Source organism: Dreissena polymorpha, chromosome 4 (genome assembly GCF_020536995.1).
Source record: "Dreissena polymorpha isolate Duluth1 chromosome 4, UMN_Dpol_1.0, whole genome shotgun sequence".
In the NCBI taxonomy this organism is placed as follows: domain Eukaryota; kingdom Metazoa; phylum Mollusca; class Bivalvia; order Myida; family Dreissenidae; genus Dreissena; species Dreissena polymorpha.
Genome location: NC_068358.1, coordinates 64,401,103 through 64,647,718, shown reverse-complemented (window position 1 = coordinate 64,647,718; position 246,616 = coordinate 64,401,103). Strand labels below are relative to the sequence as shown.

The following is a 246,616-nucleotide window of genomic DNA, read 5'->3' as shown; positions in this document are numbered from 1 at the left end:
TCTTTTGTTGAATTGCATTTGTGCCAATGTATTCAAAAGCAAATAAGATATGGTAAAGTTATATAGCAGATAAGAAATTGTCAAACTAAATGGCCAAATTTGTGTTTTGACCATAGGGACCCGTCACAAAAATATATATATATATAATATCTATATATTATATATATATATATTTTTTTTGTGACGGGTCCCTATGGTTTTGATGTTGAGTCAGTAGACGAATAATACATACGAAGCGTAATCTTAGGATGCAATTTTAAAATTCCTAATTATGTGGCAGTAATAGACGAGACAGACGATTTCAAGCTGCAAAGCTTAAAAAATCGACCCTCGAATAATAATAACACACGAATGATACACACAGGTACACTAAACTATCATGAATTCAATTGCAATAAAAGGGGAGTAACTGCTTCAATCCTATATTCAATATCAATAAAAGTTGTCTTCCGTATAACGTGCTTGATTATATAACGGTAATAATATTTTTCTTAGATTTGGCATGGTGACCAAGATTTTGAACGCAAGTGACTCAGATTCAAACTCGGCATAGATGTTGTCAAGATCAACATTCTGACCAAGTCTCATCAAGATTAAGTCATACATGTGGTCACTGCACTAGTACCAATTTGTTGTTTTTAAGATTCGACATGCGGACCTATATTTTGGACGCACATATACCGGAATCGCACTCAGCCCAGAAAATGTCAACATATACACTATGATCAAGTTTCATCCAAACTAAGTAATTAATGTTGCCTCAAGGATTTTCTAATATTTGACCAGGTTACCATGGTTACCGAGGTTTTGGACGCACGTGACACAGAAATCATCCAATGTATTGTCCAGTAAGCATTCTGATTAAGTTAAGAGTTGTACATTTTGATTCTTGAATGGTTATATTGGTTACCTGGTGACCTAGTTTTAGGACGCAGATTCGAACCTTTCGTGGATATTGTTCAGATAAACATGGTTCACGTTTCATCAAAATTGGATGAAAAATGAGGCCTGTAGAGCAGTCACGAGCTAAAAGTGTATGACACACGCCAAATACTGCAAACAGGACACTTCTAATCGCACGACGCCGATCACGATAGTTCATTTTAAGCGCAAAGTGCTCAGGCATGCTAAAAATGCACTGTATTATTTTTTCGCATTGACCATGATGGCACGGTATTGAATTATTACAAAAAATATAAGGAAGCAGATGCGACGAAACTATCTGATGATTTGTAGAGGGCTAACTTGCCAATATAGATTTAAAAAAAATGTTGAAACACACTACTTAGCTTCGTTTAAAAAAAAAACCGTGCTTACAAAACTTTACGCAAATGTGTAAATTGAACAAAAAATTGAGAGGTGTTGTATGTTTTCAAATGAATGTTATGTAGTCCATATGACAAATATGACCTAGACACAGCTCAACTCCAACAGGAAGGAATTTTAACATAAATTAACGTGCTTTACTTTTATAAGATATTCTGGGTTGCGTTTTGAATATGATTGTATGTTCAAAACTACGAAAGGTTTGACTACTTTACTTGCCAAGTATATAGAAGCGAATGAAGTGTATCCAATCCAATATGCAAACAATTGATTTAAGGGTCGATGGGCGGTATTTCATGGACGGATTTTAGTTTGCATGCAACATACACGCATATCACGCAATCGGGACACCTCGGACAATTCCGCCATATCGGCGATCGTCTCTCGGGTGTATTTGGTGGACAATCGCACATTCTCGGCCCTTTCCGTCAAACATCGGATAAGTACCTCGAAGGAGATAGTATGAATACACATTTCGGAAGCGGTATTGCGGTCTACCTACGCGGGCCTACGCGAATCAAAATTACATAGTAAAAACAAACATGGCCGGTTTTGCGAGTTGTTTACATTTTGCAAAGATGAAAATGGGGATTTTCTATGCTCTGAAGTACAAACTCTACAGGAGTTATGGACGCCATCGTTGTTATTGTTTTTGTTGTTGTATCATGCTTAGAATGGTAACACGTGGGCGGACTACTTTCAACCCGTATTTCTCCCGAGTCCGATTATGATAATCTGCGAGGGGTACCGAATGTTTGGTGGAAGGATATCAATCGGGACACCTCGGACAATTCCGCCATATCGGCGGTCGTCTCTCGGGTGTATTCAATCGGGACACCTCGGACAATTCCGCCATATCGGCGAGACGGTGTGGTGTAGCCCACTGTCCGATGCGTTCAGATTGCAGAGAGACGGTGTGGTGTAGCCCACTGTCCGATGCGTTCAGATTGGGGTGTATTTGGTGGAAGGATATGTCTAACGCCTATAGGCGGAAGATATTACACCGAAAATATAGTTCGGGTTACACACCATTAAATTTGCACTAAATTAACTGATAATATAGATATAGAAGGACCAATGTTATTGTTAAACATTAGTTGTCATTACATACAAAATATTCAAATGTTAATTAAATGTTTAGAAAGCCAATTAGTTGTTTCTTGAAGTATAAACAATACCATTATTCAAACTTAAAGAACCAGTATTTCTTATTATTGCATTAATTACCGGGACAACATTGCGGATGTTCTGCAGGGCGACAAACTTTGAGATTTAATCCATATGTTTAGGTTCTATACCATAAACAATCGTACAACACTTTACAGTGGTATAGGGAAAACTCTTTGGTGTAATATAAGAAATAGTAAACTCAACTTAGATCCCCCCCCAAAAAAAAAACAACATTATAGTGACAAGCCAAGCCAGGCAGTCACAAACTGTATACGGACAAAAGCCATATGGCCCTCAGTGGGGTTTACTATTACCAGTATTGAGACACCTAAAGGGTTTCGCATGATGGAATAAGAGCTTGATTGAATTTGAGAAACAATTCTTTCTGTGCATTTGATGATGGCAACCATACAGTACTTCTGGCAGATATTTTTTATATTTTAGCCTAGGCAACTTAATTCCAGATGTTATTCTGGCCAGACCGATACTCTCTAGCTGGGCAACCAAAAAACTAAATATGGTCAACTGTGCAGGCAACAATTGTAAGCGTATCCCCACGCCGCATGTTTGACCCAGTAAGCATATAAATGAACCTGGAGGTGAATATAATGGATCAGCCCTGTTTTAGCCTTAAGTGTAAATTGGTTATTCCAATACTGTGGAGACACCAATAACACCTATAAACAAATTAAGAATACAGTTTTTATGCCCCCGGTAGGGTGGCATATAGTTTTTGAATTGTCCGTCAGTCTGTCTGTCTGTCCTTTTAACATTGCCCTAACTTTTGCAATATTGAAGATAGCATCTTGATATTTGGCATGCATGTGCATCTCATGTAGCTGCACATTTTGAGTGGTGAAAGGTCAAGGTCATCCTTCAAGGTCAAATATATGGCTTCAAAGCGGCGCAATAGGGGGATTTGTGTTTCTGACAAACACATCTCTTGTTTTTAAATGAAAAACCAAAGATTTTGTTGAAATTTAATTAGGCATCGTGTATACATTTTAAAACTCAATTTTCCACAATATGCAACAACTTTTTTCAAAGGCACCAATAAATGCTCCTCCATCCCCTATGCACGCTTAACCAAGAATCAGTTTTTTTTATAAGATTATCCTTCAAAATGGGCAAAAGTCAGGGGCAATAGTGTCAAAATGCCCTTTAACAACTCTTGTGTCATGCAGCTGTAGTCTATTTTCTCTGTATTTTTTTTGACAGCGAAACACATAATGTCATCATCATAGATGTATAGCTCAGAATTATTTTATACTATATAAATATATTATGTGGTCTTATTAATACAAAAAAACCTGGATATTTATGAAAAAACACCATCTCCCTGTAAAGAGAGATGGCATTTGTTCACCATTAACATTTATATATTAAGTAAATTGTAAGCAACAAACATGAAAAATTTAGTCCCCCAGTCATCGAGTTTTTAAAGAGTTCAACTTTGCTTAAGTAATAATGCATCAATGTTGATTCTAACAAAAGAAGAGTAGTCATTTATGCCTAAACAGTTCTGCTTTCCAGAAGAAAGGACGTCGAACACAAGCTTTAAACCATTTTTAGTTTTAATTATTAATCAAGAGGGCCATGATGGCCCTGTATCGCTCCACTGCTGAAAAAATGCTGAAACAAATATTCTCGGCATGTGCAAATACTTAAATACCGGGTATAGACCCTATTTAAGCACATTTACACTTTTGTGACCCCCTGGACTGGGTCAAATTTAACCCCAGGGGCATAATTTGAGCAAACTTTGTAGAGGACTACTATATCTCACTACATACAAAATGTGGCAGCCCTAGGTCCTAGAGTTAAGGACAACAATATTTTTAAAGTTTTCCAAAATAAGCAAGATATAAGCATATATAATGTTCAATTTTGTGACCCGCGGGTCAGGGTCAAATTTGACCCAAAGGGCATAATTTGAACAAACTTGGTAGAGGACTATAAGATGCTACTGCATACCAAATTTGGTAGCCATAGTCCGAATGATTTTCAACAAGAAGATTTTTAAAGATTTCACAAAATAGGCGTTTTTTAAGCGTTTATTCAATTTTGTGACCCCCCGGGACAGGGTCCAAGTTAACCCAGAGGCAATATTTCAACAAATTTGGTAGAGGTTTATTTTAGATGTCACTACATACCAAATTTGGTAGCCCTGTGCCCAATGGTAATGGACAAGAATTTTTGAAGATTTCACAAAATAGGCCTTATATAAGCATATGTTCAATTTTGTGACCCCGGGGCAGAGTCAAATTTGACCCCAGGGGCATAATTTAAACAAATTTGGTAGAGGACTATTAGATGTCTCAACATACCAAATTTGATAGCCCTAGGCCCAATGATTATTGACGATAAGATTTTGAAAGTTTTCACAAAATAGGCCTTATATAAGCAAATTTTCAATTTTGAGACCCCTGGGGCAGGGTCAAATTTGACCCCAGGGGCATAATTTGAACAAATTTGAAAGAGGTTCACCCCAGGAACATTCCTGAGAAATTTCATCAGAATTGGACCAGTAGTTTAGGAGAAGATGTTTAAAGGAAAAGTTAACGCGCGGACGGACGCACGCTCGCACGACGAACACAGGACCATGACATAAGCCCTGCTGGTTTTTGGTCAGTGGAGCTCAAAAGTTATTCGGCGTATATCCTGATTTTGTAATATGGTACGAAAAATAACGTTTTTATTTGATTCTGTAGTAGAAACAAAGAAGAACCCTTTTCTTTTCAAAGTAAAAGTTTTATAATTATGATTAATTGCCAGAACATAATTATGGGCCTTTGTTTTTGACATCTGATATCTTGTGAAGCTAAAAATGGTGCCCTAATACGAATGATACATGACATGAAGTAAAACAAAACAAAATTACTGCATAAGTGTGTGTGAGATAGAGGAAATTATCAAAAAACAATGAAAATTTTATTTGCATATTAAATACAACACACTTTGACAACAAAAAGTATTGTTTGTATAATCAATATGAACATAATCTAAGTTGCTGTTAATATGGGATCCCCACCAGGATTTGAACCTGGATTTCCTCTCCATATAGAAAGGTGTGTTTGCTTACACTATAAGGATGTTCCAATTAACAGCAATAATATTGGTTACAATTATTTCTGTCAACTATATTAATTGTTTAATTAAGTCTTGACACAAAATGTGTAAATACACGTTTTAAGCTTTTTAAAAACAATTTATTCTCCATCAATTTTTTAAGGCAACTGTCACATTGATAATGACATGTATCATAAGGGCTCGCCTTTAAAGCTGCTCTGGATCAGGAACTCATGTTTTTTAACCAGCACTGAACCTGAAATCAGAAAAAGATTATTTAAAACCACTTTTTTTGTTATAGAAACAATTAAATGCCTTTTCTATTTCAATAGATTATTGATCCCCATAAAAATCTGGACACATAACCCAACAACTCGTTGAAAATGTGTTTGCATATTCACATCTGTGAGTACATGTGTTGGTACATGTGACAGTGAGGCTGTAAGAAACTGCAACAACTAAATCGAAACAAATATTCAAATAACTACAATGGTATGTAAATTCTTATGCTAGCAATTAAGTAGCAAAGTAATGAGAATAACTAAATATGACATTTTGGGCTGCACAAACTATAAAGATCTACATAATGTTCAATGAACTTTATATACAAACAGGGCCGAGTTTCAACATTTTACAAGATAAAACGTTTGATTACTTGTACGGTAAGAAATAACACTTTTTAATTGATGTAACATGCATCAAAATAATCCCAAATAGTTTAAACAAAAAACACAGAAATATTAATTGACTAGATAGTAGATTGACATGAACAGACAGTAAAATAGAGTTTTGGAATGGTCATGTTCATCAGATCATGTACAAACAAAATTGGGACAATCATAGCTCTACACAGTTTCCAACTAGTATTTTCAATGTACAAGAAACAGATAAAGAAAAAAAGATGTACACAGAACATATGCTTGGACAGTTCTGGGATTATTGAATCAAAATTTCTTCAAGAAAGTATAATGTGCTGAAAAGTTTAGCTTAATAAAAAAACACTTAACAATATATATATATAATGTTACAGATATTCACATATTAACATTGGGGACGATTGAACTTTACCGGTACGCAACACTTAACATCAAACAGCGTACCCTAACCCGAACCCTTAACACCTAACACATACCAACTTACGCAACACCTTATAATCCTGTTATCGTATATATTTCCTTAGTATCGGGGGCTAACGCCCCCAAACCCCCGCTTTGTCGAAAGTGGTAAACAACTGCATCCCGGTAAAGTTCAATCTAGCCAAACATTGTTACTGAACTCAACAGAAAACACTTTAAAAGTTTCAATGACTTAACATATCGTTGTTAAAAACAAGGGGCGCTTGCTGCACTGTTAACACCACAATTATATAAGGCGATAATTTGCTCATAAAATGTCCATAATCTAGAATTAGGTAAACATTGTGGGCAGTCAGTCGTTTGGCATATGGGTGTTTGAACTAGATTGCATCCGATAAACAAAATGGCAGCAAAAGCTATTGATGCTATGTACATTGAAAACCGGCAGAACTAGATATAAAAAGCGCTTGGTGAAATCTACAATTAATTTTGCTCACTATCTTGAAATAAAAAGTTCTTCAGCAAGCGTCGATTCTTTCTTGTGTCTGATGCGCAATACACAACTGATTGCTTATTATGCCACTTGAAGTGATTATTAGTAATAACACATTTAATTAATATATCAGTGAACTAAATCTTGCAATAGACTAACACTAGTATAAATTATTACATTTTTTGACTTGATACATTGACATGTATAACTATGCTGTTCACAAATTTAGATAAGAGTGGGTCTCACTAAACACTGCAAAGACACACACAGTCTAGCAAAGGCTACACAGACAAGTAAAGTCAGATCAAAACACAAATAAGTTAACCAGTGTATCCTTTATTCAATAAATTTAAGACTATTAGGGGAATATATTTAGGAGGAACAAAGATTTTAACATAAATAATTGTTTTTATTTGGTCTACAGGTGTTTTGATATATTTCCAGGCAAGTTATAACAAAGGCAATCCAAGAGTTACAGTGGGTTTATTGGACTTTGCAGCATGTGTTTGACTTTGTGTACCTTTGCTACACTTTGTGTGTGTGTTTTTGTAGTGTTTAGTGTGAGCGTTACGGCATGTAAACAATAGCTTCTTTTAATTTTAGAGACATGTAATTAATGCTATAATGCTTCTTAAACTATGGAAAAACGTTTCGGTGTACCCGTACGAAATAATGGGGCGGATTCCGGGCGTAATCGGGGCGGAATTGGCACGTAATGTTGGAATTACGCCCGTACAACTGGCGGAATGAGTTTTACGCCCGGAACTAAAATTATTTCTGGGCGTAATTCAACTGTTTTTTCCGGGCGTAAAACAAATCCGGGCGTATTTTTATACTTAGAATTTGTATGATGGAGATTTGTGGACGGAATTTTGCACTTTGTTTCTTTCGTGGGGCAGAATTTCATACTTATAAAATATTTGTGAAGCCACATGACGGAATTTTGAACTTAGTAGTTTTTATAGAAAGTAATATTGGACTTAACAAATTTCCATGAAGCTGAACAATAACTTAATAAATTTAATTTAAACCAAAGTACTGAACAAAATATTACCAGTAACTGATAACTTAATAAACGTTTTTAAATAAAAATATTTAATTTTATTTATACATTTGTACAATAAATGAACATTCGTTATAGACACAACTATTTCAGTCACAGTATAATTAATTCAGCATAAAGCTTTGATCTAATTTATGATTTTCATGTTCAGATTCTAAAACATATTTTGTAGTATTTTTATACTTAATTTGTGAGAAGCTGAAAAGGAGACAGACTTGTGAACTTGTGATCATGAATTATACTCTTAGATTTCGCATTGTTATTGGCAATATTGCTGGTTAAAAAAAAATTAGGAGATAACAATAACACATTTTAATTAAATAAATTTTATCTATTGCTGACTTTTACAGTTTCCACTTATAATTTTAAGTCTGAGGGATGACCATGCATTAAAAATCTATATGCACTTATTTTTTTAATTCACTTCTTTAATTCTTCTTCTTTTTTGAAAATTTTGCTCATTTTTAATAATTATTTCATAATTACAATAATGACTGTAAAGTTTAATAAAGAACAAGACTTGGTAATTTTTTCATCATTTTAAGGTTTCCTTTAACATTAAACACACAACAGTCTAGTTTAATATAATTTGTTTATATCATCAATATGAATGCAGTTTCTCTGCATGTTACTCTATAAAAATTTTTTTTATAGTAGTTAAGATTTCCCCAGTCTGAAAAGACCATAATTATGTACATAATTATACCAAACCAATGTTAATTTAATCTCAGATAAACACTGACAACCAGCTGAGTTGATCTCATGTATTGTGCTTCCCATTCAATACCAAAGGCTGAGTCACATCTGTACATGTTTATAAACCATCTGGGCTTATCAGGCTTCAGTGGATTGGTCAGTGGTACAGGAAGTGAGTGGTAGAAGTTGCAGTTTGAAAACATTAGAGCGGTTAAGCAAATTACTGACTCTGAACTAAATTGTCAGTATAATACTTAAGCAAAATGAGGACTAAACTGTAGTGATAAAATGTCTTGCAGGGAGTACTGTGTCAAAAACAATTTGTATTTAATACACATGATGTGGAAATGAACAATAAGTTTGTTGCAAAAGAGGTTCAAATTGGCTCAGGTTTAACTGTGATTTGGTCTCACCAAATTCCTGTGTTTTTGGAATACTGCAGAACAGCATAAAAGGTTTGTATTTTTACTCCTTCATTCCTCTATTATTTAGATTATTAACTGATATAATTGTAATTGTATTTGTGTACTGTCCCAGTGGGAAATGTAAAAGGATGATGAAAAGTAGACGGGCATCTGAAGGAAAAACAACACAGTTTAAAACTAAAATGAAATACACAAATTTCTTTAAAATATAAAGTAAGTACTTAAATCAACATTTCATTTTCAGATTATGTCATAGGATTAGGGAGAAAGGTTGCTGGTGGCATAACAAATTTTCCCTTCTCGGACCTCAAAAGCCACATCACAAATTGAAGAATTTGTTTGCAAGAAAGCACAGTGTTGAAAAAAAACATGTTGTGAAAAAATGAACTTTTTTATATTTGCTCTGTGTGCGCGCCCGGATGATGAGCACAAAGCGGTCCTTGACAAAGGAAAGCTGGATTTGTTGATAGGTAAATCACAATTTTCCTATACAAGTTATTGTATTATTAGTTTGAAATAGTTAAGTTCAAAATAAAGATTAATTCGAATTATACGATTAGTGATCCTCAGGGCTAGGCCTGTCAATAACAGGGTGTCTCAGTACCTTGCCGCACTAAGATCCAAACCTGCCCCCTTTGACCCCCAGTCATGTTTTTAATTGGTTTATTACATTATTTTACAGAATATTCAATGAATTTTCAATAAACTAATTTTATTTTAACAGTGAAACTAGTTTTATCAATTTAAAAAAATATTTTTATGCCCCCCTTCGAAGAAGAGGGGGTATATTGCTTTGCTCATGTCGGTCGGTCGGTCGGTAGGTCGGTCGGTCGGTCCGTCCGTCCACCAGGTGGTTGTCAGACGATAACTCAAGAACGCTTGGGCCTAGGATCATGAAACTTCATAGGTACATTGATCATGACTTGCAGATGACCCCTATTGATTTTGAGGTCACTAGGTCAAAGGTCACGGTGACCCGAAATAGTAAAATGGTTTCCAGATGATAACTCAAGAACGCATACGCCTAGGATCATGAAACTTCATGGGTAGATTGATCATGACTCGCAGATGACCCCTATCGATTTTGAGGTCATTAGGTCAAAGATCAAGGTCACAGTGACCTGAAATAGTAAAATGGTTTCCAGATGATAACTCAAGAACACATATGCCTCGGATCATGAAACTTCATGGGTAGATTGATCATGACTCGCAGATGACCCCTATTGATTTTGAGGTCACTAGGTCAAAGGTCAAGGTCACGGTGACCCGAAATAGTAAAATGATTTTCGGATGATTATTCAAGAACGCATGTGCCTAGGATCATGAAACTTAATAGGTAGATTGATCATGACTCGCAGATGACCCCTATTGATTTTCAGGTCACTAGGTCAAAGGTCAAGGTCACGGTGACCCAAAATAGTAAAATGATTTTCGGATGATAACTCAAGAACGCATATGTCTAGGATCATGAAACTTCATAGGTAGATTGATCATGACTCGCAGATGACCCCTATTGATTTTGAGTTCACAAGGTCAAAGGTCAAGGTCACGGTGACCCGAAATAGTAAAATGATTTTCGGATGGTAACTCAAGAATGCTTTTGCCTAGGATCATGACACTTCATAGGTACATTGATCGTGACTTGCAGATGACCCCTATTGATTTTCAGGTCACTAGGTCAAAGGTCAAGGTCACAGTGACAAAAGTCGTATTCACACAATGGCTGCCAGTTCAACGGACAGCCCATATGGGGGGCATGCATGTTTTACGAACAGCCCTTGTTAAAATGAAAATGCATGTAATATTAAATAATATGCGCATATATTGCACATGTTATTTGAAAATATTCCACAGGGATAAATATCCAAGCACGTTCAAAAGTGTACTTAGTTGCCAAATTTGGACCCTGTCTTTTTCAAATCCTAGATGGGGCCCTGGATTAGATAAAAAGTTTGAAAAAGCAATTAATTCTACATAAGTTGTTAACAGTATTTGCAATAGGTGAACTGTAGTTGTACTTAATATCAAATTGCATTTCAGATTATGACATAGGATGGGGGAGAATCGTGGACCTGAACAATACTGTGATAGAGAGGAATTCCTACTCAAGAAAGCAGTTTAAAAAACACAGTCAATGTGAAAGAGTGAACTTTTTTATTTTGGCCGTGTATAAGAACAGTTTGTTTTTTAAAAAGTGCATGTCTATCAAATTATTTTTTATGTATATATATTGAATATTTTTGTTGTTTGTCTTTAAAAGCTACATTGTATCTTAAAAGTATCATCAAAATGCGGAACGAAAATGCATACATTTTCCGCATAAGTTCCACATTTTTTGTGACTGCGGAAAAAATGCAAAGATTTTCAGCATTTGTTCTGCATTTGCAGAAGTATAAAATGGTGATCCATGTTTTTAAAATGTATTATCTTAAAATAAATATAAAGATACTATGTTAAATGTATCTTGTCATAATTTTGACTAGTTTTTAGCTAAACTGAGCACAAAGTGCTCATGGTGAGCTTTTGCGATCGCTTTTTATTTTTTTAAATGGCCTGTCCTTATATGGGTATATGGGTGTATTTACAATATGCATGTAATCCGATTTCCGCCCGGTATCTAAATTACGCCCGTAATCTAAGTTACGCCCGTAATTTTAACATTCTGCCTGTAATCTGAATTCCGCCCATAAACTGCTTTCCGCCCGTAATTTAAAATTCCGTCCCACCTCATTTACATATTTCGCCCCTGTTTTCCGCCCGGATTACGCCCGGAATCCGCCCGGAATCCGCCCCTCTTCTTAAAATCATATATAGAAAAATACGCCTGGAAATATTTTTTACGCCCGGAATTTAGTTTGTGATTCCGTGCCGATTCCGGGCGGAACATTTCGTACAGGTAATGTTTAGAGAATGTTTTTAATCATGTTTTTAATTTATTGTAATTAACATGTACATGTTCTTTACAATATATTCCTATTTCTGCTCAAACAGTGCTCCAGCTAGGCCTAAATTTGAGGGCGCTCCGCCCTGCCCTCCCGAACCTCCGCCCTGCTCTTCCTAGGCCCCCCCCCCCTGCCATTAAAAAATTTGTTTACATAATAATTCATAAATATCTTATTACATTACAAGTAATTAATTAATTTCTCATTGTACACATTATATTTAAATGGTTCGATAATAATGGGAATAATATATTCTAGCAATTATTAATAAAATAATAAATATAAATTAACATGCAACAGGAAGCATTTCGGAAAAGCCCTGTGCTCGAAAGTGCCCTTTGACAAAATACTGCGCGTCGAAAGTGCCCTTTTGACAAAAAAGCCCCCCTGCCCTTTTTAAATCCTAGCTGGATCACTGTCAAATGATATGCATCCATTGTTCACAGTGATTTTTGTATTATTAGCTAATGTACAATTCGGATGTAATCATTTGGGACCTACTGGCGGGAATTGTTATGTGAATTTTACTGGTCATGATTAAAGGTAAACTAAGGTCAAAAGTGAGGTTAAACAGCTACGCTGAAAAAAAGAAAGGAAGTCTTCCTTAACTGGGCTCAATCCACTGATCCTTGGAGTAAAAGTCAAGCGCTAAAACCAATGGGCCATCAGTGCTTCCATAGTCAGTGGTTTATTTTATACTTTAAATTGAAATATAAATATAATAAATAAAGATATAAATATAATTTTCCTTGAAATATCACACAATCAAACAATAAAAAAAGAACTCTCCCAAATTATTTGTGTCATTAAATGCAATATTGATAAATGTAAACATTCGATCTAAAAAGCTCCAATAAAAAACAAGAATAAAATTAAATAAAATAGTAACCCTCAACTTGGCTACAACCATTGACCCCTGGAGTAAAAGTCTACCGCTTAGACCACTCGGCCTTCCATGCGTATACATTGAGTGATGTATTTTATACTTTATGTAAGCAATCCTTGTTGTGTCACAAATTATAACAAAAACAGTCAATTTAAAGGTGCCAGTTAAAAATCAAGAATAAAATTAAAATAAGGAAAAAAAGTAGCCCTCATCAGGGCTAGAACCACTGACCCCTAGAGTCCTGGATTTAAAGTCTACCATTTAGACTACTCAAACATCCGTGCTTATTGAATGAAGGATGTATTTTATACTCTATATAAGCAATCTTCATAGCTTCACAAAATATAAGGACAACAACAGATTTCTCCAAATTATTCAATTGCTTTGCGTTGCAACGCTTTTATAATTTTCAGGCTTTTAAATCGTCAAAAGATGCATATAATGGCTATTTTAGAGCATGGTAAATGTTCAGTATTACTGTTTCCTTGCAAATATCATAACTAAAACCAAAATATGCGAATCTGAAACATTGTTTTTAAATCTTCTCAATTTACCAAAACGTGAAAATTTAAAATTAACTTAATGTCATAGTCCAAATAATTAGACGTAATCTACCGATGTATACATGTATCGACCTCATATTCATAGGATAGCTGAAATTATTCGCGTTCAGAATAAATCTGAGCCAAGAGTCTGCCAAAGCAGAAATCATCAAAAGACTATTGCGGCAATTTATATTGCCTACATGAAGTCATTATTGATAATTAATACTATAGGAGTACTCAATGTCAATACTGGAAACTTTACATTTAAACAAGTGTAATTGTGTTGTGGGAATTCACAGATTTACACTTAATACGGGCAAAAGCCCGCGAAGCGGGCGTTGACCGTTCATACATATGGGAATTTAGACATAAAATTACATAAGAATACCACATATCGATACGTCTCAAAAAAATTTGCCACGCGACATATATTTTCGCGATGCTATTTATGACGTTGAACAAATCAAAAACACTTTGACATATGCTAAATCACATGTAAATACATACCCCAGGAAAATTTATATCAATGACATCATAATTGTGTAGCGAATCGCACTAAATATTCTCGCATTATTTGTTTTTCTTCGCAACCGTTCCAGAATTAAGTCATTACTCAATTATCTCCCCTGAATGCTCTTCTTCAATGTATAAACGGAAGACTGGTTCACTACATATAGTGACAGTCTTTACCAAACACAATTTAGGTGAACATAACCCGTCTTTAATATTGCCGAGTCTCAGATTTCTGTCGAATTTATTTGCTTTGATCTTTTCGATATCTTATTGTTATTATTATCCTGACAAATCACAAACGCTCGTTAAAAAATTGTTTGTTTTAAACATTATAGTTGGCATCTCTATTCTTCCAGTGTTCTCGCGGTATTTCAATAACGACACCCTACTGTTTATTTGTCAGAATATGTGACGCATTTTCCATTCGCTCTCAGAAAGCATTCTATACATAGATGGTGACGTCACTTCGTTATTGTCAGTAAGACCGGTGTCTCAGAAAGAAGTTTTACGTGTGATCATGAGCAATATTCTGGTAAGTTGTCGTTGTTATCCACCAGAAACACATTTATTCACAAAATTTAAAGATATTCCGATCTAACTTTTTGAGTCTTTTAGCTTTAATTTTTAACGTATTTACCACATGTTTACACCTCGTCTGCTCGCACTTTACCGATATTCCGAAAGGTTACATATCACTATAATTAGTTTAGGCCTAAAACCACAAAATCCGATACCGTTGGACCACAATCTTACGTAAAAATCTTCCAGATTCGAAATCAACAAAAAACAAGACATTTATAAATTGTCTGCATTATTGATCAAATTTTAAGATATTTGTTGGTTTTCCGTTTTTAGAAGCTGTTCTGCGAAGGCAAGAGCTGGGCATCATACAAGCCATTCTATCCAGCAAAACTGACAGTTTTGGTTTACAGAAATCAACAAAGTGAGTGTGAATGTCAGAGTTTATTTACAGGTCTCGCTGCGTCTTCACGACAGCCTTATGTGCGGACCTGCCCCTGTGACCTGTCAGGGGAAAATATTTTTATTTTGAACCAAAGTAGGTCAAATTTACCCCAACTGCTCGGGTTTTCGCCAAAGGTTTATTATTATTAATATTACTATTTTTTATACAAATACACCAGTGCACAGTGCCCAATGAGACCTTATCGTTCACTGGTATAAAATAAAAAAAAATAAAAAACAGGAGAAGAATTATATTACAATTATAAAAAAACGTTAATCATAGTAGACCCGTTATAATATAAAATAGATAAATGATTAGGAATATTTTTCGTTAAGTGTGCAAATTTTGTCCTATTATAACCATAATTAGTATTGTTATCATCATCATCATTAACCCCAACTTCATAATCATCACTAACATTAACATAACCATCATTCTCATCATAACCATTATTATTATCATTATTATAATTATTATTATTTATGATTTTTTGTTTACGAAATTGTGTGTGATTTTATAGGGCTCTCCGCCCCAGGAGAGGTATTAGTGGGGGTTCGAGCAGGATACAGGAAACGCCCCACTTCCAGAGGCGTTCCTGGTTCTTTAAAGTGCCCGGTGTAGAGCACCGATGCACTGCACCCCCGTTTAACGTCCCTCGCGGAAGACATGAGAGTCAGTTAGGTTGGGATTAACAGTATTAGTAAAACAATTTAAACACGCACACACTAATAACCAGATATATGACCAGTGAGTGAAAATCTAGCATATTGCAGAGTAGGTATACAGCTTCTTTCCTAATTTAGACTGTTTCCTCGTCGCCCATATATATCAATTAAAGAAGTGAAACTCCAGCTGCTGGAGCAGTATTGAATTTTCATTAAAAATATCATGCACTGAAAACCAGATAATATGAAGAATATAAGAGAGCATGCCAGAGAAAGAGAAAAAACGCCACCGTTGGTTTGGTTTGGTTTGCATTCATGGGTGAATTAGAATTTCCTAACTTATTCATTTAACACTCCTGTCGTATAACGGGCTCTGTTTAAACTACACAACGGGAAAGCGTCATCTACACTACAGTAGGGAAAACAACAATAAAAACCGTCACCATTCTTTTTTTGGTTATGATGGGTGGGTCATTTCAACAGAGCCAGAGTGCACGGACAAGTTGGTATTTCGCCAGGCGCGCCCTACTAGCCCTGCCGACGCGCTCCACCCAACATGTTTTGTTAGTGTGGATATGGGAAAAGTTTACTTGTCATATTTATTTACAACATTATTTACAGCTATAGGGGTTGCACTGTGAGTAAAAGCGATTTGCCCACGTGCGCACTTAATATCTTCCGACATTGCGTGGAAGTATGTTATCTGTGTGCTTTCCCCTGCCTTCGTGGTCGGTGGCTGTTTACAGCTTGAGAGAAGGAAAAAGAGGGTCTCGCGGAACCCTGGGTTTTGTTACCTAGAGCGCTATTTGGTTGTAAAAGAAGGATTATAGCTTATCCATAGTGGTCGAAAAGGGCCAATTGACATATGTATTTGGGGGGAGGGGCGTACCCTTCCGTCGTTTTAGTATTATTAGTCTTTATCTATTTATTTATTGGTGTAATTTTCCTATATATCTTAAAGCGCAGGCGAGGAAACCGCGAACATTCGTTATAGACAGCTCCCTCATCTTTGCCTTGTTTATAGTATTGTTTATTTATGTATTGACGTCAACAAGGTGTTATTGGACACTGCATTGTAATGTACTACCAATCCAAAGTACATTTGGACCCCAAATACAAATATAGGTTCTCGGCGTGCACATTACATGCAGTGTTTCTATATCTATTTATTTGTTGATGCAATTTTCCTCTTGTCATAAGTACATAAGATAGTCATTATTAATTGGAATCTTTAAAATTACATATATCATGGATTGTTTTACGGTACAGTTTTAGAACCAAATTAATTAATAAAGTATATAAGTTCGAGCCGGGCCCAGACGAGTGACCATATGGACAACACCGGAGTGACCATCGTCCGAGACCCGCCCGTCATTAGTACATAAAGGTGCCATTATTGATCTGAGTTTTTATTTATTTATTTATTGATTTTAATTTTCCTATAGGGCCGGGATAATATGGTTAGGTTCAGTTCGGGCCCAGACGAGTGGCCATATGGTGCACACCGAAGTGACCATCGTCCGAGTCCCGCCCGTCATTAGTACATAAGATTGCTATTATTAATTTGAATAAATGAAGCAGTATATAATTGACGGTATGTGTTGTTATTTCTATCTACCGCTAATAATCCAACTAAAAATTATATTTTATCTAAGTAGCCCGTGTCGCGCAAAAATTTAAACACGTGCAGTCGCACGACAGGAGCGATTCCGCTTGGAGGCATCAACAGTGAGTCGCGATTAATGATAAGTCTGTTTTTGTAGGCCGCTATTACCCCTGCACTTAGTTCTAGTCTCTGTTCAGCGTGTTTAGGGCATATAAAGAAAAGATATTCAAACGTGTTATGAATGTTGCACTGGGGGCAGAGGACAGTTTTGTGATCCTGTTCATTATACCCTTTTTGGTTAATGATTGCAATTTATAGTTCGCGCGCTAGGCTTTAAATCAGAGGGTAGACCTTCATGGGAACCTATTCTGGCAAGTTGGTCAGCGTGTTCGTTACCCGGAATGCCTACGAAATTTCGATGTACGTGATTTAATTAGTATATTTATATTTTATCGAGGTACCCCGTGTCTCGCAAAAATTTCAAAACATGTTGTCTTACAATAGAGCCGATCCCGCTCGGCGGCATTAGCAGTAGACCGCGATCAATCACAGTATTTTTTTTGTACGCTGCTAGTACCCCTGCACTTAATTCTAGGCGTTGTACAGTATATGCCGGACATACAAAAAGAGGTGTTCGAACGTATTTGGAATGTTACATTGCGGGCAGTTGACAGGTTTGTAATAGTCCCCATGCAGTCGTGACACCCGCAGCCTCAGGCGTGTGTATGCTCTATCTTCCCGTTTAATGGGGCTGTAGATGTTGATCTTATGACTAGGGTTATTAAATAGCGTAAAATCATGATCTGCACCAGTAAATTGACCATCGGTGGTCCTGTTCGTTATAAGCTTTCTGATTAATGATTGCGATCAGTTCGCGTGCGCTAGGGAGTAGGTTTGAAGGTAGACCCTCATGTGATCCTACCTTAGCGAGTTGGTCAGCAGTCACCAAAGGAGGGATTCCTGAACTATCAAATTTCCAAGCTATACACACAGTTATTATCTGTGGTGATCTTTATTGGTTCTGTTTGTTTACTTGGATGGAACATGTGTGAACTTTTATAGAACTTTGAAAAGGCTATATATGTCTATCTATAAACAAAAATCAGCTATTGTATATCAGATCAGATGTGCAAACAATGTCAAAGGGTTGTTAAATTAACAATTTGAAGGCAATTATGCTGAAAAAATATGAAAGTTCCCATGCAAATTTTGTCTGTATATCGACAAGTGTCTGCCGATTATTGTCAAACTAGTAATACAAAACTTACCACAAGTATGTAAAAGCACTAAGTACCTGTGATCATTTTTAGTAAGATAGTGTAATTCTAAACTAGCAAATAGCTTGTTTAGTAAATGCATAATGCAATTAATATGATTCCCGTTCTATTGTGTAATTAATAAATTGGTTGTTACTTGTTAATCCATGATAAATGTTTTATGGCTAGTACAAAACCAGCAATGTTAATTTTGTAAAAGGTAATACAATAACACCACTTTGTAATTTCATATACGTAAATATTCTTGAAATGTAGGTTGATGACAGTGTTTTAGTTTTACTTATTTTGTACCTATTATTTTATGTGCAAATAAATGATGTGAAGTGTTTTGTATCTCCACACAATACCACATACCTTTTTATACATGTACTGTGTTATGTGTTATTTGAATGTTTAAATAAAAAAATATGGATGATATAACATGATGCATTCTAATATTTGCATTCAAATTGTAACTATAGAGCTAAGTGTATGCAGTTTAGACTGTGATTTTAGAATTGCTACAAAATGGCTAGTTTTTTAGTGGCGACAAAATTTAAACTATTCAACAATAGTTTGCGAAAGAAAATTAGAAACCTGCAAGATACCTGTATTTATTAAATATTTTAATTGCGAATCAAGTATGTTGTTATGCTGTTACACATAATTATACATTGATAATAAATAAGAAAACAATTAGTGGTGTTAACGTTTCCCAACAGTAGAAATCATTCTTCTGATGAAGTCAGTGATATACAGACGAAAGCTCCAGGTATGGCTTTCAATACGTAGTGTGTGTTATTTGACAGTCTAAAATTTATTGGATTAAAAAAAAATCCTGTCAAATTTGTCAATCAAAATTGATTTGACACATCACATGATTTTGATTATGTTAAATCAGTGTACTGTATGCTAAATGCAACTGCTTTAGCAACCTGTCAAGTTGAATTGAGACATTTGATGAAACAAACTGTTTCCTGGGTAGGACCAGTACTTAGTGTCTATATGACGTACCATGACGTCGAAAGTCTACAAGACCTACTAAGTAGAACGAGATATGTACTTCGACGTACAATTTTCACCGACCCTTGAGTGTTAGCCAATCAGAAGACACCTTACGTCTGTTGCTTTTAGAGATTTTTGACATTGAACATTATAATTATTATTATTTATACCGAATTATGCGACTATCGACCGCTTACTCATAGATATTGTGCGTATTTATTAAACATTATTATTATTATAATTTATACCAAATTATGCGACTATCGACCGCTAACTTATAGATATTGTGCGTATTATTTGACCTGGCGTGGCGGAATTAACCTCTGACTTATGCAAGTTATGGTTATCACAAAATACGACCTACGGGGAGTTTATAATACATTATTTATCCCATTAATGCTTGGTAACTGGTTATCGTTGGGAATTTCTTACACAGTAATGCGCTGGACGGTCGTGATACTCCGCCCCGCATGATCATTTCATACACACAATATGCTGAATAATTTTAATTTTAAAAAGGTAACAATTGAATCTTCTTCAAATTTGTATATAATCTATTTCAATGCATTAAATACTTGAAACTTCTATGTGTTGTTTTTTTGCCATTCTGATATTTTTATTCATTTTGTCAACTAAAAAAGAGATTTTAAACCTTTATTATGAATAAATCTGAAGGAAAAGCGGCTCAAGAGACTAGTGTTTTGATTGGCTGTTCAGAAAATGTGTACGTAGAAGTACAAACATGTATGTCGAAGTACAAATTGTACTTTGACGTACAAATATATACTTCGAAGTGTATTTTATATTCATGTTGACGTACAATTATTGTACTTCGACGTACATTTAACGTGTAGGTCTTCTTGACTTTCAACCCAAATGGTACGCCATAGTATGTCTTTAAGGTTATCTAAAGAATGCTCCCACTTAAAGGATCAATACAGAGACCTCCCAGTGACTAAGCCAGTTAGCAGAATTTCAAACTCCTGTGAAACAACACATTTTAAAGTTTCTTCTTTACGTCAGGTTTGAAACCGTGGGGCCGCCATCTTGTTTTCAAAAGTAGTTCCAAATCCAATATAACGGCTGCCTTCGTACATCAGAGAGACGGTGTGGTGTAGCCCACTGTCCGATGCGTTCAGATTGGCATATCACGATGTAAAGGTGATATAAAAACCGTGCGACACCATTTTAATGAAGCTGCCTTCATCAGTCACGGTCGGTCGTAATCAGACCAAAGTCAAACAAAACAATTAAGATATAGTATAATTTATTTGTATAAGATATTTCCAATCTTAAAGATTTGATAATTTCAGTTTAATATAACATGACTTTAATAATAAGATGTATGTCAGATAAAATTTCAACAATCTGCAATCAACAAGTGTCAGTCAAGAGAAAGTCTAGGTTACCGTGGCGTAGTGGATAAGATATCCGTCTAGCGATCGGGAGGTAACTGGTTCGACTTCCACTGTGGGAACGTTCTTTAGATCTCTCCACCCCGAAAGACACGTTGTACTTGCTCATGCCAGGAATTGGAGTGGAGAGCGTTTCAATAAGCTTTAGATTGTCGGTGCAATTGAGCTAAACACATAGGTTTAAACTTAACTTATGCCAAAGTATACGAATAGTCCGTTTTCTGCCTTAGTACTGTACATACGGTTTATATATGATTGCCTACATGTACTTATTTCGAGCAAGAATTTCAAGATAATTATGTTTAGAGGTTGACAAGTTTGAACGTTTTACTATGTTCATATACTTGAAATAGGATGTTCGTATTTATATAACCATGTCGTGAAATATGTGTGATGGAACTATGAAAGCATTCAGGTAAAGCCCCAAGTATGTTTGTAGTTTTTGTAGTTTTGTTGTTGTTTTTATACCCATATGTTTAAGTAAAGAAAGATATATATGGAATAAGCATGTATGTATGTCTTCTCATTAAATGGTGAAAATACGCTATCAAGAATAATGTTAACAAGTGAAATTTCACATTACTAAACATTTCCAAGTGTGAATCATATTTCAGGTATGCCCGAGCTATCTAGCATTCTTTAAGGAACCTGAGCTTTATGATCAGGCGCTGTTCATAAATGCACATAGTACTCCAAGTATCCAGACTCTTTACGCCGTAGAAAACATATTTGATCCAAGACTTATTCATGTCGGGGTACTGCACGCAGCATTTGCAATTTGGCCACAAAATGAGGAACTTAGTTTTAGGTGAAAGACTCGCATCTGTGACCACGGGCTATTTCATACGTGTTCAGCGTTAAGTTTTTGTATGCATCTTTGCAGTAAATTGCATGCTTAGCATTGTTGTTACATAAGATGCTAAGAAACAACTTTGAAAAGTGACCATACAATCATACATTTAATAATCATGTAGATGTTCTCCATTTTATGGTGATTTATACGCCTGTAAATTAAATTCAATCGGAATTTGATGATGTTTTTTTCACGCTTTTAAATTAAAGTCAATCAGATGGCCATGCATGTTTATTGCTGGGACTTTGTGGTGGTTACATGGAATTCGGATTCGGAAAGATTTAATTTGACATGCGATGGGTATGGTATAATGTTTACACACAATGAATGCAAATAAAATAATTCATTACGTTTTATGCGTGAATAAATCGTTATCTAATTGAAATGTTCATAACAACGTGTAATGACATCAGTATCAAAATACATCGAAAAATACCACTCAATCAATGAGGATCAATTGTAGAGTTTACAGACTCGTTAAAGCGAGATTATACGATTTTGTCAAATATTTATGAATTTAATTAACATATGTAAAAAAAACTTAGTATATATATATTTAAATATAAATTTAAATGAAAGTTAAGAAGAACATGTGTCGAAAAATGCGAAATAAGCCAGATATTTTGAAATCGAAAATGTCTGTACAGTCGATTTCGCCAGCATGTATATCATGCATGTACGATGTGAATCTAAATTTAGTTTCACGGTTCATTTTAAATTCCTGCAACGATTTATATTCATACGACACACGAAAACTAACTCTGATCCTAATAAAAAGACGAAAGCTTCGGTTATTGTAGGAAAATATGTACGAATTATCTTCGTCACAATCGGCTCGTGCGCTAATTTGTCTTTGCTGCATTTTATGAAATTCGTCTTCAATGTATATTTTTTGTGTGTCTATTTTGTGGTATTGTAACATATTTTATAAATATATTACAATTTAACACATATAAAAAATCGTATAATCTCGCTTTAATACTTTAAAAGGTCAACATCAAACTCATCCATGCAGCTTTAAATGTTAATGTTACACAAAAGCTAATCTGTGGCGTCTTTCTGCATAATGTTTTGTATGTGAAATGACCTCAAAAAAGCAACAAAGAAACCAGTAAAATAACAATACAGAGTTGTCGTTCATGTTGCAGCTTTAGTATGATTAAAGGGATCTTTTCACGCTTTGGTAAATTGACAAAATTGAAAAAAGTTGTTTCAGATTCGCAAATTTTCGTTTTAGTTATGATATTTGTGAGGAAACAGTAATACTGAACATTTACCATGGTCTAATATAGCCATTATATGCATCTTTTGACGATTTTAAAACCTAAAAATTATAAAGCGTTGCAACGCGAAACGATTGAATAATTTGGAGAGTTCTGTTTTTGTCGTTAAATTTTGTGAAACTACGAAGATTGCTTATATAAGGTATAAAATACTTCGAGTATATGTACTCGGCGGAATAGCTCAGTAGGCTAAAGCGTTTTTACTTCAGGACTCTGGCAAAACTCCAGGGGTCAGTGGTTCGAAACCTAGTCCGGGCAATGTTCTTTTCCCTTTTTTAATTTTATTCTTGATTTTTTACTGGAGCTTTTACGATCCAATGTTTACATTTATCGATATAAAGCATTTAATGAATAAGTTAAAAAATGCCAAAATCTGTGAAAAGGCCCCTTTAATAATACATAGACAATATTAATAAAAAAAATCATGGACTTCATTGAACATGTAAATTAATTTATTCAATCAAACATTATCATTAACTAGTGTACTTCCAACTTACAAATTATTGAGAGAGCGTCTCATTTAAAACTAAACAACAAAAACTACATCGTCAATTTAAAAATTGATGACGAAAATGTAAATGTAAGTGAAAACTTAAAAAGGTTATAATTCGTCTGAACATTTCAGCATTTGACGACTCGTCATGTCTAATAGTGATCGTTTGTTTGTTTTTTGCTGATCTGAAAATTAAAATGGTACTTCATGCCACATGAAATAATCAATGGGCATTTAACAACTAGACTTTGCCTAAGCAACAAATATTCATGTTAACTTCACCCCATGTTAAATATTTATAACTATGTAAAAATTCATATAACCTTTTTGTTACGATTTAACATTTTCATAATCTTATATCGTTTATGATCCATTTGTGTGAAGTGCGATATCACACTCATGCGCAATGTATATCGAACTCGTACAATAAGCTTTCTATTTTGTTTTATTTTTCTTTGACGTGCATAATTGTGTAATCTCAAGGCAGCTTGAGATTATGTTATTTCTTAGAACTAAATATTAAATGTCCGTTTGATCATTATTTTAACTTTGTTATCATTTATTTAAACATTTTCAAGCCTTATGGCTATCTATTTTTCAATTTCGAATAGGTAGCCAATACGAGGCGCTAGCAAAAATGTATAGTTTCAGTTATGTCAATATGAAAGTATTTTCTTATATTCATTATTGTTTAGGTTTCATAATTATTGATTGTTTCTTTTTTTGAATAATTAGTCGAGTCTATGTCAGTATTTAATAGCAACTTTTTATATAGTCAAGGCAGCTGGCCTTAGTCTTATAAAGGAATATGACATGTCCTTTATGATCATTATTATCATTTTGTTATCATTCATTTAAACATTTTCAAGCCTAATGGCTATCTATTTTTTCAATTTCGAATAGGTAGCCAATACGAGGCGCTAGCAAAAACGTATAGTTGCAGTTATGTCAATATAAAAGTATTTTCTGTAATCTGATTACCCAAATTATTAATCATTAATAACGAGGTGGTTACTATTTACTTTACACGCGCCTATAAAATTATTATTCTCTAATAACGAGGTGGTTACTATTTACTTTACACGCGCCTATAAAATTATTATTCTCTAATAACGAGGTGGTTACTATTTACTTTACACGCGTCTATTATTTTACAAGCCCGCTTGTGCCTGTTTATATGTTATCCAACCAATAATTGTGTGGTGCATGTCATGTATTATCATTATTATAACTATCACAATTATGACAGGTTTGCTTTAGCGGCTATATTTGTCATTTCAACAATAACTTCGCAATGAGTTGCATGTTATGTAAATTTACATGATATACCTTGCATTATTATAGTAGAAAATATTTGTTATTATTTTTTAATTATTATGATTAGTAGTAGTATTATGAGTATTATCATAACTAGTAGTAGTATTTATGTTTCAACTGTCATACATTGATATCCTTATATATTGCAAATTTGTAAGTTTACACTGTATGCATAATCATTGTCCACTTGGGCTGTTATTGACCTTCTGGATCCGATATGAAATAAACAAACAAACAAACAAACCTATACTTCTAAAACTTCTGCTGCTACTACTACTATTACTACTTCCATTATTCATTAATAGTAATATCATCAACAAGTTCGATTATATACTCTTAAATTGATATTATTCTTTCCTTTTTAATTGTACTAACGCAATCAATTATATTATGTTTACGTCTATCTATTTTAATTGTGTCTGGTATATTATTGACGGACTGTTTTATAAAGCTGGGTTCCCACTGCCGATCAGATCAACTCGATCAAGCCCGACCAAGCGGTCGGGTACTGGTCTGGTTCGGTCGGCATGAGTGGTCGGGGGCGATCGGGTAGGTCGGCATTGGTCGGGCTTCCTACCCGATATTTTTTGACATGTCAAAAAATATCGAGTAGCGGTCGAGTAGGAAATGGCTCGAGAAGCGCTCGGGAAGTGGTCGTGTATTAGTCGAGTAGAAGATCGAGTTGATCGTGAAGCAATCGTGTTGCGATCGGATTGACATCTTTTACACGATCTGTACCCGATCCGCTCGACCTCTACCCGAGTTAATTATTTTAGATCGCAACACGATCCACTCGACCTCTATTCGATTTGATGTACAGATTTACTAGACTGCTACCCGACGGCTACTCGACTGTACACGATTACTTCCCGATTGCTATTCGACCGTACACGAGCTCATGTCATTTAAAAAAAACTTACGTCCAAACGATCTGGTCGTGTGAAGATCTGGTAACGATCCAGCTGAGGTCCTCTTGGTCGAACTGAGATCGTATAGGGCTCGCGTATAAGTCGAGATGATCGAGCGGAAATCGGAAAGATGGTTGAGTGCACGTCGTGAATGAGTCGTGTGGGGGTCGTGTGTTATCGACAAGAGGTCGAGAAGAAGTCGTGTATACCCTTTTTAGTCGAGCTTGGTCGGGTTTGGTCGGGAAATTTCGGTGATCGGGATGATCGAGTTGATCTGATCGGCAGTGGGAACCCAGCTTAAATGTGTGTGTTCTAAATCTTACACACGTTTATTGATATCGGGCCAAAAGACGGCTAACTTTACAATCAGAGTTTTTAGTTGCGATTTTTCGTCTTCCTGACCTATAAGTATCCACGTAGAGTCAAGAACAGGTAACCAGACTACATGTAGTTGATTCCCAACCTCCATACAGAGTTGTCGTTTCATGCTCTCAAAGTACAAAAACGTAAAGTAAGCGTCGTGCAAGAGATTGGTTGATGCCATAACTTTTTCAATGTACAGTAAAGTAAAGATCGGGTATAAGAGTATAGAATTGCATGCTCTGTTTATTTCTTTCAAAACGATTTCATAAGTTTTAGGCATACATAAGTTTTTACGTAATAGCTGGCTGAAGTTAAATATAGATCCGTTTCTACAATAGAGGATCTATCTACAAACTCCCACAAACGGGAGCGATGATGTTACCAAAGTTGAAATATAAAAAACACTTTTATCATTGGCCTGAACTATATAAAAACGTGTCAATAATGTCCGCTTACAAGGTTATACGACAATAAACTGAATTATATTATCAGTTGTCAATTACCCCTAAGAAGGCCTCTGTTCTAAAAATTCACATGACCCAAAACCACGTGGTAAATCATGTGACCTGAAATAGAGTATAAATATAGGAGCTTAACCGCGTGAAAACATACCAACTTCGGATTGTTTGTCTTGCTACGTCAGTGAACGTACGGACAAATTTCCAACAGCGAACATCGTTTGATACTTTTTGTACAAAGCTAAGCAACACCTTTGAGCACCGTTTAAGCACCATCTGAACGGAATACGAACAAAATGGCCGCATCGAGACCACGACAGAACTTCCACGCCGAGAGTGAGGCAGGGATCAACAAGCAGATTAACATGGAGCTGTACGCCAGCTATGTGTACCAGTCCATGGTATGTACCACTATTCTATAATTTAACATGTATGTGGTGATTTCTAATTTCTATGTTGGTTTGCAATTTACGCGCATGCATATGATTTTATTATGACCTTTACATTTGCAGTCGTTTATTTACATCCGAGCTGTTGAATGTACGCGATTACTGTACTGTAGAGACCGCAAAATTCGCGTCCCTTTTTTTCAAGTTACGAACAGGTCGAAATCTAGTAAAAAATGTAAAATGACCAATGATAAGTGTTTTATTGTGGAAATATGCAGCACCCATGCATATCTTTCGTTTATCATAAGAAATATCAGATTTTCGTAATGGTATTATAGATCTACGCAATTACTGTGCGTACCGTGTTATTCGCGATGTCATTATTTTGCTACTGGTGTCATCTTTTTAAGAAACGTTGAACAATATGGAGATCTGTTATGCATATCTATTTGGCTTACAGGTCTTTAGTGTATGTTTTTGCATGTTGCTAATTTATTGACTTGATTTGCGTTTTTCAATACTCCTTAAACTGTTTCTCTTTTGGGGGGGTTATAAACTGCGTTTAAAATGCAAACGCTGTTATAAATGTATTTTCAATGATTAATTTTTCATCTGCAATGAAATGTTTACACCCGTTATTTACACTCTTACACCTTTTGCAGAAGCAGATTAACCATACTTCTCCTAATTTTACTATCATGAACGTCAGCATATCTTAATATACCTATATATGTTATAGATATCATATAGCAGTTAATCTTAGCATTATATTCCTTAATTAAATGTTGTTTGAAAAGCAGACTTGTAAGAATCCATTTAATACTGATACATTTCAGTATAAGTAAAGTTAGAACATTTTAATTAAAAAAAACTTATTGAAGAGGGACATAATACAGGGGTTTTTTTTACTAAGAAAGTGACGCCGATATTCGGCGTCTTCCCCTACCATAATTTTTCCCCTAAAAATACCATTTCCCCTCCAAAATTATAATTTTTCACCAAAATATAATATTTTACCCTCAAAGAAATGTTTTTTTTCTTTTGGGAAGTTGACACTTATCCAATTTGTACCATGTACAACGATCTCGCTCTCTCTCTCTTTCTCTCCACTCAAATCTGAGAATCCCAGTGATTCTATATATAGCTCTTAAATCACGTCATGGAAACCGGGCAACTAATCGTATTAATCATGTGACTATTTTACTGGATTCCGGTCTTGCGCGAGAAGGGTGTTTCGTCAATTAATTACCGGAAACCAGTCGAATTTTCATCCGGGTTATGTGAAAGCCAAGACATAAACGTTAAAACAGAAAAAAGTCTCACAATTGGCGTTCATACACGAACAAAATAAAACGTTTGGACTCGGAAAATATTAATTGCGTTGACGCATGTTTTAAGAATGAATCATCAAAAACCGTTGAAACCCAGCAGGATTCGGAGGTACATGTAATCAACATCGATTAATACTGTCGGATTATTGTGAAAGTGAAAGTAGACAATCGGCAGCTGCCGCACCTTTCCCTTCCAATACTGTAGCAGATCTAGATCGTCAACCCATTCATCATGAAATTGAAATCATAATATTGACATCGTTCCCCGGCCCCAGTTGAAAACATTTCCCACTATTAGATCTACACCTGCAACTTTATTTAGGACTTTGACTTTAATATCATACTTGTTTATGTGTTTAACAACAAAAAGGTCAGAGACATGCCTCTTTTTCTAAAAAAAACCCTGAAGTCTGTAGGTGAGTTATAGACATTGAAATGAACAGTTTTTATTTTTTCCCCACATATGTCTCTTTCGCGCTCGATTTTCCCCTTTTACCCAGCGTCCAGCGTCTTCCCCTTTTTCTAAAAAAAACCCCTGTTAATAAAACCCATAATGAAAGCTCGATTTTCGTTATTTCCAAAATATTTATTATAACTAAACTAAGTTTTACTGCATGTACAGCAATATGTATCACGTCTACAACATTAAAGACAATATTAATTGTCTTGTCAAGGATAACATGTTATTTTTAACAAAATTTACTGTTCAGTACATGTCCATATTCTCGTCATGAGATGAACGAATAATTACGTGTTCTAAATTCTGTCCTAGTGCAAGCTGTGGTTACGTAGTTTTCAAAATTCATCGATCATTGTTTCATGTTTGGTTTGAACGCTTGTCGGCTGTGCTGCTGTGGCTCCCTGTTTTTTATGCGCATTCTTATGTAAATAAACCGTATAACTTCAATAACGGCGGAGGCAACATTACATTACGTAGATTTACATTCTCTTTGACAGATCGGTTTTACATTATGTTTAAGCTCTTAAGACGATTGAATCATGCGCATAATATATTATCTTCTGTATCGCGCACTGTTATATCATATACTCAATGACATTTCATAAATAAAGCAACATTCTGTTTTAAATATCTAAAAGTTACTGCAGTTTTTTAGTAGATGCATTGTCTGCGCAGCAGTGATTGCGCAATATGACTCAACCAAAGCCCGATAGAACTAGGTCAGCCATGTATTGCTGCGTAGTATACCCTGTGCAGAAGTTAATAGTTCCTTATTGAACAATCGATCTTGTTATTAATCTTGTATACTTTTATATCGAATATTATGCCAAATGGGTCATGCAGCATCAATCAGACCTTATGTTGTATCAAAGAAATGTGATTCGTGCGAGAAATGCATTCATTTATGATGTAGGCATTATGCGTTATAAATATGTCAATATGCCACTTGGGCGCTGGTAATTTTTTATATCAGCTGTGGGTTTTGTTACAGGTTGTTATTTTTCGCGCACAATTTCACATCGATTGTGGCATGCTAGCCTAAAATCTCCACGTTAGCGAGTAGTAAACAGACATAAGACAAGACATGTAGTTATAATGAGCAGTAAATTACGCGAATTTGATTTTAAAGAGGCCATTTCACGCTTTGGTAAATTTACAAAATTAAAAAAAGTTGTTTCAGAATCGCAAATTTTCGTTAGAGTTATATTTGTGAGGAAACAGTAATACTGAACATTTACCATGCACTAAAATTGCCAATATATACATCTTTTGACGATTTAAAACCCTGAAAGTTATAAAGCGTTGCAACGCGAAACGATTGAATAATTTGGAGAATTTTGTTGTTGTTAATTTTTTGTGAAACTACGAGGATTGCTTATATAAAGTATTAAATACTTTCAATAGTGCGTGAGCGCGGATGGGCGAGTGGACTAAATGGTTAATACTTTTACTCCAGGACTCCAGGGGTCAGTGGTTCGAGCCCAGTTGAGGGTTACTTTTTTTTTTTAAATTTTATTCTCGATTTTTCACTGGAGCTTTTTATTTCGAATGTTTACAATTATCATTATTAAGCATTAAATGACATACTTCAAAACATTCACAAATCTGTGAAAAGGCCCCTTTAAAACGGATACTGTTCTATATTTGTGTAATATATCAGGCTTGCCTCTGGTAAATCATATTCGAATATTCTCAGCTTCACCTGATGTGTTACACAAAGATCGGACAGTATCCTGTTGTTCTCTATATAATGTACGTTCTTCGTTGTATGTGCACGTTAAGGATAACTCCTTGCAGAGACGTTGACGTGTGACCTACGTTCTCTGCACTTAAATACTTCAGACCGGAAACCACAATGTGGGACTTATGACATGATCGCGATTTAGCGTTTTACGTTCGCACGAATTAAATGTGCTATTGTATGTCCGAGACATAAAAGTTATCTTAACAAAAAGTATTTCACGGCATCAGCATGTTTAAGAAAGTATCTTAGACCACATGCCAGCCTTGCTAAATTATAGTATGCTGATCGGTCATGAAATTATGCGCAGACCGTTCTCGCCCTAGTGTAAGCAGTTGCATATTTCTGGCAGAAGAATGTGCTCTAACTCCTTTATTTAACGCTCCGATCGTGTTTTGTTTATCCGAGATCAATAGCTAGTATGTCCATCGACTTTCCGATATTTGACTGACATACTCGTTAAGTACCCGAAAAAATCCAACCCATAGACTAGCCAGCACAAAAGTTTGTATACTTTCCGTTTCGACCGCCACGATGTCGCTCTGAATGTATTTTGTACAACATATTTCACGTTCCGGCTGCTCTCACTCCATTTCTGCCAAAGGGACGCCGCGTGAACACGTTGTGTGTACTGTATATAATTTCATTCGCCTCGATTTCAGGCCTTCTACTTCGACCGCGACGATGTTGCTCTGAAGGGATTCTCCAAATTCTTCCGTAAGTCCAGCGAGGAGGAACGCGAGCATGCCGAGAAGCTTATGAAGTACCAGAACAAGCGAGGCGGTCGCATTGTGCTCCAAGCCATCCAGGTACGTCACTTCCGGTACTGGAATTGAAGTTTAAAGGGTTTCATGGCATCTATAAGAACGATCTTTGTAATAAGTCATCCCATAAAAAAACTATTTCAAATCATGTATTTTCTTTTAAACTGATTTTAATCAAACGTGATTCATTCATCTGCTATAAAACTATTTCCTCAAAATGCCAAACACAGATTTCCATACAAATATCTTTATCTACTTAAACGATTAAACCACTTTTTCTCCACGACATATGGTATTACATTTTGGATTCGTCTGCAACCAGCAATACTAAATATGCACGTCGTTTTTGTTGGCAGTGTCTTAACCGCAAAGCCATACTGAAATGTGATATAAAACTTATTAATAAGGTCCTATATAACTTGTTACAAAATTACAAAGTACTGAGATGTTTACGCTTACGTTTAGTTTATACCTTTTTTAGCTGGATTGCATTTGTCACTTGAACCATAACCCGGTACTTGAACCATACACGGTGATTTGGTTATTTGAGACCGATTTTGGGCAATGCTAAATCGTGCGTTACCAGAATAACATGCCTCATATTTCAAGTTACATAAGCTACAGATTTCTATTTATAAGCAAGTTCGTGTTTTATCTAGGCGGTATAACCTTGGGAGTGATTTATTTTCCATAACTTATGTTAACTACAATGTGACAATGATACACCCGTGTTAAAAAGCAAAATTAAGTTTAAACGAATGTGAACGTGAGCTATATATTTTATGCATGTTTACGGGAGATATTTGTTGGACCTGCGACCTTTTCATAACTGAAGTGCATTTAATATTGTTAACCCACGTATTGGTTGGTTTTTACCTAATTTCTAAACATTATTCTAAATATTATTTGCGGATGTATTGTAAAACTGTAATGGCTTCAACTTTTCATGTTACTTATTTACTTGTATATTTGTAATGATTATGCGTTTTGTTGTTGATGATGTTGTTGTTTATCGTTTTCATTACTAGCTAAGATAAGACTGGACACAACACATACATACAAGCATAGCGCGAATCAAAGATTAAGTTGCTTGTTGCAAAGAATGTTAATCATTTAATGAATTGTTTTTGATTACTTTTCCACTGTGTCTCGCTTCCAATGGCCTTAAAATATTACTCCTACTTGGTTGGAAAATGCGCATCGTATTTTTTTATCTAATTATACGGCGCCCATTTCCAACGGAACAGGCACTTTAATCTAACAATGGATATGACGTGAAGTATCAATACGCTTGAAAGCAATTACTGCGTATACAGTTCAAATTTCAATTAGAATAATGAGCCATTGTGGATTTGTCTTATTTCTCCAGCACGGGTCGCATCCACTTGTGTCAAAAGTCAAATACTCGTTCGCGTCAAATCTCAAGTTTATTCAAGTTAAATTATGCATTTGGTTTACATTAGTTTGACCTATTTACAGATATACAGCGGTATCAGTATGCACACATTTATACACTCTTTAAAGTATTAACGGGTATTGGTAAATTTTGTATTTCGTGTTGACCGATTCGTAATTTTATTTTAGCCGCTCTCTTGTAAAACGGGGATAAATACATGTGCGTAAAGTGTCGTCCCAGATTAGCCTGTGCAGTCAGGGACGACATTAACCGCTTTTGTGGAATTTTTCGTTTAAAATAAGTCCCTCCTAAACGAAAATCCAGTATAGGCGGAAAGTGTCTTTCCTTATTAACCTGTTCAGTCCTGCACATACTTATCTGGGACGACAATTTACGCAAACGCATTAAGCCCTGTTTTCTTAGACCGAGGCTCAATTTATATTGGAAATGCTTTTCGTTGCGAAATGTGAAACCAATGTATTCGATAAACCATATCCTGAAGAGAAAACCCGGCGCAACCGTCTATGTTCTTTGTGTGGATTTCTTCCGTTCAGACTGTTTCTCCGCAGACCGTTTAACCTTTCCAACGTTGTTGTCCATTCTATTACTAAATTTAAGCCTCGCTTTGGGAAACTATGTTTAAAATACGTGCGTTAATTATCGTCATAGATTAGTTCAGTCCGGATTGCACAAGCTAATCTGGGCGACACTACGCACATGCATTTAGCCCAGTTTTCCCAGAGCGAGGTTTATTTGTATTTATTACGTCATCAGAAGCCCGACAAGGACGAGTGGGGGTGTGGCCTGGACGCTATGAAGACAGCCCTGGAGCTGGAGAAGGCTGTCAATCAGGCGCTGCTTGACCTGCACAAGATCGCAGAATCGCACTGTGACCCCCAGGTCAGTACGGTGACGCCCAGGTCAGAACGGGACATTGACGGAACCTTTTAATTGTCTCAGTACTTTTATCATTTGCTTTTTGGCACAATCAATCAACGTTACACGTTACAGTAAGATTTTTTTTCATGTACATGTGCATTTTCGCGTCTTTAAAACGTGCTAATTGATAATTGCTCCTTAATATAATTACATCGTAATCAAGCTGAATAATGAATGAAATCGGTAGTATTTCATTCGTTTAAAAACCATCGGAGAAATAAATATTGAAATAATAATAGATACTTCGATGCGTACTCTGTATTTCATGTCTAAAAAATTTAGCGTGTTTTCAGATAATGCAACTATATTTTCTCAGATGATGTTAAAAAATTAGTTTGGAAATTTTCAGATGCAACATACATGTATTTTGATCGGATGATGGATTACAAATACTGCTAAAACTACAGAAACATTTGTGCATATGTTAAATTTCCAAACATTTGAGCCTCGCTATTGTAAGACAGGGTTTAATGCATGTTCGGTAAGTGTGGTCAAAGGGACGGCACTTTCCGCCTAAACTTGATTTTCGTTTAGAAGATACTTTCCCTAAAAAGACAAATCTATAAAGGTGGAAAGTTTCGTCCTTTGTTAGCATGTGTTGTCTGCGAAGGCAAAACTGGGGCGAAACTATGCGCACATGCATTAAGCCCGGTTTTCCAAGGACAAGGCTCATTTATGTGCGTGTTTTTCAGATGATGGACTTCATCGAGGGCGAGTACCTGGAGGAGCAGGTGGACGGGATCAAGGATCTGAGTGACCATATCACTAACCTGATCCGTGTCGGGCCGGGCCAAGGCGAGTGGCACTACGACCGCAAGCTCGACTCGTAGGCGCTTCCGGTATCGCCATTCGTCACGTGATCGACCGTTTCTGCGTCGACGTGGCTAGGAGACCCAAGCAATGAACTGTTTTCGCTTTAAATTGAAACGTTACGTAATTTTTGTTGAAGCTTTTTTCCCGTTAAAACAATATTCAGTGATTTTTTTTTCAAAACTGTGGGTCTCAAAAAAAAAAAAAAAAAAAAAAAAAAAAGAGTAAAATTTCAATTTTCAAAGTTGTTGTTATATTTACTTCCTCTATTGCAAATCTTAAATCGCTACATTCCATAAGAAATCTACATTTATGCAAAAAGGAGAAGGTGGAAATACCAAAAAAATCAACACAATTTAAACTGTTTTTAATAAGAAAACGTCATCGGTGCAAGGATGAACAATTCCATTTGGTGAGGACTAGAAAATGATCATTTGTCTTTATAATAACGCGACCGAGTTCCAAGTAGTGTCCCGTTAGGTTACACACTAGGTCACTAACTAAAATAAATGAAAAAGCTTTATGAAGAGTCTTGGATGCCACCATAATTTTCCATTCTTCATGAAACGTGGTCAGATAATTTTTCCCCGATATAATCTCTGCTGTGGTGAAATAGGGACAAAAACTAGGTCACTAGGCCAAACTAAAGAAATAGCTTATGAACATTCTAGCCGTCACATGTTTTGCCAACTCTTCATGAAACCTTGTCAGAACACTTGTCCCAAATGACATCTTGGACGAAGTCAACCAACAAGAAAACGCTTATTAACAATGCAGAAGTTATAATTTTGTCAAATCTTCGTCAACTTTGCCCATAACATTTGTTCTATTAATATCTTCTGTGTTCAAATAGTACGTTGAAAACTTTGTTGCCGTAGGCGCGGTTCCGTTCCATAAAAAACATGGCCGACAGACGATGCAGTTGTGTGACTGGCTATGGTAAAACCGTTTGAACACTCAAGAACTTTAATTTTTAGTCCGATCTTGATGTTACTTTCTGAGACCATTTGATAATGATATCTTGAGTCTAAAATGGTTCTGGGCTGCTTAAAAACACGGTCGTATGGAACTGAGGTAGTTTCATTCAGAGAAATGTTGTTAACACTGTAAGTCGCATTTTTTCCTACCATCCTGAAACATTCGGAGATCATTTGATGCATGATATCTCAACCGAGTTCGAAAATGATTTTAGATATGAATTATCGCACCGACGTGCAGTTCCAAAAAAAAATGCACATTTCCATTGTTTTCTTAAGTATACGAATATACGTATGTACGAACAAATGTTTATCTTTTTAGCCGCTAATCAGAGGCAAGAATGGTGTTGTATATATCCCACACACTATCAGTTAGGCATTGGTTCAAATAATCCACAACTTCCTCGTGCGAAAATAGCGGTATTGATGCAAGGAAGTAGTAGTGGTGGGGGAAGTGGTTGAGGTCAGATGTTGTGTTTTTAAGCTCGATTTCGTTTTTCGGCGTAAGCTGTCTTAAGCCAGCTTTTCACCTTAGCCTGACCTTTGTAAGTGTCCAATAAAATTCCAATAAAATTTCCCGCGGCTAGGTACGAATGAATACACTTCATTTATTCCATTGGCTGATTTGAGTATACCACCAGAACATTGGAAACATATCCGCGTCTTTGTAACACTGTTTTACTGTATGAAACAATTTTATCTCGAATGAAAAGGCTTAATAGATAGAACAGTTTTACACTCAATTCTCGACATCAATACAGTTTGTGCGTACACCTTTTATTTTCAGAGTATTACCAGCGCAAGAGCGTTTATACTTAAAAGGCTATGTTCTCATATTTAGTACTTACTTCCTTATTCCTGTCAACATGTTAACATGTAAAAGTATAAAGAGCAATGGAAGCGAGGCCTCACTTTAAAGCATTGCATTTCAACCCGCGAGGTATATCGGGTCAATTCGCGGACATTCAGAGTTTATATACAGGTCATCACCGGAGTTGGCGGCCAGTAAAATAATCGTTATATAATAAAGACGCTATCCGTGAACTAGGTGACCTGGAATTTTCTTTAGACCAGAAATATGTTAAATGAAGATATTCAGCAATATAATTATGGTATGTAAATAATAGATTCTTAATGTGTTTTCAACAATATAATGATAAATATTATTGTTGATAAATTTAACAATAATTATTCGTCCATATTGCCTAATGTACTAAAGTGATATTATGAGCATGTAACAGTTTATAGGTGTCTATCGCAACCGTTGATTATTTTTGATGTTTCCACTTCATATACACTTATATTAATTAATGCAGCATCATCATACTAAAACAATATACCAGAAAGAGAAAAATAATGCATTTGAATATCAACCGTACTTTCGTTTGACAACTGATCATGCGTTTACGAGTTGAACCTAAATTTAGTTTTAGTGCAGATTTGTTCATACGACACAAAGACACGAAATTGTTTTACGGATCATTTCAGCTTACAGGACTGGGTGGGTCACGTAAGAATGTCGAATATAAAATATATTTTTATAAACAACTGGTAGCAAGGTGAGTTGCAGATAATTAATCAGTAACCACATTTTAACTAACTATTTTGACCTGTTAATTCTTTTCAGCTCAATTCAACAGTGCAAAATGCCCATAATATCACTTTAAGCATTTGCACGATGATAATTGATACTGTTAATAATCGAATCAAATAGCAATGCCCGACAAACCACTAAAACAGGTTTGTTCGAAGAACGCGCCTATAAATACGGATACTTCTCGTGTGGCCGGTTGACTCATATGTTTAAATTTCACTTCCATTCTTCTTTTGGTTTTCTGTTTTGTATCTATAGGTTTATGACCAGCAATATGTTAAAATGTAAAATAAGCCGCGAAAACTCCCCGTAACATCCCGTACTGCGTGTGATGCAGCTAAGAACTGCACAGAAAAAGACATTCGCTATCCTTGATCTCATTCATTAAACTATTTACGCCGTATATCTTTTTTAAAGATATTTCTTGTTAATGTTATCTTGTTCGTACTGTTCTTGCTCATCGATCATTCTGTAATATGTATTTGTCAGCGTCGATTCTGTCGTTCATGTCGCGGTTAATTGCATAGTTGTGTGTTGTTGTGAACGTGGCATTGCAATAATGCCGTATATATTAATGTTCAATAGTTCTCCACGCAGAGTTATCGCCCCATGCTCTAACATACGTATCTGCCGAGGGCTCGGCAGCCATACGAACAAGAATCTTGTTCAAACCGAACAAACTCATGCAAATTATCTTTAATTGGAAATTTAGGATTGAAGGCATGAAACTATGAAATAGAAATTTTTAATTAACGATACATCGGGAAAACACCTGGTAGTTTTAATTAATCTGTTATCCCTTTTTGTGACGTCCATTTACGCAGATTGATTCGTTCAGCGCATGTCACGAATGTAAACAAAATACAAATGTACACACATTAAATAATATCGTGCGTGACTTCGACCAGTATACCGGCAGAGTTTTCTTTCCATGCTCTCAGTCTCACAAACAATCTCTGCCACAACACGAAAATCCTCCCAGATCTGTAAGGATGGTATTTTGTTTATTGTTTAAGTATTATATTATAAAAAGTTGTATCATTTTCTTTTATATTTTGACAATAGTGTTGAGGTTTATATAAAAAAATAACTAAAAAAAAACGGGAAAATTATTGTACCATGTGGCTTGGCTATCATCGCGTGGTTGGTTATAAAGACTGTGATTTGATCGAGAGTGACGTCTTTGTTGATATTTTAAGGAGATATAAAGAATATATTTTCTCTAATTGTATTATAGTATTTAGGTAGCCGATTGAGGTTTTATACATATAAGTCGGATTGCCCGCTCGAAGCAGCATGGAATAAATATATATGTTCCGCTGCTACTCGGGGTTCATCCTGCACTCAAACCTTGACCTAAATGACCCTAAACATAGGTACATTTCACAACCAAACTAACTGTCAATCTGTCACATACGTATCTATATTTATTATCACAAGCAGTTGTAAGAACTTGTGTTAATATTAATGTCACATACCGTTTGGATCGATTGCACCTACACGCAGTAGATCTAAAAATATGTATGACTACAGTAATTACAGTGTAACCGCAAACATCCTCAAAGCAACACTTTAACGCACAAACAGGTTTAAACAAAACAATACAACTGCCAAAGTAATAGTTGTAATATATATTTCATGGATGAATAAGAACTGCATGACTATTAGTCACTACCACATGTTTAAACAATCTATCTTAGCCTCGCTCTGGCAAAAGCATGTTTGTAAAGTGTCGCTCAAGATTAGCCCGCTTAAACAAAGTCTCTTCTTAGCTTAAAACAGTTCAGGCGAACAGTGTCGTCTCAGATTAGCACAGGCTTATCTTGGACGACACTTTAGGAACATGCATTAAGCTCTTTTTCCCAAGGCATTATAAACATACAGACATGCCAATAATACTGAGGATGAATTACGACGGCTGTTCATGCATGGTATCTGAGCATTGTAATTTGTCCCAAACGAGTGCTAGCACGAAAATTTATATTTTCTACCCTGCGCATGGTCCACTTTATAACAATATTAAAAAATCTGTAAAAGTATATATATTGTAATCCTATGTCATGCGATCAATTAAAGCTTATATGTATACAAAGTAATTAAAACTGTTAAAAACTGTTATTACAAGCAATGATAACAACACTTATTTTAAGTTTTCAACAAATATCAGTATGAAACTGAAAATAAAGGTAAATTGAGATGTGATTATATGTTTCATTATACCTCTAATTATGCTGGTCCCAATCAAATCTCTGCGCGGAGGTTGCATGACGTCAAACACCGATCTTGGGATTAACAAATCTTAACAGCTCAATATAGTGAACTTTCGTAAATAATGAAGCCATTTGGGTTACTTTTCGTGGCGCATTTTTAGGTTGTTTGTATTTCACTATTTGACTGATTTTCTTTCGTTGCTTTATTTTTTTCTTAAGCCAGAACATGATTAGGGTAATAATTTACAAGGTTAATAGGCACTGTGTGGAAACGTACACCTGACATTGCGCAATTTTATCAGAGCACAAATTCCACTGTACGCAGTAATATGGGAATCAGTTTTATGGTAAGTTATTGTACTTATTATTATATATACAGCACTGTTATTTATTAAAACATAAACATGTTGTCTTTAATGAACGTTTATATTTAATACGATACATACTTATATATAGCGCAACGCTCATTGCGGCTCGGTGCAATACCCAGTACACCAACATATTCGACATGGCAATACTCATTACGCCTATAGAATATGCATGTGATCCAAAGATTCTTCATTATTAAAGGTACACATTATTTCACAGTGAAATCTGACGTTCATGTATACACACTCAATGGCAACGGTAAGGTATATCGGATGGAAACGGTAAGTTGTCGGAGTTAGTTGTTTTTGTTGTTGTTTTTCAAAAATTTACTCCGGTAGATAGGTTTTGGGGCAGCGTCAACGGATTGAATACTAGGCATTAACATTACACTGTATACAAAATGTAACCTTTAAAATCATTTTATTTATTTTCATCAGATGTTTACATAGGGTTATTTCTTTGACGAATACGTTATCTTCGGTGACAAATAAATTCCCTTCTTTATGAATAACCCGCTTGTTTCATGTTTTAGAATGGATTTGCTAGGCAATGAAGTTGTCTTTACCAAGTTTAGCATCACATATACATGTAGATTACCAACTCATGAAATACTGAAACCGTGTCAATCACTAAGAAATTCAGATAAGTATACATCCATTTCATTTAAATACAATGGTATTTTCCACATTGTCGCGGAGGTATACATACAGACGAAATCTCTTCTAGTTTATATTGTCACTAGCTACTTAATCAGATCACTGTATGGAATAGAGGCATACTAAAATGTTTGTCTACACCGTGAATACTAAGTGTATGTACACCTTTCAATCAGTTAAAAGGGAGAAAGCCAGAAAGAAATAATACATGTTGTCAGTTAGACAAATAAACATCATGGCATAAAAAACAGGTTTATATCGACGTATTATATAAGTCCGTTGATAGAATATGCATTAAACATACCACCAAGCGTTGTTTTCAACAAAACTGCGCACCGCTCGAATCCGGAAATAAACACAAGCCTCTTGTCGTATTCCGACATATACTCGCTCTCAAACGGCAGAAAGACATTAAATGTGTCTTGTTCTGTGAAAACTGGGCATAATGCATGTGCGTAAAGTGTCGTCCTAGATTAGCCTGTGCAGTCCGCACAGGCTAATCAGGGACGACACTTTCCGCTTTAATGGTATTTTTCGTTATAAAGGAAGTCCCGTTTTACCCAAAATCTAGTTTAAGCGGAAAGTGTATTCCCTGATTAGCCTGTGCGGACTGCCCAGGCTAATCTGGGGTGACACTTTACGCACATGCATTATGCCCAGTCTTCTCAGAACGCGACTCATTTAATCAACATCTTGATGGAAATTTGCTAAATACATTGTGCATTCAAGTCCACATGTCTCTGATCGTTTCGGTTTGGTGTAACAAACTCTTCTGCGTTTTCACGAAACCTACCATTTATGGAACTTTTCAAAAATATTCATACTCAAATCTTCAAAAAGGATAAAACATGTATAAACGTACAAAAACTATACTTGGAATGATATAAAATTATTAGAATAGCAAAATTTACTTATTATAAAGTGGATTAAAGAAGAGTAGTTTTAAGTCAGTTTATTGGTATTCAACAATTAGTGGCATACATTTCCATCACATTTCCATCACTCTTTGTGATATATAATCGCTAAATAAAATCGTTAAAATACGTCACTATTTACAATCTAATAATCTTTGTAATCGAATGTAGCATAACTGGCCTTAAGTAATAAATTTCAAATCACACATATCTATATTTTAAAGAGCTTTCCCTTAATAGACATTTAGTTCTATATTACTCGTGTTATTATTTTAATATTAAATGATACCTAATTGACTGGATTTGATGATTAATGCATTCTTTACATTGCAAAAAAAAAGAATCTTTGCCGCATTTATATTTATTTCACTCTCTACGATGAATCAGTTTAAATTTAAATTTTAGTTAATTTGCAAATCACAAATACAGGTGTTGGTCTTTTAAAGCCTTAGTGTCATAATTGTAACCAAAAGTGTCAGTATTTCTCTAGTACATTACATACTGCTCTAATGAGGATCTTTGCGAGATAATAAGCCTGAATCCCTGAGCCTGCAAAGTATGTTCTAAGGGTTGCAACTCTGTCATTATGTATCGGAGGTGATGATTCCCCTTATTATTTTTTTAATTAAATTGCAATTGAACAATGAATGTGGAATTCCTATTTGTAAATTAAGGTCTTTTTGAATGCCGTAATAAATAGTATTGCATTGGTTATTGGATATATTTTACCGCTGTTAATAAAAAATATTAAAATCTGACCATGTTTTGTCAAAGGTTCTCCCTGGTAACTAATTGTGGTAAGGGTCTCTTGCAATAATAACACACCTCACAGACTTGCTAGCTTCTCCTTAAAATAACTGTGTACGTCCTCCTGTAAGAAATCATTTGACAATACTCAAATACCATTATTTTTTAAATAGGATAAACCATACATTTCTTTGTTAAATTTAAATATCATGAATAAGAAGTTATGTTATTTTCTTTTAAATTAACAGTGGACTCGTTAAACTCACGGACCCGTAGGAAAGTCCGATTCGATGAGAACCAGGGGTAGTGTTTTTTCACGTATGTATATTTTAATCGAATAGACCTTAAACGAATTAGTGTAGCAAACAGGCCCAGATTACTAGCTTATTTTAGGGGGTAACTGGTCTACGATTTTCAACAGCAAGTGTTATATGTCAAAATATTCGTATAGGTCTGTAGTTTTTGAAAACGACTTTCGTTTTCTCCAAATAGGTCGGAGATGGTAAAAAACAAGATGGCGTACAACATGGCCGACACTTATATGTAAAGGCGAAATAAAATCAACCATATTAGTTTAAATAAAATTTATTTTGAATAACAACACCATAATGTATTAAAAATACACATTTAATATTGTATATTTATACAATACATTATTAACAACAACTCAGTTCATAAATAAAAAAAATGTCAAGGTCAAAACGAAGGTCAAAGGTCAAATTAGTGTCTATTAAAACACTTGTTTTACACTTAAATGCAAGAAAATAATAAATAATACAAAAACAGTATCATTTATATTACCATAATCATTTACTGAGTATTATCATAGATTTTACATTACATAACAATCATGACATATATCAGTTATGCAGTTTAGAACAAGCTAACATGTGTTTTGTGACACATATATAAAACATACTGTTAGATACAATATTATATTTAAGATGCACATGCCATGGTTATGGTTATGGTGAAATGACACACACACACACACAATTGCTTCAAATAATATAACAATCATTTAAACCAATAATAAACTTTTTATCAACTAGGTGTACAATTTAAAACAGGTGACACACTATTACAATGTTAAAGGTTACACACCACTTATATCTTGTACATGTTCTTAGGTCATTATTTTTCTATCAACTTGTAGATAAGTATTTAAGAAAATAATGATTAATACAAAAAAACTGTCATTTAGATTGACAAAACCATTCACTGACTATAATAAAGGTATGTAACATCACAAAACATTCATTTATTTCAGAAATGCCTTTTGGAACCACCTCACATGTGTTTTGTGACACATACATGTATATAAATCATACTGTTTTATACATTATTTTCAAATAAGATGGACATGTCAAAATTATTGTGCAATGACATACAATCACAGTTATGAACAATATAACAATCTTTGAACATAGTTCTTAACAATGTTTTACCAACTGGATGTAAATATAAAAACCGAAAGATTGCATTCTACTAAAATGTTAAAGGTTACAAACCACTTGTGTCATTCGATTTTTTTTCTTCATTTTTTAAAACTCGAATAAATCAATATTTACATAAATAATATTGATAAGTATGTAATACAGAAATACAAGCAATACAGAAATACAAGCAAATCTCAATAGATACTCAATATTGCATCTCTGAAGATAATACATTATATTTCATAATCGAGTAGTGTGAAGTCAACAAGTAACATAAACTAGAGCAGTACATCGGTAATCTTTAAGTTCAGTCTTTCTATGGAAAAAAACAATATCATGTCACAGCAATACAGACAATGAACAAATGGCATTGAGAAGTGTACATTGTACTTACAATACCAACTTTTCTAACGTGTGGACAATAATAACAAGATTTAGTGAACTGTGTTTGACCTATAAAATGACAAAAAATTTGGAAAACATTTGACAATATGTTATTATTTTATTAATTGTTTGGGTTATATGAAGGTAATACATGGAAAATATTTTTTCTTGATTTATGTGAAATAAGTTATTCTTATCAATTATGCTATTTTATAATTTATTTTTAATCCTACTGCAACTGTCAAACCGTCTATTTACTGCTGTTTGAACACACATCAAGCTTCAGTATCAGAAATGTCACTATCTTGATCAAACACTAATGTCAAGGTATGCAAATTGGCACAAAGCATATCTTGTGTGTGCATATTTGCAGTACACTTGCAGGCTGCTGTGCATGGCTGTTTGTTTATAAAACAGCGACATGTAAAGTCCTCACATATTTCACAGTCACACGTCAGATCATTGAGAAGCTCTGGAGCAGCAATTGGTTGATTCATCATTGTTGGAACTAAATTGTTTTTGCTATCAAAATGATAACCAAACAATGTTAGTGATGGCAAGTCATGTTTTGCAACAAGGGAATGGCGCCATATCCAGAGCTGTAGAAGACATCTGAGACAGTGTAGATAAAAACTGTCTCTGGTTGGAGGCAAGGCTTTGGGATGTGCAGATGTTGCAGCTCGAATGCGTCTGATTTCATTCAATGTAAGGAGTTCATTTCCATATAGGAGAGCAACAAACTTTTCACAGGCATCATTTTGTAACTTCTGAAGGTTCAATTGTTCACCTATATCATGCAAATTCTGGAAAGTTTTGGCATATTTCATGAACAAATTGAATACTTTTTTCTTCCCTTTCCCATAAAACCCACTGGTTGTATCACAGCCTGTGATACAATAAACTGTCAGCAGGATTTTCATATGATCTTCAGTCAGCTTGTGAACAACATCATGGATTGGAATAAAACGTTTTTTGTCTACGTGAGTATTGTTTCTTCCTGTGAGTAAATAAAGCTCTTTCGCCCCAATTGCTTTGTAATGATGCATCAAGAGAACAAGAACATCTGTGTCAGGTGAATGTACAACAATGCAGGTTCCCCCTATATCTGCTGCAAATCTGGCATGTAGCATCATCAGTGTGTCAGCTTCTTCTTGATTTGATTGAAGAACCTTTATTTTTCGGCAACCATCTGTTGTTATTTCAAGGCACTCTGTGTCTGCTCCGCCATTAATAAAGATCTTTTCATGTGTTTTCAGATTTGAGTTTTCCTTTAGAAAGCCGGTGTAATATTGTGTTAAACTTGCTTTGTTTGCTGATGAACTTAAAAATTTCTTCCAGTCTGTGGGAATTTTCAAATTGCTGTGAACATGCACCTTGTTGGATGACTCATAGTCTCCTCTACGTCGTCTGGTTTCTCCTTTCAGGCTATTTTCACTATATGTGTCAAAAATGATATGGATTTGTTGTACAGATTTGTATTTGCGGGATGTTGACACAATGTATTTTTCAAACAATGTTGCCATATCTTTGAATGTGCCTTGTTCAGACTGTATAACAATTGACTGTATAATTGCCATTCCGTCAAAAATAATGGTATCTGGTTTTTCTATATCATGCAGGACATCAGTCAAAAGACCTTCAATCTTATGCATGAATGCTGATTTTTTGGCAATTATCATTTTTCCTTCCTCGGAAAACATGCTGACTGGTACAGTTGTATTTTCATAGGAAAATAATCTCTCTGCTGGAACTTTCTTGTATGCATTTATGGCTAAAAGTCTTTGAAACATGTTTTCTCCACACACTTGAGATTTCTGTGTCTTCTGCTTCTTTAATGCGCTTTGTGACATAGTTTTAACACAACTTCTTGTCATAGGTGTATAAAAGTCTTTTTCTGTGGTATCATTTTTCAATATAAGCCTATCTTTAACAAATTTTGTGAACATTTTCTTGCCGGTTTCAATACAATCTGTCAAAGATGTTTCCACATCATCCTCTGCATGTGCTCCTGTAGCAAAATTTATGAGACAGTCAGGCGTTGTTTTTGTGTCGAAAGGATCTAAGAAGGTCCCTTCAAACATTTTAGACAGTTTGCCGATCATTTTTTCATGTTTGTCCCGACAAGATTTTGTTTCCGTGTGATGCCTCTGATCTGCGTCCTTGTTGTTGGATGGACAAATGGCTCCATGGAAATTGGAAGAGTATGTTGATGACAATGGTCTAGCTAAAAACCACCTAGCCAGTGCATTTTCTCTTAAAGTAAGACCAATAATTCCACCACTTCCTTTCAATGCTTTGTTCTGTGTAACTTCTAGGGTGTAGTCTAGCCACACACTGTTGAATTTCCCATCTGAAAGTTTTCCAGTAAACAAACCTTTGTTGAAACCATCTTCAACTTCACTTGGCAATCTTTTCATTTGTAAAAGTTGCACGGTCATGTATCTTGCATATGTCCCTCCATTCGAAGAAAAGAGAAGTGGCATCAGTTTATGAATAGAATCTTGGTATACAGTCCAGTTAGGCGATCTTGTAGAAGATATAAAACATTTCAGTGGGAGGGAAACTTCATGTAGGTAATCGTCCCAAAATCGAAAAGTTGGGGAAATTTTCCTAGATTCATTGCAGAATTCTTCTATCAATGGTGTGATATGAATATCAATTTCTGTGCACATTTCTTCAACTGTGGTATCATGTGATTTCGAGTTCAATGTCTTGAGGTTGTTCAACAGGTCAATTATTGTCCTTGGAATGGCTTTATCTGATTCTTCACACCAAGTTTCAAAGTTTGCCAAAAAACGTGTGGTGAGAACTTCATCAACCAGCTTGAAGGCAACTAGTGCCCTTTCAAAATCCTTTCCTGACAGTATATTTGCTACAGTGACAGGTGCATACAGTCCAGAGTCAGAAAGAAGATGTCTCAAGCCAGCTTCCCCATACAGATGTCCTATTCCAGCAAACACAGACATAAGAAAATGCATCCCACCTGCTATTGGGATCACACCTTGCAGCTCTTCTGGCTTGTTCCAAACAATTTCCATGGCCTTGGAAAGCAAACTCATATCGAATATAATAGGAGCATGTTCCTGGCCAAGGGCATTCATGACTTCCTTAGCACGAACTAGTGTTGTATAGACTGTGCTGTACTCTGTAGGTTTGGCCATAATGATTGGGTTGTAAGCAATGTTTGAAACATTTTGGGGTTGTTCATCGTTGATGTAACTATGGAAAATATTCCAGTTTGGAAGTAACGGTATTCTATCTTCTGCAAGATCATCACAAAATAGGGCTGTCCTTCCTATTGAGTAGAGTAGCTCCTTTGCTCTAGCGATTCTGACAGCTGATGGGATTGGATGATCTAGCAGCTCATCTATTGTCACAGGGGGTGTAAACTTTGGTGAAGGCCTTTTGGCAGGTTTTCTGTAAGCAATGATGCTGCACAGTCCACCACCAGGTAACGAATTGGCATTGAATGTTCTACTGTCTGATTTAATGAGTCTTGGTACAGGAAAGTCTGCAGTTTTGTTGGAAATTAGAAGGCTTGTCATGGCATGTGTGGTTTGTTTTCCATCTACGGTCCTTTCATTGTGATCCCAGTTGTCAGCAACTGCAACGATAAGTTCTCCACCTTGGCTTCGATGAGCTATATGACTTGGGACAATTCCGCCTGGTGGTGTAACTCTTTGGCTATTCATCCCATGCTCAGCAGCAGATGTCAGGAACCTACGTAGCTCTGGATAGGAGATGGAATATCCTAAATTAAACATGTCTTCAATGAGATGTCTACTTCCGAAATCATTATAAAGATGAACGGCAAGTCCGAGGTGTTTTGGTGAAGGAACTGATGTAACAAGGGTTGAAATGTCACTTGCAATAGCAAGACATTTTGCATTTTGTATATGCTCTGTATCACTAGCTTCTTGAAATGCATTTTCATTTGTCAACCAATGCACAGCTTGAAGAAGAAGTGGGTCAAGAAAGTCTTTCTGAGCATTTAGTGTCATTTCATCAGGAGAATAATATTGATTTTCAAGCTTCTTAACAGATGAAGATATATGTTTTCTCAATATTCCTATAGCTCTATGTACAATTGAGCTGTCAGTTTCATCTTCGATATCATATGATACCTCATTGTCAGCCTGGGCTAGTTCTTCAAAGTGGTTTGCTTCCCTAATTGCATCCTGGAGTGTTTTTGTCGAATCACACACAAGATCTGTTTTTCCCCTCTTATGAATAAACGATATTTCAGGCCAAATTTCACTCAAAAGTTTTTTAATGTAAGATGTAATTTTCAGCTTCATGGCATCCCTGATCAATACAGAGCTGTATAAATCTTTGTCGTAATGTGGTTAATTTAACAACTTTTTTTTCAACAATGACTGTGTGTTCAAATTCTACTTTCAAAGTTTTGGCAGCTTTCTTGAAAGTGATATTGTATTTGTCACCCTTTTCAATGTTTAAATCAGCAGTATTGTAATAACTTGCAAGACAACCCTTTTTTCGGTGGTATTTAGCCTTAACAGCAACAAGATCACCATTTGGAAGACTTAAAAGACGATTAATTACACGCTCATCATGACGTTTATATGCAAAATCTAAGACCTTTGAGTATATTGTTTTAGGATCTATTGAATTAGATTGTTCAACAAATGACCAACTTCTAGAATAACCTTTTGAATTACTGTCCCTTTTTGGATCACATTTTTCTCCACAAATGAAACATTGCAGTTCCCAGTTGAAATTTTCTGAAGAAGACCTTGTTCTTAAAGGAGTTGTTTGATTTTTGAGATCCTCCATTCTGCCATCAGTGATTTACCCGGACTGGTCTGCTGTTGCCACCGTCACAGCTGGAAGATTAAGGTTTAACCCATTTATGCCTAGTGGACTCTCACATCCTTCTAAATTGGATAAATTTATTTCCAAAATTAGGGATGTCTAATATATTTATTTCTATATTTAGAATATTTCTTGCAGAAATTCCTTTAAGCAAACAGTGTAGACCCTGATGAGACGCCGAATCATGTGGCGTCTCATCAGGGTCTATGCTGTTTGTCAAGGCATTTTTTCTAGATGCTAGGCATAAATGTGTTAAGAATGTTTTCTCTAGGAAAGTGTCTTGCATTGGTTTGGTTCATGATCGTCATGATCATGATCATCATCATCACCACCACCACCACCATCACCACCACCAGCACCACCATCATCATCATCATCATCATCATCATCATCATCATCATCATCATCATCATCATCATCATCATCATCATCATCATCATCATCATCATCATCATCACCACCACCATCATCAGAATCATCATAATCATCGCCATCATCATTAAATTGTATCACCATCATATGAATCATCATCATCCATCAACATTCTCCATTATCACCATCCATCCTCCTCCATCTCTTTCCATTTTCATCAATACTTTGTGTAATGTGATCACCAAAACACATTATTATACATTGTACTTAACAGTGAACTATGTTGAGCTGACTCAGTATTATTTTATTACTGCAGGGATTGGTCCTTCTTCCCATGGTAAGCAGTAATCAAATACAACTTATGTATGCACACAAATATAAGATGTAATTATTTAAGTCTTAATCTTGTTAAGTTGGTAAAATTGCCCTTAACTGGTATACCTCTACACAAGTTCCACTGCCTGCATACAGTTCTCTATTTGCATCACTTCGAAGTATGATTTAACGCTTTGTGTTGGGGTGATTCTTAAACAAATGTTCACACTTAAACATGCAGCAAACAAAATGTTAAATCATAAGGTTAAAATTTAACAAAGTATGTTAATTTCATCTTTACACATCTTATGTTTGTAAAAAGTGTATTATTATAAAAGTCAATTTTGAGTAAATGTGCATGCATTGTAAACAATAATTTGTTATTAACTAATGTCAAACATTTACATTATGTGGAATGATATCTTAGAGCCAATAACTACACTTTTAAATAGCCCAAACATACCTTTTGTCAACATCTAAAAAGCTATAGATCCATCTTTAGATGTGTTTCTCAAAATGTGAACTGAAAAACAGAAAAATTATAATATATCAAAATTAAACTTTAATAACGTTTTATTTACTAATATCCGGTTATTGTATCAATCCGGATACTACTCAAGTTTAAAAAAAAAACAGAGATAGGGTATACTATAAGCTAATGATTTGATAATTCCCCATTCATACACATTGAAAAACACAATTACTTTCAAATTTAATTACTTTTATAAACAAAAAGATAACATTAAAAGCCTGTTTATGCCTTGAAATAGATTGGGGTCTCTGACCCTCAAACATTAAGCCTTTAAGCCTAGGTTGTTATTCTTAATTCCAAGTAGACTCTAAATTTCTTTCTTTAAAAGTGTTGCATATATATATGTATTAAGCTTAGCACTATACAAATAATCAAACTATATACCTTTTGTATGACATGTTTGCCAAAATGTGTTTTTGTTTCATCTTCTGCAGACAGAACATCAAGGTCATGTCTTAATAATAACAAAGGAAAGCAATCACACATTTACTGTCTGAGGTGGAAAACAGCTATGTTTGAACTTAGTCCACGCAAACAAAATAGTTTGCAATTGTGCTTTTTTTAATTTAAAGACTTCTCGTCATTTAATAAGATTTCACCATTAATGACATAAAATTGAAACAAAGCAAAGCAAAAAACATGTCTGTGTTAACAAGTATTTTATGACTTATTCAATACATGTTAATCTCTAGACTAACAGAACTTCCTGGTAAAAGCTACTATTTGAAAGTAAATTTTAGAAACTAACCTAATTATATCTACAATTTTAATATTATAACATTATTTTCTCAATACTGTAATTATATCTCAAAGTAATTTATTCCATTGTCTCGCTTGCGTGACCTTATTCAATTATTTGACAAATTAGGGGCGGAACATGGGGTTGAACAAGATCCTGATGTCAATGCATACTTTACATTTTTAAAGGATTATTTGAAAATTAGGTTAAATAATTGACCCAATCATAATTTAAACTGTGTTTTTCTCAATATATTTTATTATATATCAGGATATTATTAAAAACAGCATCCGCATGAGTGTTTTTTTTTCATTTTATTTCAAATAAATGGTTTACAAATATGTATTACAAGAATTTTACAGCTATTTTCACTGAAAACGTCTATTTTAATGTATAATGTTATGTATTATAGAATAAAATATAGAAATTGTCATGAAAGAATGTTTAATATGGACAACTATTCAACTTATTGTGTGTTTTTGTTTTTGGCGGCCATCTTTGACGCCATTTTGTTTCCATGGCAACTCCAACACTTACGGAAAAAATTATACCCATTACAATAAAATTCAGACTTAGACCTACATTTTGATATATAAAACTTGCTGTTGGCTTTCATAGACTACTCTGGTCCCATATTTAGGGTCTCATTTGCTACACTAAATGTCTTTTGTAATGCGTTAATAAAGTAAATTCGGCTTCAAACTGGTACATGAAAAAGTTTATACACAGTTGCAAAGTATTATTCGGGTCTATGAGCTTTTAATACGAACGTGAATATAAAGGAACGGGAAAAAGACAAGGAAAAAGACGATTAACCCTGTACCGTCTAGGGCAGAATAGGAAACGCAATCGCACCGAATCGAGTCTTCTGAGAGCTTGTATCTGTTTTTAAATCCCACCAATGGTCATCGCCGAAAAAACATATAACACCAACATGTTTTGGTTCGTGTTCTCCATAATAACATTTAAAAGTGAAAGGTGATTTTCATCGTATACAAAAATAGTTCAAATGTTCAGTTGTGTTGCTTGGCGGAGCTAGGTTATGTCCGTAATAGCTTGCATCGTCCCAGAGCTTTATATCAGTATTGTCACCAGGAAGGTGTATTTCTCACTGTTCAATAATTAATCAGAAATTGATGAATTAGCCTCCACAACAACTTTGTAGATAGTTTTTAATTTAAGACTGTTACGGGACATTGTTCATTGAGAATTAAATTTTGTGGCTAAAAAAATATTTTTTAATATACTGTTTAAGAAATGGCGTTAGTTTTACCGATCATTATTTCTTAAAACTTATTTCTTAAAAATTGCTTATTCGTTTTACATCTGTCTTTCTATCAATCACTATATGCGGTGAGTATAACATTCAGTTAAGATCTTGATTTTCTGCACTTTGTTCAGTAATAGATGTCTTCATATGGTGCTTCATCACTCGAATGCTTCAAATGAAAATATATGATTTAACACAAGGTAAGATCGTGGTTGAAATAAAATTCTCAGCAATTTTGTGTCTTGCATTATAATGTTATTATTTGTAGATGTATTTAAAACTTTTTTTCATAGTGTTATAATCAATTAAATAATTTAACGGCATTCTACAAAGTTTGTCAATATTTGTTTACAGGTTGCTTTAACATTCACTATGTGTCAGTTTTCATGTCTGAATGAAAGAATTATCGATTCAGTGACATTTTACCCTCAATTGTCGGTGTATTGACTGTTCACAAAAAAGACGCTCTCTGATCATTGGTTAAATATTTTGTGGGGTTTCGTTATGCGCAAATATAACTTACACATATAAAAGCTTTTCAGGTATTTGCGAAGATCCACATAAGCTCAACAATTTGTTGGTTTAATTTCATATTCAGGTGGAATGTGTTTGAAGTTTAACATATTATCGTCAATTTAATATATACAAAAACTGTTTAAGTTCCAAAGTAAATGTTTTGTTTTGTTGTTTTGTGATTTATTTTATTATTGAAACATGATAATTGAACGTTTAGTCATGTTATTTGGATAAACAAATCAAAATGGGGAATCTATTAACACGCATTAGACAGCTTTTAGAACGGTATTACAGCGAAATAACTCCCAACAGTTTTCATTCGCTGCAGCCTGGTGATCATATCTTCTGGAAAAGAACCATACAATAGAGCATCATGCGATCGTCGTATTCGTACATCAGACAGATAGAAGTCTCTACATTATCCATTACAATAAAGATTTATGCCATGGTACTGTTGAATATAAATACATAAATAATGTTGATAAAGAAGATGGGAAAATGTACAGAGTGAACTGTCTCAACGCAGATCATCGACGCGAAGATTCTCTTCAACAAGCTAAAGAACGTCTTGGAGAGAACTCGTATGATTTGATTTTCAACAATTGTGGGCACTTTGCGACATATTGCGCTACTGGCAAAGGCGAATCACGCCAAATTATTCATAAACTGTTATCTTTTCTTCCTTTCGTACGCAAAATAATAACCAGATTGCCTATAAAAGCTTGGTATAAAGACATGGGAAACTTCAATTCTGCAACAGTGTCCAAGAGATATTTGAGATAGTGATGAAACGTCTTCATAAAGACACGGGAAATGTCAATGTACATTCAATAAAAACCATCCAATGCGTTGCAAATGAACGGACACATTCATTTGGCGATATTGCTGTTGCCAAATGCGAGGAGATTGGACATACCATTATGCCTTCCATTGACGAATATGTCAAGAAAGAGATTAATTATATGAGAAAAGAGCGAGGAGCCTTGTTTGCTATGATTGCTGGAGGTACACTAGGATATATCGGTTCCGATATGTTTTGTGCTAAATTAGGCATCACTGGTACACTCTCAAAATGTTTATTAAAGTTCTGTGGAACAATAGCTGGTGCTGTTGCTGGCAACAATTTGGGACTAGTGTACCTAAATTGTAGGCTGACCGCGTTTCTGTTACTAAGACATCTTTTATACTGGCCGTTATAAATGTTATAGGGTAATGTCGATATGTTCAAGTTTTTAAAAATGATCATCATTAGAAATGGTAAAATAATTGAATTTTCAAATCAAATCCTATGTAAGAATATATTTTAAAAATCAAATCACATTAAGAAAGAAAAAAATCTCAGTGACATCAGAAAAAACTGAATGGATTCTTCATTTGCATACATAACATTATATTCCTACGTTAAGTTAAAATCTGACATACACACCCCAGTTTACGATCTTATATACATTATACCGCGCTGAACAGTATACTATTTCTCTAATATACTATTAGCCGCTTTTCCTTTGTAGTTTCATAATTGCCTCCTTATGTTATCAGTTGGTCGCTTAATAAAAGTCTTAGTAAACGAACTGTTATTCCATAACACCTATGTTAACTAAATATTATTTTGAAAAAAAAAACAGTCAAGTTATATTGCTAAATTGAAATAGTCTTTCATATATATAGGATCTGGCATGAGTTGTCATATCATACCGTATTTTATTAAACGAGTTCAGGAATTTTGTTAGTAAGCGAGCCTTTGGCGAGCTTACTAACGAATTTCTTGGACGAGTTTATAAAATATGGTATGATATGACAACGAGTGTCAGATCTTTTTTATCACATGCTTTTAAATGAGCAAATTTAATAAATATTTACGCAAACATAATGATAAATCCCGAATGTTGTTTACATTTCTTGACGTCATTTGACGTTGCAACGTCATTTCAGCAAAAAAACAAAATGCGATTGGGCAATAAACGAAAACTAAGCCAATGAAAACGCTTTAAAATGTTGTATTACACATGTGTAATATACAAAAAAATATGTAATCGTTGTATTACATGGGATACAGGGTATAGCATGTGATAAAACCTGATAAAAAGATAAGCATTCTCTTATAATGAAGCGTTACATGTTTTCATATTAATATATTAATATTAGAATACTGTAAGTTGAAAACAAAGAAGGTTGTATACAAAGCAGAGATATACATTTGTTCAATACATATAGATGGTATACTTCCCTTTCATTAATGCTCAATATATATGATATAAATGATTAATTGCAAATGTTGGCATGAATAGCATGGCCCTGTGTTTAAGGATCGTGATTCAGATCAAGTGATATTACTTTGCAGCTACATGTTTGTGTTTGGCAGATTGCCTATGTTGTTGAGTTCTCCCTTTGTTAATTACACCATGGACGAGAATGCGATTATTGAAATAAAAAATGGTATATCATAATGACATTTGTGTTAAAAATGTCAATACTGTATATAATGTATTTACATCGTCTAACTGTAAGGTTTATGATTTGCAATGATATCGAATTGATCTTAAATAATATTATATGTTTTTATACATCTTTTTTATATCCATGCTATTTCTTTTAAATCAATTAGTAATACGATTATATTTGCAGAATGCCTTTGAAATCATGCATAACATAATTTTAAGGTTAAATTTTTGCACCCGGTTAGTATTCAAGCTTGCAAAACATACGCTATTTCAGAAGATAGACAAATTTTGTATCTATATTAGTGCAAAAACATCTTTGAAAATATATTATTGCAGTTAAGATAAGAGATTTTATGCAATTGCTTAATTAAAATTACTATATTTTTTACAAAGAAATGAAATATGTATTGGAGTCCTATACAGTGCGTTTATACGAGAGCAGTCTATAAATGTGAAACGAAATATATAAATACAATTAAGTGTGTTTTCTTTGTCGCTCGTAACTGTAAATATATTATTGACTATGTGTTTTATGTACGAAGTATGGTTACCTAATTCGAACGATATAAGCTGTATTTTAACTATTTGAAATCGTTTCCTTAGATCAGATAATTGATAATTTGACAACTGCATGCATTGTTGCTACAAAACATAATATTTTCTATCACATTATTGAACACACGCGATATTTCTTTGGTATATCAGCTAAACTGTACGCAGTTTTCGCAAAACATATTATTCTGATTAATTTTATTTGCTATTGCACATATGTTTTCGATGTACACATTCATGTTTTGCTATTCACGTATATTTAAGGGTTTTTCGATCAAGCACATGACGATTAACGATTGCGTGTTAACAATCGATGTTAAAAAGTATTGAATTATTGTTACAGTATATAGGAATAATTATCTCATTGTCGTTTGACCATTTCATATCGCTAAAAATTATATGTAGTACTCTATATGTAAACTAAGCACACGATTATGTTATGTAAACGTAAAATTGACATATGTGTTATTCATATGTGTTCAAATAAAGTGCAAAAAAGTGGTAAACATAATTTAACCACTTCAGAATGCTAAATGATACAGGCAATGACACCATGTGGTATTATATACCATACGATACTATAATACAGTTTTTTGAAGCACACACAGTTCTATAGAAAATGACCTCAATGTTATAAAGATTAATCTTATTTCAAAAACTTAACCGACCCATGGGTACCCACAATTCCTTCTAATTGCTTTTGTTCATTAAATATGCAAATTTAAATTAAATAAATAAGCTAAGATAACTTTACTTCGACAATCATACAATTATGACGTCAAATGATTTGGTTTTCAATTGCAAAATTATGATGTCCATAACGTAACGTAATGGTCGTGAAAATGTCTCTTTAGGCCACCCCAGCTTCCAAACCACATCAGCCTCGTTCACGATCCGTTGAATCAAGGTAGGAAACTTCTCAAGAATTCGATAACGGGAATGTGAAATAGTCTTTTGCTTCCTGCATTCGTTCGTTAATTCGGCATCATGCAAACAGCCTGTAACCGCCGCAGGTTTGCCACGCGTTTTCAAATTTAGCAGACCTCAGCTGTGTATGGGAATCATGCGAGTGAAGTTCCGCTAAGGCAGTGTGACTAAGATTTATGTTACAAAACGAAAGTGCAGAGTCATAGATATTACACAATCAGATAAATTTCAAACAAGAGACAGTTATGTACAACCCTCACCGCTAACTGTGCCTTAACGCGGTTCCTTGACACGATCAGTTTACGGGTACTACATGTTTAAAGAATGTGATTTAAAAATAAAATGTAAGTCATATTCCATACAAAAACTTTGGAGTCGCTTAGGCGGAGGCGGGACACGTGTCACCTACTCGACCCTCGGTAAGCCGTTAAGCAATGTTCTGAAGAGGGAAGAAACGTTTTTGTACAAGAGTACGTAGTCTGGTGATACCGCGTATCGGTGTATTAAGTCTTTGTCTTTAAATATTTTTTTTAATTGTAATTAATCATAGAAAACGCATCGGTTCGTTGTTATTTCATATTTGTTGTGAAGAAATGAAGTTCCACTATGATATGATAGGAACATCTTTCCCCAATATCGGCAGCTTTCTACTTACGGTCGGACAACATTGTGTTTGTTATAAAGAGTTATGCGTATTGGGGGTGTATTTACTACGGAATATCGTTAGGGTCATCGTGGTAACACGTTAAAATCCAGAGGGCGACAATGCGATAGTACGATGGCGACAACGCGAAAGTACGATGGCGACAATGCGATAGTGCAATGTTGCCAATGCGACAACGCGATAGTACGATGGCGACAATTCGATAGTACGATGGTGCCAGTGCGACAATACGATAGCGACAGTGCGATAGTACGATTGCGACAATAAGATTGTGCGATAATACGATGACGACAGTGCGACAATACGATGGCGACAGTGCGATAGTGCGATGGCGACAATGCGATAATACGATGACGACAGTGCGACAATACGATGACGACAGTGCGATAGGACGATGGCGACAATGCGATAATACGATGACGACAGTACGACAATGCGATAGTACGATGGCAACAATACGATAGTACGATGGCGACATCGTACTATCGCGTTGTCACATTGTCGCCATCGTACTATCGCATTGTCGTCATCGTACTATCGCGTTGTCGCATTGTCGCCATCGTACTATCGCACTATCGCATTGTCGCCCTCTGGATTTTAATGTGTGACCACGATGGCACTAACGGTATTCCGTAATTTACGGTTAGCCCCTTTTAGATTACTTGCATAAATTTCAGACCTGTCCATGGTGTACTAAATATGATTTATTGTTAGAAAAACAAAATACATGACCTTTAAACTTTTATTTCAGGTGTTTGTATATGTTTATGAATATTAATAAACATATATGTGCATAACATAAAAATTATGTAAAAAATTAACAAAATAATATTAACATGAATACAGATTTCCACAACAACAACACATTTACAATAACTTTGAACTGGCTAGTCCTCTCATGTCAATAAAGTTTTATCAATGTCACATTGTCTTCTGTCATGTTTAAATATGGTGATGATGGGCAACTGAAAATAAAAATATATTAATTGGAAACACCCAAGTAAAATTTTCAAGAAAAAAGCATCATTTTATTTCAAATGACTGGTATGAAGATTGAGCGAGTAATCGTAAACCGTAGTAGCATGCCCATATATGTAAAAATACAGCGCTGTATAACGCGCGCATCGCAGTGTGACGTCAATTTACTATGGCATGTTTCCATTCGGCAAAATAGCTATCGACAATTGTGAAATACTCTCTAAATCCTTAACCAAACTTATGCGACTGTGCAAGATTTTGTGGATGAAACCTTATTTTGTAATAAAGAAAGAACTAACTTACCCGTAAATAGGCCATTGTTCGGATATTTTGATATTTAATACCGTGGGAAAAAAATCGTAAATACTCGGCACCGGAACCAAGCAGTCATGTGGCATATATAAGGCATGTTTCGGATTACATCGATACGTCGTACCATCCGATACGCAGTACTCAAAAGATATGCTGAGGTTATATCTAGTCAGCAGTGAATGACTCTGCATGTACTCTGCATGTCCTTTATGAGGCTAGATAGAACAATCAACCGATGTCTAAAGCTAACTCCTGCTGTGCATGTATCTCGTTTTCAAAAATGCAAGTGTTATAACTTTCCCAAAAGACCCCTCTTCTTTAAAATTGATTTGAAATGTTCGAAGATACTCTTTTGACCTGTTCATTCTTTTCAGCTCAATTCAATTTTGAAAAATCCCATAATATCAATTTAAGTGAACAACTTATTATAATACATGTTTAGTTCAACACTGAACACAAGCAAATGCATCAATTAAAAACGACTTATGATACATCATTATATGAAACTGCATCATGATACAAAAGAGCATATAGACAGCTATAATCTAAATAGGCGAGCCTTGCTCTGGGAAAACGGGGCTTAATGCATGTGCATACATTGCCATGAAGTGATTTGATGCAGACTTAATAAAAATAATTAGTTGATGAGATTTGCAGTTTTAATCCATATGCACTTATTTATGAAATACATTAATATGTATATATCTAATGGGGGAAAAATTGCAGATAGAAATATTTTTTATTGTTTCAGGGGTCAAAGACAATTCTTATAAGTACCCATGGCACAGGTTTTGATGAAAGTAAAAGATATTAACTGCACAATAACCTATTGGCCCATGCCTCAGCAATTACTTATATATGAGTTGCTTCAGGTTGGACAAAGCAGCACCTACAGTCACAATGTCATCAATATGTTCTATTATATTAATAGGAATTTCATTTGAAAGTATCCTGAATGTTTTTAGTCGGCGTATCACTTGTTCGATGAGAATCCTGTGGTTTGCAATAGTCTGTGTTTTTTTTTCAACTTGCTCAGATGTCATTTGAGAATTTCCCCGTTTTCCTGGAGGAACATACAAATTCAAACTCTTTTTGGCACACTCCTCTGCAATGTTAAATCCTTTGTCTGCCATGGCTGTTGAATGAAGAGGCACCAAGTCCAAATATCCACAATCTAATGTTAACGCTTTGTCGCTTATACGTCCTAAGTATGCATTGGACACAAACACTATTGTGCTATTTGGGGAGCATGAAACTAACATTTTCAAAGTGTTGTGATGCTTATAGTCAGACCAAGCTGAGCTTTGTAGTTGTAGGTCTTTTGGGGTCTCAATAAACAGCTCTGTACAATCGATGATCGAATGAAGATTTTTAATTGACCGAAAATTGTGGGGATTAGAACCCAAAATCAGTTCCTGATCAGGAACAAAAATCAACTTTTTTAAAACAATGCTTACAGCTCGTAACCATGTGAAAAAAATTCTAGAGCCTAATCTTTATTTAAAAGTCCTAGCCGTAGTATTATAAGCATCATTAAAAATTTACTTTGTGATACAATTTTCTTTGTTAATGCCCACTCTGCCTTGATCGTCTTGAAGTGTTAAATGCCCGTTTTGCATCAGTCCATCTCCTTGTTACATACTAAGAAATTATGTTATGTAATTTATTAATTCACATTTTCATCATTCTTGATAATATTGTCACAGTAAACCTGTTGTTGTTTTTAACTTAAATAGTGATGCCTTTAAAGTGAAAACTTCTTTCTTCAGCTTTTTATTTTTTTTGTCTGGTTTCTACCATGTTGTAGCAAGGCCAAAATATAACAAATTAAACAAATATCCAGGGGATCTCTTCAACAATGGGATCATCTGTTATTTCTACCAAAGTCTCTTTCAAAACGACTGATTTGACTCTCATCTGTCGCTTCGGTTTGGTTGCTTCAAATCTAGACATCCTCTGACCTCTACATTCAGCATCCGCATAACTGAAATACAATACACATTACCATTACTTGGGTAATCAATATCTCTTTTTGTTTGAAGTTGATCCTTCAAGAAACCATCAAGCAAAAAATACTCTGATCATAACACTTAACTAACCTTTTTTTATTAACATCTCTTGAAACTTTACTATTGTAATCAATGTTTCAGTTGAGTACCTTTTTACATAGAAATGTTAATGATTTTGAACTGAACTGGTTACATATTGAGGATAGACTACAGAAAGAATTGACAGCCCACGAAGATAAAGCTTGGGTTTGCAAATGATATGAAATGATGTTATCCATATGTGAATATAGCTGATTGCACCGATAACTTGTAAGGGTAAATAGTACTTTAAAAAAAAGTATATACCGTACCCCATTTGAAGACACGGTAGGGGATTAACTGCTGTTGGTTGTCCATCACGAACATGTATCGAGCACACTCTACTGTCCTTTGAAGGAGACCAAGTCGTGTTGCCTACACGCCGACCAACAATATGCAGCCATTTGTCACGCGCCTCAGGATTGGTCTTGCTGGTAGGGAAAGGGTACAGCATTGAAAAATACAGATAATAAATTCATGCGACACTTCAAACAGAAACATCAGATCCATATAATATTTGCTAAATACTAACTTATTTTAACCCATTATTGGTATAAAAAAGATCTCATAGACACTATTGTAATGAGAACCAACATACTAGGGTTTGGGTCAGGAATTACAAAGTTAGCTGTGGAAAAAACTATTTAGAGCTCTATTTAGAGCTCTGTCTATCTTTCTTGTGGCCACCATGCATGTACTCTTTATTATCCAGGGAGTAGCTATTTCTAATGAACCAAATATATTTCAAATACACCATGATTCTCAAGTTATTATCTCAAATCGTCCTTTTCAGTAAATCTCTCGAAAAAATACTTTCTTTAAGCATTGTAACTGAATAATGATAATAGGGCATACTTATTCGACAGTGCAATTGTGAAAGGTTCTATTCTAAGAATGTTAATTTGTCATAAAATGTTTATGAATCAATATTCCTTAATGAAACCTACAGCTTCATAAGTAATGAAGATTCAGCCCATTTCTTAATCAGTAAACCTATTCAAACTGTAAGATTTGAGAATAAAAAGGCTCTCGCAAATACGGGTGTAAATACTCGTTTAGCAAATTTCATCGCATTTACAACCCGCTATATAGACGCATTAAACCATCATTTTTTCCGATATTTATATTAAAAACATACCTGAAAGGTGGTTCACATGCACACATCTTCTCTTTGTGCAAACATCGCATCTGTCACAAAACTGATCTTTCCACTTCTTAAGCCAATAACCGCCGTTTGAGCAACCTTTCACAGTGCCATTTTCAAAATTTTTACTCGAAATTTCAAGTCGGGTAACTCTAGCTGACTTTTTGTCTGCGAATCTGCAGACGCTTAGTGTTTATCGGTGTATTCTCTTTATCCGGGTTTGAAGGTAGACATCGCCGGAAAAATCCCAGCACCGCTCCTTATAAAACGAGAACGCCTGAAAGAGGGATAGCATCTCTTTCCAGACGGTCCACCATGCAGACCACGGGCGTCATGCCAATACATTTTATACAATCAATTTTATTTAAGAATGCATATCATTTTGTTTAAACATGTATGGCAAATTGCATCCGTTATTATATTCTATAATTATGTTCATTATATTATTTTGGTTAAATACGTTCTTTTAAGGAAAGTTGTCCATTTTGGCCTCTTTTGAAAGACAAAGTCCCTTTTTAACATCAGGACAAAAACCGGGTCCACAGAAAAGGTGAGTTCCAAATCCTTAATGTATTTTCTATTTTGTCCGATCGTTGCTAGTTAATACAACATTGTATGTAATGTGTAGTTTTTGACAATTGTATCCTACGTTATACATATGCAAACATCAAATAAATGTCTACATACCTACCTACCTACCTACCTACCTACCTACCTATACTGTCTAACTCCCCTTGCGGGTATTATTGACAGGTGCGCAGTCAGTACAAGATAAAAGTGTTAAAAGTGAAAAAGTGAGAGAGATAAAAGTATGTTAGATTTATCATGCATGGTGAAGGGATTTAAAGTTAAAAAACGACTTAAACCCTTCAAGATCAGGATGTAACACTGTAGTGGCAGGGAGGTTGTTCCACATCACAATAGCACTTGGGAAAAATGAAAACTTATAATAATTTGCAGTGGTATGGATCTGTCTGAAAGAGAGTGGGTGGATGTGACGAGTGAATCTGGTGGGTCGCTCGATATATGATGGTAGGGGCACGACCACTAAACCTTGAACAACTTTGAACAAGAAACCGTCGGAGACGGTAGATGCTCCCCAAAGTTTTTGTTTTGTCACAATATTTCACTATATATTCAGATAAAAGGAAACGTCTTGAGGGGCATAACTTTGGACAAAATAATACGATGGATGGTTTAGCAACTTAAAAATTTCAAAGGGCCATAACTCTCTAAATAAATCTAATCAGAACCCACTAATAACATGCGCATCTCCTCAAGGTAGTTAAGCTTCCCATAAAGCTTCATTGTATTGAAGTCAGTAGTTGGGAAGAAATAGCCCGGACAAGAATTGCACTATATGTACAGTTTATAGAAAATTTCAAAGGGCCATAACTCTGTGAAAAATCATTGGACTATAACCGGCTGATAATATGCACATCTCCTCTTGGTAGTGAAGCTTCCCATAAAGTTTCATTGAATTCCAGTCATTAGTTGCTGAGAAATTGCCCGGACAAGAATTGCACTATATGTACAGTTAATGGAAAATTTTAAAGGGCCATAAGTCTGTGAAAAAAAAATCATCCGACCAGAACCGGCTGATAATATGCACATCTCCTCTTGTTATTGAAGCTTCCCATCAAGTTTAATTGAATTCCGGTCATTAATTGCTGAGAAATAGCCCGGACAAAAATTGTGCACGAACGGACCTACACATGCACGGACAGACGAAGCGGCGACTATATACTCCCCCAAATATTTTTGGGGAAGCATAAAAAGATTATTAATTTAGTGTCATTTCGTCTGTCTTGTAGGGTCTGCCAAACAAGTTCCCGTTGCATGGAGGTGACACTGTCATATGGAGAATAATTATGCTTGACCTAGCGGACTGCTCGACGCTGTACATTTTCCTTTCTTTTTGTATATTTTGTAATGTGTGAGGACTCCATACGGAAGAAGCATATTCAACCTGTGGTCTAACTATTGTCTTGTATGCGAGCTGGCGAATGTTGGAATTTCTTGTCTGTATGTTCCTGCGTAGAAAACCAAGAGATTTATTAGCGTTATTTGTACTTCTATTTATATGGGTGTTCCAGGAAAGGTCTTTTTAGATGTCCACACCTAAGTATTTCGAATTGTCAACAGTTTCTAATATTTGTCCATGGTGTCTGTAATTAAAAGAGAATTTTGATATATTTCTGGTTACGTTTAAAACTTGGCATTTACTTGGATTGAACTCCATGTCCCAAAGATGTTCCCATTTCATTAGTTTATCTAGATCTTCTTGTAGAGTATGGCAGTCATGCATATTGTTGATTGTTAGATAAACGGCAGTGTCATCTGCACACAAGCGAACTTGATAAGTAATATATTAAGGTAAGTCATTAATATAAAGAAGAAAAAGTAACGGACCAAGCACAGACCCTTGTGGTACCCCTTATGTTACTGGTACCTCGGATGATAATGCTCCATCTAGAGCAACACGTTGAGTACGACCTATAAGGAATGATTTGATCCATGAGAGAGTATCTTTATCCACACCATGCTCCTGTAATTTTAAAAGCAGTTTAAGATGGTTCACTTTGTCAAACGCTTTACTGAAATCAAGCAATATTAGAACAGTTTGTTGTCCAGATGTCATATTTCGTGCCAGGTCATCAATGAGTTGTAGAAGTTGTGTTTCGCAGGAACGCTTTTCTCTGAAGCCATGCTGTAAGTCATAAAGTATGTTATATTTATTAAAGTGAGCAAACTATATGTTCCAAGGATTTACATAAAACACAGGTTAGAGAGATAGGTCTGTAATTTGCTGGGTCTTCTTTGTTGCCTTTCTTGTACAGCGGTATTACATTTGCAGATGTCCATACTTTTGGGAAAATTCCGGAGTCCAATGATTTCTGAAAAAGTAGTGTAATTATGGGAGAAATTTGGGGACATTAATTCTTTTAGAACAAGAGGTTTGATGTTGTCGGGACCTGCTGCCTTGTCTGGTTTAATGTAACGATCTATTCATTTGTTTAGAATACTGTTAACTCTGACCTAGTTTGTCATTTTGTGTTTTCCTTGGTTGTGAGTGCGTTTTCTTACCTACTGAATGTATCATGCATATATACATTTTCAAAGAAAGTTTGTTCTACGAAGAAACACGTAATTCAATAAGTGTGTTTATAACATGACCAGGATTGAAATAACGTAATGATCAATTTTGTTTATTACACGGGTGTTATTATACTAGTTATATAACTGTGAAATGACGTCATTTGTTTGACGAAATTACGTCATTATTCCAGCGAATTTCTTCAGTTAACCTCTTTTACAACGTGAATAAACGGTGAAAAGAGCATAAAATAAAAAGAAAATTTGTTGGTCATGTTATAAATAGAATCTTAGATTCGTGGTCATTTTGTATTGAATTTATTAAACTCGTCATCTCAATAAAAACAAAAACTCGGCACGCCTCGTTTTTATCTTTATTTAGATGACTTGTTTTATAAATTCAATACAAAACGACCACTCATGCAAGATCCTATATTTCACGTTCACTCTTAGGTAATGACAATGTATATTGCAGTGATTTTGTATTATATGTTTTAGTATGATATATATGTTTACGTTTATCACAAATTTACATACAAAATACAAAACAACTACAAATTGTCGTCACAAAGGCAATCCAATAGATAGATGAGGTGCTTGTAGCATATATACCATTTCAAAAAGGCGAGTAAGTGTATCAATTATCATCATATTATGTCTGAAGAAAAGTTGTTGTGTGACAAGGAGCCACGGGTATTCATTAAGGGTGTCACGGTACTCCGTAGGACGGTATATCGTAATAGTCTCCCCTCGGTACGGTTCACGATACGCCTCCGTACGTACGGTACGGTACGGTACGTCATTTTCCATGACGCATTTCAAGGGAAGTAACTGTAAATCGCCCCAAAAATAGCGGAAGTTTAATTGAAATCATCTCCAGCGAGCTTCTTATAAAAAATATGAAAGAATTTTGTGTTATCAGTAAGAAAGTGGTAGGCGTTTATTCGTATAAACATGTGCTTTATATCAAGACTTTAGTCGCTACGAATTTCTTAAGCAGGAGCTGTAATTTTGTGATTCCGCTGAGAATTTCGCAACTTCTTGAAACCATTAAAATTAAATTTCTTCCACTCAAAAATGTGCTGTGTCGCCTACGTCACGAAACAATGTGCAATTTTTGACTGGTTCTAAGAATTGCGCTTGGAGTTTTATTACCGCACAAGCAAAGATTGGCACACGCCAGTTTGACTAGTTAGTAAACACGTTTTATTGTTACCTTAAATAATCTATCGCAGTAAAAGAAACTTAAAGCAGTCCGTATGTTTCAAACATGTTCATAATTTCGTCTTCATATTTAATCAAAGTTTTAGATTTGTAAATAATAATAACTAATTGTCAATTCGTGAACTTTCATGACATTATATGGTATTTTGTATATTGTATGACACATATGTAGAGGTCTTTAAATAAAATTGAAAAATGGTTTTTAATGGTTTGTATGTTGTTTCCATCTGACGATACGTATCACGATACGTATTGTATCGTACACACTGTACCGCGATACGTATCGTATCGTAAGGTGAGCGTATCGTGACACCCTTAATATTCATTAATGTGTATTGATCTGTTAAACTACAAATTACATCAAACTGTACGTTATTTTAATTGAAATCTTCAACGCCAACGTTTGATAACATTCAGCATCGAAGGCAATTTACCATGATTCACAGTTATGAAAAAGAAAATTATAAAGAAGATTCTACAACAACATTCTGTGGCTTCAAAAAACATTCCACTTGTTCATAGTGTTTGCGTATAGAATCAGACACAGCAACGCTTCCTGCTGACGCCGTAACGATAAACCAACGTTTCAAAGTACATACTGTCAACTTTATTTGATATGATTCAAAAGTGTATGTACAATATTCGGAAAGCAATGACATTTTATCCGGCCGGCTCCTGTCATGGATACGACTTTGGGACTTCGACCTTCATTCGCGTTCACTGTCTCTCTGGACACGTGCGATGACACACGCTTCTCGTTATAGGCTCTAATACCCATTTGGAACTCACGTGGATTCTCTTATGTGCCAATGTTTCTAAATTATTTGACATGTTTTTGACAGACTTTTGCTTTTTTTATTCGATGGAATGCTGATTATCCTGATGATGTTCTCGAAAAGCTGAAAATCAAAAAGTACATAGCATCCAATAGCTTGTGTGATTAACTGTTACATTTATATAGTTCACATTGTTTAAGGTGTACACTGATATCTTAATGAATAAAATACTGTTCCCTCGAAGAGACGCTTAAAAATGCAATAGCAAATGTAAAGTGAAAACATTACATTGAAATATAAATTTTGAAATGCTTTTTCTTGAAATATGTTTGCATGTTTCAACCTGTGTTAATAATGCAATAATAATGCTTTAATTTGATATAATTGCAACGTAAATAGATTTATACATACCTAATTATAGACACTAACATGCATCTAAGAATCTTAATACTATTTAATTTATTATAAAAAGAAAATATTATTCAACTCTGTCAAAAAAACAACAACGTTGCTTACGTTTGAAATCAACTTAACATACACATGCTTTGAAAAACAAATATGCATGCTTGAAACTTTTAAAAGCTTTAAAATAATTAGCATTTTTTGTTTTGAACTGTATTTTAATTGTATACTGGCACTGTAATTCAATTTCATATAACATGTATGTACATATATATTACTTTTACCTTGTCATGATCGGGGAAGGTGCTCGTCTCAAGTTTGGAGAAGAGTAAGTCACCGTTTACGAACACTTCAAACGAGTCTGAAATACACGAAAATCAGTTCATAGGCAAACATACATAAACAATGTGTATTAAGATGTATGAAATTCAAACAGCCTTCCCTTATGGAACGCCTTGACTGTCTTATAATACCAAAACTTGTGATATTACGTCAATCTGACTCTGCATGAATGCCTGTAACCATTATATATATGCATAATCACAATATATAAATACATAATTTGAATATATACAGATAAAACTTTAATATATAAAGATATAATTTTCTTATATATAGATAAAATGTAAAATTATACAGATATTAATGTATTATACACAGATAATCTTCCATTATATAAAGGTATTTCTTCTTTATATGAAGGCAAAATATCTTTATATGAATGCCTGAAACCATTATATATATGCATAATCACAATATATAAATACATAATTTGAATATATACAGATAAAGCATTAATATATAAAAATATAATAATCTTCCATTATATAAAGGCATTCCTTCTTTATATGAAGGCAAAAGATCTTTATATGAATGCCTGTAACCTTTATATATATGCATAATCACAATATATAAATACATAATTTGAATATACACAGATAAAGCAATAATATATAAAGATATAATAAACTTCCATAATATAAAGGCATTACTTCTTTATATAAAGGCAAAAGACCTTTATATAAACATAAATCGTAATTATATAAACACATATCGTCTTTTTATGCAGATAAAATTTGAAAAATACGTTAAAAATCATTAACGATAACATTTTATATACGAAGCTTTTATTACACACGGAAGACAATTTGTTCTGCATCATTTTACAACAATGGATATGGATTTGATACTTGAGCGACTTGGAGTGGAAGAAGGAGTGATACGGCGCTTCAGACAGGAGAAGATAACACCGGACATCATATCACTTATGTCACTGTACGACTTTAATTGCTTGGGTGTAAATGACAAAACAACTATCATGAAATTGCGTGTTGAATGTGTTTGTTACCGGAGTAATCCGTGGGCACATAATAATGATAGTACACGGTGTCGGAATATACGTTTTGAAATTTCAAGTATCATGATTGAAACATTGTTCAAAGCCGGATATTCAGTGAAGGACACTAGTATTGCACTTGGGGTTTCTGAAAGTACCTTATTCCGGAAGATGGGTCAATTTGGCTCGCATTTACAGAAATTGATGAAGAAGAACTAAACATTGTTGTTGCCACGACCATCACTGAGTTTCCTAGGTGTGGAGAAGAAATGCTGCGAAAAGTTTTACTTCAAAAAGGAATTAAGGTACCATGATTTTACTATGCATAACTAGATCTTTTTATAATTGAAGGCGTATACGGTACATTGTTGATTGATTTTAGTAGACAGTCTATAAATAAACAGATACATTTGTCCGTGCAGATTCCAATAAAGTATTGTCAAACAATTGAAAACTAACTAAATTGTTAAGACTAGTTTTAGAGTACAGTTTGATTTGTGCCAAACAATCATACCTGAAACGGCTATCGCTTTAATCTATTAAAAATAAGAATTTTGTTAGATTTTTTTCATAGAAAATTCTATTGTTTATAAGGCACTTGGCTAAATGTAGAAGTAAATTAAAGCATATTCATTTTTGCATAAAACCAACATAAAGTATTATTTCTTATACAGGTTCAACGTTTCAGGCTTCGTCAGTGTCTGAAACACCTAGACGAAGATGGAGTTCGTGCACGAAAAAGAAGGCGATTACGACGTCGCATTTACAACGTTTCAGCTCCAAATTGTTTATGGCACATTGACAGCAACCATAAATTAATTCGATGGCATTTTGTTATAATAGGCGGCATTGATGGTTTCAGTCGTTTAGTTACATATCTTAGATGCACGGACAACAACAAAGCGGAGACGGTTTTGCATTGCTTCAGAGATGGTGTTTCGAAATTTGGAGTTCCTGACCGGGTCAGATCAGATCAAGGCCGTGAAAATATGAAGGTTGCCGACTTCATGATAAATGCTCGCGGGACAGGACGTGGAAGTATGCTCACTGGTAAAAGTACACACAATCAACGTATTGAACGATTGTGGAGGGACGTGTATGACGGAGTCTTGAGTTATTTTTATGACTTATTTTACTTTTTAGAGGACAATGACCGGCTTGACATTTTAAATGAAATAGACTTGTTTGCACTTCATTACGTATTTTATTTCAAAGATAAATGAAAGGTTAAACACCTGGCAAGGTGCATGGAATCACCATCGAATACGAACAGTGAACTCAACACCAATGCGGCTTTACACGGCCGGTATGATGGACAACCCATCAGCACATGTTGATGATATTCTTCCAAACACTCGTACAGAATCTTCGTCTGATGAGGATATGGAGTCCCTGGCCAGTATTATCATCAACAGGCCAGTATTATCATCTCTTCAAATTAGTGTTGAAGAAAACCGGATGCGACGGCTCCACGAGCTATGTCCTCAAAACTGGAGGTCAAACAATCACGGCATAGACATCTTTTTGACAGCTAAACAGATATTAAGTGAATGACAACACAATTGATTGCTCGATTTTTACAAGCTGCTTTATGATTTCCAAGCGAAGTTTAAGGGGCCTGTTCATAGACGTTTAACCTTTGCAGAAAGTGTTTTCGTGACATCTATACCAACATACGTTTCAATTATCAAAGCAATTTATTTAGTCCCCGATATGTAAATTGACTTAATTAAATCTACTAAAACGCAAGTATTCATTTTTATAATATTTTGTACTTAATTATGGTTATTATAGTGTATTAAAATCTATACTTCAAGATACAAATGCACTTCCTTCATTTGCGCTATCAACGTAACATTTTCATTTTCAATATTAATTGAGAATGAGCAATTTTATGATGACGGAGGTGCAAATTCAGCATACTCCGCCTGCACATTATTTTTATCACATGCTATACCTTGCTTCCCCATATTATACAGCCATTACGAATAGTTTTATAATAAACATGTGTAATATACCTTTAAGCGTTTTTATTGGCTAGTTTTCATTAAACTGACCACGTGATAATACGGAATATTACGCTAGTCAATTGTTTCAATTGTTCCGCCCCAGAGACATGCCTGTTCGTCCGTCGGAACTGACATTTACCCAGCACACTTCAATGTATGTGACCTACTTTTCGCCACTTATGTATACCTCAAGGTTGCACCATTTGATGACTAACAAGCATAACAAAAATAATCATATTTATGGTTTGTTAAATTCATTTCCTCGTTTATGAACTACTGTAGGTCAAGAGGGTTGATGTGAATGAGGAAATACGGTGTTATTTTTGTCAACACAATTTCAATCATATAACGGAGTTCAGCTGCTTCTTAGTGCAACAAGCAAATTCGTTGAATTGATATCCCCCGCCAAATAAGAGCTTTGTCACAGAAAGAAGCTTTTTTCAAGATACAAAGGGCCATAACTCTGTTATTAACAGATGGTGTACAATGCCATTTGGCTTGCATCATCCTCTTATTTATATATATACTCATACCAAGTTTCAAAGAAATCCGTCAAAGCACTTCCAAGATATGGCTCTGAACACACAAGTGTTCCGGACGGACGGATGGATGGACGGACAACGCCAAAACAATATCCCTCCACCTTTGGCGGGGGATAACAACTATGGCAAGTTTCATGGCTCTGGATCATGTGTTAATGGAGATAAAGCTCTAAGCTTATAGTAAAAAGCATTTTTTCAAGATACCAAGGGGCATTACTCCGTTATTAACAGATGGTGTACAATGCCATTTGGCGTGCATCATCCTCTTATCCATATATATACTCATACCAAGTTACAATGAAATCCACCAAAGCACTTCCAAGATATGGCTCCGGACACAAAAGTGCCTATAGTAAAAAGCATTTTTTCAAGATACAAAGGGCCATTACTCCGTTATTAACAGATGGTGTATAATGCCATTTGGCGTGCATCATCCTCTTATCCATATATATACTCATACCAAGTTTCAATGAAATCCAACAAAGCACTTCCAAGATATGGCTCTGGACACAAAAGTGCCGGACGGACAGCCGGAAGGAAGGATGGACGGACAACGCCAAAACAATATCCCTCCGCCTCTGGCGGGGGATAATAAGTTAATGTACTTATTACTCCTCAAAACAGTAAACATTACTAACATGTCGGTTGATAAAGTAACCATTCTGCTGTCATATGTTAAATAGCTTATGATGGCAGGGATTTGAAATGAGCTTTGCTTGGAACAAGGTTGAGTACAAGAGTGTTAACAAGCCCGTCCACATAACCCAGTCAATTTGAGCTAATGACCTAGTTTATGACCCCCATGACCAAGTTTTACACTCAGCCGAGATATTGGGATATATGTTCCAGCAAAGTTCCATGGAGGCAAAAGTGTGTCATTGAGATCTAGAGTGGACAGAAGCTAATACGTTTACATACACGCTGGACATAATTAAGGCAACAACACAAGCGTTTCATGAGCATACTTTGCTCAGGTTATTTTATTTACTTTCAATTACAAATAAAACAAATTTTCTTAAATAAAACAAAACATACATGGAAAACAACTAAAATATAGGAATCAAAACAGTAATAAAGCACTTTCATTTAAAAATCTTTGGCTCCATTGTTAACAAAGTTATCTCCTATCTCTATATTTATTTGAAAAAATAAAACTAAATATAAAATTACTAAGAAATAATCCCCAATGATATTTACTGGCTCAAGAAAAGTTGCTGTATATAAATAATTTAGCAAAAAACCTACACTAATGCAATAAAAAATAAAGAAATATGATACATTATTTCAATCACTCTATTATGTATTTACAGTTGGTCAATTGAGATTATTTTGAATTTGTAAATAAAAGTTTCATGCAGCTTATCATTTTGTTTTCATATCTAGTTACAAGAACATAACAATAACACATAGAACTACTTACATAGCATGTACTGTGTTCACATACAAACACACAGTATGAACATGAAGAAAACAGCATAATCAAACATACCTGCACAAACTATTCCCACTGTACATACAGGAATCGAGCAAGATTCAAGAAGAACAAGCAAATTCGTAGAATTGATATCCCCGCAACATATATTTTGTTCAAGGATGGGTGCAAATCGGACGGATGACGTACTACTATACAAAGGGCCATTACTCCATTATTAACAGATGTTGTACAATGCCATTTGGCGTGCATCATCGTCTTATCCATATATATACTCATACCAAGTTTCAATGAAATCCGCCAAAGCACTTCCAAGAGATGGCTCCGGACACAAAAGTGCCTATAGTAAAAAGCATTTTTTCAAGATACAAAGGGCTATAACTCCGTTATTAACAGATGTTGTGCAATGCCATTTGGCGTGCATCATCGTCTTATCCATATATATACTCCTACTAAGTTTCAATTAAATCCGCCAAAGCACTTCCAAGATATGGCTCCGGACACAAAAGTGCCTATAGTAAAAAGCATTTTTTTCAAGATACAAAGGGCTATAACTCCGTTATTAACAGATGGTGTACAATGCCATTTGGCGTGCATCATCGTCTTATCCATATATATACTCATACCAAGTTTTAATGAAATCCGCCAAAGCACTTCCAAGATATTGCTCCGGACACAAGTGTTCCGGACGGACAGACAGACAACGCCAAAACAATATCCCTCCGCCTCTGGCGGGGGATAATTACATATCTCATGCTGGCTGTCTATAATTTCCTTGGGCATTTTCAGTTTGCTTCTAAATGAAGTAACACAGACTAACCTCAAATAACTAAACATTTAATAAGATTCTCAATTACATGAACGCAGCTCGTGTGCATACTTTCACAAAGTTGTACAAAAGAAATATCACATGAAGTCATTCAAACGGACACGGGCAACATGTTATTGCTAGAACTATACCTTTAGCTCATTAATTACGTCTTTACCTGCACCATATGGTCTTGTCTCAAAAGATTGCCATTCATGCTAAGCAATTACAAGTACAAGTCGCTGTCACAGACCACAAAGGTTATGCTCCCTGAATGTGCTTTGTCTCTAATTTTGGCAATACACCTACAACAGTGGCTGAAAAATGGAACATGTGTAAGGCTCAGAGAACTTGCGCTTAACAACATGTAATAACATAGGAATCTTTAAAGGACAATAACTCAGACAAGAAGAACTAACTAATTCCCCTACATGCCACATTGACACTGAATATTTAACCCGTTGTTTTCACAAAGTAAGAGAAACTAATTTTATTTTATTTTAAAGAATAATTTATTATCATGCAAGTGTGACCTTGACCTTGGAGATATCGGTGTTGGTCTTTCTTTCACCTGACATACTGTTCAATGATGGTGAACAAATGCACTGAGTCATTCACAAATCTCACAAGGAATGACATAGTTATGGCCCAGACAAGGTCAGTTTATGGCCATATATGACCTTTGAACTGAAAATGTGACCTTGACCTTGGTGATATGGACAGAATTTTTTCGCATCACACACCGTGTAATGATGGTGAACAAACCTGCCAGATGATTTAAAAATCTCACAACAAATGACATAGTTATGGCCCAGAAAAACTCGTCTATGGGCATATTGACCTTCCAACTCAAAGTGTGTCCGTGAACTTGGAGATATTGACATACTTCTTTTGCATGATGCACCGTCCCATAATGGTGCACAAATTAACCAAGTCATTTTAAAATATTACGATTAATGACAAAGTTATGGTCCGGACAAAGTTTTGGGACAGACAGACAAAGTGATTCCTATATAGCCCCCCCCCCCCACCAATGGTAGTGGGGGTAAAACAGATGAGATTTTTTAAAGTTTTTCCTTTCGCTTGCCATGGCAACAAGAGCCAGAGTTATTCATGGAATGCTTTTGTTTGAAAAACTTTAAAAGAGCTTCATGCAAGGAACATTCTTGCCAAGTTTAATTAATATTGGACCAGCTGGTAAGGAGGAGATGTCGTTTAAGTAAATAGGTTGACACAAGATACAGGACGACCAACAAAGACAGGTCACAATAGCTCATAAGTAACAATTTGTGAAAAAAAACTTTTAAACAATGAAAAAGATATCACAAAAATATGACAAAAACATGGGGTTACATACCATTAGGAACAAAACCAAATTACACGTCATTTTTAGCTCATCTATTTTTTGAAAAAAAATTATGAGCTATTGTCATCACCTTGGCGTCGGCGTCGGCGTCGGCGTTGGCGTTGGCGTTGGCGTCGGCGTCCGGTTAAGTTTTGCGTTTAGGTCCACTTTTCTCAGAAAGTATCAATGCTATTGCATTCAAACTTGGTACACTTACTTACTATCATGAGGGGACTGGGCAGGCAAAGTTAGATAACTCTGGCATGCATTTTGACAGAATTATGTGCCCTTTTTATACTTAAAAAATTGAAAATTTTGGTTAAGTTTTGCGTTTAGTTCCACTTTTCTCAGTAAGTATCAATGCTATTGCATTCAAACTTGGTACACTTACTTACTATCATGCGGTGACTGGGCAGGCAAAGTTAGATAACTCTGGCATGCATTTTGACAGAATTATGTGCCCTTTTTATACTTAGAAAATTGACAATTTTGGTTAAGTTTTGTGTTTAGGTCCATTTTATTCCTTAAGCATCAAAGCTATTGCTTTCATACTTGCAACACTTACTAACTATCATAAGGGGACTGTGCAGGCAAAGTAATGTAACTCTGACTGGCATTTTGACAGAATTATGTGCCCTTTTTATACTTAGAAAATTGAAAATTTGATTAAGTTTTGTGTTTAGGTCCACTTTATTCCTAAAGTATCAAAGCTATTGCTTTCATACTTGCAAGATTTATGAACTATCATAAGGGGACGGTGCAGGCAAAGTTATGTAACTCTGACTGGCATTTGGACGGAATTATGGGCCCTTTATACTTAGAAAATTGAAAATTTGGTTAAGATTTATGTTTTGGTCCACTTTACCCCTAAAGTATCATAGATATTGCTTTCATACTTGGAACACTCACAAACTATCATAAGGGTACAGTAAAAGGACAAGTTGCATAACTCTGGTTGTCATTGTTACGGAATTATGGCCCTTTTTTGACTTAGTAACTTTTAATATATGGTTAAATTTTGTGTTTCGATCCACTCGAAGTATCAAGGCTATTGCTTTCAAACTTCAAATACTTACTTGCTATCATGAGGTTACTGTGCCTGGCAACTTGAATTTTACTTTGACCTTTGAATGACCTTGACTCTCAAGGTCAAATTATTAAATTTTGCTAAAATTGCCATAACTTCTTTATTTATGATTAGATTTGATTGATACTTTGATGAAACTACTCTTACCTGACATACCACAATAGACTTCACCCAAACCATCCCCCGTGCTCTCACCCCCCTCCCCCCTCCCCCACTAATTTTTTTTTTTTTTTTTTTTTTTTTAAGATCATCTCACAAATGACCACCACACCCTCACACTATACCCCCACCCCACCCCCCACCACACCCCCCCCCCCCAATTTTTTTTTTTATTTCTTTTTTTTTTTTTTTTTTTTTAAGATCATCTCACAAATTAGCACCACACCCTCACACTATACCCCCCCCATTTTTTGTTTAAAACGGTTATGTTTGAAATACCGTCCAACCATCGCACCCAAACCCCCCCCCCTCGATTTTTTATATTTTTTTTTTTTCGCTTTTTTGGAAGATAATGTAATAAATGTCCACAACCCCACACTATACACCCCTCTTCACTCCACTCCTCCCTCCTTTGTGATTGAAAATGAGAGTCCCTTCACCTTTAAAAAGAAAATAGATGAGCGGTCTGCACCCGCAAGGCGGTGCTCTTGTTATGATTTTGATTTGGGGAAATGGTCAAAATGTTAAATATGAGGAAAAGTTACCACTGAGGAGATAATATGGTTTTTAAAAGTAAATTTGAAGGTAAACAGCATAGTTTTTCTTGGGTAAAAGGGTCAATATACTTTGCTGCTGCAAAAGAAGGAAACAAGCCCAGACAACACTTAAATGAACATCACATTTACAATGTAAACAAGCAAAATGTATTGCATGTAAATAAGACATAATTAACAACATGCTAATAAGCAAATTCAAAGAATTGATATACTTTACACATTGTGTACACTACAATACAGTAAAATTTGTAAATGTTCATGGAAAAAAGGCTTATTTTCATGCTCAACCAACAATGAACCCATCATTAAAAAAAACATTATTACAAAATTACATGAAGATTAGGCATCAAATTTGACCTCTTGTGTTCACATGGTTTTTCTTTTTTGACCTAGTGTTTGACATCTTAATGACCCAATTTCAAACCGAGTCCAGATATCATTGGGACTAATTATCTGACCAAGTTTCATTTAGATCGGACAAAAATGTAGACTCTAGCGTTCACATGGCATATATTGACGATGCACACAAAAAAAGGACTATATGCACAAAAAACAAAGGACTATCACATAAGCTCTACATAGGGGCTATAGTGCTCAGGAGAGGTAATAATGTTATGGGGACAAATGTGCTGACCAAGTTTCAAGATTGCAAAAAAAGGTTGGCCTCTTGAGGGTTCACAAAGTAAATGTTGATTACACCAATATAACTCACATACTACATTCAAAACATTTTTTACTACATACATATACACAACTAGAGCTTTGTCACAGACGTGACATATACCCCAAAATGCTGCAGTGACATTGAATATTTTGCACGCTGTCTTCACAAAACAAGAGAAGCTAATTTATGGCGATTTGGAAGAATGATTATGCCATTGTCTTTTATGGCCATTTTGACCTTTGAACTCTTGAATTCTTTTGCATGACATGCCGTCCAATGACTGTGAACAAAATAAATGTAGGGAGTCATTTTCAAATCTTACAATGAATGACATAGTTATGGCATGGACAAGCTCATTTATGGCCTTTTTTGAATTTTGAACTCCAAGAGTGACCTTGACATCGGAGATATCGACTTAATTCTTTTGCATGACACACTGTCCACTTATGGTGAACAAATGTACCAAGTCATTTTAAAATCTAATGATAAATGATATGGTTATGAACTTATGGTCCAGACAAACTTTCAGTTTAAAACGCAGTTAGTGACCTGTGACCTAGTTTTTGACCCGGCATGACCCATATTCAAACTTGACCTTGACAACATCTAGATACAACTTCTGACCAAGTTTGGTGAAGATCAGATGAAATTTTTGGGACAGACAGACCAACCGACTTGACCTTTGAATTCAAAGTGTAACCTTGACCTTGGAGACATCAACGTCCTTCTATTGCATGACACACCGTCCTATGATGGTGAACAAATGTACCAAGTGATTTTGAAATCTAATGATAAATGACATGGTTATGGTCCGGACAAACTTTCGGTTTAAAACGCAGTAAGTGACCCGTGACCTAGTTTTTGACCTGGCATGACCCATATTCAAACTTGACCTAGACATCATCTAGATACAACTTGTGACCAAGTTTGGTGAATATTGGATGAAATTTTGTGACAGCCCGACTGACCGACAGAGTGACTCCTATATAGCCTCTATTACCAATGGTAATGGGGGTATAATTATATGTGAATGTCATTTTTTATTCTAAACCAAAGAATGTGTTACAAAATGCTAGATCAAACAAATTGAACAGTTCCTCTTGCAGTGGTAGTGGATTACTTTCATCTGGCAATGATAAATTCATTCTGTTTATGCAGGTATTTGCAGTGGGCAGGAAATTAGCACTTTCCATAAATTGAATGGAAGGCTGAAGAGCAAAGCCCAAGGCAGGTTCCTCCTCTGTACCAGTGGCAAACCTTAATATGCTCCCAAGATTTACAGCACCTCGTCTTCCACCTGAAGATATACATAATACTAAAATAATTTGGTAAATGTTAAACTGTTTATACACACTTACCACTCTGCAAGTGGCAATATTAAGGATATATCAACTGTTACAATCATGTGTGTGTGTGTGGGGGGGGGGGGGGGATTTTGATGTGAAATAACTTTTTAGGAATGATTTATGAAATTTTAAATTTTCATAATAATACTTACCTTGAAAATTTAATGGAATAAGCTAACTTACTTAAAACATCCAACATACTTTAACAGTATTTGAATGCTTGCTTTACAGAAATTATTCTATAATGTTTTGGGCAAAATTTTCGTTTAAAAGGTATGACATATAATGCATAAATATACTGTTGCACCAACAGACAGGGCAAAAACAATATGTCCCCCAGTATAGACTGGGGGAGGTTCAAGGTTTGATGAATCCGGAAGTCAACCAGTGAATAGTTTACACAGAAAATAATATGGCTGCCAAATAACATCACACACCAGTTTAAAATGCAGTTTAAGTATTGCCAGCAAATAAACACACCTTGCTGAACAATTAACAGGAGGGTATATATGGAGGCTTATAGTGGTACACAACTGAGACTATAAATAAAATGCACAAACAAGAGTAAAATAACAAAATAATCGTTAGAAGATCTGTGTAATATATATTACACAAGTAGTCATTTCGCTTGCAATTGGAGTGTTTAACTGCAATATAGCGATTGAAATACTAAGTACCAAATTATGCTCTCTGGTGATGACAATATCATTTAAGACAAGCATAGTTTGTACTAAAATATGCGTTGGACAAGACTACTTGGTTTCTAAAAGATGGACCTTTTTCAAATTAAACATAACCATTATGAACATTTGAACTCTTTAACTATGGTAATATACATGACCCTGCCTTTGTGAAGATGAACAAAATATCTTTTGACTGCTACTGTGCAATTGGGGGATAAATATAAACATTACCAAACACAGACAAGAGGATCAATTGACAATAGCCAGAGCTCCAGATAAGGATTTGTGAAATTAGTAACGGTACTGCCACTGACAGAAAGAAAAGGAGTAACGCTTAAAATCAATTAGTACCTGTACTACCATATCCAAAAATACAGGTAGTACTGTACTACCCGTGTTCTTGGATATTGAAGGGCAGGGCACGAGAGAAGAATTCCTTTCTTGGACCTCCAAAATCAGCAGCACACTGCAAAATTAAATGACAGGTACAACCCACTAGATTTGTTACAGACACTAATGTTCGCATTTTTTTTTACCAAAATGGTGAATCACCGCATGTTAAAATTGGGTCTTGCACATATACAGTTTTTCCTTATGACACATGTCCAGTTTCAAGTCAATTACTTACACAATTTATGAGTAGTTTGATCCACCTGTTGGAGCAGTCAGAGAGAGATGAACAAACCCACAGCCGACCAACCAACAAAATGACAACTACATACTCCCTTGCAAACTTCGTTTGCTGGGGTGTAAAAGATTACGTTATTCCCATAGCATGGCTAGGCAAGAACCCGCTGACACTAAAACAAGGAAACTCAATGCCCCAAAATTTCCAAACCTCTTTGCAACATTCTTTCTATATTTTTCAAAGTTTGAAAAATCATATTTATGAAAAATGTAATATAGTGAAACACAATAATCACAAACAGGGAATTATTTTCAGTGAAGTAGACTTGGAATTGGAAAATCGTATGGTCATTTGGGTATGTGGATTTTTTTCTACACTTTATATGTATTTACCTCTCCATAGAACTGAACTTCAAGGCATTTCCTCATGTCGCTTATTGCCCTTATTTCCTCAATTGCTGTTTTCAGTAGATCGCCTCTGTCTACCAAAATGAAATTGGTTTCACCATAAATGCCCGTAGATGATGTCTCTTCTGTTAGTTCTAATGGTCTCCCAGTGACAATCTCTTTTTGAAAGATCTTTAGCACATGAATAGGATCAGACACATCATTGGATTTACAAAATGTAGTACACTTTTTAACAATTGTACTTAAATAATCTCCATTATGCTGGTCCTCACTGCCCGGGAGTACATTGTCCAGGGTCACCATGGAAGTTATGCTGGCAATCTCTGGTAAATCATGGAATTCCATGGAAAACCCCTGAAATTGAAACAACTGTGGTGAGGGGTGTATAGTGTGGGGGTCTGGGCATTTATTACATTATCTTCCAAAAATAAGAAAAGAGGGCCTGAAAGGCCCAAAGTCGCTCACCTGAGATAACAAGATATTTTTGGGACAAATCTTCTGACCAAGTTTCACAAAGATCGGAAAATAAATGTGGCCTCTAGAGTGTTAACAAGGTTTTACTATAGCCATATAAGGAAAAATGCCCCGCCCCCTGGCAGCCATGTTTTTCAACCAACCGGCATCATTTTTGAACTAATCCAAGATATTATCGGGATGAATCTTCTGACCAAATTTCATGAAGATCGGACAGTAATGTGGCCTCTAGAGTGTTTACAAGATTTTACTATAGCCATATAAGGAAAAATGCCCCGCCCCTTAGAAGCCATTTTTTTCAAGCAAACATAATTATTTTCGAACTCATCCAAGATTTATTGAGACACATCTTCTGACCAAATTTCATGAAGATTGGACAATAAATGTGGCCTCTAGAGTGTTAACAAGGTTTTACTATAGCCATATATACCCATATAAGGAAAAATGCCCCGCCCCTGGTGGCCATGTTTTTTAAGCAACCAAAACCATTTTCGATTTTCGAACTCATCCAAGATATCATTGGGACAAATATTCTGACCAAGTTTCATGATGATCGGAAAATAAATGTGACCTCTAGAGTGTTAACAAGGTTTTACTATAGCCATATAAGGAAAATAGCCCAGCCCCTGTGGTGGCCATGTTTTTCAACCAACCGGCATCATTTTTAAACTCGTCCAAGATATTATTGGGATGAATCTTCTGACCGAGTTTCATGAAGATCGGACTATAAATGTGGCCTCTAGAGTGTTAACAGGATTTTACTATAGCCTTATATAGCCATATAAGGAAAAATGCCCCGCCCCTTGGCGGCCATGTTATTCAAGCAAACGTAACCATTTTCGAACTCACCCAAGATATCATTAAGACAAATTACCTGACCATATTTCATCAAGATTGGACAATAAATGTGGCCTCTAGAGTGTTAACAAGGTTTTACTATAGCCATATAAGGAAAAATGCCCCGCCCCCTGGCGGCCATGTTTTTCAACCAACCGGCATCATTTTCGAACTCGTCCAAGATATTACTAGAATGAATCTTCTGACCAAGTTTCATTAAGATTGGACAATAAATGTGGCCTCTAGAGTGTTAACAAGATTTTACTATAGCCATATATAGCCGTATAGGGAAAAATGCCCCGCCCCTTGGCAGAGACAGATAAAACCTCAAGACAAACAAGCAAATTCGTTGAATTGATATCCCCGGCCAATATGCTTCTGGACACAAAAGTGTTCTGGACGGATGGAGAACAACCTTTGACCTCAATGTGTGACCTTGACCTTAGCCCCTAGGATTATGGGTGTTGAATGTGAAGCACCCCCAGATGATTGAGAACATCTATGGCAAGTTTCATGGCTCTGGCTCATGTGTTAATGGAGATAAAGCTCTAAGCTTATATTAAAAAGCATTTTTTTCACGATACAAAGGGCCATAACTCCGTTATTAACAGATGGTGTACAATGCCATTTGGCGTGCGTCATCCTCTTATCCATATATATATACTCATACACATACTGGACCGAGTTCCGAATTACAACTATTGCATTAGTCAAAACTTACAAGTTATGCTATTCCAGATATGAAAACACTATCACTGTTTGGATTCCGATTGTAGCCATATTGCACTGTGTTTATTGAAAGCTGCATAGTGTTACGTCATTGGTCGTTTATAAATAACTTGTTTATCTATACATAGGATTGGCATTCCTGCCATAAATTTTCAGACCAAATCTGGGACTTTGACTTCAAATTACCGGGACATGTATACATATAACGATATATATAGACATACATGTACGATATATGCACTTTTGGTACGCATTTTTTTCGCGATATCCAAGCTATGTAATTAGGTAAATTTCACATGTAACTTACCTATAATAAACAAAAATTAACATCCATGAGATCAATACACAAACAATTAGTCCAAACGCCTATCGGAAATACACTAGATCTATTAACGTCAAATTAAGCATTACTACTTTCAGTACTAGATACAAGCCACATGTTGTTGGTGTTAGAAAAAGGTTGCGAAGTTGCTTTTGTGTACATGGTCACATGATCTGCAGGAAACACGTGGGCGTATCAACTGCCACATAAAAACTTTGTAGTAGATCTTTACTTTTGTATGAAAATTATGTAGCGCGTAGTTGTAAAATAAGGTGATCTTTACCGTAAACGATACTTTTACAGATAAAATTTTGTAAAACAAGCAAAATGCGCCTTATTGGTTATGCCTATACGTCCCTGGTTATGCTTTTTGTCTATTAGGTAGTTCAGTGCTGATTTGATTTACATTCACTGTACATGTATACACTCAAACAAGGACTGTGTGCAACACATTTGCCAGATTTCCGATCCGGGACATATGGCAGGTATGGGATTGCATTTGGATGAAATTAATATGCCAAGAATATCCTGTCGATTTAAGATGATTTTTTTTTATTTTGCCATGTGTGTTTATTAATATTTTACATTTCAGAAAGATTTCAATTGTGTAGTCCTTTTTGTTAACCAGCATTTTTTTTCCTTCTTTAACTAGTACCGGGGAACGGTACCTTTCCCAAAGCCTACCGGAGGCTTCCCAATTTTAGCACCGGACTTTTCCCAATCTCCATATCTACCGTTCCCAACGATCCTCAGTGCCTTTCCCAATGGCCAGTGCCTTTTATGTTCGCTGAAAATATCTTTTTCCCGTGAAAGAATTTCATCGTTACATAAATCAGTCTTCCTTACATAAATAAACTTTATCAACACTAATTTTTATCAGCAATTTCATCAAAAAAAAATCTTAATTGGACATCATAATGAGTCAATTAACGCCAAATACTACAGGAAACGATTAAAGAAAGAAACAATTACCAGCTGTTAATAGAGTTTGAGCGATTGCTTTTAGTTAAATGTAACTTTGTGCCTGTGTCACTGTGAGGAGAGATTAGTTTGACTTTGATCTGATTATCACCTGTTTAGAATTAAACATATAATTTGATAATTCCTTATTATTATTTTAAATTGTTATTAATTGATATCACTGAAAATGTTAACACAAAAATTACTTTCCAGGGCTTGTGAGACTTTTAAGGGCTTAAACACAATTATTAATATCATTTTTTATGCAACCCCAGTGATAATCATTAAAAAAAATCTATTGACAGGCACATTCCTACTGAAGTGGCAATTACACAATTGTGGTGAGGATTTCCAAGTGTTCTATTATTATAAATGTTTGGACTATATACAATTAAATCACCACATTGAGTTCATTTACAACACAACACTTTGATAATATTCTTGATCATATTTTATTTTCTATTTAACCACAAGTTTCATAATATTCCAAAATAAGCTATTTTTACTTTAACACTTAATATTAAGTTCTTTCCTTATTGCTGGTCTAAATGCAACTGATGTTTACTTCTTGCTGGTCTTATTGCAACTGATATTTACTTCTTGCTGGTCTTATTGCAACTGATGTTTACTTCTTGCTGGTCTTATTGCAACTAACTCTAAAATCCCTAAAAACCGAGAATTTCTAAAGTATCTGGTGTCTGTCATAAATCAAAGAGATACAGAATTGACATGTTCTCTGATTACAATTAAGAGAGAGCTTGGAAATGTAAACATCTAACCCCATTTGAACTAATTAATAAAGCCATTAACCCAAGTTTATCAGTCCCATCGCCATGCTCTAGGGAGTCTACAGGTCAGGGAGTCAAGTATCAGCCCCACCATGATGTCTGGTAAATTACTCGCATTTCGCGACAACAATTTTCACATGACATGTTATGATTGTCAAAATATCATCACTAGTAGTTTTTCTGTTAAAACCTAGAGCTTAAAATGCTTTGTGATGCAGAATATACATGTACCCCCTAATGAAAGATAAAATGCATTTTAACGATTCCCAATTCATCAATTTTGCAACTCGATTTTTTTCCCAATTTATTGATTTTGCGACTTGTTTTTTTCCCAATTTGAAGATTTAACGACGCAAAAATTCCCAATTGGGGAAAAAAAACGCTGTTAACTGATTTTAGCAAAAGATTAGAACCTGCACATAAGTATCTTTTCATCCGAAGTAATTTTATATTTAAGAGTAAGAAACAAAAACAATGTGTATTTTGTTAACAATATCTATTTTAAAGATCTACAAAGTGATATTCTGACATAATTCGCACACTTTAAAGGGGTAATGGTGGTCTTTACATGTAACTAATGATAATTGCATGTGTTAGCAAAGATTAAACAGGAAGAACTGAAATAAAATTTGAAAAACAATTTGCAATAGGAAAACGATCGTAAATTAATCATTATTTGAACTATATAAATCTTAGATGGCACAACCATAATTTTGATTAAAATAGTCCAGTTTAACAAAATAAATCAAAGTTTCAAAGGAAAAACATTTATATTTTGCTGTTAACTTGACTTCAAATGGCCTTGTGACTTGTTCATTGGTTTGCATTGGCATGTGGATTTGCTAACGACAGACAGGAAAAACAATGACACTGTACTGAATAACCAAATAAACATTTAATAAAATATATTAGAAAAGTGTACCTGTCGAGATCCTAGATCCAGATGCGGCCGTATCGCTCTCAGCCATGGGCATGATGGGCATGGATTGCCAATGCTGCACTGCATTTTTAAATTTAATTCTTTCACCAATGGTCACCAGACCTAAATTTGTTAACTGGTTATCTTCTAACGATTTACAAATCTCAATAGAATCTATTTTTTGACTCATAAAATTTTGATACAGTGAATGTAAACCAATTGAATGCAAAACACTCCTTACGGCGTCGTCTGCCATGTTGTAGACGTAGACTGTAGATTACCGCGCAATTTTCCGGTGCGTGCAAAATATTTGGCTTGTAAAATTCACTCTTTAGTAGTAGTATTATAATGAGGAAAGCACTTTATATAATAATGAGTGACCAATACATAAATAACGAATAGCTTCGTATATTAATGTCTAAACTTCATATAAGAAAATTAAAATACATATATCTTCATATCAATACATAATATCTATGTATCGAGGTATAATACATATATATAATACAATTTTATCTGTATCTCTCAATGTTTTATGTATATATAAGGATCTTTTATAATTATTGCATAACGATTTATGTTCATATAAAGATCTTTTGCCTTCATATAAAGAAGTAATACCTTTATATAATGGAAGATTATCTGTGTATAATACATTTGTATCTGTATATTTTTACATGTTGTCTATATATAAGAAAATTATATCTTTATATATTAATGCTTTATCTGTATATATTCAAATTATGTATTTATATATTATAATTATGCATATATATAATGGTTACAGACATTCATATAAAGATATTTTGCCTTCATATAAAGAAGAAATGCCTTTATATAATGGAAGATTATCTGTGTATAATACATTTGTATCTGTATATTTTTACATTTTATCTATATATTTTAATGCTTTATATGTATATATTCAAATTATGTATTTATATATTGTGATTATGCATATATATAATGGTTACAGGCATTCATGCAGAGTCAGATTGACGTAATATCACAAGTTTTTGGTATTATAAGACAGTCAAGGCGTTCCATATTCCCTTAAACTGCTTGATTCGTATATACTATGACGAGATTTAACTGGAGCGGGTCAGTTAACGTAATCAGTTCGCCATAAATATCGTTCATAAAGATGGTTTTACAAACTAGAACGAACCACTGAGAACACCAAAAAAACGTGATATTCATAACGACCACTATCCGATACCGACACGTTGGCGTTCCTCTAAGTAAAACTACATTTTTTCTGCTGTTTTTTAGTGATACTGTTGCATGTAATTTACACTTGTAGCGAATTCATTTACATGAGAATTGCGTTAGGCACACATTAATAAATATCCATTAAAGGATACAGCAGACATTAACCAGCGGACAAATCAATGGCAGTATCATAACGTTACAACATGTACAGACATGATTGTTAAATATGTAAAGATAACTTCCATTTAGCATGCAATGTTTCCCATGTTATGAATGAAAACTCATGGAAATATATCTGATGTAGGTGGTGATTGCAAAATGCTATCAGAGCAATGATGTTGTAAGGAAAAGTTAAATGATCTCATTAAAGTAAAAAGTTCGCATCAATCAATGAAAATCCATGGTCACATTTCAGTGATACGTATACTTCAATCAATTAAACTCCATGGCCAGAATCTTTCAGAATGTTTTATGAAAATGCACATTTAATAATCATTTCAATATTATATGGCACTATAGCTTGAGTAATTGATTATCGGTGATTTAGTATGATGTCGCAAGCTCAATAATTCACTGAATTGATGCCAGGTTCAAGCTAGACTGACGCAGAAGTTTCTATCAAATATTACATTTGAAATAATTATATTTCTGTCAGACATTATATTTTGTTTAAATATATTTATGTTAAACAACACATTTGACAGAATATTATATTTCGGTATGACAGTGTATTTGGCGTAAACATATTTCTGTTTAACATTACATTTGACAGAATATTATATTTCTGTCAGACATAACATTTGACTAACCTATATTTCTGCCAGATATTACATTGTGCATAATACTATTTCTGTCAGGCGTTACATTTGGCACAACAATATTTGTGTGAAAGATTAATTTCGGCATTATTGTTACTGTAACAGTATGTTATATTGCTGCTTATAGACATTTCTTTCCATTCTGAGCTTCCCCTTCGGCCTTAACTGTCTCAAGAACATGTTACATGATGAGATGACATGACAGACGGCTTGTCTATGTTTAAATTGTTTAAAGTTGTTTTTTGTTTCGGAACAATAATAAGTAAAGGTTGAACGATTTTCTTACTATTTTTGGAAATAATTTTTATTTTACAATACCCTATTAACTTGACCACTGAATGGTTGGCTTCAAAGTCGAAAGACTTGTTCCTTTAACCTCCAGTTACCATCATAGTTACTTGGTTTAACGTATATAAATGCGGTGTCTTGGTATCCTGCATGCTAAAATAAATGGTGGAAGAATAATACTGCTTTTATGTTTCATACCAATGTTACCTGTGACCCGTTGAGCACAAATCATCAGATTTCGTTTCCTTATACCAAATATGACCCTCTTACTAATTTTGTTCACATCAATTTACATAATTGATAATTATGCGAAAAAAAGAGACCAGGACTACGGACACTCGAACTATCATCCGCCTGACCGACGGATAGGTTGAAAGCACTATACGTCTACTTCTTTAAAGTTGGAGGAAATAACAATTGCGTTAATTATCGATTCATTCAAAATCAAACAAATGCAAATATAAAGAAAATATGTTTGACTACGTCAGCAGTGAGTAAAGAGCGGTAGTGTTGACATACTTTCCACGGAGAAGGATCCGGTGACGTCAGCACACGGCCAGCGTTCTAGAAGCGCCAGTTTGAAGGCCGTGAAGTTGGCACCGTGATCGGGTCACACATATCTAGAGCGAATATGTCACGGTTAGAACACAGTCTCGATATGTGTGCGTAGGTCACATGTATCTGTACCGAATAGGGGACGGTTAGAACACCAGTGTAAGTCCGTGTGGTAAAAATGATACTGTTTCCTTTGAGATTAATGGTAAATACACAATACTTAAACATAGAAACAAAGCGTTAAAATTCTGTGTGGGTAATGCTATATAAATATTTATTTGCGTATGTGAACAAAAGCTTTATTTGCGTATGTGAACAAAAGCATGGCGTCCCTGAAGAGAAGTGATCAGTAAGTTCACGGGTTTCCTGTTTAGAATCACGAGTGGTTGCACACAATATCGAATAGAATATACTTTTAGTAAAAATGTCATACGATAAGGCAATCGTAAATGGTGAAACAGAAGAGCTCTGCAAATACCCTTAGTGCCATTTCTCAGCAGCTGACCGATGTCAACAAAAATTGTGCCATTCTAGACAATAGCCACAGGCGTTGCTTCATAACCGACAGAATTATAACGTGGTAAGATTTGAAAAACCTTTTTTTCATTTTCCGCCAATATTTGCTTTATCCTTTCTAGAATTTTTTTTAAAGAGTCATCATATTATCCTTAGGGTGTAAATATGTTCACATAATTTTTATGTGCATTGTTAAAATGAAATTGTACATGCATATCAATAGGATTTAAGGAATAAACGGTGCGTGCGCAGGTATTCAGAGGAAAAGTTTAAACTCCATGACAACGGACGTACCAACATTTTATAACACGTATACATGCATAAGCACACTGTCTCTGGTGTTTGAAGTGAATACAATATTAACGTTATCATGTCAAAATATTAAGAGCTCGAAGTCCGTGGCATCAAATCTCTATGAACAGAATGGCCAATATATGTGACCAACGCGTAGACGTCATTGGAATTAAGTTGAACCTAAACCCGCGTGCTAGCTGATATGAGTTAAGATTCACTTAGCAGTGTACATAACGTCGTCAATGCGTTATACTACTATATTTAGGACACACTTATTGGATAATTCAGAACGTGGGCACTATCGATCTAGTTGCTTTGTAAGTTTAATGATATCGTGTTGGAATCTAGTCTGAGCTGGTATTTTATCATCCAATAGTTTTTTTTTTATTTATTCAAACTGTGTTAATTAATTTCCTAAAGTTGCAAATTAGTCGGCTGCATTATTTGAAAACTGTGACTCGTGGGTAGTGAAACGTTTTAATTATTGTTCCAAAAATAGTAGGATCTAATGTTTCTGATCTCTTGTTTTGATAAGAACATTTATAATAAAATTCATTTTAGAAATTTGTCAAAATTATATTACTAAATGCGTTTTACAATCTATGTGGCAGAAATAGTATTGTTCGAGTTATATAGTTTACATAGAATTGATAAAAAATGATTATTTTTAGATTTATTGAATGCAAGAAATGTTATTTGTGATTAACACGTCAACTTCATAAAACATTATCAGTTCCTGCAAAAGAAAATCCGAATCTTTGTGATTACATTTAATTATCTATTCAAAAATGGGGCAGAAAAATGTTTTACAGAAAAACAGGTTACTGTCCTATCGTTTTGTACTATATGAGGCTAGCCATGGATATAATCGTCGTTTTTTTTATTCTTAGCCTTACATGATATATTACAAAACGATCGTACAGCCATTTGCTTTAATTCACTCATAAAAAAAACTGATGTAAACGTTCATAAGTGAGAAAGGGAAACACATTATAAATTAGCCGAGTATTGCGAAAATATCACTGGGAATTATGTCGCTGTCTTTCTCCAATAACAAAAATGTTTGGATTTCAAGAACATCGCGAATGGATGATGTATGAAGTCAATCATTATTCAATTACGTGTCATGAACTAATTATACGCATTAAAAACGTGTCACATTTTTGCCTGTTAATATAGTTACAACGTTCATAGCCCGTTATTACCGGAATTTGGAATTATAAAAACTGCGAAGTATAGAGGGTTGATTGATGACATAACATCAAATAGTAATTAAGGATATACAGCACATGTTATAACCTGTTTTAAATGTTTGCACTGTTTGAAAAAAAATATATATTTGTTCTTTAAGTTTAAGGTGTGTGTTTTTGTTTTGTTGTTGTTTTTTTATTAATTTTCAACATGTATTCGTTGACCTTATTGTATTTAGTTAAATATGTTCATCATGTACAAACACACGACGAATACTTTTGTTCAAAATGCATTGCTAAATATTTGCTCAGTACATACCTTTGACTGTATCATGGTATTAAGTGAATAAAAATACAATTTTTCATAATACTCAGAACACTGGTTAGACGTTGAGACGTCACACAAGTCGTAAACAATACTAAATAAGAAACAAAACATGGATTAAATAATATATCATTACTAATTTGATCCAACCAGTTCGGCATCACATCATAATTTGCCTGATACGTGTATGAATGAAAGTCCGCTGTTTATTTCAACTATAAACTTAACAAAATAAGAGGCAGTTTTGCAGAAGCATATTTAAACCTATTTGAACTACCACGAACATATTCACCTAGCACAGCTAGGTCGCTTACTCTATGTCCGTAACAACAGCGCATCACGGCGTTTTAATGTCGAAATACTTTTATCAGACCATTATCCACTTAAATGCTGAGCTGTTTGTATTGGCCAAGAACAAAGTAATGAGGTGTTTTGTAGTTCTATGCATTATCATTGCAGCGGAAATTGTTTTAATGTCAAAAGTAAGAAAGACCTTAAATATGTTTGTAGACTCTGTCTTCGATGTAGTTCGTTTATACATTATAATGCATAGTAATGATATAATGTCAGATGCAATCAATGTCAGTAAAAGACTGAACAAATATCGTAGTTAAAATGGTCCAAAATATATGTAAAAAATTATGTCGAACAATAATAAACAAGTCAAATAAAAACATATGTGTAATGGATGACATGTGTTTATTACCCTCGAACAACAGTTTTCAATCCATCCTCGACAAAATGGGACAAATATACGAAAAGGAATCTATAAACCGTATGCTTTTGCAATTTCCTTGTGGTCATTTATCTGCGCAATTATTGTCTGTGCAAGTGATATAGATGTGGGTCAATATTGCAGTGATTGCTTATGTAAATAGTAAGAAGACTTACCAGTAGTCCACGTGGAGCTTGAATATCACCTTAGAGGTTTCCTGCCAGCTTGAAGATTCCTCCATGACAACTTAAAAGCAAGCGGATTGGTATCATACTTCGTAGGGCACACGGGTAACAACATTTTCGGAAGGCATACAAAGCGTACCGTGTATTAACAACGCATCAGCTGCCGTCTTTTCACTTATGACCAACCCAATTTACGAAGTTTTTGGTTTTAACAAATATCAAAAACGTGCTGAATTATTGAGGTGTACATTAAGGTTTGACATGAATATTATTCATATGAAACCTTATTAGTCCCAGTAACAATCAACCCAGCTCATCCATACTCTAACCATACGGCTTGTGGTACATTGTTTGCAGCGAGTTTCGATTACACAATAGTATTTTGCTTAACTTAGCATGGAAGCACGTACGATTCTGGCGGGTATGTAAGTATGTCGATCTTGAAGACATTGCAGCCGGAATTATTCCAACTTCTGATTTATGCCGTGTGCTGACCACATTCCATTTCAGCAGCCCTTATAATTATTTTAATGTCAAAGGGCATTCGAAACCAATTTTTACCAACTGCGTATTCTTTTAATAATGTGCAGGAGGAACGTGTGAGAAGATCCCACCGTATAAGAGGACTATACTACAGGTATTGAAAGTATAAAAACTGACTTCACTCATTGTGATTAAAAATAAACGAAGAAATACAAAATAAGACATGAATGACCGATAGGAAAAGTTAATTATTTTATAAATAAACCATTTTAAAGGTTGTATTGGAAAAAAATGTGACAAACTTTTACAGAAATGTTCATTTTGAAAAGAGCCTTGCTCTAGATCTATTAAATGAAAAAAATGCATCGAGTTATGGGATTGATTTCCTCCATTTTTTTTTCTGTGTATACGATAAAGAATAACATTAAACGAAATATTTCGATAAAAACACTACTGAAGAATAACATAATGTCAGATTCTATCGGAATTCAGGAGTCCATTACTTTCTGATTTCAAGCTTCTGGTAATAGATATGAATGTAATGGGATTTACTTGTCCAGCCAGTCCCAGAGCGCTTATTAGCGCACAAAAGATAGTCGCCTCGAAGTCCCAGAGCGCTTACTAGATCGTAGTTCCGATAATTGTTAGGAGTTATAATGTAGGTAATCTTTAAATTAAGAACTCTATTCCCATTATGGATACTGGGGAATAAACACTAAATGATTGCCTGCCATGATAATGAAATTGTATGCTGGCAAATCAATTACCATAACGAACACAACCCAATCTGTCACCATACATCCTTTTAATTAGACATTTACATTCTCACATACAGTGCAAGTTATTCACGTTAGATATATAACACATATTTAACCTCAAATATGATGAATTCTTGGTTTTTTGTCCATGCATGTTTAAGCATGAATATAAAATTTATATCAATAAAAAAAGTGTTTTCGTATAAACTTTTCTTTAACAAGCAATTGAAGTCTGAAAATAAAAAAACTTTGAAATACAATTCTAAAAATTAGAACACACTCATAAAGAAGCATCCTCTTAATTAAGATGTGCCAAATTTCAGCTTTCAAATTCTATTCAATACACAGATGTAAACTGATATAATTATGCACTTAACACATTATTTGGCACCTATGTAAACCGCGTAAAAAAACGAATGTGTGCGTGTAATTATCTAAGGAATTATCTTTGTTTTACAAAGTTTAAAATGAGGAAGACAGATTATATTGTAACATTAATTTCCAAATCACCGTTAATTATTTGTGATACTAGTTAATAGTATGGTAATTTATATGTTTATTTAAAATGTTTTATTAACGTACTGTCTTTAATTAAAATATAAATAAATGCAAGTGCTTATTGGAATTATTAAAGACGCAGTGAGCATATACTAAAGTCTTTGTTATTACATTAGAAATAAAATCCATATAAATATTTGACTGATATGGTTTCAAAATGTCAAATTCTGTATAAAACAATGGTAGCTTAAATAAAATACATATTTCTTAAACATTTTATATGTATAATTGTGCATCCAATTGACAGCCTATTGCACTGAGCTGTTATTGACACTCAACCGAATGTATGGCATTAAAAGAAAAGTAACACACACACGAAATCACGAAATACATGCGAACATGGACAAAGACAATCTAATACCTGTATTCCCGACAAATCCTTGCTCCGATATGCCTACATTTGTCAAGGAAACCGAAGCAAAACGTGGACTTTGCTCACAGTATGGCGTGCAGAAATCGGTATTCGATACTGACAGAGAAGGAAGTAAAAAGCGGTATTCGGGTATTTTTGTCAAATTAAATATATTTAGTATTTTTCCATCTATTTATAATTATGTAATTATCAATTTCATTCTTGATATTAAACATGGACTATTGTAGCTATTTAATTTAATATATTATTGTCATTTGCGTGTTGTATTGGTTACTTTCAATTTCAAACCGTTTTGGGTTATATGCTTAATTATTAAATGAAATACAGTTTGGTAAAAATGATATTATTACGAAACTTACTCGCATAATTCTATTTCTTCTTAAAAATATCAATGTCGTGTAGTAGCTATTTTAGTTTTTCAAAATATAGGTGAGTCTGACTTTGTATTGTTCTATGTTATTTTTCTTCCATCACACTTGAACGGCATATTATCATATATAACAATTTCCACGCACGATCTAAAAACAATCCAGTTGTGCCGAAACGTTGACCACAGTATAAAAATCGCATGTTGAAACAATGAACATTACACGCCGAAATAAATAAAACATAAATACATGTAAGGAAATGCATTTCCTCAGACCTTATTTACATTTAGCAAATGATATGCAAAAATATAAAGCCATAATATGAAAACAAAATTTAAAGTCACAGTTGTGATTAATGGCACTCTGTAGAATAAGATCTATAGTGATTTATATGGTGCAAACTTGAAATGATGCAAGTTCGTGTTCTTCGTTGTTGTTACCGATGCATTGATATAATCGGAGGTCATGAGGTTCTTTGAATGACCGGATTGCTTTGAAATATCTTCGTCGAATATTAAATGACGATAATGAAATGAAAATTAAATATTGAAAAACAATGAGCCGGTGGGATTGGTTACATACATTATTGTGCAAACTTTATGATACCTCTACCAGCCTTCAAAACAACTATTTCCAGATCCAGCATACGTTTTTTTTAGCACGGAGTTTTCTATTCCTATTCCCGACCTGGTCACATAATTTCTGTGGGGACTTGTCATTAAAGGAGCTGTCAACCAGATTGACAAAGAAAAGAAAAGTTTTAAAATATCGTATTTTTTACAACTATTAGATCTAGTTTATATTAGGACTGGTATATTACATTACTTCAAAAAAGTTTTCATATTTCCAGTATATTCGGAAATAAAATTAAATGATGTAAAATCGAAAGTATATCGCGAAAATAGGTGACATAACGATATACACACTATAAATAACGCAAGTAGATTGATAATTTTATATATTAAATATATACAATTCACTACGCATGCGCAATTTGCAATCCTGGGTTTACCACGTGACGATGATGATCAATCTACTTGCGTTATTTATAGTAAACTGGTAGTTACCTGGTGCACATGCCCAGCAAATTTTGTATTACCGAATATACTGAAAATATGAAAACTTAACAACTTATTTTCAAGTAATGTAATATACCAGTCGTGATATTTTAATCAATATATACTAATAATTGTAAAAAATACGGTATTTTATAACTTTTCTTTTCTTCGCCAATCTGGTTGACAGCTCCTTTAAATCCTGCCTACGGTAATTCAACCCTTAACTTTGATTCAAGTAGGACAGTTGTCTACTACATGCATAATGCTGTTCCATTTGTGCTGCAAAAGTAGCGTTCTCAGGGAGTATGGAAAGGTTATTTGACCGCCGTGATATTACTGAAATACTTTTGAAAATAACAATCACTATAAGCAAACACACTTAACACAACACTCACATGTTGGTTGAATGTTTATTACACTTATACATAGCGCAAACACAATTTTATGTTTAAAAACTGTAATAAAAACCTTCTCATATGTAGACATAGAGACATACTTAACAGGTGATGGCACGTGCATTAATAAACTATTCACAAATACTGTGATATTTACTTCCGAAAACACTTAATTGGCATAAGTATTGTTCAGACCAAATGTCAATACATCAAAACATTTAACATTTAAGTTTTAACATTTTATTTGTTATAATAAAACTGGGGAAACAAAAAACAAAGCAGTATTCTCTTTCGGCGTAATAGTTTTTAATTATGTCAATCAATTTAAATAAACAATGCATGGGATAAACTAGTAATTATTACTTTCGGTATTAAGTGTGTTGTTCTGTTCTATGATAACACTTGTTCTCACCGTTTACCTAAGTTTCACAACCATATATCAGGTCATGTACCCGGACAATGCAATTACAGTCCAAAGACCCAAATGCAGTTTTAACATGGCGGACAGAGTCAACGTATGATATTCTTTCAGATTTTTCATCGTGTTTGTACATTTATTTTGGTTATTAGCGCAAATCTGATAATAGGGCCGTCATTCAGTTTTGTTTGGCATATATGTTAATCTGGTCATTTAATAATTTATGTTTATAATTAGATGGTTAGATATTTATTTATTACGTTTTAAGTTTTTGCCTGTTTCGTGGAGGCCATGCGATGGGATTTTATCTACCATGAATAAGGATTTTTTTTCATTTTCATAGTCGCAATGTTTGAACGTACTTTGCGTGCATATGTAATGGGATAAACTCAAAATGTAAACCGAGTCTTTCAGGTAGTGTATATGTTATCTTACAGCAAAACTGTAATTGAAAGAATTTTAGTATTTCTAAATATTTTTCAAAAATGCATTAATTTAATGTTCGGCTTTGTTTCTTAATATTCCGTGCACAATAGACGCTCGACGTAACATCATTTTCGTTGAAATAAATACTCACGTGACTAATAGCGACATATAATTATAATAACACAACTTAAGTCAATAATAATATATAAAAAAAAACAATGCCATTCTGTCTTCCCCCTCACACCATGTTTGAAAGAATTAAGGTATTTAAAATGCGTTTGGATTATCCCGGTAAAGCCTTGAATAAAATCAATCAACTATTACTATATAAATGTGTTTTAAAAATACAGCGAGAGTACAAAAAACTCATACATGCTTTCACATTGAAGGTACAGACATATTTTACAGGGTTTGTACAACAGACAAAACAAATATTACAAAGGGCAAACAACCGGTGAGCGAACTAACGGATGACGTAGTCTTTCTCGTATACTCTTCGGTTTTCTGCATCATCCACTCGTAGGCAGCGTCCCTTCCTTGCTTCTTGAGTTCTGGTCCCACCTTCTCACGTATCAGGTTGTTGTAGGCATTAAGATAATTGATCTGAAACGAGTGCAATAGTTAATCATAGTTGTCATATTTTCCATTTTCTCACCATTGATCCAATTATCATGTTTATCTCTCTTGTAGAAAAGGTTAATTGCTGGTATTAAGATATCGCCATTTGATCGGATCATAGCCTTCTCCCTTCTTACAAATTTCAACTGCTTCAATTAAAAACGTCAGGTTTCCTACCTTGTAAGGAAAGTTGCCTATGTTTAACGATTTTCATTACAGTTATCGCCCCTTTTAAGAAAAAAATTGATTCATTAAACACGTCAGATCGCAGTTATCTTCATTAAGAGGTTCGTTGACTGAGTTTCACACATGAGATCACAGGTTTTGCCCTTATAAGTTAATTTGTAATATTTGTTTTGATGATCGAGCTTTTTACACCCTGCATTACGGTTTCTTCATTGCGATGATCAGTGGTTAAGGGACCGTCAACCGCCATTGACGAAAAAAACAAACACAGTTTTATACTACCGTATTTTTTTTACAATTATTAGTTTATATTGATTAAAATATTACGACTGATATATTACATTACTTGAAAAAAAGTTGTAAAGTTTTCATATTTTCAGTATATTCGGTAATAAATTTTACTGGGTACTGGTACCAGGTAACTACCAGTTAACTATAAATAACGCAAGTAGATTGATCATCATCGTCACGTGGTAACACAGGCATGCAAATTGTGCATGCGTAGTGAATTGTATACATTTTATATATAAAATGATCAATCTACTTGCGTTATTTATAGTGTGTATATCGTTATGTTTCCTATTTTCGTGATGTACTTTCGATTTAACATCGCGAAATTTTATTACCGAATATACTGAAAATATGAACTTTTTTCAAGTAATGTAATATACCAGTCGTGCCATTTTAATCAATATAAACTAATAATTGTAAAAAATACGGTCTTTTAGAACTTTTCTTTTTTCGTCAATCGCGGTTGACGGTCCCTTTAAAACTACATAATGCTACTTTCTGAAATCTTGTAAACGAGAACGAATTTAGTTCATATTTGTGCTCACTTCATGCTATCGTGCTTCAGAAAGTTTTCCTTCTCTAGTTCTGGTGGTTATTAAAGAATTTAGTAATGAACAGGTAATCAAATCGAATATAAGTTTTCTTTTAATACTTTCCGTGATTTGAAATACACATCTTTGATGTTAATTTTTATTTTGACTTGTATTTTGTTATTCTGGTCTAATTTTGAATTTCAAACAGTTTTAACACAACATGCCTTACATTGACCTTTCAGATATTTTGTAAAAGTTGAAAAGTGATCGATTGATAATAATTTTCGTGCGTTTTTTTCATCCATATATTTCAATAAAAATGTCCTTCTTAAAACTACATGATGATTAAATTATATAATATGACAAAACATGGAAAAATAACGTTTACATTTGTAATACATATCGAGCAAATAATATAAAATGTGATTATTGAGCAATGTTCATTACTTGAAACACGCATTGTGGAAATATCAGATATTTTTGTCAATGTATGAAAAAATGCTTCTCATATTTAACTTGGAAATTATATCATTCGCCCTTGTGTGGGTCATGATGGCATAGCTATCGCCATGTAAGGATGCGTAACTTAATAAAAATATTGTAACGCATGTGAATATATTGATCATGCGATTGTGTTTTTTTTTAATATCCATTTTGTGTTCTGATGGAATGCAGTCTAAAAAATTTACATACTTAATATTAAAACGTTTGCTTTAATGTCCAAGTTTGAGAGTAAGTTTCTAAATAAGACTGATATAACATTGAGATTTATTATTTAAGTTCATGCAAATAATAAATAATTATTCATGCATTACGAATGAAAACATGTTAACACGTTTGGACTGTTTACATAACCGAAAAAAGCAATCTGAAGATCGTTCATAGACGCAATGACTTTTAATATGTTCAAAAAAAGCATCTGATTATACATTATATTTTTGAGTTGCTACACTGATGAAGAAATAACTATGATAGTCGCGAACACCGGTGGCGTTGAGACCGCGGATTCGATTAATATAGCTTATCAATTATAAACTATCCCTGACTTGAATTAATTGCCTTATATGTCTGAAAAACACACACACCGCTTCATCATACAGAAAAGTTCTTTCAATTGGGTTTTGACTTAAATAATGTGTATAAAATAGTATACCTGAAACGTATCACCCATCACACAATGTACGAAGCAAGATAAAGCGCCTCAATATTTTTTTTGCCGCTATTTTTCCAAAATTTGTCATACAACAAGAAGGGGCTACATACAAAGAACATACGATTGGGACACTCTGATGACGAATAATGTCTTGATATGATACATCTACTCATGATACCTGTTTTTCGCTGAGCAAATCGTAGTCGATGAGATTATGAGCGTATGGCACCAGTGTCACGTGCTCGAATGTGAGGAACTCTGCTCCAGGAAAACGGTACTAAAATACAAGCATGTGAAGGTTACTAAGCCAAGGTTACTTCGACATAAACAGAGTATTTAACGTGCTTTGTTTTCTAATTCGATTGTCGGTATTTATGCTATAAATTCTATTGTCACCATTGTTGTATGCAATCTCCACAGAAGTCCAGTAAGAGGCTTTACACGTGACACGTTATGTCAATTGAAGTGCGGAAAAGGGCATATGTACACTCTTTGCACAAAATATGCAGTTTAGTCCAAAGGTGCTTAAAAGCACTTAGTACACATTATGTCCATTGCACGCAAACAGAGGATATAAGCCTTCGTTGAATGTAATGTAAAAAGCGAGCAATAAGGGGCTATAAGTCATATGTGCACGTGACAACAAGTGAAGTCAATAATAGACTGTCAATGCAGAAGTATTCAAGGGTTATAACCCCTCTTTGCACGTCATGCAAATTAAAGTCTGGAACGGGTTATAAGCTCTCAATACATGTAATATCAACGAATGTCTAGAGTGGGCTACAAGCAAGAAAGAAAGCTATAGAGGGCAAGCGAGAAGTGGCTATTAGCCCTCTTTGAACGCCATGTTCATTGCAAGCAAGAAGGCTTTATTAGCCTTCTTGGATCATTTTATCAATTAACGTATTGAAATCTAGAATAGGCTATATTTCCTCTTCGCATGTCATGTCCATGGAAATCTAGACGGGATTTTAAGCCCTCATTACATGAATGTCCATTTAATTCCATATAGGGCACTGGGGGCTATACGCCATCAGAAAGGGGTAAAAGTCATCTTTGCATGTTATGTAAATTGCAAGCATGAAAGGCATATAAGCCCTCTCAATGCTTATTTGTCCATTGCGAGCAAAACAAGAGATGTGTTTGTCAGAAACACAATGTCCCCTACTGCGCCGCTTTGAAGCCATATATTTGACCTTTGATCTTGAAGGATGACCTTCAGCTTGACCTTTCACCACTCAAAATGTGCAGCTCCATGAGAAACACATACGTGCCAAATATGAAGTTGCTATCTTCAATATTCAAAAGTTATGGCAAATGTTAAAGTTTGACGCAAACAAATAAACACACAAACCAACAGACAGGGCAAAAACAATATGCCCCCCACTATAGTGGTGGGGAGCATAGAAAAAGCCATCGGCGTTTTTGCACATTGGGTATACACCAAAAGTTAGGATTGCCACCTTCTTACTTTCAGTGTCGAGACGTTACAAAACAAGAACAGTAAATACCTTGGTGGTAGCATTTTTCACCATGACGATGTTCTCTAGACGCATTCCAAACTGTCCAGCCTCGTAATAACCTGGCTCTACAATGATGAGAGACAGCATGGTTGAAGAGTATCAAGTTTCCTAAATTGTAAATAACTGTAAAAGTTACCATGTGTTCACACATGTCATACGCAAATAAAGACATTTCAAACGTCAAATAAAATATGTAATTATTTTTCAAACGCTTAAAAACAATTCACAAATGTTCATAACTTATTCTGTTTCAAAATCCCAACAATATATATTGTTTTATTTTATTTTTACTAATTGCATGTTTAATGTATCTTACATATGGTAAACAGGTGAAATCATGTTTTATAGTGTACTGATAACGTAATTTAAAATTCAGTTTAAACTAGGGTGAGTTACTTATATAATTCATGCTAAACTATAATGAGTTTGATATGGTTGAAGTTCTCTTTAACGTGTTTTTAAGTTGTGTTAAACTAATACGAGAACGTTATGTTCAACAAGTGCTATTACGTTACATTTAGGTCTAATGCCAAGGATAGCGTACACACCGCTTTAATAATATAATATACTCATATTGTTCGCTATACATGTATTTCATATTTAAATTGAAAAGCTGTCACTTATAAACAGCTTTTTTACTTAAAATTATTTCCAAGTAATGTTTACTTAAGTTCTTTACGTAAAACAAAGAAAACTATAAAAAAGGTTTAATATCAGGTAACTTCACTAACTTCAATTTGCCTGCACTAATGTTTAGCAAATGCACCTAAATTAGGACAGTTCTACCCAAAAAACATTTTACGAGATTTTCAATCCAAGTTTTCATAAACATTTAAAGACAATTTACCATCGGAAAAGAACTGAAATTCGTCCAATGGGTTATCTTGAGCAAATAGATCATGAGCCAGCGATATTCTACCCGGTCCTGAAATAAAAATGTTTCATTAAAGTTGCAGTTTTCGGTTATGTGTTTCAGCTACATATCTAGAGTTTCTTAACTTGTTGTTCACGGTTCTAATGACAAATAAAGAGGTACAGTTAATGAATCGGAAAAAGGAGCAAGAAATCGAGCATATAGCTGCAGGTTATATTGGGATTTTTCGAACTTTAAACATATGTTGGATCATTGCTATAATAACATTCGAACAACATACATGTATGTTTATTATAAGTAAAAGGTAAGAGTCTGTAGTTATTTGTTATTAGTTGTCCAGATGCATGTATCCCTTAAAAATAAAACAACATCAACAGAATTGTCAAAACATGTCACCGGTCACCATGGGGACTTACCCTCGTGGACACTAAGGAACATCCCAATGCCGTGCCCTGTACCATGCCTGTATACAAGGCCCACATCCCACAGTGGAGCCCGGGCGAAGGCGTCTATTTCCCGTCCTGCATTACATTTCAACATAATATACCCACCATATCGGAAACCCATTCATATAAGAATAAAATATAGTTATCTTTACGTAAATCGATTGAGTATACAAATTCGGTTAATGATATTATGCGGTTTTGTTATATATCAATGACAAATATAGTGTATGCAATCCTTTCTCTCAAGATTTAAAACATACATCATCATGTATTTTCTGAATAACTGTATATTTTAAATTCTGACAGACTTTATAAGATTATATTAGGTTATAATCTAAGATCAATAAAAACACACTTACATGAGTTTTTTTTCTCTATTTTCTCCATTCACACGTACACTCGTTATGAGCCCTTAAAACGAACGATTCAAAAAGACACACTAATATTGCAATATAAATTAATTGATGATATTTGACCAACCGTAGACGCCTTTCTGCCAGATGGCCTGGAAGAGATTAATATGCGCCATCAGCACCCTGGTATAGCACTCCTGGAACGGAAAGATGGAAGAGATTGATATGTGCCATCAGCACCCTGTTATAGCACTCCTGGAAGGGAAAGATGGAAGATATTGATATGTGCAATCAGCACACTGGTATAGCGCTCCTGGAAGGGAAAGATTGACGAGATTTACATGTGATATCAGCACCCTGGTATAGCTCTCCTGGGAGGGAAAGATGGACGAGATTGATATGTGCCATCGGCACCTTTGTATAGCACTCCTGGAAGGGAAATATGGAAGAGATTGACATGTGACATCAGCACCCTGGTATAGCTCTCCTGGGAGGGAAAGATGGGCGAGATTGATATGTGCCATCGGCACCCCCTTATAGCACTCCTGGAAGGGAAAGATGGAATAGATTGATATGTGCAATCAGCACCCTGGTATAGCACTCCTCGAAGAGAAAAATAGAATAGATTGATATGTGCCATCAGCACCCTGGTACAGCACTCCTCGAAAGGAAAAATGGAAGAGATATGTGCCATCAGCATTCTGGTATAACACTCATGGAATGCAAAGATGGAAGAGATTGATATGTGCCATCAGCACCCTGGTATAGTACTGACTACTCCTGGAAGGGAAAGATAGGCGAGATTGACATATGACATCAGCACCTTGGTGTGGCACGCCTGGAAGGGAAAGACGGAAGAGATTGATATATGCCATCAGCACCCTGGTATAGCACTCCTGGAAGGAAGAGAATACGTTGCAAAGATCGAGCACAAAACTTACTCTGCAAATACTGGCACTAAATTTCACAGACACAATCGTCGACATATACTTTGTGCAAACTGTGACATACACAGACAAAGTGTGGTCTGTGAGTTATCGTGCATCTGTCCCTGTTATGTGCAACTTGGCGATAACGTTAAATTTTCATGCGCAACACATTTATTAAAGATTTAAGTGAATGTTCGTATTTTAACTGTATACTATTATCAACCATTATATACATTTGGTAACTAGAAAGGTTGACTTATTTGTTTAAAACCTTTAAACCAATTGAAAAAGATATTTTTAAATTTTGAACAATCGAACAAGATATTTATACAAGCATAACTTAATTGTATAATGCAAATTCTCTAGTAGATGCTAATGTGGAAAAAATTGTGTCTCATCAGTCATAACATGTAAGATGATTTTTGTTGTTGTAGAAAAATATGTTTTAGCTGTACATATTACGTAACAAAATATGAACAAGTGTTCAGCGGTCGGAGACACATGCCACTGCAAACAGGGCTTTAAACTAGTGACCCCAATTTCAATAGGGATCATCTACTGTTCAAGGCCAATGCGCATGTGAAGTATCAAGCCAATTGGTCAATTTGTTGATGAGTTATTGATCGGAAACAATTTTAACACTTATTGTGACTTTGACCCCCAAAATTGATAGTGGTCATCTACTGTCCGAGGCCAATGCACAATCGGTAAATTGGTTGACGAGTTACTGATCGGAAACAATTTTCACACCAAGTGTGATAGTGACCTTGGCCTTTGACCTAGTGACCCCAATTTTAATAGGGGTCATCTACTGTCTAAGGCAAATGCACATGTGAAGTATCAAGCCAATCGGTCAAACCGTTGACGAGTTATTGATCGGAAACTTTTTTCACACTTAGTGTGATAGTGACCTTGACATATGACCAAGTGACGCCAATTTCAATACGGGTCATCTACTGTCTAAGGCCGATGCACATGTGAAGTATCAAACCAATCGGTCAATTCATTGACGAGTTATTGATCGGAAAAGAACTGGTCTAATGACATCTACCGACATTACTGGTCTACCGACATCTACCGACAGACAGCCAGCAAAACAATATACCCCTTCTGCGAAGAGGGGAATAAAAGCAAGGAGCAAAACAATATGCTGCTTCCCAGTATTTCCTCTCGTATTTAACTGACCTTCTGGTAAGCAGTTGGGGTGCCAAAGTGGAATGTTCGAGTAACATCAGTTGTGCCATCCCTAGAAATATACACAACCAACAGTACAATTTATAGGGACATCCACCTGATACACACATAAAACAGTCAAATTGACAGCACCATTCCAAGAAATAGTATATAACGGTAATACCCATATTACCATCTATGGAAGTCTACACACACACACACAAGGGTAACATCGTGTGATATCACTACAAATATATACAAAAATCACAAAAATTGATATTGCCGTTCCCAGAAAAGTACATTTTGTACGTGCAGAACTGTACCATCCGTGAACATATACACACCAGACAGTATCATCGATAGTGCAATGAGTAGAACTATACACACAAAACAGCACCATTGATAGTGCCATCTCAAAACATATACCCACCAAACAGTTCCATCGACAGTATGATCCGTAGAAATACCCACACATTTATATATGGATAATTTGGGAGACTGACGCTGTATGTTTTTTTACAAGAATGCCGCTCCGTCATTTGTGAAAAGTTGATTTGAATTCACAAATATTACTAAATCATAAAACCATTCCTCCTATAGGTTCGCTACCTTTTTATCCGCCTTACTTACTTCTTAAACTGAAATAATCTGATCTTTCTATAAGAATAGGATTCTAATAATTATTTACATTTTATTGCCGTTTGTATATCTAAAAAAATGAGAGCGATGAAACTTAAAATATTTACTTCCGTTGCACCCTGACAGAGCGAAAGCCCCCTCCTCCCCTCCCCCCAACACACACACACAGACACAACCGAAACCAACAAATAACACGAATTAAGGGCATAGGTTACTTACAAGTATTGTCCGCCTGAGTCCAGCAAATACACTTCCGAGGTTGTAATTTTTTTGTCGGTCATGTTTGAAGGAGAATAGTGAATAATGGCCCCGTTTGAACCCGAGCTGGATATGGTAGTAAAACTGAGTCCACGGTTGAATTGTTGCGCACTGTGCAAAGGTCATATGATTATTTAAAGAAACAGTATTTGTGTTTTAAATAATTACGTTAAAAGTTATTTTTTATGTTAATGCGTTTTGCGTGTTCGTGACATAATCTAAAATTGGTCAGATTGATCAGATATGATTGATAATTTTGCTGTCTTTTGTGTATTTTAACATGTTATTTTCATTATATTTATATTCTAAAATATCTGTAAAGAGAGAATTTTATTACTTTAACTACTAATAAGTTGTCAATACGTATCTGTAAACATTCATTTATAATGCAATAAAGATAATAAGTAAACGATAAGTTTCTCATATGTTTGGAGAGTGAACAAGTTAATCTATATTTTTAAATCTTGATGGTAGTGATCGTTATTTTATTATGACCTACTATCTGTATGTTTTCAAATCGTTGGCAGCTGAAAGCTCGGTCCATGGTTGACCAGCTTTTACCTTCAAATTAAACGTCATTGATTACGGGTATCCTATGAGGAATGGTATATAGCATAGCAACAGTAATCGTCGTGACAGTGATAATCTGATGTGCGTTATCAAAATATTGTGGAACGATGAATGATTTATAAATATAAATAATTCAAAAATGATATCCCCCACCCCCACAACCGCATTTCATAGAGCAGTAAAGAAAATGGTATGATATCACACCTTCATTTACCATAAAATGTTTTGTAATATGAAGTAACACAATACAAATTGTATTAGCAATATATTTAAAATGCTGAATAATTCAAATAAATACTTTCAATTCAATATAATCGAGTAATTTACTCGACTGTTTTCATACTTCTCGTTCCAGTTTTTCTAAGAAGGAGATCAATGCAACAGCGTCTCGAATCTGTAAAAAGTTGATGAAACAACGCGTGTGTTGTGCATAAAATAGATACATGTAATACATAGATACACGCGATATGTAGTGAATAATATTCTTCAATACAATTTGTAAGAAGAAAGAAAATGCGGTAGCGGACAATTAATCAAAACAATGCCGTTAAAAAATACAAAGAAACAATAACATCAACCAATTTAACGATGTTCAAATTTTGGAACAAGGTTGTTGCCCATCTGTTGATGTTCGTGTGTTAACACATGCATTTCGTAATCGACTATTAGTATATTTACGGAGACTCAAACTCTTTTAGATAGTGTAATACTATCATCATATATATGGATGTGAAATATGGGGTTGTCAAAAGGAAAAGAAACGGTAACATATCGCGATGTATTTTCGGAAAACTCACGTGAGATTTTTTCATGCCCTCTACTTCTGCTGGATTTTTCTTCGTTTTTGTTGTTGCAATTGGAGTGTTCTTTTGTAGAATTTTGCCCTGTAAAATGAATTCATTGAAGTTTAAATTGTTTTGCTAAATACTTAAAAGTACATGTTAATTTTGAAATTGTAATTAACGAATACTTAATATGCGTAATGTAGAGGTTATTGATTCCAGACGATACATATGTACCCACCTCTGGCACGGCAGAGTAGATGGCTTGATTGCACGAGTACCCCAGCCACACCTTATTGCTAAAGGCAGCTCGTACATTGACATCCGTCTTGACTAGATTTTGATCGTACAACTTCACCTAAGATAAGTGTTAACAACATAAACTGAGTTTGAGAAATAACAGCCTTAACTTAGATTTAGAAAGTTGGAAAGCGTATAATGTCTTAATACATTAGAACCAGTATATTGACATCTGCAGATATTTGTCTTTAATTGTACACATTTATGTGGAATGACAGTTCGATAATGTATTAAATGGACATCTGCCTATGATTGGCTTTGGTTGTTATGCATATAATTCACCGTGTTGGCTTAAACACAAAACAAAACCTGAGCATTAACAACTGATTAGAATAAGCAGTGATTACACGGTTATATTTCATATTCGACAGGCTTAATGTGGACCCGATACACAGGCTTTCCACTTTTGGCGAGGGCCACAGGTCAAAATACGTAATATCCAGATCACCACACCTATGAAAATACCATGCTATATGTATTGGTGCAAAAAACGCAAATCCATTTTATCCCTTTATGGCAGTTGCATTCCGATAGAACGGTTAATATGGTAAGTGATTTTGAAAGGAATTGTACTACGTACGTCAGCCTTGTTTTTTTCCCCAAAAGTAATGTGTGTGATTGTTTTTAGTCTGTTTGCAACGCAAATAGGCTTTTGTAATACGGCATTTCAAAATCACAGGGGAAACGGTTGTCCTTTTCCAAGCCTTCCCTAATTTTGGGCAGACGCAATAGATATTTAATTTAGTATTTCGTAATTCTTACAATTTTTTATTAAGAAACTTTTTTCTACCATTTTCTTCCACACATTGCTTACATCATTTTTAGCGAATTTTTCTAAGACCGTTTTACGTGAAAAAAACGTTATTAGAAACTAAGACAAATTTCGTTTGTCAAAATATTCTGTTATTGGCAAAAGCGAGTTATGTTTAGAAAATTACCATCTACAATGCAAACTTAAAATAAATACGTCCCTTGAAAACAAAGGGAGACAATTATATTACTGCTTCATGCGAAGTAGGGGACTTTTATTGCTTGGCAATAGTCATGTTCTTCATAAAAAATCTTTTTGATAGCCTTTTACATTTACATTCAGACAAGTTATTCTTAAACATTTACTTCAGCAGAAACTTCACCGTATCTTGCAAATAGACTTTCAACGCCATTGGCGCACTCGTTATGTGATTGAAAAATCTTGCCTATTGTGGAGTACGACTTCTTCAAACATTGGAGACTATGAACGTAACACGTGTAAAACCAAAGTAATCAATCGCCTCGCATCTTTACAACATTGACGATTCTTATAGGCAGTAACATGATGTTACGTAATGTATAAGGTCATCGTTTAATTTACAACATATTTTGGTCAAATTATAACTTACTTCTACGCACATGTCCGCACGCCCTGTACATGTGCCGTTATCATTGGTATTCAGGTGTGCTGCTAGGTTCATCATGGTACCATTGTCCGTCGGTTGGGAGGTAAGTTTGAGAGTATGGTTCAATATGTACAACCTTTATTTTAAAAAACAAACGTATGTAAACGGAACAATATTCCTGTAAGTCAAAGAAAAGATTTCGAAAAAATACTGTTCAACAAATTAATGTTTCCATGTTTGGATATCCATGATTTTGTCCTACTGGTACTACTTTCTTTTTCAGTAAGATGTTATGACAAAGTCTGATTCATTGTTAATACTCACGTCGTCGTGTTTTTATCTATTATGGCATACGACAAGAAGAATGGATTGTAGTCTATATCGCTCGCTCGTAGGTTGAACAACCCTGTAATGATAAATTTGTTTGTGCAGATATATTTTATAATTGATTAAAAAATACATGCTTTTTGTTTGTTTTAAAAACTGGCTTTGTAACACATTATTGTGGAGAATCTTTCTGGTTGGGTTGCAAACGCAATTGTTTTTCATGAATAATAGTCTCATAGTGCCGAAAATGTCAATTTAGTTTCATGTTAGGTAATTTGTGTTTCCTCATTTCCGAAAAAGTTTACTTGTGAATAAGAAATATGATTTTAAAAATTTCAATAATTGATAACACCGTTTAAAAAAAGCAAAGTATTACAGTTGAAAACTATAACTAAAACCCAAAAATAAACACTAAAACTTACACGCCGTTTCATCCAAAGCAGTTACAGCCAGCATGTCTGTGCCTTCCGCAGTCATTTTGGTGCGCATATTGTTTACCTTGTCTTGCCACGAGACGCCTAGAAATGTAAATGAGAAACTGAAAAGTTGGTATTCACTTCTTGCTAATAAAAATCTATCCCGAGATAGCGCACTCGACTTGTCTTCCGCATTGATGCTATAAGGAACATTTTCTGTTACTCACCTGATATAATGACCACGAAATGAATTTCAACGTGCACGCAAGCCTAAACCTGACTTTTCTTAGTACACAATGGGACATTCTCATGCTGAAAGACTGGTGAAAATTATAGGTTTTGGTCAGTGACTAAAAAGCACTGACCCTCAAACGAAATATGAAGGGCATCAGTGGGCGTATACACAGCAGGTATTTATCCGCCGCGAAAGGGATGGGAAAGGCGTTTATGGGTGTGCCCTCGGCATGTCCCTACTGCGAAAAGAATAGAAAGGTGATTTGGCTGGTACATACCCACACACTAGATATGAAGAAATGAATGGACGTGTCCCCAGCGATTATCCACCCTCAAACTGAAAATGAAGTGCATTGATGTACGATACCGCAGCGAGAACCAACCTTGAACTGAATATGAAATGCATTGGTGGACGTGTCCGCAACGAGTTCCAATCACGAACTGAATATGACGTGCATTGATGGACGTGTCCCCAGCGTGTACCCACCCGCGAACTGAATATGAAATGCATTGGTGGACGTGTCCGCAACGAGTACCAACCACGCACGCACTGAATATGAAGTGCATTGGTGGACGTGTCCGCAACGAGTACAAACCACGCACTGAATATGAAGTGCATTGGTGGACGTGTCCACAACGAGTACCAACCACGAACTGAATATGAAGTACATTGATGGACGTGTCCGCAACGAGTACCAAACACGAACTGAATATGACGTGCATTGATGGACGTGTCCCCAGCTTGTACCCACCCGCGAACTGAATATGAAGTGCATTGATAGACGTGTCCGCAACGAGTACCAACCACGAACTGAATATTAAGTGCATATTTGTGTCCGGAACGAGTACCGTTCGTTAACTGACTATGAAGTTCATTGATGGACATGTCCCCAGCTAGTACCCACCTGCGAACTGAATTTGAAGTGCATTGATGGCCGTGTCCGGCTGAGGTGGTCTCCCGTTGCCTGTCTGCCAGAACGTATCAATCAACTCGTTTTCTACTGGCACGAGCAAAAGGCCCGCCTTCTTGAGGTCGTCCGAATAGGTTTTCCACGTTGCTATGAAATATTAAAAAGCGTCAGCTTAATGAAAATATTGTTCAACAACAACACTATCAACAATGGTATAAATTATTTATAAAATCTTTAAAATCTGAAAAATAATTTAATAAAAATACAAACACATTTATTATGTTGTTTCTTTTAAGTTATACCAACTACAAAATACCATGTGAAATAGTTTATTATTAATTCAACATACGCGTCAGCAGTTTACTGCCTCTTGAAGGGAAACACGTTGTTAGATTTGTTAATGCTTTGTGATCATCAATATATGTATCCTATCCTTATATAGCAGATGATCAGATTGTTTTAAGGGAAACTGTTACTGTATACTTTTTAAGATGTTTTCAATATGTTAAATAGCGATGTGTGTCTGAGGTATTATACCGCATTTTTTACAAATCACTACTTTCTTACCACTACTGACGAGGAATGGACTGGCACCTAGCCTGTTGCCGCTTGACAGTTGAGTCTTCAGCCATTCAACCATCGTGGGGACGCCAGTCTCTCCTGAAAGTTGTTTTATGCAATAATCCAATTGAGCCTTGCTCCGGAAAAAGGTGCTTTATGCATGTAAAGTCGCCCGCATAGGCTAATCACGGACGACTTGTTCCGCTTTTATGGAAGCTTTGATTTAAAGAAAGTCTCTTCTAAGCGAAAATCCAGTTTAGGCGGAAAGTGTCGTCCCTGATTAGCCTGTGCGGAATACTTTACGCTCATGGAGTAATCCCAGTTTGCCAAGGTTATTACTGATGAGGTAAACAAATAACATTGGACAAACACTAGAAAAATATGACCAAGGAAATACAAAATAATATGATATATTTCGAGAACCATATAGATGGTGAAATTCATAAAAAAATGTTTTAAAATTAAAGGCCAAAACTATTATGGGAAGAAACGCCAATGATGGTTCATGTGCATCATACGTTTTATTTTGACTTTGTATTTATGTTGATATATAATAAATTGAAATGCAGTGTAGGCAGGCAATTTGGTTTTTAAATGGACTTATTAGATGTTGAGAATTACAATAAACTCCGTGCATTTATAGATGGATAAGCACTTTTACATACGCGTTTTTGTTATTTGTGACAAACTGCACTGGATGTATAGAAAAGTATATGTCTTTTCATAGATATTGGGCAATTAACATTTTAATATACTTATTAAATGTGTAAGTCATTTGTATTTGTAACAAACGAAACTGGATAATATACAAATGCTTAAGTTCGTTTATAAATTACGTATATGTCTAAATCAATGCAATATAGGATATGTGATCTTGGAGTATTGCGTGATGAGTGTTGAAAGAAAGTTATATTTCTCGTGGGGCGCTTTATATGGGATAAATAAAATATCACGTAACAACAAAATCAATACATACTTTTGTGTCTTTTATATGATAGGGCTTTGCCCGGAGCAAATCATAACTCTGCACGGATGTGGTGACCTGCGCCGATGGCTAGGAGTTTCTCTTTGTATTTGAAATAAGTAATATTTGTTTCATGTATCAGTCTTTATGCCAAACATGACTAAATCACTAAGTGACACGCACACTAGTTGCATCTTCCTGTAACAGTGGTTATAACCCGTTATATAAACAATATAAACAGTCCTCTTCAAAACTCAAGGCGGAACTCACGCTGCCTCATAAGTATCCAGTTGCAGTCGAGGCTGTCCTCCGCCTCCAGGAAGTAGCGGCCATCCGTCCATAGCGCCTGCTTGTCGATCGTCACCACCGCGAAACCTGAATGACGTCAGCAATACAAGAACACTATTAATGAAATTCTGTATAAATGAGTAAAATGTGGGATAGATTTAGTTGTAATCTATACTGTTACATTCCAAAAACACGAACAGTATGTGTACGACATTCATGGCGTAAAATAAGGGGTATTCAACCCTGTAAAATAAAAACTAAAAACATGCACATTAACCATATGTATAAATAACATAATTTTGTAATTTATCTCGACGCTTACTAAGCTCAGTGGAATAAAAACTGTTGATTTACTTTGCTTTTATGATTTCTCGTGAAAAAAGTTGTTTTTCCGATTTAATGTTTATTGCAAATATGGTATTTGTGTTTGTTGACAGAGTAATTGCGTGTGCGTATTCATAAGTGTCTAATAATAATTGCTATGTTAACATTCAAAAGTGTATTTTCAATTATGCAAACAGACGAAATACATATAGAAAACAAAACACACCTATGTTTCAGTTATTGAAAACGCAAAAAAACATGGTATTAAAAACACAATTGCAACTTTTCATCCACGCAGCCAAAGAATGGAAATACATGTACATAATACCGGTATTTGAACGAACCTGCGGATCCCGTGAAGCCGGAAATGTAACCACGCCTCTTGTCATATCCCGACGGATACTCGCTCTGTAATGGCAAACATCTATATGTAAAACATTTAGTGCGCAATCTTCACATAGGAAGAACATTTTGAATACATGAAACTTAAATTAAAGCATTGTGCAATATTGCCTTTCACTCTATGTTTAAGATGCATCGACATCATTTAGATAGAAAATACCTATCGATTTTTAATGTTACTTCTAGTAGTATTGTCACAAGTATGTTCTTCGCGTGCGACTCAAACCCATACAGAAGTTGGCGACGTAAGGCCTGCGGACCATTACTCTATCAGTCGTGTCTGCTGATTAATTTCATAAAGGATACTGACCTGATGCGCATCTTCGCTAGGAACGAGGTAAGCCTGAATCCCCGCCGTCGCAAAATATTGTCTTAGGACCGCAACTCTATCTCTCGTGTCCACTCTCGTACGAGGTGCTGCTGCCCCCTGAAATGGTAATTACTCCATTCATAAATCAAAAAGGCCATTCGTGATAACACTGTATAACAAATAAAATGAAAAGCATATGAAAATCATATTAGCATACTTTAAGCATTTTTAAAACTGAACATATTTATGGAAAAAGTTCATATTTTTCGAATTATAGAAATGTTATGTGCATACATATAATAAACTCATATTTGATTTGTCTATAAGTACAGCCCGAATAGCAATGGTACGATTAGTCCAAATAATTAGACGTAATCTACCGATTACATCGATGTAAATCGACCTCATATTTATAGGAGTATGGTACGATACGTTCATACACGCTAGTCAGTATTATTCAGATGCCGTTTTGTCTACAAGCGTACATAAATTAACTCATTCTCAATGTATTGGGATTTAACAATTGAAATACTAACCGTATTTTTTTTAATGTCTTTAAATTGCGGTTAAATATGTTTTAATAATTCTTTATAATTTCATATTTCTATCAACTTCATCAGTTACTGTAGTTTTATTGATATGATATAATTGATTTGTTTATTTGCTTTCTGCAAGCACATTATGAAGAACGATAAGTCTCGTTATACATCGAAAAAGTATTCGGGTTACTTTTATTCAGTTTTATCTACCGCCGGACATACAATGGTCACGAGCAGTTTAACTCGTATCCACTCTTTGCCGCTAATACATACAATCTGATGATAATCAATTCAAAACCCTTGTTGTGATATTTGATTTGGATCCTGTATTTTTTCATGTTCTACATAGAATAGTAGCACTGATTTCATAAGATAAGAAAGACATTACAAACTAGTATTTCTCACCAATCTAGAAGTACTTTGCTGGTGAATTTAGTGGTAACCGTTAACGGGACCGTCAACCACAAACGACGAAAAAAAAGTTCCAAAATACCGTATTTTTACAATTATAAGTTTATATTGATTAAGATATCACAACTGAAAAAAGTTCATATTTTCAGTATATTCGGTAATAAAATTTCGCGATGTGAAATCGAAAGTACATAGCGAAAATAGGTGACAAAACGATATACACACAATAAATAACGCAAGTAGATTGATAATTTTATAAATAAAATATATACAATTCACAACGCGTGCACAATTTGCATCCTGGGTTTATCACGTGACGATGATGATCAATCTACTTGCGTTATTTATAGTTAATTGGTAGTTACCTGGTATCTGTACCCAGTAAAATTTTATTACCGAATATACTGAAAATATGAAAACTTAATTTTTTTTTCAAGTAATGTAATATACCAGTCGTGATATTTTAATCAATATAAACTAATAATTATAAAAAATACGGTATTTTAGAATTTTTCTTTTTTCGTCGTTTGTGGTTGACGGTCCCTTTAAAGGGAATTGTTCGCTCATTTGCATAACAAACATTGCTATATATTTACACATAATGTTAAAAAGTTATATGCAAACAAGGAAAATACTACTCATTACTAAATGTAAAAACCTTAACCCTAACCCGACCCCTAACCCAAATCTTAACCTAATCATAACCCAGGGTTAAACCCCTATACCAAGGCCTCGCTCGTAGTCGTTTTCCGCTTCCCAAAAATATCCGTCAGTTTAATGATAATAACCAATCGAAATCTGTAGAGTAAACTACTATGTGAGAAAATAAGTCTAATAATAATCGCTCATTGTACATTTACAAGTGTCATCATTGGTCAAGAAGTCCAAGATGTCGCTTAATTGATTATTTACATAGACTGATAGATCTTTATGATATGGTTTTCAAAGCATTGATATATGTAATGTTTCAAACTAAACGATTTGGATTAAATTTGTACATTCGTAACATATCATAAATCAGACCAGTACATCTTTCATACGTATGTTGTTTTTCATTTCACCAGACGGCACAGTTGGTTTAGTGGTTAATTTGCTTAAATAAAGAAATCACATTTCAAATCCAGTTTTAAAATGCATAATTTAACAGTAAATATTTCGGATGGATTCAAACACTAATTTACTGCTCCCTCAATTTAATGTCCAGCAACATATAGGATCTCGCATGAGTGGTCATTTTGTATTGAATTTATTAAACAAGTCATCTAAATAAAGATAAAAACGAGGCTAGCCGAGTTTTTATCTTTATTTAGATGACGAGTTTCATAAATTCAATACAAAATGACCACGAATCTAAGATTCTATTTATAACATGGCCAACAAATTTTCTTTTTATTTTATGCTCTTTTCACCGTTTATTCACATTGTAAAAAAGTTTAACTGAAGAAATTCGCTGTTATAATGACGTCATTTCGTCAAAAAATTACGTCATTTCACAGTTATATAGCTAGTGTAATAACACCCGTGTAATAAAAAAAATGAGCATTACGTTATATCACTCCTGGAGCGTAGGTCATGTTATAAAATAATTATGGACACATGCTAAACATTACCTGTAGTGTTTCTTAACTGGATATTTCTCTTTGATGACGTCATTAAACTAGTCCACGTATATTGTGGTGCTAGTAATACAGATCTATAAAAACGAGTATGACATTGTTAATGGGTTTATATCACCATAAGTTTCATTGATTGATAAATTGACGAAGAATTTGTATAGTTAATACATGTATTTTACTTTAGTCCATATCTACATGGGAAACGTATTACCTATTGTAATAGAAGATTGTGCAATCGAAGTTTGGTTTGGCGTAGCCTCCAATTTAATATATATTTTAACTATAATAAGTCGATGAAAAAACTGCGTCGTGACTCAACATGTCAATGTGTTTTTACCTTGCATTTTTATCCCTTCTATACTCATGTAATTTTGATTCACGCAGGAAAATTAAAGGACATTAACTTTTTAAATAGTAAGGATATAGCTAATTTGCTTTTTGTATTGTTCATGTCATCACAAGGTCCTCTGTGCGTAATGAATTCATATTAATTAGATATATTTTGAAACATGAGTAGTCATATTGTGCTTTGGTATATTTGAACATAAAACGAAGAGGATTAACTTTGTTAATAATAAAAAAGATGTTATGTTCTTGATCTTTAAACTAGCTTTCACTGTTATATGCCATTACATTAAGTTTCAATTCAATTTCTTTAACACAACAACTGGAACATTGTTCCGCTCAAAACAATTTAAAAATGAAAACAACTTTGTTTTTTTGAAAAAGTTATGATCTTTGTTTTTGCATTTACTTGTGTTTGCCTCATGCAAACAACATTTTTTGTCTGGAGCATATTTGTTTTACAAATATGACATGATGGTCTATATATTTCGAGTAGCAGTGACTTTGTCTGCGTTTTGCCCCTGATTGCAATTTTGAGAATTCTACATTTGAACAAAGTAATTCGTAACAAAAAAGATCGAAAACTCAAACTGAAAAACCTAAAAAGTTCAGAAATGGCGAAAAACTGGTCGAACGTGTTAGCGGAAACAAACAACTTTTTTATATCTCACGGCACTAGAAATCTAAAGCAGCTTACGACAGAACAAGAGATGATCTAACCATTGAGATATGATGCAAAATTTAATGCTGCTCCATATATTAAGTTGGTCGAACTCTTCCAAAATTAAGTAGGCTTTAAGTGACATTTAGAGAGTGAACGTAAAATATGCGTCCTTCAAAATGACTTATGATAAACATATTTGCTCATACCTTAACCGCATTCGAGCAGTCTTGGAACGGTCGGTAGTATTCTTTTAATGGCGTCGTAAAGATGTCTTTACTTGTATGTGATCGGATCAAACCATACTTGAAGCAGTTGACGTAAATAAATTCCGCTCTTAAAACATCCTACATAGCTACCGTAAAACATTTTATTTTTAAGTTCATGTCAACAATGTTTATATGTAAAGATTATCAATAAGCGAAAGATAAACAATTCGTGCCACTGTTATTTAGTGATACCATATAAACAACAGATTGATACATGACTCATTATTGATTCACAATTTCTGATCATATCACATTACTCGTACCTCTTTCTCCTCATTAACAACATTATTATCTGAATCAGCACTTTAAGTTATTTAGGACTGTCTTCATAGTAATCCTTAAAATTGCCATTACCATTATACTCGTCATCGTTTCAACGGTGTGACCATTATTTTAACAGTCATTGACTACAAATGAATAATGATGACAATTATTGAAGTTAATAATGTTGTGTCTTTATTGAATTAATAGAACAATAAAATAGGAAGAAAGCAGCTGATTGTATTGCAGATCATTCTCATACCACGGTCTACAACACTATACCTATAGATATAGTAGAAGAACTTTTTATCGAACCATAAGTATAGGCCCATGAGTTTAAACTGGCAATACGAGTGGTCTAATGATCGCTACGACATGATATTCATATCATACACGTTGTAAAATAATCGAATTAGGTACAAGCAAGGTGCGTTAGAAAACGGTAACGAGCATAAATAGGAGGTGCTTGTTCACAACTAGAAGTCGCAATTTGTTTTTCTATATTTATGTTCTACAAGTAAAAGTTCAACGAACATTTGGAAGTTTTTCTGCTTTCAAAAATACTGGTTCATTTATGTTATCTTGTTTATTGATCAGCTGGTATATTTCGTAATTGGCAGTAGCTCTATTAACTGACCGATTGACAGCTTGGCCAGTTGCCCGGTTCCAGTGACAATCCCTCTCGTTTCTCTCGGCTGCCGTCAGCGACAGCGACAGCTAGCACTGAAATTAATTATGACGAAAGTCAGAACTCGCTCAGCCAATACCATTGCGATGATGATGACAATGATAATGGCGACGCCGATGACATGATGATGATTATGATGATGATTATTATTATTATTACTATTATTATTATTATTATTATTATTATTATTATTATTATTATTATTATTATATAAATATATATTTTGTCTATACCTACAATAATACAACTAGGCACATGATTATTCTGAAGAAAAGAAAGGCACAGAAGTGGTTGCAACATTCATCAATTATGCACCTGTCGATATGAGATATTGTTTTCATCTATGAATCAGTGCAGACTCTCTGTCCGTAATTATATCTCCAGATGTTATCACATGCAGTCCTGACATATTAGAACAGGGGCACAGCAGCCGCTGCTTTTTTTTCCATATCGATATCACATAGTTTGTTTGGGAATATATTATTATCTAAAATCAAACATGTTATTGTTCAGCCGGTCAAAAATCCTGCTTATTGTCCAAAGACCGCATACTCCAATTTAAACAGTCGACTTAGTTTGAACTGTACAAAATTAGTATTTAAAATCATAAAACAAAAATACATTTTAAGCTAAAGTATTAATCCATAAAGAGCGTTTTATAACAAAAGTAGCGCAAAACAATTAAAATCAAAATGCACAGAGTTTTTTTAAGCAATCCCTTTTTGCAGAAAATAATATTCAAGAATACCAATACTAACAGCACAAAAATTTGGTATACAAAAGATGGATGAAAATTGTTAAGGTTGATCTTTCTATTTGACGATCATTAAAACATTAGTTTAAGAACTTGATTTATATAATTTGTTTTTTATATAGTATTTGTGTGTCAAATGTCTTATCATTAGTTTCACCTCAATAATTAGCTATATCAAGACCTTTACAAACATCAATTATGAAAGTGTTGTTTCTTCTGAATAACATTCCACCAGTCTCTCAATCAGAAAAACCCGCATCGCCTTTTTCCAAACCTTAGTGTGTGTGTGTTTTCCCAGTATTTCTTTTACATAGCGCCGCTGCGTTGAAGAGAGGAAATACATCCCCAGTTATTCCTTTGTCAAGAATGCCGACTGACATGTGGCTAATTTTTTCCTTAAGAACAAACACAATCTAATATATCACTGTTCAGAAACATAACAATATACCAATTAAACCATCTTTCCGACGGAATGTCTTCGTTAAGATTGCTCTAGAAAACAATATGACCGCCACCTATTCCAAGGTGGAACGCCCGCCACGGCGCGGCGAAAAAATATATCTTGACTGCCTTACGAAAACAGAAAATGGATGTCTTCATTTTTGCATGTTTTACACATGCCGCTGTCTAAATCTGTACTGTGTGCCACTGTACATTGTTTGGCTAGTGATAAATATTGTCCTCTGAAAAAATAATACGCGAATTAACTTTCTGTTCCTAGAATATGAAACGACAAACATTTGCTGACTTACATATTTAGAATAAGTGTTTACAGGGCGGTTCGAAAAAAACATAAATTATAATACATTTCTGCTTAACCACTTCTCTCCGATCCAAGTATACGTATAGAATTTGTTTATGTCATTCTCAGCACAAATCATGCCAGAATATCTTAGGCAGCATTGTCGGATTTTAGTATCACGTGTTTATGTACAACAGTTTAGTCTGAGCCATTCTGGCGTTGGCATTCGTGTAATTGTTATTATTATTATTTGTAGTAGTAGTAGGAGGAGGAGGAGGTAATAGAAGTGGTAATATAAGGGTTAGTAGTAGTAGTAGTAGAAGTAGAAGTAGTAGTAGTAGTAGTAGTAGTAGTAGTAGTAGTAGTAGTAGTAGTAGTAGTAGTAGTAGTAGTAGTAGTAGTAGTAGTAGGAGTAGTAGTAGTAGTAGTAGTAGAAATAGTAAAAGTTGTAGAAGTAGTAGTAGTTTTAGTAGTAGTAGTAATAGTAGTAGTGGTGGCGGTGGTGGTGGTGTGGTAGTGGTGGTGGTGGTGGTTGCGGTGGTGGTGGTGTCGGTGGTGGTGGTGGTGGTGGTGGTGATGGTGGTGGTTGTGGTGGTGGTGGTTGTGGTGGTGGTGGTGGTTGTGGTGGTTGTACTAGTAGTAGTAGTAGTAGTAGTAGTAATAGTAGTAGTAGTAGTTGTAGTAGTAGTAGTAGTAGTAGTAGTAGTAGTAGTAGTAGTTGTATTAGTAGTAGTAGTAGTGGTAGTAGTAGTAGTAGTAGTAGTAGTAGTAGTAGTAGTAGTAGTAGTAGTAGTAGTAGTAGTAGTAGTAGTAGTAGTAGTCGTAGTAGTAGTAGTAGTAGTAGTAGTAGTAGTAGTAGTCGTAGTCGTAGTAGTCGTAGTAGTAGTAGTAGTCGTAGTAGTAGTCGTAGTAGTAGTAGTAGTAGTAGTAGTAGTAGTAGAAGTAGTAGTAGTGGTAGTAGTAGCGTCTTCAGTACAATACACTGAAGGTGCGTTGTTCCACGGAGTCGAGACGCTCTAGAATAATCATTTCAGCATTTCATCCCAGATAGCCATCTTGTAGCATTTGGTCCATTGTCATTAAAGATCGGTCAGGACGACTTATAACAACATATTTGGAAAGTAGTTCCCACAGTTTATTGGGATTCAATATAAGTATTTGAACAAACAAATTAATCGATTAAATGGTTTTCATTGATGTGAAAAATGAAAGCGTATTTTGCGTATACATGCCACTGCTGCAGGTGAGTATGTTGATGCTGACTAAACCTTGAAACTTGCTTAGGTTTTTTATGTTGACAGTATAGAAACCTTGTTTGAAGCTGTGTCCAGTTGGGCTAAACGCTATGTTACCTGTTCAAGTGTTCAACAATTTATTAAACTCAATTAATTGATTCTTGACGATCATGGCCCTCTTGTTACTTTGTTCAATCTGTGTTAATCTAAGACTACCAACAACTCATTTAAGGAAGGAGCGAAGTAAGCATCTTAAATTCCATAACACCAAGAGACAATATGATTTTCCTTAATTAATATTAATATATATACACCTGTAAGCTGTTTAATACAATTAATCAATTAAAATCTGTCCAAATGCTAAAACGACAATGGCTTAATGTATTCTTTCATTGAATACCTACAACTGATGTTTATTGCAGATCGTGGTCTGATCAGATGAGATGATTATCGATGAGAGAATGTGTTCAGTTAGGATTCCCACATAAACGATGAGGCATGATACTTAATAAATATGTCAATCTGTTTTCCGTCTTTCTAGGTCTTGAACTTTTGGCAAAGAACTGAGCATTTATTTGGTTGTTTATTGGTACTTATATGATATATGTGCTTTGAGTATTTACAAAGCAATTCTTTTTATTTTGCTGTAGTGTCTCAAGTTTATTTACATACTGTTAACACATGGTCACATTGAAATATTTGTCTTGCCTTATGCGTAACGATGTTTTAGAAGTTTTAGATGTGATATTTATTAATGATGCGTCATAGGTTTCGACATGTAGGTTTGCATAAGTGATGAACTGCCATTATTGAACTCGAAATAATTTACCATGTTTATCATGATTTCCTCTTGTGTTAAGCATACTGGTGAAGATTTTCATGAAATTAAAAAAGTACGTATTTTCGGTGTATTTACATTCTGTGTATAAAGCGTGTTTTATTTCACGAAGCGTTATTGATATCCCATAGAAATGAATATATCAAGTTGATACTGCATGAAAGAGGAGAAAAAAGTAAGTGTCGCGTTGGGAATGAAACTGAGAATTTAATCAAAGCGCTGTAGGCGCTGAAGGCCTGGGGCTAGGTTTAGTGTGACGTAAAATGCATTTACGATGTTTTGTCCGAATTTCTCCCTTTGTCCGAATTTATACGGATTGACCCTAGCGGTTGAGTGCAGAAGCTCAGAGACTGCAAGACAAGACAATAGTTGTGTATATACTACAATGAACATAGACGGTGGAGGACAACACGATAGTGGTTGTGGGAACGATAACCTTTTGTTCAACTCTACAGATCTGGTAGAGGTTCGTCTACATAGGCGGTGAAGATATACAACAACAACAACATGGTCGCAAAAACTGTTATTGTTGGCGTCAAATAAATCACTTTCAATAGCCTAAAAAAGCTTTTTTATTACATTATTAACAGATCAGGAAAACACTCATACTTCCTTTGTAATGTGTATACAAAAGAAAATCCACTTAAGCCAAAGTCTCACTTTTGCCGGTAGAGCCCCGGTCCATCCCGGTTTGCTAACGCCGGTCGACCGGCGAGGACCGGGATGATTCGTATAAATTTTTTAACGCAGTCACACTATTTCCCGGTGCCACCCCGGTTGAAGCCCGTCAACAGCCCGGCAGAGTCCCAGTCAACCCGGACTGGCTACGGTTTATCCAGGTGAAGCCCCGGCAGAGCCCCGGTTGTCGCCGGTAGTGCCCCGTTGAAAGCCGGCAGCGTCCCGGCACAGCCCCGGTTGTCGCCGGTAGTGCCCCGGTTGAGCCCCAGTGAAAGCCGGCAGAGCCCCGGTATACCGTAACTATGCCGTAACTCACCGTGTTTATACCGGCATCAGACCCCGGCAGAGCTACGGCAACGCCCCGGTTTTACTCCGGTCGTCGCCGGTAATGACCCGGCGGAGCCCCGGTGAATGCCAGTGGCGTTCCGGCAGAGCGCCTGTTTTTTTATATACCGTAGCTTTACCGGGACTCTAACGACATTCACCGGGGCGTTGCCGTAGCTCTGCCGGGGTCTGTATGGGCCCCGGTGGAGCTACGGTACCGTCCCGGTTGTTCCCGGTGCCGTCCCGATTGTTCCCGGTGCCGCGCCGGTCGTTGCCGTTCCTTCCCGGTGACTCCCGGTTCATCCCGGAGGTATTAAACATTTTAATACTTTCCCGGTGGAGCCCCGGTTTTCCCCGGTTCAACCAGGTTGTCCCCGATGGAGCCCCGGTTCGTCCCGGTAGAACCCCGGTTCATCCCGGTAGATCCCGGATCACGCATAGGGGCTCCGCCGGCATCATAGTGAGACTGGGCCTTTACCCTGATAAAGAACGGTGTACCGATTGTGTACGTTGTCTCACGTAGAACTTTTCGCGCTCGATTTGCGCGCTCGATTCGCGCAGTGAAATATCATATCCGGTAACTTCGTATATTTCCGAGAATGATCATGAATATTTGTTGTTGTTTTTTCCATTTTCTTTTTTCTTGAATGTCTCGTTAACGCAAAATAAAATAACAATATCTTAAAATATTTTTATAAATACCAAATGTAATGTCTTCAAAAATTGTATCAGAAAAAAAATCTTCTTACTGTGTTTCCGTAGACACTTGTATCTTTTCGGCCTAGACCGTCAAGTGAGGAACTTATTCTCGCATGAATATGCAAACAATATTAAAAACTATGTCGTAGCCAATGCTTAACAATTTTGCTTCAATAATATTTTTTACACGTTTTATGACACTGTCATGTTATATAGTGATGTTCTGTATTTACAAGGCGGGTAATTGAGATCTGCGAAGAACTTCTTTGATTGCGCATAAATTACCGCCAAGTGGTAAATCGGACTTTTTGGAATTCATTCATTCGTGGGTTTTCGCAGCCAGCCATTTCTGACTGTCTCAGAAATTTGTATCATTGCTATGGCCTTAGGGCTACGCCCCAGGCAAAAAACAAATGCCGAAAAAGAATGGAAACCCTTACTATTTTCGAAACATTCGTTTCAAGTCGTATAATACGAACAATCAATAGACGATGCACTGTGCTTAATTAGACATGGCTTTTATCTCTTCAGCAAAACAGAAAATATTGCCGCAATTTAATGTATTTTTTTTCAAAACACGTTCCTTTCCTGCCCCTCCATGCGTCAACTGCGATATCTTTGGAAAGAAAGAAATTATATGCATGCCATTCCACAAGCGATCACGTGATTTTGCTTTCCAAAGACCAAATATGACAAAATTAATAGTGTAATTATGTTAATGTGTGATTTTCTATTCTACTTGTATTTTATTTGTCAATTTTTTTATATTTTGCGATACTTTGTGCAATTCGTATTTTGCTGTTTACAGTAAACAACTCGAATGTTTTTATTTTATCAGGAAAACTGACGAACATTGTGCTAATTCGGCCAAAGATTTTGTTTTATAACAAAAAAACTATCTGAAACATTGCTATTCATGATTGAATTTGCGCAAATACACAGCACGGACTGAACACTACAAGCAACCCATCAGATAGTGTTTCCTCTTTTCAAATTAAATAATCACGGCAAGTTTATGTGCTTTTGTTTGATTTGTTTTCAATTAAGGATTTTATTATGTAATCTTCTTTGTATGCATTTAAATCGTCTTTTAACGACAATTGGTTTGCATTGACCGTTAAACGTTGCCATACAGCTTTATTAGTGTTTTACGTTCGTTGTCGTGCTCTATGTACTGGTAAATCTCATTCAATAGAAGACAAGCGGGTGAATCAGAATTTCTCTGACGATAACGTTTAGTGAGTTCCCAAATTCCTATTTGTATTGACGCTTATTTAACTAACAAGCACAGTTATGATTTGGCGATGTGTTTATGTTCTAAACATACAACCACATCCAGCATTTGCCATTTAGTATTGCTTATAACATTTTTTGTCTTCTGGAACATTAATCATGTGTCAGCATTTTGCACCTCGAAAATGAAACGGCTGGCATTTGCCGAGTTTGATTTTTTATCCTCAATAATCTGCATGCCGTCTTAATCAAGTAGTAACAAACAGGTATATGGACCTTGGCACTGCCATTAACCGTGCAAGTCATGCATATAGGTGTCTTAACTTCGAGATCGAGATAACACTTGAAATGAATCTTCGTGGATCTTGATTCAATTAATGTCAACCAATAATTTATTTGCGTTTGTTGTTCTAGCAGTGTCTAAATACCTTTTGTCAACCAATTATACATATATAAACTTGCAAATATGTAAAACATGCAAGAAGTGTACTTTTCGTGTACTTTAAGGTAAGTGCAAGGAATCTCCCTGTCCTAAACAGTAGTCATGGAAAACAAAAATGAGTGACATTTAATTAATAATCCTGATAATGAAAGTGCAGTCTACACATCTTTAGGCAAGCCTCACATATACGATGCAGGTAATGTGATCTACCTTAAGCCAGTGAGGTAAAAAACTGCAACTAAGCACAATGTCATAAACAACAGTTACAAACAGTGTTCCTTGTGTCGTAGGAAGAAAACTATCGATGTTCAAAGAAATAATTCACCTGTTTAAGAATTGTTGGAATAACGTTTACTATCACAGAAATGCAGTGTAAATGAAAAGTAAACAACACACAGGAACAAACGAGCAAACGATATCATAAAATAGCTTGCCTGTGTTCGAAAATAAAGAAACTTTAGGATATAATTAAACCAACATAGCTAGATAATTATGCATATTAACCTGATAAATGGTATTGTTTATTCATACATTAAAATATCATGCATGAATCGCGTGAGCACGTTAAAAGGAACCTTTAATTAAACGTGCAATAACATTCACACGTAATAACAATACGAGGATCTATAGTTTCAATCCAATCATGTTTTGTTAATACTTATTGTAAAAACTCGATGAAGTGAATGACATCCATAAAAGTATGGGTTGTATAAATTTCACTACTGTACCACACCCATTTAAAAAATGGCACAATATTATCTACAAGGCTTTCCCACGTCTCTTTTCGAACAAAATGCACTAAAGGTGTATTGTTCAATGAACTGCTAGAGATCTGTGAGTCTCATTATAGCATTTCTTATCAGATAACCATATTATAGCATTTTTTCATCTGTAGTTATCAACCACAATGTTGAGAGCATATAACTAAGAAAAATACAGGCATATTGTTCATATGTTTGCTAATGCAGAGACACTGTTTTGTTGGTAAAATATCTGTCCACTAAGACTTTCATGAGCAAGCCGGCAACTTTGATATTCGAGTATTGTAATATGTAACACCGTGCTTATTTGTAATGTAAAATGTTGCTTAAAGTACGTAATTTACATGTACGTACGACTTGACTTTGGGCTTGGAAACACATGGTAGCAAATCAAACAGTACTAACATGCTATTCAATCATTCAATGTTCTTGACCACCCATTCTACTATTGCTTTAGTAAACAAACAGTATAAGAAATTCGGTTGCATTCATCGGATGACTTTGTAAACAAGCGATACGCGATACATATTTCAATTGCATTATATTCAAAAGCTCGGGTTTGAACGTGATTTGTGCAATTATAATGGACTATGGCAAGCGGTTCGACGCATAATCCCAAGAAACTAGGTTTCTCATGAGAACCTAGGTTCTCAGAATGAGAACCTAGGTTCTCGCTTGAAGATTGCACAAGGATTCAAGAACCCAAGTTTTCAAATGAGAACCTAGGTTTTCATGAGAACCTAGGTTCTCATGAGAAACCTAGTTTCTTGCGGTTCGACGCATAATCCCAAGAAACTAGGTTTCTCATGAGAACCTAGATTCTCAGAATGAGAACCTAGGTTCTCGCTTGAAGATTGTACATTGCTTCAAGAACCCAAGTTTTCAAATGAGAACATAGGTTTTCATGAGAACCTAGGTTCTCATTTGAAAACCAAGATTCTCATGAGAACCTAGGTTCTCAGAATGAGAACCTAGGTTCTCGCTTGAAGATTGCACATGGCTTCAAGAACCCAAGTTTTCAAATGAGAATCTAGGTTTTCATGAGAACCTAGATTCTCATTTGAAAACCTAGGTTCTCATGAGAACCTAGGTTCTCATTCTGAGAACCTAAGTTCTCATGAGAAACCTAGTTTCTTGTGATTATGCGTCGAACCGCTTGCCATAATGGACAGTTTTAACGCGTTTAAACTTGCCGTTTATAACAAGATTATAATTTTGGAAAAGTTTTCCCACATGCATCATAAACGATCGCGTGCACAACATTTACTAAACTTTTAAATATTACAAAATACTTATTTTTGTACAGAATTCAATGCCCTTTGATTTGTTTAGATGTATAAAGTAATGATTTCTGCAACGTTTTGTTTGTTGTTGTTTCTTGTCAGGTTCGGTGTTTGATATGAACTGTAGCGAAACTATTACCGATGGATTTAGGTCATGGATGAACGCATTTGTCTAAATAAAACGTTGGTGTCAATTATGCATCAGTTCAGACATTCTGACCAAAATAATAAATACAGATGGTATCAATTGCAGCTCTGACATGTTGAGGCGCAGATCACGAACAAAATCAGTAATGCTCCTTGAAAAGCAATTATCTAAAATAACTGTCTGACTATTAACAACATACGCCACCTGTAACAGTCAATTCTCTATCACAAACGCCGAAATTTCGGCTTATTTTTTACGTACGGAACGATTATATTTTATACATCATCCCCAACACAATATAACAGCAATACAGACTACATATTTTGTTTTGAATTGTATTACATCAGCATAAATTTTGCAATGTTATTGATATGATAACAATTCAAATAGCTACAAAGTAATTTTAATGTAATAATATTTCCTATGTACGTCTCAACGCAATAGAAAACATTAATGATAAGGCCATTCACGTCACTTCATACAACAATCCTAACTATGAACTCAAAAAACTAAAAATATAGCTTTGCGCCTAATGATAAAGTAACTTACTGTGACATTTTGTCGAAGTTTATTTAGCTTTTTTGTTAACAAACTGTGTTTGCGGAGACAGATATGTGCAATGTATTTCTAGAACGCGTGTCCATGGCTTGTGGAGTAAAACCGGTAGTTCTAGTGTGTTAGAAACAATTAGATTGTTTTATTTACACCTCTTCGTTTTCAAAGAAAATGGTGCCTAAGTTATTTTATTAGGTGCTTCAAAAATCAAGTGGCAACATACTTTTATAGAAATAAGCAAGTAAACGACAAGTCTTAACATTAGTAAACAATTTAAAGCAATTAAAAAACAATACATTCTTATGTACCTTATATGTAATACCATTAACTCCGCAAAATACGCTTATTCAAAGGAAGAACACCCGCTAAGAAACGAATACAATACCATGTGAATTGGCGTAGGCGCATTAGCAGAACATGTTGTTCTACAGAGAAACACGTGTTTCTTCGATTCATGTATTACTTATTTCGCAATATATGTCACCGCCTTCGAAGCAGAGACACAGTAAAGAGTTTACAAGACTAATACTTCGTGGGAGAGGGCATACTACAATACCGGACTATTTAATTCTCACCGTATAAGGAGATGTTCAAAACAGCATAACATGTATGCATCATGCTCGTAACGTTTTCACTTTAGTATGCAATCTCACATCTCCTATACGATACTTTATTATGTAGCAACACATTTTATGTGAAATGTTTTGTTGTTATTTGCCTCACTAAAACGCACTATGCATTATGTGAAGGCAACCATGATATTCACCTGGGCGTGCCAACAGGCATTATATTATAATAAGCCCAACATTTTGTGAGCATAAAAAACACTTCACCTTAATTGATAATACATATTAGATAATCTACCTCCGTTTTTTGAGCCAAATACCTATTTTTGTTTGATAAATAAATAATTGATTCATGATTAAATACATTTTAATAAGAATAACAAATACAATAATTCTAAAATGTACGTTTGTGTTTGAAGAAGAATTGCAATTGTAGCGGCAGATTTTAGGTTAGAAAAAAGGAGAGAGAGTGACAATCTTATTATCATAAAAGCTTAATTTGCATAAGTGAATAACAACGTAAAATTACCGATGTAAAAATACGTAGGGTGAAATGTTTCAGTTACAAACCAATTAGATTATTATCGCAATTTCCATATGATTACCTCCACGCCGTAATCTATGTTTATACAATTGTCATGAACATTTGTTTCAATGGTATGTTGATCTGGTGTTTAAGGCACATACAACATTCTCCGGTTGCGTTTATCAAAGTGCGAATCACAGTAAATAAATACACATGTGGCATTACTTGCTTCAAGTCATAGTAAGATCACAGTACTTCAGCAGTAACAATAAGTATGTCTTGTGACTATATGTCTTGACTAGATTAGTCAACTGGCCATACGTGTGGTTTAATATCGCATTTTAAGAGGTTAAATTTCGCGTCTTCACATGGTTTAATTTTGCATTAAAACTTGATTAAATATTGCGAATTTAAAATACTTCCCTCCATTCTAAAGAAACTTTTTGTAAAAAGAAGACATGTACGAAAATACGTTATGAGGTGACAAAGCAACCGCTGCCGGCTTGCTCATGTTTAACAAATAATTTGCGAACAAAAAGTAGACTTCAAAGAACAAAGAAATAGCATATCAGGCGAAAAGTGGCCTTTAGATTAGAAAATGCAAAACAAACAAAAACTAATTGCTTATTTTCACAAGTTGGGAGTATACAGGGTAGGGTATTGTTTTCTCTCGACTTGTAAAAGTGTTTTCGTTTTGAATAATGACATGCTATAGTTTAAGCATGTTGAACCTAAGTATGTCCGTTATTGTTTTACAAAAGCATTTGCCAAGTTTCAATGACTCCATACTGAGGTCAAGGCATGCTTCAAGTGTTTGCATAAAATGTATAGTGTGCCGTATATTGAAATCAGTTAAATTCAACGTACGCTAGGTGGACCCTTGAACGCCATTTATTCAAAATCCAAGAAGCCCACCGAAGTCAGTATCTATTTGTCTTTGTTAAATCACTTTTCCTGAAGTTCTGATGAAATCGTTGACGATTCTAGCTATAATTGTAAATAAGGAATTTATTCTGAAAGCTGATATTTGCAATATGATATTAGTATTAAGGCATTTGAATTATGATAATAACATTATTATATTTCTTCATGATATTTGTGTTTTGATATTTGCCATATGCTATTTGCAGTATGATATATAAATAATTCTGTTTTCATTGTGCCTTTTACATATTTATTTATATTTCAAATCGAAGTTGTTTTGCATAGGATGAGGAACCTTCTATTCATATGAATCATACAACAGTTCGTATAATTCTGAACCCTGCCAAATCAATTGGTACATCATCATGTACTATACCTTTCTCAGTTTATATAGGCACGTTTATTCAATGAAACGTGGCAGCTCTGCATTATTTCTTTACAAAATTCTTCAATTGACATTTGTCTTGCAGTATGTGGCCAATTGCCTTATGCAGGTATGGCAGTACGTATTATAAATAACTATAACAACCTGGCATTTCACAATACATAGTTCTGACACTGACATAGAGCGCAGGTCCTAATAGTTAATATATATCTATATTTCGCATTCTAAATTTAACTATTTAATTTATAAAAAAACACCTGTTTTTTATATTATAAAAAATGATAGATTTGCGATATTTTCTAAGGTATAGCACACGGCACACTCCGAGCCAACTGTTTATCATTTTATGACAAGGCGTCTCGTGCACGTTATAATACTTCAAAACAACCGGAAAACAGCAACCACCCCTGGCAAGAATGTGCATGTGACAACAAACGTTAATAATGAATAAATACAGAAAAATAATTGTGTTTACTTGCAATAAATATTGGAGATGAAGTGGTCTGTGTATCGTCTTAAAGAACCAAACAGAACCAAATATGGATCACGCCTAGCAAATGCTTTGAATATCAAAGAAATATTTTTTTCTAAATGGATCGACTTTTTAAAAAGTAAATACATAATTTCAATTTTCAACCCATGGTCCCCGTCACATAAACTGAGTTTACACGCTCTAGCCCCTTGATTATGTGTATTGGCGAAACTTATTTAAGCAGGATAGTTTATTCAGAAATCGAATTTGACGATATGTCCTTACAACTTAAAGTAAAATTCGAGATCTGTTTGATATTTGTTTTTTTATTTCCTTTTATCACGCCTCAGTAAGTAGAGACTGTGTTTATTTTATTGAATTGTATTCTCTCTTATTTCTGTTTAATTATAATTGGAATATACCGGTTTAATGTTCCATTTAGAACAATTGGTTTCTGTGTTTAAGCATGTTTTGGGGCTGGTTAAAGCGGTTTGGCGAATGGTCAATTGCAATAAATATTGTCTGATTAGCCAGTACGGACTGCATATAAATTTAATCCAGTTTTCCTAGAACGCGGCTCATATTTACTTTGATCTTATAAGATGGGATTATTCCTCTTCTTTACGACATTGCTTGTAATACCATTGGTTCTGGGAAAACGGGATTTAATTCATGTGAATAAAGTGTTGCCCCAATCAGGGACTGCGCTTTCCGTCTTAACTTGATTTTCGAAAAGAAAATGCTTTCTGTAAACGACACATACCATAAAAGCGATATAAAGTGCTTTTTCACAGTTTTGCAAAATGGCACTTGAAAAATTCCCATATTAAAAATGATGTATGTATTAAATTCAAATGATCCAATGTTATCGTAATATATATTGCTACGAAATGTCCAAAGTTTCGAATCATGGAATTTAAAAAAAAAATAATTTCATACACAATTTGATATAGTTTCTATGTTATACATGTATGCATGTTTTATACATGTATGCACCTGTTTCTAATATAAGAAATTCTTCAAATGTGTAAAAGATTCCTTTTATCGTAAATTACATTTAAATTGTCAATTTAACGAATTCGTGAAATTTATTAGCGCTATACATCGTAATGCACTGTTTACATTAAAGGGGTCTTTCACAGATTTTGACATGTTTTGAAGTTTGTCATTAAATGCTTTATATTGATAAATGTTAACTTTTGATATGAAAAGCTCCAGTAAAAAATCAAGAATAAAATTTAAAAAAGAAAAAAAAGGTAACCCTTAGCAGGGCTCGAACCACTGACCCCTGGAATCCTGGAGTAAAAATTCTCCCACTTAGACCACTCGGCCACCCTTCCGGATAACATGTCATGTGTATTTCATGCTCCATATAACCAATCCTCGTAATTTCACGAAATATAACGACAACAACAGAACTCTCCAGCAACGCTTTATAATTTTCGTTTTTTTTTAATCGTCAAAGATGCATATAATGGCTATTTTAGAGTATGGTAAATGTTCAGTATTACTGTTTCCTCACAAATATCATAACTTAAACGAAAATTTGCGAATCTGAAACAACTTTTTTCAATTTTGTCAATTTACCCAAACGTGAAAAGGCCCCTTTAAGTTCACGATAAACTTATGTTGCGCAATCTTGCATGAAATACATGTTTTTTATTTTGTAATGACACTCATCCTTTGACAATAACATATACTGTTTCTTGGAATGTTTTATTTCGCAAAAGGATGTACTGTGTAGCGTACATGTCAACAACTCGTGTATAAGGTTGGGGGATCAATATATAAAAAATAAATTATAACAAAAAATGCTAACATAATACATTAAAATGAGTAGATAGTTAGTGAATATGAGAGTGATTCAGTGTATGAATTATATATTTATTAATGAATGTAAGTGAATTGTACATTAAGTGAGTGCATGGACGATTTAATTGATGGATGGATGAAAGAAGGATAGATGGACTGATGAAGGGATGGATAGATGGATGGATGGATGATTGACTGAATGAATGAACGAAAGAACGAACATATGAACGAAGCATTGAATGAACTTTAACCACGTAATATGTGAACGTATTCTTGTTACATAGCATTGTTACTTACCTGCGGCAATCCTTACAACGTAAGTTCCCATATCTGATTAACACCTGAGGAATACAGTTCACGGTGTACTGAGCTTCATAGCTTATATACCGGAGACATGGTCCACAATAGACTGGCAGCAGAAAACAGCTCGCTGTAAGTTGTGTACTTTTTTCATGTTTAGACTGGCAAACGGAACACGAATTTAAAATGCGTTAAACATGCTGCACCATATCTCATTACTGATGCAAAATATGCGTCTGTTAAATTTATAATGGTAATTGTTTATATAAATGTCCATTTTGTCTAGAAGCATATACTCAATTCCTTATTTCAAGTTCATGTTAGCTTTCTCAAAACATTGAATTGACACAAAGAGGGTCTAAGATAAGTATGCTATGTATTATGAAATATAAAGCGCATCTATGTTTTAATGAGTATTGAGTGCACCTATGTTTTAGTATAAAGCGTATGTAATTTTAATGTAAGTAAGCTTTTTAAACCAATGTATCACCAGCTGCCTAAAGGTTCAGTCTTCAATGATTTAATGTGTTTCTATTAAACGCATAGGACTGATGTTTATCTGAGCTCGTGGTTTGATCAGATAAGATTATTATCGATGAGTGAATGTGTTCAGATGGGTATCCCCCACCTAAGAAGAGGCAGGATACATAATAAATATGTCAATCTATTTTCCGTCTTTCTGGGTCTTGAACTGGCAAAAAACTATGCATCAATAAGGTTGTTTATTTGTAATTGTTTTAGTTATGTTCTGGAAACATTTACAACGCATTTCTTTTTATTTTGTTGTAGCCTCTCACAATTATTTACATTGTGCGTGCATATGACCACATTGAAATACTTGTTTTATCTTATGCGTACAGATGTTACCGATGTTTTAGATTTCATATAGGTAAATGATGATTCAGTGGTTCGACATTTTCGTTTGTTTAAGTCAAGAACTGCAGATTTCATATTACTCGAATTACAAACAATTTTATCCTTCTTACCTTTTGTGCATAGCTTATTGGTCAAGATGCTGTAAGGTAATTAAAAATGCGTGTTGTTTATTGTTTACATACATCCTCTGTATAAAGCGTTTTTTTTAGCTCAAGAAACATTTTTGAAATCCGATAACAATGAAACTTTAAGAATAAATACTGTATTGAAGGCAGGACAAAATTTGTGACGCGTTGGAAATGTATTTTGGGACTACTAAAAGTCGTGGTAAAATGGAAACCATTGAATAATATTATTGAAACTATACTTTAACATAGTTAATATCCGAAAGCGAATAATGGCGTTGTATAAATGTATACATTTGGGCCATACATACGTTATGTATAAAGGGCTAGACCTAAAGTTCTACCATTATCGGGGGATTTCTCTTGCCACAGTATTAACATTTAATGATTGTGACAGATATACATAAATGAAAATGATGTCTTCCACAATAAACAGTTGATAACATAAAAATAAAAATAATTATATTGATTCATTCGAGATATCATGATAATAGAACTATTACTAATAATAGTAGTTACCAATAATAAAAGAATCGTCATAATCATAATAAGCATAATGATGTTTGTATACGGTAAATGATATAAATAACGATTGTAAAAATCCTGTCAAGCTAAATGATAAATTGTTAACTAAGTCATGAATCACATTGTCGTAATAATAATTTTGTGAACTTTTTTAAAAATGAAGGTGTTGTTTTCATTTTTTAATGAGGGCTTACCATAAGAGAGCAGCTCACAATTCAATTCAGGGGATGAAATGATCATATCGCAGTAAAAAGAGCTATTCGCTGTAAACGGTAGGTAGGACTATTAAAAAAGTGATGCTCACCATTTTTAACATTATTTCCGCGCGCACATGGGGGAGTGTTTGTTGAATGATTATTAAATAAGTCCGCGTTTAGGTTACTGCAATTATTTCTCAACCGGGCATTTACAAGTGATGAATGTCTATCAGTGTGGCATATATTAGGGCTTGTCTTCGTGTAAATTAAATAATGCACGCGTAATGGCCGCATGTGGATGAAGTACATTTGATTAAGACATTTTAGTTCTTGAGAGTTTAACTTTTCGCATAACTCCGAGGATTTGCGACGCGGATGTTAGACTTGTATTTATATTATATGTTTGTTCCATTTTCCATCGCTGCCTTACGTCACACCAAGATGTTTGTGATTATCAACAAATGTTACGGGTGCATTACCAAACAACAATTTACGAAAAGGAATGTTATTTTGTGATGTAAATAAAAGTGCTTTTCTGGGGGGGGGGGACTAAATCAGCAAGCAATCGCTTGGCCCAAACATTAATTAGGCAAAGGTCATGGATTTTCATACCCTCGAAATTAGATAATGTAGATGCTGTACATAACAGTGAAGTATCGTCAATCAAAATTGTATACAAAATCATTAACGTAAATCAAGAAATACAACTGTCCTTATACTGTGCCTTGAGGGACACCGGCATACACTTCTAATGACTGAGACTTTACTGAGCTAACAAATACGTTTTGGCACGGTAAGACAGGTAACCATCTATCCAATGATGTGTATTTCCACTTATGTCATTTTGTTTAATTTTGAATTAATGATCGTAATGCCAAACTCGGTCTAAGGAATTGTTTATATCGCAGAATGTCATACAATTTAGTTTATTGTCGTCAATAGATCAAGATATTTGATCAAATATATCAACAAGTTGATTAAGTTGACTTTAATGCGCTCTTTAAAATCTCGATTGTTTGCAATAAATTAAATTTTGTGCAATAAAATGGTTAATAAGGGTCTATAAACAAAACGCTCCATAAGTTTTCCTCAAACGCTTAAAAAAGAGATTAGGCGATAGTTTCAAAGTCTGTTCGAGTCGCACTTTTGTAAAAAAGGCACACACAATTGCATTTTTCCATAATAAAGGAATTGTACAGTATTTTAATGATTTATAAAACAATAAGCAAAACAGTTTGAAATATACTTGCTAGTGTGCTTTAGAACAAGATGACTGATTGAGTCTTTACCAACTGCTTTGTTAGTTATTAAAATTTTGATCATATCCATTATTTCATTTTCAGTTATAGACACATTTTGTAATAAGACAAATGAAAAGAGAGTAGGGACGGGAAGAACTCCCGAAGATGTGTCTAAAGTTAAAATGAAAACAAAATGCGTGTGTAAGCACGTTGCTTTTTGTTCATCAGACGTATTTATAGTTTCGTTCCATTATTGTCGGCCGATTTAAGGGGCGGTATCACATCCATCAGAGTGTGAATGCGAGTGAATGAGATGTTTTAACGCCTTCGATTAGGTTTTGAAATTTCTCGATTTAAAGTCAATTTATGTAGTTTATATATTGTAGCTAAAGTGTTCCTTTGCATGTTTAATCATATGTTTGACTTTGTTACCAGCGTTTTTGAATTCAGCCTAGTTAGTTGCAGATGGTTGTGCTATAGCGGTAGCTTTAAGTCTGTCGCGTTGATAAGCAAATGTACGTATCATAGAATGTACGAAGGTTTAATATTAGGATGTTCATTAACTAGTTTAAATGGAATACATGATTTCGTCAGTTCTAAAAGTTTGTATGTGAATAAAGCAGTAGCATCATCTACACTTATATGTGTTTTATAATTCCAATTTTCGATGTTAAGTAAATTAAGTTAAGACGTTAAAAATCAGCTTGTTTATACAACAAGGCATGTCCCTACATATGTTAACTAATGACTGTAAGTACTTCAATATGCGCAGCCGTGGCATGGTGATCACTTACAGAAATATCAATTAATATAACCTCGCTGTTCAATACAGTTATAGGAGACAACGATGAGGCCAATTAACGTAGACATATAATTGCAACATCTTTTCGGTGAAAATCTGCGTTGAAACATCAAAACATCTTCGGCACAACATCATTTAGATAATTTTCCATGCAGCAGAAAATGTCAAAATTATACAGATTATTTATTATTTAATTCAGTTTGTTGCGTATTTACCTCAAGTTCAAATGCAAGACACTAAGTGCCTTGTAATCCGGTCAAGAATTTAACTGAACATCCCCTGATAAAATTAAAAGAAAAACGTAAAGCGTCAAGTAATGAGACATTTATTTTATTGACAAGCGGTCGAACAGTGAACCCTGAGAGTAAAGCGCGCAAGAGCCCGAATAAGTTAGGAAATAATAATGCAAATTCGCTTGTTGAACTCCACATGTAAACTAATTTTGTACAACAACAATTTTAACTTGAATTGAATACCCCTACCGTTATTTGGTATACAGCAATATCATTTACCCATTTGGTAAAAGATTATAACAAATACACAAATGACTAAATGGCAGTAAGGTGATACACATATTTAGTACATTTCGTGTAACTTCTTAGAATATGCTGGACAGGACTTATAATGTACATTAAACACTAAGGATAAGAAAAAGAGAAAGAAACATATTGCAGATGAGACAGCTTGATACTATAGGTTTAGTTAAACATGTAAGCCTGTTGTTCGTTTTTAATTAGCATAAGCAACAGTCTACAGCTTTTTAATTATAAATCACAATAATACAAGTGAAAGGATATTTGAACCGCCATTTCACTCATTCAATGTTTCATATAATTTCTCGAAAGCGAACCGTATAAAAGTATATAGTAAAAATGTGCATAGTCAGGCAAAGCTTAGAAAAAAAATATGGTTTCTTGGTTTGCATTAAAGAAAGCCTCATAATCTGACAGAAAAAAAATGATACAGGGCACTTACGGACATATCAATATTGTATGGTTCCAATGGAAAGACCAGGAAAAATGAAGAAGTGTATCAAGAGCACAATCCATTTGATTACTATCCGTTCAAGACAAAAAAAAACATAAATTAGTTAGATATTAGTTGTATTTAGCTATCCAAAGTTTCAATTGCGGAAATACACTGCGCAAGCCGAATACGCCTGACAATGTACGGATGATGCACTACGCTTAATGAGAAATGGTGGCCATTTCTTCATCATGCATAAGAGAAAATAGTTAAGCAAATACAACTCACAGTTGTTATAATAGCACTTACACCTTAGTGCTTCCTCACTCAGATGAATGGCGGTACATGCGTTATGTTTCGAAAGAAAGAAAGTAAATGCACGCTCATCTTAAATCGTTCCAATTACTTTCATTTTCCAAACACAAGATTATATATTTTTAAACATGTAATGACTTGCATTTGTCGATTGTGATGTTTACTTCTCAATAATGTGCATGTCGGATAAATTACATAGTTTCTAACAGGTATATATAACTTGGTACTGTCAATAACCGCGCAAGTCATGCATATAGGTAAGTGCCTTAACTTCGTTATCTAGTTCAGAGTTAAAATGCTTCTTAAGTGATGTTAATAAATTACTGTCAAAGATAAGTGTTTTTCAACCAATTATACATACACACACCTTGCAAATAGTATGTACAGCATTTACGAATCGTGTTTTCCTTGTAATGTACGGCAATTGAATGGATCTCTTGGTCCTAAACAGTTGTTCTTGAAACAAAAATGATTGAAATTACATTTACAATCTGGATGATGAAAGTGCTTGTTACACATCTTTACGCAAACCTCAAGCATACGATACCTGTATTGAGATATAGGTTAAACCAGTGAGGCAAAAAATCGCCAAGTAAGCACACTGTCATAAAACAACACTTACAAACGGTGTTACTCATTTCGTCGGAAGAAAACTGTTAAGGTTTAAAGAAATAGTTCACCTGTTAGAGAACAGTTGGAATGTCAGACAGGAATACGGAAAAGTATACCAAGCACCGGTTACTAATCACCGTATACGTATCACAGTAATGCAGTGTAAATGAAAAATCAACAACACACAGGAAGAATGTAGCAAACGATATTATAAAATAGATTGCCTGTGTTTGTTCCAAAATAAAGAGACTATATGAAATAATTTAGGCCGTAATAATGTGATAATAATTCTCAATAACATTATATAAATGGTATTGTTTATTCATACATAAAATATACTGCACTAATCGCGTGAGCACGTTAAAAGAAACCTGTAATAAAACGTGCAATAGCATATGTACGCAATATCAATACGATGATCTATAGTTTCAACCAATCATGTTTTGTTAATACCTATTGTAAAAGCTCGATAAAATGATTGACAATCGTAAAATTATTGGTTGTATAAATTGCACTTTTTTTCCACACCCATTTAAAAAAAAGCCAAAATATTATCTACTAGGCAAAGCCTTGCCCACGTCTCTTTTAGAACAAACGCTAAACACTAAAGGTGTATTGTTCAAGCTGTAGCTCTGCAAGTCTCATTATAGCATTTCTGATCGGATAAACATATTGTAGCATTTCAGGGCTCAACATTAACCTAAAATCCAACTTGACCTGCCGGGCAAGTGCTTAGAAAATCTACTTGCCCTGAATGTAAAGCCACTTGCCCAAACATGAAATATCAAATTAACTGTAAACCTCATATTTTTAAATAAAGATAAAAATGATACACCACAATACCTTTTTCTATTTTTGCACATTTAACAAAATGATTACAGCAATTGAAGTCTAAATTAAATGCTCTTTGTTCCTGTTTGCACTTTCCCGGGCGGACAACTAGATTATAAAATAACTTGCCCGGACCCAACTTTTACTTGCCATATTTTTGCTAATGGAGAGACTTTTTTGTTGGTAAAATATCTGTCCACTGACACTTTCTGTCAACTATGTTATTCGAGTATTGTAATATGTACATTTGTAATACCGTGCAACTTTGTTATGTAAAACTCTGTCTCTTCTACGTAAACTGTTGTAATTTGCATTTACTTCCGACTTAATATTGAGCTTGAAAACACTAGGGAGGAAATCAAACAGTACTATCATGCTTTACACTGATCATAAAATGTTCTAGTCAACACATTCTACTATTGCTTCAGTACACAAACAGTACAAGAAAGTGGTTTCTGAATAAATGCATTTACTCGATGAGTTGTTTCACCAGCGATGCGCAATACATATTTCAGTTGCGTTTCATTAAAATGCCAGGTTGCAACGTGCTTTGACCAAAGTTTATAAAGGATTGTTCGTTAGTTTGAACTAGCCGCTTTAAACACGCTTAAATTGAGCACAGTTTTCCCACAAACATCACCAACGATCTCGTTCAAAACAGTTACTTAACGTTTTAATGTTACACAATAGTTATTATTTTACAGAGTTCGATGCCTTTTGATCATTTAAATATGTCAAGTATTGATTTCTGCAATGTTTTTTTTTGCTGTTGTTGTTTCTTGTCAGACTCGGTGTTTGATATGAAATGTAACGAAGATATGAAAGGTGAAAAATTCTAACCGATGGATTTCGGTTATGGATGGACGCATCTGACTAAATAAAACATTGGTTTTCATTATGCATCGGTTCAGACATGTTGACCACAATAATAAATCCAGATGGTATCAATTGCAGGTCTGACATGTTAAGGCGAAGATCATGAACAAAATCAGTGATATGTCTTGAAAAGCAATTTTCTATAATAACTGTCTGACTATTAACAACACACGCCATTTGTAACAGTCAATTCTCTAACACAAATGTCGAAATTTCGTTTTATTTTTAACGTACATCTCGATTACATTTTATTGATCACCGCTTACACAATATAAAAGCAATACATACTTCATTTGTTTTTCAAAAGTGTTGCATCCGCATAAATTTTGCAATGTTATTGATGTGGATACAATGCAAAGAGCTACAAAGTTATTTCATGAAATCATGATTCCCAATGTACGTCCCAACACAATAGAAAACATTTATGATAAGGCAGTTCACGTCACGCCATACAACAATCCTAACTATGAATTAAAAAAACTAAAAAATGAAGCTATGCGCCTAATGATGAAGTAACTGGCTGTGACATTTTTCGAAGTTATTTAGCTTTTTTCTTAACAAACTGTGTTTGCGGAGAAAAATATGTGCACTGTGTTTCTAGAACGCGTGTCCAGGGTGTGTGTAGTAAAACCGGTAGTTCAGGTCTGTTATAAACAATTAGTTTGTTTTATTTGCACCTCTTCTTTTTCAAAGAAAATGATGCTCTTTATGCTTAAGTTATTTTATTTGGCGCTTCAATAATTAAAAAATAAATTCGCAACATACTTTAATAGAAATAAGCGAGTAAACAAAAGGTCTAAACATCTCAAAATTTAACGGAAATAAAAAGCCATTAACATTTCAATGTACCTTATATGTAATACCATAAAGTCCACAATATACGCCTATTTGAAGGAAGAACGCCCGCCAAGAAACAAAGACAAAACCATGTGTCTTGGCGAAGTCGCATTTGTAAAACATGTTGTTCTATAGAGAAACACGTGTTTTGTCAATTCGTGTATTACCCATTTTACAATATATGCCTTCACCTTCGAAGCAGAGACACAGTAAAGAGTTCTCAAGACTAACACTTCGTGGGGGAGGGCATACTACACAACCGTACTATTTAATTCTCACCGAATAAAGAGATGTTCAAAATATCAAAACATGTATGCATCCTGTTTGTAACATTTTCACTTTAGTCAGCAATCTCACATCTCCCAATCGAAACTCTATAATGTAGCACCACATTGCATATAAAGTGTTTTGTTGTTATTGGCCTCACTAACAAACGCACTATGCATCATTAAGTATGAAAGTATGTACATTGTCTGTATGTAGTTAAGCACAATATTCCCCTATGCGCGTCAACAAGCCCTATATTTTAATAAGCCCAATATGTTTGAGCATCACAAACACTCCCCTTACCTTTTTTACACATATACATTATTCTACCTCTTTCATTTCGAGCCAAGTACCTATTTCGATTGATAAGTAAATATTCGATGAATGATTAAATACATCTTAATAAGAACAATACATACAATCGATCTAAAATGTTCGTTTTTGTAGCAAAAGAATTGCAATAGAAGCGGCAAATTTTAGGTTTGAAAAAAAGAGGAGGAAGAGCTGCAATCTTACTACCATAAAAGCTTAATTTGGGAATAAAAACAAAAAATTAGCGATGTAAATAGGTAGGGGTAATATGTTTCAGTTACAAACCTATTGATTATTATCCCAATTTTCATATGACTACCTCCACGCCGTATTATAATTGAATGTGTCTTGCGAATATACATCTTGATTAGATTAGACAACAGACCATACGTGTGGTTTAATAGTGATTAAAAGAGCATTTAAAGAGGTTAAATATCGCGTCTTCACATGGTTTAATTTTGCAGTTAAACGTGATTTAATATTGCGACTTCAAAATACTTCCCTCCAATCTAAAGAAACCTTTTGTGACACGTAGACATACGAATGTACGTTAAGAGGTGACAAAGCAACCGCTGCAGGCTTGCTCATGTTTAACAAATAATTTGCGACCAAAATGTAGACTTCAAAGAACAAAGAAATAGCACATCCGACGCAAAGTGGCCTTTAGCTTAGAAAATGCAAAGGAAACGAAAAGCTATTGCTTATGATTACAAGTCGGGAGTATAAAATTTAGTGTATTGTTTTCTTTCGACGAGTATAATATGTTTTTTGCATAAAGACATGCTATAATTTTTGCATTTTGAACCAAAATATGTCAGGTATTGTTGTACAAACGAATTGGCCAAGTTTCAATGACTCGATATTGAGGTCAAGGCATGCTTCAAGTGTTTGCATACTATGTATAGTGTGCCGTATATTGAAAAACAGTTTGAATTCAACGAGCGCTAGGTAAACCGTTGAACGCCATTTATTCGAAATCCAAAACGCACACCGACGCCAGTACCTATTTGTCTTTGATAAATCACTTTTACTGAAGATTTGGGGAAATCGTTGACGACTCTAGCCATAATTGTAAATAGGGAATTTATATTGAAAGTTGATATTTGCATTATGATATTTGTATTAAGGCATTTGTATTATGATAATTACATAATTGTATTTCTTCATGATATTTGTATTTTGATATTTGCCATATGATATTTGCAGTATGATATTATGCTTTTTGCTTTAGGATATTAATATTTCAAATTTAAGTTTTTTTTGCATACGATGTGGAACCTTCTCTTTATATGAATAATACAACAGTCCGTATATTTCTGAGCCATGCCAAATCAGTCGGTACGTCATCATGTACTTTTTCTTCCTCAGATTGTAATGGCAAGATTGTTCAAGGAAATGTGGCAGCTCTGCATTTTGCTTAACAACATTCTTGAATTGGCATTTGTCTTGCAGTGTTTGGCCAATATTTTCACGAAGTATGGCGGTAAGTATTATAAATAACTGTAACAACCTGGCATTGTACAATACACAATTCTGACACTGACGCGGGTTCTTATAGTAAATATATATCCATATTTGGTATTTCGAATTTAACAATTTAATATATTTAAAAAAACTCACGTGTTTTTATTATAAATATGATACAATTGCAAAATTTCCTAACGTATAACACACGTTATGTAATATCTTGTTTTCCTTGCATTAGTTAGTTTGCGTATTTGATTTATTGTGTGTATATTCATTCGTTAAGTATAGTGTTAAAATGTTTTTAAAAAAAAGTTCTATCAGAATTACTTTTCAAACATTCGACTGAGCATGAAGTTTTTATGTATACAATGAAATATATTATGTCAGACTGTATTGGTCTATATATCCATATTTGGTATTTCGAATTTAACAATTTAATTTATTTAAAAAAACTCACGTGTTTTTATTATAAATATGATACAATTGCAAAATTTCCTAACGTATAACACACGTTATTTAATATCTTGTTTTCCTTTCATTAGTTAGTTTGCGTATTTGATTTATTGTGTGTATATTCATTCGTTAAGAATAGTGTTAAAATGTTTTCAAAAAAAAGTTCTATCAGAATTACTTTTCAAACATTCGACTGAGCATGAAGTTTTTCTGTATACAATGAAATATATTATGTCAGACTGTATTGGTCATCTTAACACTGTACGTGTCTTCCCATACGTCAGCTTGTTTCATTTATGCAGCTTCCCCAATTTTCGATATTATCTACGTGTAAGCAAGTTAGAGTAAATAATGAATGAATTGATTAACCAACCGGGATGAATTGTAATAATGATTAAGCACGTTATGTGTATCAATGATAAAATTGTGTCAAATGCTATTGGTTAATGTGTGAGGACCTATTTTTGTAATCGATCATCATTTAAACGGCTGCATTAACTCAATGCATTAAATTTCAAGTGTACGTGGCTAAGTTTGTAAAGTATTTTAAATACGCACGTTTAATGAGATTCAACTCTTAGCCAATAGTGCATTCATTTTTAACACATGAGAACGATACACTGTGATCAGACTTTATCAACATGTATGATACTGAAACATATGCGGTTTGTTTTCGATATACTTAGAATGATAATTAGTGTAAGTTACTCTGGGACAAACCATGTGAGGGCCCTAATGTTGTGAACATTAAACAAGCTATAACAGGACTTACATCTAAAGACGAAGTTTGTGGTGTCTTTAAAAAAAATCAATCGTTCAGCAAATCTAATAATTGGACGTACATTTTGAAACGTGATAATGCTAACGTAACGATAAAGATGCAGGGTGCGATATTTATGGTCTGCACATAAGAATGCAACGATGTATCACAATTGTCAGTGAGCCAGTGGATGCAACGATGCAACGATCTATCGCCATTGTCAGTGAGAAAGTGGATTATTCTTCTTCTTTACGACTTCTTTTGCTTATATGAAATTAGTATCGCTCTGGGAAAACGGGATTTATTGCATGTGAATAAAGTGTTGTCCCAATCAGGGACTGTGCTTTCCGTCGTAACTTGATTTTCGAAAAGAAAAAACTTTCTGTAAACGAAAAATACAATAAAAGCGGCAAGTGTCGTCACTGATTATCTTGTGCGGTCTAAGCGCCGCTAAAAAATATATCAGCTAATCAACATACATAGCTTTGACAGAGATATATCAAACACATCACTTTGTAAATAACTACGCAGATGTATAAATAAAATTCATATGACCAAGCGTTATCGTAATATATATTGCTATGAGATGTCCAAAGTTTCAAATCTCGGAAAAGTATGTTTTAATAATTTCATACTAAATTTAATATACATGGTATTTACTCTTTTTTTTATAGATTTATGGACTTGCTTCTTAGATACGAAATTCTTCATTTTTTTAACAATGCCTTTTAACGTAAATATTACTAAATAAACTCTTAGTTGTTAATTTAACGAATTCATTAAATTTATTAGCGCTCTACATCGTATTGTAACGTTTACATTAAGGTCATGATAACCTTATGCTGTGAAATATTGCATGAAATAAACATTTATTTCTATGAAATGACACTCATCCTTTGACAATAAACATACAATGTTTCTTGGAATGTTTTATTTCGAAAACGGATGTACCGTGTAGCATGTATGTCAACAACTCTTGTATACGGTTGGAGGGTCAATATATAAAAATAAAACAAATAAAAAATACTAACACACTACATTAAAATGAGCAGATAGTTAGTGAATATGAGAGTGGTTTAGTGTATGCATTATTTATCTATTAATGAATGTGTAGTGAATAAAATATTAAGTGAGTGCAAGGACGGACGGACTGAGTAATGGATGAATGAATTGATGGATGGATGGATGAATGAATGGATGGATGAATGGATGATTGACTGAATAAATTAATGAAACAATGAACTTTAACCACGTAATATTTGAACGTATTCTTGTAACCTAGCATTGTTACTCACCTGAGGCAATCAAAACAACGTAAGTTCCCATATCTGATTAACACCTGAGGAATACAGTTCACGGTGTACTGAGCTTCATAGCTTATATACCGGAGACATGGTCCACAATAGACTGGCAGCAGAAAAGAATTCGCTGAGAGTTGTGTACTTTTTTATGTTTTGACTGTTAAATGTACCACGAATTAAAAACGTATTAAACCTGTTACACCATATCTCATTACGGATGCAAAATATGCGTATGCGAAATAAATAATGTTATTTTTGTTTTATAAATTTCCATTTTTATAGAAGCATATACTCAATTCCTCAATTCAAGTTCATGTAAGCTTTCTTAAAACATTGCATTAACTCAAAGAGGGCCTAAGATACGTATGTTATTTTTTACAAAAAAGTATGCGCATCTATGTTTTAATAGGTATTGAGTTCACCTATGTTTTATGAAGTATGAAGCGCATGTATTTTTAATGAACTAAGCTTTTTAATCCAATGTATAAGGTTCAGTCTACAAAGATTTAATTTGTTTCTATTAAACGCATAGAACTGATGTTTATCTGAGCTCGTGGTTTGATCAGATAAGATTATTATCGATTAGTGACTGTGTTCAGTTGGGGTTCCCCCACCGAAAAAAGAGACAAGATACTTAATAAATACGTCAATGTATTTTCCGTATTTCTGGATCTCGATCTTTTGGCAAAGAACTATGCATTAAAAAGGTTGTTTATTTGTAATTGTTTTAGTTATGTTCTGGAAACATTTACAACGCATTTCTTTTTATTTTGTTGTAGCCTCTCACAATTATTTACATTTTGTGTGGACATGACCACATTGCAATACTTGTCTTATCTTATGCGTACAGATGTTACCGATGTTTTAGATTTCATATAGGTTAATGATGATTCAGTGGTTCGACAGTTTCGTTAAATTAAGTCAAGAACTGCAAAGATTATTTTTGAACTCGACTTTCAAAAAATGTTATTATGCTTACTGGTCAAGATGATTTAAGGTAATTAAAAATGCGTGTTGTTTATTGTTTACATACATCCTCTGTATAAAGCGTGTTTTGAGATCACGAAACATTTTTGAAATCCGATAACAATAAAACTTAAAGAATAATTACTGTATTAAAAGCAGGACAAAATCTGTGTCGCGTCGGAAATGTATTTTGGGACTACAAAAAGCTGTGGTAGAATTGAAACCATTGAATATTATCGAAACTTTGATTTTTTTTTCCAAAAGCAAATAATAACATTGCACACATATATACATTTGGGCCATACATTTGTAATGTAGAAAGGATTAGACCTAAAGTTTTACAACATAATCGGGGGATTTCCCTTAGCATAGCATTAACAGAGTATGATGGTCGCAGACATGCATAAATGAACACGATGTCGTTGTCACAATATACAGTTGATAACATAACACGCAATAATTATATTGAAGTATTCGGGATATGATGATAAAAATACTACTAATAATAATAGTGTAGCTAGTTACCAGTCATAAACAATCATCATAATCATAATAATCATAATGATGTTTGTATACGGTAAAGGATATTAATAACGATAGTATAAATTCTGTCCAGCTAAATGATAAAGTGTGTACTAAGTCACGAATCGTATTGTCGTAGTACTATATTTTTTAACTTTGTTAAAAATAAGGTGTTATTTTCATTATTCAACGAGTGCTAACCATAACAGAGCAGCTCACAAATCAGATGAAATGTTGTATCGCAGTAAAAGTGCTATTCGCTGTAAACGGTAGGAAGGATTATGAAAAAGGTAATGCTCACCATTTTTAACATCATTTCCGCGCGTACAAAGAAGAGTGATTGTTTAATGATTTTAAGTCCGCGTTTCGGTAACTGCATTAATTTCTTAAACGGGCAGGTAAATGTGATGAATTTCTATCACCAATGTTGAATATATTGGGGATTGTCTTCGCATAAATTAAATAATTGTATCGAGAAAATGTTCAATTTCGAAATGGTGTCTATTTATCAAAAGGCAATAAATTCAATTTCATTGATTAATGGCACATGGCAAAAACGAGCGTGAATAACGTGTAATTCTCCTTGATAAAATAATATATTTTACCGCGTTTCTAAAATTTCGATACGTCGGTTCATGAACTGTTCGTGGAAAAAGTTTCGTAAGGTTATTTGGACACTGGCCGTTATGTATTTTCTTTAAATAAATAAGTTAAATAACTTCGTCGTTTGTCTAGACTTGGTCATTTAACTTCAGTATAAAGATTTCTAAATAAGACGGATCTTGTTAGGCCTGAGGAAATACGCAAAGTTCCATTTTCTATGTTTTCTAATAATTCATTGTCTTACAGCGTACCGACCCATACAACGCACGCGTAATCTAGTAATGGCCGCAATATTTGATTGAGACATTATAGTTCTTAAGAGTTTCACTTTTCGCATAACTACGAGTATTTGCGACGCGGATGTTAGACTATTATTTATATCCTTGTTCCATTTTCCAACGCTGCAAACGAAGATATTTGTGATTATCAACAAATGTTACGGGTGCATTACCAAAATTTTTTTAGGAAAATGAATATTATTTTGCTTTTTTTTTTTGGGGGGGGGGATTAAAATAAACAAACCATCACTAAGCCCAAACATTAATTAGGCAGAGGTCATGGATTAACATACCCTCGAAATTAGCTAATGTAGATATAATACATGATAGTGAAGTATCAGGCGCCAACAGTAGGGTAATATAAACAAGATTTTATACAAAAATCATTAACATAAATGAAGAAAAACAACGGTCCTAATACTGTGCCCTGAGGAACACCGGAATTTACTTCTCATAACTGAGACTTTGCTGAGCCGACGAATATCTTTTGGTAAGGTAAGACAAGTACTTTCTATCCAATATTGTATATTTTCACTTATGCCATTTTGTTTAATTTTGAATAAATGATCTTCATGCCGAACCGGGTCTAAAGCCCTGCTTATATGGCAGAATATCATACAATTAAGTTTATTGTCGTCAATATATCGAGTTATTTGATCAAATATATCATTAAGTGGATTTACTGTTGAGTGCCCTCTCAAAAATCCTGATTGTTTGCAATAAAATATACTATGTGCAATAAAATGGTTAATAAGTGTTGATATTAAAATGCTTCATAAGTTTTCCTAAACAGCTTAACAAAGAGATAGGGCGATAGTTTGAAGGTCTGTTCCAGTCTTACTTTTTTAATAAAGGCATCACAATTGCATTTTTCCATAATGAAGAAAATGTGCCTTATTATAATGATTATTACAATTTTGATCATATCCATTATTTCATTTTCAGTTATAGACACATTGTGTAAACAGACAAATGAAAGTAAGTAGGGACGAGAAGAACTCCCGAAGATGTGTCTAAAGTTAAAATTAAAACAAAATCATTGTTTAAGCACGTTGCTTTTTTAGTTTATCAGACGTATTTATAGTTTCGTTACATTGATGTCGACCGATTTAAGTGGCGGTATCACATCCATCAGAGTGTGAATGCGAGTGTATGAGATGTTTTAACGTCTTCCATTAACTTTTGGAATTTCGCGATTTTAAATCAATATAAAGAAGTGAAACTCCAGCTGCTGGAGCAGTATTGAATTCTCATTATACACAATTAGTTGGTCCTTTATTTAAGGCAAGTGACCGATTGCCCAAACAGTACAAAACAGCACAATACAGCACAATACAAACCAACATAAACACAAAATATGAATAAAGCTGGGGTCACCGCCTTGGAACGGTCAATGCAAAGCATTGGGGGTTTAAACCGGTTATAGAGCGCTAAACCTCACACTTGGCCAAGCAATATTCAAAATACATTTAAGTGTAAATAAAATTTAACGTCATAGCATTGTAACTCAAATTAAACAATAATAAAAGGGAATTAAAACGCATTCAATTTAATTACAATTTAATTACTCAATGATATTGAAGATACCAGAGCAACAGAGTTACAACTTTTTGACGAACGACCAAATGAAACTACAAATGTAGTTTGAATAATGTAGCTAAAGTGTTCCTTTGCATGTTTAATCATATTTATGTATTTGTTACCAACGTTTTTGAATTCAGCCTAGTTATTTGCAGATGGTTGTTTTATAGCGGTAGCTTTAAATCCGCCGCGTTTACGCGCAAATGTACGTATCATAAAATCGTTCAAAGGTTTAATATTAGGACGTACATTTACTAGTTTAAATAGAATACATGATTTGTTCAGTTCTAAAAGTTTGTATGTGAGTAAAGCAGTAGCATCATCTACACTTATATTTGTTTTAAAATTCCAATATTTGATGTTAAGTAAATTAAGTTAAGACGTTAACAATCAGCTCGTTTATTTAACCAGACATGCCTCTGCATATGTTTACGTATGACTGTAGGATCTTCAGTATGCGCAGCCGTGGCATGGTGATCATTTACAGATCGGTTAACGTATGACTGTATGTACTCAATATGCGCAGCCGTGGAACTTACAGAATTATCAATTGATATTACCTCGCTGTTTAATACAATTATCAGAGACAATGATTGGGCCAATTAATGTAAAAATATAATTGCAACATCACTTCGGTGAAAATCTGAGTTGAAACCTCAAAACATTTTCAGAACAACATCATTTAGATAAGTTTCAATGCAGCATAAAAAGTCAAAATTATACAGATTATTTATTATATAATCAAGTTTGTTGCGTATTAACCTGACGTTCAAATGAAAGACACTAATGCCTTGTAGTCAGGTCAAGAATTTAATCGAACATCCCCTGATAAAATGAAAAGAAAAACGTAAAGCGTCAAGTAATAAGACATTTATTTCATTGACAAGCGGTCCAATAGTGCAACCTGAGAGAAAAGCGCGCGAGAGCCCGAAAAGGTAGGAAATAGTAATGCAAATACGCTTGTTGAACTCCACATGTCAATTAATTGTGTACAACAACAATATTAACTTGAATTAATTTACCCCACAGTTTTTCTGTATACAGCAATATCATTGACCCATTTGGTAAAATATTATAACAAATATATAAATGACTAAATGGCCGTGAGGTAATATACAAATTTCGTGTAACTTCTTGGAATATGCTGGACAGGATTTATAATGTACATAAAAGGATAAGAAAAAGGAAAAGAAACATATTACAGATTAGGCAGGTGAATACTGTAGCTTAAGTAGAACATTTAAGCATATTGCCAGTTTTGTATTAGCATAAGCAACAATCTACAGCTTTTTAATTAGTATTGACAATACTGCAAGTGACAAGATATTTGAACCGCCATAGCACTCATTTTACATCGTATAATTTTTCCAAGGCAAACCGTATAAAAAGTATAAAGTACATATGTGCATAGTCGGGCAAAACTTACAAATATGATTTCTAGGTTTGCATTCAAGAAAGCCTGATAATCTGACAGACAAAATAATACAGAGCACAGGAGAAATGAAGACGTGTATCAAGAGCACAATCAATTTGATGACTATCCATGAAAGACAAAAAACATAAATAGTCTCACGGTTATTAGTTGTATTTAGCTATCCAAACTTTCATGTGCGGAAATACACTACGCAAGCCGAAAACGCCTGACAATTTACGGTTGAGGCATTTCGCTTAATGAGAAATGGTGGCAATCTCTTCATGATGCATAACAGACAATATTTCAGCAATTGAAATTCACAATTATTATAATAGCACTTTCACCTTAGTGCTTCCTCGCTCAGATGAAGGGCGGTATCCGCGATATGTTTCGAAAGAAAGAAATGAGATGCACGCTCATCTATAATCGGTCAAATTAGTCTTACATTCCAAAGACAAGATAATGTATTTTTAAACATGAAATGACTGGCATTTGTCGATTGTGATGTTTACTCCTAAATAATGTGCATGTCGGCTACCTAACATGGTTACTAAGAGGTATATAGAACTTGGTACTGTCATTAACCACGCACGTCATGCATATAGGTAAGTGTCTTAACTTCGTTATCCAGTTCATCGTTAAAATGCTTCTTAAGTGATGTTGATTCAATTATTGTCAAAGATTAGTCTTCTTTGCGTTTGTTGTTCTGGCAGTGTTTGAATAGATTTTGTTAACCAATTATACATACACGCAACTTGCAAATAGTTTGTACAACATTTATGAATCGTGTTTTCCTTGTAATGTGCGGCAAGTAAATGGATCTCTTGGTTCTAAACAGTGGTTCTTGAAACAAAAATGATGGAAATTTCATTAAAAATCTGGATGATGAAAGTGCTTGCTACATATCTTTACGCAAACCTCAGGTATACAATACCTGTATTGAGATATAGGTTAAACCAGTGAGGCAAACAATCGCCAAGTAAGCACATTGTCATAAAACAACACTTACAAACGGTGTTACTCATTTCGTCGGAAGAAAACTGTTGATGTTCAAAGAAAAAATTCACCTGTAAGAGAACAGTTGGAATGTCAGACAGGAATACGGAAAAGAATGACAAGCACCGTTTACTAATCACCGTATACGTACCACAGTAATGCAGTGTAAATGAAAAATAAACAACACAGGAACAAAGTAACAAACGATTGCATAAAATCGCTTGCCTGCGTTAGTTCGAAAATAAAGAAACTGTATGAAATAATTTAGGCCGTAATAATGTGATAATAAATCATAATAACATTATGCATTGTATTGTTTATTTATACATATTATATAATGCACTAATCGCGTGAGCACGTTAAAAGAAAACAATAATAAAACGTGCAATAACATATTCACGTAATATCAATACGATGATCTAAAGTTTCAACCCAATCATGTTTTGTTAACACCTATTGTCAAAACTCGATGAAGTGATTGACATTCATAAACGTTTGGGTGGTATAATTTGCACTTCTGTACCACAACCATTTAAAAAAAATGCCACAATATTATCTACAAGGCCTCGCACTTTGCTCTTTTTTAATAAAACGCTAAACACGAATGGTGTATTGTATAAGGAAATGCAGTAGCTCTGCAAGTCTCATAGCATTTCTTATCGGATAACCATATTGTAGCATTTGTTCAATTTTAGCTTTCAACTAGAATGTAAGTAAGCATCTAACTAAGAAAAAATCAGGTTTAGTTTTGATTTTTTTACGTTCTGTCAACTATACTATTTGAGTATTGTAATATGTGATACCGCACTCGATTGTTCTGTTAAACTTTGCCTCAACTACGTAATATAGTAATTTACATGTACTTACATGTACGACTTAACAATCGGCTTGTAAACACATGGAAAGAAATCAAACAGTACCATCATGCTATACAAGTATACAAAGTTGTTTCGCAATAAATGCATTCATAAATGCGTTTGCTCAGATAAAAAGGATATATAAGTAATGATTTCTACAATGTTGTGTTTGCTTTTGTTTTTGACAGGTTTTGTGTTTGATATAAACTGTACGAAAGGTGAAACAAATCACAATAATAAAGCACAGTTAATTCTAATCGATGGAATTATGTCATGGATTAACGCATCCGTCTACATAAAACATCGGTTTTCATTATACATCAATTCAGATATTCTGACCACAATATTAAATCCAGATGGTATCAATTGCAGCTCTGACATGTTGAGGCGCAGATCACGAACAAAATCAGTAATATGCATTGAAACGCAATTATCTATAATAACTGTCTGACTACTAACAACACATGCCACCTGTAACAGTCAATTTCCTTAACACAAAATGTCGAAATTTCGTCTGATATTTAACGTACGGAACGATTATATTTATTTAGTATCCACAACATAATTTAACAGAAATACAGACTACATATTATATTTTGAATAGTAGTGCAGCCGCATAAATTGTGCATTGTTATTGATGTAGAAACAATTCAAAGAGCTACAAAAACATTTCATGTAATAATAATGCCCAATGTACGTCCAAACACAATATAAATCATGTATGACAAGGCAGTTCGCGTCACTTAATACAACAACCCTAACTATGAATTCAAAAAACTAAAAATAAAGCTTTGCGCCTAATGAAAAAGTGACTGACTGTGACATTTTATTTCGAAATTTATTTAGTTTTTTTTATATTAACAAACTGTGTTTGCGGAGACAAATATGTTCAATGTATTTCTAAAATGCGTGTCCAGGGTTTGTGGAGTAATACCGGTAGTTCCAATGTGTTAAAAACAATTAGTTTGTTTTATTTGCACCTCATCTTTATCAAAGAAAATGATGCTCTATATGCTTAAATTATTTTATTTGGTGCTTCAATAATTAAAAATAAAGTTGCAACATACTTAAATAGAAATAAGCATGTAAACAACAAGTCTAAACATGTCACAATTTAAAGAAAATAAACACCAATAACATTCCAATGTACCTTATATGCTATACCACAAACTCGACAATATACGCTTATTCAAAGGAAGAACACCCGCCAAGAAACGAAGACAATACCATTTAAATTGGCGCAAACGCATTTATAGAACATGATGTTCTACAGAGAAACTCGTGTTTCTTCGATTCATGTAATACTTATTTCGCAATATATGTCACCGCCTTCGAAGCGGACACAAAGTAAAGAGTTCACAAGACTAATACTTTGTGGGAGAGGGCATACTACACTACCGGACTATTTAATTCTCACCAAATAAGGACATGTTCAACACATCAAAACATGTATGCATCCTGTTCGTAACATTTGCACTTCGGTCAGCAACCTCACATCTCCTATTCGATACTTTATGATGTAGCAACACATTTTTTGTGAAGTGTTTTGTTGTTATTTGCCTCACTAAAAACGCACTATGCATTATTAAGTATGAAAGTATGTTCATTTTCTGTGTGAAGGTAACCATGATATTCGCCTGGGCGTGCCAACAAGCATTATATTATAATAAGCCAAATATTTTGTGAGCATCAAAAACACTCCATCTAAATTGATAATACATATTAAATAATACTACCTCCGCCATTTAAGCCAAATACCTATTTCGATTGATAAATAAATAATCAATACATGATTAAATACATTTTAATAAGAACAATAAATACAATCGATCTAAACTGTACGTGTGTGTATGAAGAAGAATTGAAATTGAAGAGGCCGATTTTAGGTTAGAAAAAAGGAGAGAGAGTGGCAATCTTATTATCATAAAAGCTTGATTTGCATAAGTGTATAACAACGTGAAATTAGCGATCTAATTAGGTAGGGATAATTTGTTTCAGTTACAAACCAATTAGATTATTATCCAAATCTCCATATGATTACCTCCACGCCGTAGTATATGTTTACTGTATACAATTTTCATAAACAGTTTTTTAATGGCAATGTGATAAGGTGTTTAAGTCACACACAACATTCTCCGTTTGCGTGTATCAAAGTGCAAATCGCTATAAATAAATACACATGTGGCATAACTTCCTTCAAGCCATAGTAAGATCACAGCACGTCAAGATTATTATTATTAAATATGTCTTGCGACTATAATTATGTCTTGACTAGATTAGACAACTGACCATACGTGTGGTTTAATATCGTATTTAAAGAGGTTAAATATCAAGTCTTCACATGATTTAATTTCGCATTTAAACGTGATTTAATATTGAGACTTTAAAATACTTCCCTCCATTACAAAGAAACCTTTTGTGATAAGAAGAAATGTACGAATATTCGTTATGAGGTGACAAAGCAACCGCTTCAGGCTTGCTCATGTTTTACAAATAATTTGCGAACAAAAGGTAGACTTCAAAGAACACATAAATAGCATATCAGGCGCAAAGTGGCCTTTAGTTTAGAAAATGCAAAACAAAAGAAAACATTTTGCTTATTTTCACAAGTGAGGAGTATAACAATAAGGGTATTGCTTTTTTTCAACGAGTAAAAGTTGTTTGGTTTTGCATTATGACATGATATAGTTTTAGCATGTTAAACCAAAATATGTCCGTTATTGATTTACAAAAGCATTGGCCAAGTTTCCATGACTCACATATTAAGATCAAGGCATGCTTCAAGTGTTTGCATACCATGTATAGTTTGTCGTATATAGAAAATCAGTTTGAACTTAACGTACGCTAGGTCAACCCTTGATCGCTATTTATTCGAAATCCAAGAAGCACATCGAAGTCAGTACCTAATTGTCTTTGATAAACTACTTTTCCTGAAGATTTGGTGAAATCGTTAATGATGTTACCCATGATTGTAAATAGGGAATTTATATTGAAAGCTGATATTTTCATTATTATATTTGTATTGAGGCATTTGCATTTTGATAATTAAATTATTATATTTCTTTATGATATTTGTATTTTGATATTTGCCATGATATATGCAGTATCATATTTGAAAACTGAATTTTTCAGTGTGCTTTTGCATAAGGATATTTATATTTCGAATCAAATTTGTTTTGAAAAGGATGTGGAACATTCTCTTTATATGAATAATACAACAGTTTGTTTATTTATGAACCATGCCAAATCACTTGGTATGTCATCATGTACTATACCTTCCTCAGATTGTATAGGCAAGATTGTTCAAAGAAATGTGACAGCTCTGCATTTCGCGTTACATCATTCTTCAATTGACACTTGTCTTGCAGTATTTGGCAAAAAGCCTTCACAAAGTATTGCAGTAAATATTATAAATAACAGTAACAACCTGGCATTTTACAATTACACAATTCTGACACTGACATAAGCGCTGGTTATGATAGTAAATATATATTCGTATTTTGTATTATAAATTTAACAATTTAATTTATTAAAAAAACAAATGTTATTTTTTAATTATAAATATGAAACATTTATGAAACTTTCTAAGGTATAACACACTTAACACGTTATTTATATATATTTTTTCCTTACATTAGTAAGTTTGCGTATTTGATTTATTGTGTTTATATTCATTTGTTTAGTATATGGTTATATGGCTATAAGGCAGTTTGTGCCATTTATGAAACTCGCCTAATGTTCGATAATGTCTACGTGCGCATGCAAGCAAGTTAGAGTGAATAATGAATGAATTGATTAACCATCCGGTATGCATTGTCCTATTGATTAAGCAAGCTATATTTGTTAATGATAAAAGTGTGTCAAATGCTAGTGGTTCAAGTGCGAGGCCCTATATTTTGTGATTGATCATCATTTTAACGGCTGCAAGTATTTTTACCACGCACGTATGATGAGATTCAACTGTTAGCCAAAAGTGCATTGATTGTTAACACATGAAAACGATACACTGTAATCAGACTATATCAACATGTATGATACCGAAAAATATGCGGTAGTCTTCGACTGAAAATTAGCGTGGATTATTTTGGGAAAAACCATGTGCGGGCCCAGATGTTATGAACGTAGTAATACTGAGATCGAACACTGTTAATACACGTCCTTCAGAATACAACACAATTAAATTATATAGCAATCCAACTCTTTCAATTTATATTTCTCAGGGAGATCACTATTAAGAAATACTTTGACTACAAATGATCAATCGAATGTGCTGACCAATGGCATGTTACCAACAACACTATATGTCAGAACATGGGTGAGACCGTAACGACTCAACCAACCCGCGGCGTGATGACTTTACAACTACAGACTCAAGGTCACCACGGTGATCTCATAGTAATCTCCGAGCCAACGATTAATCATTTAATGACAAAGTGACTAGTGTACGTTATAACTGTACAAAGCAACCGGAACAAAGCAACCACTTCGAGCAAGTGTGTGCATTTTTAACAAGTGACATCAAACGTTAATAAGGCATAAATGCAGAACAATAAATGTGTTTACTTGCAATAAATATTGGAGATGAAGTGGTCTGTACATCGTCTTAAAGAACCAAATATGGATCACGCGTAGCAAATGCTTTTTGAATAGCAAAGAACTCTTTCGTTTTTCTAAATGGATCGACTTTTTAAAAAGGAAATATAAAATGTCACTTTTCAACTCATGGTCCCCGTCTCATACACTGAGTTTACACGTTCTAGTCCCGTGCTTGTGTGTCGCAGCATTAGCGAAACTTATTCCAGCAGAATGGTTTATTCAGAAATCGAATTTAACAATATGTTCTTCAAATTTGAAATTAAATTCCTTATTTATTTTATATGTGTTTTTTATTTCTACTTTCGTTACGGGCATCGTAACTTGACTTTAGAAGCTGTGAAATTAGGCCGTACTATAATTGTTGTATGAACTTAATTAAATATTCATTACATATCGGTGTAGTGCCGATAATAGAAAATAATTTAACATATGAAATCATATTGTGTAAATGGTCTCAAACTTATCTCATCCAATCATTTTAATTCATAGTAAATGTCATAGAAGATGAACCGGCCATTCGTTTAATCTGTCTTCAAAGATCATGCTGATTATGTCAGTAGATGTTAGGCACAGTGCGTATGATATATCTCTATCCAGAACGCAATGTTTACAACCTGCGTGAATTTCGTTTATTTTTCAGTTTTACTGCATTTTTAAACCCGAAAAGTATTTTTTCTTGTTAAGAAAAATCACCAATCCGAAGACAGTTGGACATGGTGTTGATTAAGGAAAAAATTACAGAGATTATGTGATCGCATTTTGCAACCGAATCACAACGAAAATAATAAATTATTAATATGTCAGAAGCTATAACAGAACTTACATCTGAAGACGAAGTCCGTGGCGTCTTAAAAAAAACACAATTGTTGGCAAATCTAATAATTTCACGTTCATTTTGAAACGTGATAATGATAATGTTCTAGATAAATATGCACGATGCGATATTTGTGTTTTGCAAATAAGAATGCAACGATGACGATGTATCGCTATTGTCAGTGAGCTAGTGGATTATTATTCTTATTTATGACAATGCTTATAATGAAATTAGTATCACTCTTGGAAAACGGGATTTATTGCATGTGAATTAAGTGTTGTCCCAATCAGGGAATGCGCATCCCGTCTTAACTTGATTTTCGAAAAGAAAATACTTTCTGTAAACGAAAAATACTACAAAAGCGGCAAGTGGCGTCACTGATTATCTTGTTCGGTCTATGCGCCGCTCAAAAATATACAATGTGTCTTCTTCAAATCAACATGCATAGCTTAAACAGATATATATCAAACACATCACTCTGTATATAACTACGCTAAATAACTTGATTGCATAACGGATACTATTAAATCGTTAGCCTCGCGTTGAAAACGTTTAGTAAAATAAATGATAAACCGGTATAGTATAAACATCTATCGTGCGTTGTAAAGTGCTTATTCGCAGTTGTTCAAAATGGCACTTCAACAAATCTCATACTTAAATGATGTTTAAATAAATTTCAAACGACCCAGTATATTCGTAATATATATTGTTACAAGATGTTTTAAGTTTCCAATCACGGAAAAGTTTGTAGTAATAATTTCATACCAAATTTGATGTATTTACTATTCTATACATTAATAGACTTGCTTCTAGAATACGAAATTCTTCAATTGTTTTTACAATGCCCTTCAACGTAAATATTACTTAGTAACCTCTAAATTGTTAATTTAACGAAATCGTTAAATTTATTTGCGCTATACATCGTATTGTTACGTTTACATTTAGGTCATGATAACCTAATGTTGCGAAATCTTGAATGAAATAAACATTTTTTATTTTGAAATGACATTCATCCTTTGACAATAACATATAATGTTTCTTGGAATGTTTTATTACGAAAAAGAATGTACTTTGTAGCATATGTGTCAACAACTCGTGTATAAAGTTGTAGGATCAATATATACACAAATATTAACACACTACATAAAAATTAGTAGATAGTTAGTGAATATGAGAGTGGTTTAGTGTATTCATTATTTATCTATTAATGAATGTGTAGTGAATTAAATATTAAGTGAATGCATGGATGGATGGACTGGGTAATGGATGAATGAATGGATGGATGGATGGATGGGTGGATGAATGGATGGATGAATGGATGGATGGATGAATGGATGATTGACTGAATAAATTAATGAAACAATGGACTTTAACCACGTGATATGTGAACGTATTTGAGTAACATATAATTGTTACTCACCTGAGACAATCCAAACAACGTAAGTTCCCATATCTGATTAACACCTAAAGAATACAGTTCACGGTGTACTGAGCTTCATAGCTTATATACCGGACACATGGTCCACAGTAGACTGGCAGCAGAAAACAACTCGCTGTAAGTTGTGTACTTTTTTCATGTTAGACTGGCAAATGGACCCTTTAAAATGCATTAAATCTGTTTCACCATATCTCATTACGGATGCAAATATGCGTCTGTGAAATAAAAAATGGTAATTGATTTTATGAATTTTCGTTTTTCTAGTAGCATATACTCAATTCCTTAATTCAAGTTCATGTTAGCTTTCTCAAAACATTGGATTGACACAAAGAGGGCCTAAGATAAGAATGCTATGTTTTATGAATTATAAAGCGCATCTCGTATTTTTAAGAAGAAGCTTTTTAATCAAATGTCTAATGATGCTTCAGTGATTGGACATTTTCGTTTGCTGGTACGCAACCAGATAACTAATTTGTATTATTTATTTCCTATTTACACATAAAATATATTGATGGCTTATAGTAACTAAGTCATGAATCGTATTGAATTAATAATATATTTTGAACTCTATTAAAAATGAAGGTGTTGTTTTTATCATTCAGTGAGGTCCATAATCATAACAGAGCAGCTCACAATTCAATTCAAGGGATGAAATGATCGTATCTCAGTAAAAAGAGCAATTCGCTCATCATTTTAATATCATTTCCGCGCGCACTTAGGGGAGTGTTTGTTGAATGATTATTGAATAAGTCCCCGTTCAGGTTACTGGAATTATAATTAAATGGGCATGAATCACCAGTGTGGAATATATCGGGCATTGTGTTCGCATAAATTTCAAAATTGTGTCAAGGAAATTTTGAATTTCGAAATGGTGTAAATTTATCAATAGGCAATAAATACCATTTCACAGATTAATGGCAGATGGCAAAAACGAGCGTGAATAACGTGTAATTCTCTTTGATAAAGTAATAAAGTTTACCGCGTTTCTAAGATTTTGAGAGGTTGGTTCATGACCTGTTTGTGGAAAAAGGTTCGTAAGGTAATTGGGACACTTGCCGTTATGTATTTTCTATATATTAATTAGTTTAAAATAACTTCGTCGTTTGTCAAGAATTGGTCATTTAACTTCAGTATAAAGATTTCTTAGTGAGACGGATCTGGTAAGCCTGAGTAAATACGCAAGGTTTCATTTTCGATGTTTTCTAATAATTGATTGTCTTTCAATGTAACGTCCTATACAATGCACGCGTATTCTAGTAATGGCCGCATGTGGTAGAAGTATATTTTATTTAGACATTTTAGTTCTTGAGAGTTTAATTTTTCGTATAACTCGGATGATTTGCGACGCGGATGTTAGACTAGTATTTATATGTTTGCTCCTTTTTCCATCGCTGCCTAACGTCAAACCAATATATTTACGATTATTAACAAATGTTACGGAACACACAAAAATTTAGGAAAAGAAATATTGTTTTGTGATGTAAATAAAAGCGCTTTTGGGTTGGGGGATTAATATCAAGACGTCATCGCTTGGTCCAAATGTTAATTTTGGCAGAGGTCATTGATTAATTTACCTTCGAAAATAGCTTATGCAGATGAAGTACATGAAAGTGAAGTATCGTCAGCCAACAGTAGGGTAATACTAACAAGATTTTATACAAAATCATAAACATAAATCAAGAAAAACAACGGTCCTTACACTGTTCCCTAAAGGACACCGGCAGATTCTTCTAATGACTGAGACTTTGCTGAGCCGACAAATACTTTTTGGTACGGTTAGATAAGTAACACTCTATCCAATGTTGTGTATTTCCATTTTGTTTAATTTTGAATAAATGATCTTGATGCCAAACTCGGTCTAGAGCCTTGCTTATACGCAGAATATCATACAATTAAGTTTATCGTCGTCATTAGATCGAGCTATTTGATCAAATATATCATTAAATGGAAAGACGTTTGAGTGCTCTCTTAGAAATCCTGATTGTTTGCAATAAATTAAACTATGTGCAATAAAATGGTTAATAAGCGTTGATATACAAAACGCCCCATGCGTTTTCCTATACCGCTGAAAAGAGAGATGGGGCGATGGTTTGAAGGTCTGTTCGCTAGCACATTTTGAATAAAGGCATAACAATTGCATTTATTATAATGAAGGAATTGTACATGATTTTAATAATTTATTAAAAAATAAGCAAAAACGGTTTTGAAATAGACTCGCCTGTGTGCGTTAGTACAAGATGACTGTTTAAGTCTTTACCAGCTTTGTTAGTTTTTAAAATTTTGATTATATCCATTATTTCATTTTCAGTTATAGACACATTTTGCAATAAGACAAATAAATAGAGAGTAGGGAAGGGAAGAACTCTCGAAGATGTGTCTAAAGTTTGAATTAAAACAAAATGCGTGTCTAAGCACGTTGCTTTTTGTTCATCAGACAAATTTATAGTTTCGTTCCATTAATGGCGACCGATTTAAGGGGCGGTATCACATCCATCAGAGTGTGAATGCGAGTGTATGAGATGTTTTAACGTCTTCCGTTACGTTTTGGAATTTTGCGATTTTAAATCAATCAATGTAGTTTAAATATTGTAGCTAAAGTGTTCCTTTGCATGTTTAATCATATTTTTACTTTGTTACCGGCGTTTTTGATTTCAGCCTAGTTGTTTGCAGATGGTTGTTATAGATCGGTAGCTTTAAGTCTGTCGCGTTTACGCGCAAATGTACGTATTTGTTATAAAATTTCAATTTTCTATGTTAAGTAAATTAAGTTAAGACATTAAAAATTAGTTCGTTTATACAACCAGACATGTCTCTGCATCGGTTTACTTATGACAGAAGGATCTTCAATATGCGCAGCCGTGGCATGGTGATCACTTACAGAATTATCAATTGATATTGCCTCGCTGTTCAATACAATTATCTGAGACAATGAGTCAATGACGTGGCCGATTAATGTAGAAGTATTTGCGGTGACTCTTGTTGCTTCATTTATAACGTTGCTTAAATTACACATAACTATTGACTGTTGAAGCGGGTACAGTGTTTAAGTTGGTCTTCGTTTATATCAACAAGCATAATTACATTTTGGTTTATATCCAAGGTTTTATAAATATAAGTTTTAATGTCATTCCAAAAAAGTACTATCGAGTTTTGGGGACGATAAAAGAAGCACAGTAAAGCGGAGAAGTAGCCAGTATTAATGCTAATCAACAACAAATGAAAACGGAGACATTATCACTCAAATACAATCCGCGACAGTATAGACTCATTAACATAAATTAATAAGCCGCTGGAGTGAGGGTAAAATCTGTTCGGTGAAAATCTGCGCTGAAACCTTAAAACACGGAACAACATCATTTTAGATAAGTTTCCGTGCAGCATAAAATGTCAAATTTAAACAGATTATTTAAAATATAATCCAGTTTGTTGCGTTTTTACCGCACGTTCAAATGCAAAACACTAAGTGCCGTGTAATCCGGTCAAGCATTTTGCTGAACATCCCTTGTTAAAATTAAAAGGAAACGTAAAGCGTCAATTAACAAGACATGTATTTCATTGACAAGCGGTTGAATTGTGAGCTTTACGATGGGATTAAAGCGCGCGAGAGGATAAGAAAAAGAGAAAGAAACATATTGCAGATGAGACAGTTGGATAATATAGGTTTAGTAAAACATGTAAGACTGTTGTAAGTTTTGAATAAGCATAAACAACAAACTACAGATTTTTAATTATAATTGACAATACTAATAGTGACAGGATATTTGAACCGCCATTTTACTCATCGACGATTTAATATAATTTCTCGAAGGCGAACCGTATAAAAAGTATTAAGTACATATTTGCATAGTCGGTCAAAACTTACAAATGTGATTTCTAGGTTTGCATTAAAATAAGCTTAATAATCTGACAGAAAAAAATGATACAGAGCACTTACGAACATATTAATATTGTATGGTTCCAATGAAAAGAACAGAGAAAATGCAAACATGTATCAAAAGCACAATCCCATCGATGACTTTCTATGCACACGGAGAAAAAAAAGTATTGGCACAAGGATATAAGTTGTATTTAGCTATTCAAACTTTCATGTGCGGAAATAAATTGCTTAAGCCGAATACGCCTGACAATTTACGAATGATGCACTCCGCTTAATGAAAAATGGTGGCAATCTCTTCATTATGCATAACAGACAATATTTCAGCAATTAAAACTCACAATTGTTATAAAAGCTCTTTTACCTTGTTGCTTCTCCTCACTCAGATGAAGGGTGGTATCCGCGATATGTTTCGAAAGAAAGAGATTAAACGCACGCTCATATATAATCGGTCAAATTACTATTATTTTCCGAAGACAAGATAATATATTTTTGAACATGAAATGACTGGCATTTGTCGATTGTGATGTTTACTCCTTAATAATGTGCATGACGGATTAATAACATAGTTACTAACAGGTATATAGAACTTGGTATTGTCAATAACCGCGCAAGTCATGCATATAGGTAAGTGTCTTAACTTCGTTATCCAGTTCAGCGTTAAAATGCTTCTTCAGTGATGTTGATTCAATTACTGTCAAAGATTAGTCTTATTTGCGTTTGTTGTTCTAACAGTGTTTGAATAGCTTTTGTTAACCAATTAAACATACACGCAACTTGCAAATAGTTTGTAAAACATTCAAACATGTTTTCCGTATAATCTACGGCAAATAAATCGATCTCTTGGTCCTGAACAGTTGTTCTTGAAACAAATAAGATTGAAATTTCATTAACAATCTGGATGATGAAAGTGCTTGCTACACATCTGTATGCAAACCTCGGGTATACGATACCTGTATTGAGATGAAGGTTCAGCCAGTGAGGCAAAAAAATCGCCAAGTAAGCACAATGTCATAAAACAACACTTACAAACGGTGTTCCTCATTTTGTCGGAAGGAAACTGTTGATGTTGAAAGAAATAATTCACCTGTTAGAGAGCTGTAGGAATGTCAGACATGAATACGGAAAATAATACCAACAAAGTAATATCATTTTTGCAATATGTGTTATCACCTTCGAAGCAGAGACACAGTAAAGAGTGCACAAGACTAATACTTCGTGGGAGAAGGCATACTACAATAATGTTCTATTAAAGTCTCACCGAATAAGGAGATGTTCAAAACAACAAAACATGTATGCATCCTGTTCGTAACATTTTCACTTCAGTCAGCAATCTCACATCTCCCAAGCGAGACATAATAATGTAGCAACTTCATGTATATGAAGTGTTTGTTGTGATTTGCCTCACTAACAAACGCAGTATATATCATTAAGTATGAAAGTATGTACATTGTCTGTATGTATGTAAGCACGATGTTCACCAAAGCGCGTCAACAAGCCCTATATTACAATAACCCCATTATTTTGTGAGCATCAAAAACACTCCACTTACCTTGATTACACATATAAAATATTCTAACTATGCCATGTCGAGCCAAGCACCTATTCCAATTGATAAGTAAATATTCGATGAATGATTAAATACATCTTAATACGAATAATAAATACAATCGATTTAAAATGTTAGTTTATCTACTAAGAAGAATTGCAATAGAAGCGGCAGATTTTAGACTTGAAACAATGAGAGAGAGTGGCAATCTTATTACCATAAAAGCTTAATTTGCATAAGTGAATACCAACGTAAAATAGCGATGTAAATAGGTAGGGGTATGTTTCAGTTACAAACCAATTACATTATTATCCCAATGTCCATATGATTACCTACACGCCGTAGTATATGCTTAAACAATTTTCATAAACATTTTTTTATGGCAATGATTCTGGTGTTTCAGGCACACACAACATTCTCCGGTTGCGTGTATCAAAGTGCAAATCACAATCAATAAATACACATGTGGCATAACTTGCTTCAGGTCATAGTAAGATCACATTACTTCAACAGTAACCATAATTATGTATTGTGACTATATATCTTGACTAGATTAGACAACTGGCCATACGTGTGGTTTAATATCGTATTTGAAGATGTTAAATATCAAGTCTTCACATGGTTCAATATGGCATTTAAACGTGATTTAATAGTGCGACTTCAAAATACTTTCCTCCATTCTAAAGAAACTTTTTGTGAAAAGAAGACACGTACGAATGTTCGTTATGAGGTGACAAAGCAACCGCTGCCGGCTTGCTCATGTTTAACAAAAATAAATAACAATAAAAAACAGAAATAGCATATCAGGCGAAAAGTGCCTTGAGCATAAAAAATGCAACAAAAAAACACGAAAACCTTATGTTCACAAGTTGGGAGTATTGTCCAGTGTATTGTTTTCTTTCGACGAGAAGAATATATTTTTTGCATAAAGTCATGCTATAATTTTAGCATGTGTTACCAAAATATGTCCGTTATTGTTATACAAACGAATTGGCAAAGTTCCAATTGAGGTCAAGGCATGCTTCAAGTGTTTGCATACCATGTATAGTGTGCCGTATATTGACAATGAGTGTAAATTCAACGAACGCTAGGTAGACCCTTGAACGCCATTTATTCGAAATCCAAGAAGAACACCGAAGCCAGGATCTATTTGTCTTTGATAGATCCGTTTTCCTGAAGATTTGGTTAAATCGTTGACGATGCTTGCCATCATTGTAAATTTTATATTGAAAGTTGATATTTGCATAATGATATTTGAATTAAGGCTTGTTTATTATGATAATTACATTAATTATATTTCTTCATGATATTTGTATTTTGATATTTGCCATATAATATTTGCAGTATGATATTTGAATAATGAAGTTTTCATTGTGCTTTTTGCATAAGGATATTTATATTTCAAATCAAAGTTGTTTTGCATAGGATGTGAAAACTTCATTTTATATGAATAATACAACAGTTTGTTTATTTCTGAAACTTGCCAACCTCGTTTTTACAACATTCTCCAATTGACACTTGTCTTGCAGTATTTGGTATATAACCTTAACGAAGTATGAAAGTAAATATTATAAATAACTGTAACAACCTGGCATTTTACAAAACATAATTCTGACACTGACATAGAGCGCATGTTCTTATATTAACTATATATCCATATTTTGTATTCCGAATTTAACAATTTAATATATTTAAAAAAAAACGAACGTTTTTTTATTATAAATATCATACATTTGCAAAGTTTTCTAACGTATAACACACTTCACACGTTATTTAATATCTTTTTATCTTGTTTCTTGCATTAGTAAGTTTGCGTATTTGATGTATTGTGTTTATATTCATTTGTTCAAGTATAGGATTATCATGTTTTTAAAAATAAGGTTCTATCATAATTATTTTTCAAACATTCGACTGAGCATGATTTTTTGCTGTATACATTAAAATATATTCTGTCAGACTGTGTTAGGCATCTTAAAGGGGTCTTTTCACAGATTTTGGCATGTTTTGAAGTTTGTCTTTTAATGCTTTATATTGATAAATGTAAACATTGGATCTAAAAAGCTCCAGTAAAAAATCAAGAATAATTTTTAAAAAAGGAACAAAAATGTAGCCCGCAGCAGGGCTCGAACCAGTGACCCCGGGGTCCTGGAGTAAAAACCAATTAGACCGCTCGGCCATCCTGCCAATTATTGGCGACGTATTTTATACTTTATATAAGCAATCTTCGTAGTTTCAGAAAATTAAACGACAACAACAGAACTCTCCAAATTATTCAATCGTTTCGCGTTGCAACGCTTTATAATTTTCAGGTTTTTAAATCGTCAAAAGATGCATATAATGGCTATATTAGACCATGGTAAATGTTCAGTATTACTGTTTCCTCCCAAATATCATAACTCAAACGAAAATTTGCGAATCTGAAACAACTGTTTTCAATTTTGTCAATTTACCAAAACGTGAAAAGATCCCTTTAACAATATGCGTATAAGCCAGTTTGTGCCATTTATGCAACTTGCCTAATGTTCGATAATATCTACGTGCGCATGCAAGCAAGTTAGAGTAAATAATGAATGAATTGATTAACCATCCGGTATGCATTGCATTGTATTGATTAAGCACGCTATGTTTGTCAAGGATAAAAGTGTGTCAAATGCTAGTGGTTCTAGTGCGAAGTCCTATATTTTGTGATTGATCATCATTTTAACGGCTGCATGAATTTTCATGCATTAAATTTAAAGTGTGCGCGACTGAGCTCGTTAAGTATTTTTACTACGCGCGTATGCTGAGATTCAACTGTTAGCCAAAAGTGTATTGATTGTTAACACATACAAACGCTACACTGTAATCAGACTATATCAATATGTATGATACCGAAAAATATGCGGTAGACTTCGCATGAAAATGAGTGTGGGTTATTCTGGGACAAACCATGTGCGGGCCCTGATGTTATGAACGTAGTAATACTGAGATCGAACACTGTTAATACACGTCCTTCAGAATACAACACACATTAAATTATATAGCAATTCAACTCTTTCAATTTATATTTCTCAGGGAGATCACTATTAAGAAATACTTTGACTACAAATGATTGACTGAAATGTGCTGACCATTGGCATGTTACCAACAACACTATATGTCAAAACATGGATGAGACCGTAACGACTGAACCAATCCGCGGCGTGAGGACTTCACAACTACAGGCTCAAGGTCACCACGGTGATCGCATAGTAATCTCCGAGCCAACGGTAAATCATTTGATGACAAAGTGACTCGTGCACGTTATAACAGTACAAAGCAACCGGATAAAAGCAACCACTTCGAGCAAGTGTGTGCATGTTTTACAAGTGACATCAAACGTTAATAGGGCATAAATGCAAAACAATAAATGTGTTTACTTGCAATAAATCTTGGAGATGAAGTGGTCTGTACATCGTCTTAAAGAACCAAATATGGATCACGCCTAGCAAATGCTTTTGAATATCAAAGAACTCTTTCATTTTTCTAAATGGATCGACTTTTTAAAAAGGAAATAACAAATGTCACTTTTAAACTCATGGTACCCGTCTCATACACTGAGTTTACACGTTCTAGCCCCGTGCTTGTGTGTCACAGCATTAGCGAAACTTATTCCAGCAGAATGGTTAATTCGGAAATCGAATTTAACAATATGGTCTTCAAATTTGAAATAAAATTCCTTATTTATTTGATATTTGTTTTTTATTTCCATTCGTCACGGACATCGGACTTTTAAATAACTTTTAACTAGACGTTAGAAGCTGTGAAATTAGGCCGTACTATAATTGTAGAAGATTAACGCGCAGGAAAGGGAAAATTAGAGCTGAATAGACCTAAAGTGAACCGGCCATTCGTTTAACCTGTCTTAAAAGATCATGATGTTTCTCTCAGTAGATGTTAGACACCGTGCGTTTGATATATCTCTATCCAGAACGCTATGTTTACAACATGCGTGAATTACGTTTATTGTTCAGTTTTACTGTATTTCTTGTTAAGAAAATCACCAATCCGAAGACATTTGGACATGGTGGTGATTAAGGAAATAATCACAGACATTATGTGATCGCAATTTGCAACCGATTCACAACGAATATAATTAGTCCTGAAATATGTCAGAAGCTATTTAAGCAATTACATCAGAAGACGAAGTCCGTGGCGTCTTAAAAAAAACACAATTGTTGGCAAATCTTATAATTGGACGTTCATTTTGCTACGTGTTAACGATAACGTAAAGATAAATATGCACGATGCGATATTTGTGTTGTGCACATTAGAATGCAACGATGCAAAGATGTATCGCCATTGTCAGTGAGCCAGTGGATTATTCTTCTTATTTACGACATATAATAAATAATAATGCTTATAACAAAATTGTATAGCTCTGGGAAAACGGGATTTAATGCATGTGAATAAAGTGTTGTCCCAATCAGGGAATGCGGACCCCGTCTTAAATTTATTTTCAAAAACAAAATACTTTCTGTAAACGAAAAGTGCCATACAAGCGGCAAGTGTCCTCACTGATTATCTTGTGCGGTCTAAGCGCCGCTCAATAATATACAATTTGTCTTCTGCAAATCAGAATACATAACTTAAACAGAGCTATGCCAAACACATCAATCTGTAAATAAGTACGCTAAATAACAGGATTGCATAATGCATACTATTAAATCGTTAGCCTCGCGTTGAGTAAAATAAATGATAAACCGGTACACTATATACATGTATTGTGCGATGTCAAGTGCTTTTTAGCAGTTTTGGGATTATTTGAAACTGCACTTCAACAAATCCCACACTCAAAATGATACAATTCAAATGACCAAGTGTTATCGTACTATATTGCTACAAGATGTTCAAAGTTGCCAATCACGAAAAAGTTTGTAGTAATAATTTAATACCAAATTTGATGTATTTACTATTCTATACATTTATGGACTTCTAAAATAAGAAATTCTTCAATTTTGTTTACAATGCCCTTTAACGTAAATATTTCTAAATAACCTCTAAATTGTTGATGTAACGAATTCGTTAAATTTCTTAGCGCTATACATCGTTTTGTTACGTTTACATTTAGGTCATGATAACCTAATGTTGCGAAATCTTGCATAAAATAAACATTTTTTATTTTGAAATGACACTCATCCTTTGAAAATAAACATAAATGTTTCTCGGAATGTTTTATTTTGAAAACGGATGTACTGCATGTATGTCAACAACTCGTGTATACAGTTGTAGGATCAATATATAAAAAATAGCAAAAATACTAACACACTACATAAAAAATGAGCAGATAGTTAGTGAATATGAGAGTGGTTAAGTGTATGCATTATTTAGCTATTAATGAATGTGTAGTGAATTAAATATAAAGTGAGTGCATGGACGGACGGACTGAGTAATGGATGAATTAATGGATGGATGAATGGATGCATGGATGGATGAATGGATGACTGACTGAATAAATTAATGAAACAATGAACCTTAACCACGTAATATGTGAACGTATTTGAGTAACATATAATTGTTACTCACCTGAGACAATCCAAACAACGTAAGTTCCCATATCTGATTAACACCTGAGGAATACAGTTCACGGTGAACTGAGCTTCATAGCTTATATACCGGAGACATGATCCACAGTAGACTGGCGGCAGAAAAGAATTCACTGTGAGTTATGTACTTTTTTCCTGCTTAGACTGGCAAATGGACCGCGAATTTAAAATGTATTGAACCAGTTACACAATACCTCATTACAAAATATGCGTATGTGAAATAATTAATGTTATTTTTTTATATACATTTCCATTTTTATAGACGCATATACTAAATCTTTAACTGCAGTTCATGTTTGCTTTCTCAAGACATGCCATTTACTTAGAGAGCTAAGATAAGTCTGTTATGATTTATAAAATAAAAAGCGCATCTTTGTTTTAACAAGTTTTGAGTGAACCTGTTTTATGAAGTATGAAGCGCACGTATTTTTTAATGAAGTAAGCGTTTTAATCACCAGCCGCCTGAAAGTTCAGTCTACAATGATTTAATGTATTTCTGTTAAACGCATAGAACTGATATTTATCTCAGCTCGTGGTTTGATCAGATAAGATTATTATCGATGAGTGAATGTGTTCAGTTGGGGTTCCCCAATCTAAGAAGAGGCAGGATACTTAATAAATACGTCAATGTATTTTTCGCCTTTCTGGGTCTTGAACTTTTGGCAAAGAACTATGCATTAATAAGGTTGATTATTTGTTTGTGCTGGAAATATAAACAACCCATCTCTTTTAATTGTGTTGTAGCCTCTCACAATTATTTACCTTGTGTTTAGACATGACCACTTTGAAATACTTTTCTTACCTTATGCGTACAGATGTTACCGATGTTTTAGATTTGATATTGACATTGTATGTTCACACGGCTACATTGAATGACTTTTCTTATCTTATGCGTACAGTTGTACAGTTGTTACCTATGTTTTAGATTTGATATATGCTAATGATGCTTCAGTGATTGGACATTTTCGTTTGCTGGTACGCAACCAGATAACTAATTTGTATTATTTATTTCCTATTTACACATAAAATATATTGATGGCTTATAGTAACTAAGTCATGAATCGTATTGAAGTAATAATATATTTTGAACTCTGTTAAAAATGAAGGTGTTGTTTTCATTATTCAGTGAGGTCCATAATCATAACAGAGCAGCTCACAATTCAATTCAGGGGATGAAATGATCGTATCTCAGTAAAAAGAGCAATTCGCTCATCATTTTTAACATCATTTCCGCGCGCACTTAGGGGAGTGTTTGTTGAATGATTATTGAATAAGTCCCCGTTCAGGTTACTGGAATTATAATTAAATGGGCATGAATCACCAGTGTGGAATATATCGGGCATTGTGTTCGCATAAATTTTATAATTGTGTCAAGGAAATTTTGAATTTCGAAATGTTGTAAATTTATCAATAGGCAATAAATTCCATTTCACAGATTAATGGCAGATGGCAAAAACGAGCGTGAATAACGTGTAATCCTCTTTGATAAAATAATAAAGATTACCGCGTTTCTAAGATTTTGAGAGGTTGGTTCATGAACTGTTTGCGGAAAAAGGTTCGTAAGGTAATTGGGACACTTGCCGTTATGTATTTTCTATATATTAATTAGTTTAAAATAACTTCGTCGTTTGTCAAGAATTGGTCATTTAACTTCAGTATAAAGATTTCTTAGTGAGACGGATCTGGTAAGCCTGAGTAAATACGCAAGGTTTCATTTTCGATGTTTTCTAATAATTGATTGTCTTTCAATGTAACGTCCTATACAATGCACGCGTATTCTAGTAATGGCCGCATGTGGTAGAAGTATATTTTATTTAGACATTTTAGTTCTTGAGAGTTTAATTTTTCGTATAACTCCGATGATTTGTGACGCGGATGTTAGACTAGTATTTATATGTTTGCTCCTTTTTCCATCGCTGCCTAACGTCAAACCAATATATTTACGATTATTAACAAATGTTACGGAACACACAAAAATTTAGGAAAAGAAATTGTTTTGTGATGTAAATAAAAGGGCTTTTGGGTTGGGGGATTAATATCAAGACGTCATTGCTTGGTCCAAATGTTAATTTTGGCAGAGGTCATTGATTGATATACCTTCGAAAATAGCTTATGTAGATGAAGTACATGAAAGTGAAGTATCGTCAGCCAACAGTAGGGTAATACTAACAAGATTTTATACAAAATCATAAACATAAATCAAGAAAAACAACGGTCCTTACACTGTTCCCTAAAGGACACCGGCAGATTCTTCTAATGACTGAGACTTTGCTGAGCCGACAAATACTTTTTTGTACGGTTAGATAAGTAACACTCTATCCAATGTTGTGTATTTCCATTTTGTTTAATTTTGAATAAATGATCTTGATGCCAAACTCGGTCTAAAGCCTTGCTTATACGCAGAATAAATCGAGCTATTTGATCAAATATATCATTAAATGGAAAGACGTTTGAGTGCTCTCTTAGAAATCCTGATTGTTTGCAATAAATTAAACTATGTGCAATAAAATGGTTAATAAGCGTTGATATACAAAACGCCCCATGCGTTTTCCTAAACCGCTGAAAAGAGAGATGGGGCGATGGTTTGAAGGTCTGTTCGCTAGCACATTTTGAATAAAGGCATAACAATTGCATTTATTATAATGAAGGAATTGTACATGATTTTAATAATTTATTAAAAAATAAGCACAAACGGTTTTGAAATAGACTCGCCTGTGTGCGTTAGTACAAGATGACTGTTTAAGTCTTTACCAGCTTTGTAAGTTTTTAAAATTTTGATTATATCCATTATTTCATTTTCAGTTATAGACTCATTTTGCAATAAGACAAATAAATAGAGAGTAGGGAAGGGAAGAACTCTCGAAGATGTGTCTAAAGTTTGAATGAAAACAAAATGCGTGTCTAAGCACGTTGCTTTTTGTTCATCAGACAAATTTATAGTTTCGTTCCATTAATGGCGACCGATTTAAGGGGCGGTATCACATCCATCAGAGTGTGAATGCGAGTGTATGAGATGTTTTAACGTCTTCCGTTACGTTTTGGAATTTTGCGATTTTAAATCAATCAATGTAGTTTAAATATTGTAGCTAAAGTGTTCCTTTGCATGTTTAATCATATTTTTACTTTGTTACCGGCGTTTTTGATTTCAGCCTAGTTGTTTGCAGATGGTTGTTGTAGATCGGTAGCTTTAAGTCTGTCGCGTTTACGCGCAAATGTACGTATTTGTTATAAAATTTCAATTTTCTATGTTAAGTAAATTAAGTTAAGACATTAAAAATTAGTTCGTTTATATAACCAGACATGTCTCTGCATCGGTTTACTTATGACAGAAGGATCTTCAATATGCGTAGCCGTGGCATGGTGATCACTTACAGAATTATCAATTGATATTGCCTCGCTGTTCAATACAATTATCTGAGACAATGAGTCAATGACGTGGCCGATCAATGAAGAAGTATTTGCGGTGACTCTTGTTGCTTCATTTATAACGTTACTTAAATTACACATAACCATTGACTGTTGAAGCGGGTACAGTATTTTGTGAGCATCAAAAACACTCCACCTAAATTGATAATACATATTAAATAATCTACCTCTGCCATTTTGAGCCTAATACCTGTTTCGATTGATAAATAAATAATCGATTCATGATTAAATACATTTTAATAAGAGTAATAAATACAATCGATCTAAAATGTACGTTTGTGTATGAAGAAGAATTGAAATGGAAGCGGCAGTTTTTAGGTTAGAAAAAAGGAATGAGAGTGGCAATCTTATTATCATAAAAGCTTAATTTGCATAAGTGAATAACAACGTTAAATTACCGATGTAAAAATACGTAGGGTTAAAATGTTTCAGTTACAAACCAATTAAATTATTATCGCAAATTTCATATGATTACCTCCACGCCGTATTCTATGTTTATACAATTTTCATAAACATTTTGTTTTCAATGGCAATGTGATTCTAGTGTTTCAGGCACATAAAGCATTCTCCAGTTGCGTGTATCAAAGTGCAAATCACAATCAATAAATACACATGTGGCATAACTTCCTTCAAGTCATAGTAAGATAACAGTACTTCAACAGTATTATTATTAAATATGTCTTGTGACTATATGTCTTGATTAGATAAGACAACTGGCCATACGTGTGGTTTAATATCGCATTTAAAGAGGTTAAAAATCGTGTCTACATGTGGTTTAATAAGGCATTTAAAGAGGTTAAATATCGCGTCTACATGTGGTTTAATATCGCATTTTAAGAGGTTAAATATCGCGTCTACGTGTGGTTTAATATCGCATAAAAAGAGGTTAAAAATCGTGTTTACATGTGGTTTAATATCGCATTTAAACGTGATTCGATATTGCGACTTCAAAATACTCCCCACCATTCTAAAGAAACCTTTTGTGACACGTAGACATACGAATGTACGTTATGAGGTGACAAAGCAACCGCTGCAGGCTTGCTCATGTTTAACAAATAATTTGCGACCAAAAAGTAGACTTCAAAGAACAAAGAAATAGCACATCAGGCGCAAAGTAGCCTTTAGCTTAGAAAATGCAAAAGAAACGAAAACCTATTGCTTATATTCACAAGTTGGGAGTATAAACTTCAGTGTATTATTTTCTTTCGACGAGTAGACTATTTTTTTTGCATAAAGACATGCTATAATTTTAGCATGTTGAACCAACATAAAATATGTCCGTTATTGTTTTACAAAAGAATTGGCCAAGTTTCAATGACTCACATATTGTGGTCAAAGTATACTGCAAGTGTTGTATACCTGTATAGTGTGCCGTATATTGAAAATCAGTTTAAACTTAAACGTACGCTAGGTCAACCCTTGAACACCAATTATTCGAAATCCAAGAAGCACACCGAAGCCAGTATCTATTTGTCTTTGATAAATAACTTTTCCTGAAGTTCTGATGAAATCGTTTACGATGCTAGCTATAATTGTAAATAAGGAATTTATACTGAAAGTTTATATTTGCATTGTGATATTTGCATTAAGGCATTTGCATTATGATAATTACATAATTATATTTTTTCATGATATTTGTATTTTGATATTTGCCATGTGATATGTGCAGTTTGATATTTGAATAATGATGTTTTCATTGTTCTTTTTGCATTAGGATATTGTTATTTCAAATCAGAGTTGTTTTGCATAGGAAGTGGAACATTCTCTTTATATGAATAATACAACAGTTCTTTTATTTCTAAACCATGCCAAATCACTTGGTATGTCATGTACTATACATTCTTCAGGTTGTATAGGCAAGATTGTTCATGGAAATGTGGCAGCTCTGCATTTCGCTTTACAACATTTTTCAATTGACACTTGTCTTGCAGTATTTGGCCGATAGCCTTCACGAAGTATGACAATAAGTATTATAAATGACTGTTACAACCTGGCATTTTACAATACAACTTTCTGATACTGACAAAGAGCGCAGGTTCTTAAAGTAAATATATATTCATATTTTGTATTCCGAATTTAACAATTTAATTTATATAAAAACACGTGTTTTAATTATATATATATATATATATATATATATATATATATATATATATATATATATATATATATATATATTTCAGAAATTTTATACGGTATTACACACTTCACGCGTTTTTTATTGCATTAGTAAGTTTGCGTATCTGATATATATTTTTATATTAATTTGCTAAATATATTGTTAAAATGTTTTGAAAAATAAGGTTCTATGATAATTATTATTAAAAAATTCAACTAAGCACGATGTTTTGCTGTATACACTATACAATAAAATGTATTCTGTCAGACTGTGTAAGTCGTTTTCGATTTCGAGATTATCTACATGCGCATGAAAGCAAGTTAGAGTAAATGATGAATGCATTGTAAATGATGAATGCATTGCTTAACTATCCGGTATGAATTGTCCTATTTGATCAAGCACGTTATAAGTGTCAATGATAAAAGTGTGTCAATTGCACATGGTTCTAGTGTGAGACGCTATCCTATGCAATCGATCATCATTTTAACGGCCGTATGAATTTACATGCATTACATTTCAAGTGTGCGTGGCTTTGTTTGCTTTTTAATACGCACGCATGATGAGATTCATTTGTTAGCCAAAATTGCAGTGATAGTTAACACATAAAAACGCAACACTGTGATCAGATTATATCAACATGGATGATACCGAAAAATATGTGATTTGTTTTCGATAGACTGAGAATGAAAATTAGTGTGGGTTATTCTGGGATAAACCATGTGCGGGCCCTGATGTTGTGGAAGTAGTTTTACCGAGATCGAATCTTGTAAATATATATGTCATTCAGAATATAAAATACATTATATTGCCATCTTACTCTTTCAATTTATAATTCTCAACAGAAATATATACGGGGACATCACAATTAAGAAATACTTTAACTATAAATGATCAACTGAATGTGCTTATCAATGGCATGTTACCAACAACACTATATTTCAAAACATGGATGAGACCGTAACGACTGAACCAAACCGGAGCGTAAAGACTTCACAACTACAGGCTCAAGGTCATCACGGTGAACGCATAATAATCTCCGAGCCAACTGTTAATCATTTGATGACAAGGCGACTCGTGAACCAAACAGAACCAAATATGGATCACGCGTAGCAAATGCTTTTGAATATCAAAAAAACATATTTTTTTCTAAATGGATCGACTTTTTAAAATTGTAAATACATAATTTCAATTTTCAACTCATGGTCCCCGTCACATACACTGAGTTTTATTTCATTTTAAAATGTATTCTCTCTTATTGCTGTTTAATTGTAATTGGAATCTACCGGTTTAATATTACATTTGGAAAACTTGGTGTTTGTGTCTGTGTTTAAGCCTGTTTTGGGGCTGTTTAAAGCTGTTTGGCGAATGGTCAATTGCAATTAATATTGTCTGATAGCCAGTACGGACTGCATATGTATTTAATCCAGTTTTCCTAGAACGCGGCTTGTTTACTTTGACCTAATAAGATGGGATTATTCTTCTTCTTTACGGCATGGCTTTAAATAAAATTAGTTTCGCTCTGGGAACACGGGATTTAATTCATGTGTATAAAGTGTTGTTCCAATCAGGGACTGCGCTTTCCGTCTTAACTTGATTTTCGAAAAGAAACTGCTTTCTGTAAACGAAAAATACCATAAAAGCGCCAAGTGTCGACACTGAATATCTTGTGCGGTCTAAGCGCCGCTCAAATATATACAATGTGTATTCTGCATATCAACATACATAGCTTAAACAGAGATATGTCAAATACATCACTCTGTAAATAACTACGCTAAATAACTGGATTGCATAACGGATACTATTAAATCGTTCGCCTCGCGTTGACAACGTTTAGTAAAATAAACGATAAACCGGAATACTACAGATTTGTATTGTGCGATATTAAGATTTTTTTTCCACATTTTTGCAAAATGGCACTTGAAAAATTCCCATACTAAAAAAGGATGTATGTATTAAATTCAAATGATCCAATGTTATCGTAATATATATTGCTACGAGATGTCCAAAGTTTCGAATCAGAGATTTTTTTAAATAATTTCATATCAAATTTGATATATTTTCTATTTTATGAATGTATGGACTTGCTTCTAAACTAAGAAATTCTTCAAATGTTTAAACAATTCCCTTAAACGTAAATAACCTTTAAATTGTTCATTTAACGAATTCGTTAAACTTATTAGCGCTATACATCGTAATGCACTGTTTACATTAAGGTCACGATAAACTTATGTTGCGAAATCTTGCATGAAATAAACAATTTTTATTTTGAAATGACACTCATCCTTTGACAAAAACATACAATGTTTCTTGGAATGTTTTATTTCGAAAACGGATGTACTGTGTAGGATGTATGTCAACAACTCGTGTATAAGGTTGGAGGATCAATATATAAATATAAATAATGGCAAAAATACTAGTTTAACACAATTCATTAAAATGAGCAGATAGTTAGTAAATATATGAGTGGTTTAGTGTATGAATTATTTATTCATTAATGAATTTTAGTGAATTGAACATTAAGTGAGTGCATGGACGGACGGACTGATTCATGGATGGATGGATGGATGGATGGAGGAATGGATAGATGGATGGATGGATGAGCGAATGAATAAATAAACGAAAGAACGAACCTATGAACGAAGCATTGAATTAACTTAAACCACATAATATTGAACGTATTCTTGTAATAAAGCATCGTCACTCACCTGAGGCAATCAAAACAACGTAAGTTCCCATATCTGATTAACACCTGAGGAATACAGTTCACGGTGTACTGAGCTTCATAGCTTATATACCGGACACATGGTCCACAGTAGACTGGCAGCAGAAAATAACTCGTTGTGAGCTGTGTACCTTTTCCTGTTTAGACTGGCAAATGGACCACGAATTTAAAATGTGTTAAACCTGTTACACCATATCTCATTACGGATGCAAAATATGCGTATGTATAATAAATAATGTGAATTGTTTTAATAAATTTCCAATTATTTGTAATTGTTTAGTTATGTTCTGGAAACATTTACAGCACGTTTCTTTTTATGTTACTTTGTTGAAGCCTCTCGCAATTATTTACATTGTTTGTGCACATGACCACATTGAAATACTTTTCTTACCTTATGCGTACAGATGTTACCGATGTTTTAGATTTGATATAGGTTAATGATGCTTAAGTGGTTCGAGAGTTTCGTTTGCTTAAGTAAAGAACTGCAAAGATCTTTTTGAACTCGAACTTCAAATAATGTTATTATGCTTGCTGGTCAAGATGATTTAAGGTAATTAAAAATGCGCGTTGTCTACTGTTTACACATATTCTCTGTATAAAGCGTGTTTTGAGCTCAAGCAACAGTTTTGAAATCCGATAACAATGAAACGTAAAGAATAAATACTGTATTAAAAGCAGGAAAAAATCTGTGACGCGTTGGAAATGTATATTGGGACTACAAAAAGCCGTGGTAAAATGGAAACCATTGAATAATATTATTGAAACTATACTTTAACATATTTTATATCCAAAAGCAAATAATGGCATTGTATAAATATATACATTTGGGCCATACATACAATGTAAAAAGGGTTAGACCTAAAGTTCTATAACATTATCGGGGGATTTCCCTTGGCACAGCATTAACATTTTATGATGGTGACAAATATACATTAATGAAAATGATGTCTTCCACAATATACAGTTGATAACATAAAAATAAAAATAATTATATTGATTCATTCGGGATATGATGATAATAGTACTATTACTAAAAATAGTAGTTACCAATAAAAAAAAAATCGTCATAATCATAACAATCATAATGATGTCTGTATACGGTAAATGATATTAATAACGATAGTATAAATCCTGTCCAGCTAAATGATAAATTGTTAACTAAGTCATGAATCGCATTGTCGTAATACGATATATTTGAACTTTGTTAAAAATGAAGGTGTTGTTTTCTTTATTCAATGAGGTTCATAACCATAAAAGAGCAGCTCACAGTGCAATTCAGGGGATAAAATGATCGTATCGCAGTAAAAAGAGCTATTCGCTGTAAACGGTAGGTAGGACTATTAACCCTTTTACCGAATTTTAAAGGCCTTTGCAAACAAGGATCCAAACTGTTTGCTATTCTTATAGTGGTCTTTGAAAAAAAGTGAAGAAAATGATGATTTTAGAAATTCAGCAAACACCAATTTAGCAGACGACAAATATACCAGCATGCAAAGGGTTACACAAGTAATGCTCACCATTTTTAACATCATAAACGCGCGCACATAGGGGAGTGTTTGTTGAATTATTATGAAATAAGTCCGCGTTTAGGTTATAGTAATTATTTCTCAAACAGCCATGTACAAGTGATGAATTTCTATCTCCAGTGTGGAATATATTGGGGATTGTCTTCGCATTAATTAAATAATTGTGTCGATGAAATTTTTAATTTCGAAATGGTGTCAATGTATCAATAAGCAATAAATTCCATTTCATAGATTTATGGCAGATGGCAAAAACGAATGTGAATAACTTGTAATTCTCTTTGATAAAATAATATAGTTTACCGCGTGTCTAATATTTTGAGAGGTCGGTTCATGAACTGTTTGTGGAAAAAGGTTCGTAAGGTAATTGGGACTTTGGCCGTTATGTATTTTCTATAAATTAGTTCGTTTAAAATAACTTCGTCGTTTGTCTAGACTTTGTCATTTAACTTCAGTACAAAGATTTCTCAGTCAGGCGGATCTGGTTAGGCCTGAGTCAACACGCACGGTTTTATTTTCGATGTTTTCTAATAATTCATTATCTTTCAATGTACCGTCCCATACAATGCACGCGCAATGGCCGCATGTGGATAAAGTGTATTTGATTAAGACATTTTAGTTCTTGAGAGTTTAACTTTTCGCATAACTCCGAGGATTTGCGACGCGGATGTTAGACTAGTATTTATATTATATGTTTGTTTCATTTTCTAACGCTGCCTAACGTCAAACCAAGATGTTTGTGATTATCAACAAATGTTAAGGGTGCATTACCAATAAAAAATTTACGAAAAGGAATAATATTTTGTGATGTAAATCAAACTGCTTTTCGGGGGGGGGGGGAGACTAAAATCAGCAGGCAATCGCTCGGCCCATACATAATTAGGCAAAGGTCATGGATTAACATACCCTCGAAATTAGCTAATGTAGATGCAATATATAACAGTGAAGTAGCGTCAGCCAACAGTAGGGTAGGACTAACAAGATTTTATACAAAATAATTAACGTAAATCAAGAAATACAGCTGTCCTAATACTATGCCCTGAGGGACACCGGCATATACTTCTAATGACTGAGACTTTGCTGAGCCGACAAAAAAAATACTTTTTGGTACGGTTAGACAAGTAACTTTTTATTCATTGTTGTGTATTTCAACTTATGCCATTTTGTTTAATTTTGAATTAAAGATCGTGTTGCCAAACTCGGTCTAAAGCCTTACTTATATCGCAGAATATCATACAATTAAGTTTATTGTCGTCAATAGATCGAGATATTTGATCAAATATATCATTCAGTTGATTAAGTTGACTTTTGAGTGTGCTCTTAATAATCTCGATTGTTTGCAATAAATTAAATTATGGACAATACAATGGTTAACAAGGGTTTATTCACACAACGCTAAATAAGTTTTCATCAACCGCTTAAAATAGAGATTGGGCGATGGTTTGAAGGTCTGTTCGAGTCGCACTTTTGTTATAAAGGAACACACAATTGCATTTTTCCATAATGAAGGAATTGTACATTATTTTAATGATTTATTAAACAATAAGCAAAACGGTTTTGAAATAGACTCGCTAGCGTGCTTTAGAACAAGATGACTGATTAAGTCTGTACCAACAGCTTTGTTAGTTATAAAAATTTTGATCATATACATTATTTCATTTTCAGTTATAGACACATTTTGTAATCAGACAAACGAAAAGTAAGTAGGGACGGGAAAAACTCCCGAAGATTTGCCTAAATGTGGACATAAAATTTAAATCATTGTTTAAGCACGTTGCTTTTTTTGTTCATTAGACGTATTTATAGTTTCGTTCCATTAATGTCGACCGACTTAAGGGGCGGTATCACATCCATCAGAGTGTGAGTGCGAGTGTATGAGATGTTTTAACGTCTTCCATTAACTTTTGGAGTTTTGCGATTTTAAATCAATCAATGTAGTTTAAATATTGTAGCTAAAGTGTTCCTTTGCATGTTTAATCATATCTTTTACTTTGTTACCAGCGCTTTTGAATTCAGCCTTGTTGTTTGCAGATGGTTGTTTTACAGCGGTAGCTTTAAGTCTGTCGCGTTTCCGCGCAAATGAACGTATCATAGAATCGTACGAAGGTTTAGTATTAGGACGTACATTAACTAGTTTAAATTAATACATAATATCGTAAGTTCAAAAAGTTTGTATGTGAATAAAGCAGTAGCATCATCTACACTTGTATTTGTTATAAAATTCCAATGTTCTATGTTAAGTAAATTAAGTTAAGACATTTAAGATTAGTTCGTTTATACAACCAGACATGTCTCTGCATCTGTTTACTTATGACTGTAGGAACTTCAATTTGCGCAGCCGTGGAATGATGATCACTTACAGAATTATCAATTGATATTACCTCGCTGTTCAATACAATTATCGGAGACAATGATGGGGTCAATTGATGTAGAAATATAATTGCAACATCTTTTCGGTGAAAATCTGCGTTGAAACCTCAAAACATCTTCGGAACAACATCATTAAGATAAGTTTCCGTGCAGCATAAAATGTCAAAATTATACAGATTACTTATTTTATAATAAAGTTTGTTGCGTATTTACCTCACTTTTAGATGCAAGACACTAAGTGCCTTGTAATCCGGTCAAGAATTTTGCTGAACATCCCCTGATAAAATTAAAAGAAAAACGTAAAGCGTCAATTAATAAGACATTTATTTCATTGACAAGCGGTCGAATAGTGCACCCTGAGAGTAAGGCGCGAGAGCCCGAATAAGGTAGGAAATAGTAATGCAAATTCGCTTGTTAAACTCCACATTTAAACTAATTTTGTTCAACAACAATATTAACTTGAATTAAATAACCCCACAGTTATTTGGTATACAGCAATATCATTTACCCATGTGGTAAAGATCATAACAAATACACAAATGACTTAATGGCAGTGAGGTAATATACAAATTTAGTACATTTCGTGTAGCTTCTTGGAATACGCTGGACAGGACTAATAATGTACATAAATCACTTAGGATAAGAAAAAGAGAAAGAAACATATTACAGATGAGGCAGTTGGATAATATAGGTTTAGTAAAACATTTAAGCATGTTGTTAGTTTTTTATTAGCATAAACAATAATCTACAGCTTTTTAATTAGTATTGACAATACTACAAGTGACAAGATATTTGAACCGACATATCACTCATCGACATCATATAATTTCTTGAAGGCAAACCGTATAAAAAGTATAAAGTACATATGTGCATAGTTTGGTAAAACTTACAAATATGATTTCTAGGTTTGCATTCAAGAAATCCTAATAATCTGACAGAAAAAATAATACAGGGCACTTACGGACATATCACTAATGTAAGGTTCCACTGGAAAGAACAGGAAAAAATGAAGACGTGTATCAAGAGCACAATCAATTTGATGACTATCCATGCAAGACAAAAAACATAAATAGTCACACGGAAATTAGTTGTATTTAGCTATCCAAACTTTCATAAGCGGCTAATACACTGCGCAAGCCGAATACGCCCGGAATTTTACGGTTGATGCACTCCACTTAATGAGAAATGATGGCAATCTCTTCATCATGCATAACAGACAATATTTCAGCAATTGAAGCTCACAAGTATTATAATAGCACTTTTACTTAGTGCTCACTCACTCAGATGAAGGGCGGTATCCGCGATATGTTTCGAAAGAAAAACATTAAATGCACGCTAATCTATAATCGGTCAAATTACTCTTATATTCCAAAGACAAGATAATATAATTTTGAACATGAAATAAACTGGGTTTGTCGATTGTGGTGTTTACTCCTAAATAATGTGCATGCCGGCTAAATAACATAGTTACTAACTGGTTTATAGAACTTGGTACTGGCATTAACCGCGCAAGTCCTGCATATAGGTAAGTGTCGTAACTTCGTTATCAAGTTCAGAGTAAAAATGCGTCTTAAGTTATGTTGATTTTATTTCTGTCAAAGATAAGTTTTCTTTAGGTTGTTGTTCTAGAAGTGTTTGAATAGGTTTTGTTAACCAATTATAAATACACGGAACTTGCAAATAGTTTGTTAAACATTCAAGAACCATTTTCATTGTAATGTACAGCAAGTAAATGGATCTCTTGGTCCTGATCAGTGGTTCTCGAAACAATCTGGATGATGAAAGTGCATGTTACACATCTTTACGCAAATCTCAGGTATACGATACTTGTATTGAGATATAGGTTAAGCCAGTGAGGCGAAAAATCGCCAAGTAAGCACAATGTCATAAAACAACACTTTCAAACGGTGTTCCTCATTTCGTCGAAGGAAAACTGTTGATGTTCAAAGAAATAATTCACATGTTAGAGAGCTGTAGGAATGTAAGACAGGAATATGGAAAAGAATACCAAGCCTCTTTTACTACTTGTACACATCACCGTATACCTATCACAGTAATGCAGTGTAAATGAAAAATAAACAACACACAGGAACAAAGTAACAAACGATTTCATAAAATAGCTTGCCTGTGTTAGTTCAAAAATAAAGAAACTATATGAAATAATTTAGGTCGTAATAGTGTGATAATAATTCATAATAACATTATACATTGTATTGTTTATTCATACATAATATATAATGCACTAATCGCGTGAGCATGTTAAAAGAAACCTTAAATGAAACCTGCAATAACATATGCACGCAATATCAATACGAGGATCTATAGTTTCAACCCAATCATGTTTTGTTTATACCTATTGTAAAAACTCGATGAAGTGAAGCTTGTAATTCAGGCAAAGTTTTCCCAAATGCATTTACTCAACGTTTAAATATTATCAAATACATATTATTTCAGTGTTCAATGCCGATTGCTCAGTTGAATGTCTATAAGTAATGATTTCTACAATGTTTGTTTGTTGTTGTTTTTCGACAGGTTCGGTGTTTGATATGAACTGTAGTGCAAATATTAAAGTTGAAACAAATCACAATAAAAAACAACATAGTTATTTCTAGCCAATGGATTTTTTTTGTCATGGATATACGCATCTGTCTAAATAAAATATTGGTTTCCATTATGCATCAGTTCAGACATTCTGACCACAATAATAAACCAGATGGCATCAATTGCAGCTTTGACATGTTGAGGCGAAGATCACGAACAAAATCAGTGATATGCCATGAAAAGCAATTATCTATAATAACTCTCTGACTATTAACAACATACGCCACCTGTAACAGTCAATTCTCTAACACAAATGTCGAAATTTCGTCATATATTTAACGTACGGAACGATTATATTTTATTGATTACCGCTAACACAATAAAACAGCAATACAGACTTTAATTTTCTTTCTATAGTATTGCATCCGCATACATTATGCAATGTTATTGATGTTGATACAATGCAAAGAGTATGAAAGTAATTATATGTAATACTAATTCCCAATGTATGTCCTAACACAATAGAAAACATTAATGAAAAGGCAGTTCACGTCATTTCATACAACAATCCTGACTATAAATGTATCAAATATATATGTAAAGCTATGAGCCTAATGATAAACTAACTGACCGTGAAATTTCTTTTGAAGCTAGATCCGCATTTATTGTGTAAATAAAATGTGTTTGCGGAGACAAATATGTGCAATGTGTTTCTAGCAGGCGTGCCCGGGATTGTGGAGTAAAACCGGTAGTTCCAATGTGTTTAATACGAATAGTTTGCTTTATTTACACCTCATTGACGATCTGACCCGATCAAAGACTGAAATTTTCACGGAGTAAAGGTCTTTTCCCTGCAAAATTCACGGACCTCGGTACCATGATTCAATAAAACGTAAGAAAAAACATTCGTACCGTTCTTGTCTATGCATCACAACTAACTGTCCATCGCCTTTTGAAAGCTTTGTTTACATACCTTTCAACTGGCCGATATTTTAAACACACGAGCGATTTCATTGGCCCAACGCGAAGGCATGTCTTTACTCTTTAATATTATTACTTGGATAGGGTCAGATCGTCGACGAGTTTGTCACGCGATTTGTGTATCGTGTTATTTCTTAACATTTTACCCAGCAATTGTAGATATGTTGCCAGATATGTACATTTCCAGAAAGGAAATTAATTTCTTCGTTTAATAAGACCAAGTTCATGGAATTCGCTTCACAATTGATGGAGTAATGGCTGTTCAAAGCGATGTACCATATTTTCGGTTGATTTTGAGTTGAATACCTTGTTATATATATATATAAATATATATATATATATATATATATATATATATATATATATATATATATATATATTTGATAGTGAATTTTGCTTTCAGAGAAGTTGATATTTCGTTATAGTTTGATTAGTTTTCATTCAATATGATGTTTTTACTAATTATTATCATAGCCACACGCTAACCACCTGTGCTTCAAAATACTTCCCTCCATTCTGAAGAAAACTTGTGTGACAAGTTGATAAAAGAATGAATGTTAGGAGGTGAAATAGCAACTGCTGCAGGCGTGGTCATGTTTAACATATAATTTGCGAACAAAGACTAGACTTCAAAAAACAAAGACATAGCATATCTGGCGCAAAGTGGCATTCAGCTTAGACAATGGAAAACGAAAGAAAACCTATTGCTTATGTTCACAAGTTGGGAGTATAAAGTATAGGGTATTGTTTTCTTTTGACAAGTAAAATATATTTTTTTTGCAAAAAGACGTGCTATAATTTTAGTATGTTGAACCAAAATATGTCAGTTATTGTTGTACAAACGCATTGGCAAAGTTTCAATGACTCCATATGGAGGTCAATGCATGCTTCAAGTGTGTGTATACCATGTCTAGTGTGCGGTATATTGACAATCAGTTTGAACTTAACGTACGCTAGGTAAACCCTTGAACGCCAATTATTCGAAATCCAAGGATCACACCAAAGCCATTACCTATTTGTCTTTCATAAATCACTTTCCCTGAAGATTTGGTAAAATCGTGGACGATGCTAGCCATAATTGTAAATAGGGAATTTATATTGAAAGTTGATACTTGCATTATGTTATTTGTATTAAGGCATTTGCATTATGATAATTACATTATTAAATTTGTTCATGATATTTGAATTTTGATATTTGCGATATGATATTTGCAGTATGATATTTGAATAATGATGTTTTCATTGTGCTATTTTGCATCAGGATATTTATATTTCAAACATAAGTTGTTTTGCAAAGGATGTGGAACCTTCTATTTATATGAATGACACAACAGTTCGTATATTTCTCAACCATGCCAAATCACTCGGTATGTCATCATGTACTATACCTTCCTCAGATTGTATAGGCACGATTTTTCAAGGAAATGTGGCAGCTCTGCATTTCGCTTTACAACATTCTTCAATTAACACTTGTCTTGCAGTATTTGGCCAATAGCCTTCAAAAAGTATGGCAGTAAATATTATAAATAACTGTAACAACCTGGCATTGTACAATACATAATTCTCACACTGACATAGAGCGCAGGTTTCTTTTAATAAATATATATCCATATTCTGTATTTCGAATTCAACAATTTAATTATTAAAAAAACACGTGTTTTTTTTTAAATAAAGTATAGGGTATTGTTTTCTTTTGACAAGTAATATATTTTTTTTTTTGCAAAAAAGACATGCTATAATTTTAGTATGTTGAACAAAAATATGTTAGTTATTGTTGTACAAACGCATTGGCAAAGTTTCAATACTCCATAGTCAAGGCATGTTTTTTTTAAATATAAATATGATATATTTGCGAAATTCTCTAAGGTAAAACACACTTCTCGCGTTATTTAATATCTTTTTTCTGCATTAGTAAGTTGGCGTATTTGATTTATTGTATTTATATGATTCGTTAAGTAAAGTATAAAAATGCTTTTAAAAATAAGGTTCTATCATAATTATTTTTCAAACATTCGACTAAGCATGATGGTTTGCTGTATACATTGAAATATTTTCTTTCACACTGTGTAAGTCATCTTAACAATATACGTGTATACCTATGAGGCAGTTTGTGTCATTTATGTAACTTGCCACCTTTTCGAGATTATCTACGTGCGCATGCAAGCAAGTTAAAGTAAATAATGAATGAATTGATTAACCATCCGGGATGAATTGTCCTATTGATTAAGCACGCTATGTTTGTCAATGATAAAAGTGTGTCAAATGCTAGTGGTTCTAGTGCGAGGCCCTATATTTTGTAATTGATCATCATTTTAACGGCTGCGTGAATTTCCATGCATTAAATTTAAAGTGTGCGCGGCTGAGCTCGTTAAATATTTTTACTACGCATGTTTAATGAGATTCAACTGTTAGAAAATAGTGCATTGATTGTTAACACACGAAAACGCTACACTGTAATCAGACTATATCCACATGTATGATACTGAAAGAAATGCGTTTTTATAGACTTAGAATGAAAATTGGTTCGGCTTATTCTTGTACAAACAACGTGCGGGCCCTGATGTTGTTAACGTAGTTATACTGAGATCTAAGACTGTTAATACATTTCATTGAGAACATAAAATACATTAAATTATATTGCTATCCAACTCTTTCAATTTATAATTCTCAACAGAAATATGTATGGAGGACACATGATCAGCTAAATGTGCTGACCAATGACATGTTACCAACAATACAATGTTTCAAAACATGGGTGAGACGGTAACGACTGAACCAAGCCGCAGTGTGAGGTCTTCATTACTACAGGCTCAATGTCAACGCGGAATAATAATATCCGAGCCAACGGTTTATCATTTGATGACAAGGCGACGCGTGCACGTTATAATAGTACAAAGCAACCGAAACAAAGCAACCACTTCACGCAAGTGTGTGCATGTTTAACAAGTGACATCAACCGTTAAAAGGGAATAAATGCAGAACAATAAATGTGTTTACTTGCAATAAACATTGGAGATAAAGTGGTCTGTAAAAAGTCTTAAAAAACCAAACAGAACCAAAACTGGATCACGCCTATCAAATGCTTTTGAATACCAAAGAACTATTTCTTTTTTCTAAATGGATCGACTTTTTAAAAAGTAAATACATAATTTCAGTTTTCAACTCATGGTCCCCGTCTCATACACCAAGTTTTCACGTTCTAGCCCCGTGATTATGTCTAACTGCATTGGCGAAACTTATTCCAGCATATTAGTTTATTCAGAAATCGAATTTGACGATATGTCCTTATAACTTATAGTATTATTCGAGATTTATTTGATATTTGTTTTGTGTTTTATTTCCATTTATCATGCCTCGGTAAGTAGCAATTGTGTTAATTTTATTAAAATGTATTCACCCTTATTGCTGTTTAATTGCAATTGGATTCTACCGGTTAAATGTTCCATTTGGAATAATCGGTGTTTGTGTCTGTGTTTAAGCCTGCTTTGGGGCTGTTTGGCGAAAGGTCAATTGCAATTAACATTGTATGATTAGCCAATACGGACTGCATTAAACCCAGGTTTTTAAGAACGTAGCTCACATTTAATTTTGACCTTATAATATGTGTTTTTCTTATTATAAGGTAAACTCACATGTTTAATTGAAGGAGAATGGGAAAATGCGGAAATGCAATACTTAAGTTGGTGCATAGTTCAGTGACTTGGTCAATAAATGTTTGTAAACTGAAAATCAGTCTACATGTAATGCCCTTTGAGGTATTATTGGCACGTGTGACTAAATCAAATAATTCCCAATCTGTGTTAACGCTTTGATCTGTTTCTTGAGTTCCACCCAGTGTCTTTCCACTTCGATGCTGACTGACATATGTTTGAAGACTGACTATTCGGCCATTAACGGTCCAGAACGCCTTGAGTGGTGTTAATTATGCATTAAGTACTATCCGTTATAATATATCCGTGGAAGCATTGGTTTGCTTCCTTAAACAATCGCATGTGGAATCTCTACAATTTCATTTAAGTAGTATGAATATGATCGGACTTTATATAATATGTATGTACTAGACGTTGAAAGTTGTGCAATTAGACCGTACAATAATTGTTGTATAAATTTATTTAATAATAGTTGCATATCGGTGTAATGCCGATAATAGAAAATAAGATGACATTAATTTAACAAATGAAATCATATGGTGTTAATGGTCTAAAACGTATCTCGTGCATAGTCAATGTAATAGAAGATTAACACACAAAGGGTAAATTAGAGCTTATTATAGAGCTTTCCGTCTTAACTTGATTTTCGAAAAGAAAATACTTTCTGTACACGAAAAATGACATAAACGCGGCAAGTGTCGTCACTGATTATCTTGTGCGGTCTATGCGCCGCTCAAAAATATACATTGTGTCTTCTGCAAATCAACATGCATAGCAGAGATATATCAAACACATCACTCTGTAAATAACTACGCAAAATAACTTTTTTGCATAGCGGATACTATTAAACCGTTAGCATCGCGTTGAAAACGTTTAGTAAAATAATTGATAAACCGGTATACTAAATACATATATTGTGCGATGTAAAGTGCTTTTCGCAGTATTGCAAAATGGCACTTCAAAAAATCCCATTCTAAAAATGATGTATAAATAAAAATCAAATCACCAAGATTTATCGTAAAATATATTGGTAGAGATGTCTAAAGTTTCGAAAAGTTTCTCGGAAAGTATTTTTTAAATAATATCATACCAAATTTGATATATTTACTATTTCACACATTTATGGACTTGCTTCTGAAATGCGAAATTCTTCAAATTTGTTAACAATGCCCTTTAACGTAAATATTACTAAATAACCTATAAATTGTTAATTTAACGAATTCGTAAAATTTATTAGCCCTATACATCGTATGTTTACGTTTACATTAAGGTCATGATAACCTGGTGATGCGAAATCTAGCATGAAATAAACATTTTTTATTTTGAAATGACACTCATCCTTTGACAATAACATACAGTGTTTCTTGGAATGTTTTATTTCGAAAACGGATGTACTGTGTAGCATGTATGCCAACAACTCGTGTATAAGGTTAGAGGATCAATATATAAAAATAAATAATAGCAAAAAATACGAACACAATACATTAAAATGAGTAGATAGTAAGTGAATATGAGAGTAAACGAATTCTTTATTTATTAATGAATGTTTAGTGATTTAAATATAATTGAGTGCATGGACGGACGGACTGATTAATGGGTGGATGAATGGATAGATGGATGGGTGGATGGATTAGTGACTGAATGAATGAACGAAAGAACGAACCTATGAACGAAACATTGAATGAACTTTAACCACGTAATATGTGAACGTATTCTTGTAACATAGCATTGTTACTTACCTGCGGCAATCCTAACAACGTAAGTTCCCATATCTGATTAACACCTGAGGAATACAGTTCACGGTGTACTGAGCTTCATAGCTTATATACCGGAGACATGGTCCACAGTAGACTGGCAGCAGAAAAGAATTCGTTGCGAGCTGTGTACTTTTTCCTGTTTAGACTGGCAAATGGACCACAAATTCAAAACATGTTAAACCTGTTACACCATATCTCATTACGGATGCGAAATATGCGTATGTGACATAAATAATGTTAATTGGTTCTATAAATATCCATTTTTATAGAAGCATATACTCAATTCCTCAATTCAAGTTCATGTTTGCTTTCTCAAAACATTCCAATTACTTAAAGAGGGCCTCAGATAAGTATGTTAGTTTTTATGTTTTAATAAGTATTGGGTGCATCAATGTTTTATGAAGTAGGTAGCGTCCGTATGTTTAATGGACTAAGCTATTTAATCAAATGCATCACCAGCCTCCAAAAGATTCAGTCTACAATGATTTAATGTGCTTTTATTTAACGTATAGAACTGATGTTTATCTGAGCTCGTGGTTTGATCAGATAAGATTATTATCGATGAGTGAATGTGTTCAGTTGCGGTTCCTCCGCCTAAGAAGAGGCGGGATACTTAATAAATACGTCAATGTATTTTCCGTCTTTCTGGGTCTTGATCTTTTGGCAAAGAACTATGCATTTATAAGGTTGATTATTTGTAATTGTTTTAGTTATGTTCTGGAAACATTAACAACCCATTTCTTTTATTGTGTTGCAGCCTCTAAACATTATTAACATTATGTTTGCACACGGCCACATTAAAATACTTTTCTTACCTTATGCGTACAGGTATAATCGATGTTTTAGATTTGATATAGGTTAATGATGCTTCAGTGGTTCGACAGTTTCGTTTGCTGATACGCAACCAAATAATTTAAATTTATTATTCATTTCCTATTTACAAATAAACGATATTGATGGCTTAGAGTTATGATATTTTAGTATACTTGTGCTTATAAAATCAGCATGAAAGTCAAGAACTGCAAAGTTCATTTTTGAACTCGAATTGCAAACAATTTGATTATTCTTGCCTTTTGTGCAAAGCTTACTGGTCAAGATAATGTAATGTAATTAAAAAGCGGTTTGTTTACTGTTTACATACATTCTCTGTATAAAGCGTGTTTTGAGCTCACGAAACATTTTTGAAATACGATGGCAATGAAACTTAAAGAATGAATACTGCATTAAAAGCAGGAAAAAATCTGTGTCGCGTTGGGAATGTATATTGGGACTTCGAAAAGCCGTGGTCGAATGGAAACCATTGAATAATATCGAAATTTACTTTAACAGATTTTATATCCAAAAGCAAATAATGGCATTGTACAAATATGTAATTTTGGGCCATACATACGTAATTTAAAAAGGGATAGACCTAAAGTTCTACAACATTATTTGGGGATTTCCCTTGGCATAGCATAAACATAGTATGATGTTGACAGGCATACATGCATGAAATCATGTTAATGTCACAATATACTGTTTATAAGATTAATCGCAATAATTGTATTGATAAACTCGGGATAGGATGATAATAGTACTACTACTAATAATAGTAGTTACCAATCATAAAAAATCATCATTCTCAGAATACTCTTAATAATATTAATAACGACAGTAAAAATCCTGTCCAGCAAAATGATAAATTGTTAATTTCATTAATAACATTGTCGTAATAATTTATTTTTAAACTTTGTAAAAAATGATGGTGTTTTTTTCATTTTATTAAATGAGGGCTCACCATAAAAGAGCAGCTCACAATTAAACTCAGGGGATGAAATGATCGTATCGCAGTAAAAAGAGTTATTCGCTGTAAAACGTAGGTAGAACAATGAAAGAAGTAATGCTCACCATTTTAACATCATTTCCGCGCGCACATAGGGGATTGTTTGTTGAATGATTATGACATAAGTCCGCGTTAAGGTAACTGCAATTATTTCTTAAACGGGCATGTGCAAGTGATGAATTTCTATCACAAGTGAGGAATATATTGTTGATTGTCTTCGCATAAATTAAATAATTGTGTCGAGGAAATTTTCTATTTCAAAATGGTGTCAATTGATCAAAAGGCAGTACATTCCATTCCATAGCTACATAAGATGGCAAAACTGAGTGTGAATAAAGTGTAGTTCTCCTTGATAAAATAATATAGTTTACCGCGTGTCGAAGATTTCGAGAGGTCGGTTCATGAACTGTTTTTGGAAAAAGGTTCGTTAGGTAATTGGGGCACTGGCCGTTATGTATTTTCTATATATAAAAAAGATATTTCTAATAATTCATTGTCTTACAACGTACCGACCCGTACAATGCACGCGTAGTTCAGTAAGGACCGCATGTGGGTGAAGTATATTGGATTGAGACATTTAAAATCTTGAAAGTCTAACTTTTCGCACAATTTCGAGGATTTGCTACGCGGACTATTACTTATAGTCTTGTTCCATTTTCCATCGCTGCTTAACGTCAAACCACGATGTTTGTGATTATCAACACATGTTACGGGTGCATTACCGAACACACATTTAGGAAAAGGAAATGATTGTGAGATGTTAATAAAATTGCTTTTTTTTGGGAGGGGTGGGGGTTGGGGGGTTAAAATAAACAAACCATCGCTTTGCTCAAACGTTAATTAGGCAGAGGTAATGGATTATTATACCCTCTAAATAGCTAATATAGATGTAGTACTTGACAGTGAAGTACCGTGCGCCAACAGTAGGGTAATACATACAAGATTTTATCCAAAATCATTAAGTAAACATAAATTAATAAAAAACGGTCCTAATTCTGTGCCCTGAGGAACACCGGAATTTACTTCTAATAACTGAGACTTTGTTGAGCCGACAAATACCTTTTGGTAAGGTTAGACAAGTAACTTTCTATCTAATGGTGTATATGTACACTTATGCCATTTTTAATTTTGAATAAATGATCTTGATGCCAAACTGGGTCTAAAGCCCTGCTTCTATGGCAGAATATCATACAATTAAGTTTATTGTCGTCAATAGATCGAGTTATTTGATCAAATATATCATTAAGTGGATATACTTTTGAGTGCCCTCTTTAAAATCCTGACTGTTTGCAATAAATTAAATTATGTTCAATAAAATGATTACTTCGTGTTTATATACAAAATGCTCCATACGTTTTCATAAACAGCTTAACAGAGAGATATGGCGATAGTTTGAAGGTCTGTTCCAGTCTTAATTGTTTATGCATTTTTCCATAATGAAGGAGATGTGCATAATTATAATGATTTATCAAACAATAAGCCAAACGCTAGTGTGCTTTAGAACAAGATAACTGATGAAGTAGTCATCCACAGCTTTGTTAGGTATTAAATTTTGATCATATCCATTGTTTCATATTCAGATATAGACTCATTTTGTAAACAGACAAATGAAAAGTGAGTAGGGACGATAAGAACTCACGAATATGAGTCTTAAATTGAACTGAAAACAAAATCATTGTTCAAGCACGTTGCTTTTTTGTTCATCAGATGTATTTAAAGTTTCGTTGCATTAATGTCGACCGATTTTCGGGGCGATATCACATCCATCAGAGTATGAATGAGAGTGCATGAGATATTTTAACGTCTTCCATTAATTCTTGGAATTTCGCGATTTTACATCAATCAATGTAGTTTCAATATTGGAGTTAAAGTGAAACATGCAAAGTGCTTCTTTTCATGTTTAAAAATAATGCTGACTTTGTAACAAGCGGTTTCAGCCTAGTTGTTTGCAGATGGTTATTTTATAGCGGTAGCTTGAACTCTGTCGGGTTTACGCGCAAATGTACGTATCATAGAGTCGAACGAAGGTTTGATATTAGGAAGTATTTTTACTAGTTTAAACGAGTGCATAATTTCGTCAGTTTTAAAAGTTTGTCTGTGGGTAAACCAGTTGCATCATCTATACTCATATTTGTTAACCAAAATTTAATTTTCGATGTAAAGTAAATTAAGTTAAGACGTTAAAAATCAGCTCGTGTATACAACCAGACATGTCTCTGCATATGATAACTTATGACTGTAGGGACGTTAATGTGCGCAGCCGTGGCATGGTGATCACTTACAGAATTATTAATTGATATTTCCTCGCTGTTCAATAAAATTATCGGAGACAATGATGGGGCCAATTAATGTAGAAGTATTGGCAGTGACTCGTGTTGCTTCATTTATAACGTTGCTTAAATTAAACATAACAATATACTGTTGAAGAAGGGTATAGTTTTTTTTAAGTTGGTCTTTGTTTATATCAACAAGCATAATTATATTTTATAAATATTAGTTTTAATGTCATTCCAAAAATGTACTATCGAGTTTTTAGGACGATAAAAGCTGCAAAGTAAAGCGGAGAAGTAGCCAGTATTTATGTAAATCAATAACAAATGTAAAAAACGGGGACATTCATTACTCAAATAAACTCCACGACAGTATAGACTCATTAGCATAAATAAATAATCCACTGGAGTGAGGGTTAAATCTTTTGCGTGAAAATCTGCGTTGAAACCTTAACACATCATCGGAACAACATAATTTAGATAAGTTTCCATGCACCATAAAATATTTAAAGTATGCAGATTATTTACTATATAATCAAGTTTGTTGCGTATTTACCGTACACTAAAATGCAAGACACTTGTAATCTGTTCAAGAATTTAGCTGAACAACCCCTGACAACACAAAAATGAAAACGTAAAGCGTCAATTAATTAAAGCGTCAAGACATTTATTTCATTGACAAGCGGTCGAATCGTGCACCATTAGAGTAAAGCGCGCGAGAGCCCGAGAAGGTAGGAAATATTAATGCAAATTCGCTTGTTGAACTCCACGTGTGCATTTTTTTTACAACAACAATATTAACTTGAATTTAATAACCCCACAGTTATTCACCCACAGTTGTTCGGTATAAAAAAATATAGGATATTTGTTCATATCAATGTTAGATTGATCTTACACTGACATGAACAAATTTCTTGTTTCTTTTATGCCCCTTTTTCAAGACAATAATAAACAACTGTTTCTCTTTTGCTGAAAAGTTACCTTTTCTCCCGTGGCGTGCCTCAATACATTTCAAATTACAAAATGACGTCAATAGAGTGACGAAATGACGTTATTGTAACAGCGAAATTCTCCGTTCTAATCAATAATCTAAAAATGGAAAAAGGAGTTCCGAAAACGTGTTATTTTCACCGGTCAAAATAAAAATTTGTTTATTTTCACTGCTGTTATTTCACTGCAGAAATGTCATATATTATCATCAGGTATAAACGAAATATCATTACCTATTCGGTAAAATATTAAAACAAATGCATACATGTACATGACTGAATGGCCGTGAGTTAATATACAAATTTATTACATTTCGTGTAACTTCTTGAAATATGCTGGACAGGACTTATAACGTTCATAAAACAATAAGGATAAGAAAAAGACAAAGAAACATATTGCAGATGTGGCAGTTGGATAATATAGGTTTAGTAAAACATTTCAGTCTTTTGTTAGTTTTTAATTAGCATAAACAACAATGTACAGCGTTTTAAGGAAGCGCACCTCTAATGATTTCCCGCGACTTCTTCGAAGGTTGAAGAGCCTACTATTAGGTGCCGTAGCCTAGTGGTTAAGGCGATAGACTAGAAATCTTTTGGGATATTCCCGCGCAGGTTCGAATCCTGCCGACGACGTATACTTTTTTGCGACGCGTTTTATTTATTTTCTAACGTAATTTGATTTAATATGGCATATAAGCTATATTTATTGTTAAATATGTTGCAATTTTTATGCACATTCTTCAATTATTAAAATTAAAACAACGTTATGGCGAAATTGGGTGATTTACTGTTGAAAATACGAACCATGCATGTTGCATTTTGATTTTTATTTCAAAAGTAAACGGTAAATCTGTCTAGTTCTTGGTATTTTTGCTGTATATAGTGTTTCCATAAAAACTAAGTTTAAAATATGACTTAAATGATACTATTTTGAATTTTATGACACTTTGTTTTTAACCGACCCAATTTTTACTTGGCTGAAATCACTTACATTTCATGGCGCTCTTCCATAGATAAAAATTTGTAAAAATAAATGTCTGTAAAAGAATACTTATTTCATCTTGTTTAAACTTTAAACACCTTTACAGCATCTGTACACACCAACTGCATGCCCATATTTGGAAATTTGAATGAATTATGGAACTTTTATATACCCCAGGGGTGAAAATAAACTTGACAAAAGCCGAGCGTGGGGGTGGTTTTGAAAAAATCGGTATATTTTTTAAAAAAGCATGGAAAGCCTACCTACAAATTTGCATGTAGTTCAGTGAAATGATGCTGATTAAGAAAATAATTAATAAGATTATATTTGGATATGTGCCCATTAGAGGTGCGCTACCTTAATTATAATTGACAATACTACAAGTGACAGGATATTTGAACCGCCATTTCACTCATCCACTGTTTCATATCATTTCTCGAAAGCGAACCGTATAAAAAGTATAAAGTACAAATGTGCATAGTCAAGCAAAACTTACAAATATGATTTCTAGGATTGCATTAAAGAAAGCCTAATAATCTGACAGAAAAAAATGATACAGGGCACTTACGGACATATCAATATTGTATGGTTCCAATAGAAAGAACGGGAACAAATGAAGACGTGTATCAAGAGCACAATCCATTTAATGATTATCCATACAAGACAAAAACATAAATAGTTACAAGGATAATATTTGTTTTTATATATCCAAAGTTTCATTTGCGGAATACACTGCGCAAACCGAATACGCTTGACAATGTACGGATGATGCACTCCGCTTAATGAGAAATGGTGGCCATTTCTTCATCATGCATAAGAGAAAATATTTCAGCAATTAAAACTCACACTTTTTATAATAGTACATTCACCTTAGTGCTTCCTCACTCAGATGAAGGGCGGTATCCGCGATATGTTTCGAAAGAAAGAAATATTAAATGCACGCTCATCTATAATCGTTTCAATTACTTTTATTTTCCAAACACAAGATAATATATTTTTGAACATGAACTGACTGGCATTTGTCGAATGTGATGTTTACTCCTCAATAATGTCATGTCGGCTAAATAACATAGTTACTAACAGGTATATATAACTTGGTACTGTCAATATCCGCGCAAGTCATGCATATAGGTAAGTGTCTTAACTTCGTTATCCAGTTCAGAGGTTAAATGCTTCTTAAGTGATCTTGATTAAATTACTGTCAAAGATTAGTGTTCTTTGCGTGTGTTGTTCTAGCAGTGTTTGAATAGCTTTGATCAACCATGTATACATACACGCAACTTGCAAAAAGTTTGTACAACATTTAAGAATCGTGTTTTCCTTGTAATGTACGGCAAGTAAATGGATTTTTTGGTCCTAAACAGTGGTTCTTGAAACAAAAATGATTGAAATTACATTAACTATCTGGATGATGAAAGTGCTTGCTACCTATCTTTACGCAACCTCAGGTATACGATACCTGTGTTGAGATATAGGTTAAGCCAGTGAGGCAAAAAAGTAAGCACAATATCATAAAACAACACTTACAAACGGTGTTCCTCATTTCGTCGGAAGAAAACTGTTGATGTTCAAAGAAATAATTCACCTGTAAGAGAACAGTTGGAATGTCAGACAGGAATACGGAAAAGAATACCAAGCACCGTTTACTAATCACCGTATACGTACCACAGTAATGCAGTGTAAATGAAAAATAAACAACACACAGGAACAAAGTAACAAACGATTTTATAAAATAGATTGCCTGTGTTTGTTCCAAAATAAAGTAACTATATAAAATAATTTAGACCGTTATAGTGTGATAATAATTCACAATAACATTATACATTGTATTATTTATTCATACATAAACTATACTGCACTAATCGCGTGAGCACGTTAAAGGAAACCGTTAAATTAAAACGTGCAATAACATATGCACGCAATATCAATACGATGATCTATAGTTTCAACCCAATCATGTTTTGTTAATACCTATTGTAAACGCTCGATGAAATGATTGACACTCGTAAAAGTATTGGTTGTATAAATTGCATTTCTATTCCACACCCATTTACAAAAATAAAAAAATGCCACAATATTATCGACAAGGCAAAGCCTCGCCCACGTCTAATTTAGAACAAAAGTAAACGCTAAACACTAATGGTGTATTGCTCAAGGAAAAGCTGTAGCCCTGCAAGTCTCATTATAGCATTTCTTATCGGATAACCATATTGAAGCATTTGTTCAACTGTAGCTATCAACCAGAATGTAAGTGAGCATATAACTAAGAAAAATACAGGCACATTTTTCATATTTTTGATAATGTTTTGTTTTGTTTTGTTTGTAAAAAATCTGTCCACTGACACTTTCTGTCAACTATGCTATTCGAGTATTGTAATATGTACATTTTTAATAACGTGCTACATTGTTCTGTAAACCTTTGCCTCTGCTACGTAAACTGTTGTAATTTGCATTTACTTCCGTCTTAACATTGGCTTGAAAACACTAGGGAGGAAATCAAACAGTACTATCATGCTTTACAATTATACAATGTTCTTGCCCACACATTCTCCTATTGCTTCAGTACACAAACAGTACAAGAAAGTGGTTTCTGTATAAATGCATGTATTCGATGAGTTTTTTTTCACCAGCGATGCGCGATACATATTTCAATTGCGTTTCATTAAAATGCCAGGTTGCAACGTGCTTTGCCCAAAAATCATAATGGATAGTTTTTCGCGCGTTTGAACTAGCCGCTTTAAACACGCTTAAATTAAGCACAGTTTTCCCACAAACATCACCAACGATCTCGTTCAAAACAGTTACTAAACGTTTTAATATTACAAAATAGTTATTATTTTACAGAGTTCGATGCCTTTTGGTCATTTAAATATGTAAAGTAATGATGTCTGCAATGTTTTGTTTGTTGTTGTTGTTTCTTGTCAGGCTCGGTGTTTGGTATGAACTGTAGCGATTATATGAAAGGTGAACATTCCCAATACAATCATAGTTAATTCTAACCGATGGATTTATGTCATGGATGAACGCATCTGTCTAAATTAAACATTGGATTTCATAATGCATCGGTTCAGACATGTTGACCACAATCATAAATCCAGATAGTATCAATTGCAGCTCTGACATTTTAAGGCGCAGATCATGAACAAAATCAGTGATTTGCCTTGAAAAGCAATAATCTGTAATTACGTACATAACGATTATATTTTATTGATCACCGCTTACACAATATTAAAACAATTCATACTTCTTTTTTTTTCATAAGTGTTGCATCCGCATTAATTTTGCAATGTTATTGATGTGGATACAATGCAAAGAGCTACACAGTTATTTCATGTAATAATGCTTCCCAATGTACGTCCCAACACAATATAAAACATTTATGATAAGGCAGTTCACGTCACGCCATACAACAATCCTAACTATGAATTCAAAAAACAACTAAAAATTTAGCTATGCGCCTAATGATAAAGTATCTGACTGTGGCATTTTTTCGAAGTTTATTTAGCTTTTTTGTTAACAAAATGTGTTTGCAGAGACAAATATGTGCAATGTGTTTCTAGAACGCGTGTCCCGGGCTTGTGGAGTAAAACCGGTAGTGATAGTGTGTTAGAAACATTTTTTTGTGTGTTTTATTTGCACCTCTTCTTTTTCAAATAAAACGATGCTCTTTATGCTTAAGTTATTTTATTCGGTGCTTCAATAATTAAAAAAAATAAATATGCAAAATACTTTTCTAGAAATAAGCAAGAAAACAACAAGGCTAAACATGTCACATTTAAAGCAAATAAAAAAAAACAATAACATTCCAATGTTATACCATAAATTTCACAATATACGCTGATTCGAAGGAAGAACTCCCGCAAAGAAACGAAGACGATACCATCTGTATTGGCGTAGGCGCATTTGTAGAACATGTTGTTCTACAAAGATACACGTGTTTCTTCGACCATTTCGCAATATATGTCACCACCTTCGAAGCGGAAACAAAGTTAAGTTCACAAGACTAATACTTCGTGGGAGAGGGCATACTACAATACCGTACTATTAAAATCTCACCGAATTAGGACATGTTCAAAACAAAAACACATGTATGCATCCTGTTCGTAACATTTTAACTTCAATCAGCAATATCACATCTCCTATACGAGACTTTATAATGTAGCAACACATTGCATATGTTGTGTTTTGTTGTTATTTGCCTCTCTAAAAAAACGCACTATGCATCATTAAGTATGAAAGTATGTACATTGTCTGTACGCACGATGTTCACCTAAGCGCGTCGACAAGTCCTATATTATAATAAGCCCATTATTTTATGAGCATCAAACACACTACTTCTACCTCTGCCATTTCGAGCCTAGTACCTATTTCGAATAATAAGTAAATATTCGATGAATTATTACATACATCTTTATAAGAATAATAAATAAAATCGATCTAAAATGTACGTTTTTTTTATTAAGAAGAATTGCAATAGAATCGGCAGATTTTAGGTTTGAAACAAGAGGAGAGAGAGCGGTAATCTTATTACCATACAAGCTGAATTTGCATACGTGAATAACAACGTAAATTTAGCGATGTAAATATGTATGGGTAATATGTTTCAGTTACAAACCAATTAGATTATTATCCCAATTTCCATATGATTACCTCCACGCCGTAGTATATGGTTATACAATTTTCATCAATAGTGTTTTAATGGCAATGTGATTCTTGTGTTTAAGGCACACACATCATTCTCCGATTGCGTGTATCAAAGTGCAAATCACAAGTAATAAATACACATGTGTAATAACTTCCTTCAAGTCATAGTAGGATCACATTACTTCAACATTATTATTGAAATGTCTTGCGAATATTTATTTTGACTAGATTAGACAACTGACCATACATGTGGTATAGTATCGCATTTAATGAGGCTAAATATCGCGTCTACATGTGGTTTACAATCGCATTTCAACGTTATTTAATATTGATACTTCAAAATACTCCCCTCCATTCTAAAGAAACCTTTTGTGAAAAATAGACATACGAATGTACGTTTAGAGGTGAAAAGCAACCGCTGCAGGTTTGCTCATGTTTAACACATAATTTGCGACCAAAAAGTATACTTCAAAGAACAAAGAAATAGCATATCAGGCTCAAAGTGGCCTTTGGCTTAGAAAATGCAAAAGAAACGAAAACCTATTGCTTATGTTCACAAGTTGGGAGTATTAAGTCAAGTGTATTGTTTTCTTTTATATTTTTTTGCATAAAGACATGCTATAATTTTAGCATGTTGAAACAAAATATGTCCGTTACTGTTGTACAAGCGAATTGGCCAAGTTTCAATGACTCCATATTGATGTCAAGGCATGCTTCAAGTGTTTGTTTACCATGTATAGTGTGCCGTATATAGAAAATCAGTTTGAATTCAACGAACGCTATGTAAACCCTTGAAAGCCATTTATTCGAAATCCAAGAAGCACACCGAAGCCAGTATCTATTTTTCTTTGATAAATCACTTTTCCTGAAGATTTGGTGAAATCGTTGACGACGCTAGCCATAATTATAAATAGGGAATTTATATTGAAAATTGATATTTTCAGTATGATATTAGTATTAAGGCATTTGTATTATGACAATAACATTATTATATTTCTTTATGATAATTGTATTCTGATAATTGTCTTACGATATTTGCAGTACGATATTTGAATACTGAAGTTTTTATTGTGCTTTTTGCATAAGGATATGTATATTTCAAATCAAAGTTGTTTGCATAGGATGTGGAAAATTCTCTTTATATGAATAAAACAACAGTTCTTATATTTCTGAGCCATGCCAAATAACTCGGTATTTCATCATGTAATATACCTTCCTCAGATTGTATAGGCAGGATTGTTCAAGAAAATGTGGGAGCACTGCATTTCGCTATTCAACATTGTTCAATTGACACTTGTCTTGCAGTATTTGGCCAATAGCTTTTACGAAGTATGGCAGTAAGTATTATAAATAACTGTAACAACCTGGCATTTTACAAAACATAATTCTGATACTGACATAGAGCGCAGATTCTTATTATCCCCACGCTTTTCGGAGAAAAAGTGGGGATAATGTGGTCATCTTCTTCTTCCGTCCGTCCGTCCTGGCCACTATCTCCTCCTACTCTACAAGCACTAGAACCTTGAAACTTAGATACATGATAGCTATGAGCATATGTGCGACCCTGCACTATTTGGAATTTTGATCCGACCCCTGGGTCAAAAGTTATGGCGGTTGGGGTGGGGCTGGGTCAGAGATTTTCACTCATTTTTTTATGTTATTTTACATTAATTTCTTCATTTCTACACCGATTTACTTCAAATTGATACTGAAACTCTCTTATGACAAAACGGTCAATCTCAACTATGCATGGCCCCATTACCAACCCTGGGGCGCCCCGCCCACATAGACCACACCCACCCAAAATTGCCTTTTACTATAATTTCTTCATTTCTACACCGATTCACTTCTAATTGATACTGAACTTTTCTTATGACAATACAGTCAATCTAAACTATGCATGGCCCCATTACCAACCCTGGAGCTCCTCGCCCACATAGGCCACACCAACCCAAAATTGCCTTTTACTATAATTTCTTCATTTCTGCACCCATTCCCTTCTAATTGATACTGAACTTCTCTGATGACAATACGGTCGATCTCAACTATGCATGGCCCCATTACCAGCCCTGGGGCGCCCATGGGTCAAACATGCGGCGTGGGGATTCGCGTCGGCCTCTGCCGCGCCATTTCTAGTATCTAATATATATCCATATTCTGTATACCGAATTTACCAATTTAATTTGTATAAAAACACGTGGTTTAATAATATATATAAATTTTCGAAATTTTCTTCGGTATTACACACTTCACGCGTTATTTAATATATTTTTTTATTGCATTAGTAAGTTTGCGTATTTGATATATATATTTATATTAATTTGCTATGTATATTGTTAAAATGTTTTGAAAAATAAGGTTCTATGATAATTATTATTCAAACATTTGACTGAGCATAATGTTTTGCTGTATACACTATACAATAAAATGTATTCTGTCAGACTGTGTAAGTCTTTTTCGAAATTATCTATGTGCAAATGCAAGCAAGTTGGGGTAAATGATGAATGCATTGCTTTACTATCCGGGATGAATTGTCCTATTTGATCAAGCACGTTATGTGTGTCAATGATAAAAGTATGATGAGATTCATGTGTTAGCCAAAAGTTCAGTGATCGTTAACACATTAAAACGCTACACTGTGATCAGATTATATCAACATGGATGATACCGAAAAATATGCGATTTGTTTTCGATGGACTTAGAATGAAAATTAGTGTGGGTAATTCTGGGATAAACCATGTGCGGGCCCTGATGTTGTGGAAGTAGTCATATCGAGATCGAACCTTGTGAATATATATGTCATTCATAATATAAAATACATTAAAATATATTTCCATCCAACTCTATCAAGTTATAATTATCAACAGAAATATATACGGGGACATCACAATTAAGCAATACTTTAACTACAAATGATCAACTAAATGTGCTTACCAATGGCATGTTACCAACAATACTATATTTCAAAACATGGGTTAGACCGTAACGACTGAACCAACCCGTAGCGTGAGAAATTCACAACTACAGCTCAAGGTCACCACGGTGATCTCAAAGTAATCTCCGAGCCAACGGTTATCATTTGATGACAAGGCAAATCGTACACGTTATAACAGCAACCAGAACAAAGCAATCACTTCGAGCAAGTGTGTGCATGTTTTACAAGTGACATCAAACGTTAAAAGGGCATAAATGCAGAACAATAAATGTGTTTACTAGAAATAAATATTTGAGTTGAAGTGGTATGTACATCGTCTTAAAGAACCAAATATGGCCTAGCAAATGCTTTTGAATATCAAAGAACTCTTTCATTTTTGTAAATGTATCGACTTTTTAAAAAGGAAATAAATAATTTCACTTTTCAACCAATGATCCCCGTGTCATACACCGAGTTTACATATTCTAGCTCCGTAATTATGTGTCACAGCATTAGCGAAACTTATTCCAGCAGTCTGGTTTATTCAAAAATCGAATTTAACAATATGTTCTTTAAATTTGAAATAAAATTCCTTATTTATTTGATATCTGTTTTGTATGTCCTTTCGTCATGGGCATCGGACTTTTAAATAATGTGCAAGTACGAGACATTGGAAGCTGTGAAATTAGGCCGTACTATAATTGTTGTATAAACTTACTTAAATAATCATTGCATATCGTGTAGTGTCGATAATAGAAAATAAGCCGCAATTAATTTAACATGAAATCATATGGTGTCAATGGTCTCAAACTAATCTCATCCAGTCATTCTAATTCATAGTAAATGTCATAGATGATTCAAACGCAGGGAAGGATAAATTAGATCTAATAAGCCACAAAGTAAAACGGCCGCTAATGATCTCTGTACATGTCTTCAAAGATCATAGTGTTTTTGTCAGTAGATGATAGACACAATGCGTATGATACATATTTATTCAGAGTGCAATTTTTACCACCTGCGTAAATTTTGTATATTTTTCACTATTACTGAATTTCTACAAATGAAAAGTAAGTTTCTCGTTAAGAAAATCACAAATCCGAAGACATTTGGACAACGTTGGTATAAAGGAAATAATGACAAAGATTCTGCGATAGCCATTTGGAACCGTTTCACAACGAAAAAAATCAAGCCGGAAATATGTCAGAAGCTATAACAGAACTTACACCCGAAGACGAAGTCCGTGGCGCCTTTCAAACGAAATGCAATCGTTCAGCAAATCTAATAATTGGACGTACATTTTGATAAGTGATAATGATGACTTAAAGAAAAATATGCACGATTCGATATTTGTGTTGTGCTCTTAAGAATGCAGCGATGCATCGATGTATTGCCATCGTCAGTGAGCCAGTTGATGCAACAATCCAACGATGTATCGCGATTGTCAGTGAGCTAGTGAATTATTCTTCTTCTTTACGACATTGCCTTTAATAAAACAACCATCTCTCTGGGAAAACGGGATTTTATGCATGTTAATAAAGTGTTGTCCCAATTCTGGACTGCGCTTTCCGTCTTAACTTGATTTTCGAAAAGAAAATACTTTCTGTAAACGAAAAATACCATAAAAGCGGCAAGTGTCGTCACTGATTATCTTGTGCGGTCTTAGCGCCGCTCAAAAATATACAAGGTGTCTTCTGGAAATCAACATGCATAGCATAAACAGAGATATATCAAACACGTCACTCTGTAAATAAATACGCTAAATAACTTGATTGCATAACGGATACTATTAAATCGTTAGGCTCGCGTTTCAAAACATTCAGTAAAATAAATGATAAACCGGTATACTATATACATGTATTGTGCGATGTAAAGTGCTTTTTCGCAGTTTTGCGAAATCGCACTTAAAATAATCTCTTACTAAACTGATGTATAAATAAAATTCAAATGAACCAGTGTTATCGTAATATATATTGTTAGGAGATGTACAAGGTTTCGAATCACGGAAAAGGTACGTTTTAATAATTTCATACCAAATACGAAATTCTTCTAAATTGTTTACAATGTCCTTCAACGTAAATATTACTAAATAACCTCTTAATTGTTTATTTAACAAATTCGTTAAATTTAGTAGTGCTATACACCGTATTGTAACGTTTGCATTAAGGTCATGATAACCTTATGCTTGCATGAAATAAACATTTTTTTTTATTTTGAAATGACACTCATCCTTTGACAATAACATACAATGTTTCTTGGAATGTTTTATTTCGAAAACGGATGTACTGTGTAGCATGTATGTCAACAACACTTGTATAAGGTTGGATGATCAATATATAAAAATAAATAATATCAAAAATTCTTACACAATACATTAAAATGAGTAGATAGTTTGTGAATATGAGAGTGGTTAAGTGTATGAATTATTTATTTATGTATGTTAAGTTGATTAAATATTAAGTGAGTGCATGGACGGACGGACTGAATAATGGATGGTTGGATAGATGAGTGACTGAATGAATGAACGAAAGAAGGAAACTATGAACGAAGCATTGAATGAACTTTAACCACGTAATAGGTGAACGTATTCTTGTAACATAGCATTGTAACTTACCTGAGGCAATCCAAACAACGTAAGTTCCCATATCTGATTAACACCTGAGGAATACAGTTCACGGTGTACTGAGCTTCATAGCTTATATACCGGAGACATGGTCCACAATAGACTGGCAGCAGAAAACAGCTCGCTGTAAGTTGTGTACTTTTTTCATGTTTAGACTGGCAAATGGACTACGAATTTAAAATGCGTTAAACCTTTTGCACCATATCTCATTACGGATGCAAAATATGCTGTGAAATAAATAATGGTAATTGTTTATATAAAATTCCATTTTTCTAGAAGCATATACTCGATTCCTTAATGCAAGTTCATATTAGCTTTCTCAAAACATTTCATTGACACAAAGAGGGCCTATGATAAGTATGCTATGTTTTATGAATATAAAGCGCAACTATGTTTTAATAAGTATTTTTTACTGAAGTAAGCTTTTTTTAATCCAATGTATCACCACCAACAGAAATGAAGATGTTGTTTTCATTATTAAATTAGGGCTAACCATATCAGAGCAGCTCACAATTCAATTCAGGGGATGAAATGATCGTATCGCAGTTAAAAAGAGCTATTAGCTGTACATGATAGGTAGGTCTATGAACAAGTAATGCTCACCATTTTTAACATAATTTCCGAACGCACATACGGGAATGTTTGTTTAATGATTATGAAATAAGTCCGCGTTTAGGTTACAACAATTATTTCTTAAACAAGCATTTACAAGTGATGAAATTCTATCAGTGTGGAATATATTGGGGATTGTCTTCACATAAATTAAATAATTGTGTCAAGGAAATTTTCGATTTTGGAATGGTTTCATTTTATCATTATGCAAAAATTTCCATTTCATAGATTAATGGCAGATGGAAAATACGAGAATGAATAACATGAAGTTCTCTTTGATAAAATAATGCAGTTTACCGCGTTTCTAAGATTTTGAGATGTCGGTTCATGAACTGTTTGTGGAGAAAGGTTCGTTAGGTAATTGGGACTTTGGCCGTTATGTATTTTCTGTATATTAGTTCGTTAAAATAATTTTAACTTTTGTCTAGACTTTGTCATTTAACTTCAGTATAAAGATTTCACAGTCAGACGGATCTGGTTAGGCCTGAGTCAACACGCACGGTTTTATTTTTGATGTTTTCTAATAATTTATTGTCTTACCATGTACCATCCCATACAATGCACGGGTAAGACTAACAAGATTTTATACAAAATTATTAACGTAAATCAAGAAATACAACCGTCCTAATACTGTGCCCTGAGGGACACCGGCACATACTTCTAATGACCGAGACTTTGCTAAGCCGACACAAAAATACTTTTTGGTACGGTAAGACAAGTAACTTTCTAGCCAATGTTGTGTATTTCCACTTATGCCATTTTGTTTAATTTTTCATTCATGAACGCGATGCCAAACTCGGTCTAAAGCCTTGCATATATCGTAGAATATCATACAATTTAGTTTATTGTCGTCAATATATCGAGGTATTTGATCAAATATATCATAAAGTTTATTAAGTTGACTTTTGAGTGCGCTCTTAAAAATCTCGATTGTTTGCAATAAATTAAATTATGTGCAATAAATGGTTAATAAGGGTTAATACACAAAACGCTCCATAAGTTTTCCTCAAACGCTTAAAATTGCATTTTTCCATAATGAAGGGATAGTACATTATTTTAATAATTAATTAAAGAATAAGCAAAACGGTTTTGAAAAAGACTTGCTTGTGTGCTTTAGAAGAGGATTACTGATTAATTCTTTACCAACAGCTTTGTTAGTTATTAAAATATTGATCATAACCATTATTTCATTTTCAGTTATAGACACATTTTTAGATAAATGAAAAGTGAGTAGGGACGGGAAAAACTCCTGCAGATTAGCCTAAATGTGGACATGAAAACAAAATCATTGTTTAAGCAAGTTGCTTTTTTGTTCATAAGACGTATTTATAGTTTCGTTCCATTAATGTCGACCGACTTTAGCGGCGGTATCACATACATCAGAGTGTGAGTGCGAGTGTATGAGGTGTTTTAACGCCTTCCATTAACTTTTGGTCTTTAGCGATTTTAAATAAATCAATGTAGTTTAAATATTGTAGATAAAGTGTTTCTTTGCATGTTAAATCATAGTTTTGACTTTGTTACCAGCGTTTTAAAATTCAGCCTAGTTGTTTGCAGATGGTTGTTTTTATAGCGGTAGCTTTAAGTCTGTCGCGTTGACGCGCAAATGTACGTATCATAGAATCGTATGAAGGTTTATTATTAGGACGTACATTAAATAGTTTAAATAGGATACATAATTTCGTAAGTTATAAAAGTTTGTTTGTGAATAAAGCAGTAGCATCATCTACACTTGTATTTGTTATAAAATTCCAATTTTCGATATAAATTAAATGGTTAAGACGTTAAAAATCAGCTCGTTTATACAACCAGACATGTCTCTGCATTTACTTATGACTAGGGATGGGAATCGTATCCAAAATCAGTATCCGGATAACCGTATCCGTTATCCGAATATATCCGGATATCCGTATTCTTTTGTAAGTAAACTACATAAGGCTGTTACTATCATCACAACACTGTGAATACGTTAATGTGCAGTGTTTACACAAGAAAAAACAATATAACGCATTTATATGATTTCTTTATTTCAATAATTTTATTTATAAGAACAATATCAAAGTCGCAAAATGCGTAATTTCTTTAAAAACACACACACACACACAAACGTCGTAAAACTAAAACAAAAGCATACTACGATATATACTGTATATTCTACATACATTTAATATATTCATTTCAATTTCATTTGTATTTTCTAAAATGCACTGACCTAAGGTTCTTGTTTATGAAAATAATTGCATCGACTAAGTCACTTTTGAGTCTGTTCCTTAGCTTGGTAAGTACCAAGCCGGCCGACGAGAACACGCGCTCAGACGGACCCGATGTTGCCGGAATTGCCAAAATACTTCGGGCGACATATGCCAGTTTGGGAAATAGCAATTCGTTTACTCTTTTTTTAACAGATAAATATTGATTTAATTAAAATACTTTTATTTGATTGGGCAGATATAATGTTTCCATACTGTTGCACCCGTCGATTGAAGCCAAGTAGCTAATTGGTGTCAATTGTCGGGAAGTTAGGACCATAAAACAAAACACGGAGGCGCGAGTTGGCAATTATGCAACTCTGCCATTATCACCAAGGTGATCGGGAACTGACTGGGGCTCTCGCTGAGCAACAACCGTTTAACGGATTTGTGTCAGTCTGTCAACGATGTCTGTCAAAGTGTGCACAATAACAGGGGTAATATCGTTGACTCAAGTATTCGGATCCCCTTTAACAATTCGGATACTTGACCGTTATTTGGATATCCGGATATCCAGATAATCGTTACAATCCCTACTTATGGCCGTAGATACTTCAATATCATTCAATATCGCAGCCATGGCATGGTGATCACCTACAGAATTATCAATTGATATTACCTCGATGTTCAATACAATTTTCGGAGACAATGATGGGACAAATTAATGTAGAAGTATCGGCTATGACTCTTGTTGCTTCATTTATAACGTTGCTTAAATTACACATTACCATTGACTGTTGAAGCGGGTACAGTGTTTAAGTTGGTCTTCGTTTATATCAAAAAGCATAATTACATTTTGGTTTATATTCAAGGTTTTATCAATATAAGTTTTAATGTCATTCCAAAAAGGTAATATCGAGGGTTGGGGACGATAAAAGCTGCAAAGTAAAGCGGAGAAGTAGCAAGTATTAATGTAAATTAATAAAAAATGAAAACGGGGACATTCTTACTCAAATAAACTCCGCGACAGTATAGACTCATTAACATAAATAAATAAGCCGCTGGAGTGAGGGTTTAAGCTTTTCGGTGAAAATCTGGGGTAAACCCTTAACACATAATCGAAACAACATCATTTAGATAAGTTTCCATGCACCATAAAATGTCAAAATTATACAGATTATTAACTATATAATCAAGTTTGTTGCGTATTTACCGCACGTTCAAGTGCAATACACTAAGTGCCTTGTAATCTGTTCAAGAATTTAGCTCAACAACCACTGACAACATTAAAGCGTCAAGACATTTATTTCATTGACAAGCGGTCGAATCGTGCGCCATTAGAGTAAAGCGCGCGAGAGCCCGAAAAGGTAAGAAATATTAATGCAAATTCGCTGGTTGAATCCACGTGTAAACTATTTTTTTACAACAACAATATTAACTTGATTTAAATAACCCCACACTTATTCGGTAAAATGAAATATCGTTACCCATTCGGTAAAATATTGAAACAAATGCATACAGGTACATGACTGAATGGCCGTGAGGTAGTATACAAATGTATTACATTTCGTGTAACTTCTTAAAATATGCTGAACAGTACTAATAATGTACATAAAACAATAAGGATAAGAAAAAGAGAAAGAAACGTATTGCAGATGAGGCAGTTGGATAATATAGGTCTAGTAAAACATTAAAGCCTGTTGTTAGTTTTTTATTAGCATAAACAACAATGTACAGTGTTTTTATTATAATTGACAACACTACAAGTGACAGGATATTTGAACCGGCATTTCACACATCGACTGTTACATATAATTTCTTGAAAGCGAACCGTATAAAAAGTATAAAGTAAAATGTGCATAGTCGGGCAAAACTTACTAATATGATTTCTAGGTTTGCATTAAAGAAAGCCTAATAATCTGGCAGAAAGAAAATAATACCGGGCACTTACGGACATATCAATATTGTATAGTTAAACTGGAAAGAACGGGACAAATGAAGACATGTATCAAGAGCACAATCAATTTGATGATATTCCATGCAAGACAAAAACATAAATAGTCACACGGAAATTAGTTGTATTTAGCTAACCAAACTTTCATTTGCGGAAATACACTACGCAAGTCGAAAACGCCTGACAATTTACGGATGAGGCACTACGCTCAATGAGAAATGATGGCAATCTCTACATCATGCATAACAGACAATATTTCAGCAATCAAAACATACAAGTGTTATAATTGCACTTTCACCATAGTGCTTCCTCACTCAGATGAATGGCGGTATCCGCGCTATGTTTCGAAAGAAATAAATTAAATGCACGCTCATCTATAATTGGTCAAATTACTATTATACAGTAAACAGTACACAATCCAAAGCAAATAAAAAATACATGTTATGCCATAAACTCCACAATATACGCTTATTCAAAGGAAGAACGCCCACCAAGAAACGAAGACAATACGATGTGTCTTGGTGTAGTCGCATTTGTAAATTATGTTGTTCTACAAGAAAACATGTGTTTCGTCGATTCATTTATTACTCATTTCGCAATATATCCCATCACCTTCGAAGCAGAGACACAGTAAAGAGTTCACAAGACTAATACTTCGTGGGAGAGGGCATTCTACACTACCGTACTATTTAATTCTCGACGAATAAGGACATGTTGAAAACATCAAAACACGTATGCACCCTGTTCGTAACATGTTTACTTCAATCAGCAATCTTACATCTCCTATATGAGACATTATAATGTAGCAACACGTTGTATATGTTGTGTTTTGTTGTTATTTGCCTCACTAACAAACGCACTATGCATAATTAAGTATGAAAGTATGTAAATTGTCATTATGTAGGTAAGCACAATATTCTCCTATGCGCGTCAACATGTCCTATATTTTAATACGCCCAAAATTTGTTGAGCATCACAAACACTCACTTCACCTTGATTACACATATACAATATTCTACCATTTCGAGCTAAGTACCTATTTCGATTGATAAGTAAATATTCGATGAATTATTAAATACATCTTAATAAGTATAATACATTGTATTAAAAGAATTGCAATAGAAGCGGCAGATTTTAAGATTAAAACAGGAGGAGAGAAAGCAATCTTATTATCATAAAAGCTTAATTTGCATAAGTGAATAACAACGTAAAATTACCGATGTAAAAATACGTAGGGGTAAAATGTTTCAGTTACAAACCAATTAAATTATTATCGCAATTTCCATATGATTACCTCCACGCCGTATTCTTCGTTTATACAATTTTCATAAACATTTTTTTCAATGGCAATGTGGAGCTGGTGTTTAAGGCACACACAACATTCTGTGTATCAAAGTGCGAATCACAATCAATAAATACGAATGTGGCATTACTTGCTTCAAGTCATAGTAAGATCACAGTACTTCATCAGTAACAATAATTATGTCGTGTGACTATATGTCTTGACTATATTAGTCAACTGGCAATACGTGTGGTTTAATATCGCATTTAAAGAGGATAACTATCGCGTCTTTACATGGTTTAATTTCGAATTTAAACGTGATTTAATATTGCGAATTAAAAATACTTCCCTCCATTCTATTTATACATTTTGTGAAAAGAAGACATGTACGAATGAACGTTTTGAGGTGACACAACAACCGCTGAAGACTTGCTCATGTTTAACAAATAATTTGCGAACAAAAAGTAGACTTCAAAAAACAAAGAAATAGCATATCAGGCGAAAAGTTGCCTTTAGATTAGAAAATGCAAAACAAACGAAAACTATTCACAAGTTGGGAGTATAAAGGGTAGGGTATTGTTTTCTTTCGACTTGTAAAAGTGTTATCGTTTTGCATAATGACATGCTTTAGTTTTAGCATGTTGAACCAAAATATGTCCATTATTGTTTTACAAACGCATTGGTTTCAATGACTCACATATTGAGGTCAAGGTATACTGCAAGTGTTTTATACCATATATAGTTTGCTGTATATTGACAATCAGTTTGAACTTAAACCTGCGCTAGGTCAACCCTTGAACACCAATTATTCGAAATCCAAGAATCACACCCGAGCCAGTACTTATTTGTCTTTGATAAAGCACTTTTCCTGAAGTTCTGATGAAATCGTTGACGATGCTAGTTATAATTGAAAATAAGGAATTTAAACTGAAAGTTGATATTTGCAATATGATATTTGTATTAAGGCATTTGAATAATGATAGTTATATTATTATATTTCTTCATTATATTTTGATATTTTCCATATGATATGTGCAGTTTGATGTTTGAATAATGATGTTTTCATTGTGCTTTTTTGCATAAAGATATTTTTATTTCAAATCAGAGTTGTTTTGCATAGGAAGTGGAACATTCTCTTTATATGAATAATACAACAGTTCTTTTATTTTTGAACCATGCCAAATAACTTGGTATGTCATCATGTACTATACCTTCCTCAGATTGTATAGGCACGAATGTTCAAGGAAATGTGGCAGCTCTGCATTTCGCTTTACAGCATGCTTCAGATAACACTTGTCTTGCAGTATTTGGCCGATAGCCTTCACGAAGTATGGCAGTAAGTATTATAAATGACTGTAACAACCTGGCATTTTACAATACAACTTTCTGATACTGACATAGAGCGCAGGTTCCTATAGTAAATATATATCCATATTTTGTATTCCGAATTTAACAATCTTATTTATTTTAAAAAACATGTGTTTTTTTATTATAAATATGATACATTTGCAAAATTTTCTAACGTATAACACACTTCACACTTTATTTTATATCTTTTTTTCCTTGCATTAGTAAGTTTGCGTATTTGATTTATTGTGTATATTCATTCGTTAAGAATATTGTTAAAATGTTTTTTTTTTTAATTCTATCATAATTACTTTTCACACATTCGACTGAGCATGACGTTTTGATGTATACAATTCAATATATTATGCCAGACTGTATTTGTCATCTTAATAATGCACGTGTATTCCAATAAGTCAGTTTGTGTCATTTGAGCAGCTTCCCTAATTTTCGAGATTATTTACGTGTAAGCAAGTTAGAGTAAATAATGAATGAATTGATTTATCAACCCTTATGAATTGTAAAAATGATTTAGCACGTTATGTGTATCAATGATAAAAGTGTGTCAAATGCTAATGGTTCTTGTGCGAGGACCTATTTTTGTAATCGATCATCATTGTAACGGCTGTATGAACTTAATGCATTACATTTGAAGTGTACGTGGCTAAATTCGTAAAGTATTTTAAATACACACGTTTAATAAGATTCAACTCTTAGCCAATAGTGCATTCATTGTTAACACATGAGAACGATACACTGTGATCAGACGTTATCAACATGTATGATACCGAAAAATATGCAGTTTGTTTTCGATAGACTTAGAATGATAATTAGTGTGGGTTACTCTGGGACACACCATGTGCTGGCCCTAATGTTGTGAACGTAGGTATACTGAGATCGAACACTGTAAATACGTGTGATTCATAATATAAAAAAAATCATTAAACAAGCTACATTTATAACAGGACTTACATCCAAAGACGAAGTTCGTGGCGTCTTTCAAAAAAAGCAATCGTTTAGAAAATCTAATAATTTGACGTACATTTTGATACGTGATAATTTTAACGTAAAGATAAAGATGCACGGTGCGATATTTGTTGTGTGCAACCATGCAACGAGGTATCGCCATTGTAAGTGAGCCAGCAGATTCTCCTTCTGCTTTAGGGCATTGCTTTTAATAAAATTAGTATCGCTTTGGGAAAATGGGATTTAATGCATGTGCATAAAGTGTTGTCCCAATCAGGGACTGCGCTTTCCGTCTTAACTTGATTTTCGAAAAGAAATACTTTCTGTAAACAAAAAATACTATTAACGCGGCAAGTGTCGTCACTGATTATCTTGTGCGGTCGAAGCGCCGCTACAAAATATATCATGTGTCTTCTGCAAATCAACATACATAGCTTAAACAGAGATATATCAAACACAGCACTCTATAAATGACTACGCATAATAACTTGATTGCATAACGGATACTTTTATATCGTTAACCTCGCGTTGAAAACGTTTTGTAAAATAAATGATAAACCGGTATACTATATACATATATTATGCGATGTAAAGTGCTTTTTAAGTGCTTCTAAAATACGAAATTCTTCTAATTTGTTTACAATGCCCTTTAACGTAAATATTACTAAATAATCTCTTAATTGTTAATTTAACGAATTCGTTAAATTTATTAGCGCTATACATCGTACTGTAACGTTTACATTAATGTCATGATAACCTTATGTTGCGAAATCTTGCATAAAATAAACATTTTTTATTTTGAAATGACACTCATACTTGACAATAACATACAATGTTTCTTGGAATGTTTTATTTCGAAAACGGATGTACTTTGTAGCATGTATGTCAACAACTCGTGTATAAGGTTGGAGGATCAATATAAAAAAACTAAATACTAGCAAAAATTCTAACACAATACATTAAAATGAGGAGATAGTTAGTGAATATGAGAGTCGTTAAGTGTATGAATTATTTATTTCTTAATAAATGTTCAGTGAATTGAATATAAAGTGAGTGCATGGACGGACGGACTGATTAATGGATGGATGGATGGATAAATGGATTGATGAGTGACCGAATGAATGAACAAAAGAAGGAATCTATGAACAAAGCATTGAATGAACTTAAACCACGTAATATGTGCACGTATTCTTGTTACATAGCATTGTTACTTACCTGAGGCAATCCAAACAACGTAAGTTCCCATATCTGATTAACACCTGAGGAATATAGTTCACGGTGTACTGAGCTTCATAGCTTATATACCGGAGACATGGTCCACAGTAGACTGGCAGCAGAAAAGAACTCGTAGTGAGCTGTGTACTTTTTCCTGTTTAGACTGGCAAATGGAACACGAATTTAAAATGTGTAAAACCTGTTACACCATATCTCAATACGGATGCAAAATATGCGTATGTGACATAAATATGTTAATTGTTTTAATAAATTTCCATTTTTATAGAAGCGTATACTCATTCTTCAATTCAAGTTCATTTTAGCTTTCTCAAAACATTTAATTTCCTCAAAGATGGCATAAGATTAGTATATTAGGTTTTATGAAATATAAAGCGCATCTATGTTTTAACAAGCAAATTCATTGAATTTATATCCCCCGTCAATATGCTTCTGGACACAAAAGCGCTATATATGACACTCAAAAAAGCATTTTTCAAGATACAAAGGGCCATAACTCCCTTATTATCCGATGGCGTACAATGCCATTTGGCGTGCATCATCCTCTTCTCCATATATATACTCATACCAAGTTTCAATGAAATCCACCGAAGCACTTCCAAGATATGGCTCCGGACACAAAAGTGCCGGACGGGCGGACGGACGGACAACGCCAAAACAATATCCCTCCGCCTTTGGCGGTGGATAATAAGTATTGAGTGCACCTATGTTTTATGAAGTAGGTAGCGCACGTATTTTTAATGAATTAAGCTTTTTAATCCAATGCATCACCAGCCTCCTAAAGGTTCAGTCTACAATAATCTAATATGCTTCTATTAAACGTATAGAACTGATGTTTATCTCAGCTCGTGGTTTGATCAGATAAGATTATTATCGATGAGTGAATGTGTCCAGTGGGGGTTCCTCCGCTTAAGAAAAGGCGGGATACTTAATAAATATGTCAATCTATTTTCCGTTTTTCCAGGTCTTGAACTTCTGGCAAAGAACTAAGCATTAATAAGGTTGTATATTTGTTATTGTTTTAGTTATGGTCTGGAAACAGTACAACCCATTTTTTTTAATTTTGTTTTAGCTTCTCACAAGTATTTACACATGGCCACATTAAAATACGTGTTTACCTTATATGTACATATGTTACCGATATTTTAGATTTGATATAGACATTGTATGTGCATAAGGCCACATTGAAATACTGTTCGTACCTTATGCGTAAAGTTGTTACAGATGTTTTATATTTTATGAAGGTTAATGATACTTCGGTGGTTCGACATTTTCGCTTGCTGGTACGCAACAAGATAATAAAAATTTATTATGTATTTCCTATTTACAAATGAAATATATTGGTGGCTTATAGTTATGATATTTTGTATAATTCAGCTTATAAAATCAGCATGAAAGTCAAAAACTGCAACGTTCATCTATGAACTCGAATTGCAAACAATTTTATCATTCTTGCCTTTTGTGCAAAGATTTCTGGTCAATATGATTTAATGTAATTAAAAATATGTTTTGTTTACTGTTTACATACATTCTCTGAATAAAGCGTGTTTTGAGCTCACGAAACATTTTTGAAATCCGATAACAATAAAACTTAAAGAATAAATACTGTATTGCAGGAAAAATCTGTGTCGCGTTGGAAATGTATATTGGAACTACAGAAAGCCGTGGTAGAATGGAAACCATTTTATATTATTGAAACTTTACTTAAACATATTTTATTTCAAAAAGCAAATGATGACATTGTAAAAATCTATACATTTTGCGCATACATACATAATATAGAAAGGATTAGACCTAAAGTTCTACCACATTATCGGGGGGTTTCCCTTGGCATAACATTAACATAGTATGATGGTGATAGACACCATTTCATAAATGAAAATGATATCGTTATCACAATATCGTTATTACAATATGATCACCAAAATCAGAATAATCATAACGACGTTTGTATACGGTAAATGATATTTATAACGATATTATAAATCCTGTCCAGCTAAATAATAAATGTTTAACTAAGTCATGAATAACTTGTCGTAATAATATATTTCGAACTAAAAATGAAGGTGTTGTTTTCATTATTAAATTAGGACTAACCATAAAAGAGCAGCTCACAATTCAATCTAGGGGATGAAATGATCGTATCCAAGTAAAAAGAGCTATTCAACTTCAGTATAAAGATTAGATTTCTAAGTCAGACGGATCTGGTTAGGCCTTAGTCAACACGCACGGTTTGATTTTCGATGTTTTCTAATAATTCATTGTCTTACAATGGAGCGTCCCATACAATGCACGCGTAATGGCCGCGTGTGGATGAAGTATATATGATTAAGACATTTAAGTTCTTGAGAGTTTAACTTTTCGCATAACTCCGATGATTTGCGACGCCGATGTTAGACTTGTATTTATATTATATGTTTGTTCCATTTTCCATCGCTGCCTTACGCAAAACCAAGATGTTTGTGATTATCAACAAATGTTACGGGTGCATTGCCAAACAAAAGTTAACGAAAAGGAATACTATTTTGTGATGTCAATAAAAGTGCTTTTCGGGGGGGGACTTAAATCAGCAAGAAATCGCTTGGCCCAAACATAAATTAGGCAAAGGTCATGGATTAACATACCCTTGAAATTAGCTAATGTAGATGCAATATATAACAGTGAAGTAGCGTCAGCCAACAGTAGGGTAAGACTAACAAGATTGTATACAAAATCACGTAAATCAAGAAATACAACTGTCCTAATACTGTGCCATGAGGGACACCGGCATATACTTCTAATGACTGAGACTTTGCTGAGCCGACAAAAAAAATTAAGTTTTTGGTACGGCTAGACAAGATACTTTCTATCCAATGTTGTGTATTTCCACTTATGCCATTTTTTAAATTTTGAATTAATGATCGAAATGCCAAACTTGGTCTAAAGCCTTGGTTATATCGCAGAATATAATACAATTTAGTTTATTGTCGTCAATAGATTGAAATATTTGATCAAATATATCATTAGGTTGATTAAGTTGACTTTTGAGTGCGTTCTTAAAAATCTAGATTGTTTGCAATAAATTTACTTATGTTCAATAAAATGGTTAATAAGGGTTTATGCACAACGCTACATAAGTTTTCCTTAAGTGCGTAAAAGAGAGATTGGGCAATATTTTGAAGGTCTGCTCGAGTCGAACTATTGTAATTAAGGCATACACAATTGCATTTTTCCATAATGAAGGAATTGTACATTATTTTAATGATTTATCAAAAAAAAGCAAAACGGGTTTGAAATAGACTCGCTAGTGTGCTTTAGAACAAGATGACTGATTAAGTCTTTACCAGCAGCTTTGTTAGTAATTAAAATTTTGATCATATTTTATTTTCAGTTATAGACACATTTTGTAATCAGTCAAATGAAAAGTGAGTAGGGACGGAAAAAAACTCCCGAAGATTTGTCTAAATGTGGACATGAAAACAAAATCATTGCATGTTGCTTTTTTGTTCATAAGACGTATTGATAGTTTCGTGCCATTAATGTCGACCGACTTTAGGGGCGGTATCACATCCATCAGAGTGTGAGTGCGAGTGTATGAGATGTTTTAACGCCTTCCATTAACTTTTGGAATATTGCGATTTTAAATCAATCAATATAGTTTAAATATTGTAGCTAAAGTGTTCCTTTGCATGTTTAATCATAGTTTTGACTTTGTAACCAGCGTCTTTGAATTCAGCCTAGTTGTTTGCAGATTGTTGTTTTACAGCGGTAGCTTTAAGTCTTTCGCATTGACGCGCAAATGTACGTATTATAGAATCGTACGAAGGTTTAATATTAGGACGTACACCAACTAGTTTAAATAAAATACATAATTTCGTAAGTTCTAAAAGTTTGTATGCGAATAAAGCAGTAGTTTACACGGAAATTAGTTGTATTTAGCTATCGAAACTTTCATTTGCGGAAATACACTACGCAGGCCGAAAACGCCTGACAATTTACGGATGAGGCACTCTGCTTAATGAGAATTGGTGGCCATCTCTTCATCATGCATAACATACAATATTTCCGCAATTAAAAATCACAATTGCTATAATAGCACTTTTACTTAGTGTTTCCTCACTTAGATGAATGGTGGTATCCGCGCTATGTTTCGAAAGAAAGAAACTAAATGCACGCTCGTCTATAATCGGTCAAATAACTATTATTTTCCAAAGACAAGATTATATAGTTTTAAAAATGAAATGACAGGCATTTGTCGATTGTGATGTTTACTCCTCAATAATTTGCATGCCGGCTAAATAACATGGTTACTAACAAGTATATAGAACTTGGTACTGTCATTAACCGCGCAAGTCATGCATACAGGTAAGTGTCTTAACTTCGGTATCAAGTTCAGCGTTAAAATGCTTCTTAAGTGATGTTGATTCAATTACTGTCAAAGATTAGTCTTATTTGCGTTTGTTGTCCTGGCAGTGTTTGAATAGCTTTTGTTAACCAATTATACATACACGCAACTTTCAAATAGTTTGTACAACATTTATGATTCGTGTTTTCCTTGTAATGTGCGGCAAGTAAATAGATCTCTTGGTCCTAAACAGTGGTTCTCGAAACAAAATGATCTACAATCTAGATGATGAAAGTGCTATCACAGAATACTTCTTTACGCAAACCTCAGGTTTACGATACCTGTATTGAGATATAGGTTAAGGCAAAAAAATCGCCAAGTAAGCAGAATGTTATAAAACAACACTTACAAACGGTTTTCCTCATTTCGTCGGAGGAAAACTGATGATGTTCAAAGACATAATTCACCTGTTGGAGAGCTGCAGGAATGTCAGACAGGAATACGGAAAAGAGTAACAGGCACCGTTTACTAATCACCGTTTACTTATCACAGTGATGAGGTATAGAGGAAAAATAAACAGCAAATAATTATATAATAACGCATGATAACAATATAAAATGTGTTGTTTATTCATACGTTAAAATATAATGCTCATTCAATAACGCATTCATGCAAAATGAATACGATGATCTATAGATTCAATTCAAATAATCAGGTTTTGTTCATATATTGTTCAAACTCGACGGATGACATTGATTGAAATTGACGGATTGTCATTCATCAAATTATGGTTTGTATAAATTGCACTTCTATACCCTACCTATTTAAACAAATACAAAAAGAAACAAATGCAGCAATATAATCAACAAGGCAATCCCTCGCCTACGTCTCTTTAAGACAGGTGAATTATTCAAGAAATTGTGTATCTCTGCAAGTTTCATTACGTCATATCTCATCGGATAACCATACTGCAGCATGACTTGTGTTCAATTATAGTTATGCAACAGTATGTAAGAGAGCACTTAGCTAAAACTACGGATACAGTTTCTACATTTTCAGCTAGAGCTGTGAATTGCTTTTTCGTCAAATATATGTCCACATACACCTTCTCTGTCAACCAATCAAGACATGAAGTTTAACAATAAAATTATTAAAACTAACAAATTACAACAGTGCTTTTCGAGTGTTGTGATATGAGCGTATATATTTATATTCATTCATATTGATCAACAGTGATTCACATTGGGAACGATTTTTAATTTAAATGTAGACCTGACGATTTACGTTCCATATTATCATTCAATTTCAGTCACGGTAATTTGAACGCATTGTACTTTTAGTATGTAGGACAAATTTATATTCAAATGTTAATATACAGAGTGGTATACAACTGACCGCAAATGTTCTTACTTTACTTGACTTGCTTGACTTACATGCATTCAGTAAGTATGTAGCTTCGTTTGTAATTAAGCGATGCGCTAGAGCTACAACTGTCTCAACGTGCAAGTGGTGAACAGTATCAATATAAATAAGGTTATTTTTTATGATTACGTTATTGGAGATTCTTACAAATGTTTGGCTTACTTCTCAATCACTCTCACAACGTTTTAGTAGTAAGCCCTTTCTAATGAGCGATTGGGACATAAAGGCAACATAGAATATATTTTATCAAGTCGTTTCTATTACTTGCTCAAGTGATAATTATTTAGTTATCAACCGCGTTCGCACATACAAGCAATCGCGGGCGCACGCAGAACGTTTCGAGTGCGGTCTTAACAGGCATCGCCTGCGCACGTAATAGATAACGCTAAATATTCGCCCGTTTTATGGCACCCAAAAGGTAACAATATACTAAAGATTTTCCCTACATAATTCAATGTAATAGCGACAACTTTAAGCGAAACTAAATGCAACAATTTGCACATAGAGACCCCCAAAACCATACCTTTTCATAACGGACATTCTAAAGTAAATCAATTTAAGAAATAAATAAGATATGCCATGTTCTAACCAAGAAAGAACTCGACACAAATCAAAATCGACTGTGTTTGCACCTTAATTTTGCCCGCCGTTTTCTAGTGCCATTTTGTACTATAGTCTCTAACTTGATCATATTTGAGGAAATAAATAGTGAATAACTGAAATGTAAAGCATGGCTTCGATCGAGTAAAGAAGAATGATTTTTAAGAGAGCACAGCACTTCGTGACTGGATTATTTAGTATAATGTAACCTTTACGAGCGTTTCATAGTGTAAGAAATTAAAATTCTACGATAACACAACAGTACTGCTTTGTCACTTCACAATACAGCATAAAAGACAAATATATCAGACTCATTTCTGTCAAATTGCAAGGTGAGCACATAACTTTGATGCATCTGAGATTCATATTAATAATTATTTATATTTCCTTTATGATTCCTTGATAATGAGTCTTCTCAGAACGCGTTTACAAATGGATTATTATATTATGAGAATAAATAAATACCCAAATCAATTTTCCAGGAGTCTATACATGAAAATCCCGTCAAAAATTGTTAACAGTAAGAGCTAGTCATCGAAAAATAATGCATTTATTTTCTAAAGGGTCCCTTTTCTTATGAAAATAAATGATTATTACAGTTTATTTCGCTCAAAACTTAATATTCACGTTCGGCCGTGCTTTGTGCAAATGTTATGTACATTTTCGACGTTTGGAACAAGCCGCTTATAAACACGTGTAAACCTTATACGAAGATTTCTTCACATGCATAAACTAAACTATCGCACGAAAACAATTACAATACAATTACACATAACCGAATATTTTTAGCTTAGAGTTCAATGCCGTTAGCATCGTTTGGGACATTCTGACCACAATTATAAATCCAGAAGGTATCAATTGCAGTTCTGACGTGTTGAAGTGGTACCTTCTTGGACTCACATATCATGAACAATTTAATAACTGTCTGGACAATAAATACACCCCCTGTAACAGCCAACTTCCCTAACACAAACTGTCTTATTAGTAGTATTAGAATATATAACGATAAATGTTAATTTAACACCGCTATCACCATATTAAAGCACTACATACTAGTTATACATATTATATATTTTGAAGAAGATTACTTCCGCATTACTTGTTCAAGGTTGTTGATTAGGATACGTAGAATGCAAAGAGCAATAAGCAACGTAATTAAATGAAATACTAGTTACCAATAAACATCGCAAAAAACGAAAACATTAATGTTAATGCAGTTCGCTTCACTTCATACATCAATTCTTAATATGATTTTTAAAAAAAAATTTAAAAATAAAGCAATGCGCCTTATGAAAAATTAATTGCCTGTTACGTTATAACGAAGTTGATTTTTCATAGCGTTGTGAAAATAAACTGCGTTTAGGAAGACAAATACGAGAAATTCGTTTCTGGATGGCCTGCCCATGACTTGGGTTTGGGTATTTCCACTGGGTAAAATACGATTAGTTCGTTTTATTTGCACTAAACTCTTTCAAAGAAATTGATGATCTTTATGCTTACGTTTTATTATTCAGTAGTTTTACACAATTGAAAAAAATAAATCGCGTAACAGCATACTTGACCAGAAATAAGTACCTTAACAACAAGTCTAAACAGTACAGAATTAACCCCAAATTAAAAAAAAACAATAACATTCCTAGTGTTAGTTTATACTATATATTCCAGCAAATGCGCTTATTCAAAGAAGATCGCCCGCCAAGAAACGACGCCGATAACATGTGTCTTGGCGTAGTCGTAATTCTAAAAGATTATTGTTCTGCTAGGGAAAATGTGTTTTGTTGATAAGTGAATTACTCATTTTGTTATATATGTCTCCCAGTAAAAAGTTCGCAAAGTCAGCATAGCAAAATGTACACGTTAATATACATGTAAACAAAGCGAAACTTTAGTCGCCCCAGGTGAGAAACCTTCCTATAGCACTTGGCCCTTTAACATAGAAGGTGGTAGTTTACATTAAACGTCTGACAAGGCATCTTAAAACGCAACAAACAAAACACAAGTTCTGTTTTCCAAAGTCCAAAATAAAATTAACTCGTAAAAACAGTCTTATTTTGTGTTTCTCGAGTTAATTGTTTTTGGAGCGGAAAACACAAGTTCTGTTTTCCCGTCTTTTTTTTGGAGCGGAAAACACAAGTTTTGTTTTCCCGTCTTTTTTTGAAACGGTGATGTCACCTTAGTGCCACCGTAGTTGCATGTATCAAATTTAAAGTTTAGTTGGCTAAGCGCTTTAAGTATCTGTGATACGCATACATGATGAGATTCAACAGTGAGCCAATAGTGCATTTAGAATAACATTTCCACTAGAATGTTACGATACATGTGAAGTTACAATGATTTTAGGTAGTGCTTATGAATAAAGGCGACTTCATTTTCAATTTTCTGCTGACGTCACATTAACATATATGCGTAATTTTCTAGCGGGAATAAAGCGGTTGATACAGTGTTCTTTTATTCATCGACGGCGTCGATGTAGATTAAAATTATTTACTGTTAAGTGATAGTTATTACGGTATGAACACATTTTTGCTGGTCCGATGCTTTTTAGCGCCCCCGAGGTTTAATTTCTACGCTTCGGAACTCCAAACCGTTGGTAACAACCAATACTTAGCCGTAAATCATGAATAGGAAAAGGAATATATATGAAAGATATCACTTTTTAAACCTATTTATTTTAGCTCGATTGCATAGAAAGCCTAAGGCTTATTTGAAACGCTCTCGAGTCCGTTTCCTGGGACTAGAACCAGTACTTGGTGTCTATGCGGGAATGAACGAATGAACGCTCCGACTATGAGAATCGAACCCGTGACCTCCCGATCGCTAGGCCGACACCATATCCACTACACCACTACATCACTATTTTGACATACTTCTACTATTACTAAAAGTGATTCAATAAATGTGCTTAACAATGACCAAAAAACTTAACTTCAAAACATAGGAGAAACGGTAATGACCGATCTAAACCACAGCTTCAGTTGGACTAAACATTTACATAAGGAATGTCTCCGCGGTGATCGCATCATCTCAAAGGCAATTGTTTATCATGTGTAGACAAGGTAATTCGTGTACTTTATAGCAGTACAAAGCAACCAGCACAAAGCGACCGCTTCAAGCAAGCGTGCAGATGTTTTACAATGACATGAAATGTTAAATGGACTGTCATTAAAGAACTGTAAATGTGTAAAGTAGCAATCACAGTTGGGGATTACGTATTCTGTTAACGTCTTAAAGAACCAAACAGAACCAAAAATGTATTACACGTAACAATGCTTTTAAAGAAAAAGAAGACCCTATCTTTTTTTTAATGGATCGATTTTTAAGAAAGGAAATTAATTTCATTTTTGACATTAAGCTCCCCGTCTTATTCCGAAATTAAAATACGTTTCCCTAAAATATTAACAATATATAATATGATATTTCTTTAAATACTTAAAATAACACATTATATATTTGAGTTTTTTTTCCTTGAACGTGCCTCAGTACGTTGCGGTTGTGATAATTTAATTAAAATGTATTCTCTATGATTGCTGTTTTATTGTTATGGATACTACAAGTGTAATTTTCGAATACAGGGACTCAATTGGTACATATGTTTAAGCCTATTTTGAGCTATGTTAAACCGTGTAGACAAGTGTCACTGAAAATAAAAATAGAACGTGTTGTTAAACATGTTTCTCTCCCGCATGCTCAACTGCAGTTTCATACGTTTATATTAACTTTTGACCTGCATTAGATGGGTATGTTTTATAACTCATTTGATCAAAGTTCTGTCACTTTTGTATAAACTTCATTTAATATTATTTCCAACTATGTGCGAAGCCGATGATAGAATTTAATTTAATATAGGACATCGTATGGTATCAATGTACTCTACATTATTTCCAATGGTCATATGTGTGAAGCAAAGTCAATGCTATAGGAGATTAACGCAGGGCAAATTAGAGCTTATTAGCCGCAATGTGAAGCGGCCATTCATGATCGTTGTACCTGTCTTCAGAGATTATGTTAATGTCTGTAGATGTGAGACTCGTGGAGGTTGATTTATGATTGCACTGTTTACAACCTGGGTACATTTGGTACATTTGTACTACGGTAAGTTTTCTTTTTTCCGCAAAATTACTTCCTGAAAAATAAGTGTTATGTTAATAAAATCATCATTCCACAGATGTTTTCACATAATTGACATTGTGAAAATAATAGCAAAGAGTATGTGAGCTCCGTTTGAAACCGAATACTAACGAACGATATCAAGTCGGAAAAAATGTTAGAAGCTATACCAGGTCTTACATCCGAAGACGAAGTCCGTGGTGTCTTTCAAGAAAAGCAATAGTACACCAAATATAATATTTAAACATCACGTTTGATACTAGATAATGATGAAGTAAAGATAAAGATGCATGATAATATTTGTGTGCCTGTGCGCATTAGAATTCTATGATGAACCGATGCTTCAAAATTTTCAGTGAGAAAGTGGGTCAATTATTGTTCTAAAAGGAATTGCTTATACTAAGTTTATCCAATGTTTCTATTAAAAAGCACACATAAATACAGTTCAAACACAAAATGGTCAAGTATCATCGTGTAAAATATTTCTGAGAGAGGTAAGGGGTTCAAATCCAGTTATTTTATCATTTTGTTCTTAATAGAAAAGCTATTTTAGACTATACCTATTATATGTTTACTATTTAATGCATTTTGAGACACTGAAGTTTCTTACAAGTCACTTAAACGTAAACAACTTCTGAATTGTTCATTTGACAAATTCCTTTAGAGTATATAGAGCTATACATCGTGGTACGACGTTTACATTTATGTCATGATAACCTTATATTGCGAAATCTAGAATTAAATTAAAATTTATTGTGTCACGACACTCATCGTTTGACAATAACATAATTTTTTCTTGGTGGGTTTTATTTCGAAAATAGATTTATTTAACAATATCATTGTTGGAGAGAATATATATAAGCTTATCCTCATTACCTAGATTCACAAATTCTGGCATAAGACTACTTGCTTTCTCCACCAATGGAGATCTAATACGTTCATATACATTGCATGATAGTAATACATGTTTTTCATATTCAACCGCAGTTTTACATATTGGACAAAGTCTTCTGTCAGCAGAAATATTTTCCTATCTACCAGTTTCAAGCTTTATTGGTGTTACTCCAATTCTGAATTTAGCAAGTGCAGACTTATGCTTACGGGGTAAAAATATTTTACAATAATGCTCTGTCGTTTTTCAACAATTTATATGTTCTTAATTTATTACCACTATTACCATTTCGACCAACATTTATATCAAGTTTAGCTCTCAATTCATATACATACATTGACATAGCTTTAAGAACAACTTTTTTTACAAAATGACTTTGACGATACTGTTACAAAGTTACGTGCATATTCTACTTAATCTAACTTTTCCATATATGTATTAAACATGAATTGCCAATTCTTGCATCTAGTGCTACTTTTCATTAAACATGCAGAAAATACCTTATAATTGAGTCTATTAACATCATTGTAATAAATCTATGCCACTGTCGGCATACAGAACTCCACTGTTTTACATGTGGTGGTTGCCACGCTAACTCTCCATATAGAGATGCCGTAGGTGTATACCGCCCTAACCCAAGATAGTATCGCATTGCCCTATTCTGTATGGCATCTATGCAGGAAAAAGACATGTTACGCCAAATAGAAGCACCATCAGATATGACTGACCAAACCATTGAATCGTACAGCTTAACAAAACATAATATGGCATGGATCCCAATTATTTAGACTTGGCAATCATTAACCCTAATGCTCTACCTGCACTCTGAGCTATACACTTAGCAGTCTTATTATAATCTAGAACCTCATCAAGTAACATTCCCAGGTAGGTATAGTGTTCAACCAACTATGTTAAGACTATGCTCTCCACATTTAAAATCAAATGATGTTCTACATACCGACTGAGGCCTAAAATGAACAATGTTGCTTTTCGTAGGGTTGACTATCGTAGAGTTTGATGTACACCAGTTTGCTAACAAATTTAAAACAAGTTGCAGATCATTTTCAGATTCAGCAATTAGTACAATATCATCTGCATATAGTAATATGGAGATCTTATCATTTTCTATGTCAATTCCTTTTCCAACCGATTCAATTCCATCTACAAGATCATTTAAGAACAGATTAAACAGTAAAGGTGACAACGAACAGCCCTGTCTGAGTCCACAGTTAACATCGAACCATATTACCCTGAACACCTTTACTATTTAATTTGTCCCACAGAAGTGATCTGTCAATAAAATCATATGCCTTACGAAAATCTATGAATGCACAAAATGTTGCTAACTTATGTTTCTTTCTAGTTTCTATAATATTAGTTAAAGACGACACATGATCAATGGTACTGCGGCCTTTTCTAAAGCCATTTTTCTCGTCGCAGAGCATATAATTTGCAAGAAAACGATAAACGATGACATCGGATCTCTCGGATTAACAGTACTTGATTTTGGAATGGGGCTTATTATTATCTTACTCCATTCTGACAGAAAACTTTGAAAAACATAATATGAAGAAAAGATACAGAACAGTCATTTTTCAATATTTCCATAGGTATATTATCACAACCCCAGGCTTTACCATTTTTAGCCTGATTGAAAGCTTTTAAAACGTCTTCAACAGATATATTATTGTTTAAAATAACCACTCAAATGATTACCATTTTATAAAACATTGTCAATATTTGTGCTACTCACATTATTAGGTCTATTAAAAAGATGGCTGAAATCATTCTTCCATTTTTCAAGAACAATATTGACATCATTTGATACACCATTTTCTGTCATAACTTCCAACGCTATGCGCTTACTCATTGAGTGTGAAACCCCTACCCTGCTAATGGTTTTCCAGAATTCAGTCTGGTTATTTTTGCAATCTGACAGTAACTCTTTTTGTAAGCTTACCCAGTATTGACGCTTGCTGTGTTGTACGGCTTTATCAAACTCTTACGTGCAGAAATTAACTGAGACTTCAAGACTGATTTTTCAGCACGACCATTACATTTTAGCTAATTACGTTCAGCTTTACAAACGGTATTCCAACCAAAACAAAAAAAAATCTTAAGCAAATTGTACCAAAATTGTCAATAAATTGGTAATAAATCTGAGAAATCCAATTCATTAGCCCCTTTTTTTACCAATTCATTTAACGAATAAGCAATAAATTGGTTTCTTCAGTGAAAGCCCTAACCCTTTTTGTTGTCAACTCATTATTTAGGCCCGATTTCTGTACAATTTATTTGAGAAAGATAATACATTGAGTACTCTTTATTGCCAATCCATTGTAACAGAAAAATGTTTAGAACGATTTATTGCCAATTCACTATAGATAGAAATAAGACAAGCACTATTTATTGCCAATTCATTATAAATATAAATAAATCGAGCACTATTTATTGTCTATTCATTATAGATAGAAAAAAATGGAGCAATATTTATTGCCTATTCTTTATACTTCAATATATGTCTTGCACTTATTTAATGCATAATCATTATATTTGCGCACTGAAAATCATTTCCTGCTAATTTCAAACATTATTTGTAAGTAGCGATAAATTGGTAGATTTTATTTAAAATTACAAAGCCATAAAAAGCTGGTTTCTGGCAATTTTAACATGATTAATTTATACAAGAAGGCCTGATTACAATTCTTGTTTATCAGAAGACCAGCCATCTTCATAAAAACTGAATTCAATACTAATTTAAATAAATAATTTTTGGCAAAAAACTGATGAAGATCAAAGATATTTGCAATTGTGTCTTCCATAAATTAAGGTCATGGACGCTATACCTTCGACCCAGCGAACACGAAAGCAAAATTTGTTTTTCTATGTAAATGAACATTTCTTTTTTTTATCCTTTTAAAAATGTATTGTCAAACAACAAAACACAGTCAATGAGAAACAAACTAATTATTCTAGCAATGTGTATACATTTTTTACAAAACCTGTGTGCTGGCTATATCGATCATATGTAACCGTATAATATTGCGCTGCTTACTTCCCTTGGATATATCAGTGTTTGTTCACCTACGAATTTTAAATCGAGGCGTTTGCCGCTATTGCTATTTCGGCATTTTCTTAAGACGTTTATACCGGTTAATAGTAACCGCGTGGTGTAAGTTTCCACATGTTATCAATGCCTTATTTTGTTAAGGCAGTAATTATTTTTGAGGTATATTCATTCATTCAAGTTTTTTCAGTAAATTAGCGCGATAAACCATAAAATTGGGAAAAATAGCGCGATAAACCATGAAATTGGAAAACATTAAGCATTATAAATATGATTATAGGAACAGAATTAAAATTGTTAAGTGCATGTTTGACAGCATTTTTATATTATTAAGTGCTGCTTTAATGTCTTCTTACAATCAAGACAGCATATAGTTAATATCCTTCCACATGCATATTTAAATTGCAATAATCTATAGATGCTTAAATACACCATTTAATCATAACCTCTTCAAGAGTATTAATTTAATTCAGAATTTTTTTAATAAAATAGTATATGGTGAAAACATTAACAAACACACTTTAGTGTTCTTGCTGTGTTAATGATGTATTAAATAGAGTTAAAATAATATATTTAATTTGTTTACCTTTCAATATCTTGCACTTTACATTCTCAGTTCAATGCTATTTCAGTAAGCTGTACAGCGTGACAAACATAATAAAGCAGAATATGCATATGAATCTGATTATACACAGATCCACTAACATATAAATCAAAACATGTTTGTCTCTTTCCATTTTCGAAACGATACTCATCTTAAATGCTCCAACTTTGTGAGTAGACTAAACTCCAATTTTCCAACACTCTCACTGGTTTCCGTGACGCACATTCACTGTGCAGATTTCTAATAAATATTTGTTGTTTTTTATTTCAAACGTAGTATTTTGCGTTTATTGACACGCATTAAATTATTCCATAATAACCATATGATATCCGTTGTTATTTTGAATCTTATTTATCATTTTCGCCGCTCATCGCAAATTTCTCGTATGCTTGCCGCCATCTTGGACGTGTGTAAAAACAGGCGGTATCCTCCGCAATATAGAGAGGGACGTGTGGATAGCAACAATAAATCGTATTCGGCTACATTCGCGATCAATACGTAAGTCAGTTGTCGTTCGGCGACAACTCGGACAAGCTCGATTGGCACTCGTACGAAACTATCGCTAAATTACATTGTAATCTTATTGGCTTTATTGGGAAAATTTTTTGGGAAATTTTGGTCAGATTTTTTGGAAAAAACGTCGATTTTTGCAATTGGGAAGCAGCCGAACATCGGCGGTAATTTTGGGCCAAAAAAAATCACTGCTATATGTCCCAAAGCTTTTCTTTCGTAACAATGTCATTGTTTATTACTTAGGTATAGGCTATACGTTTTACCTTTTTCAGTCATTTAAAGTATTTTTTTATTACAATACATCATTTTCATTGTTCTTTACTGCAAAACTGAACGTCTTTTTTGTTTTATTTTATAATTGCAGCAATTTACCACATACATCGAGTTGAATCTAAGAATAAATACTGAATACCACCACATACAGTGTTCTTTTTCGACACGATCGGTCCGCTATCTGTTTCCAGAACAGAATAGTAAATTGACCTACACTTTGCTAGTAGCAGATGGAGATGACTGGTACTGGACATCGAACTAAATCCACGTTCAAAATTGTTCGCACTAAAGTCTCATCTGTATTTCAACCGGCTTTAGAAAGCTTATTGTATGTCAACACGGCGTGTACATCCGTTATCTGCAAAAGGAATGGCTCTTTATGAAGAGAGAATTGATGACTTTAGGAAGCGCTGTTCTGCTTCATGGCGCAAAGTGACTGAAAGTTTGTGCATAATAAGTAGTTTAAGTTATGAGAGTAATGTTGGTGAAATTAACCTGATTGAACAGCAATTCCCTATGAAAGTTACGTAAAAGTTAAAGACGCATTTGAAGTGTACTTAAAAAATGTGAAAAGTGAAGCAAGTCTTAAAGAATTATCGGCTCTCACTACAGACGTGTCGCTACAGGAAAAAGCAAAGTTACACGCGCTGGAAAAGATTGATCAAATTAAACAATCAATATTAAAAAAAGTCATGTCCAGCATGAAGCCAAACTCTGTCCATGGTGGTGTGAAGATACACAATTCGAGATCCTCTAGCCGTATGAGTGAACTCATCGCATTGAAACAAGCAGAAGCCGAATCTGCCAAGATAAAACTGAAATTAACTCAACAAGAAGCAGCGCTTTTGAAGCAAAAGACAGAATCAGAAGCGAATCTTCAAGTTCTTTCTCAGCAAAAAGCTTTTAAAGCTGACGCTGCAGAAGTAAAGGTACTACAAGAGCATGATGTCGAAAGCTCTGATGGGTCAGAAAGTCATGTTGCACCGGACATTACATTCAAATTGCAAACTTTGCCTGTTTTAAAACCTGACAATCTAGTTCAAGAATTCACCAAGAAATCCACAAACAATCCAACAGTATCTGACACTAATATGGGAGAAAATCTGTGCAAATTTCTCCTTAAAAATGACTATGCTCTCTCGCGACTGACTATATTTAGTGGCAAAGCGGAGTCTTATCAAGCCTAGAAAACGAGTTTCAAGAACATGATGTTCAAGATGGATACAAGCACTTCTGAGGAAATGGAAATGGCTGCTGAGTGGCTGGGGCCAAGTTCTCACCAGCACGCAGTTAGCTTGAGATCATCGTACCGCAGAGATCCAGTCTTAGCATGCGAGAAACTATGGTCTCGACTGGATGAACGTTATGGAAAAGCCGAGATTGTCCACCAATCAATCACAAGGCGAATTGAATCTTTCCCTCAACTGACCTATAAAGACTCAAAAAATGGTATGAGCTTCGTGACTTGCTGAATGAAACACTTGTCTTGAACTAATTGTTTTTAATGAGAATTCAATACTGCTCCAGCAGCTGGAGTTTCACTTCTTTGTATTGCATTGCACAACAGTTTGATGTGTGCTGCGTGGATGCAGTAGCGTGTATCCCCGTACATATCTTCGATGTTGTTATATTTTCAGCCTTCAGAGGCTGGTGGCGGTATTGTGTTTTTATTATTATGTTAAGAAACCTTGTTTAAGACCTTTCTTATACTTAGCTTCTTATACATTCTCTGTACTTATAAAGTAAACGTGTATGTTCATCAATTGAGAGTTCTGCAGGTTATACTGAATTTTTACAGACCATTATCTGACAAGCTGCCTCTTACTCTTTTATGTATGTTGACTTGGCAATGTGTATTAATGTAATTATAAGATTGGTGGTTTCGCCAAATAAATAACGTATGGACAGATTGATTTAAAAAAAAAACGAAAGTTGTTCTCTCACCATTGAGAATTCCGATTACACGTAGTATTCATTTGCCGTTAAATTATAGACAATTACTTTTTTCTAAACCTACAGTCAAATTAAGTTTACTTCGAACATCTTTCATTGGAGGTACAATGCGGCTGGGTTCTAGTTCGCAGCGTAATCAAGCTCCGTGTAATCGGTATCCTACAATAAATAAGTGCAACTCCAGGAAGTGTTTATGTTGCAAGTTTTTAAATATGCCCTCTTTCATTCTTTCATCTGTAAATAACCGCAAATTTTCAGTTAATAAAAATCCGATGTCTCATGAAATGCTATGCATGTGGTTTATGTTATTACTTGAAATGTACCCTGTTGTGGTGCGCAATACGTTGGGCAGACTGGTAGATCACTTAAAACACGTTTTAGGGAACATTTTTTTTTTAATTAAAAATAACAATAAATTTTATAACTTCATTTACCAGCACTTTAATAAAACGGGTCATAGCGTAACAAATATTTCAATTCAACCTGTGGAGCAACTTATTTTTAATAATAGTACTTCAAATCAGTGCCAATTAAAAGCAAGGTGCATGTCAGAATTTGAATGGATTAAACGTTTGCAATCAGCTTACCCACTTGGATTAAATGATAATATTCTAAATGTTGGAACAATTTCTAAAAATAAATCGATAAATTCATTTTCTCTGTTTAGTAAACGTCTAAGAAATAAATGTTCACATGGCATTAGGATAAATGGTAATTAAGGCGTAAATTTAAACGTCTGCTTTCTTTAAATGACTGCTACACATTATTACAAAATGGGGGTAAACATAAATTACTAAGTGCACTTTGCTCTCTTTCTGTTTCTTCGTTGGCGCATATTGATAAGGAATGTAAACTTATTTTACTTCAATCTGACCCTCTATATGAATGTGCTTGTATTATTGAATCTTTCACTGACTACTATCTTAAACCTTTTATTGAAAATGTACTTAACAAAACTAGAAATCGTATCAAAATTGAGTTTTGTAACAAAGGTCTTGATTTAATTGACCTTCCTAAAATATTCAGTGATAAAAATGTGCGTCGATTGATTCCTCCTTATTTCCGCAATACTGAATCACCACTTATTTGCTACAAATATAGTAAACCTGTAAGAAGTATCGTTTTTAATTATAATTCTATTTCCACAGATATAAATGTAATAAAAAATTGTCCTACATTATGTGACTGTACTAGTTCTAAATATATATATGGTCCAGTTGGACATGTTATTAGTAATATTACTGGGGACCGTAATTTCATTCAAAATAAAAACCTTAGAAATTTACTACGCAGAGGCCCTAAGTACAGACTGCCTATTCCTGTTGATTTTGATGACTGCATTAAGAATATCGTAACATCCTTACATGATTATTGCATTAAATGGTGCAGGAAGGAAAATGCTGAAATTACTGCACTCAATGATTGGAAAACAAAAATATTCAGTATGGCCATGAATAAAATATGTTTTTATGATACAAATCCATTGGCCCTACCACATTCACCTAAATTTAATAAACAAAATCTCTGTAAATTGCTTGAAGGCTTAAAATCTAAATTCGTCTTAGTTCCTGCTGATAATGCTGCTAATAATGTTATAATAATATGACGAGTATTTTATGTTCAAACTATTTCACAAGAACTTTCACAAACTACATCATATTGTGAGTACAATAAGCAACCTAATGAAATTATTACCGACCATATTGCCCAATGCATAAAATTAAATGTAATAGTCTTACTGACAAGAAATTGCCATCACTTTACTGGATACCTAAATTACATAAGACGCCATATAAAAGTCGTTTTATCGCTAATTCAGTGTCTTGTACCACCAGACAATTATCAGTGTATCTTACATCATATAGCTAAATTCTGTAATAAAGTTTATGAAAATAGTAATATTAACCTATTTGGCCAATAAAAAACACCTTAGAAAATATTGATAAAATTGAAAGTAAAAAATATAAGGTGTCACAGGTAAGTACTTATGATTTTTCTACACTATATACAACGCTTCCTCACGCTTTAATAAAATCCAAACTTGTTTCTTTGATTGAAAAAACTTTTGCTAGAGAGAAGTGTTTGTATCTAGCTTTAAACACTAAAACAGCTTTTTTTACTAATCAGATTTTAGATAATTACATCATTTGGACTGGTCTTGACTTTTGTGCAGCACTTACTTTTCTTCTGGATAACTTGTTTGTTGAATTTAATGGTAAAATATTTAAACAAATTATTGGCGTTCCTATGGGTACTTATTGTGCGCCACTTATAGCTGACCTTTTTTTATATTGTTATGAAAGCGAATTTATGTTAGAATTATCTAAAACTAAGCAAGTAGATTTGATTAATTGTTTTAACCTTACTAGTAGGTACATTGATGACATACTTAATTTAGATAATCCATTATTTGAACAATATATTCACAAAATCTACCCAAAAGGACTAGTCTTAAATAGATCGTGTATATCCAATACAGACGCTGCGTATTTAGACTTACATTTAACTATTAATAATAATTTGATCAAAACTAGTTTATACGACAAACGGGACGATTTTAACTTTGAAATTGTGAATTTTCCATTTCTAGATGGCAACATCCCTAAAGGACCTTCCTATGGTATTTACATTTCGCAGTTGGTACGTTATGCCAGAGCATGTTCATGTATTAAAGATTTTAATGATCGTAATCTAATATTAACCAAAAAAATTGCTAAAACAAGGCTTTTTGTATCCTAACCTAAGAAGTAAATTTGCTAAATTTTACTCTAAGTATGGTGATTTAATTTCAAAATATAATGTTTCTTTAAAATGGCATTTAAATAATGGAATCTCCCATCCATCATTTTACGGAGATGTTTTGAAGCGTGTCCGCAAATTAAAATATGTTAAACCAAATGTTCTTATTAAACTTTTCAATTTAATTAACTTGTTTTTATCAAAAGGATACGATGCTTATGTACTTAAAAACACGTGTTTGATGGTTTTCGATTCACTATATCTTTCTTCTCTTAAAATTTGGAATCATTAGTGATATTATAGGCATTTTTCACTGTTGAACAAAATTGTGTCTTAGTGTCGTATGAACAAATCTGCATGAAAACTACATTTGGACTCAAATCGTACATCAAATCATTTCTGTCGTCAGTTGTCAAAACGCCTATATACTGTTTATTCCAATAAAGTCGCTTTAATGGAATTACTATTTTTATATATTTGATTCTTAATATTTAATCAACTAAACTTGTTTTATTAGTAGTACAATTTTGCAGTAGCCCCCCATTAATAGTTTTATTATTACTTTACAGTACTGCCCCTGGATTTTTTTCACGTCATTGTGTCTTCGCCTGTCAATTACGTCATAACTCTTTCTCTGTTCCTGGGTACATGTATTTTTTGACGTCATACGATCAACTTTCCAGTTGTAAGCTACATGCATAGGTCATTGGGTTTATAACGTTCAATTTTATTTATATTTTTTCTCTCTGATAGGCGTTTCTTTTTTAATTTAATTATTATTAATTTAATTTTTAGCAGTCACATAAACAACCAAGCAATGTAATATGAAATTTTTACACCCATTATTGCTGCTTCTTCCTGTATTTGCGCGATGATTATCTGAAATATAAACTTAATGACGCTATATTCTTAAATCTTTTACTATAAAGAAGGAATGTAATTGACACTTGTTTGTAGTTTCATTTTATCGTTCGTCAAAAAGTTGTAACTCTGTTGCTCTGGTATCTTCAATACCATTGAGTAATTAAATTGTAATTAAATTGAATGCGTTTTAATTCCCTTTTATTATTGTTTGATTTGAGTTACAATGCTATGACGTTAAATTTTATTTACACTTAAATGTATTCTGAATATTGCTGGGCCAAGTGTGAGGTTGAGCGCTCTATAACCGGTTTAAACCCCCAATGCTTTGCATCGACCGTTCCAAGGCGGTGACCCCAGCTTTATTCATATTTTGTGTTTATGTTGGTTTGTATTGTGCTGTATTGTGCTGTTTTGTACTGTTTGGGCAATCGGTCACTTGCCTTAAATAAAGGACCAACTAATTGTTTTAAATGAGAATTCAATACTGCTCCAGCAGCTGGAGTTTCACTTCTTTGTATTGAAAGAAGACAATGAGTACTCAACGGCTCTATCATTCTACGGTTCCTCGATTGGCTTAGCCCCCTTTACTAGCCATTGAAGCTTCCAACAAACGTTCAAGAACGTTGGGCAGCCAAAGCCAACGATAACAAGAAGAAACATATCGTTAGTTTCCCTCGATTCACTGCCTTCGTGGAATTCATAAGAGACCAGGCTACTATATGAAAATAACTAATATTGATAAAGGCACCTGATATGTACATTTACGCAAAACAAAACACTGCGTAAGTTTTCATTATTTTATAAGAATTATAGAGCTACAATTCATATTCTAAAGATAAAAACATAGTTACATAAATTTGACATACGCTTTTGTGGTCACTCACATTTTGGGTTTATTTCGACCTCCTAATTTGAAGTGTATAACATTTTTGAAACATATTTGAAATATATATTTAATTTTATATACAATTTCATATCATTAAGCTTGAATGTTCATTTTTCTTCAAAAGATACCCTCCATTCTGGTCTCAGACAGTTAAAGGCTATATTCTTTTCCTTTAATTATTTCCATACGAATTCATCATCAAAACTACATGTTGTTCTATCTATAGCTTACCAGATATCTAATATATTGTAAAATGCCCCACTGGCTATATATTTCTTTGTAATGTATTATATGTGGAATGATGGGCATATTGCCTTTTTTTCCTGAATATATATGGCCTCAAAATATGTTCATAAACTTGTATTAGCACAAATGACGCTTTCTTATTATACAGTCCATGCATAAAAAATATGTAACAAACCAATACATTTAATATAAAAAAATACAGGAACAAGTTATTACTTTGTTACATTTAAATTTCCATCAGATTTTTTTTTTCAGAATTTATCAACACTATTTATTGCAGACTTGTTAAACCCGATTTATTGTCAATTTATTGCGTATAGGATTTGTACTTTAGTCCAATTTATTGCCAGTTTATTGACCGTATTTATTGACAATTCATATACCCTATTTATTGACAATTCATTTATCATGTATGAATAAATTATTCACAATTTATTGCCGATTTATTGATACAATTTTTTGCCAATTTATTGCATATCTATTAGCTCATTTGCATGTGATTTGCATTGGCAATAACTATGCAATAAATAGCTTATTTATTGACTATTAGTTAACCATATTTATTCTCAATTTTTTTGGTTTGGGAAAAGGCAAGATAAGTAATTATTCCACCAAGGCCTCCCTATTTTTCTTTTCTTATTAGATGTTCTACCATCAACAGTAATAGACTTAAATGGAACTTTACAATACATTCTTGCTTAATATTATGACATATATCTGCATATGCAGTATCTACATCGTTTATTGCTTGTAAACTCTGTTCTAGTTTAAAAATACACTGGTGAATACTATTTATAATATTATCTAAACACATAACATTTTCAGGAATACACTTTAAATCAAATTTATCATAAGTAACATTGTTCTCTTCATTTCTGAACGGAAGTTCTACAAAGTTTTCACACAAACTCCCCAACGGCACAGTCCACGATAATACCGAGTGATCCGGAATAGACACGGCCGACAAATCATTCACAGTATTTATTTATGCAATAAGCTCACTGGACCTTTTGACAGTGAAATTAGAAAATCTATGCAAATACGCGTGTTGAACCAAACGATAGTCCACTACAGAACATCCCTTTGTAGAAACAGATGTAACATTATTGTTTTCACTATTTCTACCATATAAGACACACATGTTACTGTCAATGAGAAAATCAATAAGACAATCGCCATACATATTTGACTTATAATCAACAAAATGTCTTTCTGGTAAGTTATCTACTCCAACAGTGAAATCAAATTTATCACCAATACGATTTTTTAAATCACCACATATGAATAGTAAACCATCTGTCTGGAACATATAGATACCAGCTTAAAGATTGTCATAAAAATCTTAAACACCAGTCTGTCTAGACGAGTTAATCGGTGGAAAGTAGCATACACAGGCATAAAATGTATCATTTGAAATTTTACTAACAAATACTTATATAAAAAATGTTAAGCAACTCATCTTTAATAAGAAAACCTACACCCCCAGATCCCGAACGTGCATTAACATGAATATTTTTCCTATTATTTCCGACCAGGAGTAGCTTGATAAATGTATTACATCATTATTAAAAAAGGTGAGATTCAGCAAAACCTAAAATATCAAAATCGAGATAAAAAGCACATTGTTCCATAACATACAAATTATCACTATTTTGTACAGTACTCCTACCATAAACGTTACACAAACCTATTTTGGCCTATCTACTTTGTTGCCAACGTCCACGTTGCGGGTTACCGCGACCTCTGGCTTGACCTCTTCCCCTTGGGCTCTGACCGCGTTGCCCACCATTGTTTCCACCACGTCTAGCTGACCACGAAGTGCCAGCATTGTAAGTACTATCTCTATCACCGCGGTTGTAATTATTATAAGCACCAATTTTGGTACCAAAATTATTATTTCTGTGCCCGTCATTTGTGAACTATTATCGCGATTATCAGTATGACTATGGTCTTTATGAAACACGCGATTACCTCTTACCGAGAGGCTTCCACCTCTGTTAATTGCCTGCATAACAGCACGAAGGTTTGTTGCAATATGTGACAACAAGACTGTCAAAAATGTATTAGATAGTCAAAAATTTAGTCAATTGATTGGAACATAATATAACATCAGTGATATAATACAGATTAAAATTCTAATAAAACCATTCTAATACAATACAATTTTGTCTTTGTAAACACAACACACAAACTAGTGACAAGAACAATTGCAAGTACCGATATGACTTCAAACTTTCCCCATGTCCAAACATGTGTGTTTTTATGTATGTGCATTTTATTGTAAATACAATTAACATTTGTATACACTTTTTCGTCATCGGCTTATGCAGTCTTTCAAACTGTTCCCAAACGCGTTTTGGGAAGCATTTGTGTCCTTTGGAAAATCTAAAACCGGTGAATTTTGCAGAAGTTTACTTACTTCCTTCGGTAGAAAGCAAACTGGAATATCTTTCACGCACACAATTACAGTAACAGGTCGATTCGTGGTAATGGCTTCAATGATAGCAATGTTTATTTCAAACCTACACAATTTGTTCTTAAGAGAATATCTACTTAGAAAAAAAATAGTTGTTCTGCTCGAGCTTATTGCTTCGACGATATCCAGAGCATTGATATCACCAAGTGGAAAGTCGCGGTCTCGAATATTAAGCCGCAGGTTGGATTCAACTTCAAGCTTTGTGTGTATAGTCCTTACAACTAAACTGGTCTCATGATCGTCATAGGCTAAATACGCATCATACTGAAACATGTCGTGTCGTGCATCCATAGTAATATCTCGACGTTTCACGACATTGTAGTACCAATAGACAATATGCCAGCGGTACCTAAATATAATTGCCGAAATATTGATGACGACTTAGACTGAGATAATTGCTGTAAGTGATATAATTAAGGATAAATAAGTATAGCACTGAGCGACTAGAGCATCAGTTGAACTTAGAGATATACTAGCATTATTATAGTTGCAATTATAAAAGTGCTTTCCTGTTACAGAAACGTTTGTTGTTAATAGCCATCTCAAGAGTTATCGCAATCACACGCACATTTATTGTCCTGCAAGTTAACAATTACTGCATGTGCCGATGTCATGTCAGACAGATATACTCGAACGGGTTCAGAAAAAGTTTGAAGACGATTATTTCTCAAATCCAGGACAGACAAATTTCTTAAATTATGTAAATTAATATCAAAGATGTCAAGGTAATTTTCCAAAAGATCGATTTTTTGGCAACTGACGCATTGAGAGAAAAGTGAACTTGTTAAACGGTCAATTCTATTTTTTGACATATTAATGGTTTTTAGATGTTTTAGAGGAATAAACATGTTGACTGCTTTGTCAGATCCTAATTCGAAACTAATGATATTATCTTGTATTTCCAGGTATTTTAAAGATGGCGTACCTCTAAATACTGATTCTGACAATGTTTCAATAAAATTGCTCGATATATTAAGAAACGTCAAAGACAATAAAGATGGCAGTTTCATTTCTGTGTTGATATAATTACAGGAAAAGTCAATATATTCTATAACATTTTCAGAGTATCCAAAGTTTAAAGCATTTATTAAAGATTTCGTGCCGGTAAATATAAATTTCTTTAGGTTTAAATTGGAACCATTTAAATATTATATCGTTCTGCGACTGGATTTTTCTACAGGGAAATGTATAATATTCTTAAACCGAAATTGATTTCCGAAATCTAGCACTTCATTGCTAGGGTCAGTCCATACAAGTGAATCAACAAATAACCCATAAAAAAGAAAGTTTCGTTTTACACTCAATACTTTGAGAGTGGAGTATTTTGAAAAAAGTGGAATGTTAAAATCTATTATTTAAATAGAGTTTGAATCCATATACAATTCCGTTAAATTAAGCTGATTAATGTAAAAAAATATTTCATTATCTAATCTATTAACTTCCTGATAAGCGTTTGATACTAAGTTCATTTTCGGTATTTTAATATTATTATCCATTAAAGCTTTCGCAACAGGACCTAACACGTGCTGCATTGCCAAGTGATAATTCTTTGAAATATCCAGGTATCGCAATGATTTCAGACGTGGAAGAGCTACCGGCGAAATGGATGACATGTTACAATGCCTCATGGAGAGATTTTGAAGATGCAGCAAACCATGAAATATATTTCATCATCTTCAACGTTAAATGCACATCCATAAGGTGGCCCTTTTAGTATCAAGGTGGACAAACGCGTATTAAGAAAATGGTCATAAAATTTCATCTTTCTGAATCGTCGATGTCCGCCCGTTAAGCCTGGAAGCATCGCCTGTAAACACATTTCCATGCATGACAAGCAGACGAAGATTTATCAAAGAATCAAATGTTCCTTCAGGAATACCTGTTTGCAACGTAATCATAATGTTGTTGTTTATATATAAATCTGTATGATTTGTAAGGTCCCTAAATGCATCCTCGGCTATTTGCCGTATTTTATTATAAGACAGCTTCCGGACTTTCAATAGTGTCAAGCCACGAAAATTGCCATAGGTGACATTTGAAATATCATTACTTGTGTAATCAAGGTCAACAGTTTTTCGACTAATATCATCGAACGCATTTGTGAGACCTTTATCAGTGCAATCCACGTACAGACGCTCATTATATTGTGAGCATGTACAGATGGAGCAGTAGTTAGGTGTTTCAGGTCCCACCATATGCTTACGTACTGCATCCTTCTTCCATGTCATTCAATCTAACCAATGGGTGTCTGTAGTATCATCCATGATGTCTTCATACACGGGAAGATTTTCGTTCACAGACGCTCCAACCATGTGCCGACTGTTTGCTCTCAGAGATAGCATTTGATTGGTGAGAACGAAAACAACCACTTTATATAAAGTCATTTTATAGCGTTCACAGGTAACGGATAATTATAACATAATATACATTTTTGTAGATTAGAAATGTATTGCAGATAACTATTCAATAAAGATTATAAACTCCAGTTGACAAAATACGAATCAAGAAGATGAATTGTCGTTCTGACTTTAACAATAAAACGTATTTCTATAATCTATGCTCTTTTGAGCGTTGTGATATTATTATTACTGGCCATGAAATTATAAATCAAAACTGTTGTATCAATCGTGTTTAATAATATGGATTTGAAACTGGAACTAAGGATTTTTTTTCAAGTATGTTTATACTGTCAAATCGCTTAAATAATAAACCTTTGTAGAAACTATAACAATCTTAAAAACTTACACTCACGTAAATTTCCGTAAAAGGTTTCTTGTGTTCTGCTTTATAATAAACAATCAGAGAAATTGTTAAACAGTTCCTATAACGTTCGTTTTTCACACAAGAGCTCGGCCTTCTATCAGATTTTTCGACAGCATCTTAATGGCCACTTTTGACAGGAACAATCAACTTCACAAGTACTTTATTTAACTTCTGCGTTTTATAAATTGATTTAACCTACCATTGATTGAATGGTTAACACGTTTCAGTCCGAGTGTCGAGTTTCGCAGTTCATCATTACGTTTTCATTTAACACGTTTGAATGTTTATTGATGAACACATTCTTACAGATGTGCACTAGCATGCGTCAGTGTATCCTTTAAATTTGAACGCCTGTATCTGCCATGTTTTGAACGCATTATACCAATAATTAAAAAAGTTGTGAACCGACCTGTTCAACAATAAACATAAAGAAGGTAAGATATAATATGCATTTGCTGGTGTATTTTGATAACAATTCAAATGTTTGGTATAGAAAACTTAATTATCGTTATAACATGTGTACGGTTCAAACTTATTGGAAATAAATGTTTCATATATCCAAAGTGATTTATCCGAAACGAAAAACTACAAAACATAAAAAAACAGTTTTCCACACGAAGGCCAATTTCACGATATTAAAAGGGTTTGTCTTGTTAGAAAGTAAGTCGGGAATCGTGTATAAACTTATTCCCAATAATGTCGACTTTATTTTGTCTTCTAGTTTGTATAATAAACGCAGTAAATGTTAACCTGGCGATGCAATGACTGAATATATTTCTATTTAAATAAATAATTCTTATAGCTCCGAAAATCATGCCCTACGTGCGGGATAAAAGTAAATTTATTTCGATGATTTACTTATTAAGAACTATGCGTAGATAACAGTTCGTTTTCAAAATACGCTTTAACAATAAATTTAGCCAGTTTTCGTGGACATAAAGACGTTAGTATATTCAGTTTATTAATAAAATTGTGGTTCGTAAGCTCAGATGATATATCTGCCAAGTGTATGCGCCGTAAATCATTGTATCACATTCAAACAGAAAGTTGTACCTGTCTTCAGAGATTATGTTAATATCTGTAGATGTGAGACTCGTGCCGTTTGATTTATGATGTATGTATGCACTGTTTACAACCTGTGTAAATTGGGAACATCTGTACTAAGTTTTCTTTATTCGGCAAAATTACTTCCTGAAAAATAAGTGTTATGTTAAGATAATCATCATTCCACAAACGTTTTCACATAATGGACATTGTGAAAATAATAGCAAAGAGTATGGGAGCTCCGTCTGAAACCGAATACTAACGATATATCAAGTCGGAAAAATGTTAGAAGCTAAACCAGGGCTTACATCCGAATACGAAGTCCGTGGTGTCTTTCAAGAATAGCAATAGTACACCAAATATAATATTTGAACATCACTTTGGTACTAGATAATTATGATGTAAAGATAAAGATGCACGATGAGATTTGTGTGCCTGTGCACATTAGAATTCAATGATTAACCGATGCATCATAATTTTCAGTGATAAAGTGGGTCAATTATTGTTCTTAAAGGAATTGATTATACTAAGTTTATCCAATGTTTCTACTAAAAAAAGCGCACACACACAATTCAAACACAAAATGGTAAAGTGTCATCGTGTAAAATATTTCTGAAAAAAGGTGCGGGGTTCAAACCCAGTTTATTATCAATTTGTTCTTAAGAGCTATTTTAGACTTTACCAAATGTTATATATTTACTTCTCATGCATGTTGAGATTATTTGAAGTTGCTTACAAGTCCCTTTAAAGTTAACAACTTCTGAATTGTTCGTTTGACGAATTCGTTTAGAGTGTATTGAGCAATACATCGTGGTACGACGTTTACATTTAGGTCATGATCATCATGTATTGC

The 246,616-nt window shown here is 34.0% G+C and overlaps 3 protein-coding genes and 1 long non-coding RNA gene across 13 annotated transcripts; 2 read left to right on the top strand and 2 right to left on the bottom strand.

Moving 5' to 3' along the window:
• Window positions 1–9,196: 9,196 nt before the first annotated feature.
• LOC127876310 (uncharacterized) lies at window positions 9,197–11,663 on the top strand. Its single transcript, XR_008047780.1, has 3 exons — window positions 9,197–9,348; window positions 9,563–9,788; window positions 11,359–11,663. It is a non-coding gene; the product is annotated as an uncharacterized LOC127876310 (long non-coding RNA).
• Window positions 11,664–26,914: 15,251 nt separating this feature from the next.
• Window positions 26,915–34,856, top strand: LOC127876295 (soma ferritin-like). Its single transcript, XM_052421423.1, has 4 exons — window positions 26,915–27,191; window positions 31,374–31,520; window positions 33,646–33,771; window positions 34,503–34,856. Exons 1-4 carry the CDS (start codon window positions 27,087–27,089, stop codon window positions 34,638–34,640), a joined length of 516 nt encoding a protein of 171 aa, XP_052277383.1. The 5' UTR covers window positions 26,915–27,086; the 3' UTR covers window positions 34,641–34,856.
• Window positions 34,857–77,730: 42,874 nt separating this feature from the next.
• On the bottom strand, window positions 77,731–85,210 carry LOC127876299 (uncharacterized). Of its 3 annotated transcripts, none has more exons than XM_052421430.1 (2): window positions 85,126–85,210; window positions 77,731–78,326 (listed from the first exon to the last, which is right to left on the bottom strand). In XM_052421430.1, the coding sequence occupies exons 1-2, from the start codon at window positions 85,184–85,186 to the stop codon at window positions 78,070–78,072; spliced, it is 318 nt and encodes a 105-aa protein (XP_052277390.1). In that variant the 5' UTR covers window positions 85,187–85,210; the 3' UTR covers window positions 77,731–78,069. The 3 variants fall into 3 exon arrangements, with proteins under 3 accessions (XP_052277390.1, XP_052277389.1, XP_052277388.1); XM_052421429.1 differs by lacking the exon at window positions 85,126–85,210 and adding an exon at window positions 80,079–80,771; XM_052421428.1 differs by lacking the exons at window positions 77,731–78,326; window positions 85,126–85,210 and adding exons at window positions 78,605–79,524; window positions 80,079–80,771.
• Window positions 85,211–95,214: 10,004 nt separating this feature from the next.
• On the bottom strand, window positions 95,215–217,017 carry LOC127876279 (xaa-Pro aminopeptidase 1-like). 8 transcript variants are annotated; one of them, XM_052421386.1, is made up of 23 exons: window positions 191,196–191,291; window positions 170,061–170,104; window positions 117,538–117,623; window positions 112,799–112,915; window positions 112,431–112,494; window positions 111,745–111,849; window positions 110,517–110,609; window positions 109,944–110,096; window positions 108,811–108,906; window positions 108,386–108,467; window positions 108,065–108,197; window positions 106,627–106,743; window positions 106,401–106,487; window positions 105,947–105,997; window positions 105,533–105,594; window positions 104,995–105,144; window positions 104,149–104,209; window positions 102,162–102,231; window positions 101,652–101,756; window positions 101,209–101,286; window positions 100,350–100,426; window positions 99,017–99,115; window positions 95,215–96,660 (listed from the first exon to the last, which is right to left on the bottom strand). In XM_052421386.1, exons 2-23 carry the CDS (start codon window positions 170,089–170,091, stop codon window positions 96,460–96,462), a joined length of 2,118 nt encoding a protein of 705 aa, XP_052277346.1. In that variant the 5' UTR covers window positions 170,092–170,104; window positions 191,196–191,291; the 3' UTR covers window positions 95,215–96,459. The 8 variants fall into 8 exon arrangements, with proteins under 8 accessions (XP_052277346.1, XP_052277347.1, XP_052277349.1 ...); XM_052421387.1 differs by lacking the exon at window positions 170,061–170,104 and adding an exon at window positions 159,076–159,119; XM_052421389.1 differs by lacking the exons at window positions 170,061–170,104; window positions 191,196–191,291 and adding an exon at window positions 216,973–217,017.
• Between the last annotated feature and the right edge of the window lie 29,599 nt (window positions 217,018–246,616).

Excerpts from the sequence above, each read along its gene's own strand:
- LOC127876295 (XM_052421423.1), top strand. The coding sequence starts at position 27,087 with ATGGCCGCATCGAGACCACGACAGAACTTCCACGCCGAGAGTGAGGCA. Across the intron at positions 27,192-31,373 it reads GCTATGTGTACCAGTCCATG|GCCTTCTACTTCGACCGCGA; the intron begins GTATGTACCACT and ends CCTCGATTTCAG. Across the intron at positions 33,772-34,502 it reads AATCGCACTGTGACCCCCAG|ATGATGGACTTCATCGAGGG; the intron begins GTCAGTACGGTG and ends CGTGTTTTTCAG.
- LOC127876299 (XM_052421428.1), bottom strand. The coding sequence starts at position 80,438 with ATGGAATTCCATGATTTACCAGAGATTGCCAGCATAACTTCCATGGTG. Across the intron at positions 79,525-80,078 it reads AAGTTCAGTTCTATGGAGAG|TGTGCTGCTGATTTTGGAGG; the intron begins GTAAATACATAT and ends TTAATTTTGCAG.
- LOC127876279 (XM_052421389.1), bottom strand. The coding sequence starts at position 217,003 with ATGGGAACTTACGTTGTTTGGATTGCCTCAG. Across the intron at positions 106,488-106,626 it reads TCTACTCTGCCGTGCCAGAG|GGCAAAATTCTACAAAAGAA; the intron begins GTGGGTACATAT and ends TTCATTTTACAG. Across the intron at positions 100,427-101,208 it reads ATTTCAGTTCTTTTCCGATG|AGCCAGGTTATTACGAGGCT; the intron begins GTAAATTGTCTT and ends TCATCATTGTAG.